Source organism: Mesocricetus auratus, unplaced genomic scaffold, assembly GCF_017639785.1.
Source record: "Mesocricetus auratus isolate SY011 unplaced genomic scaffold, BCM_Maur_2.0 Super-Scaffold_4256, whole genome shotgun sequence".
Taxonomy (NCBI): Eukaryota; Metazoa; Chordata; class Mammalia; order Rodentia; family Cricetidae; genus Mesocricetus; species Mesocricetus auratus.
The window spans coordinates 73,418,838-73,706,083 of NW_024429182.1; the positions used below are offsets into that span (position 1 = coordinate 73,418,838).

General features: G+C 48.2%; 3 protein-coding genes and 2 long non-coding RNA genes across 10 annotated transcripts in view; 3 read left to right on the forward strand and 2 right to left on the reverse strand.

The window, feature by feature from the left end:
- Positions 1–607: 607 nt before the first annotated feature.
- On the reverse strand, positions 608–166,412 carry Katnip (katanin interacting protein). 5 transcript variants are annotated; one of them, XM_040754733.1, is made up of 28 exons: positions 166,355–166,412; positions 144,808–144,863; positions 116,252–116,328; positions 106,758–106,927; positions 105,393–105,490; positions 95,809–95,940; positions 75,074–75,338; positions 72,846–72,977; positions 61,567–61,751; positions 60,695–60,760; positions 59,406–59,512; positions 57,408–57,510; positions 53,725–53,940; positions 46,088–46,225; positions 33,421–34,297; positions 25,823–26,524; positions 24,675–24,886; positions 22,253–22,331; positions 15,116–15,293; positions 9,954–10,119; positions 8,696–8,853; positions 7,624–7,688; positions 6,500–6,610; positions 4,552–4,691; positions 3,096–3,197; positions 2,442–2,599; positions 2,267–2,355; positions 608–1,905 (listed from the first exon to the last, which is right to left on the reverse strand). In XM_040754733.1, exons 1-28 carry the CDS (start codon positions 166,359–166,361, stop codon positions 1,847–1,849), a joined length of 4,848 nt encoding a protein of 1,615 aa, XP_040610667.1. In that variant the 5' UTR covers positions 166,362–166,412; the 3' UTR covers positions 608–1,846. The 5 variants fall into 5 exon arrangements, with proteins under 5 accessions (XP_040610667.1, XP_040610663.1, XP_040610670.1 ...); XM_040754729.1 differs by having other exon boundaries at positions 25,823–26,527; XM_040754736.1 differs by lacking the exon at positions 95,809–95,940 and having other exon boundaries at positions 25,823–26,527.
- LOC121143260 lies at positions 67,326–79,356 on the forward strand. The gene is made up of 3 exons (XR_005880452.1): positions 67,326–67,731; positions 76,317–76,752; positions 79,070–79,356. It is a non-coding gene; the product is annotated as an uncharacterized LOC121143260 (long non-coding RNA).
- A 168-nt stretch (positions 166,413–166,580) lies between the features above and the next one.
- On the forward strand, positions 166,581–232,427 carry Gtf3c1 (general transcription factor IIIC subunit 1). 2 transcript variants are annotated; one of them, XM_021229106.1, is made up of 37 exons: positions 166,581–166,867; positions 169,709–169,918; positions 176,270–176,446; positions 176,763–176,906; positions 178,925–179,021; positions 182,154–182,277; positions 192,676–192,837; positions 193,462–193,577; positions 194,798–195,104; positions 195,805–196,019; positions 198,903–199,039; positions 200,267–200,420; positions 202,483–202,586; positions 203,356–203,540; positions 203,707–203,976; positions 204,134–204,279; positions 205,421–205,518; positions 205,863–205,959; positions 206,064–206,241; positions 209,913–210,051; positions 210,404–210,539; positions 210,861–210,939; positions 211,075–211,263; positions 214,832–214,989; positions 216,461–216,603; positions 217,503–217,584; positions 218,349–218,461; positions 221,227–221,289; positions 221,947–222,040; positions 224,630–224,802; positions 225,550–225,837; positions 226,836–227,095; positions 227,843–228,132; positions 229,025–229,532; positions 230,025–230,064; positions 230,717–230,906; positions 231,632–232,427. In XM_021229106.1, the coding sequence occupies exons 1-37, from the start codon at positions 166,647–166,649 to the stop codon at positions 231,857–231,859; spliced, it is 6,315 nt and encodes a 2,104-aa protein (XP_021084765.1). In that variant the 5' UTR covers positions 166,581–166,646; the 3' UTR covers positions 231,860–232,427. The 2 variants fall into 2 exon arrangements, with proteins under 2 accessions (XP_021084765.1, XP_005064503.1); XM_005064446.4 differs by having other exon boundaries at positions 166,582–166,867; positions 230,714–230,906.
- Positions 232,428–237,345: 4,918 nt separating this feature from the next.
- On the reverse strand, positions 237,346–272,845 carry Il21r (interleukin 21 receptor). The gene is made up of 9 exons (XM_005064448.4): positions 272,284–272,845; positions 251,621–251,683; positions 248,121–248,223; positions 246,045–246,244; positions 244,988–245,142; positions 244,094–244,271; positions 243,311–243,410; positions 242,363–242,447; positions 237,346–240,382 (listed from the first exon to the last, which is right to left on the reverse strand). The coding sequence occupies exons 2-9, from the start codon at positions 251,667–251,669 to the stop codon at positions 239,639–239,641; spliced, it is 1,614 nt and encodes a 537-aa protein (XP_005064505.2). The 5' UTR covers positions 251,670–251,683; positions 272,284–272,845; the 3' UTR covers positions 237,346–239,638.
- A 7,583-nt stretch (positions 272,846–280,428) lies between these two features.
- LOC121134617 overlaps positions 280,429–287,246 on the forward strand; it is a 10,177-nt gene continuing 3,359 nt past the window's right edge. Inside the window, exon 1 of the long non-coding RNA XR_005871714.1 lies at positions 280,429–280,529. This is a non-coding gene — a long non-coding RNA (uncharacterized LOC121134617). The remainder of the gene's footprint in view (positions 280,530–287,246) is intronic.

Sequence of the window (287,246 nt, forward strand, 5' to 3'; positions counted from 1 at the left end):
GCCACGCAGGGGCTAAGGGGCTGGGTGGCGCCAGGGGTGCAGCCTGGCCAGAGTCTGCCCCACAGGACAGAGGCCATGCTTCTTGCCAGTAACACAGTGAGTAGAGTGTGTGGGTGCAGAGCCCATGTTCTCCATCTGTCTGGGTTTAGATGACTGCCTCCCTCTTCCTGCCCAAGGGCAACTGAATACTGACAGCAGGTGGGAGGATGTCCCAGGAATCTGAAGTGGCCCCAGATGAAGCCCTGTAGTCAAAGACCTCTATAGGGCTGTCACCCATGCTCTCCAGTAGTCACCTGAGGATTTATGCATTCATCAATAGCTTTCAAAGCTGTACGTCTGGGGAGGTTACACGGCCTCTCTGTGCCCCAGGCCCTTGACATGTAATGTGGATTAAATGGTTAGTGCCTGGTGTGTACTGTATGTACCATTTCCTGGTGGGGCAGGTGAACGCCATGGAGAAAGTGGGTCCAAGGTCATATCCCCACCTGCAGGGGGTGGTGGGAGCAGAGCTCAGATAGGTACACACATGAGTTTTTCTGCACGCCTCAGATCGACCCTGGTAACAAAGGCTCCCTCTGGCTGACCCCATCCAGTGCACCACACTCCATTCTTAATAACATCTTTTATTGATTCTGTAAGAAAAAATAGACATTTATTTGAGAGTTAATGCTTGTACCAGTGACTTCCCTCTGAGATTGAATGGAATATACATTTATAAACACTCACGAAGGGTCTGCAGGGAGCACACAAAGGTCACAGTCTTGGGTGTTCCAGGAAAACCCCGTGCCCACCCTGAGGACTGTTAAAGCAGTGGTCTTGGCTTCCTCCTAAGAGCTGGTTTGATGGCCCTCCTGGGAGGTGTGAGGCCCATCTGGGAGTGAGTGGAGGAGCTGGGGGCCCCTGGAGGCTACAGAGATGATGGATTCTCATCAGAGAGGCAATCCTATCTGCACATCAGCTGGTTTTGAATTAAAACATCTGTACAGCTGCTGGGTGTTGCCGCTTGGAAGCCTTTGTGATTCTTGGTAGCATCAGAATGTACTACTGAGTTTGGTACTGTGGCACCGGCCCCACTGGGCCCTGAGCCAGGAAAACAACAGATTAATATTTGGAACCAGAAATTACCCACTACTGGGAGAATGATTAGGTCCCTGATCTGAGCCTGTTCTATAGATGTACACACAGGCATGGGGCTCTGTGCTGCAGGGAGAAGAAGGGGCAAGCCTGAGCCCAGGCCCTCCCAACTCTGGTGTGTGTGTGTGTGTGTGTGTGTGTGTGTGTGTGTGTGTGTGTGTGTGTGTGTGTGTGTGTGATAGGCAGAGGGGCAGGGACTAGGGGCAGATTTCAGTACTCACTGCAGCTCACTTTCTCTCCTTAGCAGGACAGAGGACAGAGACACCTAAGACTAGGCCCTACAGGTCTCCAGAGGCACTGGATAGATGAGGAGCTGTGGCACAGTGGCCTTTCAGCCTCTCTGCTGCCCTTAGTGAGCAGGGCTGTGCAGTCAGGGCATGGGCCCCAGGGTCATGTACTGAGTTCTGGGCCTGAGTCAGGGGCTGCCTAGGACTGGCCCTGTGCTTATGGACCTCACAGGAGAGGCACAGAGAAGAACTAAGTATTCCTGGCTCCCAGCAGCAGCCCAGTATGGCAGGGCAGCTACCCTGTTCTTGACCCTTTCATGTGACCCCTATAGCTCCCGAGGCTGTGATTAAAGTCCCTTGTCCCTCCACGTTCTTCCAGCTCTTGGTGTCCCAGCCGGCCAACCCTGAAGTATGAGGAACACAGTACTGTTCAGGCCTGGTGATAGAGCCTGGCCAGCCTGGAGAGGCTCTCCCTCCTGTTCCAGTCAGCATCGCCAACGCCTTGAGGTCTCCTTTTCACGTATGCAGGTTTTGGGGCGTAAGGCTGTGGAAGGACACAGGAGGAGTTACATTGTCCTTGACAGCAGCCATATACCTAGATTGCCATTCAGGCAGGGGCAGACCTTGCTAGCCTGAGTTTTGGGCATCCTTTGTGGCCTATCCCATGCATGGAGTAGGCTCTACCATGGAACCCATAAAGCCTTTGCCTATGTTACTAGACATCCTTTAGGACCCAGCTCAAATGCTACCTGTCCCAGGAGTCCTCCTCTTGGTGTCCTTTTCTGGTTTTCCACAAGGTGCCTTGCCTTTCCCTCCTGGTCACAGGGTTAGACTCTGATGCCTGCTTCCTCTCTACCAAACCAAGCCTCTGACAGGGATGCAAAGGGCAGAGACATGCCACCTACCTGGGTCAGCAGTGCCGGGCTTCCTCCTTGAGGTAGTGATGACCTGGTTTTCATTCATCATCTGTATGTCCTGGTCTTCCTCTAGCTTACTGCAGGAGGGGCAGACAGAAGGCCCATCAGCCTCCAGGCCAGGGCCCAGCCATGCATCCTCATTAGGGCTGGCCAGGGGGTGTACCTGATGGTCTGTTTCTCCTGGTGACAGAAGTCAGTGTCCTCGGCAAAGAGGATGGTGTGGTGGGGCACGGTAGGCTCACATGTGGGCAGGATTCCCCCAACCAGGTGGCTCACCATGGCAAGAATGCCATTGTACACCAGCAAGTCATCTACCAGCAGCTAAGAGACAGAAAAGGAATGAGGTCCCACCCCCGAGCAATGCACCCCTCTACTGTCCCAAGCCCAAGCTTCCCTGAAGCCCTGTGTTGACAGTAGACCCACCCCACAGCAGCATGAAGGGCAGGTGCTGCCAGCCTGGGCTGCAGGTTCAGAAGCTGGGGCTCCAGGAGTTTCACAACACTGGGTGACCAAGTGTAGATATGGAGACAGACCCCATCTCCAGCCCCCACAGCTTCTGTTCTCTCTCCCTGGCCACCCAGTTGCCTCCCAAGACTGTGTGATTCTAGAGGGAGCCCTGAAAGCAACAGCAAGTCCAGGGCCAAGTTCAGGGCTGTTCTGAATTCACAGCTGGGTGGCAGGTGTCCCTGCTCTGAGGGATCAGGCATTTCCAAGGCTGCAACTGGGGACAGAGACCAAACTACAGCAAATGATAATTGCCCACAGTCTAATTCCCAGAGTGCACAACCATCTCCCACACCACCTAGAGAGGACTCACGCCAAACTCCTTCACCCCTCGCTGAGGTGTTTTCGTGTAATTCCACAGTTTGATCATTGACACAGTGGTGGGCAGATCGAAAATGACATATACCCGGTTCACCTGTCAGAGAGCAAAGCTAATTAGAGCAGCTGCATTTGGAGACAGAGCACCAGGGCAGGAAGCTGGGCCCCGGGTGCCAGTGGCAGCGCTAGAAGCCTTAAGTTCTGAGGTCTCTTCTCCTGGAGCCCGTTTTGAGTCAAGTCACGTGCAGCTGCATTTGGAATAAACCGCTGAGCTGGCTGTGGGAGGCCTGCTGCCTCCTGCTGCTGTGGCCCTCATTTACATACTGGTGGGGAACTGAGAGCAGCCTGGCCTTCTGTTCCTCAGGTGAGCCCAGGGACAGTCCCCACTTGCAGAGGCCAGGAGCATCTCCACACCAAACAGCATGCATGGTCCTGACCCATTTATCCTTTCCCAGAGTTACAGAGGAAAAGCCACAGTTCTATGCACGCCAGCACCATGGTTTTGGCTAGCCCATGTCTGCCGGGGGTGACCAAAGGGCTAGCCCTCAGCCCCAGATAAGCACAGCACGAACCAGTGCAGCAGGCTCAACATCACCCTCGCTTGAGGGCCAACTAAAGAACTCAGTGTCAGGTGAGCCAGGCTTGTGGGTTCCCAATGACTTGGAGACAGGAATGGCTGGGTGGGGGTCCTTCTGCTCAGACTCTTAGATTTCTACTGGAGAATGACAGAGAAGGGGAGTGAACTCCGGCTTTTGGCTGGAGTCTAAGGGCTACAGAGGTTGTGTACACCCCTTTGCAGCAGGGGGCCAGGTAGAGGGGTTGATCCTGTGGTCTTTGGGGATTGTTCCCTCCTCTGAGTGGAAAATGTCCATTTTATACTCAGTTACGGACCATGTTCTGCTGATGAACTGTGTCCCAAGGTGGAGGGTGCTGATGGCCTTTACCCTCTCCTGGACCCTCCTCCCTCCTCTCTGTGATGATGGATCAGGCCCACTGCAGGGCTTGAGAGCTGGGAAAGGCAGTCAGTGGTGAGAATGGCTCACTTGGCTGACTGGGGCCAGAGTGAGGGCGAGGTGGCCACACTGTGGCCAAGGGCAGTGATATAAGGAACAGAAACAGGCAACAGAGTGGGGGAAATAGGGAAGATGCCAGGGTGGAGTGTGCCGCAGAGGGCCTTGACAAAAAGAAGCAGTGAGATGCACATGAGGTCAGTGTGTCCCTACCCTCCAGCCACTGTGCAGGGACCCCTGGCCTCAGGTTCCCTAGAGTGCTTCACACATCTGGCACCTTTTTGTGTAAAGTCCATGGAGCAAGAGAAGGAACTGTGGGCCTGGAAGGGTTACACCAGAGCTCTTAGTTACAGCAGGCACCTCTCTGATGGCTCCCAAATGTTTTAACTGTCACTGGGCCCAGGGGTAAGAGCCCCTCCAAACCCAGGGCCAGGTACCTACCAGGCCAGGCAGGATGGGGGCCAGCCACATGTGCCTCCCATCACTGGTGTTGTTGACTTGGTCGATAAGCTTGTCAGGGGTTCGCACGTCCCCACATACACCCTCCAGTGCGTTCACACTGTCTGGGAAGGCAGCGATGTCTGAGGTGTAGGTTAAGCTGTCGTAACCCAAACTCATACGCTGTGCAGTGTGTCACCCTCAAGGTGGCTGTCAAGCTGTCAGCACGGTGTCTCAGGAGATGCTGGGCTGGTGTCCTACACTTTGGTAGGTTGGGAAATGACAATGAAAACAGACGCATTCTATTTTCTAAGAAAATTGGATTGTGGCTAAGGGGGGGGTTGTATGGGGGCTAAATGGTCAAGTTCAAACTCTGGGGGGGGGCCCGCAGGTGGGATAGCCGGAAGTGAGGGGTGTGTAGAAGCACAGTAGGGTAGCACTGTTGCTACTATTCTGAAGCACAGGTCACCCCCACTTGGGCAGGCAGGTGACTCTGGCAGGCCACAACCTTGCCAGGTCTGCCACCGTGGCCCAGCAGGAATTGATTAGAGCAGGGACCCTAGTGTGCATGTGCAGAATCTGTGTCCAGTTCTGTCACTGTGCCAGAGGAAATCTCAGGCTAGCTACTGGGCACCACTTATCCTGCCACCTTACCTGTAACAGGGGCATAGAACTTCCATGCTCTAAGACGGGCAGGAGAACAGCAGAGGACACTGGCTATGAGCTCTCTTGGTGGCATTCGTGGAGCTTATAGATCCAGGAGCCATTCACCAAGCTATGAAGAAGACAGTAACTCCAGAGACACTCAGGGCCCCAACAGACGCGGGACAAGCTTTGGGGCTATGCTTGCTGACATTTCCCTACCTGGAGGGCCAGAGATGGAGCACTCAAAGACGCAGATGATAAGCGGGTGACACAGAAGACAGGCAAGAGAGTTCAAAGCTTTACAACGAGGCAAGGTGACCTCAAGTAAACAGGTCTCAAGTTCCTCTCTGGACAATGAGAATTCCAGAATATTTGTTCACAAGATTTCTGTAGGTGCATGGGGCATATTCTAGCAGGGCCTGGTACAGAAGCCCCCAGGAAGCACTGGGCTTGGGGGGGGGGGGCTGATAGACAACAAGAGTTCCAGCACTGAGTCAGCACTGAGGCAAAGTGAAAAGGCATCCATGAGACCTTTAGTCACTGTCACTCCACATGACCAAGGGCCTTGTATTGACACTTCTCAAGTTAAGCTCCAGAGGCTGGTGCTACATTAAAAATACCAATGACCAAACTTCCAGACCAAAGTCTTCCAGAACTCTCTGGGCCAACCAACAATTCCAGCATGGGCACAGCATGAGCAAAGGGTCCCCCAGTTAATACACTCCTCTCCCACTGAGTTTTCCTGCAGATTCTGTCAGAGCCTTTAGAACACCAGGTATCTGTGCCCTCTTAGAAGGGCCTGTGCTTAGCAAGGATCTCCCCATACTCTCAACCATGAGTCTCTGATCTGCAGAGAACCAGCTGTAGTGGCCTTGGCAAGCATGGCTGAGAGCATCTCTAATGGCTCTGTGGCATCCTACCATATCATCATAATCATCATCACCACCATCTCATTACTGTGACTTCCATAATTAACATCAACACTACCATCATCATCACCACCACCACCATCATCAGTCACCATCATCAATGTCGTTTGTTTTGTGACAAGGTAGCTCAGGCTGGCCTCCAACTCACAGCTATCTGCTGTCTCTGCCTCTTGAGTGCTAGGATTAAAGGCGTGCACCACCATGCCCAACTATCCTCTTGTCTTTTGAAATGGGCCTTGCTGTGTAGTTCAGGCTACCCTACCCTCAAAATTATGCTGGACTCAACCCAGGCAAAAATCCTCCTGCCTCCCCCTCCTGAGTGCTAGAATTACAGCAGTGTTTTCTGTGCCGGCTCCTGCTCCCAGTAGAAAGGATACTGTTCTGGGACAACGGGATCCTCTCCCCATGCTGGTCATACAGCTCCAGCCCTGTGAGGCCGATGTAGTAGGGATCGCCCCAGCTGGACAGCAGCTGGAACTGGAAAATGACTGTGGCTATGGTTAAGGAAGACAGAAGCTCAGTTTTCTGGAGAAGAAAGCCACATAGTGGCAGAGGTGACAGCACTCTTCCTGTCAATGGAAGAGTCTCGCTCCCAGAGATGGTGTCTGTCAAAAGGAACATGGCATCACACTTGTCACACCATCTGCCCTGGGAGGGGACAGGAAGGAATAGTTTTAGGAGCAGACAAGGTAGGCAGATGGTACTGGGTGGGACACTCCTGTCTCATGCTTTGCTTTTTCTGACTATAAAATGATTACAACAAGAAACTTCTTCCCTCCTCTGTGTCTTTCAAGTTCATGGGAATACACATGTTAGGAATGGGGAAACAGTCTCAGATCTGGCTACAGCAGAACAATTCCTACTGACAAGGTCCATGTGGGCAAGGTGATACCTGCCCCCCCCCCATTTGATCTTCCTGGTCCCCAGGTCCTAGGAGCAGGAGCGTAAGTCCTGAGAGCCCAAGCACATCCCAGAAAGTCACAGGCAAAGGCATTGCTTTTTTCCAGATCTGGACACCTCCGGAGAGACCAGGTCAAGTTATCTGACCTCTCTGACTTGCTTCTTTTATTTATTGTCTTTAGCTTTTAGCTTCTCTCTCTCTCTTTTTTTTAAAGAGACAGTGTCTAGCTATGTAGTCCAGGATGGTCTGGTTCTCATGTCCCTTCTGTCTCTGCCACGCCTGACTCCTGTGATTTAGTGTTCAGGGCCAGGAAGCCGGGCTGCCACTGTGGCCTGCTCCCAGGACCGATGCTCGAATGGCCATGCAATGAGGCCACACTAGGAAGGAGAGTCTCTTGCTGCCTCTGTCCCTGCCTTCTCCCTGCCAGGTCCCTGGGTCACCTGTCTCTTTTCCAGCCCCTCTCAGCTGGGTCCTTTTTGCTACCTCCACAAGCCCAGTCTACGGAGAGGCAGTGGGCCCCGGGCTGCTCCCATGTCTGAGTGCTGCCTCCCTCAGCTTCGCTTTCCCTGGGTAGCATCCCAGAGCCTGGGAGAAGGATACAGCCACAGGGCATGAGTGGAGCCTCGTAGTCCATGCTGGCTTGCTCCAGGCTCTTTGAATCCAGTCTGGAAAGAGACCCAAACAGCACCATGAGCCCTTCTGTTCCGGGGTCACCAGAGATACTCCTCAGCCATGGACTGCAGACACAGCAGTACAGTGGATCCTATGTGAGCTGCCCTTGCAAAGCGGAGTTGCAGTATGTGGGCAGCGGAGGGGGACCCAGCTCTTTTCTGTTACAGACCCTTGCAATCCTCAGAGTAGCCTAGAGGTGGGGACACCTGGCAGAGTGGTGAAACCACTTGGGAAAGCCATGCAGCTGGTTGGTGGTTGAGTGGGATGTTCCTCTGGGGTCATTCTCTTAACAGCACCCCCTGCTGTCCTAGAGGAGCAGTTTGCTAGACTGAGGGCTAGGTGGTGCTGATGGGGCCGGGTGCCTGAGTGTGACAGGCCATTTAGATGGATAGAGGCCTGAGGAGGCCTCTCACTACAGTCAAAGCTGGACATAGCAAAGGCCCGGGAATGTAGAAGAGAAAGGGAACAGAGGGGAAGCCCTGAGTACTGTTGGCTTCATGAACCCCAGACCAGGCCTCAGTTTCCACTTCTGTGAAATGGGTATAAAATCCCAGCTTCCAAATGCAGATTCTAAGAAACAGAAAGGTCTCTGTGAATTCAAGGTCAGCCTAGTTTACAACGTTGTGTTCTAGGCTAGCCAGGGCTACAGAGACAACTACAACTCCAGCCTCTCTATAGCCCTCCTTGGACTATCCTTATCCTGTGCAAGGATACTGTTACAGTTTTGCCAATGGAGAATGGAACTTGTTTGTTTACCTATTGTGGCCTTTGGTGCTCAGACTTTGGAGGCTGTAAATGGATAAAACTCATTCAGTTTGCACCTCAGTGCTGGAAACCAGGGCCAGGACATCCTGGCAAACACAAGTGAGAGCTTCCCACCTGCTCTTTTTCTGGATTGGGTCTGGGGAAGAGGAGCTGTTTCTAGACAACACATGTGGCTACAGCTCCAGCCCTGAGGGTGCACACAGAGGACGCTGGTGGGCAGCCCACATTCCCTCACCTCCTGGTGGGTGCTGGTGATAGCCGGATCTGCATGTAGTCCCCAAAGAGGATTTCTTGTGCAAAATCAAAGTGACAGTTTCCAGGCCCCTTTCGGATAAGAAAACCTTCTGCAGGAGACACGCACAGGCCATCCAGGGACACATGGGCGATTTTGACCTAGCAAAGGAGACACAGCTTGCCTGAGGCCTAAGACAGTGGATGGCTTTTGTACCATGCCAGGACATCTGGCCAGGCCTGAGTTCCAGGGACAGTCAGGCTGCATTTCAGACACAATGTTGAGGCTGGGCACAAGATACCTGGAGTCAGGCCCCTACCCAAAGGATACTTACCTATGCTTCCTATCCATGTGTCTCAGTCCCAGGGGAGTTTGGGGACTTGGTGGGGGACCCCAGCATCAGGCAGTGGCCTGTGGCAGTGCGGTGAGGTGGTCAAAGGCACTAGCTTGAGAGCACCACCTCTAGCACCAGTGCTGGGCAGGCCTCTAGCCTCCCTTTTTCTCCCTCCCCACCTGAGAGATGCGCACACGTCCATCCTTCTCCTCTCAGCACCTAGCAAGCCCTTTCTGGGCACATAACAGAGACCCAGCTGGTCCTTCTGACAGGTAGTGGCACTGTGCTTAGTACACACCTGCGCACGCGCGTGCGCGCGCGCACACACACACACGTGTACACACAGGTACACACACACACACACGTACACTCTGTCCAGGCAGGAATCTCTAGCCATGCTGCTGGGATCTACCAGCAAACTGCAAAGGCTATGAGCATTCTGAAGCTATTTGCCACCCCTGCCTTTCCACTAGCAATTGAAAGAGAGTATGGGCTCAAAGCTTGACAGGTTGAGACCAGACTCTAGCTGTGTAGTTCCCAAGAGAGTGGCAAACTCTTTTCCAGCCTTCCTTAGAACCCTGAGAGGTTAGGCAGCAGAGGGAGGCAGGGTAAGAACCTGATGAAATGAGGTAGGCACATAAGCCGGCACATCGCATCTTCCCCAGTGCTCAATAGACAGGGGGTCCATAGCTGATACTACAACCGTGGATGGTGTGGGAAGGGGACCTCACAGCTACAGGAGAAACAGACTGCCCTGGGCTGTGGGCTATGTCTGCTGTGTGCAAAAGGAAACACAGCTTGCTCTCTCCCTGGATGTCACCCCCTCCATTTGGAAGATTCTGGAGGATTTATGCTCCTCTCCAGCACCCACACCAGCCATTCATCATGCTGCCTCCCTGACAGTGGACTCCGCTCTGCCCAGCTTACCCCTCGGTAGGTGTCCTCGGGAGATTTATTGTAGTTCCAGAGGCGCAGGCCAGCAATGCTTTGGGCTCTGTCAAAGTGGATCATAACCACATGGTCCAACCCAGGGGAAAAGGGGATCAGCCACATGTGCTCATCCTCGGTGGTGATGTTCATGCCATCGATTAACCTGCAGGTAAGGAGGGCAGGTCAACAAGATGGTGGGAGGCTTCCAGAAAGCCTGCATCCCTCATCCACCTGTGTCTCAGGAGGTGGGTTAACAGTGAAGTCAAGCAATGATACTTAGAAGGGGTAAAAACAATGTATGCTCAAGAAGAAGCTGAGAGGCACTCATCCTCACCAGGCTAACTGACAGGTGTGTCCCCCTTTGGAGTCCCCAGGGTGAGGGACTTCTGCTAGTGATTACGATTCTGCACATCAGGAAGGCTGGCTATAGAAATAAGCTCATCACAGAGCTATGACGCAGGTACCCTAGGACATGCAGTGGTTATAACGGTGAAAACGACAATCATGAGATGCTGTGGTGTGGCCTGGGAGGCAGACCACACACAGCAGGGATCATCTCAAGCTGGGAATGAGGTCATGTTCTTGGCACCAGTGCTCAGAAGGGGTGCACTGGGGTGGGGGGTGAGCCTTTTCTCTGTTGTCCAAATGTTCTGAAAGATTTAGGGGCACAGTTGGGGGCGTGCATCCCATTTCTCTTAGTAATAAAATATGAGGGGACCCAGCAGACCTAGGCTAGGGACAAGAGGGACAAGTGACAGAAGAGGCAGGTGGTTCAATGCTTGTGATGAGCAAGCCTGCTTGGCAGCCACAGGTCTGAGTGTTCCAGGGAAACCCCAGTCAGCAGGAGTGGTTTCCAAACCAGTTACCTCAGCCTCACTGCATCTGTCCCTGCCTCAGTTTCTTCAGCCTGGACCCAACTTTTGTTCTCCATGTGGCATGGCCACTTGGAGACCTGGTCCCGGAGGCAATCAGCCCCACACCATACTACCTTTGGACCCTTGGGGACCACTGTCTTGGGAGCTCAGGCTGTGGCACCAGTTCCTTTATCTAAAACTAACTTTCCCCCTTACCATTTGATAGTTTGAGGTTTAGAATAAATCTAAGTGTTCATCCACGGAGGTAAAGCGTTCTCTCTCCTGTGCTCTAAAAGGCTGTTATTAAATTGATGGATGGTGTGTCTTACAATTGCTGGCATGTTAAAACTGAGGAAATTCGGTAGACCGATCCTGCTGTTTGTGAAGGAAGCTGGCTGCTGCCGACTGCTGTTTCCTTCCAAAGCAATTACCTCCGTCTTGGAGACTGGCTGCCAGAAAGACTGTTGCAGGGTTTTGGGAGAGGGGGCACTGGAGATGGATGGCAGAGAAGCTGGTAGCAAAAGAAGCCTCCTGTTGGGCAGTCACCTGGTTCTGTCCCGAGACACCCAATAGTAACAAGCCTCTCTCATGACCAGATCAGGGTCTGTAAACACTATGACCACCACTAGGACCCTGTCATTGCAGGGGTATGGTGGAGGCCAGGTTGGGTCAAGAGAGACAAGAAGAGTCCGGGCCATCCTGCCATATCAGAAGGCTATGGAGGGTGGGTACTGGGTGGTAAATGCTTGCCCTAGATGCCAAAGGCTCTGGGTTCCATCCCTAGAACTTCAAACAAATGAAAATAAATATTGCAAATAAATACATAAATGGACACAGGTGCTCCCAGAATCTGAGACCATGAGCAAGGATAAAAACAGGAGAGATGGCTTAAGGGAAGCCCCATGCCCAGAAATAGATGACCAACAGAACAAGAACTCAGAGGCATCTTTGAAGGTTCTCTGTCTCATGTTTTGTCAAGGCAGATTTTTTGTTTGTTTTTAAACCTTACAGGTCCTTTGCATATATATTATGGCTTCCAGTTTTGTGTTTTTGTAGGGTTCCTGTGTGTGCGCAAATGTGTTTGTCTCTGTGTCTACATGACATTCTTACTTTTTTTTTGGCTCTTCTATTTGTTTGTTCTTGTTTTGCTATTTTATTTTATTATTATTCTTTAGATCCCTTTTTGTTTTCTAATGAGAGATAGAAAACATATGGATCTAGAAGGGAGGGAAGGTGGGAAGGAATTCAGAGGAGTTGGGGGAGGAGAACCATAAACATTATGTATTGAATAAAAAAATCTTTTCTTGTTTTCGTTTTTCAAGACAGGTTTCTCTATGTAGCCCTGGCTATCCTACTCACTCTGTAGACCACGCTAGCCTCAAATTCAGATATCTGCCTGCCTCTGCCTCCTGAGTGCTGGGATTAGACACCTGAACCACCACACCTAGCTGAAAAAAATCTATTTTCAATAAAACAAAAATAGAGAAACACACACACACACACACACACACACACACACACACACACACACACACACTGGAAGAGACGAGTTGGTGGCATGCTTCTGTAAGCCCAGCACTTGGGAGGACCCTGAACTTGAAGTCTGGTTGGTAAACAATGAGAGACCCTGTCTTAAAAGGAACCAGTACCATGAGGTTGGTATTCCTCCAGAGTGAAGAGAGCCTATAGAACGGGGAAAAATGTTTATCAGCTACATGTAAGACAGGATTAATATCTATATACATAAATAACTACAAAATTAAACATTCCAAATGCATCCAATCAACTAATGAAGTGAGTAGACAATTCTCAAAAGAAGAGATACAAATGGCCAACAAATATTTGAAAAAAATTCAGCATCCCTAACAATCAGGGAAAACTACCTTGAGAATCGGTCTCACCCCATCAAGGAAACAAATGGCAGCCAAAGCTGGGGAGAATGTGGGGAAAGAAGACCCCTCATTCCTGCTGTTAGGACTCATAGAAAGTCATTATGGAGGTCTTTCAAAACCCTGAAAATAGATCTACCATATGACCCAGCTGTAAGTCTCCTGGGTATATCCCCAAAGACAAAAAGTCAGTATGCATACCAAGAGATATTTGTACATTCGTGTTTATTGTTGCAGGATACACAGGAAGGAAATGGACTGAGTTTAGATGTTTCCCAGTAGCTGGATGGTAATGTGGTACATACATGCAATGGAATTTTGTGCATTCATAAAGATAACTGCAATCATCATGGTGGATGCAGGAAAACAGACACAGCTAGGAGTATTAAGAGAAACAGGCCAAACTAGGACAAATACTGTGTGTTTTCTCAAATATTGAGCCTAAACCTTACATTATTATGTGGGGGGCACCTGTGCATTTATATTAAAAAAGTAGAAAGGGAATCACTGGAATGAAAGGAGAGATCTTAAGATGGAGATAGAAGCATAATGGGACACTTAAAATGGGCATCAGAAGTGGCTTAACTGGGAGAGAAAGGAAGCTAACTGGGGAGGGTGCAGGGAAGGATGGTGGGGGAGGGGATGAGTGAAAACAAGCGTAATGATGTGTTTATGAAGTTGCCTTAATGAAACCTAAAAAATTAAAATAAATGAAGGAAAGAAGGAAGGAAAACAAGTCCCCTGAAGCTTGAGAGTTTCTCACCCAATGGCACACATGGCTACCTGGACCTTAGCTCAACTACACATACTGCAAGAGGGCTCAGGCACCACTACTTACAGATTTAGGTGTGACAAGGACATTGAATATGTGTTTGCCTTTTCAAGTGCTTCCTGGTTAGAGATATGCACAGAAGCGTTTAAAGATGACATTATGATTGAACAGGAGGTTGTCAGGGTCTCTGTGGGGTGATGAGCCAGTGCGTGGGTGACAGGGATGGACACACTGGGCAAGTGTGGGTTTCTCCTGCAGTTGGCCAGGAGCAGTTTGTAGGCTTAGGTCTAGGTCCTCCAGCTGACCTGCTGGGATCTACAGGCCAGGGTGGCCCCAAACAGTCAGTGCCTGGAGAGGGTGAAGGCCACAGTGAAGGGCCATCTTAAAGGGATGAACCGGCCACAGCCAGAACAAGGGACTGAAATGTGATCATTCTACCCCCAATCTGTAATCATGGGGATTATTTCCATGGTATGCATGAAGAAACCGAGGCATAGGAGTTCCCCAACTCAGCAGTTAAGTGCCAAGCTGGAGTATTCCATGGCTTGTATTCAAATCATGACTCCACTTAACCAGTCTGGGCACTTGTGGCCACTTTCTGACTTCAGCTTCCTCCTCTATATATAGGAATAAAAATAAAGACTCTTAGTCTATGCTTGTGACTTTCATGGATGGACACCTATAATCTAATAACAGCCTGGCATTTAACATTCCAAAATGGCACTTGCAATTTTGGTTATGTTGTCCTCACTGTTACAGTTGTGAGGTTTGGAAAATTAAAGCAGAGAAGAGATTTGAACTCCCATCCCTCAAACTCTCCTTGACTCAATTACTTCACACAGCTGTTGTACTGGCTGGTTTTGTGTGTCAACTTGACACACACTGGAGACATCTGAGACGAAGGAGTTGAAATGTCTCCATGAGGTCGAGCTGTAAAGCATTTCTCAATTAGTCACCAATGCGGGAGAGCCCTGACCATTGTATGGTGTGCCATCCCTGGGCTGGTGGTCCTGAGTTCTTTAAGAAAGCAGGCTAACCAAGCCATGGGCAGCAGGCCAGTAAGCAGCACCACTCTATGACTTCTGCATCAACTCCTGCCTCCAGGTTCCTGTCCTGTTTGAGTTCCTGCCCTTACTTCCTTTGATGATGAACAGCAATGTGGAAGCATAAGCTGAATAAACCCTTTCATCCCCAACTTGCTTTTTGGTCATAGTGTTTCTTTGCAGCGACAGAAACCTAACAAAGACAGCTATCCAGAGCAGCAGTCCAAGTATAAGTGACAGGTGTCCATGTGAATGAATGCTATAAAAACTTGTCTGTTCACCCTGGCCATGGTATCCGGAATATGTAGGAAGCAGGGCAGCCATCGTGGCTTGCAGAAACTTTCTTCTCACTTTCCAGTTGGCAGAGGGGAGAGGCCTAGGGCAGGCATATGCAAACGCAGACTATGTCTGAGCAAGGCTCTGGCTGAGGCCAGTGTGATATCACAGCATGCAGCCCCTCAACAGGGGTCACCTATAGAAATGGTCACCTCCACTTCTTTTGGCTACATACCTTCCTGGAAGTGTCTGATGTGGGCCTGATGCCTGGGACACAGAGCATGCCCCTTGACCCCGATTGTACAGTCAAGCTTCTACTACTTACTTGTCTAGGGTCCGAGAGTCATCGGTGTACTCGGGCAGGTCATTTAAGTCCCTGGGAGAGGCAGAGAGCTGGTGCGGGTGGATGGGCAGGGCCTGGCCATCCTTGCCCACTATTTCCAGGCCAGTGAGTCCTATGTAGTGCAAGTCACCCCAGGAGGCTGTGAAGTTTAGTCGGAGACCTGTGAGGGAAGGAAGTCAGTCACCGCCAGAGACTCTGGAGCCACAAGAGAGCTGCCCTTCAGCCTCTCCACTCTCCCCTCACGAGCCTACTCTCAGGGCTGCGCAGGTCCAGACCACTGCCAGGACACACTGCAGGCAGAAAACCCACGAATGGCTGGGCCCCTCACACCATGCTTTGTACACTGTTAGCTCCCTCATGCTGTTTCATAGTCAGGTGTTCCTCTCCTGACTTCTAACTCCCCAGGCCTCATGAGGCACCAGGGACCCCTAGTTCTCCCTGATGATCTCTCAATCGTTCATTTCTCTATGCCTTTCTTCTATGGCAAGGCCTTTGCACACACTGTTCCTGTTCCCTGGACTGTGCTTGTGTTTTTCGAGGCCAGGTCAGGGTTGCACTTACAGCCGTCATGTCTCTGTAGACTTCCCCCGCCAAACGTGACCTGCCAGGTGGCTGACTCCTCAGGGAACGACCCCACTTTCTTTTCTAGATTATTATGTGCCCAGGTATTGGCACAGTGCCTGCATATAGTAGAGGCTCAGTGCCAATGAATGCCTGACAGTAACTAAATGAGACAGTCACACCAGGAAGCCACACACCCCGAGTTTGACACTGTGTGCAAATGGACTCTTCTGATGAGCCCTCACTGCATTCAGGCTAAGGGAAGTGGCTGCTGACCCCATCCTTCCACGTCAGCTCTCACCCTGCTTCACTAGAGACCATTTCAGGAGACCTCCTGTGGCCCTGGGACACACATGCCAGGTGACTCATTCCATTGCCTAGAAAGGTTCCCTTCTATTGCTCTCTGGGTCACACCCTGTCACCCTGTCATATGCTTGGCTGGAGTTGCCCTATTTCCAGTAGAGCAGGGTCAAGCTCAGGGGCTTTCTGACCCTGGAGGTTCCTGGCTTCTTTTAGCTCCTGCCTGAGTTCTGAAGTTCAACTCTTTAGACTTCTGAATGATAGCATGGCAGGCAGAGCTGGCAGAAAGCCTGGGTCATGGGGTACTCCATATTTCTTACAAGAGGATCTGTGAGCCCCACAGACTTCCAGAACACTCTGGGGGCCAGGTTACAACCTCCCACCTCCCTGAACTTGACATCTTGCCCTGTGCCCTGTCATTTCCCAGCATCCTCTTTGTGACTCTGTCTGTAAACTTCCACTCTGTGGTGCCAAAGTCAGCCCGAGCATTAGGGGGCCAGTGAAGACTTGGGTCCTAAGCAACCCTGAGCAGAGTTCTTGTCATGAACACATACCATCCAGGGTGTGGAGCAAAACAAGTAGGCTGCCCCTCCAGCCTGTGGCCCTGTAGTTTTCCCCCCCAGAGCTGGGTCAGCTTCTCCAATCTGCATTTGGACTGCATGGCTTACTTTGGTCAGCAGAGTGGATTGTGTGCTCAGGAGGCTGTCTCCTCTTTCTGTCCTGCCCTGATGCCAAGGCAGCTCGTCACCTGTTGCTCTGGCCAGCAGCAGCACATGCAGGCAATTGCTGGCCCACGTGCTGGCTGTTCAGAGGTATGAGCAGGCAGCGGGGAGAACGCCTCAGTTGCGCAGGTGAGGTGAACTCAGAATTGCGAGTACTGACGGCTACAGAGCACTGCATCCAGGCGCTCTACTGTGGGTATGTTCTGCAGCAAAAGCTGACTGATACATTCCTTTCCTGGCCACATTCAAATGTCATCTCTCAGCCATTTTCTGACAGTGCCCCCCGCTCTCCCTGCCCTTTTTCACTTGCTTTCATCCTAACTTCAAGAGATAGTCTCCATTAATGTGCTTGTTTATTTCCCTGAGGCCAGGACTGACTGTTCTATCCCCAGAGCCTAGAACAGCAGTGCCCAACAAATAGATGCTTAATCAAGTTTTGTTTTGAAACCTCTGATTGATAGAAAAGTAGGTAGGTGGTCAGTGGATGCGTCTCCCCTAATTTATAGTGAATGGTAGGCGAGTCCTTACTGATCGTCTGTGTATGCCAACTGTGGTTTTAGAACTAGAGTTGTGGGGAAACAGCAGTGAGTCTCGGTGTGAACAGTGCTCATTCTGCAGTCAGTGGACACCTGGCAAATGCTGAGGACCACAGCTGTACACACCGCTGCAGGCCCAATCCCAATGATGCGGTGGGGTGGAGCGTGGCAGAGTAGGAGCAGGGTGCTTAGGGAGGGGAGGGGGCATCTGGGCTGAGATATGAATGCTAACAGGGGGCATGCTATGCTACATTCTAGAGGAAGAGCATGCTAGATGGAGAGAACAAGTTGGACCCACATCTGAAAGCAGCTGGCCAAGAGAGGAGAGAAGTGTTAGACTGGAAAAGGAGGCGGGGCTCAGTTCCGTGTGGAAGGCAGGCATAGTGCTCACGATGTAGCAATGGGAAGTTACAATAGGTTGTTTTGCTGAGGCAAGATCTCTCTGTGGTCTAGGATGGCCCTGGAACCAGTGATCCTCCAGGCTTAGCCTCCTGAGTACTGGGACTACAGATGTGCCCCACTATGGTGGCCCAAATATGGCATCAGGGCAGTGGTGCAGGCTGAACTGTGTCTTGGAAGGACTTCAGCAGGGCCGTAAAGAGAGCCAGGAAGGGAAGACACTGGTGCTGAGTGGCCTCACTGGGAATGTTCATAGTGGAAGAGAGCAGCAGGGGACAGGATCAAGGTCTATTTAGGAGGCAACAGAGTCTACTGGTTTGAACAAAGAAGGACAAGACGGCATTGATCCAAGTGACAGGGTGAGGTAGGGAGTGTCTCAGATGGAGAAGGCCTGGAGGTGGAGGAGGGGGTAGACTGTACAGGAAGAGGCAGAAATGCCACCTCTCCCTGGTAACAAGTCTTTCTTTCCCATGCTTACAGTCCCTTTGTGTCTGGCAAGATGCACCTGATCCCATTGATCCGGGGCTCTGAATGCAATGGCTCTCCTTGTGAGCTGATATCCATGTTCCATATTCATTTTCCTCGGGTGCATCAATTAGTATTTATACAAATGGAAATTAATTTTGTTATTTCTCTCATGCTTTGGCCCTCTCGACTTCTTCCCTATTCATCGTGGCTGATATTTGCAAAACTTCCCAAATGAGTGTCATCTGCAAATTAGCAAGTCATATATTCCCTTTCAAAGCATGAAGAGGATTGGCTATGTTCGCCCATTGCTGCCCCCCTTCCCTGCCCCAGGGCTGCTTTAGTAAAGTGTATTCCACTGGTGCAGGTTGCTGGGCAGGTGGATGATGGGATGAGGGTTCAGAAAGAAGAGATGTAGGGGTCCTGGGGCTCTACACTCAAGAGGGAGGGATCAACACAGTGGAGAGGCCCAGTGCTTTACCAGCATGTACAACGATCAAAGGTCATAGTGCTCTACTCCAGGGCCAACCGCCTCAGCCACTGCAATGTCATTTCTGAAAAAGACTGGGTTTGTTCAATGCAAAGGACAGTTGTAAACAGCCTTTTGGGATAAATTATCAGGTAGACAGGACAGTGGCAGCTTCTGCCTGGCAGCACCTTCACCTGTCTTCCTCTTCCAGGGAGACGTCCTGGCTCAGACAGGTTGTCTGGGCAGCTGACCACTCTTAACCGGGATGCAGGGACAACCAATAACCCCAAGTCTGGCCAGATACTGTTTTCATATCTCCCACTGTCCCCCTCCACCATGGTGAACCACATAAGAGACTTATCCTTCCACCTCAGCTCTCACCCTGAGACAGTCCTGAGACACAAGCTAGACCCAGAGCCTTAATCTTGAAGCTGTATCTGCTGGGCAGTAGACATGGCTTCTGTTCTGGGGTTGCCAGTAATGGTGGGTGTGAGCACAAAGCTCCTGAGGCCCTGGTGCATGGCCCTCCCCATGAGTCACTGGTGAATGGTCTCCATGGAGAAGAACAGAATAGGGGAAAAGGGTCGGCCAAAGAAACCCACCCTGCCCTGAAACCAGAGCAGTGAAAGAAACACTTTAGCCCTGAACCCAGAACCTAAGAAACACTCCCTGACTCTGAAACCAGAGCCAAAAAGAACCCCCCCAAAACCAAACAACAACAACAACAAAACCCTACACTTTGGCCCTAGAACCAGAGCCAGTGAAAGAAATACACCCTACCTCTGAAAATAAAGCCAGAAGCTAAAAAAGGCCAGTAAAAGAAACACAGCTTGTCCCTGAAACCAGAGCCAGCTCTGCCCCTGGCCACCTGAAACTAACCAATCCCTAACTAACTGAGCAGGAAAACTAACCAATCCCTGAGCAGAAAATCTTCTCCCTAGGAAAACTCCGTCCCTAAGAAGCCCTATATAAGTCCCTCTGCCTGTTCAGTTGCTGGTTGCCCTTTCCCATCCTGACAGAGGCAGTCACTCTCCTGGACACCTCCTTCCCAAAAAAATCTCTTCCTTAAAAGAGTTTTGGGTGAAGATCTCTTTCCCCTGGTGTGGAGCAGAAGAACCTTCACTGAGATGGTCCCTTAGGGTGGCTGAGCAGAAAAATCAGAAGAAACAGTTACATCTGCTGGGAACTCCCTTAGGAGGTGAGCAGAAAAAGTAACTTTTCACTGGAGCAGGAGGAGATTGCTACTTTTCTGCAGGGGCTTCCCCTTTAGCAGACTGAAGCAGAAGAAGTAACATCTTCAGATGGAGCTGAGCAGAGCAGAAGCAGCAGATGGCTATGCTAGGACATTCCCTTAGAGGAACCAAGCAGAGCTCAGGACTGTTACCTCCTGGGGGAAGACCATCCCCCACTGCACCCCAGCATCAGGTATAGCCTGACTTCCTGACACATCAGGATACCTTTTCCTCCAGAGCTGTCCTGTTGCAGCTTCAGTCTCCAGAGCTGTCCCTTTGCAGCCCAGGGCATAACCTGACTCCCTGACAAATCAGGATACCTTTCCCTCTAGTGTGGTGATATCTTGCTTGTACAAATAAAGCCTGTCTGAAGATCAGAAAATGGAGCTTGTTAAACCATAGAGGTTTGGAGGTCTGTACAGACAGGCAGGAAGTGAAATGGCTGGGTTGGCAGAGGATATAAGCAGGGAGAAAGGAACTCACTCGCTCTCTTGTCTGTTGAGACACCAAGGAGGTGAGGTGTGGCTGTGGCTTGCTCTTTCTTCTCTCTGATCTCTTAACATTTTCCTCTATTTTATTATTTAGAACAATACAACTTCCTTTTACACTCCAGAGCCGTCTCTTTGCAGCTCCAGATATAGCCTGACTTCCTGAAAAGTCAGGATACTTTTCCCTCCAGAGCTGTAACACTCACAGGGTAGAAAAATAGACACAGCAAACCTCCATGGTGTCATTTCCCTGCCTACATCCAGTGACCCTAACTTCTAGGTACATAAACCAATAGATTCTCTTTTGCTGAATTCAGCTTGAATTAAATTTCCATTGTGTGTGTGTATGTGTGTGTTCCTGTGTATTAGGGTGTATGTATGTATGCATGTGGAAGCCAGAGGACAACCTTGGGTGTCATTCTTCCACACTGGGTCCTGGGGCACACCAGTTAGGATAGACTGGTGGTCAGAGAACCCCATAGTTTCATTTGTTTCCACCTCGTCAACAACACTGGGATTACAGATGTGCATTGCCATGCCTGATTTTATGTGGGTTCTAGGAACTAAATTTTCTGGGGTTCCTCTGGGTTATATGCCAAATGAGCTATCTCCCTTCCCCTTTATTTGTTCATTTGTTTATTCATTTATTCAGGCAAGATTGCCCCCCAGACTGGCCTTGAACTCAGGTATTCCTGCCCCTGCCTCTCAAGTGCTAGAACTACAGCTCTTTAGTCTAAAGTAATTCAGTGACCTGGAAAGGATAGAGCTCTAAGGATTCAAAATAAGTCACCTTCTTTCTGTCTAAGAGACCATTTTTTTTCCTTTCGGGTGGGCAAGGGACAGGGGAGGGTTTTCACTGAGGACAATGGGAAGGTATTTGGGGAAAGGGGCTGCAGAAGGAGGTACAGTGTGCACTAGGCACCACCCAGACCCTCGAAGGTCACAGCCTCAGCTACTTCCCCAAGTTAATGACTGTCTTCAGAAAGCCATGTCCTTCCAGGATGCAGCCTATGCCATGAGGACACAGGGACATGAAGACTAAGCTTTCCCTCAACTCAAAGGTCATCGCCAGCAGCCACTGCAGCTTCTATGCTTCCCATCAAGCTGCTGAGGCCACCTTTGCCTTCCGTCCAGACCTGCCTGCCCCTCAGTGTAGGGAAGGAAGGCTCCAATCATCCTCCCTCAGAGCTACTTTAGAGACCCCCACTCAGATCACAGGGAGCCAGAAGAGGCACTCAGACCCAAGAGACAATGGGAGCCTGCTGCCCATTAAGGTGGCAAGAAGAGGGGCCAGGTTAGGCTGGGGCGGATTGGGAACTGGGAGGTATGAGGCTGCTTCTGAAGAAGTGGGGTAGGGTCACAGCTCTTATTTTCAAGAGATAAACTGAAAGCAAGTGACACAGCAGCAGGGAGGGCAAGAAAGAGCAGGAAGCAAGACAGTTAGAGCATGCAGATCCTGTTAACAGGACCCTGGGGGGAGGTGGGGAGATCCAGGCAGCCATGACCCTGACTTGGAACTTCCCCAGACAATGAAGGACTGACACGGATGTGAGTGAACTAACAGAACTGTCTGGAAGGAAGGGGAGAGGCCCAGGATCCCAGATGAGATCTACTCAAAGAGGCATGCTGGCTGCTGCAGCCTCATGTGTTTCAATATGTGAAATTAGCCAACACTTTATAATCTGCCTAAAACCATGGGTTCCAGAGGACCTGGGCCTTGGGCCTTGTGAAACCCACCACTGCACACACACACCCTGCTTTGCTTTGTGTAAGGGCTGAACGGTGGCTAAGTTCCAGAACAGCTCCACCTACTTCAGCGGCCTGGGGCCACCAGGCTCCCAAGTCCCCATCCCCAGTAAGCACAGAGATGGCCTGGGTACAAAATGCCACAGTTCCCCTCTGCTAGTGCCAAGAGGCCCCTGCCAGGGACCTGGGACAGGTACTCACACAGCCCGTAGAAGATGCCTGGCTCCGGTGTGGTGACTTCAGAGACAGGAGGACTGCCTTGTAGCTCTAGCCCTCGAACCTACAGGATGGTTGGGGAGAAACAGGGAGAAGAGAGGTTTTAGTGGTACCCACACAGTTCCACCCAGATTCATTACCCCTTCCATGTCCAGGAAACCCCTGGGTCTGTTCTTGTATGTCTTGCCTTCCTGTCATGAGGTATGTGGGTGCCTAGAGCCTGGGACTACATCCCTACACACAACTCTCACTGGCAGCTAAGAGGCGATGCTACACCAGGTATTCAGACTTTCTCAAAGTCTCTTATGGACCCATAAGCTTACCAAGTGAAAGGGAAGGAAGACAGAAGAAAAGGATAGAGGAGGGTGAAGGGAGGAAAATGTGCAGAAGGAGGGATTCGGGGAAGGAGGGAGACAAGGAGTCACAGAGGGAGGGGAAAGAAGGGAGGAGGAAAGATGGACGAAGAGAAGGGTGGGCAGTGAAGGAGAAAAGGAGAGGGAAATAGGGAGAGGCAGGGATGGAGGAAGGAGAGAGGTGGAAGGAAAGGAAGAGGGAGAAGAAAGATGGAGGGAGGAAGGGAGACAGTGGAGGGGGAGGCAGAGGAGGGGAAAAGGAGACAGAGAAAGGAGGTTGAAGGAGGAAGGGAAGGAGAGAGGGAGGGAAAAGGAAGGAAGCGAGCCTCAAACCATAGCAAGTGGCCCCTCACTTGGCTGCTCAGAACTGGCATCTCAGGGGTGAGCCGAGACCCCTGTATTGTTAGAGTTCCTGGTTGATCCCATGGGCAACCAGATGAACAGTCTTGTCTTCTGATAGGTCATGGTGGGCTGCCACACCCTGCTTGATGTCTCCATAAAAGATGAATTACTTTTTACTTAATATTAATTCTCCTGGGCAAAGAAGTCTTTAGTGCTTCATACAGGAATGGTGTAGGGCAAAAGGAAGCAAGAAGTTTGTCCTCCCTAGGACCAGGGGACCCCTCCGACCTTGTAGGTGAGGTCCATCAGCAGCTCCCCCAGGACTTGACATTTGGAAAAACATTGGGCAGATAAAGGACTTCAGGGTCAACTCCATGATGACCCATGGTTTGAGAGCAGACTGTGCCATGCTTGTGGCCCAGGGAAGGTTTGGAACATATGAATTAATTGCCACTTTTAATTGAGGTAGTTTAAAACCCAGACTGTGGCTTCTCTTAAAGACCAGGAGAACAAGCGACAGTGGGCAGAGCTGCAGCCCCTCTCTGGCTTCCGCTCATTGCCCTCTTACCCCACGCCTGCCTGGCTCTGCTGCTGGCCCACTGCACTGGGAGGCCATCTCCATGCCAGCTACTGCTTTCCTCACACACTTCTGTGGACCAGCCTGTCTCCAGGGGCTTCTGCTTGTCCCATTTTCTTATCACTCCTCTCTTTTTCCATATTACAAGACCCTGGGGCCTCTCCATTTTCATCAGTGAACCCTGACATGGGCTCACTCTTGCCCATTTTCTTTGGCATTATACATTTAGATTCTAGCTTTGATACCTTCATGGTACATCCTCAATTAAGGCACTTAATCCATGCCCTCAGCAGGAATACAACAGTACCTACTTAAGGGTCATCATGGGGCCAAGCTTGCAAAGCCTGTATCACTAGTGAGCTTGGGTTAGATCATGTGCTCAGGTATCCATAGTTATGTTCACTGTTTTATGTTTATAAATAGATCTAGGGGTAGAACCTGGGTCTAAAGCATGCCAGGCAAGTACTTTTCCAACCAACTACATCTACAACCTTCTTTGTGCTTTTTGAAACACAGTTTCTCTGACTTGGCCAGGCCAGTCTTGAATTCATTCTACAACCTACTTGCCTTGGACCTGTGACTGGCTGGCTTCCAGGCCTGTACTAACAGGCTCAGCCCTGGCCATTGTTTTAATTGCAAGGTTGCCTCCTGCAGGCATTTCTGTTCTACTCAAAATGGTAACAGATGAGAAGCTATCCCGAACACACCTGTCTCCCTGCAGGGCTGCCAACCTCTATGTTTTACACACACACACACACACACACACACACACACACACACACACACACTGCACTGAACCTAACACCCAGCCTGTATTTCCTGGCTTTGATGAAAATTTGAATCCTTATTTCACTTTGGTTTAAAAAATAACAAATAATTAGAGGGTGAAATATGAAATACTGAATAGAAAATGAAATAGAAAAACGGGGACTGTCAAGGCAGCAGCCCCAACAGGGTAAAGGATATCTATTTTACTTCCTCGCCCTGCTCTGAGTTAGGAGCTGCCCCAGCATTTGGGAAGCTGAAGCAGGAAGACAGTGAGTTCAAGGCCAGACTGTGCTGCAAGGTGAGATCTTGCCCTGAACAACAAAAGGAATCCCTTTAGGGGTACTCCCCAGCCCCGCTCCAGCCCTACCTGGTCCTGGGCAGTCAAGCCGGCCTGTGTGAAAGGCCGTTCATCCTGATCTTCACCATCGTCAGCAGTGCGAGGTCTCCTTAGTGCCTCTTCAGGCTGAAAGCCACACAGGCTCTCAGCATCCATGTCAAAAGTCTCATCCAAGCAGAATATGGCCTCCAGGATGTCCTCATCCATGGTGAAAAGGATAGTGTCTCCAAAGTGCTCAGGGGCTGGACACATCACCAAGAAGAGAGAAGGTTCAGCTGGTCCAGACCCCAGTGATCTGCCATCCAGAACATGTTCTGGTGTCCCACACACACTATGTGGTCACAAGCAGCTGACAGTTCTGATGTGAGCCAACAACTCGGGCCCCACATTTCACCAAGCTGAAAGCCACTCTGATCTACTGATCTACTGTTTTAACCTTGTCATCTGTCACCAAGTAAGTCCCTGGTGTGTGAGAGGCACTAGATGTCCAACCCAGATCCTTGAGCCTGCTTCTGCTGTGCTGGGAATGCACCCCAGGAACTTGCACATGCTATGCAAGAGATCTACAGCCACAGAGCTTTAAGTCTTGCTCTAAGTCTTGAGAAAGCCCTGCTAAGAGATCCAGATTGCCTTTGAACTCAGTCTACAGCCCACACAGGCTGGGGCCTTTGGTGAAGTGAGGTTTCAAACAGTGTATATGGGATAAGTGGGTAGTCTCAGGGTGATTTTATTATGTACGCATAACCATAGTGCCGGGATTACAGGTATACACTTTCTAGTCTGGCTTCCTGTGGGCCCCTTTATGAGGCACCTCCCAAGGGGTATGGGTAATCTGCTCTCAACCTTGGGAGCTGAGGTCCAGTGACTGGATGACCCATGGCCTCCCCAAACACTCTACCCCTTTGCCTTAAGGCAAGAAAGATGTTACAATTCATGACCTTGATTTACAGAAAAGCCCCTTCTCAGGTTCAAGGTCCTGGACCCTAGTCAGACACTTAGTGTTAAGAGGCCAGCTCTGGCTCACCCATGCTGGAGGAGATGAGGGGTACAACATATCTGTAAAGAGGGCTTTATCTGCCCTGGGCTAGCTCATGGGTCTCCTTCTCCCTCCCCACCGCCCCTTGGCTCAGCAAGCAGCAAACAAGGACTTCTAGAACATCCCCACAGATATACTGTACCTCCCATCAGGGTTCCTGAGGCTTTGGCAATTTCTCCTTCAAAGATGCACTGCATATCCAACAGCATGGTGATGTCCTTCACACCACGGAAGGAGTGTATTCGAGACTTATTGTAATTCCAAATCCTAATCAGGGCAACTTGGCAAGGGTGTGTGAACTCGATGGAGATGGAGTGGGTCATGCCTGGTGTGAAGGGGGCCAGCCAGACATGCATGTCATCCTGGGTCCTGTTCACCCCATCAATGAGGTTGGAGACTACCCGTGGGTCTTTCCCATAAGCTGGTAAAATGTTGATGTCAGGGGGGTCTGCTGTAATGCTGGAGATCTGCACTGGCTCCCCTGTGGCGCTGAATATCTCTATGCCGTTAAGGCCAACGTAGTGTCTATCTCCCCACGTAGACTTGATGTCAATGACCAAGTGCTGTCCATAAGGGAGGACTGGGATTTTGAAGTCACTGTCACCATCTGTCTCTATGGAGGGCTCCGGTTCTTCCTTTCTGCAAGGGGCTGGGGGTTCCTCATACCGGCTGCTCCTCTGCTGCTTCAGAAACTCATCTAGGATGTCCCCCTGTGGCTCTAGGGCAGAGATGCGGCCCCGGTGGGCATGGTCAAAGGCCGTGAGGGAGTCCCATGATGCATGCAGTGCGTGTTCCTTTTCACCATACAACTGCAACCAAGGCAGTGCCCCGGTGACCTGAGCATCTTCTGAAAGAGAGAACGCCCTGTTAGTGTCACACCCTGGAAGCTGCCTCATGAAATGGCTCTTAGCTGCCTCGGCTGTCCCATGGCCTGAGAGGCCCTTGTGACATCTGGGAATCTTTAGTGTTGGCCTTGGGATCTAGACTTTCATTTCAGCAAAGACAAGGAGTATTCTTAACAGGCTTTGAACTTTCTAGGAGTACAACTATTATATAGATCAGGAGAAGGGCTTCAGTTAGAATCTTGAATGTTCTAATCTTAAAGGCTGGTATGTTGCAGGCTTGCCCTCCAGACTGTGGCACTACTGGGAGGGGGTGCAGCCTTAGGAGGTAGGGCCATGAAGGGAATTCTGGGATATCGGTCTCTGTTCTTCCTTTCTTTACTTTCTAGCTACCATGAGGTGAATAGCTTCCTCCACCACATGCTACCACCATCACATGCTGTGTCATCATGGGCCCAAAGCAAAATGGCCAAATAGTTCAGACCTCGAACCTTTGAAACTGTGAGACTTAATAAACCCATTCTCTTTGAAAGTTGTCTGTCTCAGGTACCATGACAACAGGAAGCTGACCCAGGAAGGCTATTTTAGTGTTGGAAACTCTACCAGAAGTCATCTCGCTTTGAAACTCACATAGCCAGGGACACATCGTGACCCACAGGGTCTGAGTTGTTCACAGTGTGGGTTGCACTGTAATAGAGGCTGGCCTATCATGTGACTCTGACAGTACTACAAGGCACTATTTAACAGCAGGAAGAATGCTCAAGAACAAATGTTAAATCTGCAATCCTAGCACTTGTCTGTGGAGGCAGGAGGATCACATGTTCAAAGCAGTCACCTTTGCCATGTGTATCAAAGGTAAGGCATCTGTCTGCTCCCACACATGGGACAAAGCCTGAGTCCTGAGTATGAGGACACAAACCAGTCCTCCGAGAGAGGCTCTGAAGACCCCTCTCAGAATCTATGAGCCCAGTGTTAACACAGCAGTGGCCCATCCTGGCAGCCAAGCACAGCCAATGACCACCCAAAGGTGTCATTGTGATGGACAGTGGCACACAGCACTGCCATTCGATGTGGTTTTCACACTGGACAACACCTGCACTCCGTTTCTTGGCTGCTTTCTAGGGGGTTTGGTACCATCAATTATCTCCTCTCTAGAATCTTCCAACACTGCTTCCTCCAGTGCTTCCTGCGCCCACTCTGCCTGCAGACACCCATAAATCTCCTCTGCCTAGAAAAGGGAGGGTACCAGATCCTGTGGCTTCCTCCCATCATGCCCTGTCCTTCTCTTGTCTGTGCAGACACCCTGCTTCCTGTTGTAATAGCAGCCTTTCACCCCACTCTAAATTCAGCCTCCCTTCTTTGGGGAACAAGCCTCAGCTTTCTGGAGCCCATCCCACTTGCAGGCCCTCCACACTGAAGCTAAGGGGGCTGTCATTCCCCTGTCTGAGCCACACTGATGGGATATATGGTGGAATTGTGAGGGCCCATTTGAGTATACTTCAGGGAACCTGCCTAAAAATGATGCCAACTTGGGAGCAGGAGCCAAAAGATACAGAGAACTTGATGGTCTTATCTGAGCTCTTGCATCCACCTGTTCCCGAGAGCAGATCCCTGGTGGCTTTTTGCACTTTGGATGCCTAAGACACCTACGGTTCTCAGAACTCCCCATTGATGTGACTTTCTACAAGAGACGGTGACTTCTCCGTCTTTTGTCAATCTTCACTTCATGCATGGCATCCCAGACAAAGCTCTTGCATTTGACAGTCCCTGTCTCAGTGGTTCAGGAGACATACCACTTCAGCTTTCTCTCTCCCTGGCCCAGAGAGCTAGCTAGCTCCTCCCTTCCTTCCCCCATCTCCTCCCCCTTCCCTGCCTGCCTGCCTGCCTGCCTGCCTGCCTGCCTGCCTGCCTGCCTGCCTGCCTGCCTCCCTCCCTCCCTCCCTCCCTCCCTCCCTCCCTCCCTCCCTCCCTCCCTCCCTCCCTCCCTCCCTCCCTCTTTCCCTTTTTGTGAGATAGGGTTTCACTACGCAGCTTGGGCTGGCCGCAACCTTGTGATCTCCCTGCCCCAGCCTCCAGAATTTCAGGAGCACAGGTATGCCCACCACACCCAGCCTACCCACAGCTCCTTATCACAGTAGTGCCACCTTCTTGCTGCAAAGTCTAGGGGTAGCTGAGATTACTTGATCCTTGGTTTCATCTGGCCTTGTTCTAACCCAGCCATCACTCTCAGCCCCCATGGGTCTCCCAGATCCCACACAGGTACTGCCCAACTTTAGATCCACTTCTGCAAGGGTCCCTCATTTCCAATGACCACACCACTGGGCTCCTTGCTGGTGATAGATAGGAAGAAGGGGTCAGGACAGGCATGGGAGAGCCCATGGGTGACAGCCTCCAGGCTGATCTGGAGCACTGAAGGCAAGAAGCTGGTGTGGACAGGCCTTCTTGTCCCAGCAAACACTTCCTAGGTATTCCTCAAACCTCATGCTATCTGTACATGGTCTGGTCACTTTGACACCCTAAGCCATGAGCCTACAGCAGAGTTTGTCATATACCACTCTCATTGCCATGATCTCTGTCCACAGGGCTTTGATGTAACTTTTCTTAATTCTACAAACTCCATCTCCCCCAGTGCCACTGCCATTCTGCTCCACCCCATCAGATGCCTATCCAAGGAAATATTAGGAGTCTTCTCCAGTGGGACTTTGTCCTTCTGTGACCTCTGCTGAGAGAGCTCTTCCTCCAGTTGGTCACTTCCTTCCAGTGGCCCCTGGTACCTCATCCTTGCTCCCTGCCATGCCCCAATGCCACACATAGATAGCATGAGGTGCTAGAAATACCTAGGAAGTGTTTGCTGGGACAGGAAGGCCTTCCACACCAGCTTCTTGCCTTCAGTGCCCTGGATCAGCCTGGAGACTCACCTGCATGTTCTCCCATGCATGTCCTGTCCCCTTCTTCCTATCTGCCACCAGTAAAGAGCCAAGAAGTCCCCACATTCTCTCCTCCCAGGGGCTGGTGTGACAAGTGGCAGAAGAAGCTCTAGCAAGGGCTGTCATCACTCATCTCTCTGTGATCTGAGTTCCTCTGACTGAAAGCAATGGCAGGTTGGCCCACAAGCATGCCAGGAGACACTAAGCACCACACATCAGGAACTTGGCCGGCGCGCCTCTTCTAGGGAGCAGGGACTTGGCATTCCTTCTGAGTCTGCCTTCCAGACTCTTCTCTGAGTCGCATACTTGGTTCTAAAAGGAGAGGTGCATACTTTCTCCTGGTCCTCTCGGGTATGATGGCAGCTGGACATCCATATGTCTTCATGTGTCTCTCTGTCTGCTGGCAACATGCTCTGTCTACTGCTCGGGACCAAGCTAAGGCTTGGCCTGTCACTGCTGACAATCCTATCCTAAATCTGCTAGACAAGTTTCTTTTTTCTTTTTTGTGGTATTAAGGAGCAAACACTGTTTTATTAAACTATGTCCCCAGTCCCAATCCTAAACCCAAATGGGCAGCAGAAAATGATGGTGTCCATCTGTAGTCTATGCAGTCTGGAAGGACCTATGATGATGACATGACAGGATCCAAAATACCATACTATTTCCGTGTGGAGTCAGCTATGGTGCTTGGTGTCTATAAGCTGCCCTCACATCTGCACTGTTGGCTACTAACACAAGAAACAAGGATGGACAAGGGCAAACATCTGCATTGATGGCTACTAACACAAGAAACAAGGATGGACAAGGATGAACACAAGAGCCACCTTTCTTCCAGTGAACCAACTTGAGCTATTGCTGATTGGGTAAGGGAGGGACACCTGACCCAAGTCACCCTGAGACTCTGGAACTGGCTGCAGGGCCCAAAGCCAGCACTCAGTCACTCAAGTCTAAGCACCCTTTGGCTGCCTGTGAACAAACTAGTAAGGAAAAGGAGGTCTGGTGGACTTGTAAGGAGAACCAAGGGGACAGGGAGAAGATGCTATTGCTTTGGCATCAGAGTACTCTGAGTTCTCCACCTACTCTTGTTCACTGCTCAGAGTAAAGGCTGATGAGGCCTTATCTATCTGTGGCCAAGGTACCCTACTTCCAGAATGCACATGGCATTACAGTAAAATCTGATCCCTGCTGAGCCACACTGAAGACACAGACTTACCACGGCGAGGGCAGAGCTCTGCAGCCACTGTGAGCTTACTCACTCCACTAGCATTTTGGTAGACTTAGCCAGCACACTTCTTGGAGGCCCAGGCATGGGCTTTGGCACTGGGGTGACAGGTAATAACACAATTTCTAAACAACTTTCCTCATTAGCAAAACCAGCTAACAAGCATTAAATCTCAAGGGCTCGATTCTTAATGTGTCACTGAGCCAAGCAGGGAAATGCCTGGCAAGAAACTAAAGTGAGATTGAGGCCTATGAACTTGGATGGTTGGGCTTTGCCTGTCACCAAGAACTCCCTGCCACTCCTTGTCTGTTTAGAGCCTGGCTGACCATTCACTGAGCACTGGCAGCTACGCTAATCAGCCCCAAGAGTCCTGGCTCCAAGCATGGATGGGAGGACTGGTTCACTATGGTTCAGATTCTACTGAACCACTGGCTGTGGGAAAGGAAAACCCAGGAAAGTTACTTAAACTTCACTTTTTAATCTGTAAGTTGGGTCTGTCAAGAGGGTTCAGAATCATTAAGGTTGGACCATACTTTGGCAAACAGCATCACACAGAGATCCAAGCCCTAAAGCCGCTTGTCACCACTGTCCTGCACCATGGCATGTCACCTGAGGCAGGCTTTCATACTCGGAAAACTTCTCTTCCTATGTTGTTTTCATTAGTGTGTGTGTGTGTGTGTGTGTGTGTGTGTGTGTGTGTGTGTAATTGTGGGTGTATGTATACATAGATTTGCATGCCTGTGGAGAATGGAAGACAACCCTTGGTCATCACCTTCAGAGAATATCCACTTCCACTAAGACAAGGTCTCACTATCGTAGATATCATTATTTGGTTAGAGTGGCTGGCTAGCAAGGAATCCTACTGCCTCTGCCTCCCCAGAGCTGGGACTAGGGGGATTTGGGGTATCAACTAAGATCCTCAAGTACTTTTCCTACCACCACCCCCTATACATACCCCTGGTCATTTTAATGTGTTTCTAGAGGCAGGGTCTTTCTGTGTAGCAGAGGTCAGTCTAGAGCTGGTGATACTCCTGCCTCAGTGCCCTGAGTGTGGAGGTTCCAGGCTTAGTCCTACCATGCTCCTGTGAGGTTTCCTGATCTCTACTCATTCTCAGAGACTAATGAGAGGTAGGCAGCAGCAAAGACACAGAGGGCAGCCAGTGGTTAGGTGGGTTAGCCCTCAGAGTATGAGGGACTTGCTCCGCATCTTATATGACACATGAGGGACCAAGCAGACACTCATTGATAGAGATGATTTACGAAGGACAAGCAAGGATTCCTGTGGCCACACCAACAAGAGGCAGACTCAGAGTACAGGTGACACAGGCTGGGGAAAGGAGAGCAGAAGCAGCGACCATCTTCTGGGGCATGCTTCTCTGCCAGGTACAAATCTCAGGTGACCATCCATCCACATGCTCTGTGGTGAAACTAATATCCGTTACAGCTGAGGGAGGGAATGTTTTGTAGGGGCCTTGTGGGAATAGGGTGAAAGGAGCTAAAAGTGAGGCCCAGTAGGTCAGGGCGCAGGGGTGGGTAGTATGTGACACAAGCTGACACCTCACTCATAACTTGTTGAACACTCCCCAAGTGCCAGGCTCGGTTGCTTTGTCGAAGCCACTGTCTTGTTTGTTCCTCACATCTCTAACAAAGGTGTGTCAATCCCACCTTATAGATGAAGATCCTGAAACTCAGAGAGGAAAGAGCCTGCAAACAATCAGGTTTATCCTAATGGCTTCACTATAAAGCACTCCACAACACAGGGGCAAGTCTGAGTGCTCTTACCAGTCACTCTGGTACCCTCTCATACAGATAGACACAGAACCCAGCCTCATAATACTTTCCTTACTCAGAATGGACATGCACACCACACCCTGAACCCCATTTTACATTCAGGATGTCCTTATAGATAACCCAGTGCAAAGACTATGATGGTCTCAACCTCAGGTATGCCAACAGACGAGGCTTCTGCTTTATTTTCAATATTGGGGGTTGAACTCAGGGCCTTCCATCAATGAGCTACAGTCCCAGCCATTCTACCTCTTTATTTTGACACAATGTATCACTGAGTTGACCAGGCTGGCCTTGAACTTCCTCTATTGCCTAGGCAGGCCTTAGACTTGGAACTCTCCTGCCTTTGCCTCTGGAGTAGCTAGGATTACAGACTTGAGCCATGAAACCTAATGGTTTCTTTTTGACACTAATATGGTGGTTTCAAAATAATCAATATCTGTTGCTAACACTGTAAAGCAAGGCTTTTCCATACTACCAATTTGTACTTACCCCCTCCCCAAAAAAAGGAGACTGGCACACTAGCCATGAATTCCTGAAGGCAAGCAACAAGACTGTGGAGTGGTGGACCCTCTGGCCACCACCCTACAATGTCTAGAGGTTCTTTCTCTGCCTAGACTAGTGTCAGCTGTGTTTAGCACCATCCTAGGGTTGTCTACTAACAGAATCAGGGAAATTACTAGGGACTAATGTCTTTATCAAAGGTGGAGAAGGAAGGCCAGCTGGGAAAAACCATGTACGGCAAGAAAAATGGGCCAAGAGACAGATCCTGGTGCCAGTGACAATCACATCAAGGAGTTCAACGTTCAGGGTACCCAGTTACCCCTCACTGTACCACCTTTCTGGCTGAGACAGTGGATTTGTTTCTTCTATTTGAGAAAAGGCCTGCCCCTTGTTTTATGGCAACTAGAGTCCAGGGAAACAAATGGCTTTATGCCAACTGAGGTTTCTTAAAGCTTACCTTTGCTGGCTGGCTGGTCATCACCATGACTACCACTGGCATCCTTCTTCAGGGCCCTCCTCCCACTAGCAGGGCGATCCCTGTTAGGAGGCTGGCTAAAGATGTCTAAGTCATCACCACAGGTTTTGGAGGATGCCCTCTGGGGGTTCTCTTCAGTGATGACATTCCAGCTGCTAGTCCTCCCTTGCTCACGCCGAGGGGCTTTTTCCCTGGCCTCTACCTCTCCAGGAGCATCACCAATGACATCATCTAACGGAAGCCTGCTCTTCTGTTCCAGATTCTTTTCAGGACTGAGCCACAGGGGTTTGGGCTTCCTGCCTGCCTGTTTCTTATCCATCCCTGTTAGAGAAGGCTGTAACCAGTGTGGGGTTTTCCCAGAGAGTTCAGGGATTCTCTTGCCTTTGAGGTTTTCCAGCTGTTGGATCAAAGAGGGTTCCTCTTCTAGAGGAGAACATTTCCCAGGAGAGGAAGAAGGAGGGACACTGGGTTCATCACCCATTGAGGCAGGGGCTGCCAACGGTTTTACATCTTCCTGTAACTTGGACAAATTGTCCTTTGGGCAATGAGTAGAATTCACCTTTTCGACAAGGAAATCTCCTTGTAACGAAGCTGTCATATCCATCAGGGTTTTAGCTGACTGTGAGCAGCTGTGCCCAAGCTCCTCATCCCCATTCATGCCAGCCATCTTAAGGGCACCTTTGCTTTCTTCCCAGCCAGCACTCAGGGCCTTCTCTGGGCTCTCATTCTTCTCGCTCTGAAGGTCAACAGGGATGGTACAATCAAAAGGGGCTTTGCCTCCTCCTTTGTCTAACACACCATCAAAGATGAGGCTTTTGTTGACATAGAGTTTCACGTTCTTGGCACCAATATCAAGATCCTGAATGCACAAAATGGAACAAAAGGAAAACGTGTGTCATCAGACTGATGTGTCAGATTGTGGAAGTGAAGATGCCCCCAAACAGAAATGTAAAGTGCCAGAAATGTGAGCACTCGAGCTGAGGCAGCAGCTGTGAAATGGACTCCCCCTTCCTCTCTCTGCAAAGCTGTGCATACTCTAGGAATCAAAGGACTTTCTCAAAAAGGCAGCCTCGGTGCTGTCTTGGCTTTCATCGCCTCCTGTCAGGACACTGGTAATGGCCCACTAATTGGTCTCACTGCTTCCTGGTCTCTTGCTGCTTCATCCTGATTCACATTGCCACCAGAGTTCATCTCCTACAGGAGCAAAGATGCCCCATCACTCCCTTGTGACACCCTTCATGGCTTTTCACAGCCTATAGCAGCTTTCTTTAAAGATTGGCTCCAGCCGGGTGTAGCAGTATATGCCTGTCATCCTGGCACTTTCCAGGTCCCAGGACACAGTGAGTTTGAGACCAGCATGAACTACAAAGTAAGATTCTGTCTCAAAAACAAGCAAGCAAACAAACAAAAAAACCCCACAGAACAAACAAAAGAAACAAACCCCAAAAGGAAAAACCCACATGCATTCACACACACAAAAATAAATGTATATTTCAAGTAAGCTAAAATGAGGTGTGGTTTCTGAGGCTTCTGTATGAAGGAGACCTGGTGTGCACGTCCAATGTAGGCTCTTGGGAGGACTCCTGGGGTGTCCCATATTGAGTATCTTGAAAGCCAGAGCCTGAGACAAGGACTTGCTGTAGAGAGAAATGGGGAAAGGAAGGCAGGGTAGAAAGAAGCCCCCAGAGTGTCTGAGCTCCTCATTGCTGGAGGAAGTTGGGGTTCCATTCTGCTAGGACTCTAAAAATCCATGGCATGTACCTTGGAAATGTCCCCCAAAGACAGAAGTTAGTCTGCGCTGTTTGCTCAGGTGGCCCCGGGGCAACCATACCCTTACACATCACAAGCTGGGCATGTTTCCTCAGCAGATAGCCCAGCAAGCAGCTCAGGTGCTGCAAAGCCAGCATGCCATGGAGACACTCACTGCAGCTGCAGCTGCAGCTGCAGTCAGGGAAAAAGACCCAGGGGATGTGGAGCAGGTACCAAGGCCACAGCCTTGACAATGCAATGGCAGTTTCTAGGAAATCTTTGCCCTACTACCAATTTTTTTAATGTTTCCATTGCACAAGGATGTGGAGAATGCAGGCCAGCATGACATATAGTGACCTTCAAAGAAAGGTTCCTGTCCCCTCATAACCCAAACACATGGCCTTGTGTCATGCATGTATCTGATGCTTATCTATTCATGCTTAGAATAAGAGCACCCCACCTCCATCTACTGGTTACTTCCACCTTCTCTGTGGTAGAACTCTTCCCAGGCTTCGTCAAGGAATATAATGCATACATCAGACAATAAACAGCTACTTGGTAAGTGTTAACACGTACATATCCCTGGAACAATTTCCACACTTAGGATAACAGATGCCCATTACCCCAAGCTTCTTTTCACACTTTAAAATCCCACCCATCTGCTTACTATCACTGCAGATTTTTACACACCAGAGTGCACGTGCGTGTGTGTGTGTGTGTGTGTGCACGCGCGCGTGCGTGTGTGTACACATGTGTTATCAGAGGACAACTTGGGGAAGACAGTTCTCTTCTTCTACTATGTGTATCTAGGAATGGAACTCAGGCCATCAGGCTTGACAGCAAATGTTTTTACCCAATGAGCCTCCTCAACAGGCCCCTTTTTATAAACTGACACTCATGTTTCTAGAGTTTTGACATAGAGTTTGCTGTGTGCACCCCCTTTCTATCTGGCTTCTTTCACTTAGCATAGTCCCTCTGAGATGCATCCTGACTGTGAGAGTCTGCCGTTTTCTTCCTTTTGATTGCCGAGTAGTCTTCAGAGGTACCCACAAGATGCTGTTACCCCTCCAGTGAATCAGTCACTGTCACTCCCCATCAGGTTCCTGTCCCAACTCAATACAGAATCCACTGTGCCAAGGCACCCACAGCCAGAACAATGGTTTACCCCTGCTGTCTGCCCTTCTCTTAGCTATGACAGTGGTCTACAGGGCTGGTTCACATCAAAAGTCACAGGATCTCTTGCTCCCCTGACATGGTTGGTTCAGTAGAACAAATAGGCAGCTCTTCCTCCTTCCTAGTCTCCTTGGCTGGGCTTCCAGTTATGACGTGCCTACATTATTTGGCTTCCACCTAGCTGGCTACTCCCCTGCCCAGCCTCCTTGGCTTGGATCCACTTCTGCTATCTCCACCAGCTCAGCTGGGCCTTAGTGACTAGACTGCCCTAGGTTCAAGGCTAGCTTTCTGAGTGTCTTGTACTCACCATGGCTCATCTGGTTCGAGGATGTCCATCCTCTGACTCTCTAGTCCTGGCCCCTCCATCAGGCCCTATGGGATGGATGCCCCTCCCACCCCTATCAACTGTTATATGCTTCAGATTCATCAAATACTTAAAAAAAATAACAAGCAAACAAAACACATAGGTGAGTAGCCTAGGCTAGCGTTGAACATGGATTCTATCTGCCCTGGCTCCTTAAGGTGCTGGAGTTACAGTTCCAATAAAGTTCCACACCACTTCCCCCAAGCCAACCCTCTTCCCTACTCAGTCAGCTTCCCAAATCCTAGGCAGCCCCTCTGATGACCTTGTCCCTGCCTCTGCCACATGCAACCTGTCAGGAGTGCCTGTTTCTCTCCTCTCCAATGTGACTTTATCTTCCACAGACACTGCTGCCCCAGTGCAGGCCATTGCCATCTCTCCAGAGATGCCAGAATCGGCTAATTGGTCTCTCTGCTCCTACTCTGCACTGTCACCCTGCACACACACTTCATTTCCCACACAGCAGTTAGATTCACTTAAAAACAACTTCAGTCAGAGCTCAGCAGCCTCCTGCCTAAAGCATCCAGTGACTCCATGCTGTCAACCCCAACTCCCCATTATAGTCCCAGGTCCTAATGTGCTGGTCTCACATACTGCTCCTCGATGCCACAGCCTGCTCCCTTCTTGTCTTCAGGGACTCCCCAACATCAGGCTCTAAAGAACACCCCACCCAATCCTCTTTATACTCTGATGCTCATGAGTTCCTCTGTCTCTGAAATTCTCTCTGTCATCGGCATTTCTGGGGGGTTAGGGGCAGGTTTTTGTTTTGTTTTGTTGTTTGGAGCGAGGGTATGTAGCGTTGGCTACTATTGATCTACTCTCTATGTAGACCAGGACAGCTTAAAGAGATCTTTTTGCCTCTGGGCAGCCTTAAGCTTATAGAGATCTGTCTGCCTCCGCCTCCCCAGTGAGGGATTAAAGGTGTGCACCGCAATAGCTGACTAAGGGGGCTTTTCCATTTCAGACAGGCTTTCAGACGTGAGATCTAGCACTCCCCATGCTAGGACTGCAGGCCTACACCTCCACGCCTGCTTGGCTGCTAACTTGTCTCTCCTAACCAAAGTGAATTGCCAAGTCAGCAGAGGTCCTCCACAATTGCCCAAGGATACAGCACATGGTTGGATCCCAGCCATCATGAGGGATATACGACTAGCCTAGACTTCTCCTAAGACCAAAGAGGAATAGAGATAGAAGCTTGTGGCTTTTCCTCATAGGCTGCTCTGTTTGGCCCAGTGTGGGCTCTGAAGCCCCAGAGCTACCCACCTACCCTCATTCTTCAGGCCTTAGCCTCTCTGAAAGCTAAATCTGTACACTGTAACTAAATTCCTAGATCACCACAGACAGGTTTGCAGAGCCATGCAGGAGAGCGATCAAACTGTATCCCACCACAGGAACCCAGCTTCAATCATCCAATTGCAGGATGGCAGGCTACTATTTGCTGGCTGTCAGAGAAGTCGATGTTCAGAGTGTGCTTTTACATGTTTATATGGATGTGTGCTCTGTTTAGTGGAGGCACAGAACAAGCGTGTGCTGTGAATTAATCAGCTCGTGGAGGAGGATGGCATGGGCAGCTTTCAATGAGCAGTTCTGAAAATTAACACCATGGAAACATCTGGCAAGACAGAAACACTCATTTAAAGAGGTGGTAGGGTCTAGATGGGCTTCCCATCCAGACAGCAGTAGATGGGCAACCTAGCTTTTCTAATGGGATGTCTGGCCCCCAAAACATGTCTTACACAAACAGTTGAGGCCCCACCTGACTGTAGATGTCCACTGCTCAGCATTCCCTCAAGCATTATGACTGTGGCAGAGGAAGGCAGGTAAGGGACATGGGGGAGGTAAAGAGTGAGTGAGCTCTGGGGGGCAGGAGGTGTTCATGAGCTGGTCGTGGCCATTGGGGATGAGGGGCTCCTGCTTGGCCTGCAGCATGAATTTCAAATGTCTCCAGCATACACTACTCTGCCTATGGGTAGATTTGGTGTGGACTATCTGGGTAAGGAACAAAAACCAACATTTACACTGTCCCACATTCCTGCACACCCTACAAGAAGACATCAGAACTCTCCTTCTTCCATTTGTGTATAGCTAGAGCTCAGTTATGGCTATGGCCAGCACAGACTGAACTACCTGTGTGGGTAGAACTCTGGGCCCCCCAGTTTCCCAATTAAGTCCCACATACCATTTCCTGCTCCCTAGAGGTAATGGTCTTGGCACCTTGCAGTAGGTGTGTGTGTGTGTGTGTGTGTGTGTGTGTGTGTGTGCACATACATCCTTCCAGATTTTGTTCTATGTACAGCCACTACTCAGCACCTGTGGGAGATTTATTGCAGGGTTCCCGTAGATACCAGCATTGTCTCATGCTGCAGTCCTGTGTATAAAACATCACAAATTTGCATATAACCTATGTACACCTTCCTGCTTTCTCCAAACCATCTCTAAGTGACTTATAAAGCCTAATACAATGTAAATGCTATGGAAATTGTTATGCTACATTGTGTAGGGAAGAAAGAAAAATATGTTTGGTAGAGATTTTTTTTACTGAATATTTTTATGCTACTGGTTGAATTCTAGGCCAGGCTATTGTTATGTAGGTGGCTATATAAACATCATCAGACCTCACAGGTTGTACTAGGAAGCTATCTGGGGGTCTACACTGCACCACAGAGCCTTGGGGCTAGGGGCTTGCAGGTGGGCACCCCTCAGCATCTCCTCAGCAAAGCTCTAGAAGAAGGATGCCTTTATAAATCTGGGGAAAATAATTTCCTGCTGTAAGACCTAGCCTCTGCCTCATGTCCAGTTACCAGTGCTTCAACCGAAGCTTGCTCTTCTTTATCCAGAATCCAGTACAATTCAGAAATCCCATCCTTCCAACTACCTCACCCAGAACCATCTGTGAGTGTGTACTTCTGTGCAAGTACACTCTCCTGCTTCCCTTCTTTAATGAGAGATGTGGTGGTACTTATGCTGATGCTGCCTCAAGTGACACTCTGAAGTCCCATGACTGCTACGTGGTCCCTTTCCCTGCTCTCATTTTCCCTTTATGCTCTTTCTCTCTAGTTCTTAAGAACCAGACACTTGAGATGATAATTCATGCTTAACACATCGTAAGTATCATTGCAACCTAGGCAGCTGAATTAGCTTGCTGAGGCCACTTACCTCCCCAGCCTGGCATGGATAACTGCCCTGCCCCTTCCAATGAACACATCTACTACTCAGCAAAGGGGAGTGGTCATGTGGCTTCCCTGAGGCAGAGCTGAGGGGTGTAGAGCTCTAAAGTCATTGTCTCCAGAGGTGACTACTAACTTCAGCATGACCAACCTCTCCAGAAAAGCATCTGAATACAGCACTGGCTGAATCCAAACATCAGGGCGGGTCTAGGAAAGCAAAGCATGCCTTGGGTGGCCACTCAGCCACAGTGGGCTTCATTTGTGCCAGCCTGAAGGTATCCATACACCAGACCCACTGCACAAATGTGAGCCAGTCTCCCTATCTGCACCCAAAGAAGGTTCTAGAGGAGGAAGTAACTAGAGGTTCTGGGACACTTGGAGGTGGGGTGGGGTCTTCCTCCTACATTGCTGTTTCCACTTGGTTTTACTAGGCTTTGGAGACTCTGTAGAGCAAACTGCTGTGTCCAGACAGTGGCCTATCAGGTCTCAGGACAGGCTCAGCAGAGCCTCCTCCAGGAAGGCCCCAGCTCTTTGACTTCCTTCTCTCTGCTTGATGCCAGTTGTTGAGGGCTTTGCTCTGAGCTCTCAGACTTTGCTCTGAGCTCTCAGACTTGCTATCTGGCTTCCTGCCCCTCTGCTAATCATCTGTGTACCCCTGTGCCCACCAGGATGTGGGGCCTCTGCCCTGAGGCTTACATTTGCTCCTTTCTTCAAGTTCCTGTATATGAGCTGTCATCACTCTGGCTCTGTCAGGGAGGGGAACTCAATGCTCTTTCACATGTCCTTCAGGGAGGATGACCAAAGCAATACATCTTTGTCATGAGGACACTTACTTCTCTCAAGAGAGAGGGAGACAGTAAGTAGGGTAGCAGATAGGAGAGGATTGGGAGGAAGCTTTGGAAATAAATGGTAGAACTGCAGCTGAGGTGACCAGGGGGACAAAGGGACCAGGGCAGGACATGATGGGGGAGTCAGGCATTAGAAGAGAGGCCAAGCTGCTGTGGTTGGTAGGCAGGCAGACCTGGATTAGGGTATAGAGCTGGGTTATTGAGCACTCAGAGAAAGAGGAGTGAGAAAGAAAGCAACCGGGTAGGACAAAGGTCAGTAACGGCTCCAGGGAACTAATGAGCAAATGCCATAGCATGGAACTGCCCTGAACTCAAGAGAAGACCTTATATGGGTCCCCTTTGCATCCTCCTCATCCTCCTGGGGGCCCTTGGCTGACCTCCCCTCTTCACTTTCTATGGACAGTGTGGATCCAGCCCCATGGGCTGCCATAGGCAAGTGGTCATCTCTAAACTCGCCTGAGAAGACAATCCCAGCAGATATTATAGCCCTGCTCCTGAGAATCACCAGCCATAGACTTAAACACTGATTAGCTATGCCACTGATTCACCCTGCCACAGAACTGTCCTGCCACTCAGCTGTCCTGTCACTCAGCTTTCATGCCACACAGCTGTCCTGTCACTCAGCTCTCCTGTCACCCAGCTCTCCTGTCACTCAGCTCTCCTGTCACTCAGCTCTCCTGTCACTCAGCTCTCCTGTCACTCAGCTCTCCTGTCACTCAGCTCTCATGCCACAGAACTGTCCTGCCACTCAGCTGTCCTGTCACTCAGCTGTCCTGTCGCTCAGCTGTCCTGTCACTCAGCTCTCCTGTCACCCAGCTCTCCTGTCACCCAGCTCTCCTGTCACCCAGCTCTCCTGTCACTCAGCTCTCCTGTCACCCAGCTCTCCTGTCACTCAGCTCTCCTGTCACCCAGCTCTCCTGTCACTCAGCTCTCCTGTCACCCAGCTCTCCTGTCACTCAGCTCTCCTGTCACTCAGCTCTCCTGTCACTCAGCTCTCCTGTCACTCAGCTCTCCTGTCACTCAGCTGTCCTGTCACACAGCAGTCCTGTCACCCAGCTCTCCTGTCACCCAGCTCTCCTGTCACCCAGCTCTCCTGTCACTCAGCTCTCCTGTCACTCAGCTTTCATGCCACACAGCTGTCCTGTCACACAGCTGTCCTGTCACTCAGCTGTCCTGTCACTCAGCTGTCCTGTCACTCAGCTCTCCTGTCACTCAGCTCTCCTGTCACTCAGCTCTCCTGTCACTCAGCTGTCCTGTCACCCAGCTCTCCTGTCACACAGTTGTCTTGCCATGTAGCTATCCTGCCTAGCACTCCCTGCTTTTGGCTAAGAGTATGGGGCCTCAGCTGCTATCCCGAGTTTGTACCTTCCTGCTAAGGAAGCTTGGCCAAGGCCTAACCTCTAAGGTCAACACCTCAGCCTTATGGTAATAATCAATCCCCTATCCACAAAGTACTTTGCTTAATGCCACCAGGCCACCTGCCTCAGCTGACTAAATGTTTGCTGTGATCAGAATCCAAACCAAATGTTAAAAATAATAACAAAAAAATTCAAGACAATTTGGGTTGTTTAAATATGCAATAATGATTAAAGCAAAACAATAATTGCTATCAGGCCCCATGATGTTGGGCATTGGGTTATAAGAAAGAAACACAAACTTGAGTGTCCAGAGGCAGTGAAATGTTCATGGATGAAAGGGGCCATAGCTAGGGCTCACATTCAAATGCTCTGGGATAAAACAGAAGCGGCAGGGTGGGATGCTCTTGGGTTGACACTCAACACTCTCCACACTGGCACTAATGGAATCCCTTCCAGAAAAATAGATGCCAATACATCTGTTATCATGGGAGAAACAAGGCACATCCAAGCATGGCTGCCTGTGCCCACACCATGCTGTGCTTAGTTAGGTTGGGCCTGGAGGTGCTTGCCTGGGTTCCCCTGCCCTCAGCATCCCTCAGACAGCAGCTATAGTGACCTTTTAGATCCTTTGGTCAGACTGTCTCCTGTTCAGAACATTCCAGTGATTCTTTTTTTTTTTCTTTTCTTTTTTTTTTTTTTTTTTTGGTTTTTCGAGACAGGGTTTCTCTGTGGCTTTGGAGGCTGTCCTGGAACTCGCTTGGTAGTCCAGGCTGGTCTCGAACTCACAGAGATCCGCCTGCCTCTGCCTCCCGAGTGCTGGGATTAAAGGCATGCGCCACCAACGCCCGGCAACATTCCAGTGATTCTAAGGCTGGTATCTGCATAGAGGCATGAAGCCCAGGACTCACCTGAGCATCTACATGCATTCAGGGAACATTATTTATGACACAAGACGTTTGGAGATCACTAAGCTACTTCCCACATTTAGTCACTCATTCTCACGTGTGTGCCTCTCACAGGCCAGACTCCTGGCGTAGTGGACCAATGACAGCTGTCACAGCAGACATGGCTGTGCTATCCTCTGTGTGTTGTGAAGGGCAGCCTCCTGTTCTTACTTCCCTTACCAAGTCCCTCTTCTCGAGATGGCTCACACTTACAATGCAACCTACTGAGGGAAAGGAGCTGGAAATGTTAACCTGAGGATGCAACAGGCAGCACGCTCCAATCAAAATGAACCCCCTTGCTCTAGGACTCTCCTCCACTCCAAGTAAACCTTGCTTTCCCACTTAACTTTCCTTCCTCCGACTCCCATATACAAAACATTGCATTAACAAGCTATGTCTGTAGGCCAAGCTGTATTCCCTATAAACTCTCACTTTATCTCCTCCAAAACACACAGCAATAGAGTTCTCTGGAGAATATTAAATCGACCAAGACACAGCTGCATTTGTTTGTGTTTTTCTGCCCCCGGTAAGTTCTGGCAACAGATGGTTGTGTGTCATGTAAGCAGTGTTCTGCAGTGCCACTCCGTGCTCCACTCTGGGTGTCAGAACCCACACTTCCTCACTCACAGTACACCTCCGACTCACCCCTGACTCAGAGGGCCCTGAGCCCTTTCTGTATTCTGCATGTCCCAAGAAGGTTGCAGACAGGTAAATAAGAGCCTGTCTTAGCTAGGGCACACAGTTTCTCAGCACTGTGATCCAGGGTGTAAAATGTGCCCAAGATTCATGCTTAATGACCATGCTGTCTGCGAGACCAGGCCGCAGCATCTCATTTCCCAGTTTAGAACAAGGTGTGGGGAGCACCTGCAGGGACCCTGGACAGAAGGGTAGGGGGCTCTGAGCACTTAAGAGGTGGCCAGGGATGAAGGGAAATCACAGGTCACGGGCCCTTGGGACCTTCCTCACATATTCCAGATACTTGTTTTTCCTCAAATTTAAACTTTAGGAATTTATTAACAAAGAAAGACCTCAACAGCAGAAACCAAGGCAAGTTTTCTGTTGCTGGTCAGGGCAGTGGAGCCCTATGAATAGTCATAGGGACTGTGTCCACCTCATGGGTCTCAGGTCTGTGGTGCCTAGCAGTTGGTGGATGCTGGTTGTGGGAAGAACTAGCCAGGAGAACAAGGGTGGGGGTGGGAAGGAAGGAGGAGGGCAGAGGAGAGGGAGGGTGTTATGGGCTCTTCTGGAGGACTGTCAGCTTTGTTTCAGCACTGTCATCTTGGGTGTAAGAAAGGGCAGCATGGTTGCTCGTGGACTATAGGAATGTGAACTCACCCACTGATTCTTTCATTCACCCATCTATCATGTGCTCATCTCCTAGGCATAGCCGAGTGGTAGAGACCTCTAGCCCTACTGTCTTGGAGCCCACAACCTACAGAGGAGGATAGGGAAGGTCCGTGAAACCCAGAAGTGGCTCAAGGGCAGGGGCCAATCCCTGGAGAAAGCACCCCCTGGGGAATCTTCAGGAAAAGCATTTGGAGCTGAGTGAGGGGATGTGGGCAGGGACAAGGGTGTGGCCACGACAGCCGGCACTCACTGGTGTGAGAGAGGGGAGGCACTGATGGGGACAGCAGAGACTGGCTCAAGAGCACTGGGAAGCTCAGTTGTCACACCAGTGGCTTGACCTTGATCCTCTGGGTCAAAGAGTTTGAAGCAGCAGAAGAGGATGACAGGATCTCCTAGGGGCTGCTGGAGACAGGCTGGAGGGCTAGGGCAGGAGGATTAAGAGTTCAAGGGCAGATTTGGCTACAGGGTAAATTCTAGGCCAGCCTGAACTACATAATAAGGCTCTGTCTCAATAAGTAAACAAGCAAAGGAAGGAACAAACAACACCATCCCCACACCAGTTCCCAAGCTCAGGGGAATGGTTACAAGTGCCAGCATGGCCTGGGTCTCCTCCATTGAGGCCATTCACAGTAGCTGTACCTTCCTTTCTGGCTATAGGTTTACAGATGGCCATAGACCCCACAGTTCCCTAGTGTCTATCTAGCAAAATGGAGGCTGGGGTCAGGTCCTACTCACCATCTCTCCTGTGCTACTGTCCCTCATGTCTTGCATGAGGCATGGCTATTCTTGACCCCATGTTGACTGAAGAGGGAAGTACAGCAGAATGACAGTGCCCCTGCCTTTCTCACTCACTCTGTGCCTGTGGGGTTCCCTGGCAGCACTATCTACGTAAGCTACACCATGCTTGCTTCACCTTGCTCAGAGCTCAGCACACTGCATGATTTGTCTATGTCTTGTCTATCAGTGTCTCAGAAAGGCGGCCTTCGGGGCAGTTTGTGTCTTTTGCGTTGGTCTCCTCAGAACATATCAAGAGACAGCACCTGGTGTGCGCATATGGGTAAAGAACTAAAGCAAATCGACTCATGAAGAACAGGCTGGGGAAGGAAGGATGAGGGCAGGACAGTGGAGGGTGCAGAGCAAGGACCCTGGGACCAGATGGACCTGCAGCCACAGTGAAAGCTGGCCATGTAGGGTTAGCTCCATAGCTCTCAAGCCTGGTCTGACACACAGAATCCCTGTCCCATCTACCCCAACTACCAAATAAGAACCTACTTTCTGTCATGCATGGTGGTATACAACTTTAGTTCAGCCCACAGGAGGCAGAGGCAGAGGCAAGTGGATGTCTGTGAGTCTGAGGTCAGTCTGCCTACAGAGTTCTGGGACAGCCAGAACTGTCTCAAAAAAGGTGGGGGGCTACTTCCTAGCAAGCTTGGTCCCTGCAGATTAACACCTCGCTCACCCAGCTGTCGTGGCTAAATGGACGGCCTGGAGTCTGAGTGCATAGGCTCTTCTTCTCAGACTGACATGATAGAGCGTTTACTACTGTCACTTCCTAAGCCTTAGAAGCTGTAAGTTCTGCTCCTGGGGGCTCTCAGGAAGGCTCTTGTTGGACTCACTCAGAACTCAGGAAGCGAGCCACTGGCACATTACTAAGTGTGTGCACCACCAAGTGAGCTGTGAGGAGGCAGGGCATGCCACTTACCCCATCTGCTGTCCAGTAATTCCGAACCTTGATCTTGGCCAGACCGAAGTCACGAAGCTGTCGCATGTTGTGGATAATAAAATAGAGTTGAAGAGGAGGGTGGAAGGGGCAGGTCCACACTGGAGAGTCCTTCTTGCTCTGAAAGGTCAAAAGATGGGAACTGTAAGGGACATTTCTGCCTGTCTCCAGGGCAAACGGCCAGTGACTCTGGCTAATTGAAACCAGCAGACATGCAAGGGCTGGGCAGGGCCACCTTATTTCCATAGTGAGTGTTGCCCTCTGCTCTTGCCCCTCTCCAGTCGCGCTTCATAGTGCCAATAGCCCTGTCCCTGCAAAAAGCTGCCAGCCAGATGGAACTCAAAATGCAGTGGGCTTTATTTTAATCAGCTTAATGGGCTTTGAGGAGGGCACTGGGGGTGGGGAGGGCTGCCAGGAGGCCTAGAGAGAGTCTCTGCTGGCACGGTTTGATTAACCTGGCAAGCAGAGCCTCTGATTTTCTTTTGTCAAACCCTGTGGAATTTTTCAAATTTGAGAAGAAAGGAGAAAAAGAAATTTCAGAGCCATGTGCTGGAACAGGCTGCTCCTTTCAGGGTTTCCAAATGCAGGGGCTTCTGCTTGCACTTCCTTCATGATACAGGCGACAGCCAGGGTGTTGCCAGGATTGCCCTTGAAGACACAGGGTACCAGAGCCAGGTGCCTGTTGGAATCTGTGTCCTCACCGGTACTATTTCCTGAGGGACAGCTTTGGTGGCAGATGGGTAAAGCCAAATCAGGGGACTTTCTGTTCCAGTTGCCTCCTATGATATTTCTATGGGAACAAAAGCTGCAGCTGGGCTCAGTGGGTAAAGACACTTGTTGCCAAGGCTAACAACCTGAGCCTGATTCCTGGGGCCCACAGGTGGAAGGGGAGAACCAACTCTTAAGAATTATCCCTCTGATCTACACATACAAAGAATGTAATTACAGCAGAAGGGAAAAACTTAAGCCAGTGCTGCTCCCAAGCCCACACTGGCAGCTGGCTGGCACTGCCATGCTTCCACCCTCCTCACCCTGGGAAGTTCACTATATGTCATGTGGTTCCTCATTCCCTTTCTGCTGCGATGCTGCCTCTCCTCCAGGCAGCTCTGGCTTCCTGTAGAAATGGAGGTGAGTGTGGACAGACTCTGGGTCCTGTCACAGCAGTTGAGCAGTGCTCTGTAAGAGGACCCCCCCCCCAGTTTCACTCATTCCTGAATCCCAGCATTGGGTACAGCTCCTTGGCCCAGGACTGACCTAGTGGCTAAGTGACATGGGTCTCCTAGCATATGTGCTAGGGTTGCAGCTTTTACAGGAGAGACAATCTTGAATATAGTCTGAAGTCATCTGTTTGCTTCGGATGTTGGAAAGGGAAATAAGAAGCACCAACTCATTGCCAGAACTGAAAAATGTGGTGGCTTACTCCTCAGAGCCTGGTTTCTAGATTCTCCTCTGAGGTGGCCTGACACTGGCAGAGAGGGGACAGGAATTGATTTCCTTTCTCATTTCTGTCAGCAGGAGGAATGGCAGGAGAACTAAGGGGGCACTGTGTCATTTGAAACCCAAGTGCATTACCTGAGGATAACTCATGGGCTCATTAGTAGCCAGGCCCTCTGGTGTTCCTGTTCAGACAGAGTCTGTGTGAGAACCTGGTGGGAAGCCAGGGACTGACCCCCGCAGTGCCAGGCCAGCAGGCAGAACATCTGTAGCACCCTCCCCACATCATAGGCAGAAAGGAAGGGGCAGGGCAAGGATCTTGCAGGCTTCTGCTGCTGCTATGATGTGGTGGGAGGCCCTCTGGAACCCTAGGGTGAGTGGACTGCTGGGCCTCCATGTGCATGGAAGACCAAGGTGCAACTTGGCCTCTGGTCTGCCTTAGGATGCCCACAGCCCACGTAGTGGAGTGAGGGTTTAGTCTCAGTGATGATCATAAGCATGAATGGGACAGAGCATGGATAAGTTCTACTTCAACTCACATTCTTCTAGTAGCAGACCCTGAGACAAAAAGCCCTGGGCAATGGTGGACAGTGGTAGACCTAGGCAGAGAGGGGAGGTAGGCTGCTCATGAAGGATATATGAGTGACATAGCCATTCCTGTGGGGACCACCAAGGAAGCAGGGAGCCAATGTGGGCATATCTCGGAAAGACTCTAACACCCTGATCCCCACATCAGTATGAGCTGAAGACTGCTTCTAGGGACTTCAGTACCCCTCTCCAGATTGAACTGGATACATGAAGGCCCAGAAAACCTATATGGTGACTAACTATAAAGCCAAAGGTGCCTTTCTGTCCCAGCATTGATTAACACAGATCCAAGCATAAGCAGAGAAATGCCAGTTGCCTCAGAACTTATACTAAACTAGTAGTTTCCAAAGGAATAAGCTACTAATAACAAAATGGTCAACCTTCTGGAAGGATGTCAAGGGCACTCTGCTTGGGAACCAGCCAACCTTCAAATGTGTACTGACTGTATGTTTTTACATGTCATTTGGAATTCATGGCCTTACACATATACAAGGACTAATAATCCCTTTAGAGCATTCTTGAAATGACAAAGAATGTAGAGATGAGAACAGATGAGTGACTCCACATGCTAGGAATGGAGCTGTGCTGTATCTTCAGGTGCTAGTAATTCCATAAAGTCATACATGACAAAATGGCACAGAAACACACACACACACACACACACACACACACACACACACACACACACACACACACAGAGTCCGATATGAGGACTGTCTAAATACAGTGACAGCCTTTGTTATCTTTGGGGGAAACTGGGCAATGGCATCTCTGTGTGTCCTTTTTGCTTTGAGATATAACTCATATACTACAAAATTCATCATACAACCAGCATCACCATCTTTTCCCAGCACATTTCACTTTCTACTGAAGGAGTCCTGCAGCCACTGGTCACCCACTCCCATGCCTGGCCTGTTCCTGTGTCTATATATCTGCTTGGGCTGTGTTTCCTATAAATGGAATCATTCACTATGTGGCCTTCTCATACTTAGCTTTTAAGGTGCATCCATGAATGTTGTAGCCTGTACCAACACTTCATTCCTTGTCATGGCTGGATATTAGTCTATTGTATGGCCACACCACTTTTTCATTATTTTTCCATCAGTCTGTATTTTGGGTTGTTTCCATCTTCTGTTGAGTTTCCATTATGTTTTTTTGTTGTTGTTGTTGTATTGATGAGCACATCTCTTGGTTATACACCCAGGAGTGGAACTTTCTGAAGAACTGCCACGCTGTTTCCCACAGTGGTTGGTCTGTTGGCTTTCATCAGTACTTGTCATTTCTTCTGGTCATCCCTGGGGGTATGACTGGGTTCCACAGTGAGCCTTTATTTGCGGTTTCAAAAGGTACATGTTGAGTACTGGTGTGTGGTTTTCTGATGTTTGCTTTGTTTCAGCAATATGGTCTTAGAAATACCGGGGACCCTCTCCCTCCTCTTCTATATTTTATAAGACTGAAGAGACTGTCACAGGCTCAAAGGTTCATTCTTTAAGTACTACCAGGATTCACCAGTGGCACCATCTCACCCCAGGCTTCCCTTGTGGGGTTTTTGATCATCAGTTCAATTTCTTTCTTTTCTTGGGACTGCTCAGTTTTGGTAATTTGCTCACCGTGGCATTTATACAGTTCGTGGAGGTTATCTTATTTGTTGGCATACAGTCTTATAACCCTTATTTCTATAAGGTCAGTAATGATATCCCTTCCTTCCCTTTATAGTCATTGAAATCTTTGCTTCCTCCTTTAGTAGTCTAAAGGTTTTCAGTTTTGTTGATCTTTTCAAAGAACCAACTTTGGCTCCATTGATTTTTCTCTATTGATGGTCTTTTTTTTTTTCCCTGCATCACTTTTACAGCTTTCTGTGGGTCTATAATCATCTCCGAATAAAAAGTTTAAAAGTATGCAGCAGGAGTTTTTATGTATTAGGGTTTGGTGTAATCAAGGACAGACAAGTACTTATCAGTTAAATGGGGAAGGCAGAGACACCCAGGTACAGGAGTGTTTATTCCAATGAGACAGGCTCTGAGGAGCCTAACAATGACATAACAGTGAGTGGGCAGGTGGGGACAGGGTTCTCTTTACTGTGGGCAGGGAATTCTTGGTAAGAAAATGATACTTGGGCTGAAATCCAAATGCAGATGAACTGGATCAGTGTGCCCAGAGATGTGGGGGTAATGGAGGCAAACTACTGGAGAAGGGAGTCCCGGGAGCAGACAGTGTCCTGTGGGCCCTATCCACCCAGTTGCCTGGGTGACAAGAGGCTACTGTTGTTTTTCTCTGTGAGGGTACTTCCTGAAAGGATTAGCTGAAGGGAAAGCCCTTCCAAAGTGGGGGCCCAGATATAATGAGATCTGAGGAAAAAGCCATCCTGCTTGCTTCTCATAGTAGCTCACTGCTGTTCTTATTAATGACTATATTCTGAAGCTGCCTCCATTCTTCACTGGACACAGCTCCTGTAGCCTTCTAACATGACTGAAGGGAGACCTGTGGCTCTCCAGGAATCCTTCAGGCACATCTGGGACCACTGTGGCATCCAGTTGCACGAACCAAATAGCTATTGGGGTCTCTGCCTGTCTAGTGCCGTTAGCCACTGCTGGACTCCCTCCATCCCGACCCATTGTGGAAGCCAATCTAATAAATACCCCTTTGTGATATATATTCTATGGGTTCTGTTCCCTTGGAAGCCCTGGCTCACAGAGAATGACAAGCAGGAAGAGAAGGTAAGAAAGGAAGCCCACTTCACAGGCTTTGCTACCCGAGAAGGACTAAGGAGATGGAGAAGCCCAACGTCAGACCCACTAGGAAGCAGAGACACAAGATTCATGGGAGAGCTTGAAAGCCGCTAGCTAAGAGAGTAACCCTCAGGACAAAAAAGGTATGCACTACCTAGTTCTTAACATTTTTTTTGGAATAGAAATGAAAAATAAATTTCCTGGGAATAACTATTGACTAGGGAAATCCCTAATTTCAAAGGCTGTAAGCACTGGATGTGGGCAGCCTAGCAGGTAAAGATACCAATTGTTAAGCAAAGGAGTCCTTGAGGGGACAAGACACAGGTGAGAGAAGGTGGGAGGAAAGATCAAGCATCCACAGGGCTGGGTGGACAAATGTGGCTCCATCACAGCACCATGGGTCAGGGACAGAGAGGGCAGACACAGAAGGGGCAGGGATGGAAAGAGTGACCATAGAGGAGGCAAGATGGAGGATGGGCACAGAACGAGGATTGTTCTTTCTTTTTTGTTGTTTTTATTTTTCCTTTTTCCTCTCTCTCTCTCTCTCTCTCTCTCTCTCTCTCTCTTTCTCTCTCTCTGTGTGTGTGTGTGTGTGTGTGTGTGTGTGTGTACATGGAGGTCAGAGCATAAGCTGTTAAGCTGTAAGAATCATTCTCTTTCTATTATGTGTGTGCCCATTCGTGTGTGGGGGTGGGCAGAGGCAGAAGTCAACATCAGATGCCTTCCTTACTTGATGCCCACCTTATATTTTGTGAACTAATTTGACCAGGCTGGCTCTAAGGCCCAACCTATTTCTGCCTCCCTGGAGCTGGCCTTGGACACAAGCGGCTGTGCTCAGGCCCCACCCTACCCCCTGCCCTTGCCATAGCACTGGGAATCTAAAGTCAGGTTCCTCGTGTCTGTTTGGCAAGCATTTACCACCTAAGCCATCTCATCAGTCCATTTGGGTGTTTAGGACAAGGTCTCACTATGTAGCCCAGGCTGGCCTCCCACTCATAGCTCTCCTGCTTCTGAATGGTGAGATGACAGAAGGCTTCCTCACCATTCCTCACCTAGGAAGGGGTTTTTCCTGGAGTCTGAATATTCCAAATCTACCAGCACACCCCCAGTTCCCTATAGTGAACCAGCTTCTTCAAATCCGCTCTTTTTAAAGGTGCGTCTGTGCTCGGCTGTCAGTGGTTCCCTGCCAGCCACTACTGTGTGGTCAGGGCAGGTCCCTCAAACCCCTGAGGCCTGGTTTGCTCATTGATGAAATGAGGACAGTCCGGGCAAGGTTCACACGGAGGTCAAGTGAGACAAAATAGCAGGCTGTTGCTGGTATAAGACAGTGCAATCATGTCTATGAAACAGGGCATTCTGGTTGCCCAGTCCTGGCAGACAGACAATGGAGGGATATCTATCCAGCAGCCCAGGGTGACACAGCTGCTTTGTGTCCCAACTTCAGCCCCAGCTCCTAAAGAAAACCAAACCAATGAAGCTACCCACTAGCAAAGTTCAGCAACCCCAGGAAGTAGGGAGAGGCACAGCCACTATCAGAACTATCCCTTGGGAACCCAAGAATACTTTCTCTTGCCCATGGGGTGCTCTGCTAGTTCACTTTCAGTACTTTAAAGAACAGTATTAATTTTGGATGGATGGATGGACTAGTTAGGTTTCTGTTGCTGTGATACAACACTGACCAAACCTAACTTTGAGTAGAACAGGTACATTTGGCTTACAAGTCCAGATCACAGTCCATCTTTGTGGAAAACCAGGGCAGGAACTCAACCCAGGAACTTTGAGGCAGGAGTTGGAGCAGAGACCATGGAGGAATGCTGCTTACCAGCATGACCTCCTCAGCCTGCTTTCTTATAGAGGCTAGGACTACTTGCCCAGGTGAGGGTCCAGTGCTCCCACACTAACCATTAGTCAAGAAGATGCTGCATAGACTTGTCTACAGGCCAATCTGTGGAAGGCATTTTTCTCAACTAAGGTTTCTCTTCTAGATGACCCAAGCTTGTGTCAAGTTGACAAATGACCAAGCAGCACAGTGGACAACACCATCCAGAAATTTATCAGGGCTTTAAAAGATACAGAAGAGCACCTGACACCCACCCAATCCCCTGCTCTGCTCTTGGTTCTGCAGACTCTTCCAAGGCAACCAGGAGTGGTGCCAGATACAGCACAGCAAAGCTATGTGGCTGGATCTTCTGCTCAGTGCAGCTAACCTGAACATGATGGGAGGAAGCAAGGCATGGTGGCAAGTCCCTATAACACCAGATCCAGGGAGAGGGGGAGGAGGACTGGGAATTCACAGTTACTCTAGGCTTTGTAGTGAGTTCAAGGACATCTCAGGCAATGTAGTGTGAATCTGTCTCAAAAACCATAAAAACCAATAAAAAGATGGTAACAAGGGAAAATACCATTGCTTATAAAACTAACCTCTATTAATTATCTACAAGAACAAATATTCAATGTCTGCTGGGTCTGGACCCATGGCCTCAAGAAGCAGCATTCTGAGGAGGTGTAGGCTCAGTGTGGACCAGGCTGCAGCTCATTCACCTGGCCCCACTCCTTTCCTCTGTGACCCTGGCCATGTGCATGCCCGTCTCCAAGCCTTAGTTTTTTTTCATCTACAAAATGAAGGCACTGACCTCAGTGACCCCCAGTGATCTATGTTTAGTGGTCACATCAGGACACAGAGCAGCCATTTAGGCAAGACCTCAGGAAGAGACACACTGGGGGCTTCAGAAAGTACCATTACATGGGCTTCTCCTCACTTGGCTGCAGAGAATGACTAAGGCTGATGACAGCATGCTTCCCCAACCTGAGACTGTATCCTCACTGTGGACAGAGAGCACACACCAAGCCCAGGCACCCTTCACTTACCACTAAGTCCCTGTTGACAAGGCAGCCCAGCTCTCCTGGCAACACTGCGTTCCGGATGTCCACATCATGAGGTGAGACATACAGCTTTATGTCGTTCAGGTCAAAGAACTGGACTTCCGTGAGACCCACCCATGATGCATTGCCCCAGTTAGATAGGATTTCCATGGTCACATAGATGGCGTCTTCGATCTCATCTACTCTCGATCTCCGGTTTTCCTGAAGAGAAAAATACCAAAGGGCAGCAAGCCTGAACTTAGTGCGGCCATTGTTCTCTCCCCCTAGGGCCTCACACAGCATTCAGCCCCGTGGTGCCTCAGTCCCCACCTGTACTCTGCAGATAATCATAGCACCTGCCCATTGTGGCCACTAATAGGCTAGCAAGGGTTCCTATTTGTAAGGTATCTAAAACATAGGGAATGGACTGGAAAGATGGCTCAGTGGGTAAAGGTACTTGCTGCCAAATTTGACAACCTGAGTTTGACCCTCAGAAACTATAGTGGAAAGGGAGAACTGATTCTGTGCACACACACACACACACACACACACACACACACACACACACACACACCATGCACAAACTAACTACTAATATCAGTAATAAATAAAACATAAAAACTTTAAAGCAATAGCTAAAACATAGGGATTGGGGTGGGAGTGGCTTGGTGGTAAAGCACTTGCGGAGCCTGCACAAGGCCCTGGGTTCCAGCTCTAACACAGAAAAATAGATGTAGATATATACAGCAACTGTGTCCCCAGAACTTGCTAAATATCACACTTGAAGGCCTTCAAATGAAAGAAAGATATTGTTAAGAAACTGGATTCTGACTGAACACGCACTTCTTGCCCGACTGCAGCCCAGAAGCTTTCTGTAACATCTGAAATCAGCAGGTGGCCTGGGCTGTGCTGGAGTCCCCCAAGCCCATTGTCCCAGGATGTGACTGTTTATAGTCAAGGGCTTTAAGAGGTGATTAAACCAAATGAGGCTGCTGGGGAAGGCCACCTTCTCATCTGCTTGGAGGCCTCATAAATGGAGGAAATCTGGAGCCACAGGGATTAACAACAGGGACACACTGAGAAAAAAATCAGAGTGTGAGCCCAGTGAGGAAGCCAGGCTAGCCAGGCAAGGAGAAATCCACAGGCTGCACCTTGACCTTGGACTGCTGTCTTTGCAGCTATGAAAAAGACCAGTCTGCTGTTTAAACTGCCAGTGTATGCGCCAAGTGTAGTCTGACGGCATGAACCAAAGTCCCCCTGTCTTGGCCAGTCATTTGACATTCCCAGGCTGGTGGGGAAAGCAGGATGCCACCATCTATGTGAAGGCCCTAGTCTGGAGGTTAAGCAAGACCCCACCCACCCATCCTAATGCCTCCATTCCCACCCCTACACACCCATGTGTGATCAGAGTGAAATAGGCTCAGTTCCCTGACTCTCCTTCACTGATTTTCAAGCCTCCCTCCTTCCTGGGGAGGCTGTCTGGTCTGGGAGCATGTGTGAATGCCATTAATAAACAGTAACTCTGTGCCATGGCTTCCAAGAGGCCCTCAGGGCTCAACTGCAGCGCTGGTCACCACGGATCAGCCACTCATGAAATGGTGCATTTCCCTGTGCGCACGTGCCCTCTGTTAATTAGCATCAGTATCTGCAACGGTTCTGTGAGCAGGGAGCTGAGTAAATGAACAGCAACTGTTCCCCACTTATTTTTTTAATTAATAGCCAGTGAGACATGCGAGTGCTCCCAGCATGGGTTTGGACAAGCTGATTGCCACACGATGAGAATGGGAATGGAGACAGGGATGACGGTGGTGTGAGGACAGGTCAGCTTGGAGCTCCTGGCAAGAGCACAGCACCAGCCTGGATTAGTTGAACTGTAAGAATGTAGAGCTCCCTTGTCTTTCTCTAGCATGTAGGCACTGGCCAGGTCCTTGGCTGCCCTAGGCCTAAGTCCCAAGCTTGTAGGACTGGCCTGCCTGACTGTGGGGTTGGCAGGCTCCCAAGCCTGATGCATTCAGGGACCAAGTGAGTTTGTTGCTGGGAGGGAGGGAGGAAGCTGGGTGGGAAGAAAACTGTCTGCAAAGGATTGGGGACTTCCTGCCCAAAGCAATCTGAAACACACAATTCCTGACTGAATTTTCTAAATGCAAAGGCCAGATTATGAACTGAAAAGTGTCACCACTTGCCAGTGTCCCAGCTGGACATATAGGCTGAGGGAGTACCGACTGGGAAGGCACTGGTCCTTGGTGCTTACTGCCCCTCTCCCTGAGATCCTTGGTTTCCTGTAGCTTAGCCATCTACCACTTACTTATTCTTCCTCTGTCATAATGTTCTGGTACAGTGGACTGGCCCTTTCCTAAGCAATCCGTGTGTACTGTCCCCGGAGCCACCAGGAAGGAGGGGTTTGTTGACCAGGCTCAGGCTAGTGCAGGCATGCTCTTCTAACAGGGATTGTGGGAAGCTTCTGCAACTGTTAGGGACCCCAGGAAACAGCAGAGGTGGGGCCAGCACTGGGATGGAGTTCAGGATGCAACCGACTCCATGGAAACTAAGTGGAGAGACTTAGCTTGCTGCAGGATACAGTGGCCACCAATGTTTTCAGTGCAAAGTGCCTGTAATTTGTTCCTCTTTGCTGCGTAAGTCATGCTGCCCTGGATTTTCTGTTTCCTATAGAGAAATGTAATCCGTATGGGTTCTTACTAATGTGGTCCAAGTTACAACACATTGTGAATCTTCCTAACTCAAAAGGCAGCCTGTTCTGTGCTGGGGGTGCGGGTGGGGGGTGGGGCAGGGGCTTTGATTTTCCTGAAAGCTGTACTTTGAAGCTGCTATTTATGGGTCCCTCCTGTCCTGTGACAGGAAGTGAGTGGCACCTCTTCACCACCCTGTGGTGCTCGTGGAGTCTGGATGACCAGCTCCATGTGACAACCTGCTTTTCTGCTCGCAGCCACTACAATCACACTGCACTGGAAGGTCACTACCAGTATCTGCAGTTAACTTCATAAAGCTATGTTTTTACATTTACTTATTTAGCCTGTGTGTGCCTGTGTGCGCACGTGTGTGTGTGTGTGTGTGTCTGTGTCTGTGTGTGTGTGTGTCTGTGTCTGTGTGCGCACGTACGTGCGTGTGATTGCACGAGCGGGCGCATGTGTGGCTCGTGCGAGCTCAGGTGGAGGTCAGAGGACAGCTTAACTTTCAGAAGCCAGGTCTCTCCTTGTGGGTTCTGGCATCAAACTTGGGTCACCAGGTTTGGCAACAAGCACCCTCACTTTCAGAGCTCTATCTCAGCCCTAACACTGTGTGTTTTGCATTGTCTCTCCTTCGGTCTGTTTGTTACATAGACCGGGTTGGCCTCTAACTCAAAAATCCTCCTACCTCATTCTATCAATTTCAGATATTGTCACCATAACTACCAAGGTTAACTCTTAGGTCTTGACTATGGGTAACCCTGGATATTTTCCTGTGGCTTATGGGCTATTTATGTTTTCTTTTCCAGGAACCCCCAGCCTATACCTTTCTTCTTTTTCCTCTATTGCTCTTATCATGTGTATGACTTGGCAGAAAGATGTTGAGATGACCATCATCAGAGTTACCCCACCAACCAGAGCTGAGTACCCAAAGGGGCCTGCCTTCCCTCAGCTCTCAGGATGACATTGGTATAACAGACTGTCTCCATGGGCATAGGCTCTCACCTCTGGGTCTAGAACTGGCCTCTCTGTTGGCACAGCCACCGGGCTGAGATGGGCAGTGTCACTTTCCATGGTCTGCAGGACTCCCAGAAGCTTCTGCTGCTGTCTGAAATGGGATTTTGTTTTGGCGAAGAGGCAATAACAAAGAATACATATAAGAGAGCAACCCCATGAAAGGAACCACAGAGCCTTTCACACCCACTTGAGAAGCTTGACTGCACCCTGCACAGAGCTCAAGGGCACACATGAGTTTCCTCCCCTTTTGTAAACAGCTAGACAATGAGTAATGAAATCAGAGCCCAGGTAGAGAAGCCATCTGACCTCCCCAGCTGCCTAGGAACTTGCTTACAGACAGGGCAAGGAGTCAGCCTTGCTAAGAGCCACCAAGCCCACGGCTTGTTTTGTATGACCTAGCTGCTAAGAGTGGCTTTTATGTGTTTTAAGCATTGTTAAAACTAACAACAAATAACAAAACCCCAACTGCCAAGCCTGCAGGATTTCCCAGCAGGCCCTTTACAGAAATTGCCAACCTCAGGCTTAGAGACCCACCCATTCCCTTTGCTGTGTGTGCACCCAACATGTACAGAGCCCTAAAGCACAGAGGATTCTAGGGATGAAGAGGGCGGCCTTTGGCAAGTGCTGCCTGCTGCAGAGCTGTCAGATGCAAACCAGCCCTGAGGCTGGAAACTGAGCGAGCTCTGATTTATGGCTGCAGTGAAGTGGAACGGTTTCCATCTGGGGTCTGCAAACACGCAGAAATGGATAGCTGGGCCTTGAGTCATCCAGTCTTTCAATACACTATGAACAGGAGCTCCCTGGGGGGGGCGGACTAAGACTTGGAGGGCACATGGCTTGGCTAGCACACCCCACTCTGCAACAGAGTTTCAATAGCCTTGTCCACTTCCTGGCCTGATGTCACCTCAGGTTATGACACTTAGTGACCACCATTTAGGCTTCACTCAGTCCCTTCCTGCTCCTCAGCCAGGTACTTTGTATAGTCTACATGTACACTTCTGCATAATGATCCTGGGAGTATGCCTATGTGCCAATACATGTGCGAAACTGCAGGCTACAGCTGGTGTGTTTCTTTGGGGACCAAGTTTTTCTGAAGATCAGAAGTCAGTCTGTTTTGCTAATAACACTTGCCAATTCCAGGGCCTACGTTACATTCTAAGGGACAGAATGCTGCACTAAACATACTTTGACAAAGAAACAGAGTCTCACAGGCTAATGCTTTGAGGCACCTTTGTAACAAGTCATTTTGGGGACAGTCTTTCTCCCAAGCTATGCAGGGTGCCCCAGTGAAAAACTGAGGCAGATTAAGCCAGTTCAGGTGCAGAACAAAATGAACAAGCCAAGAGACACTTGCATAAGAGAAAGTGTATCAGTATTGTGCTCTGGGGCTGGGGAGTGAGGGGAGGGTGTTCAGGGTTATGCTGTGGGGCTGGGGAGTGAGGAGAGGGTGCAACTCTAGAGTTACTAGTCAAAACCCTCTAGAATAACATGGTGGAACATTAAGTGTTGTCACTGGACAAGATTGGGAACAGCTGAGAAACTGAGAGGCACACATCAAAGCTTCTGTCTGAGGCATTTCTAGATAGTATTAGACCACAGGGACTCTGACCCAACGGAAGGTTTTACCCTCTGAGGAATTTCTGATATGATGGCATTATTGGAAGGTGGTGAAAGCGAGAGGCAGGGGTCACTGGGAGGATGTCCTTGAGGTTGTTATTTTGCCCACTCCTTCCTGTAATTGTCTCTGCCTCCTGACTGTTATGCCAGAAACTTCTTTGCCCTGCCACAACCTCCCCACCACGATGGAGGGACACTTCTGAAACTGTGCACCAATTAAACTCTTGGTTGTTTCTGCTAGATATTGTATGTAGTCAAAGCTAAGCAAAAATGGCTATCACAACAAGAAAACCTAGGGTTAATGAGACCCTCGTGGCTGCACTGCTGTGGACCTTCTGCACTGGGTTCTGCAACTGCTTTAGAGAGTACCTGCTTCCTAAAGGGCCCATTCTGTCCATGGCCTGGCTGCTGGCATTGGCTCCCCCTGCTGCCCTGCACAGCTCGGGATTGCTGGTCATTGGAGTGACAGCAAGCAGCTGAGGAGAGAAAAGCTGATTAGACAGATATCCAGTGGAACCCTACAGCCTGACACCAAACAGGACAGTGGTCAAAGGCATGGGCTTTCCAGGTGCCTGGTCCCACCAGGTATATGAGTATACAAAGCCTGGGGAGGGTCATCTTAGAATCCCTTATGTAACCTCAGATCATTCTGACCAGGGAGGTTCTGGAAAATAATCCTTCTATGAGGTAATGAACGGTTCTGTCACCTAACTACTCATCACTCAACTCACTTGGGTTCAGCTTCCTAAGAGACTGGACCCCACACAGACTCATATGTGATTCTCTGTTCCCTTCTTTCTCCTCTACCATCTAAAATGGAAAGGGATGTAATGCCTGTCTGTAAGTGACTGTCGTAGTTAGAAGCTTGTGGGGGTCAGGGGTCAGGCTACTCAGGAACCCTGGATCACAGGGCAGCCAGAAATACTGACTGGCTAGTGCCCAAAATGACTGCTATCTAGTAGGACAAAGGCAATTAGGAAAGAAAAATCTCATTTGGGGACTCTAGGGTGCTGCCACCAGTTTGCATGTAACCCACCCCATGACTCTGGGCTTCTTTCTGGCCCTAAATGTAGCTAGCTCATGGCCACCTCCAGCTGTTCCCAGATCACCTTCCAGGCAGTGACCAGAGACCACTGTCAGAACAAGCATGGCTCACTCCCAGGCACTCTGTCCCCATATGTCTACTGGCTCCACCGATGTACTTATAAGCTCCTTGAAGCTATGGGTATACTGTTTAGACCATCTCTGTATTCAGAACACTGGGAGCACTGGAACGAAATAAAGACATTTCCTGGGTACTTTATTAATTCACATCCTTTATGAGATGCCTGACTGGCCTGGATAGATAGACAGAACTTATTTATTCTCAACACTAAGACCTACTTTGGTGTTATCTCATTGGGAAATAGAAATGGAAGGAGGAAGTGAGTCAGAAGGCCTGGCTGAACTACAGGTTCAACTGCAAATTTGGCCAAGCCATTCAAGCCCCAACTTCCACAGTTGTGACACAGGTAAAAGGCCAGTGTTCAGGTTGCAGAGAGGAGCTCCTGGGACTGTGGAAGGGAAATGGCTGGGGACCATTAGGAAAGTATGTTTGTGAGGTGGGGGTGGAGGTGTTATATGCATGTCAGTTTGGTTGAGCTCAGCCTCACACTGACCTCTGGGCTGTCCTCCTTGGCCTTCAGCAGACTGGGCCATGATTTTGTCGGGGGTTCCTCAGTATCCTGCAATGACAGCATCAGATGACATAAGTAGGGATGAAACCATTATTGAGTATTCCTCCCGTACGAGGAGGGCAGAGAAGCAGGGCCCCTTTCCACATTTCCCTGACAAACTGGGCAAAAAAGGCAAGCTCTGGGAAGCTCAACAACCAGAAGAACCAACCCCTGCCCCCACCAGACAGAGCACAAGAGCAGCCTGAATGTCTGAATGTGGCTGGCAGCCAGGCTGGCCTTCCAAAGATGTGACCCCATTTGACCACATCTATAATCCAGGCAGAGGGCCCTGCCTATTGTGGGGTCACTATGAGCCTCAAGTGGGACAGGCTAAGGGTCTCAGCAGCAGAACCAGAGACTGTGCAACATGCTGAGAAGCATATGAGGCCTCAGCTCCCCAAGTCCCCTGCTCTACCCACTCCCCCCATTGACCTTCAAATTTGTTACTGGAGGTCTGGGTGGTTACATGAGTGAGGAAAGTAGGCCAGAGAACAACAGGGACCCTGTGGCTCATGTTCTGGGACCAGCTTCAGGACAGCCACAGCTTACTGCCTATTCAGCCCCACACTGGCCTAGCACCTCATAGAATAGGCCAAAGTCATCCTAAATATGCAGGAAAATGACCAGTGAGTCACAGATTAGTGCTTGGCTGTCAGAAATAACCTAGAAGCAGCAAGGTGGTAGTTGAAGTGGGACCCTAACAGATGGAGAGCAGCTGTCCAGACACAGGGGAAATGCAGAGCCTGGGGTGAGAGGGGGCTGCTGTTCAAACCGTGTCTGTCCTTGTGTGCCCCCAGTCCCTCTTAGACCTCCACCTGGCAGGTGCTCTCCTGCTGTGCACTGGTGGGTCGCTCAGGCTCTTGGCTGAGGAACGCCTGTTGCAGAGCTGCGTTTTCCACCTGGATGGCTTTCAGAACAGCCGAGGCATCCTCCTCTCGGTCCTCAGCTGCACATGCTTTTCTAGTTGCTGACAGGGGTCTGTCTCTCCGGCTGCCAGGTCCTGCGGAAAGAAAGCAGAGATGTTCTCCAGCTTGTGTACTCAGAAAAGAGCTCAAAATTCAATAGATCCTACTGAGAGACACTCTGTAAAAGAACTGGCCAGCCTCTTTAAAAATGTCAAGGTCTTGTGGGAGGATGGAAGCCTGGAGAACTGTTCCAGGCAGTAAGTACCTTCAATGGATACCTCAGGACTGGGACCAGTAACATACACCAACACACACGCACGCACGCGCACACACACACGCACACCCACAGCCAAACACCTGAGTTCAGATCCTAGTCATGTAAAAAGCTTGGCAAAGTCATGTACAGCTATACCCCAATTCTAGGGATGGAAACAATTAAGGATTCTAATAAGCTTGATAACCTGCCAGTCTAGCTGAAATGTTACATTCCAGGTTCAATGAGAGACTCTGCTTCAAAAACTAAGGTAGAGATGCCATGGAGGAAGACATCCAGTGTTAACCTCTGGCCACCACAAGCACCTGTATGGGCATGCACACATGAACATACACACACAGAAATGGCAGAAATGGGGGAAACTGTTATTGTAGCAAGGAAAAAATATGAATATAGCCTGTAGCTTAGGTAAGTTTTACACAATACTAAATACTCCAAAATTAAGGAGTGGACTATGGTATTATATAACTGGAAGTGCTTGTGCTTGGGAAATCCATGATGCGGTATTGAGTGGAAAGGGGAATGTTATCTACAACTTATTACCAATACTTTAAGGAATTAACAAAGACAGAGTCATCCCTCAGTCTCCCTGATCCATATGGGATTGATTCCAGAAGACCACAGGTACCAAGATCCCAGGATGTTCAAGTCCCTCACATAAAAGGTATAGTGTTTGTACATAACTCCCAAACCCTCTACACACTATAAGTCACCTCTATATAACAAAGGCTGTGCCAGTCACTGTTCTGGTGACTGGCAAAGGGGACAGAAAGCAGCCCCTCGTAGACACCAGGGCAGCTGTGTACATGTGACCTGGTACAAGCTTACTCTCCTGCCTTTTGCAAACACTAGAAGATGCTGATTAGCTTCTTGCCTGGGTCCTCAACTTTCCTGTCATGTTATCCTCAGAACACTGCATGAGGTGGCACTGAATGCTCATGACTAGAGGAACTCACACTGGTAAAATGTCCACACTGACCAAAGCAATCTTCAGAGTCAGTATCATTCCTATCACCAAAACCAACTAACAAATAAAACAACAACAACAACAAAACAACCAAACCAAAAACTCATTTCAATTCATGGCTCACCCAGCTAAGTGCTTGTCATATAAGAGCACAAAGACCCAAGTTCCATTTCTGTAGTCCATGTAAAAAAAATGATCAGGGTGGTACCAGACTGCAAACCCAGAACTTGGGAGGTAGAATCTTGTGGATTCTTGGAGCTTGCTGGCTAGTCAGCCTACCCTACTTGGTAAGTTGCAGGCCAATGGGAGATTCTGACTCAAAAGATGGTACGAGGAATAATATGAAAACCAAGGTTGTCTCCTGGCTTCCACACGCATGCATACACATGTGTAATGTGCACACACACAAAATCATACACACACATACATATGCACACACATACAAACATAAGTAAAATTATGATTAAAATGATTAAAAATTGAACTTGGAACTGGAGAGATGGCTCAGTGGTTAAGAGTGACTACTGTTCTTCCAGAGAATCTGAATTCAGTTCCCAGCACCCGTAGTAGGCACCTCATAACCATCTGTAACTCAAGCTCCAAGAGAACTCATACCCTCTCTTGGCCTCCATGGACACAGGACTGCATGCACAGACCAACAGACAGACAGCCACACATAAATAAAAATAAATCTTTTTTAAAAATGAGACATGGACTAGGTATGGAGGTACACAGACTAGAAGGCTGAGGTGTAAGGGATTGTTTGAGCCTAGGAGCCAAATTGTTCATATGCCTGGCCTTACACAAAGAAACAAAAAACCACCCCCACAATGAAACAAGTGACAGAAGACTTGAATACATGCTTCTCAAAGGGATCGACAGAGTTGGAGAAATGGCTCAATGATTAAAAGTATGTACTACTCATCTAGAGGACCTGAGTTCAATTCCAAGCAACTGTATCAGGTGGCTAACAACCACCTGTAACTTTAGCTCCCAGACAGGACCTCTGTGGGCACTTGAACTCATGTACACATACTTAAGCAGAATTAAAATGAATAAAAGACAAACCTTAGGAAAAAACATTTAAAATATACTTAGAAAAAGAAGAGACAAAGGGCTAACAAGTATATGACAAACACTCACCCACACTAAACACTAAGCAAATCCAGATCAAAAGCACTGTGTGCTATGGTCCTTAGAATGGTTTGTGTGTGTGTGTGTGTGTGTGTGTGAGAGAGAGAGAGAGAGAGAGAGAGAGAGAGAGAGAGAGAGAGAGAGAGAGTGAGAGAATACTAATTACCAGAATATCCATGTTTATTGCAGTACAATTGGAGAAAATTAAGTCAACCAAGGTGTTTCTGACAGACTAATCTTTGTATATGGCATATGCATACAGTGGAGTATTACTCTGCAGGAAAGAGGTCTGACTCCTATCGTTTGCAGTACCATGGATGGAACTGGAGGATACTATGCTAAGTAACATAAGCCAGGCACACCAAGAAATACCACATGTTCTCATTCATTGGCAGAGACTAAACTACATAACAACACAGAATCGAGTAGAAAGGTCCCTAGGGGCTCCCAGGGGACAAGATGATACACAGAGATACAAAGGCTGGGTGTGAGGATGAGGTGTAGTAAGACATGGGGGTTGGCTCTACTGTTTCATGGCACCGTAGGGAGATTCAGTTCACAGCGGCTAACCAGATATTTCCACAGAGCTTGAAGGTTCCCACCATAGAAATGGTGATGTCTGAGGAGATAGAAACCCTCACTACCCCAGGCTGGCCATCATACATACATCCTAGACCAGCTATATACTGTTCAATTACACCTGCCCTACTCAGTAGCCCTGTGTTCCCAGGTTCCCAAACATTGAGCTCCCTGAGCTGGTTTCCAGGACAGCCAGCGTGCTATTGACCTGGACTGTGGGTGGGTCTGCACTTAGAAGAGTAAGCACGCCTGTGATATTTGTGAGGGCATTTCCAGAAGTCAGACTATTAATGCATTAATATAGTCTAACAATTTTATTTTACATTTTTCTTTATTTTGCTTATTTAGATATTGATTGAATGATTTATGTGTGGGGGGCCATGCATGTGTGTGTATGTGTTGGGGGGTACACTCTAGAGATCAAAGGACAATTTGGTTCTTTCCTTCTGCCATATGGATCCTGGGGATTGAATTAAGGTTGTCAGGCTTGGCAGCAGGCTCCTTTATCTGCTGAGCCATCTTGCCAGCCCTCTACAAAAAATGTGAATGGACTCTTGGGAAGCGTCACTGAGGAAGGTGGAGAAGTAGGTCACTAGGGAAAGCCTCTGAAAGGTATACCTCATCTTTGAGCCCTACCTTGATCTGTTTGTTTGTTGAGACAAGGTCTCATTATACAATCCAAACTGGCGCAAAACTCATCACATTCCTCGACCTCCCAGAGGATTACATGTATATGCCACCATGCCTGGTTCCTGGTCACCCTGAGGTCAGCAGCTCTGTGACACTCCACCCTTTCTGCCATGATGCCAGCCCCCACCTTTAAAAATGGTCATGTAACAAAGCCAAGTGACCAGAACTGAAATGTTTGAAGCTGTGTATTAAAAAAAAACCTCTCAGCTTCTCAACTGTTCCTCTTAGGGTATCTGTCACAGAATGAAGAATCTGGATAGCACAGCCAGGGACTGCTAGACAGAGCTGATGGCTCTTCTGGGATCTAAGCCAAGGTAGAGGATGCCCCTCTCAGCCAGCCAGAGTCAGAGTGACTGAAAAGGCCAGGGAATCGAGACTGGCACTGGGCAGCGAGACTGCCTGCCAGTCACGTGCCCGGGATAGGTGTGCTTCTTAATGCCAGCCACCATTCCCCACATGGGACCGTGCTCCTCATGGAGACAAATAAACGCTATATATGTGAATGTGGAATACTTAACATTATGGGAATGCCGGTGGGTAAATGGTGAAATGGTGGTGAGGACCACATGCAGTGTAAAAAGCCTTGTGTACCTAAAATAGCCATGAGACAGGAGACAAGGAGGGAGGAAGCTTAAGGCAGTGGTGCTGGACTTCTCTGCTGGAGATCCTAACCCACAGACTCACTATGACTCCAGAGTGGCTGAGGCAGGAATGGGCTCCCAGCCTGGTGAGAGGTGCAGAGTGGCAGGCTCCTAAACCACACCATACTGTGGGCTTCCCTGGTTGAGGGAGACACTGCTCTGGGTACAAGGCAATGGCAGTAGGTGGGACAGCTATCCCCAGCCTTCACTTACCTTACCATCATAAGGCTGGGACAGATATGGAGGCACTAAGACATGATGGAAGTGGACATAACCATCACTCAAGATGAAGTCAGAGAACAGGACATCTGAGGGGAGGCTGCTGCAGACCAAGGAGTGGCAGGTACTAAGTCCCTAAGGAAGGCAGAGCTTGGCATGCTGAAGAATGATCGGGGGCTGGAATGGGGCAGCAAGGTTAAAAATGGTTGGCAGAAGGCTGGAGAGCTTGCCTCTGGGTTCCTGGGGAACCCCATGGGCCTCAGCTACTCTTTAAGGCCATCTTTTTCACTGTTGCATGTCTGCATCTGGCATTCTAACTTCTGTCAAAGGAATGGGTGGGGGAAATTCAGTCTCAAGCCCTGTAAATCTCAGTGCTTGTGACTGGCATACAATCTCTAACTAGTAAAGTGCAGCTGAATAGCCCACACCTGCTGTAGACCCTCCAGATGGTCTTGTGCATAAGCAGCTAGGACCATGTATGGAGCTCAATGAGCATCAGAAAATGTCCCGCTGACAGGACGCTGGCCAGAACAAGCAGACTCCAAAACTCTCACAGCCCTTAACTACATTCCCCTCTCTCCTGTCCACAACACTCAAAAATCAGTGCCCAAAGAGCTACATGGTGACCCTCAATCACAGGCGCTGTTTGTGCCCTTCTAGCAACAGTGTGCTAAGAAGGTGGGTGTAAAATTGTCACCATTCTCTAGGAAGAGGTGGCTCTGCAGTTCTACCACCAGGACTGTACAGATGCTGCCTTTGCAGAATCTGAGTCCCCCAAGTCACACCGCCAACAGTCACCACCTTCCTGTGTGCTGCCTCCCACTGCACCACCTTTTAACTCTTTTTGACGCCCTCATCTCTCACTTGTACCAACACTGGCCTGCATGCCACATGATGGTGAATTTATTCTCATACTGGATCCAGGGAATAGTGGATTTATTCGCTTCGTAAATCTGAGCCACTAGCAAAAGCCAAATTGCACATTTTAATTTATCCCAAACTGCTCTTTTTGGATGGAGAACCATCCCTCTTCCAGTAACTCCACTCCCTTTGCTTCCCTGGTGCTTGGCTTTCTTCTCTTAGCTAAAAACAAAAGGTATGTCATCCAGGAGATTAGCCATGAATTCAACACATCACAAAGAACCTACCACAAGGTGACCCACCTCTCTACCAGCTGTGCCTCAACAGGCTCCAATTCAGAACCACACAAAACTGCCTCTGACTACATTCCAGGGTCTTACAGGGTCACCCAGGAACCCGCTGCAGTGGCAAAGATGAAATGTGAGATCAGCAAGCATCCATTGTGTTGATCACAAAGCAGCAGCCCACAGTGAAATATGTGTGGGTTATATGCTATGGGATTTCCACTACTTCGTTTAAGGAACTGCAGAGAGATGCTGTACTAGTCAGCTCCCTCATTGTCATGACCAGATGGATACCTTATGGAAACAAGAGGAGGAAAGACCTCAGTGCTTGAGCCCACTGCCCTGGTCCTGCTGATTCCAGGCCCACAGAAGGCAGAACTCTGTGACAGCAGGACAGGGAAGAGGAGGCTGTCCACCTCGTGGCAGGTGAGGAGCAGGGAGGGAGGGAAAGGGCCGTGACAAAGTTCCTGTCCAGGCATGTCTCCAGAGACCTACTTCCTTCCAGTTTCCAGAACCTCCCAAAACAGAACCACCAGTTGCAGATCAATCAGTCATTCTACAAATGTGATCAAGAGGACATTTCCTCTTCAGATCATGACATTTGTTACTGTTATGAACTGTAACATAAATATCTCACTTATGCAGGTTATCTGATATGCAACCCTTGTGAAAGGGTCATCTGACCCCCAAAGGCATTGTGACCCACAGGTTGAGAACTGCTGCTCTAGCGAACCCTCATTAATGCACTGCTCTAAGAACCAAAATACCAGGAAAAGCTGGTGATGTGAGGTTTATCTAATACACCCATTGACATGTAAGCCTGTGATGATTATCTTAATTGTCAACGTGATTAGCTTAAGACCTGCCTGGGAGATTAGTGAAACACACCTGTGAGCCTGTGAGAAGTTTCCCAAAAAGTCTACACCTTTACAGTTCTAACCCAATGAACAGAATACCTCTTGATGGAAATAGGATGGCATTATTGGGAACCGGTGAAAGGTAGGGACTAGTTGAATGGGGTGGACCCCTAGGGACACATCCCTGGGGCCTAGATTTTGCATTGGTCTCTTTCTGTATTCTTTTTTCTTCTGCTTCCTGTCTATCATGAAGAAGTTGTTCCCTGGCACACTCCAGTCACCATGATGTTCTGTTTTAAAACAGACCAGGAAACTAATCTAAGTGACCAGGGAATAAACCATGAGCCAAGTTAAATCCTGCTTCCCTTAAGCTGTCTCTGTCAGCACAGTGCCACAGCCACAGCCGCTCTAGAGCAATGGCCTGTGTGCCTGGCTCCCATGTGGAAGGAGCATGCAGTTGCTTCTGTTGTCCTCATACAGGGACCCTCACAGCACCCATAGTGTCATTCAGGGAGACATTCCTTCTATAGTCTTCTCAGACTAATACATTTCTCCCTGCCCACAGAGGCCACAGCCTGGGCCAAGAAACATGGGACTCTTGAATGCACACTGTGAATATTAGGAATGGAGCATTCTTTCCCCCACTTGGGCTTGTAGAGCAGAGAGAAAGGGAGCCTGGAGCCCCTGGGCCATCTCTGGCCAGCGATAAAATGCCTGCCTGTCTGTGTGAGAGAAGTGGTTCCCACAGTGAGTTTCCTCACCAGTAACCTCAGAGGCACTCAAGAACCCTTGGGAACAAATGCTTAGGGGTTAGAGCCACTGAGTCAGAGAGTAGGGGTCTGAGGCAAGTTCAAGTTTGATAACTACTTGATCTGAGTTCAGAAGAAATAGCTTTCTGATAACAGCCTGAGTGAGCACCTGAACCTAACAGGCCTAAGACTCCACCCACAGATCTAGGCCTTTTGTGTCTATGGTGAGTCATCAATTCATTTCCTTTGTTACTAAGGGTGTCTGATTTTTTTCTTCTTTTTGAGACAGGATATCATATAATCCAGGCTAGTCTCAAACTCACTATGTATCTGGGTCTGACCTTGAATGCCTGATTCTCTTGCTCCACTTTTCAGGTACTGGGATTGTATGTGCGCATACCCCAGCACAGCCAGTCAGTGTGGATGCAGGAGTCACACCCCAGCACAGCCAGTCAGTGTGGATGCAGGAGTCACACCCCAGCACAGCCAGTCAGTGTGGATGCAGGTGCACATACCCCAGCACAGCCAGTCAGTGTGGATGCAGGTGCGCATACCCCAGCATACCCAGCCAGCATGAACTTTTATCACTCGCTGTTAATAAGGACTGACTGTAATGTTACGAGACTCTGGACTCTGACATATGGTGTTTGTGCTGCAGGTGTTTGGACAGGAACACTAACTACAGGGCTGTCAGCATCCCCTAACTCAACTCACACTGACAGTGTTACTGTATTTCTGCAGCTGGTGGCTTGTCTGGGAAAAGTGTCTCTGATATATCACTTCCCTAGATCCTGAAAACAGGGACAGCAAACTTTCTACATCAGAAAGAAATTTTCACCCACCTTCTAGAAGACAAGAAGTCTTTGGAAGGATACCCCATTAGTTTTATAAAACATATGAATAAACACTGGAATAATACAGGCCATGACTGAGAACGAGGGACCATGACACTGAGTGAGGAGAATGGTGCTCCATGTTAAATGCATGTTTAATTGACACAAGGTCAGTGGTATAAGCTTGGCCAAAGGAAAGGGATAAAAGGAGAAACAAAGTTTTAGAGAGTGCAGGCAATGGGTTACTACTCTAGAATGGCAGACTACCTAATTTGACAGTGTTTCACTGAGGCAATACTAGAAAACTTGGTCTGAATATTACAGAAGTTGATTTGTGTCCCTACGGGGAGGGAAGGGACTGTGAAAGAAATAGCACAGGGCCAGAAGCGGGCAGGCAGAAGGTGAAGACACCTGAGAGGCCTCCTCCTCAAGGTGCTCATGATGCCGAGTAAAGCTACCACAAGCTGGAAGCTGAGAAGCTGAGCATAGCTTGTGATGGACTCAAGGGGATGACAGTGAGAGTGACCTGGAAACAGCTGGGAGTGAGGAGTGTGGAAAGGTCAACAGTGTAGATGCCTCAAAATTACTACTGACTGTATAAAACAACAACAATAATAACAATGTCTAATGGGATTTGAAATCTGCAGGGAGTTAAAATGAATACGATAGCATTTAAAATAGGAGGGGAACAAACATTTCGAGCTGGAGGTCTTTCTGCTGAATTAGAAGCGGTAAATGCGCTAATTTAAAGTAGATGCTAATAAGTCAGGGATGCACACTGCAATCTCTAGTAATGAGTAAAAGAATAAAAGAATGTATAACTAACAATCTAATAGGGAGGGAAAAGAGGAATAATACAAGGCAATTGGTTCAAAGGAAGGCAAGAGAGGGAAGAAAGAGGGACATGAAACAGGCAAAGCAAATAAAAAAGCAGATAATAAGATTGCAGGTTTAAACTCAAATGCATCAGCAATTACATTAAGTGTAAGTGGACTAAATGCTCCCATTAAAACACAGATTGTTGGAGGATAAAAATAAAAACCAACTGCATCCTGTTTATAACAAAAAAAACAAACCTAAATATAGAGATGTAGGAAGTTTGAAAGGAAAAGAATGGAATAAAGATACAGGCCATAAACACTAGCCAAAAGAAACTGAGAAGCTCTATGATGGCAAAAAGTGACACAAGTGATAAGACGCAACTATAACAATGAAAGGCTCATTTGCAAGAAAGACTTTAAGAACCCTTTTTATACACCCAAACCACAACCAACCACCCAAATGCAAGGTAACATGCATGAGCAGCCCACCCTCAGAATCAATGGGACAACGGGATGCTGACTTTAATGCCTTCTCTGGATGTCTTTGGCCCTTGTACCCTTAGTGGTGTGACCATTCCAGCTTTCTCTGCCTAGTTCTGTGATTTGAAACGCACTTCCCCTGTAACCTATTCCCATAACAAAGCCAAGTGCTTCATTGGGGCTCCATCTATGACTGGCCTGGCCATCAGTCTGCTGCCTTCTGAAGACAGCTTTGGCCACTGTGATCCAACTGTACCCAGGACACTGTGGTGACAAGGCCAGCTTTCCACTTTCACCTTAACTATCAAACTTGAGATAATTTGGCTGCTAGAGGGAGCCAGGCACTGAACAGACTGTGACAAAACAATAACCTTTCATGGTAACCACCTTTAAGACTGATAAAGCTATTCAGAGGGAGGACTCCATCTCAAACAGCATCTATGAAACAATTCCCAGAAACTATGGGTATTCAGATTTTCTATAGACAACTGGATAATAAGTGGATTCTTGTGCATTTGTGTGTTTTTTGCCATGGAGCAAGGAAAATGTTCACCTCAGGCGCCCATCATCCATTCCTGGGCTCTCACTTCCTGTGCTTTTCCCTATCCTTCATCTCCATCTCCTCAATCTGTTAGACTATGACTAAACTTGGAGAGAAGAATATTATGAATTAGTTAATTAGGCTCTGCCAAAGTGACAGCTGAGTTGAATCTTGAATCCTATCTTCTAAGAAGATGTTGATGGGCTGGTGGTATGGCTCAGTGGCACTTGCCGATTATTTGCAAAGTTCTGGGTTTAGTTGCCAGCAGCACACAGACACACAGACACACCTACTGAATCCTAGTCCCAGTGTATGTGGATGTGTCTTCATTATAAAAAAGGGTCTCTGCAAATGATGAAGCTAAAATGTGGCCACGGGGTGGAAGCAACGTGACCGGTGTCTACAGAACTTCTAAGTGTGGACACAGAGATACACACACAGGAGAGTGTCACGAGCAAGGGTCATTCTGCCACAGATGGAAGGGAGCCTGAAGCAACCTTCCCTACACATGTGGAGGATGTCCCTGTCAACACCGTGGATGGCATTTTGTTCAGGGAGCACTAGGAACAAATCCAGTGAGCACAATGGCTTTAGTTCAAATATGGTTTACCTTTTAAAGGTGGTAATATTAACTATGAGAAGTAATAAACATGTCAGGGCTGGGTTATGGACTATATGGACTCTCTGATGTTTGGTTTTAATTGCCAATCTGACAGTCCTCCTCAATGAGGGACTGTCTAGGTCAGGTTGGGCATGTCTGTGCGCAATTGTCTTAATTACGTTTATTGATATGGGAAGACCCAGCCAAGAAGCAGGTGGCACCTTCCCTGGGTTTGGGTTCTGGACTGTATAAAAAAGGAGAAAGTGAGCCTAGTGTGAGCATGCATACGTTTGTTCTCTGCTCTTGACTATGATGACTAGCTGCTTCAAATTCCTGCCTTGATTTCCCTGCCACTGTGGTACCATAACCTAGAGCTGTGAGCCAAAATCAGCCCCCTGTTCCCTCAGTTGCTTTTGTCAGGTTACTTTATCACAGGAAAAGGAAGTGAAATATAGATTTCACATCCAGCATTGGAAAAAGTAATTTAAAATATTAATAATAATAACACTTTAATGAGCACTAGAAAAAAACTGCAGCAAGTGACTCAGGGCCAGCTCAGTCCTCCAAAGAGTGTAAGGAAGAAGCAAGAAGTTCATCATGGTGCCCACTGGGAGTACCCACCTCACCCCCCAACTCACTCAGGGCCCCCAACTCTTACTGGAGCAGGCCCTCTCCTGGTCTGGGAACACAGTGGGGGGCTGTAGATTCAGGACTGACTCTGGTTTGCTAGGGATGAAGATTTCAGCATTGTCCTTCCGCTTAGCAGACAAAACCCTCTCCATTTTATTACCTGTGGGGAAGCAATGGATTCTGTCAGTCACTGAGCACAGAGAGATCAGGGCATTCCTCTCAGACATTTGTTTATCATGTGTTCACTTATTCACTCAGCAAATATTTATCAAATTCTTCTGTACCAGGAACCTTGCTAGTAGGAGATTGTGGGAATCTGTAGACAGCACTGGATAGATAAATGAGATGCTTTGGAACAGACACAGGTTTCAGTGGCTAACACTTCCAGACAGGAGAGGTCCTTATCTAACAGTGTATGCACGCACACAGACAGCCACTGTGGTGAGGTACTTGCTCAGAAAGTTAGGGTGGTTGGCAAGCCAATGAGGCACTGGCTTTAATTGGTGCAAGTAATGGTGCCAGCAAGGGCATTTTGGAGATGAAGGGGCACAGTAAAATGCATTTGCAGTCCTCAGGGGCTCATAGTCTAGCTGGAGAAAAGGACGGCTGAACACACAAGAAAAAAGGATGCAGACAAGAGTCACGAAGCAGAGTCAGAGGACAAGGCTGGCAAAGGTGTGCACGGTGATGATGAAGAGGGGTTCTTGTGAGTGACTGGGGTGTTTTCAGGGCCACCAGGTGTGGGAACAGCACAGACACCGGCTTGATGATGGCTTGGGGGCTGAAGCCTGTCCTGGCTGGAGGTTCAGACTGCTGCCAAACCTACCCTCTTCAGATCAGTTTCCAAAAGAGTCCTTAGCACTAGTGGCACATAGGTGACTTCTGATGCCAGATGGAAGATGGTTTTTATGAAGTGTGTGTATGTGGTGCTTGAGACAGAATCCAGAACCAGGGGTCAGGCATGGTAGGCAAGTGTTCCACTCTGGGCCACAGGCCCAGCCCTGGATTCATTTCTGTATCTTAGTGTATATGGGAAGGTGTATAATTAGCATGTCAAACCTTTGAAGGCCACGAAAGTCACACACAGGACAAGTGTAAGGTGGGGGATGGAGGGCAGATGAGAAAACACCTAAAGACCCCAAAGTCAGGGACAGTTTTGGTCCCTGCACTCAGGGACCTCCTGACCTGGGAACCAAGCAAACTCAGGAGGAGACTACCCAAGCCTGAGGTGTTCCCTAACACACTACACCTGTTCACACTCAATGGGCTCCAGCCACACTGACCCTTTCTCCTGTGCTTCTTTCTGCACACCAAGCGCCCTGCCCCCTTGGAGCCCCTGCCTCGGGAAGGCAGGCCCAGCATCAGGCCAGCACTACCTCCACTGAGGTGGTCCAACTACTCCAGCTGCAGCAGCTCACCCCCACCTGCATCTTGCTGTAACTGTCAGAGGTCACCTTCAGTAGGTGTCCCCACCACTCAAGTCCCACTCAATAGTGTTCCCTTTGCTTTGCGAGGTTGTTTTCTGAAAAGCCTCCTCATGCGTACAGCGGATATTTTTGCCTGCCTCTCTTCCTTCTTATGCCCTTGGGTTCTCCTTAGCCATACCTCCTCTGCACACAAATGGGTGGAGGCAGTCACACCCCTTAGTCATCGGTTAGCCTGGCTCATCTGCCCCTAAGAGATTAGTTCTGAAATGGCAGTGACCTGCGGCAGACTTTCTACTGGGACTTTTGAGAGCCAAACCTAGGACATTTGGGAAAGAGAAGCTGACTTTCCAGTGATTCTACAAGGCCCTCATCTCTTGTGAAGGCAACTGAGCCTCTGAATGCCTGAAAGCTGCCTCAGAATGGAACTAACTCAAGGGCAATCTGATAGAAGAGGGGAAGCAATCGGAGGGAGGAGAGGAGGAAAGAGGGCAGAAGAAAAGAGGGGTAGAGGACAGTAGGGAGGGAAGGGGAGGGCAACGGGCCCAACTCCAGCTCTGACCTTTAAAGCTATCCAAGGTCCCTTTTGCATTAGTCAGGTGACATGCAGATGCCACTGCATTTCCCACAATGCACTGGAGCAGTTCCCATGGGAAAGCCCATGGTCTTTGGAAGCCTTTGGGTACCTTTCCCTCTCAGTACACAGGGCCCAGATGGTTTCCTCTGGCCTGTAATTCACTTGAGCTGAGTTTCTAAGCACTGTGGAACACTGAGTCCTAGGACTAGATACAGAGACACTTGAGGACAAAAACGGTTCATGAGAAGAGCTCACTTTTAGAAGCTGGGTTAAACTCCATCACCACAAGGGTGTCAGTGCCCTGGGGAGGCCAGCCTTCCAGCTCCTGGTCCTTGGGGACATCCTTCTGCACTGTGTCCTGGCTGGGAAGAGGGAACTCATCGCTGGTGTGGCCTGGCAGTACGAGGTCCTCAGTCTCAGTTTCAGAGAGGACGTCTTCCTCAATAGAGTCATACTCATCACTGGAGCCATCCTCCTGCGTCTGGAAGTCTGTGCTGAGTCCCAAACCTTTCCTCAGCTCCTGCAGACAGTCCAGGAGACACGAAAGGTAAGGACTTGTGTGAACCAAAGAATGACTCCACCCAATGTCCAGCAGCATCTCAACCAGGATGCTGCTGTTGCTTTGAAGATGGGAAAACAAAGGTCAGAGGGGAATGAACATGAGGGAGTGGTACTTATGGTACTGTACTAGTCACTGTTATACTACTGTGAAGACACACCACGGCCAAGGCCATTCTTATAAGAGGAAGCATTTCACTGGGATTTGCTTTCAGGGGTTAGTCTGTTACCATCATTTGTATTTATTGCGCATGTATTTAAAATAAGTGGAGAAACTCAAACTGACTGATAATGGAAACCTGGATGTGACAGCTACCACTAGCGTGGGCTCAGAAAAATGAGGGACAAGTAGCTGGATGAAAGGGATTCTGTCATGTAAAAAATTCTGAGGCAACTGTGTCCTGAGGTTCCATAGGACACAGAGCTTGTCAGTGTGAAAACTGTGGTATTTAGCCGGACAGATTTCTAAGTGGCAAGCTGAAGGTCTGCTTTCCTCTAGCGACTGAGCAAAATACAGGAGGCAGGAGACAGACCTGAGGGAAGCGCTGCCAGGGGAAGGGAACCAGGGCCTTGTTTAAAGATTGGGGAGGAAAAGGAGAATATAATGGAGGGAGTCCTACAGACATCCATAGTAACCCATGCGGTTTCTCAGAACATCCAGCTGCCAGAAACACTTAGGCTAGAACGGGGCAGGAGCATGAAAGGCCAAATGAAAAAAGGCTGCCAGAGTGCCCGGTCTACAAGCAGGAAAGGGTCAGGAGAGACTCATCTGCAAACACATGCTGTCCTCCCCGAGGAAGCAAGACCCTGAGGATTGCACGGGGACTGAGGGCGGAGGGTGGACACAGAGAATTACTCCCAGGCCCAGACTCTTTGAAACTGATGCAGTTGATCATTCCTTTCTTCCTCGTTTCAAATGCTTATGTCTGTTTTTCCGCAGGTAAAACAGATGTGAATCTTGCTACGGGTGGCAGGGGTGGAGGAAGGAGCAGAGAACGGATAATAGTAGACTTAATCAAAGTCCCCAAAAGATGTTTCCTGGAACCTGTGAACATGTGCCCTTCTAAGATAAAGGGCCTTCCCAGATGAAATTAAGGATTTGCTGAGATCACCGAGGCAGGCCTGAAGGAATTATGGAGCAATCATGAGAGGCAAGAAGAGCAATGTCAGCAAGATCTAAGAAAGGAAGCAGATATCAGGAAGGAGAAAAGATGCTAGGGTGCTGACTCTGGCTGGGAAGGATGGGGCCAAGCAAAGCAGGCACCTCTAGGACCCAGATTCTCTCCTGGAGCCTGCAGAAGAAGCACAGGCCTACCAACACCTTGAGTTCAGTCTGATGACTGTGAGTTTGAACCTCTGATTCCCAGCACTGACAGGTAAGCTGCTAAAGCAATGGGAAGTTGCAGCAGCAGCAGTAGGAACACAATATAAATTTGTGTCTTTTCCAGATATAGTCCTACCCTGTATCAGCAACAGGGCTGGTTACTTAGCAACTGCACTACTGTCTAGAGCATAGGGGGACCTGGTAAATACTTGCTGAATGAGTAATAAATTACACAGAAGCCTGAATGGTGACTTAACAGAGACAGGACACACCTCCACACCTTAGAGGAGGTGACTTCAATGACAGGACCCTTAGCAAGTTAATTTACTCCTCTAAGCCACACTTTGACCTCCATCATTTGACTTCCCATGCCCCTGATATACTGTATTGTGATAATAAAGCCATGGTCTGAACTAGGCAAAGTTCTCCCTAACAAGAGGATATTTGGCAATGACTAGAACCATTTTAATCACAACATGTATTGATAGAGTGCTACTGACAGCTAGTCGGTGGGAGCCAGCAATGATGATGCTGGACTTGCTGGAAGGCAGCAGACAACGTCCACTTCAAAGAATGATCTGGTCACAGTGCTGACTGTTGAAGTCAAGAAGCCCTGCATCAGAGCAAGCACACACAAAAGATAATGCTGAGGTGGTCTGTGCAGGCCTCATGGGAGCCACACTGAGGTCCTGGCTCATGTCATCAAAGACTGGCTGTGGTGGGAAGTTGGAGGTCAACAGACTTACTCTTTCTCTCCAGGGAAACACGAGTTCCTGGGTGGCCTGCCGTTGAATGGCAGCCTGAGTTTCAACTCAATCTTTTATAGCAGAGTAATGTTTTGAGCTCTGTATATTATTCAGGTCCTTCTTATTTGATCTTTACAATAACCCGGTCAGACAAAAAAACCTGAAGCCCTGTGACCACTTGAACTTGGTAATAACTCTCAATGTGGTAAGCTTAAGTTCCTAGGAAAAGCCCTCTCTGTTCATGAACCTCTAGTTTTTGGCCTAGATACTTTTTTTTCTGAGACAGGGTTTCTTTGTGTTGCCCTGGCTGTCCTGGAACTAGCTGGCCTTGTACTCAGAGATCTGCCTGCCTCTGCCTCCTGAGTACTGGGATTAAAGGCATGCACCATCGACCACCCAGTTCCAGTTACTTTTCAAATAAACAAATGGGAGTCAATCAGGAGAGTGAGTCCTATCACTGTCCTTGAAATCCACTCCGTCCTAGTGTCCAGAGCAGTCTACACTGACATCCAAAGCAGAGTGAAGCTCCATCCACAGTCAGTTCCAGGCATGAAACATCGGGAAGCATACAGCCAGGGCCAATGAGCAGGATTCTTTTGTTACTTTGCCACTTTCACAGGGCTGAAACTCCACATTTATGTGACTGCAGCCCTATATTTATGGGGATCCCTAAAGAACAGAGTCCCTCAGTTTGTGTGACTTCTCACAGTGATTAAGTGACAGAGGTGGGACTTCTCTTAGCCACTAATCCTTACTCCTTCTAGAAAACCAAGGTAAGACTGATTCTACTACATTCAACATGACCCACCAACAGGAAACATGATGAGGTAGTTTTCCACCAATAACAAAGGCAGCCATTCCATAAGAGATCCCCTGCAGTCCAATAGCTCCTGGGTCACAAACTATTCATAGCACACCACCTGTGCCTTAACTGTAGGACCCATTCGGGGGAGGGAGAGAGAGAGAGAGAGAGAGAGAGAGAGAGAGAGAGAGAGAGAGAGAGAGAGAGAGAGAGAGAGAGAGAGAGAGAGAGAGAGAGAGAGAGAGAGAGAGAGAGAGAGAGAGAGAGAGAGAGAGAGAGAGAGAGAGAGAGAGAGAGAGAGAGAGAGAGAGAGAGAGAGAGAGAGGAGAGAGAGAGAGGAGGAGAGAGAGTTTAAACACTGGGGATGGAACCCAGGACTTTGTACTTGGCAGGTAAGTATTCTACCACTGAGCTACAGTCCTAGCTCTTGATTTTATGAATCAGGGTGTCATCAAGCATGTGCCCATGTTTGTTGGGATGCTGTGCTGATGGCTGGTCACAGCAGAAACAAGGAGACAAGACCGCTGCCCTCCCTGGAGCACACAGTGTGCTGGGGGAGCTGGCAGAAAGAAAAGCAAATGGCAACTCCCGTGGCTCAATGTCAACTCATCGCTTAGTAGTATTTCTCATGCCAAAGAACGTGAATTTCAATAATCCCTGTTTCAATCTGCCTCCTTTTTCTTCCATAAATCAAGGTAAATGTAAAGAACAAACTGTATTCACAAGTATATAAATACACAGACACAAAGCACAAGCGAGAGCACCTAAACTCAACTTGGCTGTACTTTTTTCACTAAGAAAAATACTCCATTTGCTTGCAGAAGGTGAAAGACCTGAGAAACCTAGGATGCTCATGTGATTTGAAACCATCTGTTCCAGAAGCAAGGGGAGCTGAGCTAAGAAGCAGTATTCCCTCTAGAAAGAACCATTCAGAACCTTTCCATCTGAGAGAGCAGGACCTTGGCTGGGATGATGACTTTGAAAGCCAATCTGCCTGCACTTCAAAGCAGTGACCTGCTGTGGGATCTATAAGGGGCTTTGAAGTTGTCACCCAGAATTTTCTCTGGGAAAATTTACTTTATACTTTACTTTAAGACTTGATTATATTCAATTTCCGTGCTCAATGATTCAAATGCTAAGTTCAGGAACCAAAGCCATCCATGTGGAGGCCAGAGTGCAGACATCACAGGGACTGAGCTGATGATTACACAAAAGTGCCCTCCCCATGGGGAATTGGGAGGGGTAAGGCACTGGATGCTGAAAATGGAAGGCATGGTTATAGAAATCACTGCTAAAATGTAGCTAGAGTTTGATGGCCAGGAGCCCAGTAACTGTCCACAAGTATCCTCTCTCTGGTGGGCTAAGATTAAACTGGGTGGCTATCAAATACCTAGGTCTCACAAAGACCTAGTAACAATATCCATGTCATCAGCAACAGCCACAGCAGCTTCAAGCGCCAAGCTGCTGCTGTATACCAGGAACCAGCTAGACTGGCTGTGTGCCTCTGACACCATGGTGCAGTAAATGGCATCATTTTGGTTCAGTGGGGTGAAGAACAAGCCCAAGGACACACAGCTGGTCATGGCAGAGCTAGTGTTCAGATGATGACTGGCTGAGTCCAGGGCTAGGCTACTGACCACCCCAATTCCCTGCCAGGTACCAACTCAGAGCAGATGTCTCCAGAAGAACCGAAGGCACATGCTGGGTGACCACTGTCATTGATCAGCAGGGAACTGGTGACCTTTGACACAAAGCTGCCAGGAGTTAGTATATGTCTTAAAGTATGTGCTATGGTTTAGATGTGGAATGTCTCACACAAAATTGTGGCTTGAACCTTGGTCTCTATTGATGCTACTTGGAGAACTGGTATCAGCTTTGTATTCTGGCCCTGGCATCAGTGCTCTCAGCTTCCTAGCCTGCTTCCATGTGCACAGCCTGCCCTACTGCCACCAACTGCACCAGGCCACTCTCCTTTGATTGAATGACACTTCTGGATCCCTGAGCCTCCCTTAAAGTCTTTTCTGAGGCTAAGACAGCACATGTTGAGCATTAGTGGATGGAGCATTATACCTGGACCATCCTTAGAAAGTGGAATGAAGTGGGTCTAAGTTCAACGCACAACTCTCCTGAGCCCAAAAGACTTTCTATCCTGTACTGGTTTATTGACATGTTACTTCTATTCATTCATTTATTTAAGAAGTATTTTGGGGGTCAGTGAGGTGACTCAATGGACAAAAGCAATCGCCACCAAGCCTGATGACTTGAATTTGATCCCCAGACCATGTGGTAGAAGGAAAGAAACAATTTGTACACATTATCCTCTGACTTCCACTGTAGGCCACAGCACAAGAACACACAAGTGTGCATGCATGAGTACACAAACACACACACACATACATTAATGTAATCTTTAAAATTAAGAATTGGGGCCAGCCGGGTGTTGGTGATGCATGCCTTTAATCCCAGCACTCAGGAGGCAGAGGTAGGTGGATCTCTGAGAGTTTGAGGCCAGCCTGGTCTACAGAGCGAGTTCCAGGACAGCCTCCAAAACAATACAGAGAAACCCTGTCTCCAAAAACCAAAAAAAAAAAAAAAAAGAATAGAATTGGGGCCAAAACAGATGGCTAAGAGGGCAAAGGTGCCTGTATCAGTCTGATGACCTAATGAGGTCGATTTCCAGAACCACATGGAAGGAAGAAGGCTACTCCTACAAGTTTTCCTTTGATTGCCACACATGTGCACATCCACACACAAACAAATAAACAAATGTAAAAAATTAACTTAAAAACTTTTCAGAATAAATATTTTTGATGAAAATGTCTGTCTCTCATAAGCAGACACAGCTGATAAAGACAAGGAACAGATTGACAGAATAGATGACACTCCTGTTCTCATGGGACTCAGGACTAGGCAACAAGACATTCAAATGATAAGAGACCTCCCCCCCACAGCCTAGGGGCTCCAGTCACAAATTGCTCATAGCACATGACTGGTGTCCTAATGTTAGGATCCACTCTGGTGTGTGTGTGTGTGTGTGTGTGTGTGTGTGTGTGTGTGTGTGTCTGTCTGTCTGTCTGTCTGTCTGTCTGTCTGTCTGTCTGTCTGTGTCTGTGTGTGTTTAAATGCTGAGGATGGAGCCCAAGACCTTACACAGGGCAGGTAAATGCTCTACCGCTGAGCTATCACCCTAGCTCTTGGTTTTATGAATCAGGGTCTTACTAAGTTTCCCAGGTTATCTTTAGACTTTTTATATAGCCCCACCTGCACTAGAACTTGTGATTCTCCTGCTTGTACCTCCTGCTTTCTGAGTTTACAGGAGTGTTTCACCAGGCCCAGGTGCATTATGTACATTTTAAAATCACATTCTCTCTATTAGTCTCCATAGAAACTAAGAAAATTTTGACTTACGCTATGATTCAAATATTGTACAGGGGACAAGGAGATGGCTCAACAGATAAAGTGCGTATCATGCAAATGTGTGAACTGGAGTTTGGAACAAGTTGGGCATAAAAGCTGGGCAGACAAAGTAGCCAACTATAATCCCAGCATGTGAGGGGCAGAGAAAGGGAATCACCAGGACAAGCTAGCTAGCTGGATTAGACTGGCCAGAATCAATGAGCTCTGGGTTCAGAAAGAGACTCTGCCTCAATGAGCAAGGTGGAGAATGACCAAGGAAAACACTGACAACTTTGGGCCTATACACATATACCACCACACAGGTACACACACACACCTACATACACTCCTTCTTACATAGAGATATACATACCTACACTGTGAGCCCACACATGTGAACATGCACACATACATGCACATATATGACACACAAACTATATACTCATACACACACACGTACCTTCACACATGAACCTCCACATGTATGAACATGCATACATACATTCCATACATTCACATACATAATGCAAACACACATGCAAAAAAAAAACAAAGAAAGAATGTACAGCCAGGCGGTGGTGGCGCACACCTTTAATCCCAGCACTTGGGAGGCAGAGGCAGGCGGATCTCTGTGAGTTTGAGGCTGGGCTGGACTGACAGCCTCCAAAACAATACAGAGAAACCCTGTCTCATAAAAACAAACAAACAAAAAAACAAAAAACAAACAAACAAAAAAGAATGTACAATATTTTTCCTTCTCTGGTGTCTTCTGCCATCCCTGGATTTTCACTGACTAATTTATCTTCCATGCTGGATGTATTGATGAAGTATCCTGATGTTCTGTCTACTAGCCCACCACTAAAGGCAAGTCAATGTGTCTCGGGGAGCAGGGTGGCAAGCAGAAAGACCAGCAAGTCAAAAAGCATGAGGTATGAGAGCCTGTTGAATCTGACCTAACGAGGAGCCCAGGCGAGCCTCTCAGTATCACCCATCTCAGCATCCATGCCTGAGACTGTGCAGAGCGGGGCCAGCTGAAGGATCCAGAGATGGGAAGCTGGATAGAAACCAAATGAGGCTGCTGCTCAAGAACGGTTAGACTTCTGAGAGACACAGAGCACATTCCTGAGGAACTGGAGGCACAGAGAGCCACAAACCAAATATGGGCAGCAAAACTCAGCAGAAGGCTGCTGTGGTCTGGTTTCTGGGCACACTTGTGTATGTGTACAGCTGAGTCAGCCAGGATCAAGCAGGAGGGAGTCTGGCGGTATACAGTTGCAGCTACTTTAGGGGTGCATGTGAAGTCAACTTGTGGGCTTAGGGGCAGGACAGCAGAGCACGCTCCAAAAAGGAACCAGCCCAAAGTCGACAGGGAATTCACCATCTGGAGGAGAAGCCAAGGTTCCCAGCTTACAGAGCATGTGGCAGTCACTCTCACACCCCCTCCTGATGTCAGAAGACACCAAACAGCACAGGGAGTAGTAGGACAACCAAGAAGGGACAGACACTCTGGTGACTCAGCCCTTTGAGAGACAGGCACCAAACCTGATTAATTTAAGAAAGAACTAATACCCAAGAAAAGAGTTTGACAGGAGAGGTGGAAGCTGACTTTAGAAGCTGGAAGACTATTATCCCCACAGAGACGCATGGGGAACTCATCCATGAAAAAGAAGCAGCTAGCAATCTTACAACTTTTAATTTCAGCATTAACATTTTAGAAAGATAAATTAAGTCAAGAAGAGCACCAAAGGGTGACTAATTAAGTATGCTAGAAATCATGCCAAGTGACTTCATAAGAATACAGTGCCCCAAAGACAAAAAGAAAAGTACCACACAAAATCTACTGGGTGGGGAGGTCTAGACAATATTGTCCAATTCAAGATCTAGAGGATAAACATTCAGATGGGGCAGCCTCAACTACTCTATTTTTCTTCATTTTTAAACGTTCATGTGTATAGCTGTTTGTCTGCATGTATGTCTGTGCGCCACATGTGTGTAGTGCCTGTGGAAGTCAGAGAAAGAATCAGGTCCCCTGGTTCTGGAATTATACACAGTTGTGAGCTGCCATGTGGGTGTTGAAAATCAAGCTAAGGTCCTCTACAAGAGCAACCAATGCTCTTAACTACTGAGCCATCTCTCAAGTCCTCTCACCTACCTTTAATGGGCATTGACACTGATATATTCATATAGATGAAAGGTATATTCCATGAAGAGTCATCTTGATACCATCATAGACAAAAAAAATCCAAGAATTTAACAGACAATGTAAAGCTAAAGAGATGTAAGAAAATGGACACATTTGTGAAAATCAGCCTGATGGGCAGACCAACAGCAGACTTACGGCAGGAGCTGGTTAATGAGCATTCCTAGAAAGGCTTATTCAAGATACAAATGCTGGGTCATTCCTACCCAACTCTATCTTGTTGGCATTGTTCTCCACCCCCTTTCTGGTCTGAATTATGCTTTTTTTGTTTGTTTTATTTTGTGGATTTTCGAGGCAGGGTTTCTCTGTGTAACAGTCCTGGTTGTCCTGGTAGCTGTTTTGTAGACCAGACTGGCCTCAAGCTCACAAAAATCTACCTGCCTCTGTCTCCTGAGTGCTGAGATTAAAGGTGTGTACCACCACTGCCTGGCTGAATTATGTTTTTGAATGTGACAAAAGTGCAAAAACCAAAATATATCTATTATCCTAGCACTTGCAGGCTGAGACAGCCATATCTTAAATTCAATGTCAATCTGTCTCAAAGGCCAAACAACAAAAGTGATTGTTTTATGCAAAGATAATTATTTTGGGCTACCAGTGAATCCAGGCCTCATGTGTGCTAAGCATGTGCCTTACTATCAGCACCACAACCCACTATGCTTTGCCCTCGTACAAGCCAAGCTTCCTTCTCCAGACACACTCAAGTCCACCATGCTGCCACATCTTGTATTTATGTTCAGCAAGCCATCTTCATCAATTATAACATTCCTGTATCACAAAGAGCCACCACACTCACACCCCCACACCCTCCCTTTACCAAGAATTACCTTGTTTTTCCCTTCCCCTGAAATCTCACTTGTGTGTATTCTTTAAGTTATGAGATCCCAGAAGCTGGAGAGATGGTTCAGTTCAATTCCCATAACTCATAACAACCTATGTAACTCCAGTTCCAGGGGATCCAACACCTTCTGCCTTTTTGTGGCTCTTCGTGTGTAATGCCCCATCCCTACACACACACACACACACACACACACACACACACACACACACACACACACACACCTTTTGGGGAAAAGATTTCCACATCCCTCTGACAAAACAGCTTGCCAACCTGCCTGGACCAATTGGAATTGGACATAAACTCCATCCTGACTGAAGGTTCCACCTTTAAAACTTATTGAAGGTAGGTGGTAGTAGGACACTGTCTTAGATAAGGTTTCTGTTGCTGTGATGAAACAACATGACCAAGGGGAGGAAAGGGTTTATTCATCTCACACTTCCAGATGACAGTCCATCACTGAGGAAAGTCAAGTCAGGAACTCAAAACCCTGGGCAGAAACCTGGAGGCAGGAGCTGATGCAGAAGTCATGGAGGAGTGCTGCTTACTGGCTTGCTCCCCATGGCTTTCTCAGTCTGCTTTCTTTTAGAACCCAGGACAACAACCAGCCCAGGGATGGCACCACCCACCACTGGCTGGGTTCTCCCCCATCAATCATTAAATAAGAAAATGCCCTACAGGCTTGCCTACAGCCTGATGTTATGGAGGCATTTTCTCAATTGAGGTTTCCTCTTCCCAAATGACTTTAGCTTGTGTCATGTTGACACAAAACTACCCAGCACAGACACACGGGCTATTCCAGTGCTCTGAAGGCTGAAGTAGGAGATTTGGGAGTTTGAAGTCAGTCTGGGCTACACACTCATATCCTGTCCTAAGAAACAAGCAAATGAAACTGCTTTGAAATCTCTAAGATCTGGACATTATTATTCATCCCATGTGCTTGATAGTTTTATGTCAAGGACACAAGCTAAAGTCATCTGAGAGGAGGAAACCTCAGTTGAGAAAATGCCTCCACAAGATCTGGCTATAGGGCAGACTTATAGGGCATTTTCTTATTAGTGACTGCTGTGGATTGGACCCAGCCCATTACAGGTAGGGCCACCCTGGGCTGGTGGTCGTGGTTTCTATAAGAAATCAGGTTGAGCATGCAGGGAGTAGAGATGGGGAATCAAGCCAGCAAGCAACACTCCTCCATGGCCTCTGCATCAACTCTTGCCTCCAGGTTCCCATCTGGTTTATTTGAGTTCCTGCCTTGGTTTCCCCTCAATGGACTCCGATCCTGTATATAAGCCAAATAAATCCTTTTCTTCCCCAAGTTGCTTTTGGTCATGGTGTTCCACCACAGCAATAGTAACTCTGACAGACATAACCTATTACAACTTGCATCTTTCCTTGTGCCTTGGTTTCTCTTAGGAGTTGATCATTTTAGAGCCTGGAGAAATAACTCAGGGGTTAAGAGCATGTACGATTGTTCTTCCAGAGAATCTGAGTTTGGTTCCCTGTGCTCACAGGCAACTGTACCTCCAGTTCTAGGGTGACCAAATGCCTCTAGCCTCCATGGGTACCTGCACTCACATGAACATACCTACAAACAGGTTCATGTACATATGCATAATTAAGAATAAAATTTTAGAGGGGAAAAAAAGAGTTGTCAATTTGAAACCAACAATATGGCCCAGTGGGTAAAGGCACTTGTGGCACAAGCCTGACCTGAGTTTAATCCCCAGAACCCACCAGGTAGACGGACAGAACCAACTCCCCAAAATTGTCCTCATTCTACACACACACACACACACACACACACACACACACACACACACACACACACACACAAATACCCCAAGTAAGTAGATAACAAATGTAAAAAAGTTTTACATGGTGACAATTTGGCCTTTTAACTATGGTTTTAAATATTTTTGCCTTTTATAGTTCCTGTATCTGTGCCACAGAGCATCTCAAAGCTCACTCCTTCCTTTTGAGGTAGGTTCTAATCTACAGCCTCAGTTCCCAAGGACCAGGAGTTTCTGGGTTATGACCTGTGTGCAAATTCTGTTACCTTACACATTAAGCCCCAATAGGGTTTTCATTCACTAACATCACGACCTGTATACATAACACTGTCTTCTTAGAAGTGTGCTCTCCAAATTGGCAAAGAATGGGCTGGCAAAACCAGCAGAGACTGCTGATCTGAACAGGACAGAGCTCTTGGACCCCAGACCGACAGCTGGGAGGCCAGCATGGGACTGATCTGGACCCCCCCCCCCCGAATGTGAGTGTCAGTGAGAAGGCCTGTGCAACCTATGGGGCCCTGAGCAGTGGATCAGTGGCTATCCCTGGAATACAAACAGTCATCGTGTGCCCATAGCACAAAGAGGGACACTCTCTCAGCCTGGACTCTTAGGGGAGTGCCTGGACCCTACCCTGAGTGAAATGACAGACTCTAGATATCCCCTATGTGGAAGGAATTGGCAATAGGGTGAGAGGCTGGGGGGGGATGGGGGAGTGCGGGAGGAGGGGAGGGAGAGGGAACTGGGATTGACATGTAAAACAAGCTATTTAAAATTAAAATTAAAAAATTAAAAAAAAAGAACCCCCCCAAAAAAGAAGTGTGCTCTCCAGTACTGTTGTAATTACAGCCATGTGGGGAACTGTGGAAAGGGGATCTGAGCCCAGACCCAGGATCAGAACCCACCTCAGTGGGAAGGCCCAAGGAACTAGTGGCTTTGCTTTACTCTTTACTGGGAACTAACTGATTTTGCATCTCACTGGGGAGGAACTCAGGCACTCCCTTCAGTGCAGCACCTGGCAGCACATTAGCAGACATCGAAATGGGGAGAGGACTTGGATGGGATGCCACTGTGCTCTTGTCTGTCTTCTTACTTCCACCATCCTTCACAGGGACTTGGTTCTGATAAAGCAGAGCAAGTAGCTGCGTGCATGCGTGCGTGCGTCTGTCTGTCTGTCTGTCTGCCTGTGTTGGGGGTGGGATGAGTGGTGGTTCTTGCCACAGTGATTTTGGGAGGGTAAGGTAGAGGTCAGCCTTGGGTCATTGCCTCACACCTTGCGGAGACAGTCTTTGTTGTTTACTACTGTGTATGGCAGGCTAGCTGAGAAGCTTCTGGGAGTCTCCTGTGTCAGCTTCCACCTCCCAGTAAGAGCACCGGCTACCTCAACTGGCTTTACATTTGTTCTGGGAATTCTAACTCAGGTCCTCATACTTGTGTGCCAAGTGTGTTACCCACTAAGCAATCTTCCCAGGCCAAGCTTTTTAATTTTTTAAAACTTATTTTGAAAAATGGAAAACCCACAATTTATCATACTAGTATAATGGGCACCCAGATATCTTTTGCCTACATTCACCAACTGTTACCATTCTGCCACCCACATTAAGTACAGTCTTTATTTTGTTGTATTTGTAACATTGTGACCGTCTCTTCTGTCTTCTACACTCTGCACATGTCTCCTAAGAATAAGAATGTCTTTCTGGGGGCTGGAGAGAAGGCTCAGAGGTTAAGAGCACTGGCTGTTCTTCCAGAGGGCCTGGGTTCAATCCTAGCACCCACACAGTGGCTCACAAGTGTCTGTAACTCCAGTTCCAGGGAATTCAGCACCCTCTTCTAGCCTCCACAGGCACAAAGCATGCGTGGTTAGTCTACATGTAGGCAAAACACCCATACACATAAAATGAGAATAAATAAATCTTTTTTAAAAAAAGAAATAAAAGGAAAAAAAGGGCATTTTCTGAAAAGACCACAGTTAAAAAAAATCAAACTCAGGAAATTTAACATTAATCCAATATTGTGACATATATAATGTCACTTATTTTCAAATTTATTAACTCCTCAAAGTTGGCAATTACTGACTTTGCCCCAAAACTCAACAGTCCTTCCCAGGCCCAGGATCTCACTGCACACAACTGTGGGGCGTGTCTCTACTTTTCTTTAACCTAGAGCATTCCTTGACTTGACTTGTCTCTCGTGTCTCTGATGCTTTTCAAGGCCCTAGTACAGCTGTTTGTAGAACAGCCCTTCATTCAGGCTTGCCTGGCTGATCCTCATTTGATTTTGGCATTTCTCACTGCCATTCTCAGCTGTGCACTCACCAGGGAGAGATTCAGCTAAGAGGAATTTCTCTATCGCTGTGGGAAGTGCCGTGAAGCAGCACTGATGGGTGGCCCCGCTGCATATCTGGCTCCCAGGCTCAGCATCAATAACATCCACAACAGTCGATGGCACCTTCTGGAGCAGAACCAGCCCAGCACAGTTCCTGGCCTGTGACTGCACCTCCTCAGACCAAGAATAGTCCAGGCCCTGGCACCCAGTACAGGTCTCTCTGTTCCTCACTTCAAATCCCTAGCACCCATCTCACAGACTGCGGTAATGGACATTACAACCTCAACCGGTGTGCTACTCAGTGCTGATGCAGCGTGAGCTCTGTCACTTCAAAATCCACTGTGAGCTCAAACTTCTCGGGTGTTATTTGAGATGTTTGATGGGTGCGGCAAAGGGGTGAGGTGTGTATGTGTGCTTTGTAGGTGTGTACATAGTCATGCACATATATGTGTAAGAAGACACTGGATGTCTTCTTCAGTCACTCTCTCTCTCATATTTCTTTAGACAGTGTCTGTCATTGAACCTAAAGCTCATTGGTTTGGCTAGTTTGCCTGGGTAGAAAGCCTCATGGATTACTCTTATCTTCAGCACCATGCCTCGCTTTTTGCATGGCTGCTGGGGATCTGAACTCAAATCTTCACGCTTGTGCAGCAAGCGCTCTACAAACTGAAGAATCTCCACAGCCAACAGAGGCTTTTACACTAATATAATCCTGCCATTCAGCTGGGTCATTTCCAGACTCACTCAGGAGCTCTGCTGTGAATGCTCAAAGTTCATCTTACCACTGCATCCTGAATCATTGAGAGACTCCTGTCTTTGTCCCTGCTGCAGGCGGGAGCATTAGGATGTCCCTGTGTGTTCAGAAGGGAGAAATGAAAGTTGCAGGGCTTGGAGCTAGCGGGAGAACTGGCACCCTGGGCATAAGCATGGAGATCCTGCATGACACCAGCACCTCTCTGTCTGAGTGTGGAGGGGTCTTGCTCTTTTGCTGCTCCCCCTGCCTCCTGCCTCTCCTAATTACTACCTTCTGCTCTCACTCCCACAGCTGATCTAAGCAGCCCCTTTCCATCTGTCAAAACACAGCCAGTACGTGGCCAAGCCAATACTCCCCAAACAGTGCTCTAAGCTGCTAATTGAGTGAGTCACCAATGTGGAAAGATAGCCACGTTGTGTTATGAAGTAAAAAAAAAAAAAGTGTGGAATTATCAAATAGAATGGATGACAAAAACCCCACTTATGCTAAATTAGCAATAAAAATATTGGAGAGAAGTCTAGCTACTCGGAAGCCTGAGGCAGGAGAATTGCAAGGTAAAGCCCTGCTTGGCTACAGAGTAAGATCAAAGCCAACCTGTCAAGGCCCTGTCTTAAAATTTAAAAAGTGAAAACAGAGCTGGGACTATAGCTCAGGAAGGCACTTGTCTAGCATATGCAAGGTCCTATGTTCAACCCTGCAATGCCACCAAAAACTAATAAGAACAAATGAAAGAAGGCACTTGCTCAAAGACTGTGGTATCAGGAGAACCCAACAGAAGAACCCATGCAACATACGTTCCCTGCAGGTAAGTCTCACTGTTGAAGAGGCCTGCTACATACAGCTCCTGGTACAGTGGGACAGTACCTCTAGGGATGCCTGGCCAATGGCACCCTTTAGATGTCAGCACATAGAAGTAATAAGGACACTAGGCTATGACTATGGGTGTAAAATCCTTACCTTACTGTGGGACCCACACTGTGATGGTTGGTTCTGACAATCTGACACAACCTAGAATCACCGGGGAGTGTGTCAGTGATCTAGTGTCTAGATCAAGCTGGCCTGTGGACACGACTTGATTGCATTGATTGAAATGAGAAGAACTACTCACTGTGGGTAGCACCATTCCCTAGGCAGGGGATCCTTAACTGTGTAAGGTGAAGAAAGAGAACTGAGTACTAACAGGCAGGAATTCATTCATTGCTCTCTGCCCTTGACTGTGAATGTAATGAGACTTGCTGCTTCAATTTCCTGCCACCCTGACATCCCTGCTATTGACAGTCGTAACCTAAAATTCTAAGCTAAAAAACCCTTTCTTCCTTAAACTGTTTTTGTCAGTGTCCTTTATCATAGCAACAGAAATGAAACTAATACGCAATGGAAAGAAGTCATGAAGGCCTTCTGAAAGCTGTCCCAGTAGTTATGCCTTTGTGGGGCTCTTAAAACAGGGCCCAGTGAACACCAAATTGGGAAGTCTCTCCCGAGATTGAGATCCCCCCACCCCATACAATGGACAAGGCATCTATATGCAGTCCAGACAGTGATGCTCAGGATAGCAGGCTCCTAAGAAGACTTTTGGGATGGAGAGAAGACTCAGTGGGTAAAGGCACTGGCCTTGTGCATGCCTGACAGCCTGTTTTCAGTCCTCAGATTCCAAGGCTGAAGGAGAGAACTGACTCCTGAAAGCTGTCCTCTGACCTCCACCCATGTGTACAGTGGCATATGTGTGCTCCCCCAGCACAAATAACAATAAATAAAAATTTAAATTTAAACTTTAATTCTTTTGTCTATTAGCAGACATTTTGAGTTCATTCTTGACTCCTAAAGAAGCTACCTCCTCAAACGGAGACTGGGTTTCCCATGGCAGCACACACACCATGGGTCCAGGCACTGGGTTTGAAATCTCTAGAAAGACTTACCCTCTGTTTGCCTGAGTTGGAAACCCATCAGAACCCTATGAAGGCTTCATGTCCAACATAAGGAAAATTGTTTCTATCACAGTCCCCTAGATACCATCCTGACTCACAGCTGCTCCTTCAAATCTCCCCTGCTTCCGTCCTCCCTCCTCACCTCAGGGCCTTTGCATTCTCTGTTCCCTTTGCCTGGGACACTGCCCCACAGGCTCACCCCACACACTCCTGAGGGTCCACTTCATTACTGCCTCATCAGAGGTATTAAACAAAAACTCTGTTCCGCTGTTTCCACAAGCCCTGTCACCTCCTGACACACTATATGCTTTTATATTTGAATTTTGGTTTTTGGTTATTTTTTTTCTAGCCAGGGGGGTTGTAGTACACCCTTTAATCCCAGCACCTGGGAGGCAAAGGCAGGCGGATCTCTATGAATTTGAGGTTAACCTGGTCTACAAAGTGAATTCCAGGACAGCCAGGGATACACAGAAAAACCGTGCCTTGAAAAACTAAAAAACAAAACAAAAAAAGTGATTGTTTTTAAAGTAATGACATCCCCAATTCAGATAATAACACGGAATCTCCTGATTGCATCAGTGTCAACTGCTAATTCAGTCTTCCCACAGCACCGTGCAATGCAGCACATGGGGGCTGATAGAGCACGCCTCCAGCATGCCAGTCTGTGAACTCAAAGCCACCAAGAAACTGAAGTTCACAGGCTATGGTGGAAGGCAAAAGGCTGGCATGTTCCGACAGCGAAGGTGGACATAGCCTCTCTGCAGAGGAGGGTTCCTTCTGCCCCAGCTCAGGCTTCCCTTGCTTTGTGACAAGCTGGGTATATTTAGCCAGGCCCTGAGTTTCTCTGTCCCTGTGCAGATGGCATCTCTCAATGCTTCTTTCTGCTGTGGCAGGCAAGTAAGCCACTGTTTCTCTCTCTCTCCTTTTGCAGGGAAATAACTCCAAGGGGAAATTGACTGTGAAGCCTTAAGGAGAGCCCTCTCAAGATGGGGGGGGGGGAGGCAAGAAAGAAATATAATCAGGTGCTCACAGTGGGGAACATAAAGTGCTGGCAGAGCAGCAGGGGCCGCAACTGAGCATGTGCATGAGGAATGCAGCTAATGCTGAGGGCAGGAGAAGCCTGGGAGGGATGCTACTGTCCAGAGTGCAGGGCACTGGGAGCTTGCCAAAGAGGAACAAGGTATCCATTTAACAGAAGGTGCCAGGTGCTTCCCCATGGGCAAACAACTCTGATCTCCAGCTCAAAGGGCACACAGCACTCTGGGACATGGTGTGGGGGTAGGACTATAACAGACTGAACGTGGCTAAGATCCAGCTAAAAGAAATGAAGGTTTCTTTTGTACAGACTGATCCCAATCAGGGAACTGGTGGTGGACTCAAAAGCAAATGGTGAGCCAGGTGTGGTGGTTCTAGTAGAAGAGTCTTGGATTTGAGGTTAGCTGGGACTACATAAAAAGGAAGGGAGAGAGGGGAAGAAGAGAAGAAAGAAACACTGGAGAAGGCTCAGTGGGTAAAATTGCAGGTTGTGCAAACCCATGACCTGAGTTCATCACCCGGCCCCACATAAAGGGGGAAGAGAACTGGGTCCATAATGTTGACTTCTGACCTTCCATATGAGCTGCAGGACACACACACACACACACACACACACACACACACACACACACGCACGCACGCACGCACGCACGCACGCACGCACGCACATGTACACACGCGCACGCGCACACACACACTAAATATATTAAATGAAAGAAAAAGAAAACAAAATCCATGTGTGTGATGTGTGTAAGTGTACACCTTTTAAACAGCATGGGGGGGGCAGCATGGTTCCAGTTCCTTCCCTGTGTCTCTCTTTTGAGCAAATAAGAAACTGTAAACATAGAACAGAGGTCAAAGTGGGTTTCCAGGACAGCATTCCCAGATCCTTTCTCTTTCTGTCATTTGAATTTCAATAATACAGACGTCACAGAAGGTGAAGGCCCTGGCGGAGGCTGTGAATCTGCAGGTAGGCCCACAGCCAAGCAGGGCAGATCAGACTGTGGCATGGTCTGCTTAGCAACCTGACTTTCACCTGCAATCTCTACAGAATTTTGCTTCTATGTAACATGGAGAAATGATGTATTCATGCACCTTTTTTTTCTTTTTAAAGATTTATTTATTATGTATACAGTGTTCTGACTGCATGTATGCCTGCACACCAAAAGAGGGCACCAAATTTCATCATAGATGGTTGTGAGCTACAATGAGGTTCCTGGAAACTGAACTTAGGAGCTCTGGAAGAGCAGCCAGTGCTCCTAACCTCTGAGCTATCTCTCAAGCCCCATATTCATTAATTTTAATTATAAAACTTGTCCCCTTAGAGCAGAGGTTCTCAACCTTCCTAACCCTGTAATCTTTTAATACAGTTCCGCATGTTGTAGTGACTTCAACCATAAATTATTTTCATTATTACTTCATAACTGTAATTTTGCTACTGTTGTGAATTATCATATAAATATCTGATATGTAGGATATTTGATATATGACCCCTGTGAAAGGTCATTCAACCCCCAAAGGGGTCATGACCCACAGGTTGAGAATGGCTGTCTTAGAACAAATTCCATTTTGCAAACCCCATTCCCACACTGCAGCCAAGGCCCATTCTGCACCTCCCATGTACTCCTATTCATACGGGGTTAGCATCGTGCTCCTTGGAGCCCAGCCTCTTGCACAGGCAGTTCCCTCTTCACATGCTGCCTGCCCATGTGCCCTTGTCCAGCCTGGGTAAGGTGCTCTCCCCGCCAACATCATGCTGTCTGTCTGCCTCTCTGATTTTATTTATTTATGCTATGGTTATTTTAGAAAGGGATTCCCTCAGTAGCTCAGGCTGGCCTTGCTCAGGACCTTCCTGCTCTGTCTCTGAGCAGTGCAACTATAAATGTATACTGCCACGCCCAGCTCCCTCTTCTGTTTCCTTCAGAGAACTTGCTGGTACCTGAAATGATCGCATTTCATTCTGCCTTTTTCTGCTCACCTGGAACATGAATTGTTAAGAACAGGCACTTCACGTGCTTTGCTGGTTTCCAAGTCTACGGTGCTAAGAACACATACCAAGGCTCACGAATGCATTGTCAGGAAATACTTGTGGAAGGAGAGTCTGGAACACACTATTTTTTACTGGAAATGGGATGGTGGTCTGAAGGAGGGAGAACAAGTGTGCACTGACGCCCATCAGCTGTGATACAAACATGGCTGTAAGCTGCAGATACCCAGGTCTCTGGGTGCTCCATGTGTGGTCTGCTGCCTAAGGTCACTGAGAAACAGAATGTCTCACAGACCTAGTCACACATGTACATGCAGGTTGGGTGTCACTCTCTGCCTGACCTCAGCCCCTTCAGACTCCTTTCTATCTAATATTTATGCCAGAGACCAATTCTACTCTTTTCTAGCCTCCTCAGCTAAGTTACTCTTCTCTCCCAGGCCTGACCTGTTTCAGAATACTACTTTAACTATGTAAAGATGTCTTAAATTTATTTATGTTGAAGAATATTACTTTAACTATGTAAAGATGTGTTATATTTATGTTACATTTGTTTAATTATGTAAAGAGGTGTTGCTGTTTCATCTTGCCTGCCTAATGCAACCTGATTGATCTAATAAAAAGCTGACCAGTCAGTAGCTAGGCAGTAGAGAGATAGGGGGCTAGCAGGCAAAGAGAATAAGTAGGAGAGAAGGAGAGACCAAGGAAGAAAGAGACTGAGTCTCCCAGGGCCAGCCAGCCAGGCCGCCACCAGCCAGCAAGACACAGAGTAGGACATACAGAATGAAAGAAAGGTAAAAAGTCCTGAGGCAAAATGCAGATGAAGAAAAACAGGTTAAGTTATAAGAGTTGGCAAGAAATGAGCCTAAGCTAAAGCGAAGCATTCATAATTAATATTAAGACTCCATGTCATAATTTGGGAGCTGGTTGGTGGCCCAAAAGAAAACCTGCTATACTGGTCTCCCCATTTAGTGTGATTGGAAGCTAGCTGACCCACCCATGAACACAGATGTGGGCTCATGTTCTACATGTCAAAATGTGAGATGAGGGCAGGCAAGATGGCTCAGCAGTTAGTGCCTGCTGTACAAGCCTGATGACCTGAGTTCAATCCCAGGAACCCACAGTAGGAAAGAAATGACTCCTCACAGTCGTCCTTTGACCTCCACATGTTCTTCATTGCCCCCTCCACACGCACACATTTTTTTTAAAAAATGTGTGAGATGTGGTAGGAGAATTATGGTCAAAGTGGGTGTTGGAAAGAGCACTGCACCAGGCCCCAGTTTTATGGGAGCCCCGAGTTTGAGGCCAGTCCCTACCTGTGTGTGGTCCACAGTGGCATCCTTGGCCTTGCCAGTCACATCTTTAGGTGACTCAAAATCTTCTGAACAGTCCAGAGGAGGTTCAATGTGGAGCCGAGGGCCAGCTTCAGTTCTGATCTGCACGGATTTCTGGACACAGAAATTCAGAGTGTTGAAATGAGAACAGATACCATTCTGCTCAAGAACAGTGGCCCCCAAGAACAGGGTTCAGGGGTACTGTCCCTGGGCAGGACAGGATTTTGATTTTTTTTTTAAGATCAGGTCTCTTTAGTCTAGGCTACCTTCCTGTCTCAGCCTCCTGAGTACTGGAATTACCACTGTGGCCACTATCCTTAGCTCAGCAGTTATGGCTTCTCAGGATCATACCACCCCTGCATCTTTCTTCCTTATATTTGCAAAGTGTGTAGTAGACATTTTCAGAATTTTAATGATTATTTTTCAGTAGAATTTTTATAGGTGTTAGGCTTTTCCCTAAGGGTCTTGTGAACTAACTGACCTGTGTTTGGGAAAGCCTGGCTGATACATAGGTATGCTAACGTGAAATGGACAGAATGCTTGCAAAGCTCTTTGGACTGTACAAGCTGCCCTTGCTGCAGCCTCCCTTCTTTCAAGACTTCTTTGCATCTTTCTATACCTGTGCCAGGTGTTGGCAGAACTCCAGACTCTATTTCCCTTTCTTTCCCAGTGCCCAATGTGGCAGTTGTGCAGAGTGCCCCTCCCCCCTCACACAGAGATCACCCTTGCATAGCTAGGAAGGACCAAAGGGCCCACATGAACAATAAAAGGTGTGGGTCACAGGGAATGATGCGAGTGCCCCATGCCCAGCTCAGCTAGCATTCTGAATTAGCCAGGAGATTCTCCCCTGCTGCCCCCAGATGTTGCTACATCAGACCACATAGAGAGCTTTTGCCATTGTGATTTTTATACTGGTTGGAATGGGCTAAATTGGTGACACAAAGAGGGCCAGCAGAGGCGGTGGCAGCTGCAGCCAGTTGCAAAAAAAGAAAAGCAGCTAGAGAGTGGGTGGGGCAGAGTGGGGGTGGGGAGATGACCGAGGACAGTGCAGTGTGGGCAAGATGCTGCAAGCCATGGTTTCTACAAGAGTTCCTGGAAGCTACCGACCCCGAAAGCTCATGGTCTTGAGAGCTATACCACTAGCCATGGTAGCCACTGAGAGTCCCACATGGCTGGCTGCAGAGCTTGAACACACGCTGCTGTCTGACTGCTTAGAGCCCAGGGTCTCACTGGCTTCTGAGTGCCTGACTACTGGCAATGGGCACTCAGAAGAGGGAGCCTCTCACCTGAGCTACAAGAGCCGCTTCTGTCTTCCGAGACCTGGAGCCATAAGTCTCTGACTCTCAGGGCTCTGTGTCTGTCAGTCCAGCCTGCAAGCCTGCCTGCCTGTCCTGTCTTTTGCCTTTTGGAGAAGCACCTTAATTCTCCCTCAGGCCCAGGACTGTCATACTAGAAACTACTCTCTGCTCACTCATGCTTTCCACCTGAGTAGAACAAAAGGACTCAGTCAGCTGACAGGTGACACTGTTGTCACATCATTCAAGCCACTGTTAGCAAGCCCAGGCCTTATTTGATACACTCAGCATGCAAGGCTCCCACACTAATCCCTGCACATCTATCATGCGTGACTCTTGAGCCAACCAGAGACACTGCCAGGGCCCTGTCAGTCCAGCTGAGCCCACAGAGACCCCTTCCTGTGTCTCTGTGCGCTTGCTTGTCTCTCTGCCCTCAGTTCATGTGTGGCTCAAGGGTGGGGATGGAATAGACAGCTGTCTATGAGAGCAAGGAAGATGTTCCAGTAGAGAAACAAGAAGTCATCGGATCATTTTTAATGCCTTGGGATGGTTCTCCACACATCCTCATCGTCCCACTTTCCTTCACACCAAAGCCTGGGGGCTAGCTCTAGCTGTGGATGGCTTCCTTCTAGACTTTGCAACTTTGTTCTTCTCTCCAGGCTAAGGAAGACATGGCATGCTCTTCTCCAAGGGCCATTCAGCAACATCCTAACTCCAGGGCCTATTGGCCAGGAAAAGATGAGAGGAAAGGAAGTGACTGGCCATAGACTTAGGGCAGGCCAAGCAGGAGATAGCTGGGATCACCAGCCATCCAGACCCGTTAAGGCCTTCTGGTCCTTTCTCTAGAAAGGGGAGGGCTTGGACCAGGGCTTTGCTACTTCTGAATGCTGCTGTAGTATTAACCTTTTCCTCCCCTCTTTCCTAAAAATCCAGACAAGCCTGGACACACGCTGCCTGTCTGCCTTGTCCTTTGCCTCTGGAGAAAGCACTGTAGTTCTTTCTTGGGAACTCAAGTCAGCCACTAATCCTGGTGGCTCTGGTAGAACTGAGTTCCTCCACTGGAGGAAGATGGAACATGTGACGCAAGCCAGAGCTACAGATACCACCTCCCCCTCCTGCCCACCATACTAAGAGATAGTTCCTGGGACAGATGCAAGACTAGGGCAGTATGGAAGTGAGGAGTTGCTGGGGGCATCGTGGCACCCTGGGGCACAGGAAAAGCCCAGTTGAGAGGCAGAGATTGAGGCCTTCCTGAAAGGAAGCTGGCAAGTGACAGTGGGAGGTGCAGCTTGGCTGGTCTCTGGGTTGGCACATTCACAGAAGGAACTCAACATCCAACAAGGAGCCAGGATCATAGCCCTGCAGCAACTCCCTAGCCTCCTCCCCAGCTCAGCACAGCAGAGCTTCCCAGTGATGCCTGATATGCAAACATAGCTTTGTGGTCAGCCCTAAGGCCCTTAGTCAGCAGGTCATCATGAAGCTCTAACCACACTACGTTCCAGACACCTGTGCCTTGTCCCTGAGTCCACTCAGCACCATAGTGAACACTGCAGATTATAAAGCAACAGTGCTGAAATTAACTCTGTGGTCCAGAAAGTACTCACAACACTGAGTGGGTGCTCTGAGGGTAATAAATAGCCGCCATCTGGCCTGCTCTCCCACCCTAGTCAGGGGAGCCTCCTCTGCCCACAACCTGGGGGACGGCCCCACCTACACCAAGGCTGGCAGATTCCAACCCAGCCCCAGCCACATGCAAGTTCCTGGCCTCCCACCTGCCACCGTGCATGGAAGGATGGTGACGCTCCAGGCTGGCTCCTCAACTGGCATGCTGCTTTACCAGGAGTGGGTGTTTATGAGTGGCTGCTCTTCCTGCCTACTTGCAAACCCAGACCCTGGCAGACCTTTGCAGTACCTATGCTGGAGGAGGATTTAAAAACCTTTCCACACAAACCTCCCAAAGCTGTTCACTTCAAGCTCAGCCCACACTCCACCCAGTTCATGCCCGGAGTTATTTGTGTGTCTTCTGCACCTCCTCATAAAGTGTTCTAAGAGGGTGCATTGAAGTGTACTGTCAAACAAAGAGAGCAAGCACTCGGGATGCCCTGCATGCTTGTAGGGGTTGTGCGGTATGTTAATGGCGCCCTCTAGAGGTGGAAGGGTACGACCGAGCCCCCAAAGCAGGCTGGGGTGAGGAGCCGGTCTTCTTCCATCAGCTCTTCCCAGGTTTGTCAGCTCTTGACATGTTCAGAAGTCAGAAGGTGGCAACGGGACTCAGCTCCATAACCTGGAGGTGAGCTGTATTGTAGATGCTCGTACGGCTGCAGCAGCCCAGGAAGCAGATGTTGTAGTGAGGAACTGCCAAGGCCACTTTCATCCCACAGCAAACCTTCTGTGGAGACCTTTCCTGGGAGTCTAGCCCACAGTAAATCACTGGAAGGCCAATCCCTTCACTACCGATTTAATGCCGAGAGCTAGTGACGTTCATCAAAGCTGACAGCATTTTGGTAAACGGCGGCTCTGTTGATTAGGCCACTGTCTACCCAAGTATTACAAGGCTGAGGAAGCCATAAATCTTAATCCACTGATGGCGGCAGAGAGATCTAAGGCCCAGAAGCAGCAAGGGAAAGGCCAGCAGGGACAGATGCCAGGATATTACCTACAGGCTGCTCCACAGTAAGGTGGTGGCTTAGGAGCATCTGCATTCATCTGTTCAAGCTCTAGAGCCCCCAAGCCCCACTACTGACCAGGCCATGACCAGCAGACGTGATAGTGTGACCCCACTGGCCCTTTATGGTGGGCTCTGCAATATAAGAGGAACCCTGAAGTTGGGACAGTGCATAGTTCCATTACTAGTGGGGCAATTTTTAAGAATTGGCCACTGGCTACTGGGGATGTTGTTACCTAAACTACCTGCCTCCCTCTGGTTATCCCCAAGGTTAAGAGCATTGTGGGTGGTTCTACAGCCTCCTGGCTAAGCGAGCTTCAGGCCTGTACTTCTGGGAAAGCCCTTTCTATTTCAGTAGCTAGGCACCAAAGTGCTTTCCACTTGCTGGTCTAGACTCAGAAGAAGGGAATTCGACCCCAAAGGAGCAGAGGTAAGACTGTCAGGAAGAGGGAAGACAGGGACATGAGAAGGGAGGGACCCAGGAGCACAGAGCAGCTGCTTGGGAGGTGCTGTTTGCTGCTGTCAACAAGGCTAAGACTATACTGTGACAACTAAGTCTTTGCTCACCAGGCCGTGGCAAGCAGAAGTGATAGCGTGACTTCAGTGGCTCTTTGTGTTTGGCCGGCAGTGTAAAAGAAACCCTGAAACTGGGACAGGGCCACGGCCCCATTCCTGATAGGGAGGCTTTTAAGAACTGGCCACTGACTACCAGGGACCCTCCACCTTAACCACCTGCTTCCATCTGGCTACTCCCAAAGACAGAGGAGCCCAGCCAAAAGGATGGAAACAGCTGGGCATGGTGTCTCAAATCGTAACCCCAGCATGAGAGAGGTGCATAAGGAGGATCAAGATTTCAATGGTAGCCTCAACTACATAGTGAGTTCAAGACCAGCATGGGCTATATGAGATCTCATTTCAACTTTTTAAAAAGGTAAATACAGAATTAAGAAAATTAAAACTCCAGAAGCTGCCAGGCGGTGGTGGCGCACGCCTTTAATCCCAGCACTCGGGAGGCAGAGGCAGGCGGATCTCTGTGAGTTCGAGGCCAGGCTGGACCGACAGCCTCCAAAACAGAGAAACCCTGTCTCGTAAAAACCAAAAAAAAAAAAAAAAAAAACTCCAGAAGCATGAGGGCAGAGACTGTGCCATCTCTCTTCTGTGGACCCTGAGACCTGTCTCTGGAACTTTCTACCTTGGAAATACTGTCCACTTAACTCTACTTCTTAGGATGAGAGGATGCCAATGAGCTTCTCATCCTGGCTACAGTGCTAACATTGTAGTGGCACATCAAGGCTATACTGCCTAACTCTAGAATCCTAGACCATAAGTTGTAATCATGTTCCCACTCCCAGACTGTTCAAGGCCAGGCAGGATTGGCACCAGGTGACCTTGAGTCATATAGCCCACTCAGGTGGCAGTCAGCACCACACCAAGGCCAACTACCACAACTACCACAGGCCACAGTCTGAGTAACACAGATAAGCTAAGACATTCAAAAAGTTTCTCTTAGAAGTTTCAACTGATCCAGGAGTGAGAATCAACCTGGAGGGGTACAGTGGGTCAGTGGAGCCAGAGGATAGGGCACAGAGTGGGACTGTAGAAAGGGCAGAGAAGAGCTCCATGGATTCAGGAACACAGTCTCAGAGCTCCTGCAAGCCCTGGGGTAAGGGGAGTAGTGGGGGTAGACAGGATGGCCCTATCTTCACACAGCAGCCAAGAGCTTTCCAAAGGCAACTTCTCCCATCTTGATGCTTCCCAGAGCCCTTCCACTCAGTCTGCTGTCCAGACTCCTTAGCCTGTGTGATTGGCTGTGCAACTGTGACCCAGGCCCCCGACGCGTCCTCCCCATCACCATGCTAACAGTTTTCCACCACACTCCGCTGTGTCTTCCCGAGGAGACAGCTGATCCTCACACTCAGGTCTGCTCCGGGGCTCCTGGACACCTCTGCTGCTGCCACTGTCCCTCTGGCATGCATCGCTCTCCTTCATAGCTCTGGCCATTTACTTGTTGGTCACTATTGTCCTGGCCTGTCCCTCACTCCCACCTCCTGAGTTCCAGGGCAGCAGGGCTGGCCTGCTTCGCTTGCAGCTCACAACCCAGTATTAAGGATCCAAAACTTCAAGGTACTGCATAAATGGCCAGGGCTGAGCAGAGGAAGCAAGGTCAGACTTAAGAGGGAGGCAGCAGAAGAGACAAGTCAGCAGTCAGGAAAGATCACTGAGCAGTCGTGAGGACTGGAGTTTGGATTCCCACACCGTGGAACATGGAGGTCCTCCTGAGCAAAGGCACAGTGGATTGTGGTGGAGAGGGGATAGTATCCTCCAGCTCTGGGTGGGGGGGCAGAGACAGGAGGGTATCTCGTACTTGCTGTGTTCCAGCCTAGCTGAGAAAATGCAAGTTCCGGATTCATTTAAAGAGACTCTGCCTCAAAGGGTCAGGTCAAAGGGATAGGAGAGTAGTGCTGTGGTAGAGTATTATTTTTAGGGTGTGACTTCTGTTTACTCTGTACTTGATTAACTCTGTGAAGCTGTGATTCTTTGCTTGTCTAAAACACCTGAGGCTTTAATAAAGCGCTGAATGACCAACAGCAAGGCAGGAGCAAGGATAGGTGGGGCTGGCAGGCAGAGAGAAACAATAGAAGGAGAACCAAGAAGAAGAGAGCAGCGAGACAACAAGGAGAGTGGCCAGGGGTCAGCCATCCAGCCAGTTGTGGAGTTAGAAGGAAAGTAAGATATACAAAATTAAGAAAGATAAAAGCCCAGAGGGAGCTGGGCGTTGGTGGCGCACACCTTTAATCCCAGCACTCGGGAGGCAGAGGCAGGCGGATCTCTGTGAGTTTGAGACCAGCCTGGTCTACAGAGTAAGTTCCAGGACAGGCTCCAAAGCCACAGAGAAACCCTGTCTTGAAAAACCAAAAAAAAAAAAAGAAGCAGCCCAGAGGGAAAAGGTAGATGTATTAATTTAAGATAGGAAAAACTGACTAACTGACTAGAAACAAACCAAGCTAAGGTCAGACATTCATAACTAAGAATAAACCTCCATGTGTGATTTACTTGGGAGCTGGGTAGTGGGTCCCTAAAAAAGAGCGAAAAGCCAGAAAACATTTAACATTATATAGATCCCAAGCCTTCTTCTGGCCTCTGCTCACATGCACTCTTTCCCCCCCCCATAAATAAAATAAATACATAAGTATAAATGTGAGAACGAAGAGCCTGGAAACCTCCAAACTGAGAAATGCCCAACCCCTCCATCAACCCCAACAACGAGTAACACTACCAATTCACCACCTCTGAGCCAGGCATGGCGGGAATCTCCACAGACAATGGCTACCTTCTGAGGCAGGAATCCTTATGGACCATCCCCTACATGAAAGAGCAGACACCAAGAGGATGAGTGGTACAACCAGGGAGCTGCAAACACTAACCTCATTGTAATTGTAGCCTCGTCACCTGCCACCAGGAGCAGCTCGCTGAAGAAGTGCACTGCTCATAGACCACCTGTGACATACCACACATATGCCTTTCCCACAGCCCCAAGATACTCTGATTAATAAAGGCAAAGCTCAGTGAGGTCCACTACCAGCTCCAAAACACACACCAAAGAAGCAGCCCAAAGTCTATTGTCTTCCATTCCCAGGAGCCACAAATTCAAACACCCTGAAGAGCCAGGTGCAGAAGGAAATATAGTAGTAGAAACAGTACATAAGCCAAATGACGACATAATTTCTGCTCTGCCAAGGTGCTGGGACCCTGAGGGTGGTATCAGTGGCCTGTCACAGCTCAGGGTCTGTGTGCAAACGAGTCCAGCCAATCACATTGCCCTAGACAGGGAGAACAGATGCAAGGAGGGGAGAAGGGTGGATCACTGTTATTTCTGAGCACTGCCCTGAATGCAGCAGGCTTTTCAACTCCATCCCACACAGGCCAGGCCACAGAACAGGATCTGTCTTGGCATCCTGGAGGCTGTCCCCACTCTCCCAGTTGTCCTGGGCATCAAGTCTCCTGGCAGGCCAGGGCAGACAGCTGTGCAATGTGGGCTGGAGGCCCCTCCAAGCCGGGCCAGCTCACTAGCCCTAGGACTATGCACACGCCACTCCCAGCCTGGCTAGCTTTCTACTCAAACAGCTGTCCCTATTGTTAGGCACCGAGTGACCCCTGACTGCTGCAGTGCAGAAGGGCAATTATAGCAGAGCAGCTTTGGGAGGCAAGGGGAAATTAGCCCTGATTAAGTCTTGTGAAGTGGGGAGCCACAGGAGAGGTGGGAGGGATGCTAATTAATCTTAGGCCAAGTCTTTTAAATTGGACAGACTCTGGGGCCAGCCATTAAGTCACAGTCTAAGACACAAATATGGCTGGTGATAATAGGAAGCACTCCAAGCAAGCAGAAGAGCCGTGTGGAGCGGGCAGGCAAGAAAGGCCTCATTAACAAGAAATTAACATTCATGGCTGGGGACACTCATGAGTGCCCAGGCTGGTGCCCTGTGGGCCTGCTCTTCAGACCCCAGCTAACACAGGAACAACTGTTTCCAATAAGTGTAGGTATGAAGACCAAAGAATCTGTAGCTACAGGCCTATTCCATACCCCAACCCAGTTTCTTCCCTTAGGGGGGCATGCGACCCAAGACAAGTTCTTTTGGCTTTCTGGGCCTCAATTTCTACAGCAACACCATGAGGACAAACAACCAATTGGGTTGTTGTGAAGACACGCTAGGTGGCAAGTACATAAAAACCTTTACTGCAGTCTACAGTAAAACACAACGCCCAATTTCCCCCATACCCAGATTAATAATGATAATGAGCCCCTGCCTAAGCCTCCCAATCTGTGTTGTATATGGTCCTTGAGGCCATTTGGTTGTACAAAAGGTACAACAGGAGCTAAAAGCCTATGATTCAACCTTAGTACACACACGGCATAGAGTGACACTTGGGTATATTAGACAGTTCCATACAAAGTCAGAACCATCCCCAAGGGAAGCTAGCAAGAGCCCATAGCAAGGTTTAGTTGGGAAAGAATATAGAACTCAGAGCCAAAGATCTGGTCCTAAGTCATGATTCTATCACTTCTTAGCTATAACCTTGGGCAAGTTCCTGAGTTTTTCTAAGCACCTGTCTGTCTTCTCTGTATCCTGTAAGAGTGGACAACATGAAAAGCCAGGCTCTGGGTGTGCTGTGCAGAACAGAGAGGTTGTGTATAACTGAGGCAGTACTGGGACTCAGGGGCAGGACTCAGAAATGCAGGCCATGCCTCAGCAACATGAGCAGCCACCTAAAAGGCCACCTCAGTTCTCTGGGCAGGGCTCTGTTCTGATCCATTGTTTTATCTCTGGCTACACCTGGCATGTAGTAGATACTCAATAAAAAAAAAAGTGGATAAATGAACCCTCAAGAATGAGCCTGAGTCTGCTCTTACTGCACTCCCCTGTGGGCTCTGGAGGCCCCAGGCAGAGGGAGGAACCTGCAGCAGGTCAGGTACCCCAAAAGCCACTCCACGCAGACAGGGTGTTCAACAGCCACCAAGCCCACAGGCGCTTAAACACTCAACAGGCCAGCTCCTCATCCTAATCAAGCGCAGAGCCATGGTCCTGGCTCTGCTCCTACTTCCAGACCTGGTGCCATCCTCTGCGCTGAACCTTTCCTGGTGCTGTCCTTGAGTTGTGTCTCAAGACTTCTTCCGCTTCTCTGAACAGGGTTTTTCGTCCATAATCTGCACCAGAGACAGAGAAGGGGCAGGTGAGACATGGAAGACAAGTTCACACTGTTGGCTGTTCTGAAGCTGACATCTGCAATCCAATCCAGCTGCCCAGGGTCATGCATATGAGGCATGTGTCATCCTATTGAAGCAGGCTGCAAGCAAGCCAATGCCCAGCAGGAAGGAAGCATAAGAGTCACAGAATGTCCATTCCATAAAACGACATGTCTGATATCCTCTCAGGTAGTTATGCAGACACAGAGAGCCATCACCAAAACACAGACGTCAGATGTAGTTCCTACAGCAGGCTGCCATATGTAAAAAAGGGTGAATGGAATGAATGAATATGTTGCTGAGGTCCCAAGTTCAGATAATCCTGTTTTCTGTAATTCCACCAAACTAGCAGCATGCCCAAAATAAGAGCTAGGAGAGCCATGCCATTCCCTCTTAGCCACTGGGGCTATGAAGCTCCTGGTAAACTGCGTGTTTAAAATACTGTGGCTTTCTTAGGGGAATATTTGGTGATATCACTTTCTCTTCTTGTCCCTTTGTTGTTGTTTTTATTTTTCCAGGATATAATGGCTTGGAAGCTTCCCATACCTCTAAAGCAATGAATTATAATAATACAGAAAGATCCAGTAGATTCCTCAGAGTAACACAGCCAACTTGAAGCCTCGTCCCATCTGTTCAACCACTCTATTCATTCAATACCAAATCATTTTCCAGTTCGCCCACAGGGTAGACTAGGTGGGGAACTTTTCCATCACACTCACAGGCTCTGGGAGGGCACATGAAATCCCTTTAAAGCATGAAGGGGCTGGATTAACTAAATGTAAAAATGAACAGTGGAGTAGAATTTCATAGGTGTTAGGTATTAACGTTAATATGTGCATATTAGTATTACTTAAAATAGCCCTTAAAATCATGGACATCAGAGCCTCAGGTAATATAAAAACTAGAAATTCCTTTCTATAGCTGCCTTTGGTTTTGGGTGTGGAGGCCACGTCTAGTTTGAAAATGAGTAAAACGGGATTTAAGCTTAGAGGTCCTGGGCTCCATTCTGAGCACCTTCAAGAGTATTTATCTCCCTTGCTCTTGGGCTATCTTTCTGGATAGGTGGGTACAGATAATGCATTTGCTGGTGAGCTCACACAAACAGGATGCTCCCAAAGTCTCTAACTTGTCTCTTTAATTTTCTTTTGTAGTGTTTTGTTTATGCCAGGCAGGTGCTCTAACACTAAACTAAAACTCTGCTGCATGGCCTGGGAAGGTATGCACTCACCTTGTGAGCCCTCATCTTGTGAGGCACTTCTGGAGAAGTCTGCACGCACAGCTTTCCGTGGGGAGGTCTTCAGCTCTGAATTGGCCCCATTGACATAGACAGAGAAACCTTGCTCTAAGTGCTCCAGTCTCAGCTGCATGGGATCCTTGGCCTTCAAATGTTTTAACAGCCTGGAGGAAAAAAAGAAAAGATTGCCTGCTTAGATCCCTGCATTGTCTGGCTTCCAAGTCCCCAAAGCCAGCAGTGGACTACTTTGGCTAACTGATGACAATGTCTCTGTGATGCTTTGATGAGAATGACTCCCATAGGCTCCTATGGTTGGATACTTAGGCTTCAGCTGGTAGAACTGTTTGGGAAGGATTAGGGAGCATGGCCTTGTTGGAAGAAGTGTGTAACTGGGGGCAGACTATGAGGTTTCAAAAGACTCCCAGCATGCCCAGTGTGCTACTTCTCTGCTTCGTGTATGTGGGTCAGGATGCGCTCTCAGATGCTGCTCCAGTGCAGTGTCGACCTGCCTGCTACCATGCTCTCCACCATGCTGGAAAAGGGATTCTTAGAGCTCTGAAACTCTAAGCCCAATTAAACACTTTCTTTCATGAATTGCCTTGTTCATGGTGTTTTACTACAGTGTTAAAAAAGTAACTAAAAGCCAGGCGTTGGTGGCGCACACCTTTAATCCCAGCACTCGGGAGGCAGAGGCAGACGGATCTCTGGAGGCCAGCCTGGTCTACAGAGCGAGTTCCAGGACAGCCTCCAAAGCCACAGAGAAACCCTGTCTCGAAAAACCAAAAAAAAAAAAAAAAAAAAAAAAAAAAAGGTAACTAAAACAGAAGCTGACATCCGGAAATGGGCCATCGCAGTGAAAGGCCTGATCATGCTGGGGTTTTTTTTTGGAGAAATGCAGAAGATTTGGGAATTTCAGAACAGGAAAGCAGTTGAACACTGTAAGCAGAGTTTATGGGCTATTCCAGTAGAAGCTTGGAAGACAGTAGTGCTGAGTGAAATGAAGACCTTGTGGGCTCAGCTCAGTTTCAGAGGTGAACAACATTAGCAATTGAACTAGAGGCCATTCTTGGCAAAGAATGAGGCTGCTTTCTGCCTTTGTCCTAAGATTCTGCCTGAGGCTACACTGAAATTTTTTGGACTAATTTTGTTGGCAGAGGAGACTTCAAGACAGCTTGATATTGATTCTGTCACATGGTTACTAGTGATCACTCTTATGCACCAATGAAAAAGAGCAAGCATGGCAAAATAGAGATATAAAATGTATCTCTATTTGAGGAGAAAAAGAGCCCCAGGAAATTTAATGTGGGAGCCAAGGCATTTGCTGAAGTAGATGAGGAGAGCATTGGTGGAAAATGGAATAAAGGAAGTGCTTCCCTGAGGTCAGGACCCCACCCAGTTAACCCTGCAATTTCTAAAAGGAAAAGGTCCAAGGGATTTCCTTCACCTAAAAAGCACCTACAAAGGAAAGCTTATGCAAATGTAACTTAAGGCGGTGCCAGGATCCATCCCAAGCAGGCAGCAGACTTTGGCTGTGTTGACCACATGGTTCTGGCTTTAGAGTCATGAAAGATACCAGAGAAAAGATGCTGTGATCTCTTCATCTGTGTTTAAAAAGAGCTGCCAAGGCAATGCATGCGGCAGGGAAGTACCTGAGTAGTTATGCAGAAAGGCCATCGTGTGTGAGATCCCAGAATGGTGAAGACACCAGAAGTCTGTTGCAGTCAGCAAAGCTGGAAGGGCGATGCCATCTAAACCCTCTGACATCATATCTAGAGTTATAGGATTTGGAGTTTTCCTTCCTGGAGTTCAGTCTTGCTTTGGTTCAGTATTTCCTCACTATGCCTCTACTCCTCCATCTTGGAAACAGGATGTATATACTCCATGCCATTTGTGTGTAGGAAGTACGTAACCTGCTTTTTTTATTTTATAAAGGGTTACAATTAAGAAATTGCTTAGAGTCTTAAAAGAGACTTTTTGGACTTGTTTTGCTTTGTGTTTTCCGAACCGGATATCTCTGTGCATCCCTGACTGTCCTGGAACTCACTATGTAGATCAGACTGGTTTCTGAGATCTGCCTGCCTCTGCCTCCTGAGAGCCAGAAATTAAGGTGTGCACCACCACAACAAGCTGACTTTTGTTGTTGTTTTCAAGACAGTGTTTCACTGTTTAACAACTCTGGCTGTACTGGAACTCACTTTGTAGACCATGCTGGCCTCAAACTCACAAGAGATCCTCCTGCCTGAGGGCTGGGATCAAAGGTATGCGCCACCACTGTCTGGTGACTTTTTGGACTTTTAAATTGTGTTTATACTGTGAAAGACTATGGGGATTTTTGAAACTGAACTAAACACATTTGGCAATGTGATATGTTTATGAGGCTATAGGGACCAAGGAATGGAATGTGGTGCTTTGAATGAGAATGGCCTCCAAGCCCCCACAGGCTTGCTCATTTGAACACTTGGTCCCAGCTGGTAGAGTGTTTGAGAAGGACTGGGAGGTGTGGCCTTGTTGAAGGAGGTGTGTCACTGGGGGTGGGCTTTTGTGTTTCCTAGTGTGCTTCTCTGTTTCATGTTGATAGATCAGAGTGTTAGCCCTCAGTTGCCACTCCAGTGTCCTGCCTGCCTGCCTGCTGCCATGCTCCCTGCCATGATGGCCATGGCCTCTTATCCCTCTAACACCGTAAGCCGAATTAAATGCTTTTTTTTATAAGTTGCCTTGGTCACGGTTTTATCACATCAATTTAAACGTAACTATGACAGTCGGTAACTCATTGCTGACATGACATTGTCACAGTGTACAGTGTCTTCATTAGCCCCTCCAGGGCCAGATTCTTTATACACCATGGTAATTAGATTCTCAAATCAACAAACAGGTGATTAAGTACCTAGTAAGTTGGTAAAATTTGCAAATAATTATTTTATGTGTATGGGTATTTTGCCGATATGTATGTCTGTGCACCACATGTATGTCTGGTGCCTATGGAGATCAGAAGAGAGTGTTGGGTCCCCTAAAACTAGAGTTACAGAGGGCTGTGAGCCTCTATAGGGGTGCCAGGAATTGAACCTAGGTCCTCTGGATGAGCAGCCAGTGCTCATAACTGCTGAGCCATCTGCTGAGCCATCTCTCCAGTCTCCAAGTTAACAAAGGTTTCAGAAGCAAACAGCATTAGCAATTGAACTAGAGACCATTCTTGTGATATTTTGGCAAAGAATGGGGCTGCTTTCTGCTGTTGTCCTAAGAATCTGCCTGAGGCTATACTAAAAAGACTGGAGTAATAACAACCATCACATAATGGTGGGCACTGTATGACAAACTCGACTCCTGACACAGACACTGGATTCAGGTCATGCTCCTGGAAGCCACCATAAATAAAGAACTACCCTGTGCTGACCTATAGCTCCTAGCAGGGAATAGAATAAGGTTCCTGCTAGCTGGGGTCAGCATTTCATCAGCTGATCAGTCAATCATCTTGCTTGTGTTCGTGTTTAAAGGTATCTAGCAGGCATGGTGGTTGTACCTGTAATACCCTCATGGGAAGCAGGAGGGTTGTAATGAGGTTGAGGTCAGCCTCAGCTAAAATGTGAGGCCCTGCCTCAAAAGAAACTAACAACAAAAGTAAAGACACCTGGTTGGGGATGCTCAGCTGGTACAGTGTTTGCCTTGCAAGTATGAAGACCTAAGTTTGATCCCCAGATGCTGGCACATGCCTTTAATCCCAGTACTCGGGGGCAGAGGCATCTCTGTGAATTCCAGGCCAGTCAGCCAGGCTACATAGTGAGATCTTGTCTCAACAGATAGAGCAACAAAGCCAGGCATGGTAATCCAGTGCTGAGGAGGAGGGGACAAGCCTCTGCAGGGGCTCAGTGCCTAGCCGGTCTAGCCAATCAGCATCCTCCAGGGTAGAAAGGGGCTTTGTCTCAAAAACAAAACGGATGGTACACAATGAACAAAAGCAGAGGTTGTCCTCTAGACTCCACACACACACACATGAGTGCGAACAACACACACACACACACACACACACACACACACACACACAATCCAGAGTCATCTGAAATAGCAAAAACACCAAGAAAAGCACAGAACTGCAAACCAAGGTGCTTAAAATGTCCCTCAATAGCCAGCTAGGGAAGACAGACAATGAGAAGACCAAACCTAACAAAGATTGTCAAAACAACTAAGTTACTTTGCCACCCTTGTAGATCTGAGAATCATAGCATAGGAATGCTGAGAAACATGTTCCAGTGAGCTGCCAATCACAGACACAGAACACAGGAACAAGCACCAACTAAGGAAAGCATCACTCTTCATGATCACTTTATTACCCCACTCCATAGATAAGGAAAATGAGACACAGAGAGGGTAAGTAACCAGTCCAAGGTCGCCCAGCTGCTATGTGGCAGGGTTGAGGTGCAAACTTTGGGTACTTTAATTCAAAAATCATCTCTAAAACAGACATGTCGTTCCTGGAGCTTGTGAGACAGTATGGCAACTGGCAAACTTGGAAACTGCTAACAACTCACAGCCCCTCCTCAGGACAAACAGGAAACACAGACAATGCTGCATATTTGATCTCTTCCCAGAAAGCACATTCCAGCAATTCCCAAGCATTAACTCTGGGCATGAAAAAAGTTAGTATGAGACCAACAAATCCTCAACACAAGCTAGCACCCAGTGCTAGGAAGTGGAGGTTGGGACCTTATGCCGCAGCAGTCTCAGGAAAGACCCCAGAAACATACTTGTGGTCTCCTCGAAGGTCAGGGTGTGTGGCACACAGTGAAATGCTCTCCCAACAAGCATAAGGGCCTCAGCCCAAGAACCTAGATCTAAAAAAAGCCAGGTGTGGTGGCACACACTTGACATCCCAGCGCCACAGCCCCAGACCAAGGTGGACGGCCCCTAGGGAACAACACCTGAGGTTGACCTCTGGCTTTCATATGTACACACACATGTGCACACAAACATACACCCACAAAAAATAGTAAATGGGAGGGAGAGGTATCTTTGTATAAGATGCCATGATGCAATCAATTACATTGTACACTAACTTTAAAAGTTAACCAAAACAGAACAGTATGTATATAGAAAGAACAAAATTAGAAGGAAAAAAAACTGGGTTTGTGGGCCTTGAGTAGAAGATAAATATAAAAATGACATCAGTCATGGAAGAAGGTGGTGGCATTATGGGTGCCTTCTTTGTTTACTTTTCAGCAGTTTTTTTCAGCAGCTGACATATCCATCTTTTCAACAAAGATGGCAGGAACACGGATTACAGACTGCTTATCTCTTGCCAGCCTTGGAAGCCTGCGATGTGCCTGACTGTTGGGCAACAGCACAGAACAGAAGGAAAACACAAGTCGCTAAGTGATGATCTACAAACAGGGATCAGCACACTCCTGGGAGCACAGAACTCAAGAGTGTTAGGAGGAGTCAGCAGGCCAGGAAACTGACCTGCCAGGTGAAGAGCATGCCCCAACTTCCCTCCAGAGACTGGCCAGGAAACTGACCTGCCAGGTGAGGAGCATGCCCCAGCTTCCCTCCAGAGACTGCCCTGGGTCCCTGCATCGTGGTTAAAAAGCTGTCCCACAGCCCAGGATCTGGGGCTGGCACTGCATGTGGGCCCCTACTTAAGCAGGAAGATTTATGAGAATGTGGATATGTGAAACTGATAAATTAGGAGATAATTACTCAGACTGTGAAAAGAATGGGTAAAGAAACTCCCCTGCTGCAAATGAACGCAGTGACATTCAGGTGGTACCACAGAAAAATGCTTTCTTAAAATGGATAGCTATTTTGCACAAAGCTGTCCAGAGTGTAGGGTCCCAAACTACCCACAGCTGATCCTGCCCACTGCTGCCCTGTCATGGCAGGACCCCACCTCACCTACATGCTACTTTAGGGAAGAGAACATTTCTTTCCTAATGCTTCCAGCACAGCCCTTCCTGACGAGGGCTCCTTAGGGCCTGGCTTGAGTTCCCTTTCTACCCCACCCTCATCCCCACTACTCAGTCTTGTTCTGGTGGGGTGCTCCAGCCCTTGACCACCCAAGAAACTGGATTATGGAGTCATTCCCACCCAAGCCACATGGAATGAGGAGGGGAGAGGTACTGTTCCTGAAGGAACTCCCAGAAGCTATATTTGGAAGGTGAGAAGAGCTGCTGGACAGAGGAAGGGGACAGGTGAGGTGTCTACAGCCCAACCCCTCTCCCTGGATGAGCTCCCTGATGGTGGCAAGGTGAGCCTGAAGTCACATGATTGTACCAGAAGCGGAGAGTTGTCATGTGCTGCAGGCAGAGCTAGGAGGGCCAGAGAGAAGGCTCGAGAGATATGGCAGCTTTGCCTTGTATTAGCACCTTCTTAGTGATTCTGGCCACTCAGTCTCACTGGAGATGTAATCACACCTGAGCAGAGTTGAGCAACATCAAGAGGCATGATCAAAGAGCTGAGTGATGAGAACTGACTGCAAAGATTAGGCTCATGTCTACGGAGCTGGCAACAAAAAGGGCTGTAGTGTGGGGAGTGGGAGGGAGGGTGTAGATTTTCACCAGATCCAAGAGTCTGACAATTGTTTTACTTGGTCCTTGAGAAAGGTGGTTGAGGGAAACATCCAAGAGAACATGGTCTCAATGGAGATGGACCCGCTGCCCCAGGAGGAGACAGATTCAAGCAGGAAGGGTTCTGATGACATAAGCACCTGGAATGAGCTCTGTCTGAAGCTAAGTGCCATGGTGGTGGTGGAACCCAGGGCCATGTGCACGCTAGGTGACTGAACTGCCACTCAGCAGTACCCCCAGTTGCCATGATGGAGTTCTTCACTCCATAAGTCAACAGTTTCCTAGTTAATAACCCCATTTAACCCTGGGTGTTTTTTTTTACCTTTACAACCAAACTAATTAGCTGCTACCCAATAACTGGGACCAGGAAGATGGCTCACCTGGCAAGGGTGCTTGCTGCCAAACTGAAGACCTAAGTTCAATTCCTCAAAGCCACAAGGTAAAAGGAGAGATTTCCATAAGTTTTGACTTCCACATTCACCCTATGATGTACATGCCTCCCATAAATAAATAATTATAAAATTAAAACTACCAAAACAAAATGAAAACATTAACACAGTCTGTCTTTTTAATACAATAGTTCTATTCCTAGGTGACTGGAAAGCACTCCCCAAACACAAGGCATATGTCAACAAGCATCCCAGATGTATCCTGGGCAGATCTCTGCTGACAATACCCCTTTAAGGAGCTCAGCACCCAGCTAAGTAGCCTGGGGTTCACTCCTGAGGACCAAGTTAGTCTTCAGCCTCTACCATCACGCTAGGCACACAAGTAGGCCTCCAAGTAACCCACAGCTTTGTCCCACCAAGTCCTTTCTCAGTATAGTTGGGGCCACTGGCAACCCTGGCAGGTTTTGATCACTATGAAAATGTCAAAAAAAAAAACAAATAAAAAAGCAAAACAAAAACCCTGTGAATAAAGTGTAATGCAGTCCCACCACTTCCTGCTCACTACACTGGGACTACTTTTGTCTGTCAAGGGGGTGCAGTCACACTATCTGCCTGTCAGGTTGGCCTGCAGGTAAGCCGGTGGACTACGGCACCTAGTGTGTGGCTGGCACTTTATAAAAGGTGCCTTGAAGCGAGCCTGACCACTATTCAGGACACCCTCTTCTTCACAAGTCCTTGGTGGGGGTTCCTTTCCAACCTCTCATTTCCTGCATCCAGTGATACCCACCCCACCCCATTTACAGCGACTCAATTTCGATATGTTTTTAATTGTCACCATGCTGCGAACTCGTCTGTGAAATTCCCATCTATGCTGCCAGTCGGCACCTCTGTGATAGCATTTATCGATCCCCCATTAGTGAGAAACAATCTGCTCATAAGGAGCTAAGAAACTGTCTCCCCAGATGAGTGCCTGAGATGATTAAACCATCACCCAGGTGTTCAGTGGCAACATCCAGCCTGCCAGAGACTGAATAAAAACATCCAACCCCCTGGCATAAATGTCAGGATAAACACCCATGGGGGTCTAATCAGCAAGAGCTATCTGCTGTTCTCACTTGAGCTGCCTGCCCCTGGGAGGCTGGGAAAGTTCTGCTAAGTGGTTGGGCACAGGGGGCACCACTTTGCACTTCTGACACTGCCAACTCACTGGATGTATCTGGAAATGAGAGTGAGCCTTGTTGTCATAGATACAGGGATGGAGATATATCAAGGTCTCTGTAGCCCAGGATGGCCTTGAACTCAATATGTAGCCAAGGATGACTTTGAGCTTCAGATCATTCTGCCTCTACCTCCCAAGTGTTAAGACTATAGGCATGTGCCATCACACCCAGGTTTATACAGTGCTGGAGACTGAACCCAAGGTTTCATATGTGCTAGGTAAGGATTCTACCAACTAAGCCATATCCTCAGTCCAGAGACAGGGATGAAATTCTATAATGAATAGAAATGCTACAAGACAATGCATGAAGTTATCCCATATACCCACAATGCCATCACCAGGGCTCCCAAAACCAACAAGTATCCAGACAGCCAGACAAGGATTGAACAGGATTTGAGCTGACAATGTTTTGGACCATTTACCTGAAAGACAAATCTCCTTCCATAACACAGACCATCCCATAACACAAATTCCTGCCTTTTCTGGGTCTTCCCATGCCAGGTAGATCTGGTTAGTGGTTCTGCAGAATTCTATTTGACTTGTGGTCTAACTTGAATTCAATTACCAATACTATAAAATACAAATCTAAATCCTGGGTTTCTCTGCCAACATGGAGGCACTCTACCCCTCCTCCACCTGTGTGTCTACAAACATGCATGGCAGTGCTGCGCAGTGTCGACAGGAAAGTTACAGGTATCCCCCTGTCCCAACTTCTTAGCACTGGGCAACTCCTAAGCTCTAAGTTGGCATATCCAACTCATAGGAAGGTTCAGGTCTGAATACAAACCACAATGAACTGAAAATAAACTTGCTTGACCTGAAGCCTTTGAATCACACCAGGTTGCTATGACCTTGACCACTACATACTATAGTGGTTTGAGCTTCTGCAAAGACCAGCACAAGAACCCAGTTGGCCCACCCTAACTTTAAATGACAGCGGAGCAACTTCAGACACAAGTAAACTGACTTTACCTTTCCACATACTCAGCTTTCCAGGGCAAGCTGATGCCCACAAGATGGAGATTACCATTTCCATGTGACTTGCAGGGTCTCTTACGCCTCTGCCCCCACCTCTCCACCATGATATAAGAGGTGGTACCTGCACAGCCAACCGATTGCTATGGGTCAATCAAAAGATGCAACTAAAGCACTGGATGTGGGATGGCGCTGGAGAAGGTGTGGAGCTGCAAGTGTAGGTAATAACATCAGCCTCCGCATGGAGGGGGACTCTGTGCCCCATTCCTGTGTCCTGTGTGCTATTAATAAATCGAAATCAATTTTTATTTGGTTAATAACAAGGGTTGCCGTCAGGCAGCTTGCTCTTACCGGTTTCTCTGCTGAAGCAATATTAAATACTCATCATGTTTCTCATCAAAGTCTGTCACCATGTCCTTAGTATAACCCTGAAAGGAAGAAGCAGAGCAGTGTGAGAGGGAAATGCAGGGACTGAAGCTGGGTGCTGCACAGAGCCTGCAGGATGCCGGCTGAGCTGGGAGGCCAACCTTGACAAAGGCCCAGCTCCCCTTGGTGCATTACTCTGGCAACCCAAAGCTCCAGGGATTGTGTGGGAGCCCAATGGGCCCCAAGTACACACACAGCTTTACCAATCTGTGAAAGAAGGTTGGTTTCCTAGCCTCCTTTGCCATCTCCACAACATGCCCTATGAAGTCCGGGGCTCTGATAAGACTTGGCATCTTCCAGAACACCCAGAGCTACATAATGAGATGGTGTCTCAAAAATAAAAGAAATGAAAACAAAAATCAAACTTGGCATCTAAGATGCTTCCTCAACACACACTACTCAGCCATCTCAGTCATCACCAGATCACCCCACACTGGTGAAAAGGGACCTCAAGTTTTCCTCTCATTGCAAGAGAAACCACCAGTAATCAGAAACAATGTGGTTACTATAGAACGTGAATCTATAGATCTTTCTCTGGCAGCAGGGCCCAGTGTTGCCTTCTGGGAACCTCTCAGCTATGTCTTTTATTTCAGTGACTCCCTTAGGTGCCTGTGGCAGTTCTTCTGTGCCCCCATGGGTCACATTGCCTTGGCTTGGATGCACAATCACCATGTGCTTTTCTCAACCACAGGGAGTCAGTTTGGGGGGAACAAGACAAGTCACCTTGGACTTTGCCAATACTCCGAGGAAGGAGCTGTTGTTTCCTCTGGGGACCCAGGTCTGCCTGAGAAAACCTGAGAATAACAGTGGCAAAGACAGCAGAGCCAAGTGATGGGGAGAAACAGATTCCTAACACTCATTCTGAGTCTCTGGACCAACCCATGCTCAAAGGAGTATCTGGACAATTCATTTGTCAGTTCACGTGTTGCCTTGAAGCTTCATACAACATTCTGTCCTCTGAGTCCAAATGGCTTTTAAGCACTGTGCCATATAATCTACCAGAACTCAGTCTACTACAATCCAATAGTTTTGGTTTTGTGTGTGTGTGTGTGTGTGTGTGTGTGTGTGTGTGTGTGTGTGTGTGTGTGTTTGTTGTTGTTGTTGCTTTTGTTTTGTTTTTAGGGTTCTTTTCTAAGATTGATTATGTATACAGTGCTCTATCTGCATGTATCCCTGCAGGCCAGAAGAGGGCACCAGATCTCATTACAGATGGTTGTGAGCCACCATGTGGTTGCTGGGAATTGAACTCAGGACCTCTGGAAGAGCAGCCACTGCTCTTAACCTCTGAGCCATCTCTCCAGCCCGGGTTTTGTGTTTTTGAGATGATGCCTCAAAATACAGCCTCAGCTGACTCTGAACTTGTGATTCTCTCCTCAGCTTCCTAAGTAGTGGGATTACAGGTGTGTGCCACCTTGCTTGGCTTAGACAATTTATTACAGTATTGTGGAGGTATTTACTAATATATGCTATACATACAAATAGCAACTCATATATATGTACACACACACACACACATATATATATATACATATATATATATATAAAGAGAGAGAGAGGCAGACAGATGCTTAGCATCCGTAACTGAGGGCAAAAGAGGAAGGTTGATTAGAGAAAGTCCAAGCAGATAGATGTATGTATATATGTATGTATGTATGTATGTATGTATGTATGTATGTATGTATGTATTTGCATGCACATGTGGGTTTGGGGGATTTGAAACTCACTTCATAGTTCAGGCTAGCCTGGACCTAATTACATAGTCCAGTCTGGCCTTGAACTTGCAGCAATCCTCCTGCCTCCGCCTATGTGCTGGGATTAGAGAGGCACGCACCATCATGCCTGGCTCTTTTGTGTATTTTCCACCTTAAGGTATTTCCAGTTTACAGCACGCTTGCTGGGATGTAACACTGGGTGAGTAGAGGAGCTCCTGTGCACTCTCTCCTGTCTCCATGCTTCCTGGATTCCCAGGCAGGGGCACTCACTGCTTCCTCTCCGTCCTTCCTTGACATCCACAGGCATCCTTCCTGTACAGCTCTCTGCCTGGGCCTTCTCTAACCAACCTTCCTCCTTCACCTTCAGCTATGGATGGTAAGAAACTGTTTGCTTCCCTCTCCATCTTCACTTTCCCCCCAGTTACCAGGCAATGGGGCCCTTGGGATAGGAAACACTGACAGCCACTCTCAGACTAGTGCTAAATGCCTAATCTCTTTCTCCACCTGCAAACCCCAGGTTGTTGCCATCTGCTCATCCTTTCCCCTGTCACCCACAGTTTTCCTTTTATCCAGAAAGTCTTATTTCTCCAAGCCTTCTGACTCTCAAGTGCTGGTGTGTACACACGTCATCCTGGGACTGTGAGATTCTCTCAGGAGGAAGGGGAGGCCCTGTGAGCATCACTAACCAGCTCCCAGCTGATTCCCATGGACTACATTTAAACAAGCAGACCCTACACGAGGCAGTAACTCTATTGCCCAGTCATGTCTCCAGGGCCTCAAACCCAAGTGTCACTTGAGTTTCAGTCTAGCTAACCTGGCTACCCAGTCAGTGAACAATAGTACAAAGGGCAGCATTATGAAATTAGAAGAAAATTTAAAAACTGGTAGATCTCTCTTCCTAAACTGCCTCAAGAGGTTCCTCATGTCCCTGGGACTGAGCCTGACTCCTCCCTGCATGCAGGAAAGCACGGGAGATACCTCAGCACTGGGAGAAAGCCTTGTAGCATCCTGAATCTGGGGAGGAGTTACTACAGTCAGCCTCTCTTTTGGTCTCTGTAGCCCTTCTTGCCGTAGTTATTACCGCCCTATTTAAGAGACAAGTAAATTTGTGCCATGCATATTCCAAAACACCACTGACTCCATAGCAATTTACTTAACCATTTTGAAATATTTAAAGTGACTGCTGATACATTACAGTATTGAATGAAATATTATGCGGCAATTTTAGAAAAAAATCCAGACTTCGAAGACATATAAATGTATGCCAGGATACAAGGGCTTTTTATCTCAGACAAACCCTCTCCAGAATGTATCTGTTTTCTTCTGCCATGAGGCAGATGCCACGCAAGAGACACAGACTGCCACGCAATCAATTTCCCTTCTCAAATACTGGTTACCTGGAGACTGTGACCACAGGGTGGCCCTGATTTGGGAGGACCAGGAGGCTCTGTGGGTCATGCTTGAACAAACAAGACCCTCTACTAGCTCAGCTTTCCCCCAAACCATTCAGCAGACCCTGGCTTGCAAGTCTGAGTGTCTCTGAGTCTGGGCCTTGGTGTCCAGGCCTGGCTCCAAAACACAATACTGTCTTCAGAACAGAGTTAGCTATGGTTCCGATGTGGTCTATCCCTTCCGATCTTTTACTGGAATTTGCTTCCCACAGCAATGGTGGTGAGGGCCTAGGCTTATGAAGTGTGTAGTACACAAGAGCTCCATCTTGTGGAAGGATTCGTATCACTCAAGCAATGGGTTAGTAAAGGCAGGAGTAAATGAGTTCCTATGAGAGTGGGTCTCTGTTGTGAGACTGAACTGTTACAGAGGCAGGCGGGCTCATCTATTTGATTCTGTTTCCACGTCCTCACTTGCTCGCCCTTCCTCTTCCATCATGTTATGGTGCTCCTTGCCTGTCGCTGCTGCTGCTATGTCCTGGACATCCCAGCCTTCAAAACCCAGAGCCACATAAGTTCCTTTTCTTTATAAGTTACCCAGTCTCAGGTATGCTGTTAGAGAAGCAGAAGGCAGACAAGTTAAACGCATACTTTGCATGGCAGAAGTTTTATTTCCTTATTTCTAAAGTGAAAGGGTGAATACATAAGCCAGCAACAACTGAATGAAAATCCTAGAAAGGGTCAAGTTTATCTCTCTGTTTCCCACAAACATTTGCTGGCTGCTTGCTATGGGGATGGCACCCTTACATATACTTTAGGGGTTTAAATTTATTGTTGTGTCTATGTGCATGATGTGTGTGTGGAGGGCATACATGCCACAGCACACGCATTGAAGCCAAAGGACAACTATATAGTTGATTCTCTCCATCTACCTTTCCATGGGCTTTGAGGGTTGAACTCAGGTCTCCAGGCTTGTGAGGCAAGAGCTTTTGACCCACTAAGCCATTTTGCCAGCTCCATAACCAAGGGTTAACGGAAGCCCAGTCTGTGGATATACAGATAACGAGTTGCCACATAGGGGCTACACGGCACAGGCTCCATTCACAGCATGTACCATGCGCACCATGTGGATGGTACCCCTTGCCCTTGTGCCACAGGGGTATTTTTTATGAAAAAAAAACACAAAAAACAAAAGTTCCCCATAGCCATCTGAAGAATCATTTTTAACCCACATCTAACAGAAAAAAAATCACATTTTTTTTTTACTCTCAGAAATGTTCTCTTGTAAAATTGCCACATGGATTATAAATTACCTTCTCATCTGACAAAGGTAGAGGTTTTAAAAACCTTCAGTGGGTTTACTTTAAAAGGAGTCTTCTATCAGAGCTGTAAGTGGAAAACATAAACACCCCATAAACAGAAGGCAACCATGGGTATAAATACAGACCTGCTTAAACAGGACCCTCTAGGCAAGACATCCCACACACACACCAACATCCCACACCCCATACAGGGTGAAGCTAACTCCCATTCACAAGTCCATGCATTCTTCAATCGTCTACAAGAACGGACTTTGGCCTGGTGTGAATCTAAGGTGTTGGGATACAATAGCAGCAGTTGGGGCTCACAGACCAGTGAGAGGAGGCAGTGAGCAGGGGTGCTGGCAGGAGTGCAGGGAGGGCTGTTTCTGCCAAAGGCTCAGGAAGGCCTGCTCAGAGGTGGAGAGGTGGCTCACTGGTTAAAAGGGCCCACGTGTGCAGTTCTTCACATCCATATTAGGCAGTTCACAACTACCTGTAACTCCGACCCCAGGGGATTTCAGTGCCCTCTTCTGGCCCTGAAGGGCACTGTACTTGTGTGCACAAGCCCTTCACACAGATGCACGTTAAAAAATATAAATGAAATTTTAAAGTATTTTCTTGAGAAAAAAGGCCTCTTTGGTGAGATGACCTATAAGTCACAAAGTTGACCTTGAAGGTATTAGAAAAGGTGTGGGACCTGCAAATGCTGTGAGACAGGAACATGACAGGGGCCAGTGAGACAGCAAGTGGGGTAGGTAACAGCAGGTGACCAGAACAGACAAAGTCAAACTTGGGTCTCCATGCAGTCCACAAGGAAGTCCAGGACCTTATGCTGAGGTGGCCAGAAAGTTGTTCAAGGGTTTGACAGGCAGGACATACTGGCACCCAGTCCTGAGTGAGTAAGGACCTGCAGTTGAGATCAGAATTCCCAGCAGTGCTCTGGAGGGAGAGGGGCTCAGGCCTGCACCGTACAGCCTTTGACTGCCAAGAAGGAGTACTACTTTTGCATCCCTGCACTGATGGTATAGTGAAAGGCTTTTATAGGTCACCTGCTAGAGCTCCGTAGCCCTGCTGGAACTGTTCCTGGGCCTGATGAGGGAAAAAAAGATGACCAAGGTGACAATGTCCCTCTCTAGAATCTAGTCTTAGTCTCCACCTGCCTGAATGGCACCCCAACACTTTCCCAGGTCAGGGACTCTATCAGAAGACAACCCTGATCACTTCTAATCCAGTAAACAAGGCTGCTTGAGCTGGTGTCACCCTGGGGCCCACCATCAGTCCTCAAAAGCAGGGAGAAATGGGGGAGGGCATTCCTATTAACCCTAGCACTGTTCCCTGTGCTTCTCCTGCAGCCAGGCCCAGGCTACAGGCTGGAGACAGAGATAAATGCCAGTCATGTGCGGCCAGCACTCTCCACGGGCCTCATTTCCATCTTCCCACTACATCCCATAAGCCATATATCCTTCTGGCCATTTTTCAAGGAAGCCTGCTCTCTATTCTCCAGACTGCTGCCCTTGCTGCCTCCCCTACCTAGAATGCCCTCCACAGACTGTGAGCTTGCTTGATGAACAGCTCTTCTAAGCTGTTGCCTATGACCCCAGTCTTATGACCCACCCACCCCCATCCTCCCAGCCTGGTGATTCTCACTATAAATATCTGTTCATTCTCCTGTGGTCTCACCTAATGGATGCCCAAGTCCAAGGGCAGAAATGATACCCACAAGCTCAGTGCTCTATCTCTCAGTATGGGCTGCTGGTTCCTGGCATGTACAAGGAGCTGACAGTATTTGTCGGAAGGAAGGAAGGAAGGAAGGAAGGAAGGAAGGAAGGAAGGAAGGAAGGAAGGAAGGAAGAGGAAAGAGAGGAAGATAAAAACCCTGTCTTCACAGAACTGAGGGATGGAAACGTACAATTGCTCCCATGCAATGCGGTAGGCGACAGAAGAGAAGTGCCTGAGTAAGTGCAGCAGCGAGCAGAGTGCGGACCTGCATTGCCTATGGTGGCTGGGTGGGATCCCACAGCACTGAGTCCAAAAGGAGCTCTCTAGGTTAGAAAAGGGGGGTGGAAGGGCATGCAGGAAGAACAGTGCGTATGACAGCACATGTGAAGAGACCCTGGGGTCCACCTTGGAGCAGCAATGGAACATGTCAGAGCGTGCTATTGGATCACAGAGACAGCGAGAGGCCCGGCTCTCTGACATGGAAGCATGCTTGAAGCCTGTCTGTGGTCCACCAATGGAGAGTGCCAGGACCGCACTCACATCTAGAGGAAAGCACCAGGACCTGGGAACCCAAACTTGATTTATGCTCAAAACCAATCACTAGTACATTGGTGCCTAAGTCCCAGCTGAGGCAGGGGTATCATGAGTTTGAGTCCAGCCTGGGCAATGTAGCAAGACCCCCATCTCAAAATAAACTAAGAAGGACCAGACAAGTGATTCAATAGTAGAGCAATAGCTTACCATGTTGTAGGTATCACTGTCAAAAGCATAAAAATACTCCAAAAAAGACAGCACCAGTTTTCATATGAGGTAATACCTATTCAAGAATATAAACATGGCAGGTCATTCTTTCTCCTCTTTACCCTCCAACCTTCCTGTAGAACTAGGAACTTCCTTTATGGAACTGGTTGTCTGTCAGGGAAAATAGACAATCTACTCCCCACATACACATACCAATGCATGCATCGATGTGAGCTGATGTTATAAGTGACTTGGAAAGGAGATGTGACTATGCTGGAGATTCCAGGAACTTCCTGATGGTGACAGTTGTAACTGAACAGGTTAGTTGGTACGTGTGGAGGGGAGGGTCTTAACAAAGTATTTGCTCAGACCAAGACCACACGTGAACATGAATGCTTAGAAGGGACAGGGCCCTGCTACCACAAGGACAAAGGTGCAAAGCATGTCATGGAACTGAGAGTAGCAGACCACAAGAACTATATGACCATAGCAAGCACAATTGCCCTTAAAACCAACCTAACCAGAAGCCACACAGTGCTTGCTTGAGTAGTGGGTAGGAGTGTCAAGGAGCACCGAGGGTATTGGTGTAGGTAGAGGCCATGCTGTTGAACTCAGACAGGGGTTAGAGGTCTGGAGTAGCTGGAGGGAACTCTTCTGACCAAGGCCTAGGAACCGGAATGTTATCAAACTTGGGAGCCTAGGACATTTTGTGATTCCTCCTTGACCTTGGGCTTCTAGGGCAGGCCCAAGATACATTACATCATAGGCTACCCTCCATTGAATTTCATGGTTAATCCTGATTTAGCCAGGATTTCCCACAATGACCCAGATTCAAATGTCCACTCGTAAGTCTCTAAAATGCAGTTAATTCTTCAGGCCATGATCTACAGTTGTTAGTCTGCAATATGGTTGCCATAGAGGTGTGCATCACAAAGCCCAGTTTGATACCTGAGGGGCCAGGCTTACAGGAAGTCAGGACTGTGGGCTGTGAAATCTGGTTAAAAACAGCAGCATTTGATACCTGAGGGGCCAGGCTTACAGGAAGTCAGGACTGTGGGCTGTGAAATCTGGTTAAAAACAGCAGCATTTGATACCTGAGGGGCCAGGCTTACAGGAAGTCAGGACTGTGGGCTGTGAAATCTGGTTAAAAACAGCAGCATTTGATACCTGAGGGGCCAGGCTTACAGGAAGTCAGGACTGTGGGCTGTGAAATCTGGTTAAAAACAGCAGCATTTGATACCTGAGGGGCCAGGCTTACAGGAAGTCAGGACTGTGGGCTGTGAAATCTGGTTAAAAACAGCAGCATTTGATACCTGAGGGGCCAGGCTTACAGGAAGTCAGGACTGTGGGCTGTGAAATCTGGTTAAAAACAGCAGCATTTGATACCTGAGGGGCCAGGCTTACAGGAAGTCAGGACTGTGGGCTGTGAAATCTGGTTAAAAACAGCAGCATTTGATACCTGAGGGGCCAGGCTTACAGGAAGTCAGGACTGTGGGCTGTGAAATCTGGTTAAAAACAGCAGCATTTGATACCTGAGGGGCCAGGCTTACAGGAAGTCAGGACTGTGGGCTGTGAAATCTGGTTAAAAACAGCAGCATTTGATACCTGAGGGGCCAGGCTTACAGGAAGTCAGGACTGTGGGCTGTGAAATCTGGTTAAAAACAGCAGCATTTGATACCTGAGGGGCCAGGCTTACAGGAAGTCAGGACTGTGGGCTGTGAAATCTGGTTAAAAACAGCAGCAGGCTGACAGGAAGAAGCTGGACATGCACACAGAGGAGGGATGGCTGGTGGTTTTGTTGTTGGCTTTAATTATGTGTGTGTGTCCCTGGTATGCACATGTGAATGCAGGCGCTGGAAGAAGTCAGAGGTATTAGATCCCCGGGAGCTGGTGTTACAGGAGGGAAGGAAGGAGCTGGGAGTCTCCAAAAATGACAGTCCTCTCCAAAGATAGGATCTTAAACGTGGAAGAATCATTCTCTACCTTAGGTTTTCATTTGGTTTTGAGATAGGGTGTCATTATGTAACCTTAGCTGGCCTGGAGCTCTCTATTATACATCAGGCTGGACTTGAACTCACAGAGATCGGCCTGCCTGCCTGCCTTTGCTTCAATGAGTGGTGGTATTTAAGGTATGTATCTACCTTCATTTTGAAACAGGGTCTCTCACTGAACACGGAGCTCCCCATTTCAGCTAGACTAACGGGCAAGCAAGTCCCTGGGACCCTCCTGTCTGTGCACCCTTGGCACTGGGATTGCAGAAGCACACCATCATGCCTGACTTTCACATGTGTTGGAGATTCAAACTCTGGTCCTCAAATCTGCATTTTCTCCACAGTCATCTCCTCAACTGACAAAAGTTCTTTAAGATGCCAACTTTCCTTTTCACGCAGGAAGTGGCTGGGCAGACTATCTCAGGGAAAGCAGCTGGGGTAGGACTGGGTCTGCCTCCCAAAGAGGGATTGTCATCACACCTTCAAATCAGGCAGCCTGGTGAGTGACAATCACAGCCTGAGGCTGTGCACCAACCCTTGAAAGGGTTGTTGTCACAGTGACAAGCATAGCATGGTATCAGGTTGGTAACAGAAGGCAGGATGTGGAACAGCAGCAGGGAATAAGGGAACCAGTGGCAGGGTAGTTGGCCTGCTCTAATCAAAATAGTGCTTTTATAATGTTGCCACTGGCGTGTTATCAAAGCTCGAGAGTCGGTCTAGGAATGGCAGAAGCTGGCAGAAAGAAGTCAGGCTCAAAGACTGCTCTGCTTTCAGAGGGAAAGGAAGGGCTCAGGGTCTGTCTAGACCCCCAGGGTAGTATTTATCCTGCAAGGAGCATATGCATAAGGGTGGGAGCAGCCTACCACCATCATGGCCTCTGGGCCTCCTGTTCACTCCATATAGCAGGAAGAAACAAGGTTCTTTCTAGGAATCTGCTCTCAATCAGCTCTGAGTAAGTCCTCTGCTGTATGTAGCCCAGGCAGCTCACACAGGCACTCAAGGAACAAAGAGGCAGAATTCACTGAAATACGAAAAACAAAATTCTATATTGCCTGACCTACTATAATTGGGCCTTTCTATTCCCCAGAACCCAACTGAAAAAGACTCATAGGTACCCTAAGAAAAAGTACCACAGGCTAGGTGAAAACGCCCTGACGTCCTCCAGTGGGGACAGCTAACCAGTCTGCAATATAACTGCCCCCATTAGTCCTCTTTGTTGTTTGATTTTTGAGACAGGCTTTACTCTGTGGTCAGGTTGGCCTAGAACTCACTATGTAGCCCAGGCTAGCTTCTGCTTCAGCTTCTCAAGTGCTGGAATTACAGTTCTGAGCCACCATGCCCAGTTTTGTTTTTAGATGAACGTTGTCTTTTTAAAAGTCAACACATATCTTAACCTTTATAACAGTTCAAAAATAGGAGCCAAAAGTCACCTAGGAAAGGTCTGAAGCGTAGAGTTCAGGCAGTGAAGACAAATGACAACTTCCACCGCACACTATAAAACAGTGTTTTCAGAGGGATACTGTCTATGCCAAACACAAAGTCCAAACCACCACAAATGCTACATATATTTTGTGGGCCACTCGGCCCTGCACACACATGGAGAAAGGTCTAGAAGAACACATGCCATGTTTCAGTGGCAACAGTTACTCTAGGAGGGTTTTTATCTGTAAGGAGGATAGTTTTGTGTGTCATTTGAATAACAAGCCAAATGACCCTCTCTCTCCAAAATAAATAAATAAGCAAATAGGATCAGTGGCTCTTCTGTTCCAGACAACCTTCGGAGTACCATTGCTGTGCCCTAAGCAATGGTGAGATGGAGATGCCCATATCCTGTTTGGGCTACTTCCTGGCATTCCCCTGAAACCCCCCCCCTTTATCTCACTGCTCAAAACTTCCAGTCCTACTTCCTCTCGTCTCCTCCTTTCCCACCTACACCCTATCCAACAACCCAGTCACCAGCCCCTTCCCAGCATGCTCCACTGCTACCCCCAAACAGCCACCAGTTTCTCTCCTGGGACCCCATAGTGGCTCGCCTGGGCCTACTGCTCCAGCCCACGCTGTTCCCTCTGCAGACCTCTTCTTTCCCAGAGATCCTTTTGGTTTTGCTTTATGGCTTCCTTCCCCTAAGCTCACTCTTCAACAGGGACTTCCTCAAGACCTGGCTAACAACTTCCGCACTCCATGCTGCTTCCACCTCACTTTGTTTTTCTGACGGTCTTCATATTTTATTTATTGCTCTGAGTCTGCCTCCAGCCAGGAGGGCATGTACTCCAAGAATATATCTGTTTCCTAGATGAGTGCCTAGCACATAGTGGGCATTTTGTGAATATCTTTGGTGGACGGACGAACGGATGGATGGACAAACAGATGGACAGGTGGATGGATGGATGGATGGATGGATGGATGGATGGATGGATGGATGGATGGTCATACAGTCTACACTACAAAGTCCAGGCCACGTGAGCAGCCACATCAACCCTGTATCCTCTGCAGGGACTGCTTGTGTCCTCCGAGCTCTTCCTTGTAGTTGGGCTGAATCTGTTCTCCTGATCCTTTTTCCACCCACTAATGCTGCTTCAGTGCCACTTCTTCCTGAAATCCCTGTCCTGTAGGCTGAAGCTTTCTTCCCTGGACCTGGGGCTTATCTCTACCATTGCATGGTTAAGAGGGCCCACTGCTCTGCGCTGGGTGGAGGATTTGCCAAGGGCTTTGCATGCTTTAGGTCACTGGATCATCCCAACTGTAAAGCAGCCATTGCCACACTCCTTGTTTTCTAGCTACAAAAGGGGAGAGGCAGAGCATGAGCTGGAGCCTAGCCTCACTGACTCCATGGTCTAGGATTGGAATTTCACATTAGTGCCTCCATGAAACTGGAAGTTCTGAGACTGCAGCAAAGACAAGGTGCCAAGAAAGCTCCAGAAAGAAATGACCATGGCTCCCAATGAGCACGAATGACAGGGGCTGATGTCACAGGCCTCAGACACAGGCCAGCCCTCCCTGACACCACATGTAGCCTGGGACCTTTCATTTGTCAAACCAAAACAAGCAGCTGGACTGTGGACTCACCCTGTTGTCAGTTACAAGGTCACAGCCTAAGATTCCTGGAAGCCAGGTCAGGACCTGTGATCATGCTGCTGGCTGTGGGTGGCCCAGGAGCAGACAACAGAGTGGACCAATAACCTGGGAAATTTGCATTAGAAGGTCTAGGAAGAAAGTCATATTCTCTCTCTCTCTCTCTCTCTCTTCCTTCCTCCCTCTCTCCTTCCCTCCCTCCTTCTCCTTTCTTTCCCCCTTGCTTTATTCCCTCCCTCCATCAATATGTAGCCCAGATCTTCCTGCCTGTGCCTCCTGGGTGCTGGGATTAGAGGCCTGGCTACTCTCATGAAAGGGGGTAAACGAATTTAGAAGTCATTGAGTTTTCTGCCAGATGAACTAAGAAATCGGGAAAGCTAAGTTAGTCACAGTGGAGTCTTCCTATAATCCCAGCACTTGGAAGGATGAGGCAGAAGGATTAGATAAGTTTAAGGCCCACTGGGCTACAGAGTAAGTACCAGGCCAGTGAGGTCTATATAGCAAGACCTTGTCTCAAGAGAAAAAGAAAAGAAAAAATAAGAGATAAAGAAAGTAAGCCAGAAAGCTGGCTTGCACCAAGCACGAAGAATGCCGCAGTAAGAATGAGCTATCAAAATAAGAGCTGCAAAAAGATGATGTCCTGGGAGCCTGCAGTCCATCTGCTCATGATCACACACACACACACACACACACACACACACACACACACACACACACACAGTGCTCATGGTTTCTGAGAAGCAAACCCTTTTCAGAGAGGTACACACCTCCAGATAGTGTTATTATTATTTTAATTCCAAGTCCTGAGAAACATAATACTTATCAGAGGTACCATAAGATATAACAGCATTACATGGAAAACACTTACCTCAGTGCCTAGCCATGTAAATAACACCTACCATGTGGTTGCTAACATTATCATAATCAAGCCACAAGGGCACACTATTACAGGAACTGGACAAATTAATCATCTTTTCTAGCCATCTAAATTACTCTTCCTAGGGGGGTGGCATGCCATAGGACTTTGTCCTTAGTCTCATCCCAGGCCATAATTTCATCAACGGCTATTAGAGGCTGTTTATAAAGTCTGAGGATGACATCTACATTGGCGACAAAGAAAAAAATGGATGACGGAATCTCAGTTCAGGACAATTTTGACAGGCTATGGACCGTGGGAGGTTTGATAGACTGCACTGAGAAGGGAAAGGCCCAGACAAGGAGAGGCACTGGGAGGGGAAGCAGGACTGAAGGGAAGTACACAGGGAAGACGAAAGGGCTTAAAATCAAAAGTACGGGGGCTGGGGAGTTGGCTCAGACACAAAGTATCTGCTGCACAGCATAAGGACCTGAATTCCGATTCCTAGCACACATGCACAAGCCAGACATGGCTGTGCAGGGCTGCAAGCCCAGCACTGGGACAGGGAGTGCAAAAACATATGGATTCCTGGAGCTTATTAGCTAAACAGCTAGTGATGAGCTCCAGGTTCAGTGAGAGACCCTGTCTCAAAAAATAAGATGGTGAACAATTGAGGAAGATAATTACCATTGATCCCTGACCTCTGCACACACCCACACACACGTGTTTGCACAAAGCCAACAGCACGCTATAGCTCCAAAAACTACTAACACAACACAAGCAATAAGTGTACTAAGAACACTGGCTCTGAGCTAGGAATGGTAGCGCATACCTGTAATCCTAGCACTGGGAGGCAATGTGAAACACTGTCAACAAAGGAAGGGAGAAGAAAGGAAAAGAGAGGAATGTTTGCCCAGAACAAGAGATGGGAGGTGTTCTAGTACTATTTCAATACTTCCCATGTGCTATTTCAATAGATACTTTCATCAGTTTATGAGGTGGCTGCTATTATCTTTGCCCTCATTTGACAGGTGAGGGGCTGAGGCATAAAGAAATGAAGAGACTTTTGCCAAGTAGGTGGGAGCAAGATAGCATCTAAACCAGTCACCACTAGTGAACACATTTTGCCCCTACATTCTACACTGACACTTCTTCATGGTTTCTGAGACAGAGGAAGGTGGTCAAAAAGGTCAAAAAGGTAGAAATCCTACAGGAAGCCACCTTGAGAACTGGTCGGGTTGGCTCAGCTCCAGCAGAGGAGCTGATATACACAGCAGCTTCTCCCCACCCACATCCAAACAAGCAACACCATCCAGAGCCCATAACAGCCTGGGCAAATGAGAGAGTGCCAAATGGCAGATTCTAAATGTTAAAAAAATCCTGAGAACTGGATGACAGACAGGAAGGAGCTGGGCACAGGGGAGGGTGTTGGGTTGCTGCTCCAAACCCTGAGGCAGCACAATCTTCAGGAAGATGAGGCCCCAGACTGGTGTCAGAGACTGGATGGAAACTCACAACAAGTGGCAGAAGGTGGTCCTTCCACTTGCCCAGCCAGTGTTCAGGAACTATGACAGTGGACTTCTGGCACAGAAAGGCAAGACATAGCTGGAGAGAGGGGGGGGGTCTTAGATCAGAAGACCAACCAATAGATGAGTGTCACACTACTGCAGCAAATTCCATCCCTTGCCCAAATCACTGGTGGCAAATTACATTAAAAACAACAACAACAACAAAATCAGAATCCAGAGAAAAGACAGGCAATCAAGGTACATATTTACAATCATCCAATGTCCAGGAAAACCAACAACAGGAACAACAGGGGCCAATTTAATAATCATGAAAAACAATCAAAGAAAAACAGCAGTGTAAGCAGAACCCTTATGACATACTTAAGCCATATCAATGGCACATAACTATCCTGCTTGTTTCTTAGGTGATGTAAGGCCAAGGCAGAAGGATCCTGAATTGTGAGACCCTTTCTGGAAAGAAACCAATTAATTGATTAATCAATTAATAAACAAAACAAAGAATCAATACCAAACAAAACACCAATAACTGTATTTATTATGATCAGAGGGATAAAGGGAAATACTGCATCCATCAAACAAGAGCCTATAAAGAGTTAATCTGAAATCCCAGAGAAGATTTAATCATTGAAATCATGCAGATCAAAGGCTAAGGAAAAGACTGAGGATACAGCAGAAAATTAGTGCTCTGGAAGATCACGTGGAGGCATTTACCTACAACACAGAATTAGAACTGGCAAAAGGTATAATGTTCACTTTTGGTGAGGTTTGAGTGAGATGAGCTTTTAAAGTTTTTTGTTAGAAGTGAAAATTAAGTTTTTCTAATAAGTCTATTGGCAATTTTACCACAAACGTCAAACAAATCCTATTATTTAAGCTAAGGGCCTGCAAATTTCAATCAGATTTGAACTTGCCAGCCACATATTTTTATAAATAAAGTTGTATTGAAACACTCATTAAGGCTGCTTTTGTATAATGGCAGAACTGAGTAACTCTGAGGGGTGTGGTGGCACATGTCTTTAATTTTAGCACTTAGGAGGCAGATAGATCTCTGTGAGTTTGAGACCAGCCTGGTCTAGTGAGTTTCAGGACAGCCAGGGTTATGTAGAGAGACCCTGTCCAAAACAAACAAGCAAGCAAACAACCAAACAAGCAAAGAGGGACCTAGACCTAGACTATGCACACATATAAACAGTGAAATGTTTATTACTTGGCCCTTTTAAAAAATAAAGGTTGCTAATGCCTGCTTTAAGGCGGTTTTCTTTTCCTTTTTTTTTTTTCTTTTGATTTTTCGAGACAGGGTTTCTCTGTATTGCTTTGGAGGCTGTCCTGGACTCACTCTGTAAACCAGGCTGGCCTCGAGCTCACAGAGATCTGCCTGCCTTTGCCTCCCAAGTGCTGGGATTAAAGGTGTAAACCACCAACGCCCGGTGGTTTAAGGCATTCTTAATTGGATTTTCTGTTGCTTGTGGCCAAGTACACTTTTGACTGAACAATTAAGAAATGCTTAAACAGACAAAAGTTCTAGAAGACAAACATCTGAGCCAGGTACATTGGCATAAATGTATAACCCAGCACTCAGAAGGCTGGGGTAGGTCTGGGACACATAGTATATCTTGAGCTACAGGTGAAATTCTATCTCAAAAAGAGAGAAAAAAATCCAGTTGATCAAACTGCTAATAGAGGGGAGGAGAATAAGGTAAGGAGTAAATTGGATGTGGTAGGGTATGTGTGTGTGTGTGTGTGTGTGTGTGTGTGTGTGTGTGTGTGTGTGTGTGTGCGTGTGTGTAGGCCACAGGATGATAGGTGTCTTAAACCACTTTCTATCTTATTCCCTTTAAGCAGAGTCTCTTGCTGAGCCTGAAGTCAACATTGCAGCAAGGCCAGAATTCCATACAGTCCTTTGCATCTGCTTGTCTCTCCCCACAATGTTTAGGTTATAAGCATAAGTAAACACTTTACATGGGTTCTGGGGACTCAAACTCAGGTCTTCATACTTGTACAGTAAGCACTCTTATCCATGGTGACATCTTAGCCCCATGATGTATATATTTGTAATATACAAAGAAAACCTTTTTGGTAATGACATACTAATTATTTTGCAACTTAAGTTTTTAAAGAAAAACTGAATGTCTACTTCAGAAGGGCAAAGAATGAACTTCTAGTGCATAAACACACACACACACACACACACACACACACACACACACTTTATAGATGCATTTAAAAGAAAAACCAGACATAAAAATTACATATACTGTGATTTGTCTTACAGGCAAAATTGTGTTGCTCTGAGTCCAGGTCATGGTTACTCTGGAGAAGTATTAGCTAAGAAGGGTCATGAAGAAGTCTCCTGGGTACTAGATGTGTTCCCTGTTTTGATGTAGGTAGTGTGAACATGGGTGCATTAACACAGAAATTTCATAAAAAGCATGTACTTAAAGATTGTTCATTTCATTATACACCAATTAAACTTCAATCAGTAAAGTGATTAAGGCTGGATGGAGAGAGATGGTTCAGCAGCTAAGAGCCCTTGCTGCTGTTGCAGAGCACCTGGGTTCTTTCCCAGAACCCATATGGCAGCTCACAATCATTTATAACTCTGAATCCAGGGGATCTGATGCCCTTTTCTGGCATCTGTGGGTACCAGGCAGACACATGGTATATATGCATGCAGACAAAACACCCATGAACATGAAATATAAAACTATTTTTAAAATTAGGGTTCATAATGGAAGGTAGATATTTTCAAATTGTTCCTAAATGATGAGATGATCCAAAAAATTCTTAAGTATTTGTAATTTTGTAGGAAAAATGCTTGAGAAAATAAAAAAATTAAAAAACAAGTAAGCTCAAGGGGCTGACAAGATGGCTCAGTGGACAAAGATCCTGCTACCAAGAATAAGGAGCTGGGTTTGGATTTCCTGGATTCACGTGGTAGTTGGAGAAAACCAGCTCCTGCATGTGTCCTCAGAACTCCACATGGGCCCCATGACATAAACATACATGAACATATACACTTACAAATAAATGAATATAATTAAAAATAAAACAAGATAGATTAGGTAGTAAAATGAAGTAATATTTATAGTTTTATATATATTCTAGTTTCTCTACAATCAGTATTCATTAGTTCAAGAATCTTAAGACAGCAATGGTGGCACACACCTTTAATCCCAGGACTCAGGAGGCAGAGGCAGATGGATCTCTGAGAGTTCAAGGTCAGCCTGGTCTACAGAGTGAGTTCCAGGACAACCTCCAAAGTCACAGAGAAACCCTATCTTGAACACCTCCCCCCAAAAAAGACTCTTAGAAAAAGACTAAAAATGTATGTAGATGGTGCGGGCCTCTATAGGTGCTGTCAGTGTAAGTCCTACTTTTCCTGCTCCCACTCCACTGATACCGGTTGATGGAGCATGAACAGACAAGGGCCCTGTGGAGGGGTCAGAGAAAGAAACTAAAAACACAGCATCTGCAGATTTTGTTCTAAGGGCTCTACATATATTATGCCCTTGATTATCTCTCCAATTCCACAAGGAGAGAGTTGGCAGCTCCATTCTGCAGATAAGGAAACTGAGAACCAGAGAGGCTATAAACTTCCAGAGACTGCATAGCTATTAAGTGGTAAGGCCTGGATACAAACCTTGGCAATGTGACCCAGACCCTGATCTGGATCACTCTACCATGCCAACTCTTCCCATCAGCCATACATGAGTGACCTGAGGATGCTGTCTTAGAAATATTAGATTATTCACCAGATGGTGGTGGCACAGGCCTTTAATCCCAGCATTCAGGAGGAAGAGGCAGGAAGAGCTCTGTGAGTTCGATGCCAGCCTGGTCTACAGAGCAAGTTCCAGGACAAGCAGGGCCACACAGGAGAAACCCTGTATTGAAAAAAAAAAAAAAAAGGAAAGAAAGACGGAAGAAAGAAAGGGCCGGGCAGTGGTGGCGCACACCTTTAATCCCAGCATTCGGGAGGCAGAGGCAGGCGGATCTCTGTGAGTTCAAGGCCGGGCTGGACAACAGCCTCCAAAACAATAAAGAGAAACCCTGTCTCGTAAAAAAAAAAAAAAAAAAAAAAAAAAAAGAGTTAGATTTCTCTCTACTGGGGGAAAGTAGATGAAGCCCTGGGTGGTTGTGTATTGTTGATATGAACAAGGACATCTCAAAGCCGTCCAATGCCTCAGATCCACAGTGATGGCAAGATCTGCCTTGGGTCAGGTTCAAGAGAATGGAAAAGCCTGCCCAGAATACAGATGGTTGACTGTATATAGATAGTATCAGTCATGGCTTCCTCCTCCCAGATAACTGCAGCCTGAGACCAGTCTTTTAGAGACCCTTGATACAGCATGACAATTACTCCCAGAACATCCACACAGCACTGGAAATTGTAAGCCATCTGGAAATGATGTTGAGTCTACAATGTGTAGGTTGCACACAAATGCCAAACACAGCCTGTGCTTTCTCATTTCCATGGGGTCCCTGGAAGCAACTTCTGTAAAGACTATGTGACAGGGAGATACACAATCACTTCAATGGTCTCTAAATAGAACCCACTGTGGTTAACTACCCCTTTGGATGGGGGAGGTATGAGATCAAGAACAACTTAGTCTTATGCCATCTGGCATTGCCACCTCTGCCCTCTTACCTGTTAAGATAGTGGACACAGGCTAGGGTCCTAATTTTAGCTATGAGCCTACCATAAGGTCTAGGGAAAAGAGAGGTGGCATGGCAGAGAATCAGTTTGTGGCCACCGTTGGGCTGGGCCTGGTGTTTCTCTCAACTTGGTTCACCATGAGGAGAGGAAGGCCTGCTGTGCACCATTCTACATAGAGAAAATTGAACATCAGGAGGCTAGAATGTGCCCCAAAGGGCCTCATGCTGTCACCTCTTTGTCAGGTGGCACAACACAGCACACTGGCTCGGCCCTATACTTCTAGGCTACCTGAGGCGGGTGGCCACACAGAGCCTGGACTACTCACAGTAAGAGCAGGACAATGCTGCTGAGGACAGTGAGTGGAGACCAGCACTTGGCGTGGAAGCTGCTGTGAACACTACACTTACCTGTCAGCTCTATTACTCCTGTCATAAAGGGGCCGTGTGGTTGATGGCTAATTTTGTCTGCCTACTGTACTTTTTCTGGTCTTCTGTGATACTAAGCTAATTTTCTTTTGGGAAATTACCCTTTTCTAACTATGTTAATGTGAGACTCCTCCCTCCTCCCTCCTGTGTGACCTGGCTGGTGGGTCTCAGTCTGGGCACTCAACTTGGCCGACCTCTCCAATCCTTCTGCTAGAACTGCTGATAGTGAGGGCACTGTCAGGAAGGAGGAGGGGAAGGTGAGGGAAAACAGCCCTCTGCCTTACTCAGGGCTCCCATCACAACTAGGGCTCCATGTGTTCAAGCTTCCTGAGGAAGGTTCTCTGACTCTTGCCCCTGGCACACACTGGCCTTTATGCAGTGAGATGGAGCAGCTGGCAGCAACCCTGTTACAGACAGGGGATTGTATGCATGAAGAACGGATTGCCACTGGGTAGTGGCTCACTCCTTTAGTCCCAGCACTAGGGAGGCAGAGGCAGGCATGGATCTCTGTGAGTTCAAGAACAGTCTGGTCTACAGATTGTGTTCCAAGATAGCCTGGGCTACACAGGGAAACCTCATCTCAAAAAACCAAAAATAAAAAAATAAAACGGAGGAGTGCAGAGGAACTGAGTTCAAACACTTGAATTCAGCTATACCTGATTATTCTGGCTTGTTTTATATCAACTTGACACAAGCTAGAGTGCTTTGGGACAAGGAAACCTCGTTTGAGAAAATGTTCCAAGTAGATTGGTCTGTGGGAAAGCCTGTGGTGAATTTTTGATTGATGTTTGATGTGGAAGGGCCCAGCACACTAGTGATGCCACCCCTGGGCTGGTGGTCCGGGGGGCTATAAGAAAGCAGGCTGAGCAAGCCATGAGGAGAAAGCCAATAAGCAGCAGTCCTCCATGACTTCCCCATCAGCTCCTGCCTCCAGATTCCTGCCCGTATGAGTTCCTGCCCTGACTGCCTTCAGTGATGAACTGTGACATAGAAGAGTAAGGGAAATAAACGCCTTCCACTCCAAGATGCTTTTTGTCATAGTGTTTCATCACAGCAACAGAAACCCTAAGGCAGACATGGATGTTACCTACCTCTGAAGTTTGCAGCAATGTGAGGCTGCAATTTCCCCTTTTTCGATGAAGAAAATGCTAAGGACTTCTAACACTTTTACACAGGGCCCAGGGCCCACAGCCCACAGACTATGGATCCTAGTAAAGTTGAAGCCACTGGCTTTTGTCAGACCTAGATGAGCAGAGAGTTAACAGCACCGATGGGAGGAGGCAAGTGTCCTCGTGTCGGGGTAGCGTCAGGACTAGGGTGATGTGGCTGTTGTCCACCCAGAGGTGCAGGCTGCTTCCATCCTGGGAACATCTTTCCTGAGACACTTGCAGGTACCACCTTTCCTTAGATGGTACCATTCTCTTTTCTAACACAATTCTATATTCCACACACTGCTTTTTCCAAGTGGAGGGAGGAGGCAAGTGTTAAAGGCAATTTCATGCCTCAGATCTGAGGATAGAGGAGACTTTGATGATGCTCTGTACAAGGGCACATTGCTTATCCAAAACAGACTCTTTCTGCTCAGAAATTGCAGCTCTCTGAAGGGCTTTTTTCTAGAGTTTAATCTTGTGCTAGAAGCTTAGCTGATGCCAGAAAGGTTTTAGACATGTCAATCTCCCTCCTGGCATTTTATCAGAAATTGATTCTCTTTGCTGTTTGGCATGTGAGTCTTGGCCTTGCTCTTGTTAAACTAGGGTTTGGGGGCTGGGTTTATAGATACATCTCCTGCAGTTCCCAGGGGTCTCAGGAGATTCAGAGGGAAGGCGAGTCCTACGGGAAGGATTATGACTGCTCTTTGATGGCACTACGTGGTACAAACACTGGGGTTGTCTGTGTTCAGCACTCCCCCAGAAAGACTTCTACTCCACCTGGCTTTGAAGCAATTTTTCACAATTTTTTGTGTGGGTGTGTGCGTGAGTGTGGGGGTGTCTAGGTCACAGAACAATTTATAATAGTTCATCCTCTCTTTCTATTATGTGAGTCCCAGAGACTGAACCCAGGTCGTCAAGATTAGCAACAAACACCTTACCCATCTGGCCAGTCTGGCATCTTGCCCCTCTTCCTGCAAGCCCTAAACTATAATCTTCAATATCGATGGAACCCCCGGGATCTACAGACTTGGCTTAAAGCACCTGACCTACTGGGACCTACAGATTATGTATCAACCCTATCGCACCAATTCTGTATCATCCCCGCCCTAGATAGGGAGCTGTGCAGTCAGAGACTGAGTCACTTGAATGACAGAGGTAACCTAGGTTCTGCAGGGGTCACATGCTTCCTACTTTGCTGCATGACTTGTTTGCACTGTTAAAAGTCCCAAGGTGCCATTGCTGGCCAATTTCTCAAAATCTACAGGGACCAGGGCCTCACGGTGAAGAAAGACACACAATGCTCATTTCACACTGGGAATGCATTTGGCAGTTGAATCCAAAATGGGATTTCATTCTTCTCTGCCCAGAAATCAGAGCTAAAAGTTTTCATTCCCATAAAAGCGCACATTTGGAGAGTTCACTGCCACAGCATGCACGCATGCACTCTCCTTGCTCGTTTCTCCTTCTCCTTCTCCTTCTCCTTCTCCTTCTCCTTCTCCTTCTCCTTCTCCTTCTTCTTCTTCTTCTCCTTCTCCTCCTCCTCCTCCTCCTCCTCTTCCTCCTCCTCCTCCTCCTCCCCTCCTCCTCCTCTTTTTGTGCTGCTGATCAAACCTGGAATCTTGCACATGCTAGGCAAGCACTGTATCACTATGCCTCAACCCTAGTATGAACACTTTCTCCCCCAAAAGATAAGATCTTATACATACGATAGATAGAAGGGGGACACCTCTTAGTCACCCAGAAGGCCGAGCTCAAGGATGCTGAGAATTAAATCAGGGAAGGAAGGTGTGTGCTGCTGGATGTTTGGTGGAACTGGGACCCTGCAAGAACTGCCACTGTCACTGAGCTAGGAGACAGCTCTCCAAAATGAGCTTCTAGATATACTTTTAACTCCTTCTCAAGCAAACTGCACTGCTGCCATCCACAAGACAAGTAAGTAATCCGGGGAAGCCAGGGGTGGGCTATAAAGGACTTGATGCAGGCACTGCTGCCAAAGCTAGCCACACTGGATTCTTGCCAGCAATCAAGAACTCTACCCTTCTTAGGCACTTTTAGCAGATCGACTGAAAACAGTGTTTTCAGTTAATCACATACCCTTCGATCCAATGATTCTAGTCTAAGGAGTTCACCTTTGACTGCTTTTGCACACATCTATTAAGCTCTTGCTCTAGATTATTCCTTAAAATTGTAATAAGAGACCATTAATAGCCTAGATCATCATTAACAGGAACTAGTAGCACACTCACATTATTAGTTAACACCCAAATCCCATCTGAGCTGACATGTGACTGCAGACTGTATTTACCAAACTTAGCATGCGCGTCATGATTTGTTGTGACATGTGAATGTGCCGCATCACAATGTACTTCTGCAGGACCTACTGGGATGGCATTACTTTCCAGACATAAGAAAATGAAACAATTTATCTTCAGGTTACCAAATAAAGGATTGAGTTCTAGTACATCTATGGTAAAAGAGAAGGACATCATAAAAAGAACAAAGGCAGTCTACATGTCCTGCTACAGGATATCTTCCCAAGACAGGTTAGGTGTGAGAAGGAAGGAGAAAGGAGGGAGAGAGAAGGGATAGGGAAGGGGGGAGGAAGGAGAGAGAGAGACCAGTTGGAATTGGGACCTAGTGCAGATCCTGGATGCCCTGGGAATCCCTGGGAATGACCCACAGCACCACAATTTAAAAGAAGAAAGGCATTCCTCATTGATGGACTGCTACCTGTATGTGTAACCTGAAAGAAGCCCTTTCCTCCCCAAAAAACAAACAAAAACACATCAGAAGCCAAACTAAATCACGCACTATTATGTTAAATTTGGCTGGGTGTCTGGTCCCCCATGAGAAGTCACCATTTCCACAAAAGCCCCCATTCCCTCAGGGACTTGAAGAAAGTTTCTGCTTGCTAAAAAGGAAATCACTCTCCTTTTCTCAGCCAAGAGGAACACATGGCTCTCACATTAACACATGACTGTGGTGCCTATTAACTTGTCAAGGTCAGTACTAATCTCTAGGCTCCCCCAGCACAGAAGCCCCATCCCAGATCAAAAGCCCCCTTTCTCCTGTTCCCATTTAACCTGGAAATCTTGCCCCTGTTGCTTCTCCTTGCTTTCCTGAGAGACAGACTTGGTAATTGGAAATAAGCGTTTTCCCTTTTCATCCATGGAACAGCTATTTTGGTTCCTTTACTGTGCCCTTTTCACTGGGGAGACAGTTGAATTAGTATAGAGCTTGCCTTGCAAGCCCAAGGACCTGAGTTCAACCCCTAAAACCTGATTTAAAAAAGTTAGAAAGCCAGTTATGGTAGCATAGATTTGCAATCTCAGTGCTGGGCAGGGGACAGGCAGATTGCTGATACTCTCTGGTCTACAGGACAATGAGAGACTGCCTCAAAAACAAACAAAACAAAACAAAACAAAAAACAAAGGCCAGCATGGCACCTGAGGAACATCACTCAAGGTATCACTTGACATTCAAGCACATGGACACAAATGCACACACAGCCCACACAAAACCACCAAGGAGATAGTAGGTAGATGGGAACAGGATATCTATGACTAGTGAATTGGAAGGACACATTAATGGTTGTCTCTTAAAATGGGAACTGAGTATTTACCAAGAGCATAGTAAACTTTCAACTATTCCTCTTTGTATTGCTGTGCTGAGGATCAAACTTGGGGCCTCAGATATATTAGGTAAGCGCTTGCTTTGTAATGGAGCCACATCCTCAGCTCCTTCTCCCAAATATCTCCAGCGTGGATTGGATGGCTGATCCTGCTCTCCTGCCCTGGTCTCTGAATGAGGCTCCCAGACAGGAACAGTGACTCTAAAAGCATCATGAGAGCAATGAGAGGGTGTGTGAACCTGCTTTTGGTGGCACACTGAATTGACAGATGAGGCTAGTTCCTGAGATCCAGGTCTCTCCGACTGCCTGGGAAATGAAAGAAGCTCCTTTAATCTTGCACCTAGAGGATGGTGTGTGAGTGTGCACGAATGCACAAGCAGGCAAGCTTAAGGCTTCTAAATGGGAGAGTTAAACGGCTTTTACAGTCCTTTACAAAGTGAGCTTACACATGAGTGGTTTTTAGAATCTCCAATCAACTGCAAAAGATGGCAGTCCATTATCACAAGAGGCTCATGGAGTGGTTAAAAGCAGAGGCTCAGGAGGTAACCTAAATAGGGCTCACTTACCTGGGGACACCCACCCAGGAAGTAGGAAGGCTAGAGTTCACCCAGCCCGAACCAGGGAGGCCCCTAGAGGAAGTGTAACTGTGGGCTTTCTTCCTGGTGACATAAACACAACAGATAGTCAAACATTCCTGGGACACTATGGAGCAAATGCCACTGGACTTGAACTAGGTAGCTGCACTGTATACTTGTTCTCCCTGGAGGGCATTGCCAAACCAAGTGACACGGCTCAAAGGACCAGACGTCACTGCTCAGCTGTGAGATCTATGTGACTCTGGAACCTACACTATGGCCCTCAGTGCACATTGAGACCCTAATTCTTAGAGCTGCAGGGGTTCCTGTGCAGCAGAAGGACATATCCCTGTCCCCACGTGCCCTAGTCAGCAGTGCCCACACTGTGAGATGGGAGAGTTAGGTTTGATGGTGAATAAAACCATCTCTTTCCTCTGGGATTTTTCTCCAGCTTTTTTTTAAAGCACTGTATGACAAATTTGCTTCCTAATGATTTTTGAGTAAACTACAATGGCCACAATTTCAAAATCATTAATAATTCATGACCAGAGGACATAAACACTACATAATCTCTACAGGCAGAAATCACGAATACTCGTTAGAGGCAAGGCCAAGAATATTTTTACCAACTGAACTGAAAGTATTTGCTGCTACAAAGCAGCTATCAAGGGACATGTCAGAACCAGCTGTGGCCTTTCCAACCCTTCAACTTAGCCTGTCTCTTCCAAGAAGCCTGTCCTTCCTCTGGTGCCCAGAGGCTTTACCTGGGTACCTCTTGAGCTCCCTCTTGAGCTCTGTCTGTGGTAGCTGAGGGGCTGGGTGCCAAGCAGGCTGTGATTAGCAGGCAGGGCTGCCTCAAGCTCTGGAAACCCATTCTCATCATCAGCTGCACGTGGGCACTGCTAGCAGTTAGCAAATTCGGATGTCTGGATCCACACCTAGAGCTTGATTAACTAGTCTGAGACCTAGCAGAAGCGCTAAATACTCCAAGATAGGTCAGGTGTGAGGACACAACCTTGTAAACCCAACACTCTGGAGGCAGAGGTGGGAAGATCACAGGTTCAGGAGCTAGAGAGACGGCTCCGTGAATGGCATCTGCCTCACAAGTGTGAGGACAAGAATTTGGATTCCCCAGAACCAACACAAAAGCCTAACGGGGGGGGGGGGACCACCTGTATAACACCAGTACCTGGGAGGCAGAGATAAAGGATCCCCTGGGCAAGCTGGCCAGCTAGACTAGATGGAACAGGCAAACTCAGAGTTCAGGGAGAGACCCTGTCTTTATAAAGAACAATAGTAATCGAGTAATACTCAACTTCAACTTTGGTCCTCCACACACATGCACATGCAGACTCACTCATATGCATAATACACATATACATGGGGGAGAGAAAGGAAAAGAGAGGGAACTTCAATAGGGCATGAGCCAAACAGCACTACCTTAGGATGAATGTGGTCTGACAAGCTCACTGGGACCCCCACACATCCCTCACTGTGTGGACCCATGACCCCACACCCGCCCAGTCCTCATCTGACTCAGGTGAAACTATATTTTCACCCTCTGGGGAGGCAGTGGCCCACAGAACTTCACAGGAGAAGGAACATGACACTCATCCCCAGCTACTTGTTCCAACCAGCGCTGAAAAAGAGACAGCTTATCTTTGCCTTACCTTTCATGGTGACGGGGCTTGATCTATGGCTGGCATAAGGCACACAGTGCTACCAAGTAGTGAGGGGAGGGGTACAAAGAGGCAGGGTTGGGGAGGACAAATTCAGGGGACCAGGGCAAGAATCCCCTAAGCCAGCAATGTACTATTAGCTTTGTCCTTTGTTTTTCTAACCAAACTGGAAGCCTGTTGAGACAGTCAGCCAGCACCCTTTTTTTTCAGAGGGCCTGAAGCCATCCTAAATATCTTTCAGAATTAAACCTGGATGTTGAGATTAAACAGCATGGTGTTTTGTTTTTCACTTCAAGCACTTTTTAGAAGAGAAATGATCTGAAATGTTCTCAGGCAATTGGCACAATGGAGATGCTGGGAAAGCAGCAATTAAGAGGTTCTGTTGCTAAGAGAGGGCAGAGGGAGAAAGAATAGGAAGCTCCATTTATTCCATCAACACCGCCCTCCCAGGAACACAGGACTTGACCAAAGAGCCCTATGGTCCTTATGCCACTTCCCACCTACCTGAGCTTTAAAGGTCTTGTGTATTCATGTCTCTCTGACTTTGACCATGTTGTTTCCTAGGACTAAAAACTCCTGCTCATTCTTTAAGAGGCAGCAAGTCTATCATCTTTTCTATGAAGACTTCTTTCCTTTCATGATTCCTTAGACAAGGTCTTGTTATACATGCTAGACTGACCTTGAACTTCAAATCATCCTTCCTTAGCCTTCCAAGAGTGGAGATTATAGGCCTATTCATCTTTCTTTTTTTCTTAAAATTAATTTTACTTCTAAGTATGTACATGTGAGTTTAGGCATACATGGAGGCCAGGAGAGAGTGTTAGATTTGGCATTGGAGTCACAGGTGTTTGTGAGCCACCCTATGTGAATGCTGGGAGCCCAACTCTGGTTCTCTGGAAGATTGGTACATATGCTTAACTGCTGATCCATCTCTCAAGCCCAGCAGAGCCCTTCTTGATACTACAGACAGGGTGAGAAGACTTGGTTTCTGTCCTTCAATCCTACTTTCTCTAACTTATGATTGTTTCTTACACTGTAGTGCAGTGATCCTGAGCACTTCCCTTCTAAGTACACAGCACACATAGCAACTGCTGTCATACCATCCCTCAGTCCCATTGCCAGGTCCTGAGCAAATAGGCTCAGTAGGGCAGCTTTCAAGAATAGCCAAGTATTGTGTAAAAGTGAGTCTTTGGCTGGAGAGATGGCTCAGTCATTATAGGCTAGGCTCACAAGTAAAAAGACAAGATGTAAGGCCTGGTCCTGGATGTGGTGGTACACACCTTTAATTCCAGAACTTAGGAGGAGTAGGAGGGTCTCTAATACAAGGACAGCCTGGGCTCTATTGTAAGTTCTAGACTATTTGATTATCTGGGCTGAGAGCTCATGTCTTAGTGGGGAAGAAAGAAAAGAAAAAAAGCCATTTTTCATATTCCTTTCCCCCTTTCTGTTTATTTTCCCCCATCCTTTAAACCTATCCTGCCTTATGACTTGCTTTAAAGCTCCTAGACCCAGCTGAGGTTAAAAACAATCTTTTATTCTTAGAAGAAATGGAAGTTGACCCTGTACTGTTTGGAAACCCAAGTCTCAGAAAGTCTTTCAGCTGGCATTCCCTCCTCTTCAACCCCAGAAACTCCATGTGAACAAACCTGACTGATGACTGGAGATAGAGACAGCATGGGGAGAATGACACATTGACCAGCACCCAACAAGTCCTGTAGACACAAGCAAGCCCTAGCTGAGAGCAGATGAGTCTAGCCTGTCAGCAAGACCCAAGAAGGGCCAGACTGCCAACTCACAGATTCAGGGACTAAATGCATGGCTCTTGTTCCAAGCCAATGAAATCTGGAGTGAGCATTAGTGCCACAACGGCAGATGTGCTCAGTGAAGGATCATCATTACAAGTGACAATACGTTGACATGTCTATCTGCCAGCTCTCACTTGGCCCAGGACTTGGGTGGGAATTTTCTTCTTCAAGAGAAAGGAGAAGGAGGTCACAGAATGCCTGTTCACACCCTCCAGTCTCCAGGCTCTAGCAAACAGCAGTGGGCGCAGTTACCTCCTTTCTCTCCCGAGAGCAGGACCGGCTTCTCTCCACCTTCCGCAGGGCCTGACCTGTAGCAGTTCAAAAGCAGAAGCAGAGATTAAGGCTGCTTGGGAACAACTAGTTTATCACCACAAAAGCTTTTTATTTGCAAACTGGAAAGACAGGACCAATCATAATGAGATGATTCTAAGAAAATGTAGCCTGTTATTATAATGGGAAAATGGTACACTTTAGAAGTGGACCTACGGCAAGGAAAATGATAATTCACACACTCACAGTATTTGACTATAATGAACAAAGCTCCAGCCCTTTAATCTGGGCCATTATCTGCACTCTGAAAGGGCCTAGGGACTGTACTTTTCCCTGTCGAATTACATTTCTATTAAATTGTTTGGAATTACATAAAACGCCTTCCATAAAAATGCCTTCTGCTGTGTGTATAGCCATAAACCTAGGTGGGTGCATTCCAGGGCGCTGCACCAATCCCCAGACTCACAGCACTGGTGACGTGCAGAAGTGAAGTAGAAGTAATCACATGCGCTTCACATAATAGACAATTTCAGTGGGAATCGTCGCTTTTCTCAGAATGCCTCAGACAAGCATTTGAAGGTATGCGTAAATTCAGGAGGCATTATCTCCTATAAATGCACCCTTCCAAAAGCACGTTTTCACACCTGTGACGGGAGTGTCCACTAGAAAAGCTCCTAACAGACTGCATTGGTATTGAAATCCAAAACATAAGTCATTGTTTGTTGTCAGGGCATCCACTGAACTGCCCCACTTGACTTCCAGGTGGCTACTTGTGATTGCCACAAGCACATGTCCTGTTAGGTAAGAGCTCTCAGAAGGCAGAAGCAAAAAGGCTTAGTGACAGTCCAGTGAGAGAGAGGAGATGGGGGCCCAGTCTCAGACCAAAGGAGTCTGTTGTAGATGTTTTTCATGTTACCTGCTGCTAAAGCTGGGTTTTTAATGTCCATATGGCATGTTTTGAGCTTTTAGGAGGTAAGATCTGGCTGGAAGAAGCAAGGGTTGGCCTTTGAAAGTTATAGCCACCCCTGCCTGGTCCTGGCCTGAGTTCTCTGTTTCCTAGTACATGCCATGTGAACAGTCAGGGTCTCATAGGAGAATGCTGCTGGACAAAGCCACTACTGTTTCCATGCCTCCCCTGGCACACCGAACCTCAAAACTGTGAGCCAAAGTTAAACCTGGCCTTCCTTAACTTGTTGTTTTCAGGTATTTTGTTCTAGCACCAAGAAAAGTGACCAAGATGACAAGTGCCTTGGTCCCAGCTTATAGGGTTAGTGGAAGGTGGCAAAACCTTTTGAATATAGGGCCCAGTGGAGGGAAGTTGGGTCTTAATTGGGAACCCAGTCCTTCCTCCTTTCTCTGTTTCCTGTCCACCATGAGGTGAGTAGCATCCTCCAAATGCTCCCACCGTGTTGCTGCTGCACAGGTCCAAAATCAATGGGCCAAGAGACCATGATTAAAACTTCCCAAACTGTAAGCTCAAACAAACATTTCCTCTATGAACTGAAGTTTCAAAAACAGAAACCTGGCAACACCTCTGCTCTGCTCTCAATGACCCCTTAACCCAACCCTTTCTCTTCTCCTCTCTCCACAGTTCATGGGGTCAGACCCCTGGGGCAACCATGACCATATATAACTCCATACTCCAAATCTCAGTATGCCACACCAGGGATGACACCCAACTCAGACACAGCCCAGCAGAATCTTAGTCCCAGGAATTTGATTCACAAAGACAGGGGCAAGATGGGGTTAATCCTGTTTGTGAGCTTTGATGCTGTGCATAGACTTGGGTTACCTGCCCTGGGACAGACAGACAGCAATGTCAGGACAGGAGGGATGGATAGGAAACTTCAGCATGCTTTGTGATCCACAGACAAGTTCCTTATGCTTTTCCGACAGTGTATGTGTTCCTTTCCACCTTAAGACAATGAACTACTTAGGACTCGGTGATTTTAAAGAGCCTAGAATAAGGCACTGTGACATGGAGCGTCCATGGTGGCGAAGACTAGCGATATATCCAGTGACCGAGTGCTTGCCTAACATGAGCAAGGCCCTGGGTTTCATCCCCAGTAACACAAAATGGAAGATGAGGGGGATTTTACATGGAGATGGGGATTATATATGAATTCTGTACTTTCTACTTAATTTTGCTACAAATATAAAATTGCTTTAGAAAACAAAGTTAATGGGTTGGAGAAATGTCTCAGTGGCTAGGAGCCCACACTGCTCTTGCAGAGGACCCATGTTCAATTCCCAGGACTCACATCAGGCAGCTTACAACCACCTGTAACTCCAGCTCCAGGGGTTCAGGCAACCTTTTCTGGTCTTCACATACACCTGTTCTCCCCACCACCCTGATTCCCACAAAGTTTATACACATGTCAACCAAAAAGAGACTAGGGTCTAAGAATCAGGAGATCTAGTTCTTGGGCTAATTTAATCATGGCTTCATGAAACCCAATGTTCTGGGACAGGACCTAGAAAGAACACTTCAGAAGCCCTTGGCCATGCCTGCTCTGACTGTCAGACTGTGGATTCCAAGCAAATCCTTGGGCTGGCCAGAAAAGATGATATGACAGGTAGTCAAGTCTGCCCACACAAAACAGACCCAGATGGCTCTGAGTTCAAAGAAACCACATGGAGTGGAGGCCATGGATGCCGAAGACCAGGATATGGCCACAGTGGTGACAGTACTGGCCCAGGGCAAGGCAGGGAGCAGGAAGGCAGTTAGGGGTCAACAAGGCAGCCTAAGTCTAGCAAGGCTCGTCCTTCACCAATCACACCAACTGAGGCTCTGTTCTGAGAGAGCACAGAGCAATCTGGAACCGTGGCTAAATCCCAGGCTCTCTGGGGCACGGCTGCCTCCTGGATTTTGTCAAAGCTGGATGTGGTGGCGCACGTCTTTAATCTCAGAACTTGGAAGGCAGAGGTAGGCAGATTGCTGTGGGTTTGAGGCCAACTAGAGCCATGAAGTGAGAAGTAAATAAAATAAAATACATTAGTTCAAATCATCGTTGGGTTTGCTTTTCATCTTCTAAAATTCCATTATGGGCTAGGGAATGCTTAATGGTAGCACAGTGTCTCTGTCTAGCATGTGTAAGGCCTTGTGTTCCATTACCACACCACAAGCATACACACATAAAACAAAATAAAATTTCAACACACAGTTAAAACAAAAATGTCACACAAGCTTTAACTACTTTAAAACTTGAAGGCACTCTCTCTACTGGAGTTAATTAGACATGTCTTTATTCATTAAATTGAAAAATAATTTTCTTAACTTCCAATGAAGATAATGCACTCTAGTTATGAGCATTTGTATGTAACCTCCCTAGAAGCTGGCTGGGTCCTCACACCTGGGAGCCTCTCTCTACTGCAGGGAGCTCCATGGTGACCACTTCTTGGCAAAAATGGAAAGAATGTACTCAGACTCCCCTGCATCTGCCTGCTGCATCTGGCATGTCGGGATATCTTTCTACTTGTAGTTCATTTGTTCTCACAACAACCAAGAGAGAGAAGTAGAAGAAGGTGACATTAATATCTATATACATTGCCTGCAAAACGAAAGGGTATTTCTCTGCACTTTGCAAGGTGACCTGCCTGCATCAGCTCCAGAGCAATAAATAAGGCCAGATGTAAATGCTGTGTGTGTGCTTCACTTTCGAGGACAGATGTGTGCCTGGGGAAATGAAAAGAGACGTGAACCCGCTAAGCTTTTGTAAATAGAACACGTTCCCTCCATTTATGGCTGGAGAAGGGCTTTATATGCACGTAGGATTTATTGTCAGTGGTTAGGATCTGACACTTCAGTTTCACTTTGCTCTAGATGTAGATAATATTCACCACTACCATTTAGAGGGAGTCATGTCTTCATCTGAAGTCATCAGGCAAGAGGAAAATCATGTCAAAATTACTCTTGAAAATGAGCTTAAGCCATTTTAGACCCACTGCTGCAAACTAATGCATGGGTGTAAAATCTGGTGCATATGGAAATATACAGTACAAGGTAAAAATACACGTGCAAAATATATCTTTATGGTATCCCTCATTAAACTACCCCTATTCAGTTGCTCCCTCTATCTTTTCTCTAGTCAGGCAGGGGAAAGAGGTGGGGATATAGGCAAGAGCACAGTTCTGCATTCATGGAAGGTCAGCACCTGGCTGCCACAGCTCTACCATGCTGGCCACCTGCCTGCAGCCAGCTTCTATGCAGAGGTATCTTCCTGAACCCTTACAACCACTTCTGTTTTTGTTTTTGTTTTTTGAGATAGGGTTTCTCTGTGGCTTTGGAGGCTGTCTTGGAACTAGCTCTTATAGACCAGGCTGGTCTCGAACTCACAGAGATCCACCTGTCTCTGCCTCCCGAGTACTGGGATTAAAGGCGTGCGCCACCAACGCCCGGCTACAACCACTTCTGTTAATCAGGGGTCAGTAAAAAAAAAAAAAAAAAAAAAAAAACCTTCTATAAAAGGCCACACAGTAAGTATTATTGGCTGTGTAATGCCCAAGGTCATAAGACTACAAGGTTTCTGGCACTGATACTTTGCCACTGAAGAGCAAAGGTAGCCATGGGTAAAGGGTAATTAAACACCATTACTGTTTCAACAAATCTTTATTTACAAAAGCAGGCAGCAGGCCAGATTTGGCAAAAGGCTTGCTTTTTTATATATACTATCTTATTAGTGCTGGGGATTGAGTAATTCTTGCTTCAGAGGAATGCTACTATTCTCATTGGTATAAACTAAAGAAGTAAGGAGAGGTAAACTGCAGGTGAGAGACTGAAAGGTTTGTTCATTGCGATAAAATTGTGCAGTTGACCGTCGTCACCATCACTGTCACCAGTACCATGATCACCATCACCATGGGTTGCACCTGTGGCCAGGGTTTAGCATGTGCCAGGCACTGGGCTCCAAGCTGGGAACATGTATCAACTCACAGCCGCCTAGGAAATAGACACCACTATTACCCAGTGTCAGATTAGGTCATGAGACCCAAAGAGGAAGCTGGTAAGTGGAGCAGCCCAGAGATAGACTGCCTTAGCCACTATGTGTCACTGTCCCTCAGCCAGGTCATTAAGCCCAGCCTAAGAACAAAGACAGTACAGCAAAGTGCTGGGGAGGTGCTGGGGAGGGAAGTAGTCATTCTGTGATGCAGCATTTAATCTGTCTCTGGCTCCCAGAGCAATTAATAAGGAGATTAGAAGCAAATGGCTCCCTGGTGAAGCTGGCACTCCCTTCCCACCAGATGGCTTCCTGAGAAGATTTGGAACAAATGCCAACCATGGAGGGGCAGGCTTAGCATTCCATTCTCCCTTCCGGGCTTTGGAGAATAAAGGTGACTTGTACAAATCCCACAGGCACAGAGAGTCTGGACCACAGATTTCATCACAAGGAACTAGAACAAAAGATTTATTTGTCCCCAGGAGAATGGTGGTGCTTCCACCTCACGACCAATGAGGCCAACTTATTTGTTCTGTAGTCTAAATGTGAGAGTTTGTGTTGCACTTTGTGTGTGTTCATGCAATTTAATTCACACCAAATTTATCCCTCTCACCTAACAGTCTGGGAAAAATGTAAAGGAGCTAAGAAAGGCCTTGCTGGGTGGAACACAAAATGGCTTGGCTCCTTTGGAGAGTATGTTAGCAACATACTCAGAAGCACAAAGGCCATTTTCCATTGGCGCTGGCAGCATCTTGACTAGAAACTTGCTGTGAAGTTCACAACTTCCACACATATGTGAGGTACCCATGGTATCAAAACTGTCAGATAGGGGTTTGGAGAGATGACTCCATGTTTGAGAGTACATGGGGTTCTCACAGAGGCTCTGGGCTTTATTCCCAGCACCCATGTCAGGCAGCTTACAACTGACTGGAAGGCAAGCTCCAGGGGCTTTCGTATTCTATTCTGACCTCTGAGGGCACCTGCATCAGTGGAGAACTCCTGGCAAGCCACAGGATGAAAAGCAGCACTCAAAAGCTGAAAGAGGATTGGAGCTTAGTGGTAGAGCCCTTGCCTGGTATGCATAAGGCCTGAGTTCAATGCCCAGTACTGAAATTAAGAAGTGACTAGAATTCTATATGATCTACTCTTACTTCCAATAAGCTACAGGAGATGGAGAGATGGTTCAACAGGCAGACAAACTGGCTGCTCTCACAGAGGACCTGGATTGTTTTCAGCACCCAACTGTCTGTAGCTCCAAGTCTAGGGAACCTGATGCCCTCTTCTGGCTTCCATGGGCACTGCATGTATGTGGTGCACAAACATATATGCAGGTAAAACACTAGTAAAGTACAAGTAAATAAATCCTTTAAGAGGAAAGAGAGCCTTTGCTTGGAAGGAAGGGAGGGAGGAAGGGAGGGAGGGAGGGAGGGAGGGAGGGAGGGAGGGAGGGAGGGAGGGAGGGAGGGAGGGAGGGAGGGAGGGAAAACAAGACAAAAGGGTGGGCTGAGGAGATGGCTCAGTGGTTAAATGCTGTTTGGTTCCCAGAATCTGCATAAGTATTGCTGGGTGAGTATGGAAGGTGTCTTCTAATTCTAGCCTCAGAAGGCAGAGATGGGGAATCCCTAGAGCAAGCTGACTAGTGAGACCAGCTTTTTCAGCAAGCTCTGTGATGAAGTGAAGATTCTGCCTTATTGAATAAGGTAAGAGCCAGGATGGTTCCAACATCAACCTTGGACCTCTGCATACACAAGCCAACATTGTGCCCACACAAATGCAAACATGCATGCACACACATGTACACCACACACATACAACAAAAAGAGAAATAAGAATATTTAGGAAAACATATGAGACTGCTAACGGCTTTCCCACAGGAAGCCTGAGAGGGCTTGGGGGAGTCTGTTGAGGACACGGAAGCAGCTCCATGAACCTTGTGCCTGGAAGCTTGTTGGAAGACCAGCACAGCATCTGCAGAAGGACAGATCTCTCAAAAGATCGCTCTGGAATGCTGGGAGATAAGAATGAAGTAATGACAAAAATACATGAACAACAGTTTCTTAGCTAATTTGAGGGCAAATGTTTTACGGAATGGCTAGAGAAGATAAGGAAGGGAAATGGGGAAAGATTAAAGAGGGCCAGTTAAGACCTGTCCATGGCGGCTGGAGCTGCTTTCACTGGCCCTGACTCGCATCCACTCACAGCTCTGGGACAAAGTAGTAAAACAACTTGCCCAAGGTCCCAGAGCAAGGAAGGGAACCTGGCAAGTTTGTGCCTGCACAGCCCTCAAGACTCAGTGTCATTTCTACGCAGGCTCCACGCACCCTCAGCCCCACTCAACTTTCTGTGTGCCTATGAACCCTGGTTCTGACTTCCACCTACCGCACTGTAAACACGTCAGAGGTAGGCAGGTAAAGTAGCAACGTGGCAGGGCTGGGGTGCACGGAGAGCAGCCTCACAGGATGCTCAGCTACTAGACTGGTTCCTATGGCAGAATATGGGCCTTTTCCTGCTAGCTTTTCTGGATTTTTGTTGTTGTTAAAGACTCTGTAACCCAGGCTGACCTTGAACGCCAGGCAATCCTCTTGCCATAGCCTCCCCAGCACTGAGATTACTGGTATGTATCATCGTACCTGGCTTGTTTTTGTCTGTTTTGATTTTTCCAGAGAAATTGATAATCAGTGTTATGAGAAAACTTTGATTTTTAAATGTCGACAAATTATTTTTATTACATTTATTTTGAGTGTGTGTGCGGAGGGGAGGCTAATTTGAAAGTCAGGGATAACTGTGGGAGTTGGTTCTCTCCTTTCACCATATGGGTTCCAGAGGTCAAACTCAGGTCCTCAGGCTTGGCAACAATCACCTCTACTCACTGAGCCATCCAACTTGCCTGGTGAATGATTTTCAAAAATTCAAAACAGGCTTCCATTTTCCAACCTAACAGGTAACTATGGTGGTTTGAATTAGAATTCCCCCACCCCAGGCTCATATATTTGAATGCTTAGTCACTGGGGAGTGGCACTATTTGAGAAGGATTAAGAGGAGTGGCCTTGCTAGAGGAAGTGTGTCACTGGTGGTGAATTTAGAGGACTTGAAAGCACACACTAGGCCATCTCTCTCTTTCTTTTCTTTCTTTCTCTCTTTCTTTCTTTTTCCTTTCTTTCTCTTTCTCTCTTTGCCTCCCCCCACCCCCTACTTGTGGATCAAGGTGTAAGCTGTGAACTCCATGCCTGCCTGCCTGCTGCCATGTTTTCTGCCAGGATGACCATGGACTGACTCTCTGAAACTGTAAGCTCCCAATTAAATGCTTTCTTTTATGAGTTGTCTTGGTCATGGTGTCTCTTCCAGCAATAGAAAAGTAACTAGGCAGGAAACTGTAAAAATCACTTCTTTCCCAGTGGCAGTCAGCCCCTCCTATCCACAGGCCCAATTAACAGCAAATTGAAATATCGAAATATTTGGGGGAAGCATCTTAACAACATGTAGTACTTTTCTCGTCATTGCTTGCTTCCTTCCTTCCTTGCTTTCTTTCTTTTCTGAGACAGGGTTTCTCTGTGTCCTTTGTAGGCTGTCCTAGAACTCGATTTGTAGACCAGAATGGCCTTGAACTCACTGAGATCTGCCTGCCTCTGCCTCCTGAGGGCTGGGATCAAAGGCATGCACCACCACCGCCCCATCTTATCAGTGTTTTCTAAATACAGCATGAATTGCTTCCCAGTGTTCACATTACACTAGGTGCTGTAACCTAGAGTGAGTTCACAGGATGCAGAAGAAAAGGGAGGGAGCACATAGGTCATACTTAAAACAGAAGCCTTGATCACCCACAGACTTCACCACTGGGGGTCCACAGCAGGGTCCTATAGGTAGACACCAAGGGAGTACATTTCTTTACCTCTAAGTCCATGAGCCCCTTTTGAGGAAACTTAAAGGGATCTGCCGGAAATCTACTAGGCAAGAGCAGGAGCCAGGCAAAGGCTCCCTTTGCTCCCCATGTGCCCCAGGTAGGGCTGGGCCTTTAAGCTATATTCTACTCTGAAAGCCTGAAACCATATTTCTGTCACTCTTCCTTTGCATTTTCCTTGTAACTGCAATTCCCAGGGCCCAGTTTATTGCCAGATTACCTGAGATAAACAAGTCATGCTAAGACCCTCCTCTCCTTTCCAAATCCAAATTACAGCTGGCAGCTAGAAGTGGTTATTTATAACTGCACAGCATTCTTTGCATTGGCTTGTAGCCTCACACTCGGATGTCTCAGAGCAGGACAAGGCAGCATGATGGCTGAGACTGCCAGCCCTGAGTGGCAGAGTCTACCTACCTGTCCAGGGGTCTGATCAGTCACAGATCCACTGAAGTTCACTGTCAGGGACAGGAAAGAACATGCATAAACCTATAGAGTTTACAAACCTATAAAGTGAGAGGTTTATATCCTTCTGTTCAGATCTACTGAGATTCAGGGATCCCGGCTTATTCTGTGGAACTCTGGCTCCCAGTACACCCCAAACTTATTCAGTCTTCTTCACTGTCCCTCTTCCAGCCCCTGAACTCCCCCAACCCCTTAGGCACACAGGATCTCACTCTGTAGCCCAAGCTGACCTCAAACCCATAATCTTTATGCCTCAGCCTCTTGAATGCTGGGGTTGCAAGTGTTCCCCATCATATCCAGCTCCAGTCTCCATTCTTGGCCAGATTTGCCAGTGGCAGCTGAGTAGAAGCTCAGGGCCAGCACAGAGCTTCAGCAGGAAAGGAACTTTCTGTCAAACCTGAAGACCTAACCTGAATTCTAACCCTGAGACTCACATGGTAGAAAAAGAATGACTCTCACATATTATCCCCTAACTGCCATGTATACACACACACCCCACATGTATGCATGCATATACACATGGACGCACACAAACATGGACACATACACGCTGATACAAACACAACTATGGTAGAAAGAAAATGACTCCTATAACCTATCCTCTGACCTCCATGTGTACACATACACACATACACACACACACACACACACACAAATGTAATAAAATCTAAAAACAACAGAAACTCAGAGGTAGAGCCCTTGTTTAACAGGTACAAGGCCCTGGGTTCCAGCCTCAGCATTACAGACAGAAAACCACAATAGACAAAAAAATTTTGGGGGGTTTTTTGAGACAGGGTTTCTCTGTGTAGCTTTGGAGCCTGTCCTGGAACTCGCTCTGTAGACCAGACTAGCCTCGAACTCACAGAGATCCGCCTGCTTCTGCCTCCTGAGTGCTGGGATTAAAAGCGTGTACCACCAACACCCAGCACAGTAGACAAATTTTAAAGAGACTTTATCACATATCAGCTTACCTTCTGTGTCTGTGTGTAGCAAACAATGCAAACCATGCTCTGGCTGAATAGACCTCACATGGACCCGGCCTGAGGCATCTCGAGTACCCTAAGCTCTCACTCTTGCCATCTCATCCATCTTTATTTTGCTCCTGGCATCCCACACTCCTCTTTGGCCCTCTCCATTACCTAGATCTTGGCTATTCACCCCCTGGGCCTCATTCAGCTCCTTCTTACCAATTAACTTTCAACTCAAAGGGATACAACTCCTAGTGAACTCATCCACAGGCCTCCTACCATAATCTCCCACAAACACTCTGGTTTTCAGACAGGGTCTCAACCATGTAGCCCTAGCTGGCCTGGAACTTGCTAAGTAGACTAGACTTCAGTGAACTCACAGAGCTCTACCTGCCTCTGCCTCCTAAGTGGTAAGACAAAAAGCGTGCATTACCATACCCCCCCCTCCGCCCCTTTGCTCCTTATGCACTCATGGTCTGTCTCTACCACAAGGCTGCTACAGTGCTTTATGAAAACTCAATTCTCCACACCTGGAATGGTGCCTAGACTGTGGCCAGCATCGGCAGATGTTTCTAAAATGAATGAACAATGCAGGGAGGGGCATGATCAACTTCTATTCGAAGAGCTTTCTGAACCCGACACTTTCCCAATGTCCCTGCCCACACCCACCATGTTGTGATGTGGTGAAACAGAATGTAATTGAATGTGTTTGATATTCCATTGAGGACCACTGGGAAATGTGTAAGGTAAGGAAAAGCTACACTTCTATAACATAACCACTGGCTTCTGTGGAAACAGGATTCCCAGGCTGAAATGGACTCTGATCTATCGCTACATGGGTCACATTAGTTACTAAATCCATTTTCCTTCCACAACCTATCTGACCCCTTCCACCCCTGGGCTTGCCACATAAGACAAGACAAGCCCCAAATGACTTACTCAATTGCCACGAAAAGTGCACGAACACCTAAAGAATCCTGATGAAAAGGTGCGTGCCTTCCCAGACAGAACTTTTTGGAGGATTTGTTTAGATTTGGTTTAGTCTTCAGATAAAAGGTTTCATTATGAAGCCCAGATGGCTTTGAAATGACAACCCTCCTACTCCAGTCACCCAAACAGCTGAGGTTACAGTATTGTACCACCATGGCTGGTTTTACCAAATGCCCAGCATGCCTCTCAAACCCCACAAGTGGAGGAACTAGATTTTTTTTAAGTCAAAATTTGCACAAATACCCCAGTCTATTCTGATGAAGAATGTCCTTCTGTATATGTGTTTCTCTTATTGGTTGATGAATAAAACACTGATTGTCCAGTAGCCAGGCAGGAAGTATAGGTGGGGCTGCCACGTGAGAATTCTGGGGAGAGGAAAAGAGAGGCTGCCAGGGAGATGCCATGTAGTCAATAAAAGAGTAACATGCTGGTGGTGGGGAAGGAGGGGAGGGAGAGGGAGCAGGGATTGACATGTGAATCAAGCTTGTTTCTAATTTAAATAAAAAAAAGAAAAAATGAAAAAGAGTAACATGCTGGAACATTACAGGTAAGTCACAGCCTCGTGGCAATACATAGTTTAATACTTACAGGTTAGTAATTAAGAGAGAGCTAGCCAGTAAGAAGCCTGAGCCATCAGCCAAAGAGTTTCTTTCTTTCTTTTTCTTTTTTTTTTTTTTTCTTTTTTGGTTTTTCAAAACAGGGTTTCTCTGTATTGTTTTGGAGGCTGTCCTGGAACTAGCTCTGTAGACCAGGCTGGCCTTGAACTCACAGAGATCCCACTACCTCTGCCTCCCAAGTGCTGGGATTAAAGGCGTGCGCCACCAACGCCCGGCTCAGCCAAAGAGTTTCTAATTAATATAAATCTATGTGTATTTATTTGGGGCTGAAGGAGGGCAAGACTAGGTGGAACAGAAACCCCAGCTACAAACCCACAAGCTCGATCCTACTTCCTCCTCTACAGAAGCATGACTGGTTGAACACCCATAGCAGGAGGGGAGACCTGACCCTCTTTTGTGGGTTTTCATAGCTTGTTTCTGTAGGCTCAAAACAGAATATGCAGAGGCAGAGTTCATAAATAGAGATATTGGGGAAAGAGTAGGGGGAGATAAGCTGAAACAGATCTGGGTGCTGGCCCCATCCCTGGAAGTCACCATTATTGGACTCTTAGCTCCCATGGGCCTTAAGTAAGCCTTCACATCTGACAAATAACAGTGATCAGGCTAGATCCAAGAATCACTCAGTAGCTCAATCTGGGCACAGATGTTCGTCTAGTTCCCCCCTCCCTCCCCCTCCCCCCTCTAACACTTGGGAGAATTCACATCTCAAAATCCCAAATTCTGTACTCTTGTGAAAATCTGGTGGTGCAAGGCCTGTCATCCTGCCTGGCAGAGCTGAAGCTGCCAGATGGTACAGTGCCCTCTCATTCTCACTCCTACCTTTCCTGATTGTCTCCCTGCAGCTGAGGTCAGGTCCAAAGTCTAGGGGGGTTGGACCCTCCAGCAAAATTTCAGAAAGCAAAGGCTCGTGTGTCTGAACCAATGATCGCGAGAGCAACATCATCACCAATGAAGCTAACACACATACATTTCATATGCCAGATTCTTTGCCTTGGGACTTTGTACATATATACTTCTTAAAAATGCCTTAATGGGGAGATATTGATAGTATGGCTTTTGTGTGCATGTATGGGTGTGAGTAATTCTAGTGGTTTCGTTTTGTTTTGTTAATTTTCTTTCTTTCTTTTTTTTTTTTTTTTTTTTTTTTTTGGTTTTTCAAGACAGGGTTTCTCTGTGGCTTTGGAGGCTGTCCTGGAACTAGCTCCTATAGACCAGGCTGATCTCGAACTCACAAAGATCCGCCCATCTCTGCCTCCCGAGTGCTGGGATTAAAGGCGTGCGCCACCAACGCCCGGCTGTTTTGTTAATTTTCTAGGCAGGGTCTCATGCAACCCAGGGCACCTTCCACGCACTAACATTAGAGATGTCCATCACCACGACAGGTGGGACAATACCATGCTCAGCTTTCTGTTTTATAGACTGAGAAAATCACATGCTCTGAGAAACTAGCAGGCAGATCTTCATGAAAATGAGTATTCCTGACTATGCCAATGGGCTTGGGCACTGATGGAGCAGCTGTTAACAGACACCCTGACCACAGCAGTCATTTATATCATGTCTATTACTTGGCCTTGCAGACCTCACAATTTGTGACCCCTGGAATACTCTGAACACTAAGACAATTCAAGGTCCCTAAAATTGAACTCTGAGTCATTAAGTCCCTTCCAGCTAAAACCTGTGATTTTCTTCTTACAATGTACTAAAAGAAAGCACTTTGTTTTGAATGGTGAAACACACATAAACATACACACACACTACTGTTAAGGAATCCACTACCTAAGGGGTTCAAGGTAGCAGTGGGCTCCATGACTAGGCAGTTGTTAGAAGTGAACACAACTTCACTGGGGTGAGAACTGGAGGCAGGATGCTAGTTGAAAAGCGAGGGAGAGGCTGCTGGGTCACAGAAAGGGAAGCTTGGCCAAGGTATGATATCAAGCCTGGGCTGAACTAGTCTACAGGCCAGTGTCTGGGAAAGCTAAATTTGATCATTAGAGAAAAAGGAATATAAAATGTTTGGAGACCTAGCTAAGAGTTTGCTTTATGGAGATTAGCCAGAAAATTTTCCAGGGCACAAATAGGTTAATTTCTCCGTGGTTACAATGTCAATTCATTAAACACTTGTTTGCCAGGCCTCAGCCTATAACAGAAGAGTGGGCCTCCATTTCCACAGGGAAAAGGGTATGAGGCCAGTCTTGCTACAACCTGGTGGATGCCTCTTAGACAGAAGAGGTACTTCTGCATGCCAGGGCCTATCACCACAGTCTGCTGGGAGTGACTTGAAAGGGTGCAGCTGGCCAGGAATGCATCACGGGTAAGGCAAAAAGCTGGGAAAGAAGGTGACATGTTCAGGAGTGGGGAGCTGCCTGTGACAGCTCAGGTGAAATCTCAGGTGCCCAGGGAAGGCCAGTATGTGTCATGCCACATGTGAGCTCCTGGAACCTGGTGCCACCAGTCAGAAGGGGGCCAAACCATCAGCACATATCCAAGGTCAATGGCAAGCCACTGTTCATTACTGAAGGACTGGGCCTAAGTAACAAAGCAGGCTTAGTGTAGCCAATGGCCCTTATAATGAAAGTGAAACATTCAGGGATTCATGTGAAGCTACAATTTTGAATTGAGAAAATTGAGCTATGAGCCCAGTGCAGCCCAGTATAAAACTTCTGGACAGGAGCGGGTGTCTCAAGATTAGAGCTGGACTGCTTTTCTAGAGAAATTCTCCAAATAAATGGGACACATCCATAGGTCACTTGTAGCTGCAAGGGCCAGCCTTTTCAGAAACCCACAAGATACTGGGAGTTCATAGTTTCTTGTTTTACTTTTTGAGATGGATTTGGCTATATAGACCGGGCTGGCTGGGAACTGAAGACCCTCCTGCCTCAGCTCCCATGTGCTGGGATTGTACCACTCTGCTCACTGGCAGTCTTATCTCCTCATTCTTAAAGTGCTTAGAAGTGGCTCCTCAATACTCCTCCACAGTTCTCTCCCACTTGGGAACAGAGCACAGTCACAGGGCCATACCCTGTGAGCCCAAAGGCAGTTAAACTGAGCAGCAGAGACCTAGCTCCACAGTGGAGGGCCATTCCATTAGCTCATCTTCTCCAACCTCGTGAGGAGGCTGAGCTGTGTGCACCAGTTATGACACTCTAAGGTGCAGACTATTTAGATAAGTTGTTGCTCTGCAGCGATTAAGATAAGCACAATCACAGTGACATATTGAACTATCTAGAAATTAAATCAGGTTGAATCCTCTATGGCAGCAGTTGGCAACCTGACTCTGGACAGGGTCAGACAGCAAGTATTTTGGCTTCATAGACAGTATGTTCTCTGCCAAAACCACTCAGCTCTGCCACTGCAGCATGAGAGCCACCATACAAGAAATGGATAGGACTGGGCAGAGCTGTGTTCCAATAAAACTTTATTTACAAAAGCAGGCAGTTGGGCAAAATGCTTTGGGAAGGGAGTGATCTTTACAAATGCTCTCTCCTAGACTGCCATGCTGGATTGTAAGCCACCCATTTGTATAGCTTTCTTACTAGCCTGTGAGTTCACTGGAGCAGATTATCTTACCTTTTCTCAGGCACTATGTATAGCATGATATAAACACAAGAGTCCACAGGGACCTATGAAGGTGTTCACAGCCATAGGATAACAGGACTGTGACATCAGGCAGGTGAGAGACACAAGGGCAGTGGGTGGTATTGTGTAAAGAGAAGCCTTTTCCTTGAGAGACGCCTTCCTGCCAGCCTGGTTCCAGAGCTGTATCAGTCCCAAATAAACACACAGGAGGCTGTATTCATTATGAAGCTGTTGGCCTTGTTTGTTTTTTACTGGCTAGCTCTGACTTAAGTAATTACCCCATAATTGTTAATCTAAGTATTTCTCTTACCGGAGAGGTTTTCGGGCTTCCTACTCCATGGCGTTACATCTTGACTCTCTGTTTCTCCTTCCCAGAGTCCTCCTGGACTCCTAGTCCCACCTATCTTGATTCCCTATTGGCCAGCAGTGCTTTATTGACATATATACAGGACTTCCCCAACAGTATTGGAAGGTGCACCTCCCTCTCAGGGTACCTCTACTTGAGAGTAATTCCCATGCAGAACCCCAGTCTAATATTATCAGTCTCTTGATATTTCAAAACACCAAATTAATGTTGATGAGAAATCTATTTTTCAATGCTGACAACAAGTGCTAATATAAAAAAATACAAGCCAAATAAGCATGTCTGCGGAATGACTCTATCAGGTTAGTCTGCAGACTTTGATGTGCAGAGTTCATCTTTTGCTACTTCTCCTTGTGTGTGTCTTTGTCTTTGTCTCAGTCTCTGTCTCTCTCTCTCTCTCTCACACACACTTTAAGAAAAGATTAAAATATTTTTAATCACCTTTACAGATTTTTTTTTGGTAACTTCTTTTTTGTGGTACCAGGGAAGGAATACAGTATCTAGCACATGTTAGGTAATCATTTTCTACTGAGCAGCATCCTGAGCCCCAGAAAAAGAAAAAAAATCTGGAAATGGGAGCAAAGCTAAAAAAGGTGGTATGTATACCTTTAATCTCAGCACTTGGATAGGTCAAGTTCAAAATCATCCTCACTACACAGTAACTTCAGGGCCAGCCTATGCTATATGAGTAAGGAGGGAGAAAGGGAGGGAAGGAGAGAGGGAGGGGGGAATTGTATAATGAATCCCTGCTCCTCACCGGAATTCAATTTTACTTATTTTGCTATGTCTAGATCCTGCTGCACAAACATACTGATATGTTGAATCACTACCTGAATGCCATAAAAACAAGCAGAACACAGTGCCAAGTTCCTGGAAGCTAAAGTGATAGTGTGGAGTAGTTTCTGGATCAAGAGAAAAGGCACCTGGAGGAAGTAGGAAGCAAAGAAGAAAAGAGCAGACACGTGGCACATAAGGCACATATTTATTTTGCCAGCTGAAGCCCAATCTTCCGGTTATCTCATGCTTGGTTTAAGTAGTAAGAGAAACAGAAACATCCCTACGAGGCTGGTATGCACCACACAAGGTTCGAACTCCATCCTGGTGATTGGCAATATGCTCCCAGAAAAGCCTCAGGGATCATCGCTGCCTGTTCTGCAGTTTGGGATCATCTAGACAAGCCAGGCAAAATTTCAGCTTGACATTATTAATCTTTGAGAAAGTTTGCTAAGCAAATGGTTGGTATCAACAGGGGAAATGTTAAATGTTTGCTTCCAGAGTGGCAAAGACAAATGAAGCAACTTTAAGATCCTTTCTAATGGCACTGATGTGGTGAGCTTTTCTCTAATTATCATGTCCCCCAAAGACTGAGTACAATTGGTTTTTCTTTAACCATCTTGCTGGAGAAAATTAGACTTTAATGCAAAGGCGAACATTTTCATAGGCAGAGCATGCTTGCATGGCCAATTACCTTCATGAGCATAAAAAATGGCAAACAGAAAAATTTTCTAAACAAACAGTACACTCCTGTGTTAGAGACTTCTGGTAGATCAGGAGTTCAAGGTCATCCTCCCTTACAAATCTAGTTTCCCGTAAGACTGGGCTACCAGAGACCCAGTCTTGGGGAGAGAAGGAGAAAGGGAAACTGGAAAAGAGAATGCCTGTTCTTTCCAGCAGCAGTTTGAAAGAAATCTGTTTATTTGCAGGCACCAATACCATCAGCTAACACTACAAATACTTTCTTCTCTGTTTTCCTTATTTGAGACAGGGGATGCTATGGGCCTAGGCTGGCCCTGAACCCCAATCCTCTTGTCTCAGCCTCGCAAGTGCTGGAATTATAGTGTGTACCACCCACCACACTTGGCCTAAGAAACATTTCACTGTCATATCCATCTCATGGACAGGAAAACAGATTCAAAGATGGCACAGCTGAGATAGCAACCCAGGGCTACTTAGACCAAATCTAGGAGCACCATCTAAACTGCAACACAGAGATGGGATAGCCTCAACCAAACCAATGTGCCAGAGAAAAGCAGGCACAGAAAACTGCACAGTAAGGCCCAGCCCAGCTTGGGGAGACTTGCTAGATACTTAGTCTATGAGTTTAGGAAGCAAATGTTTTTTCTGATAAGACCAGTGGCTTACCTAGTTAACTAAAATCACAATTCACTTACAGCATGCTGTGCTTCAACCACAGATCAGACACGTGTCTTTATGACTAGGTGTAAAAGTGCCAGAAACACCAGGAAATGATGGATGTTGTCAGATTAACTAACAGTATCTGTATGGAATATCATTGTTACTTGTATGAACAAGACACTAATTATGGTTCTTCAGATTTGGGGGTCTGGCAGATATTTTCTCAGACACAAAAGAAGTAAGCCTGTCACCAGGGAAACAACTGACAATATTTGTTGCCAGTGATAAAGTTTTCAAGGCAAAGCAAGTGGCAAGGTGCTTACACTGCTTTTGCAGTTTCCAGACTTAATCTCTTTCTTACAGAGAAGGTGACAGCAGTAATAATAGGACTCATCTTACTTAGCTTTTTGAGACGAATCTTACTCTGTAACTTAGGATGACTTCAAACCTGGGCTTTTCCTGTCTCTGGCTCCCAAGTGCTAGGATTACAGGTATGAAACACCACTTTCAGCTCCTAATGTGATTATTTATTTATTTATTTATTTATTGATGCTGGGTAATTTCTAATGTCACCAATTGGAGAATTTGCATGTTATATAGACAGCTGTCTCCAAATGACCAATAGCTGAAGCTATAAAATTGGATATGGGGAAAATAGCCCATAGATCAAAGGGCAAAACAGACCAATGGAATTTATTATATGAGTTCCAAGTTCACTAACCACATTGTAATTGACCTTTTGGAAACTGTCACTTGCTGAGTTTTGATGTAGTGCCTAAGTATCCACAGTTATCTGAAAAGGCAAAGATATTAAATTCCCTATCCACCTATGTATGTGTGAGGCTATCTGTTCATATTCATTAGTCAAAATAGCATAATTGTTGGTATAAGCAGGATCCTAAAGCAGAAGCAAGAGTTCAACTGCCTCCTTTTGGCTTTTTGAGACAAAGTCTCACTATGTAGGTAAAATTAGCCTTGAAGTCATGATCCTGCTTCAGTCTCCTAAGTGCTGGAATAACAGACATGCAGCCCCCACGTGCATCTGGCTTAGCTGTTTTCTATTAAGTTGGACATAGAGATTTGGGAAAATGTAAAATAAGCCATGTATAGTTTTTCATGCCTTTAATTTTCAAGAGACTGAAGCAGTTTAAAAGTTCAAGGCCTGCTTCAGCTACAGAGTTCAAGGGTAGCTCAAGCAACTTATTGAGACTCTTTTTTTTTTTTTTTTTTGGTTTTTACGAGACAGGGTTTCTCTGTATTGTTTTGGAGGCTATCGGTCCAGCCCGGCCTCGAACTCACAGAGATCCGCCTGCCTCTGCCTCCCGAGTGCTGGGATTAAAGGCGTGCGCCACCACCGCCCGACTCTTATTGAGACTTGAAAGGGATGGAACAGCTGGGCAGTGGTAGCCCACACCTTTAATCCCAGCACTCAGGAGGCAGAGGCAGGCGGATCTCTGTATGTCTGTGAGTTTGAGGCCGGCCTGGTCTTCAAAGAGAGTTCCAGGATAGTCTCCAAAAACTACAGAGAAACTCTGTCTCGAAAAACCAAAAGAGACTTTTGAAAGGGATGGAACAGCCAGTTTGGTATATAGCTCAGCCATGGAGCAGTTGCCTAGCAGAAATGAGGTCGGAAGTTTAAACCCTAGTCCTAAGAAAAGTGAAAGAAAAGACAGAGAGAAAACCATTTAAATGGCATGGTGGCATTTGCATGTAATCCCAGCACTCAGAGAGTGAGGCAAGAGAATCAGGAGCTAAAGCTCATTTTTGTCTACATAGCAAGTTGGAAACTAGCCTGAGTTATATGAGACCCTGTCTCAAAGCAAAAAAAAAAAAAAAAAAAAAAAAACAAGAAGGGAGAGAGAGGGAGAGGAAATGTAAGCAAAACTTTTTTTTTTTTTTTTACTATTTGGGGAAGGGGGACACACAGCTACCTTCATTAAAAATATCTAAGTTCAGGAGTAAAAATCTATTGTTTATTGTTTTGAGACACGGTCTTACTATGTAGCTCTGGCTGACCTGGAGTTCACTTTTAGACCAGGCCACCCTGGAACTCACAGAGATCTCCTGGGTACTGGGGAGAGGGGGAAGAGGCGTACACCTCCACTCCTGCCTTGATGTGGATTCTAAGTGAACTGATACTTCGAATTTTGTATTTATATGGCAACATTACAGATATAATACATGCAAGCCAAGGTCTTTTTGTTTTGTTTTGTAGACAGAATTTCTCTGGGTGTAGCCCTGGCTGTCATGGAACTCACTCTGTAGACCAGGCTGGCCTTAAACTCAAAGAGATTTGCCTGCCTCTGCCACCCAAGCACTGGAATTAAAGGTGGGGGACACCAGTGCCTGGCTAAAGCACATTTTAAAAATATTATTTATTTTTACTTAACGTGCACTCCTGTTTTGCTTGCATGTATACCTGTGTGAAGGTGTCAGATCATCTGAAGCTACAGATAGTTGTGAGCTGTCATGTGGGTGCTGGGAATTGAACTTAGGACCTCTGGAAGAACAGTCAGTGCTCTTAACCACTAAGCCATCTCTCCAGCCCCCTAAAACACATTTTTTTAAAATGGTGCTTCAAGTTCAAAGGGCAAAAACATCTTTTAGGCACATACAATACATTCAATGGCACCTGTCTTTCATGCTGCATCTACTGGCTATCAAAGGAATGTAAATTCACCAGAAAAGGCAGTAATGTGAAACAGCACATTAGCATAGACCATTCCAGGCCCCCCAGACATTAGTGTTCCCATCTGAAAAGCTATTCCCAGATGGCTTGTGGGCACCCACAGTGATTCTAACCAGGCAGTCTCTGACCTTTAAGCTGACTGGCTGTCACATATTGAGACTTGCTCCTGGAGGCATCTGACTAGAGCTAAGCAGTCGCTTCTTTATAGATTGTTAGCAGGTTTTCTGTCGGAGCCCACCAAACTTGCCCCTGCAAACGTGAGCACTGGCAAGCTATGGAATGAAAGGCTTCTAAAAACCTCTTCAAATTTCAAACTACCATAATTTTACTTCAGACACAGTGTCCAGGAGTCTTACTCATGCTGCCTCTTATTACTATTTGACTTTGAGCAGGCAAGTTGCTTGCCCTCCTGGCCTCAGTTCCCTGGTCTGTAAAACGAATATCCCAAAGGAATGCTGTGAAACAATGTGTGCATTGTCAGTCGTTACGGAGACCCTGGCTCCGAACAGTACTCAGTTACCGTGAGCTACGAACAACAAACACCAAGCACATAAAAGTATTCCCAGCCGTTTCCCTCCACTCCTGATGCCAGTAGCTGACAGACATACTCCCAGGGGACACGCTCACCTCCAACCAGTTTCTATACGCCCATTGCCCATCCCCGGACCCCCGCGATCCTCCTCAGGTCTCCCCAGCGCCAATCTCTTCCCCGCCCCACTCCCTTGGTCTGAGCGGGCTTCCTACAGGATCATTCCCCAGCCGCGGTCCCCATCCCGCACCACCAGACACCATCTTGGGCCGGGACCCTGCGGCCTTGAATTACGCCCCGAGACGCCTCCGAGGGATGAGGGGACAGCCGCCCGACCTCCCGGCTGGGCCCACGGACACTAACCGTCCATCCCTAGAGGCGGCGGTTCCGGGAGCCCGAACCGGAAGCGGCCCTGACACTGTTTGCAGTTCCCCTGGTTACTACGAGGTTCCGGACCAATGGCGAAGAAGCTTCGTTCATTGAGCCCGCCCTCGGGTATCGTGACGTCACGACGGAATCCTGGGACTTCCCCCCCTCTGCTCTCCGCCTCGGGTCCTCCTTCCCAAGACCGCCGGTCGATGTGCGCAGGCGCGCTGGGCCCGGACCTCGGCGGCGAGGTGCGCAGGCGCCCCGGGCGCTGCTAACTGAAGCGGCCATGGACGCACTTGAGTCGTTGTTGGACGAGGTGGCTCTGGAGGGGCTCGACGGCCTTTGCCTGCCCGCGCTGTGGAGTCGCCTGGAGTCCCGCTCGCCTCCTTTCCCTCTGCCGCTAGAGCCCTATACGCAGGAGTTTCTGTGGCGGGCCCTAGCCACACACCCAGGCATCAGTTTTTACGAGGAGCCGCGAGAGCGACCCGATCTGCAGCTCCAAGATCGGTCAGCCACCAGGGTGGGGTGGGGGCTGAGAGCCTTGAGGGGACGGGGTGCAGCGGTGCAGAGCGCCCGCCCGGGACTGTGGGACGTGGGGGAGGGGCTTGGGGGTGCAGGCTAACCTGGGCTCCCTGCGCCCTGCAGGCCCAAGAGTGATGAGCTGGGGGAGGGGGCAACCGCGGAGACCGCACTGTTTACCAGTTTGTTGAGGGAGTCAAAGAGTTCCTTTAAGTTGGATAGTAGAACCGGAGCAGGGAAGTGGTTGAAAAGTGGAACCAGGTGAGGTCCTTCTGGGACCTTTAAGGAGCGTTCGTTCTTAAAGCTAAGGCAACTGGAGGTCTGCACAGCACCAAACAGCAGTGAACGAATAGCTGAGGTGTGCTGGGCTCTTCCCATAAGTGGGTTCTGGTCCCAGATCCAGCTCTGGAAGCGACAGAACTCAGGTCAATACAGTGACCCGTGAGCAAGATACTGTTATCTTTTCATTTTTCAGAGGAGGAAACTGATCACAGAGGATGTGCACTGGATTCGGGGTTTGCCAAGTGTACTTTTACCGTCTCCTGTTCATTCGTCCTTCTCCAGAAATATCCAGCCCCTTTCATGTTCTAGACAAGACTTCTACCACTGAAAACCCCTTTAGCCTCAGCCCACCGTTTACGTTAAGAAATGGCTGACTATACAGTCCAGTCTGGCGTCCTACTCTCCTGCCTCTGCACCCTAGCACTTGGAGTGCAGGCGTGCCCCACCATGCCCGGGAAGTTGGAACTCTTAAGCCATACTATGCAGGTCAGAGGAGGTTCCCAGAGATAATAACGAGCCAGACAAGACTGTAAAGTTAGAGTTTAGTGGCCAGTTAGCAAAGAGTGCTCTGCACAGACAACACCCAAGTAGGATAGCCTAATGGAAGAGAAGCTGTGTGTGCCTGCAGTGTAAGCTTGCAAGAGGGGATGGGAGGTCATAGTTGCCACTTTTGTGTGCTTATTGTGAGGTGTGGCTGAAGATACATGTTGCAAAAAAATCCTACAACATCCTGAAGAGGTGTGTGTTCTGAAGAGAAAATGAGGCTCCAAGGGGTTAAGTGGTCAAGATCATCAATACATAAAAAGATTCCAGAACTTGAATCCAGGAAATCTGGGTTCCAGGATCCACTCTGCCTTTAACCAAATTTGATTGAGAGGGAACCTATGATGATTTAATCCACTTGAAGAAGCTGTCCATTACATTACCATAGAGACAATAGGAAGTCACTGAGGGGGGAGTAAGACTAGCAGCTGACTGAGACTGACAGACCCAGTCATAACCTCTCAGGGACTGGTCTGCATGGTTGGGATGGGAATGAAAAGAACAGGGGATCAAGACATACCAGGTAGCCAGGTGTAGTGGCACATGCCTGAAATCCCAGCAGACACAGGCAGGAGTATCAGAATTCAGGACCTGCTCTGGCTACATGGTGAGAACCCATGTAAAAAATAAGTAAAAAGACACGAAAGGAAGATAGTCCAGATATTTGGTGACAGAAATGGGGGTCCATATACTCTGTGTCTGCTGCTGAGGCACCTGAATGAACAATAATCCCTTTCCATGAGTGGAGAACACAGCAACAGTGGTGGGCCTGAGGGAGGTGCTTACTGTACTGCCAGTCTCCTTTGAGTCTAAGAGAACACTCTTTAGTAAACAGAAGCCCGTGGGTAAAGCAGCCAGAGGGAGGGACTAGGCTAGACCTTTGTGAGTCATTCCATGCACTTGGTAATTAAGAGATCATCCCTAGGAGTGCGTTGTGATTGGACACCTCCCTAAGATACACCTACATCTCAAGGCTGGATGGAGGACACAGTGCCTTCAACCAAGATTAAAGTGTGGGGGGTGGAGAAAACAGGCCACAGTGTGCCTGAAAATTGAGAGTTAAATAGGACAAAGTTCACAGAAAGGACGGGGGTTTTTTGTTCTGTTTTTTAAATTTAAAAAGTATGTATGTGGTGCCTCAGCCGCACTAGAGAAGGATGCTAGCCAGGCTCCAAAGGCAAACAATACCTCTTACCTTAGTTCACCAGCTTCAAAAAGGCAACTCAAAGGTGCTTGCTGATAAGAGTCAGCTGAGAGGGTGTGCTAGGCTCCAGGGACTTAATGGGAGGCAGGGAAGCAGGCTTGGGTGGAATTGGAGCATCTATCAAAACCATAAAAATGGATACGGGAACTGGAGAGACGACTAAAGAGAGAAAGCTGTCAGAGGAGGACAAACCTTGGTGGGTGGTCTAAAGACCAGGAACTAGATCTGGAGGGAAAGCAAAGGCTCTGGCCAGTAAGGTGGATCAGGTCTCCAATTCTGGGTGGGGTGGGATCCTAGAAAGGTCTTGTTCTCTGTGATAGAGAGATAAGAACCTGGGCTAGAGGTATAGCTCAGATAGTTAGAGCCTTAGAATTGTATAAAGCAGACACGGTGGAACTACACCTGTAATTCCAGCATGTGGAAGATGAAGCAGGAGGATCACGACTGCAGGGTCATTCTTGGCTATATATCCTTGCTTAGGATACATGAGACCCTGTCTCAAAATGAAAGAAAGAAAAAAAAAAAAACCTGCTTGTCAAGATTAACGGCAGGCCAGGCCTGGTGGTGCCTGCTTGTAATCCTAGCACTCAGGAAGCTGAGGCAGAAGGATCAAAAATTCAAGGCCAGTCCAGGCTGCACAGTAGTATTGTCTTAAACAGAAAAAGACTGCTTGTGAGAGATGCAACGGAGTATCTCATCTCTTCTTCCTGCTGGTCTCTGCAGGGAGCTGGTGGAAGATGCCAGGTGCATGTAATCTCTGAAGCTCAGTTGGAACTTTATGTGTGTGTTTTTTTCCCTAGATATGAAGAAATTGACTTGGAAACTGGAATTCTGGAATCCAGGAGAGACCCGGTCACTTTGGAAGATGTCTACCCCATTCACATGATCTTAGAGAATAAGGATGGCATCCAGGGCTCTTGCCGATATTTTAAGGAGAGGAAGGACATTACCAGTAACATCAGGACCAAGTCTTTGGAGCCTCGTTGTACAATGGTAGAAGCCTTCAGCAGGTAATGGACTCACATACTCAGCACTTCCCTGGTGTCTGGGTGCTCTGAGGTGAGATGCAGCAACCCGTGCATCTGCCAGTGTCTGCCAGGGTTCCCTGGGCCTTGACCTTCATGTCACCCCCGAGGCCTGACTTCCTATCCTTTGTGTCCACAGTCCTAGAACAGTTGGAGTTGGTGGTAACCAGCATCTGCCCAGCGCTTTTTGCTCTTGTCTAATTCCGCCCTGCACACCCCACCTTCCCTTCATGAGTTCTCAGTCACTGTCCTGCCTTCCACAACGAACCAGTCCAGTCTGTCGTTTTCCACAAGTGCCCAACCATGGTTCACTTCCTTCTTGTCTTCCAGGTCAAGGAGAAGCTGCCCCTGTGAACTCTGGGGTCTTGCACACTGCCCTCCCCTCTTATTTGAAGCCGTAAGGTTGCTCTCTCTCTGGTTACAGTGTCCAAGGTCCAGTCCAAGGCTGTGGTCTGGAAATGTCTCTCTTTCCCCTCCCATAAGCCCAGCTCTCTGCACCTCTTCCTCTCTCCCATGTGTTTGCTCTTTCTCTGGAATTTTCACTTCTGCTCACATTCTGGAACTTTTTCCTGAGCACACTAACAGGCTCACCCACCTGTAACTACCCCTTTTCTTGACCCTGTGGTGTCTGTCTTAGAGCAAGCTTCTGGAAGAAACATGGGATTCTCTGGGTATCCATCTTCCCCTCCCTCTCACTCTTCTGCTCCCTGACTCTGGCCTGACACTGCTGTTCGTAAGGTCCTAACCAGTAAGCCCTTAACCCCTGAAGTGGAGCAGTGAAGGTTCTAGAAGCTTTTGCCCTTGAGCTTGCATTCTCTTGTTTTCCTCACTGTTCTCACCAACTTTTGGTAGATTTTCCTGCTCCTCTTCCCTTGTGAAGTATTGGCTGTTCCCACGTGTCTCATGCAGTGTTTCAGTAATGAAGGAAATGGTGGTTATTTCCTTCACAATTGTGCTTCTCTCTCTCATCTCTTTGTCCTGGCTAGAGGCATGCTCATGAGCTAGGCTGTCTCTTCTAGGCCCCTTCTCTCTGTGGCATCTATACTCAGTATCTGTCAGGTCCTACTTGTCTTTCTAAAGTTGTCTCCAGTAATCCCAAAGTCTATCACCCCATTGGTTCAGTCTCTGCTCCCCCTTCTATCCTGATGGGAGGTTTTTTTAAGATGAAAATGTGATGGATGGATGGTCTTCCAGTTGCTTGGGGTGGAGGTTTTGAACTGGCCACATCATCCACAGATTTGTTTGCTCAGATTGAGGTAATATTTATTTTAGAGATTACTTCATTTCTAACGTCTAGAAACATGGATTTACAGTATCTCTTGAAAAAAAAAACAAAAATCTCACAAGATTCAGCCATATGAAAGACTGGTTTTTATAAGGCAGCTTCAGATAAGCTGGGTACCAGCCACTCATTTTCCACACCAATGATTCTGTTCTTTTTTGCTACCTGCTCTGTTTTCTGTGGCCCAGAGGCCCCTTGTGACCTTGTTCCTGTTCTCTCACCTGGCCACCCTCAAGTTGCTCTTTTCCCTGTGCTTCAAGTGGAACCTGCCAGCCCAAAGGTGTGTGCTGCTCTCACCCCAGCACCCACCCCAGCTTCAGCTGCACCCTCGCCAAGTGTCTTGGCTGCCCAGGCACCCTCGGCTACTCTGAGGAAAGAGTGGCACAGTGAACAACTGAGGGCATTGGGCCTCCAAAGTTTGACCGCGGGTGGGGTCACAGTTAGACCTAGCAAAAGCCATAGGATTGAGCCAAAGTCACTTTTTCATGGGCATCATTTTTCCTTACCAGGAGACCATTAGCTGGACAATGGCCAATGGCCAAGTCTCTTCACTATGACCAAGGTCTCACATGTGCTTGGCACATTAGTACTTATCATTGCAGTGCTGACTGTTAGGTTTGAAGTCGTGTCATCAAATTGGAGTTTCCCTTAGCTGTTTGGTTGCTGGCATGTGCCACACTCCAGCCATGCCAGCCCTGGCCTTCCAGAGCAAGCCTGCCCTGTCTACTTCCTGACCCTTCTCCCTCCTCCCTCCCTGCTGACTCCAGAGGATTCTGAGACTGTGGTGTGCACTCACTGCTGACAACACAGACACCTTTCAGAAGCTCTGGAGTTAGAGCCTCTGATGTAACTTCATTTTCTGGCTTTTCCCTGTGAATTCTTTGCAGGTAAAAAAAATATATATATATATATATATATATATATATATTTTTTTTTTAAATCTTGATATCTTGGTTCCTTGCACTCTGCCCAGCATCAGACACCAGAGAGGTGGTCCCAGTCCACAGATGTGCAGTAGCAGGACTCCTGGGACCAGCAGTTGGGCAGTTTTTAGTGCAAACGAGATCAGGCACATCCAGGTAGTATGGCCATCAGTCCTTAACACAGCTATTGGCCTGATGATAGTGCAGGGTGGACATTGAACAAGATTGAATATGCAGCAAGTCTTCTTTCTCTGGGTTTTGTTTGTTTGGTTTTTTTTGTTTTGTTTTGTTTTTTAAAGATTTATTTTATTTATTGTTTATACAATGTTCTGTCTGCCTACAGGCCAGAAGAGGGCACCATATCTCATTACAGATGGTTGTAAGCTATCTCATGCTTGCTGGGAATTGAACTCAGGACCTCTGGAAGAGCAGTCAATGCTCTTGACTCTGAGCCATCTCTCTAGCCCCTCTATTTGCAGTCTTTTACTCAACTATCCTCTTGTAGTTTCTCTTAATGTGCCTGTTTTGAGGGAAAAAATGGCTGTTTTTCTCCAGCCCCCACAGTACTGTACTTGAGATTTCTTGAAGAGCTTTGCTAGAAAAAGTCTTTGGGTCTCTGTAGGACATTATTGTGCCTAACACATTCAGTAGTGGGAGGATCTAAGGCTGGTTTTCAGTAGTGGAGTCAAAAATCAGACCCCTGCTTCACTGACCACATTGAGTTCTCAACCATGAGGCTTCTTTTTTTTGTTTGTTTGTATTTTGGTTTTGTTTTGTTTTTTGTTGTTGTTGTTATTTGTTTTTCGAGACAGGGCTGTCCTGGAACTCGCTCTATAGACCAGGCTGGCCTCGAACTCACAGAGATCCGCCTGCCTCTGCCTCCCGAGTGCTGGGATTAAAGGCGTGTGCCACCAACGCCCGGCGCAACCATGAGACTTCTTAGTGTGGCTCACAAGGTAGTTCCTTCATTTACAGATACCCTTATTCTGCACACTTATTTTTTTAAGAATTAAGTGTCAGGGGCTGGAGAGATGGCTCAACCGTTAAGAGCACTAGCTGCTCTTCCAGAGGTCCTGAGTTCAGTTCCCAGCACTTATATGGTGGCTCACAACTGGCTAAAACTGTAGTCCCTTGGGATCCAGTGCCCTCTTTTGGTGTGCAGATGTACTTGCCTACAAAACATCCATGTGCATAAAATAAGTAAATCTTAAAAAAAAAATTAAGAGTACCACATCCTTCCCAGGTATTCTACTTAGCTTCTCTACTTATTCTACTTAGGAGAAACACCATGACCAAAAGGAACTTGAGCAGAAAGGATGTATTTGGCTTACACATCCCAAACACAGTATACCATTGATGGAAACCAAGGCAGGAACCTGGAGGCAGGAACTAAAGCAGAGACCACGGCAGAACACTGTGTACTGGCTTGTTCCCAATGGGTTGCTCAGCTTATTTTTATTTTTATTTATATATATATGAGTGTTTTGCCTGTATGTGTGTATACTGCATGTGTGGTTGATGTCCACAGAGGTCAGAAGAATGCATCAGATCCCTTGGAACTGGAGTTTCAGATGGTCGTAAGCCCCTGCATGGTTACTGGGAACCAGTCCTAGGTCTTTTGCAAGTCAGTTTGCTTTCTTATATAACCAGGACTACCTGGCCAGGGCCACTCACAGCAGTCTGGTCCCGCTTACGTCATCATTAATCAAGAAAATGTCCCACACACACACAGGCTAGTCTGATGAAGGCAATCCTTCAGTTGAGTTCTCTCATTCCAGGTGACTCTAGTTTGTGTCAAGTGGACCCCTTTTCAACCTGACACATAACTATATCACTATTAAGCCATGATATTTCCTTTGTTTATCCCACAATCTCATGTTAATATCACAATATAATATACAGTCCAAATTTTAAAAGTTCATAGCATCCTTTAAAAATGCCAGTGATTCACCATCTGAGGGAGGTGGAAGCACTGGCCCTGAGGTCATAAGAGCAGGAGAGCTGTCCCTGCCCCCTTGTCAGCTGTAGCACTCAGAGAGTGGCTCCCACACCACAGTAGAGCAGGCCCTAAAGATGTAGGTATGACAGAACTGTACCCCGGATGTCAAAGCGGAGAACTGGCCCTGCCCCTCGCTCATGCTGCAAGGGGTAAATTAAGTAGCCAGGGCAATGCTGGAGAGCTCACTCTGGTGGTGAAGACAGGAGGGCTGGGGGGCTGACTATCTCTGCAACAACCCAGGCCCACAACCAGGGTTATGTGTTGGCCCACCCCAACATCTACCATCTACGCCATCTGCGATTTGCTGGAGCATGGGGTAGGGGAGTGGTGGTGGTCGGAGGTGGGGTCAGTTCTCTGGACCCAGGACTACAGATCTCCAAAACAGTGTCCTGGAAGAGTCCCAGTGAAGGTTTAGCATTGATGGGTGTAGCAGGGACCAGGGATCTTGAACCAGACCAATGATTCTTTGCCATGAATGCCTACATGTGAAATAAGTGGATAAAGGGGTTTACGTGTGAATTCCTGGGTCACACTGCAGCTTCCATGATTAGATTTTCCCTTTCTCCCTTTTTACTTCCTTTTTTCTCATAAATTTTATTTTGTTTTATTCTGGGCGAGATGGGTAGGATCAAGAGACATGATGTGAAAGACACAAAGAATAAATAAAAAGAAAATTTTTAAAAAATTCCAGTGATTAGCAGTCCAAGTTCTCTTGAAAATTCAAAGTCTCTTAACTATGATTCTGTAAAATTCAGAATAAGTTACATCCTTTCTTATTTCAAAAGGAAAGAACTAAGGCATAGTTACAAACACATCAAAGCAAAAAGCAAAATGTAACAGTTCACAAAGCCCAATGTCTTGCTCATGATCTGGGCCCTGAAGGGCTAGGACAATCCAGCTCTAGGGATATATCCTTTCTTATTTCAAAAGGAAAGAACTAAGACATAGTTACAAATACATCAAAGCAAAAAGTAAAATGTAACAGTTTACAAAGCCCAATGTCTTGCTAATGATCTGGGCCCTGAAGGGCCAGGACAATCCAACTCTACCGTCTACAACACCTGTTACTTAAAGATTCAGACCAGCCACACTCCACATCTGCTGCTGTCCTTGGTGATTGTCCCCACAGTCCTGGTGTCTCCAGTATGGTAGGGTATCCATTGCAGTTAAGACTGCGCCTTCACCAATGGTCTCCTTCCTTTCAGAGATTCTTACCCTGTCATGTAGTCCCAACTTATGGCTGTGACCTCGTGAGTCCTGGACTCTCCAATGCAGCTGAGGCTGCAACTTCACCAGTGGCCTCTCTCTTTAAGGAGACTCTGACCCTCCACACTGTGCAAAGCCTCGCTGCTCTCCATGACCCCTTCATGCTTTCAAAACCAGTATGATGTGGGAGACTTACACACTGAAGTTGAGCTTCCAGCTTGGGATGCAGCCTCGGCCCCCCTGGACCACTTCTGTGTATTTGCTTTGAAGAAAACTCCCCAAAAGATTTTGCCTGGGTGATGTTTTTCTTTTACTTAAAAATCAGGACTGATTTCTCAGCCTCAGTTAGCCAGCCTCTGTTGTCCCAGTAAATTAAAGGTTTTACTTCCATGAATGACCCTGATAGTCTTTCAGCTTCTCTCCTAGTTTGCTTCTCTGTTACTGTGTTCACAGCAGGTGAACAGGGTCACAACATGCCTGCAATGACAATACTAAATAAAGGAGCCGGTGTTACAAAGGCTGTTGCCAAGAGTACAAGTTCTGTGAAGAATCTGGGTGTGGTTGGGGTGGGGTTAGCATCTTCTGTAAGACCTACGGAGTTGATAGCTGGACTGTGATATTAACGATGAGATCAGGAATTATCTAGAGGTCTGTGAGAACCGCATTCAGGCAGTAATTTTGGGGCTGTGTCAAGGAGGTCCTTGTGGATAGTAGGCAGTCTCTTCAGTCGGTGCTGTGGTGAGGATTATAGGATATCTTTGCAGCCCATCTGTCCAGCTCACAGCAGTTCTGACTCAGCTGTGACATGGGTCTGGGGTGCTGTGAGTGTTTCAGAATAAGTAGAAATGACAAAGGTCCTGCTTTCTTTTGCTTAGGTTTCCTTACAGTACAGGTGCACTGATTCTGTATGTGGTTGTGACTTGCAGGTGGGGTAAGAAGCTCATCATCGTGGCTTCCCAGGACATGCGTTACCGGGCCTTGATAGGCCTAGAGGGGGATCCTGACCTGAAGCTTCCTGATTTCTCCTACTGTATTTTGGAGCGGTTAGGCCGGTCCAGGTGGCAAGGGGAGCTGCAGCGAGACCTTCACACCACAGCTTTCAAGTAAGAGCAGGGCTGGTGTCTCCACTTTATAAATTACAAGGCCATTGTATGCACTCCAAATGCAAGGGCTTTCTGCCATATCTTCCACAAGGCTTGACTTTTTGTTCCATCCATCCAGGCAATCCATTGCGTCTTGTGACTTTTCTGCTAGGCCAGGAGGCTAGACACTGTGTGTGTGTGTGTGTGTGTGTGTGTGTGTGTGTGTGTGTGTGTGTGTGTGTGTGTGTGTGTCTGGTATTTATGTGTAAGTAAGAAACCACATTGTGAGGGTAAAGCTACCAGTAAAACAAACTGTATGATGCATTCTCTTCTGCAGGGTTGACGCTGGGAAGCTTCATTATCACAGGAAAATTCTCAACAAGAATGGGCTCATTACAATGCAGTCACATGTAATCCGGTTACCTACAGGAGCCCAGCAGCACTCCATCCTTCTGCTCTTGAACCGCTTTCATGTGGACAGGTACAGTTTGTAGAAAACAAAATATGTAGTTACTTTCATGCTATAACTACTTGTGCTTTTTAAGAATCTTAAGGGCCAAAAGCTAAACTTTTCAAAAAGATATTTTTATGTTTGTTTCTGGTGAAAGAATGTTCTGTATTTAGAAAGCCTCAGCTAGGCTTTCTAAATACAGAAAAGACGGGGGAAATGCACCCCAGTAATAGAACTATTAATTAACATCTTGTTGAGTAGGGAAGAAAATATTTGAAGTAAACCAAATTTGATTGGATACAGTGGCAAAGTTGTTGAATTATGTTGATCACAATGTGGAATGGTGCCATTTTAGCTGGGTCTTATAGTCCCCCTAGTAGAACAGCACATTCCCTTCTAAGGACCAGGGAATCTGGGAGTGAGCACACATGTTCTTTCTGACTCACTCTTTGCAGTAATTAACCTGGAAAGAGCATGGGGGAAAGAACTGTACCTCCTGCCTCATTTCCCCATACCCATCTCTGTAGGATGGTGGGTAATAGCCAATCAGGTGCAGGACTTAGAAAAGCAGCTCCAAACACTTAGGTTTGGTCACAGCATTCCATGGTGGAGATGGGCAGTGCCAAAAGGCCATCTGGGAAACTGGTAAACTGATGCATTCCTGTACCATAACTGATTCTCCTCTAGCCAACTGTCAGAATCCGTGTCCTTTACCCCCTTAGCCAGGTGCACCCTCAAAGAGGGAGGTGAGTAAGCATTTGGAGTAAGTGCAGCTTTAGTATTTAACACCCATGGCAGTGCATGTGACTTGACGCAGGTGGATACTCAGATAAGGACTGAGTTGTTGACTGGGTGTCTAGTAAAGGTCATGCCTGTACTCTTATCAGACATCTTGTAAATCTGAGTGCCCTTCACACCTGTATATTGTCAAAATGTCACAAGTCCTAATCCATCTTCCATTACTGCCAACTCTACCATCTCTTACCTGTGTTTTGGAAAGAATCATGTTTTGTGAATTTTTACATTTTAATGGTTCATACTATCTATTAGTTAAGTAACTATATTGCCAAACTTGTGACTGGCCTAATATAGTGGCACAGGCCTGTCATCCCAGTCCTTGGGAAATTGAGGCATGAAGATTCTGAATTTGAGTATGATTGTCCCAAAAAACAAAACAGCAGCAATAGCCCACTCAAGCACGTGGCTTATGACTTACCAGGAAACTATGATGATAGCAGAAGGGTTGGAGAGAATTCACAGGGTGGCAGCTGCGGGGTGGGGAAAGTGCTCAGGGTAAGTCAGTGTCTCTGTTTTAGTCTATGCCCCATTCTTGAACAAAGTCCCTGTGCCTCTGAACTGTTATTTCCCCTTGTGTAAAAATGGTGTAAAACAGTGCTTCCTGTGTGCCGGAGCCAAGTGCTGTGCCCATCTCCTCTTTGTTTTTTCCCTCACTGAGGATACATGTGTGTCCTTTCTCTTCCCGTCAGACAAGGAGTCAGGCCAAGCTGCCTATGGCTAGCTGAATTGTCAGAATGGCTCCTCCTTATTCTTTAGCCTCCCTTCCCCAGACACAGGCTGCATGAGCCTCTGCTTCCTTGGAAGCCCTTATCTCAGAAGCATTTATCATGACACAGCAGCTTCACATTACAGGGGAGGCGGGCAGTGGGTCAGTCACACGGGGGGGGGCCAGAAGTAGAAACGGGAGGGGCTTGATGGAGTGAAGGGGGTTCAACATATATAGAGATGCTTCTCACCTTGGGCCTGGATTTTGGAAAAGCCTTCATCATGAAATAACCCCCACTCCTCTTCAAGTGATGCATGAGGCAGAACTTGAGAGACCCCCTAACCTTTAAAGTGTTATTCAAAGGTAAGAAGGTTTAGAGAATCCTTGCACTGATGTTTCTGCCCTGGGGTCTAGTTTGTACACTGTCACTATAACTTTGGACATCTCTAAATGTCTCTAATGTCACTATAACATTGTCATCTCTAAAGATCAGCTAATCTTCAGTGCTAGGCTCCAGCAGGTGACTGGCTGGTGTGTCTTACAGGAGGAGCAAGTATGACATCCTCATGGAGAAGCTGTCTATGATGCTGAGCACACGGAGCAACCAGATCGAGACCCTGGGCAAGCTGAGGGAAGAACTGGTAAGCCCCTGAGGTGGGGGCTGGGTGGACAGCTTCAAGCTGCACACAGCCTGGGGAGCTTTGAAAGGGGGTACGCTGAAGACTTGCTGCCCACCCAGAGCCCAGCAAATGGCCTTTTCCTTTTTTATTTTTGCAGTGCTGGGAATCGAACATTAAAACTTGTTAAGCATTTTACCACCAAGCTATATCCCCGATCCTGACTTTTCCTTTCTTTTGCACAGTGAGAAAACGCTGTTTTTCTTTGAAATTCTTACCCTTGACTGACTTCAGTTCCTCTGGGATTTGCTCTCAGACCCACTAGCAAAGTTCATGTGGGATGCTAAATTTTGACATTTAGATTTTCTTTCATCATGAAACTTGTAATTTTACTCCCAGTGGTTTCCTGCTGAAGTAGCAGGAAGAAAAAAGCCCTTACTGACCTGCTCTGTCTTAGGCTCAGGAGTAGCAGCTGCGGAGGGGTGAGTGAGAGAGGAGGCAGACTCATGGTGGCCCTGCTGCCTGGCTGCCAACGGAGCCTTAGCCAAGACCCAGTATTAGGCTCGGAGAGGAGACCACCTGGAGTTTGAACCGCAGAGCTGAAGACTGAGCATCAAAATTGGGTTTTTGTAATGCAGTAATTAGTCCCCAAAGGGATGGCTTAGTCGTCTCTCAAAGTGATCTGGCTTTTTTGGTTTTTCACCTTGTTTCACATAGAAATTTAAGTTTAGGCAAACCTTGCCCCATAGGTGCTCGTGATGGCAACCCACTGGAGCTGACCAGTCCCGCCAAGTTCCTCGACTTCCTGTTACCTCCCAGATACTGGGAGAATCAATGCCTTTGCCATTCCAGATGCCCTACAGTTTGGGATCGGAGTGTATTTCTCTGTCTCTGTTGATCAAAAACTGGGAAATAAAAGGAAGGTTGAAAAAAACCTTTCAGAAGATGTAAATAGAAGTGAGGAAAATTGCTACAGGCAGAAGAAAGCTAGTGTTTGTTTCTTTGTTCCTTTATGGTCCCTGTCCCTGTGTATCCACTAGGATTGGGACACTGCTGTTCCCCTCCCTCGGGACAGGATGCAGGCTAATCTTGTTTGGGTCAGTACTGTGGCCTCCCTGCTAGAGAACATTGTTATCTCTGATCATGTGGTTCAGTGAATGTTTTTAGTCAGAGCTGGATCAAACTCCAAAGTGGCAGAAGTGGGTGACGATGGCAGGTGTACTGTCGTAGGCCATGGAATTGGGAGGGCTGGGGGTGAAAGAGGGGGGCACGTGACCCTCAGCAGCTCGGACAACTTCACAGAGCAATTTACAGTGGGCAGACTTTCCCCCGCAGAGAGAGGGCTCTCAGAAGCCAGCAATGATTGGATAGTTTTGGCTGAAGGTGTGGGAAGATGAGGGAGATCTTGAGAGCCTGGCTTAGACTGGAGTCTGGAAGCTTCAGCCTCAGGAAGTGCCTGTGTCAGTGGCAGCAGAGAAGCCCACGAAGAAGGAAACAGCGGGAGAATGAGGCTCTGACAGGACAACACAGGCTGAGTCCTGGCCAGCACAGCAAGCTGCCATTGGGCCTTGACTTTGAGATGTCTTGAAGGTGACTGACACTCAACAGTGGAGAGTGGTGACCTAGCTAGGATGTAAGAGGACTGATAGAAGGCCTGAAGATGCACCTCAGGCTTTTGAAAGGTTTGAGTGGCCAACGCTCAGATAGACTGGAGTGTGGCAGCAAGCTGGTGGTGAGAAGGTGGGGTCGGGCTCGTGCTAGCCTGCTGGGTGTTCTGTGAGCCAAGGGCAGAGTAGGAAAGAACAGTGTGTGTGAGGAGGGGCACTCTGTGGACCTGAGATTTATGGAACACCAAGGCTTTCTGTGTTCCCTGGAGATGTCTAGTCTGCAGCTGGTGTAGAGTCCAAGGAGCACCAACTAAATTAGCCTGTAGCCGAAGTGGTGCTGTCCTTGGCAGGGCTCCCTCTGTTCTCGCTGCTGGGCAGAATGTGAAGTTCCCCTGAAGGCAGGACCATATCATATTCCCTCATTCTGGACGGTCCAGAGCTCAACACCGTATCTTGGGCTGGGGTTTGATGGATGAGTTTCCAAAGGCTCTTTCTCACTGACAGACTCGGCTAGATTAATGATAGGCACCATGTACAAACTAGCATGTTTGAAGGAGCCAGATGGGATTCATCTGTTTTTCTTGGATAACCATATGTTCTATAGCCCAAACAGTAGAAGTGCTGTCCTTAGAGTGGGCTGCAGATGTGTACCGAGGCCCACAGGCATTTGCTGTCTCTGCTCCAGTGGGTGAAGCAGTCCCTAAGATTCAGGGCAGCACTGAGTCATGAGCACCTTTTCCTACTCAGTTCATTCCTTGCTTGCCCAGATGTCAGCAAGGGCTGGGAGTAGATAGACTGGGGGCAGAATATTTTATGCAGTATGGATTTTTTTAAAACTTTGTTGTCAACAGCCATCAGAGAAAATTGACAACACATGTGACAGACAGCAGACAGCAGCTGACCTTCAGCCATGCTGTGCAAGGGTCTGCCAGGGAGTGTAGACCTCCAGCACCCTAGGGACCACATGCCCTGGCTACAGAGGTGTTTGGTCACCTCTCCCTGCCTGATGCCTGAGAGGTTGTGTCAAATGACACCTTTGCTGAAGTTGGTTCTCCCATTTACTATGTGGGTCCTGGGGATGGAACTCAGGTCCTTGGGCTTGGTAGCTAGTACCTTTACCACTGAACCGTATCTTTGGCTTCTTACATAACTTTAAAATTTTGTTTTCTTTTTTGCTCTACTGCCTAAGGGAGGGCTGCCTGTTAATAATTCATGCACACACTTGGATTAAAAAGATGCAATATGGAAAGTGTCTGGTGGAAATTCTCCTCTTAGCTCTGCTCCTACCTGTCTCATCCCCACCTGGTGTACTCTTCCAGGGTCTCTTATGAACATCTCTTTCCCCTCTTGGATCCACATCAGGGTGAGGTGATTTCTGTACTGCTTCAGACCTTGTTTGGTTCCCTGGATGCAGCTTGGCAGGCTCATTAGTACCTGCAGCATTTCCTCACTGTCAGCTGGTAATTCCCAACCTAGATACTGGTGTTTCCTCACTGTGGGGGTTCCCCAGTGCCTTGCTTAGCAGTACCTGTGGGCTTGTGTTTTGCAGGGGCTATGTGAAAGGACATTCAAGCGTCTGTATCAGTACATGTTGAATGCTGGGCTGGCCAAGGTGGTGTCCCTTCCCTTGCAGGAGATTCACCCTGAGTGTGGTCCCTGTAAGACCAAGAAAGGTAAGAACAGAGCCTGTGTCCAACTGGATTTCCTGCTGTCATCTTTGGTGGCATTCTGCCTCGGAGTGTGAAGGTTATACTCTTTCTTCAGTTCATTATTGCCCAGCGCCTTTTGTCTTAAAAGGCCCTGAGAAATGTTCACTGAACTATACAGCAGCCTTGCATTCTAGTGAACTCCTCTATAAGGATGTCCTCCATCAATCATCCCTTCTACACCAAGCCCTTCTTTGTTCTTTCATTTATTCCTTTTTTGGTACTGGGGACTGAACCTCTGAACCTAGAATATTGTAGATGGTGGGCCCAAAGGCTCTACCAATGAGCTGTTTACCCAGCCCAATTTTGAAGTACAGTCATGTCAAACAATCGTGAGGATGTGTTCCAGATATGAACAGCACAGCATGTACTCATACTTAGATGGTGAGGGTCAGTCACTTGGTGTGGCCTCTTGGTGTAATCAAGATATAGTAAGCACAAGGTACTTAGGGTTGGCTGGATTTGTAGGCATACTGCTTACTTGAAATAAACATTTTCTTTAGTAGGAAGAATATGTTCTAAAATTACCATAGTATTGTGTAACCCAGTAGCATAGTAGTTGATTGTCAAGGATTATATACTACTATACATCACTGTGCTCTGCTTTTGCCACAAATGCCGGAGAAACTATTATACTGTCACAGCGAAAGGTTACTAAATGATAAAAATTTTTAACTATGATACCACTATGTGTGCAGCACACGTGACTGCCTGCTTTGTACTATATGTCCTCTTGTAGCCCTACAAGGTAGGTCTTAGAGCATCCACATCTTTTACATGTAAGAAAGCTCAAAGATGCCAAGTGAGGTTGGAAGTTGGCTCAGTAAAGTGTCTGCCACCAGCATAAGAATCTGAGTTTACAGGAGCTAGAGAGACAACTCAGTGGTTAAGAGCAGTATCTGCTCTTCCAGAGGACCCTGGGTTCAATTCTCAGCACCCTAACTGGAGCTCTCAGCCACCTGGCCTCACGGTATGCACATGGTGGCACAGACATGGGAAGCAAAACACTCATGCACATAAAAGGAAACTTTCACAAGCAAAAGTAGGCTGTAAAACCTTAGCAACCTAAAGGCCTTTATTTTTCCCTTTTTATTCTTGCTTAACCAGATCTTTGTACATTCTGAAAGTTGGAGCTCTCAGCAAGTAGGACAGTTGAAAGATAAATGTTTTTCTCTGCATTCTGCCCAAGTGCTTCCAAAGTGATGGTAGCGACATAGCAGGAGTAAGCCAAGAAGTACAAAGAGCAGAGCAGCAGACATGCAAGGGCTCTTAGCAACACTTGGTGCTCAAAACTGCTGGAGGTGTAGTAACAGGCAGAACAGACTGGGAAAACTGAATACCCATGAAGGGTGGCAGCTAGAAGCAGACGCTTCTGAACTGCAAATCAGCTAGGAAATCCAGGTGCCTTTGGAAGGACAAATATGGATAGGGCTGAGACTGGCCAGACTGACAGTCTGCATGACAAGCATTGCCCCTCACTTCCCTCCTGTGTCCCATATGTCAGGAGACTAGAGGGTTTCTCAATGTGTGGGCATGAGAACAGGCCTGGTGATGGAGAATGTGTAGCTGTCAAGATGTGTGTGATTCCCAGCAGTTGCTAGTTCATCTCATTTGGTAACATTCTTCCATAGTTTCCTAGACTTGCACCACTTCCATAGCCACGTGCTGTAGACAAGACCAAAGGGAAGGAATATGGGTGAGGAATGCTTATCTCTTCGGGTTTAGGCAGGGTTCAGAGTCTCCAGCCGTAGCCTCTGAAACAGCAGAGGGACTAGAGATAGGATAGGGGGCCTATATGTGCTAGACAAACCACTGAACTACACTCCAATCCTCCAGTACCTAGTCCTAAAAGGGAACATCAGCTCTTAGAACCATCCAGCCTCTAGAATACTGACAGCCAGACCTAGAACCCTGGGCCTGGGACTGGAGGCTTCTGTTCTGAAGAAAGTGACTAGTTCCATATAACGAATGCCAGAGTTTTCCAGCTAAGGGACACAGCTCGTCACATTTCCAACATGTCTGACAGCTTCCCTTTCACTGGAGCCCAGATGATGTAGCTTTTCCCTTCTCACCTCCTTCTGAAATACTGGTCTCCAGGCAGCATCCTAAAGCATCAACACTGCAGAGGAAAATGAAGCCTAATAGAATCCAAGGAAGCAGAAACCATTGAAAAGTAGAATAAAATGTAATCCTTAGAAAGGAACTGGTGCTGTGTTTGAGAAAACAGAGTGAGGAGCTGTGGGGGGGGAGTAAGAGAAAAGTGCACAGAAAGACCTCAAAGACAATACAATGCCAAGTTGAAACTAAAGCGGGGAAGAGGGTCTAGAGTCCCGTGTCTCCTGAAAGTGGGTGCTGCTGTGCTGCTGGTACCCCATCTCCACTTAATGGTCCCATCACTCTGTAGCAGCACAGACTGCCAGCCAGGCCCTTAACAATAGGCCTTTGGGGACTAATGTGGAAATATTAAGATACACAAAATAGGGATGTCCTATGTTATTTAATTGAGAGAGAAATCACTTACATGAGAAGCCAAGAAAGCTGAGAACCAAAGGTCTGCATGCTGCTCTCCAGGCTGCAACCAGAACCCAAAAAGAGAATCTCCTCCCCCTAGCTCTTTTTTATCCCCGGTATGTTCTACGTACCTGTGAACACACCCAAATGGGCATGGTCAGCACTACAGGTACCTAGATCTCTCCCTACAGGGGGCACTTTTCCAAACCATAGCATAGAGAACAGAAGGATACAGAGAGAAACATGCAGAGGATTGGGGTGGGGGAAACTCAAAAATGAAATGGAACCATATGAGATCTGAAGGACATAGGCTTCTAGATCAGAAGAAACTGTCATGTTTCTAGCATAGTGTGCATAAATCCACACTAAGAGCCAGCTCTGTAAGACTCCAGGGAACCCCAGGCTTCCCAGCGGACAAAATCAGGATGGCATTGAATCAGAGCTGTCAGAATTCTGCAGGAAAGGGCTAGCAGGATGGAGCTGTGGGTAGAAGCACTTACCTGGCATCCCTGGTGTGATAGTTACTTTTCTGCACTGTGATAAAACATAGTGACCAAAGCAACTCATAGAAGGCAGCGTTTGTTTGACTTCTGGTCCCAGAGGGTTAGAGTCTGTGGTGACCAGGAGGCATGGCAGCTATAGTAGGTGTAGTAGTGGGAATAGGGAGCAGAACGCTCACATCTCAACCGCGAGCACAAAGCAGAGAGGGCAAATTTAGAAGTAGGTGGGGCCTTTTACTCTCAAACCTTACGGCCAGTGACATACTTTGTCCATCCAGCAGAGCTGCATAGCTAAAACCCTTCTCCAAACAGCACTACCAACGGGGGACCAAGTATTCAAATGGCTGAGACTATGGGGACATCTCATTAAAACCACTCTACCTGATAACCTGAGGTTGATTCCCAAACTGCTCATTAAAAGCCAGATGTGATGGCTGGCATCTGTAATCCTGGGCCCAACACTCCCACAGTAAAATGAAAGGCTTAAAGAATTGGCTTAAGCTCACACAGGGCAGCACAGCACAAAGTGCAGTCTCAAAACTAACCACAGACTTGGCCTCAAAAACAAGGAATGTGAGAACTGACCTCCAAGACATTGTCCCCTGACCTCTATATATATTCCATTGCTCACACATGCACACACTCCAGGCACACAAAATGATTTTTTAAAATTCTGAGGAGTTGGTCATTTAGCTTAGAGTCCTTTATTTAGTTTTGCCATGAATGAGGACTGAGGAGGGGACTAGTTAGTTCTACTATCCACATTCTACATGTCCTAGGAACTGTTAAGTAATGGAATAAACCAGAACACAGGATAATACAGGGTCTAGAAAGCCAGGACTGGTGAAGAGGAACCCTGATAAAATGGCAGGTGCAGGCCAAGAGAACAGAGGTACGCTGTAGCATTCTGGGATGTTGGAAGAACAGGGTTAAATAATTGAATGCAGGCCACTGTGGGAGAGCTTTCTTCCAGGCAGAGGCTCCTGCAAATTCATAGTAACTTCTTGACGCTAGCAGTTATCCAAGTGGGCTTTTATTATTCTTGAGACAAGGTTTCTCTGTGTGACAGCCTTGGCAATCCTGTAACTTTGTAGACCAGGCTAGCCTTGAAGTCACAGAGATCCACCTGTCTCTCAAGAGTGCTGGGATTAAAGTTGTGTGTTAACACACATGGGCTTTTGAAGTCAGGCAATTGTCCCTTGACTTCTTTGTCGTGGCTTCCCTCAGCTGGATTATGGGAGTAATAGCACCTCCCTTCTAAGGTACTAGGTACTCACAGGGATTGCTGGCTCTGAGTAGGGCCACAGCTCCGTGGCAAGTAGGATAGATCTAGAGGAGTTTACTGTTTTACTCTTGACCTGCTGGCCTAGAACTCAATCAGACCTATCTCTGCCTCCTGAATGCTGGGATTAAAAGCATTCACTACCAAGTCTGAGTAGAGGTATGTTTTGTTTAGCCTGCAGCATTTATTTCCATTGGGTTAGTTTCTGGAATTTAAAACACGGATTTTTTTTTTAACCTGGGAAGTCTGACTTTCAAGGAAAGTAAGTAGTAGTACATATTCTTCATGGTGATTGACAGATAGGGCCGACCTCTCCACTCACCAGTGACGCCTGCCTGCTGCTGCGCAGCATAATCTGTTTCCCTCTAGGCTAACATCTCCTTCAAGATGTGTCTGTCCACAGAGTATCACCTTAGCCCTGGCCTGGGAGGACAGGACTTCCCAGAATGGTCAGCACAACTCAGAATACACCCAGTAAGGGCTGGCACCCAAGCTGATCAGTCAGGACACTCAGACTGTTTAGACTGTCATGTGCACACCAAGCCCATCTTGATGGCTAGAGCCTGTTCTTAGCCATGGTAGCCCCTGTACCTAGATAATCTCCGCTTCTGCTTGGGTTCGCAGCCTGGGCTCACAGCCAGCCCTTCAGTCTGTCTCATGGCCCTGGCTCATTTGCTTGTCTGCGTGACCTTGTGCTGGGTCCTGAGCTCTGTGAGGAGCTTGCCACACCCTTTGCATGCTTTGTGTTCCTAGTGTCTGGGCAAATCAGCTTGGAGCCAAGTGAGTGCCTGGTACATATTTTGTAGATTTAATTTAATCAAGTACCACTTCAGTTGCTTTTCTTGTGTAGGAGACAAGAGCAGAATACAGTTTACAGGGTTTTATGCTTGAGCTTTATCTGTTAAAAAAATAACATAAAATGTTTCTTCTAAAGTAGTATGGAATAGAGAAGTTTAAATAATAAATATAAATGATGTATTCATGTAAATTTATAGGTGTGCCTGAGCATATATGAATTGTTTTTAAACCCCTCATGCTTTGCCATATCTATTTGGCAGAAACAAAATAAGCTTTGGAAAGCAGTTGCCCTGAACTACTCTGATTTACAAACTTATTTGCCTCGAGTATTTACTGGCCACTGTGTGTTTATTAAATTGTGCTGAGAAAATGAAGGAAAGAGATAGAAGGATCACTGTTGGAAGCACTTGGCAGAACACCTCTGCGGGCACTGGGCTGATGACTCAGGTAGTCAGCTCACATCCAGTTCTGACAAGGATTAGGGTTGAGTCCCCCTCCTGATCTGATGTCCTTGTGACTCTTAAGAAATAGGTAATCTATTGAGCCTTGGGCAGCAGATCAGTACCCATCCCAAGTATACACACGGACTTTGGACTCCCATAGAACAATGTGAGGTGCACTCTCACCCTGAACTCTTGGGGAAGGGTCTAGGCCCTGCCCTATATGAAATGACAGACTATGGACACCCCCATGGAGGGCCTCACCCTCCCTGGGGGAATGAGGGGATAACGGGGGGGGGGGGGGGGGGGAGGGGGGAAGGGCACGGGAGGAGGGGAGGGAAAGGGAGAGGGACCTGGAACTGACTTGTGAAGCAACCTCGTTTCCTATCTAAATTTAAACTGGAAAATAAAATTTTAAAAAATGATTGGAAAAAAAAAAAGAAATACACAGTTCCATAGACACTAACTTCAACATGCACCCCCAATCCTGGATTTCTATACTTACAGTGGAGAATCTAAAAGTCCAGCAGAGAAAGCAATTCTGTTTGCAGTAACATGGAACAAATTTAACAAAATCTGTGCAGATCAGTTACTGTGAAAACTATAAAACACTGCTGCATGTAAACAGAAATGATGGAGCCAGCTCGAGTTATAAGACTCCCCAAATGATCTGATTCAACACAGTCCATGTCTGGTTCTAAATTGATTCTAAATCTGTAACTTAGTGTAAGGAACCCAGAAAGTTAGCCAGTCCTAGGGAAACGGATAAAGTGTAAACCCTGCTGGACAGCAATAGAAATCAGTGGCAGACACGGCACAGAGCACATGCAGGTCAGTGAGGCTGGTCAACAACCCACAGGAAGCCTCAGTTGGTTCTTGGTAAGGCAGGTGAAGAAAGAATGGCCGCCACAGTGGCATAGTCATATGAATGACTCTACCTGTAGGAAAGTCTGGTGGAAAAAATCTGGAAGTGAACAGTGAATGCTTAGGGGACAACTTGGGTAGAAGAATGGAGGTGATTAAGAATCTTTTAAAGTTGGCTGGTATTAAATTAAATGCATATAGGCTGTGACTTGTACCCAGCCTGAAAGGGTAGATTATAAAATATGTGAGTTAAATCTCATCCAAGCTGTTAAATCTGAAATAAGTAAAAACTAACCAAGAAATATAACAGGGTACAGCAAAGTAAATTATGACCATTAAGAAGGAGGATATTAATAAAATTATAATTAACATATACAACCTAGGGGAGAAATGAGCCATATGAAGAAATACAAAGATGCAATAAAATAAATATACAGGCCTAAAAGAAAGTTAAAGTCAAGAAGAATGGAAAAGAATAAAGACCAGAAAAATAGAATAAAAGGCAAGCATAAACATAAAAACAGTGTCAAAGTTGTCACAGATTTTAAAAGCATGGAACTTTAGTAGTGTGTTTTGAAGATGATGAAAACAGTTAAAAATAAGCAGTTTTATTTGAATAAAAGTGATTAAAGGACACCAGCTGCTAAGAATTAAAAGTAATTACTATCAATAATTAATGTACATAAAAGAAGCAGGAACATTTTAATATGATGGAAACTATTAAAGGGAAAACTTGGATGAGAGCTAACCTTTACCAGGCTATAAACACCTAGACTTGAGTCACTTGCATAGGGGCAAGGGCATGCCTCCTGGAGTAGCTCTTGTCCCTTCTCCAGAGGTAGCAGCTCAGCAGGAATGTGCTTGCAGTCCCACCTTTGGGGGCTGGTGTCAGCAATGATGGTGACAAACAGCACACTTGGGATCAGTGGCTGGCTGTGTGTGTAAGGAGGGGCTGATGGGATTTCCCTTTGCCCCTCCGTAGGGTATAGCCAGCTGATTGTGTGGGGTGGAGATTGAGCTCGGATACTTCATGGTCACACAGCTATCTATATCAGATGACCAGCCATGTAACAGGGCAGGTAGGGGCTATGGACACAGCTAGAACATGTCTCAGCTGAGTCATGTTAAGTTCCTGAGCAGTGCCAGGCTCCAGGTCCTCGTGGGCTTCCTGGTGCTGTTTTGTGCAGCACTGTAGCTCCAGCAGTCTTTCCCAATACTCCTTTATTCTTTAGGACTGAAGGGACCTAATTGTGCCGGGTACCGACTCAGACCAGGCATTTGGGGAGGTGACATTTGCACTGGGTATTTGATGATAATGACTGAAATTCTAACCAAAAAGCAGTGATAGTTTCTGAACCTTTGTTAAGCTCCCGTGTGTGTTGTTACCAGTACTCTTGTTTCCTTGTGCACTAAGAAAAGCCTGTCTTTGGGTTTGTCCTAGACTTTAAAAAGAGGAAGCCAGGCAAGGCAATACTACTATTGTCCCATTTGGGAGTCAGCCTTGCTGGGGAATGAACATTCAGATAATGTGCTAGGCACTATTCTGAGTTATTTTTTCTCTAATAATCCTAACCTCTCTCTTTATTTTTTTTTCATTGCAATGCCAAGAAAATGGGAAGTGTGGCTTAGTGCTCAGATTATCAGGAGGGGTGGTGCTTGTGGCAGAGTCTGCAGTGCTTAGTCCCTTGGTCCCTTCGGCTACCGCTGTCGAGAGACTGAGTAGAACTCATGAGGAAGGGAAGTGTGTGGGCCTGTGCTGAGGAGTGGTCCCAGGGCCCCAGTGTCTGTAAATCCTACTCCCCACAGGCTTCACATCAAGCCACTGGCTACATTCACCTCAGCTCCAGATACCATGCTTACAAAGTAAACACAGCATCACTTGCCTGGCATACAGACATTCCCTCTACAGCCTGCCTTATTGTTGAGCGCCATCTTCATTTTTCCCTTTTACCCTCTCTCTGCCTAGGGTGCCTGTCCTCCATGGCCAGGACCACCCTGTTCATCCTTACTGTCCATGCATTGGGTAGACATCTGCTCCACCCTATCCCCTAACTCATTTCCAAGCCCCCCAAGTGCTCCGTCCATTCAAGATGCATTTAGAATGAGCTCTGCTTGGTGGATGAAGAACTTGTGGCTCAGAGAGGAAAAGGACTTCCCTGAGGTCGGCAGAACCAGACCGTCAACCTGGGTTGTGTCATGACAAGCCCAGTGTCCTCCAGCTGCCTTGCCCAGACTCATGTGTCTCTGTTTACAGCAGAAGAAACCTGTCTGGTTTGTGTCTGTTCTGGACACAGTACAAAATAAATGTTTGTGGAATCTGATTGAAATTAAGGTCCCAACAATCCAGCAGCTGGGTGTGATGTTTGGCTCTCAGCAGCTGTGTCCTTCAAGGGTAAAGTAAGGAGAGACACAGGAGTGAATGTCTCCTGAACAGGTACCATCTCCCGGATCTATTAGAAAGACTTTCTTTTTCCTTTGAGAAAAAGCCCAGAATGGCCCTAAGACTTGAGACCATCTTCTGACAGCCTCCCATGTTCTGGCACCTTAGGCATGTTTTACCACTTGGGACAGAAAATCTGAGGACTGAGCTCAAACCATCAGGCCTACATATAAGCACCTCTATCCACTGAGCCTCTGGCTCCCCCATGCTATTGTGTCCATGTGACAGCTGAGGAAACTGAGGCACAGAGAGAACATATCACTCAGCCAAAGGGGTAGAGGTGGCAGAAGTGGCTTCCCCCATCAGGTTCTCGTCACCCTCCCCCCTCATTCCCTTTGGCTTTCGGATTCTGGTCAGACCTCTTTGCAGTTCCCTAGGGTTGTCACCTCCTCTAGTTGTCCTAGGACTTACTGAGAGTTTCCCAGGGTTCATTCACTGGGGTGGGTGCCATACTCTGAATTCCCATGGAATTTGCCCTGCTCACCCTTAGTTCTCTCCCTCCTTTTACTTGAAGAAATCTGTCAGAGTAATCCTGTCATTGATGAGCCATTGGGAGCTTGGGCTGGTGACCTAACCCTTCCATGCTTCAGTTCCCTTATGCATAAAATGACTCCTGGAGTCATCAGGATCAGTGAGTTGGCACATGTCTGTGCCAGGCATCTTTGTTATTTCCCTTCATTGCCATTTTGGGCATAAGTGTGAGTTTCACCCTAATGTGCTAGGTTGTAGTACTCTGTCTGAATGTAGATGCAGATCTCCCTCAGCTCAGGGCAGCCTGGAGCAGCAAGTGCTGCAGCTAGGCCCCACCTTACCTGTATTTCTCACTGGAGCTAATGTCATAAAGGGCGCTAGCTCACACCTATTTGCCTTGGCCTCTTTTTGAGTTGTTTTTGTAAACTAAGTTCCTACCCTCAGAGTCACCAGAAGGGCCTCTTGTTGGCTTTAAAGGAAAAATTGTTCTTCATTTCTTCAGCAAATCCCGAATGTGGGTCCTGGAAGACTGTTCAAAGGAATAAGCCGTGTCCTCCAGCAACTCTGGCAAACTGGCAGGGCGCCTCCCTGTTCCTTTTATACACATATTTCATCCTGCTCTGAAGTTAACAAGGCATGATAGTCTTGTCCCTTAGAGTAGCAGGTATTTGGGTTTTTTCTTCTAAACTTATATTTATTTTATTTGTATTAATTTTTACTTTAATCATGTGTATGTGTGGGTATGTGCCATACGTGTGTGGATGCCCTGGAGGCTAGAAGATCATTGACTCCCCTGAAGCTGGAGCTAGATCCAGGCAGTTAGGAGCTTTCTGATGTCAGTTCTGGGAACTGAACTCAGGTCCTCTGTAAGAGCAAGTGCTCTTAACCAGCAAGCCATATCTCCAGCTCCAAGTTTAGTAGTTTTAGACTTTGCAAACACTCCACATAGGGAAGGAGCTTGCTGTGATACCAGGTCAACTGTAACCTTTCAGGATGTCACCCACTGCTCTCCCATGAGGCCCTATGCCTGCTGACTGCTCATGTGTGCCCTGTTCCTAGGGACTGATGTCATGGTTCGGTGCCTTAAGCTACTGAAGGAGTTCAAGCGGAAGATGGAGGATGACCATGATGATGATGACGACGAGGAGGTCATCTCTAAGGGTGTGCCTCCTGTGGATATCGTGTTTGAGCGGGACATGCTCACACAGACCTACGAGCTCAGTGAGTCCTGTTCATAAACCACTTGCCGTTGTGTGAGTACTGACGTGGGAAATATACGCCCCAGGTGGTAAATGGGGCTCTAGTACATAAAGCCTAGGAGGCTGCAGGCTTCTCTCCAAGCTTCGGCTTTGGATCGGGCTCAGAGTTGGAGCCTTGCTCCACTGCTTTGTAGACCAGGATGGTCTCAAACTCAGAGATCCGCCTGCCTCTGTTCCCTGAGTACACACATATCTTAAAAGTAATTTTGATGCTTTTTGAAAGGGTCATTTCATTAACCTGAGTAAGTTCGTTTGTAAGAGAAGGCTCCTTTCTGCTGCTGCTTAGAAGTGATGGAGGTGAGTAAGAGACCTTGATAGGTCCACCTCTATTTGAATATATCCACTATTCACTTTCCCTTCAGGGTTTTAGCATGGAGAACCAGAGAGCAGACACACAAAATGAGCCGCTGGTGTTCTCAGGGTCAGGTAGCGCTCTGCTCTTCAGCCTGGCACCAGAGTGCTTCTTCAGGGGTGGGGGGGGTGTTTTCTCTGTGTGGCGGTTCCTGTGCTTAGCAAGGGAGTGGGGAAGTGGCTGTGAGCAGCTGCCCTGTGCGGTGGTGGGGTTCAAATATGGTGTTGTTCACAGTTGAGCGCAGAGGCACGAAAGGAATTTCCCAAGCTGAGATCCGAGTTGCTATGAATGTGGGAAAGCTGGAAGCGAGAATGCTGTGTCGGCTCCTTCAGAGGTTCAAGGTTGTCAAGGTAACATCCTGTCATCCCTGCAGTGCCTCATCTCGTGTGCCAGTGGGATTATACACCAGAAAAGCAGGTGCCTTACTTAGGTCCATGAGACAGTACCTGCATGAGGCTACTAGCATGCTAGACCTCCCCTCACAGAGCGCTTGTCTGGTCCTGCTTCTTAAAATTGAAGTGGTGGAGAGTGACAGCATAGCATCTGCCCTTGCAGCTCACTCCTGGGTGAGGACGGTCGGCTGGAGCTGCCTGGTGTCTAATGAGCTGCCTGTCCTCTCATTGGTGTGACTTGTCTGGCACCTGGAAACATCAAAGCTGCTAACTGTAGGCCTAGTGCTCCCCTTTGGAATTCAAAGCTGTATCTCAGTTTTTGAGGCTAGTATTAGTTAGCTTCCTGTAACAGTAATGAAGTAGGAAAGGCAGTTAATTATAAAGAGGGGGATTGTTTGTTTGGCATGTTTTCGAGAGTCTAGTCCAAAATCAAGTGGTTCTCGCTGCTTTGAACCTCTAATAAGACAGCAAGTATCTCATGACAGAGACACGTTAGTAAAATAAACTGTCACATCCTGAACTAGAAGGAAGACAGAAAATAGTCAGGGGTGGAGGGGTTGGAGGCTCAGTCCTTTGGGAGCACTCCTCTGTGACCAGGGACCTCCTATTAGACTCCCACCTCCTAAAGGTTCTGCCTTCCCTGGGACCTAAACTTTGGCTCAAAGATTTCAAAGGGTACTTACCCAGACCCTCTGGTGGATACTGTGAACATTTTGCCATAAGGCAGAGTTTCATTAGTTAAGCTAAATAAAACTGGGACCTTGGCACCATCCCTGGGTACATAGAAGATCTTTACTTTCTCCCATTCTAGACCATGGAATGAGCCCCTCTCCCATTTTAGAAGGCAAGGTGATCATGAATTGTCCGTGAACCAAACCACAGGTCTCCAAGGCTGTGGCTGTTTGCTGTGTGTGGGACCTTGGGTTCTGTGTAACCAGCAAAGCTAATTCCTGACAGTTTATTAGCTAGGTCCAGTGCCACTCACAGAGGTCATGGAAGACCAAGTCAAGGCCCTGTCTCCAAGGGGCTCCTAACTCCAGAGGGCAGACACAGTCCAGATCATATGTAGTTGTAACATGCCAGGTCCATGACAGAAAGGCACTATGAGGCAGGGACCGCCTGCACATTTGTAGGCGTTAACACCCCCTGGAATGCACTAACACTGGTGATTATCCTAGGGATTCATGGAAGATGAAGGCCGGCAGCGGACCACCAAGTATATTTCCTGCGTGTTTGCGGAGGAGAGTGATCTGAGCCGGCAGTATGCCCGTGAAAAGGCCCGAGGAGAGCTACTGACCACTGTGAGCCTAGCCTCTGTGCAAGACGAGTCCCTCATGCCCGAGGGTGAAGAGGCCTTCCTCTCTGACTCAGAAAGTGAGGAAGAGGGCGGCTGCAGTGGCAAGCGTAAGGGCCGAGGGTCCCGGGGGCACTCAAGAGCCTCAGGGGGTGCTGGCTCTCAGCCTCATCACTCCACTCCAGCTAAGGGTAAGGGCTGCTTGAAGCATATGGGGGCAGCAGGGCCAAGCACCCTAGCACTGCTTGACATCAGCAAGAAGCAGTTGTTCAGCTCAGCAAACCTGGAGAATCCCCTAGGTGCTCTCCTGATTCGGGGCCTAGAAGTGTCCTTTTCACACCATTATCATAGTGTGGAGATGACAGTCTAGTCTATGATGTCCCTGGTCCCTGGTTCCTTGGAAGGTAGTCTCCTTGAGTCTCTTTTTTTTACAGCATGTTTTTACTATTAAAGAGATGGAGTTCCATGAGCTTCCTTCCTTCCCTCAGTCCATTCAAGAACCACTCAGGGCTTAGTTTATAGAACACCGCTATGGAGGCAGGGTGTTCAGTCTAACGTTCTCCCAGTTGAGCTATAACAGTCTAGCAAACCTTGTTTTCTTGTTTGAGACTGTCTTCACTGTGTAAGCCACTTTGAACTCACCCTTCCTGTCTCAGCCTCCTGGGTGCTGGGATTTCAGGTGTGCATTACCTTGGATGGCTTGAAATCCTGCTTTCAAGCATGAATGGATGGTGGACAGTTGATAGAATTGTGAATTTCATGTTCAGCTTTACATCCCAAGACTGCAGAGTGAGCCTGAGGAGGTCTCCTGGGCTAGCCTGCCCTGACTGCCAATCAGAGAAGCCCTTTTCCTTGGTTTCCCCTGACCAGCTGTGCCCACTCTCATTGCAGGTGGGTGGAAAGTCCTAAACCTGCACCCACTGAAGAAGCCAAAGGCTGCCTCCCTGCGCACTACTGAGTTAAGAGCCCGCCGAAGCTCAGGTGCCAGGGATGGCCTGGACACCAGTGGCTCCTCCGATCTCAACACATCCTTCGACCCTCACAACATGGAGAGTCACAGTGGTGACATTGCTGTGATTGAGGAGGTCCGGCTCGATAACCCCAAGGTCAGTAATGACAGTAGGGGTTTATGGCAAGTAGACTTCAGTCTTCTCGGTTCTGGGCTCGAATCCCAGGGACCAGGAGCAGGCAATAGCAGTAAGAATGTCACCTGCAGGCACAGGCTGTGGGCCAAGTGATGACAGCAGCTCCTCAGGGAGTGAATGACACAGTATCGTTTGCTGCCTCTCCCCCATGCTAGACCCACTCCCAAAACTCCCATAACCTCTGACAAGGTGATCTTTCCACTTAAGTTCAGAGGGAAAGTTTGTGTGATTAATTTAGATAGCCAATATTGCCTCTTAGAAGGCAGGTGGTCATGCTTGGACCTTTTTAATTATCACATTGATGGCCTTGACTAGGTAGATGCAGAATGCTTTGTTGTTGTAATTGTTATTTTGAAGCAGAGCCTCACTGTTGCCCAGCTGTCCTCCAGCTCCTAAGCTCAAGCATATTCCTGCCTCAGCCTCCTGAATACTATAGACATGTGCCACTGTGTTTAGTTACACTGTATTTAGGTTTTCTTTATATTTTGGAGCTAGAGGTGGAGCCTAGGGCTTTTTGCATGCTAGGCAACTACTGTGCCACTGAGCCATGCCCATAGCCTCAAGGATGCTGTCAGACATCCTTAAAGCATTGTTGACTTAAAATGGCCACAGCCAATGTTGAGAGCCTGTTTTCAATGCAAGGCCAGTATCACTTGGTATAAAATAGAAAGAAAAAAACAAAATTGTACCAGTACCTTCTGATTAGATGTCACCTGTCAAGTTGCACTGATATCACAGGGTCAAACCCATATTTTCCCATAACTGTAATACAGGCTTGGCAGTGGTAGTGAATGCCTTTAATCCCAGCACTTAGAAGGCAGAGACAGGTGGCTCTCTGTGAGTTCAAGGCCAATTGGACTATAAATCAAGTTCCAGGACAGCCAAGACTGTTACACAAAGAAACCCTGTCTCAAAACACAAGCAAACAAAACACAGTTGTTACTGGAAACTTCTGCTTATTACATGATTCAATTACCTCTCACCATGCCATGTCCCTTGTCACTTGAAGATGCCTCAGATTCTACCATTGCTATGGAAACAGTAGAGGATCTGTTTCCTGTGTGAAACAGATCTGTGGCCAGTTGTCCCTTGCTGCTGTTTTATTCAGACTTCACAGCCCAAGGGGAGAAATGTGGAGTCTGGTCTAGGAGGGTGCAGGGCAGTGCCCTGGGATGGCCTGCAGAGAGAATGGCAGCCCAGGGACCTTATACCAACCTCCGCCCTGTTGCAGAATTGATAGGCCCTGGGTGATTGTAGTCTAGACTCTTTGCACACTTTATTGTTGGCTGGGTGCCTCCTGGCACCTTCTTTTCACGTCCTCTCATCCTGACCGAGCCGGCCTTCCTCCCAGGCCAAGTTCCTGTGCTCTCCCCTAGCACTCTCTTTCTTATAAAAACCACTTCATTTTATGTCCATGGCTCTCTGAAGGTTTTGGGCAGAGCAGGGCTCTGCTTCTCCAGTCTCCAGTTCCTCCAGGGCAGTTTCCTCCAGAACGTTGCTCTGAGACATGATGGACAATAGGCTGCCACTCTTGGGACCTATCTGAAATCCTCAAGACTTCCCTTCCTAGTATGAGACAACCCTGCCTGCCCTGGAGTACCTGTGGTGGGCAAGAGAGCAAGCTAGGCCCAGCTGTTCTCATATTGTGTCCCAGCACCAACTTGTAGCTTCCTGGGATACACTCCCATTTCCTAAAAGTACTACTCCAAGCCATAGCCACCCAGCTAAACAAGCCCTGTGGCTGCCACATGCTATCAACAGGTTTTCTTTTTTCATTTAAGGTTCATATTCATCATGTGGAAAAGACCCAGCTGCATGTTAAGCTCCTAGAATAGACCTTACGAATGAAAATAGAGGAGGGGAAGGTGGAGAGATTGCTCAGTGGTTAGGAGGCTGCTCTTGGATTCAAATCCTAGCACTCCTATGCAGCGTACAACCATCTGTGGCACCAGTTGCAGAGGATGTAGTGCCGTCTTCTGGCCTCCTTTGGTACTGCATACATACAGGAATGAAAAAAAATCTTTTTAAAAATTGAAAGAAGTTGTGGGTGTAAAGAAAGTACTTGCTGGTCTTCCAGAAGTCCTGGGTTCAGTTCACAGCACCTACACTAGGCAGCTCACAACTTCTTGTAATTCTAGCTCCCGGGGATTCTATACCTTCTTCTGGCTTCCGTGGGCATCTGTACTTATGTGGCAGACATGTATACACGTAAATAACCCTTAAAGAGAAAAGAAAAAAGAATGAAGCGGGCTGTTGGTTAGGAACGAGGGGAGAACTGCAGACTCCTGTCCCCTCCTTCCTTCACTTTCAATCATGGTGCACCCTAGAAGCCTGCTCGGCCTCAACCTCCAGAAACTTCCTGGTTTTAGAGTCAGAACCCTTATCCTAGTGCACATGTATGTGCACATTCATTCTGTATGATCCTGGCCAGGTCCTTGCCTCTGGAGCCCTGTTTTTCTCTTCTGGGACAAGAGGGCAGTAATGAGGGTGCTGCTGAGTTTTCCATAGCCTGACAGCAGCCTCAGCAGGGTGCTGGGCTCTTCCCTCCCACTGGGGAGAAGCCAGGTAGCCATGGAGCTACTGTCTGCTTTTGGAAATGTCACAGTAGGTGCTGCCCAATTCATGCTCTGAAACTGACTGACCTCAAAGTCACCTAGGATCATCAGCTGACAGGTACCTCTGGTCCTTCTGAGTCCAGAAATGAGAGGGTGGTAGGGTCTTACATCAGGAGCTGGCCTAGTGGGACTCTCCCGTGATAACAGGACTTGACTGTGCCCCTCAGGTGTGGTCTCTTTGTCTGGTCCTACCTTTTCTGACCCCTGGCCTTGTGCTTCTGTTATGTAGGAGGGTGGTGGCTCCCAGAAAGCGGGACGGCATGGCCCAGGCCAGGACAAGCCTCACAAAACGTACCGACTGCTGAAACGCAGGAATCTGATCATAGAAGCGGTCACCAACCTCCGCCTGATTGAGAGCCTATTCACGTAAGTGTGCCGCTGTCCCTCTGTGACCGCCCCTCTTTACCAGCCATAGAAGGGACTCGGGGCTGCTCCCTCACTGTGTGCATTTATGCTGTCCCAATTGTGGTCAACAGGATGTAGATTTGGTTCCTGTCATTGGCAAAGGTAGACCTTGAGAATTAATGTCACGGAGCCTGTACTGGCTTTTCTCCTTATCTGAGTGAGGTACTTTTGTGTAGCTCTGACAGGTATGAGAGAGAATGACTTGAAGGAGGATTTATTTTGGCTCATGGGTTAATGGGTTCTCTGTGTTCTCTCGGCTCCATGTGTGTGGTGGCAGGAATATGTAGTCAGAGAGCTTCTTCACCTCATGTCAGCCAAGAAGCAGAAAGAGGGCAAGGTTTGCCTCCAGTAACCTACTTCCTCCAGGCCTCACCTTGCAGAGCTTCCAGAACCTCCCAGTATCAGCACCTTCTGGGTCCAAGTCTTTGAACACATGAGTTGGAGGTGATGTGTCTTATTCAGACCCTAGCACTGGGGAAGTGTTACAAGAGAAGAGAAACCTGCAGGCAGTGGCGTGGCACGAGGCACTGCAGGGCTGTGTTGAGGAAAGAGGAGCTAAGCTTAAGGTCTGGTCTTTGTACCTCTTGAAGGGCAGCGTCTTCAGGGCTCTGAGACCAGTGTGAGAACTACTGGGCAGAAGGGGCCTCACCTGCAGTCACAGATGTGGGTTCTTCACTTTGTCTCTGATTGTGAGGGCAGGGACCACCTCAGATACATCTTCAGCTTGGTCCCTTCTGTGCCCTGAGGAGTTTGTCTGGGCGTCCTGATGTCCGTGTTGGTTAGTGATGTAGAAATGTCACAATGAATCAGAAGATGGGGAGAGATGAGTAGAAGAGTAAAAAGAGCTTCAGACCAAGGAACAGTGGGAGACCAGAGCTTCTCCTAGTTGGCTGTCCAGTAAGCATGCAGCCGTGGCAAAGACAGGTTTCCATCCTAGCGCTGCTTCCCTGCCTTGGTTCCTTTTCCTTGTCAGATCGTGTGATCTCTGGTGCTGTGGAGCTGCTGTGGTTAGTGGCCTGTCTTCAGCTAATTTGTTCACTCTAGAAAGATGGGTATTCCATGTTCCAAGAGGTCCCCTGTGTAGGGTGTGAAGAGCTTCTGCAGTTTCCCTGGTGCCCAATAGACCGGTTGTGGTTCCTCTATGCCTCTGCATGTTGAAATGGGAATGTGACCTTTTCTGACATCCAGGATTCAGAAGATGATCATGGACCAGGAGAAACAAGAGGGTGTCTCCACCAAGTGCTGTAAGAAGTCGATCATCCGCTTGGTGAGGAACCTGTCAGAGGAGGGTCTCTTGAGATTGTATCGGACTACGGTCATTCAAGATGGCATCAAGAAGAAGGTAATCTCTTGGACTTCTCCTGGTGCCCTCACAGCCAGCCCCCATGCTATGGGAAACTTTCTGGCTCAGTGTCCCTTGTCATTGTTGTATCCTGATTGATCCTTTGCTGTTAGTCATTGAGACTCTTCATCTGGAGGGCAGGTGTCCTGCCAACTTCCTGTGTGTATCAGCTGGGAGCAGCCACCCGAGCATTAGAGCAGTGAGTTGGCCCAGCCTGGAGGAAGAAGAGGGAAGCAGGCCTGTTACAATTAAGTGAGACAGTGTTAGGAATGCAAGGACCTTCTCCTCAAAGACAGTGGAAGGGTGGTGGCCAGTCTGCGGGATGTGTCTGTTTCTGTAGTACTGTGATGGGAGCTGTTCCCATAGTAACTGTAGCTCAGCAGCTTTGCACACATTTTACAGCATCAGTTTCTCAGGGTCAGAGTAATTGGGATGGCTCAGCTGGACATTAGGGCTGAAAGCAGTGAGGCTGTCTTCACAGCCCCTTAATTCCTGACTGGATTTTCCATCTCAGCTGTAGTGGAGCCCTGCTTTGATACTTTGTTTCCCTTATAAGTGGGCAAGGTCATTTCTACTTTCACATGTCTTATCTTTTTCTGTTGAAAGCAATACCAAAAAATGACTTAAGAAATAGTTTGCGGTTGCATGTGGCCTCATGGGCTTTTATATGTGCTGAAGTCACTTCGAAATAAAGCCATCAAGTCCCTTTGACCTAGCTCCTTCCTACGTAGCTGCCTGCCACACATCCACTTGAGAAGTGGCAGTCAGTCGAGTGCCAGCCTGTCTCACTGAAGGAGGACATACTGAGGACTCACCAGCAGGGACACCCATGACTTCAGCAGGTTCTCCAGAAGCCACTCTGTTGGACTTCCTTGGTGTCACTGTCGAGGGCAACAAATTCTCCCCTAGTTTGGGCCTGAGGAGACTATCTGGCCTCAGGATTGATTTCTCTAGAGCTCTTCTAGAAGGCTAGTGACCATCAAAGGCCTGGGGGAGGGAGGAGAATGTCAGGTTGGTATTTAGGGCCACATAACCACAGAAATGGAAGTGCATGGAAATGGAGCCTCCAGCTGCAGGGCGGTGCATGGAGAGCTGTGATGTGCTTCTGAACTGGGTTTGATGTTTACCACTGAGGCTTGATTCCTGACAGGACGTGGCACAGTGATTGACTGGAGCCCATTCTCTTTTCCTGCATCCTGCCCTAACCCTGAGGCTGTTGAAGAATTTGCTGCTGGCCTGGGACAATGGGGCCAGTAGGAGCTGCCATTTCTAAGTATTTTTCATTTCCTTGAGATGTTGCATAACTGGCTGTCGTTTGGGTCTCACAAAGAAGTCAGCAGTATAGGTGGATGCAGTGTAGAGGTGGGCATGGGGTTTCCTTTTTACCAATAAGAATGGTGGGGCTGCTGCCTGTCCCAGCCACCACACAGCTGCTGCCCTTCGTTCTGCAGTGACAGCACAGAAAGCTACTCGTGGGGCACCCGGTCCATCAGGTCTCATCACTCTTGACCTGTCTTGCTCCCCCACACCTGTGTCACTTCTGCCAGTGCTGAAGTTAGTGTCCTGCCTTCTAAACACCTGCAACTCACTTCCTGAATTATATCCCCATAGCTCAAGACATAGCAGCCGCTGTAACCATTCTGCCTGGATTCCCAGGGATAGGTAACAAAAACGCAGCCCTACGTCCTCTGCCAGTTGTTCAGAGGTGAACTGCCAGGGTCCTAGCAGCACACAGCTAGGGAGATCACTCTTAGGCTACACTTGTCTTTCCAGATTAATGTACCGTCAGGAATCTCACTGGAGCAGGTATAGGAGCTGCCACAGCTATCAGAAGAGCTGGTGAAATGTGACAGCCTAGCCAGGGAAACTGTGGGACCAATAGCTTAGGGCCCAAGACTTGGTAGCATGGTCCCCAAAGGAGTTGGAATTCCTGCACCTGAAACAGCAAACTGTCTACCATGTATTTTCTTCTCTCTGAATTATGAGTATGTTGAAAATCCTCCTGTGGAACCTTAGTTCAAACCTGCCCTGCCCTCTGGGACACTCTAACTTCTCCCCACAGGTGGATCTGGTCGTGCACCCATCCATGGACCAGAATGACCCTCTTGTGAGAAGTGCCATTGAGCAGGTTCGCTTCCGGATCTCCAACTCAAGTACAGCAAACAGGCAAGTGGAAGAGCTCACAGTCAAACTGCCCAGGCCTGTGTTCTAAACTGCAGCCAGTGTGGAGTAGCCTTTGGACGGCTTTGTGTGCACCCACATGAGATCCTGGGTTTGCTGACTAGATACTGTGCCTTGTGCCTCCCTAGTCTACACAGGGATCCAATTCCGAACTTCTAGTATTCTTCATTCTAACTTATCATTCTTTTTTCTTTTCTTTTGATGGTGCCGATGGACCAGGGCCTTGCATAGGCTAGGCTAACACTTTCCCACTGAGCCACGCCGCCTGCCCTAATGCTTGTCCATTTGGTAATTGTAGCACTTCCCATTGATGCTTCTGGGTAGGAAACTCAGTCTCATCATGCCTAAGTCATTGCACTTGTTTTCCCCAATGTCTCTCTTATCTTGCTCTAAGTGGCTGAATGCACACCACTGAGGGAGCAGATTTTGAGGTGGCTAGGTTCCTGGTGGACACAGGGCCACCCTAGAGGGTGGCCACCTCAATGGTTGGTCAGTCACAATATCTGAACCGTTTGCCATTAGTTTTATATGTTCCTGGTTGCTGGCGTCCGATACATAGCACATCGGGCTCCTTTCCCTTCTTGCTGGCAAGTAACCTCTGAAGGTCCCCCACATTTACTCCTTCATGTTTTAGACCCCGTTTACTTATGTCATCTGCCTGGGCCTATGATCAGCTGAGTCTGAAACCCAGGCCCGGCAGTTAGACCTTGTCTTTGCTTCCAACATATTTCTGCACCCCGTGTTTGGCCTGCAGGGTTAAAGTTCCACAGACTCCAGCACCCCAAGAGGAGGCAGAAGAGGAAAGCCAAGAGCCAGAGGTCCCAAGTGGATCAGGAGACTCTGACCCGAACACATCCTTAAAGTCAGAAAGCGGACGGGTGAAAAAGACGGACGAAAAAATGGGCATAACCCCACTCAAAAATTATAAACCTGTCATAGGTAAAGAGCAGTTTCATGGCCACCTTTGCCAGCTCTGCTCTGCACAGTGGTAGATAAGTCACCTCCCTGGCACCTAGACCCTGCATAGCCCATGGTAGCTGTGGGATCAACTGGACTGGACATACCTAGGGTTGCTCAAGCACTGCCCACACTTTTCTCCCTACAGTTCCTGGACTTGGGCGCTCCATAGGCTTCCTTCCCAAGATGCCCCGCCTTCGGGTGATGCACCTGTTCCTGTGGTACCTGGTCTACGGGCATCCTGCTGGCCACACTGGGGAGCAGCCTACTTACCACAGTGAGAGGAAAACAGGGAAGCAGGAGTCCAGCAGGCCAGGGGCCCAGCCCTCCTCTGGAAATGACTGGGATACCTCTGAAGCCAAAGACAACACGGAAAGCAGCTCCTGGGAGGCAGAAATGGAACTCTCCACAGAGATAGGTGAGAGCCACTGGCCTGCGCCTGGGGGTGGGGTTGGGGGATGTAAGGGCAGACAGAAGTAAGTGAGAGCCACAGGCCTGTGCAAGGGGAGGACAGGGAGAGACAGTTTTCTCCTGAGCATACCATCTGCTTGGAGTGACTCTTGACTTTTTCCTAGTGTATGTGGATGAAATCTCGTGGATGCGCTACGTCCCTCCCATCCCAATCCACAGGGACTTTGGCTTTGGCTGGGCTCTTGTCAGTGACATTCTTCTCTGCCTGCCCCTCTCCATCTTTGTCCAAGTTGTTCAAGTGAGCTACAAGGTACCTGTGACTCCGGGTCATGTCATATGTGGGAGTAGTAGGCTGGAAGCCTATTCTCGCGTGATTGAGGGGAAGAAAGTACTGGGGGTTTGCCCAGATGATAGATGAGTAGAAGGATAGTGGGTAGTGGGGGGCAGCAAGATGGTCAGTCAGGGGAAAACATTTCAAATATTTGTTATTCTGCGTAGATTAGATTAGAATTGATGAGTGAATCAATCGGCTGAGTGGATGGGTAATGTGTACTGCAGATAGGTTATCATTAACTAGGTAAGAAGATAAATATGCTGCAACAGCAAGACACTGTTTATTTATTTTATTTTATGTACATTGGTGTTTTGCCAGCAAGTGTGTCTGTATGGGGAATCATCCCCTGGAAGAGAGAGGAATTACAGACAGCTTTGAGCTGCCATGTGGGTGCTGGGAATTGAACCCGGATCCTCTGAAAGAGCAAACAGTGCTCTTAACCCCTGAGCCATCTCTCTGGCCGGAAAAACACTTTTTTTGGAGGGGCAGGGTGGATTTCGAGACAGGGTTTCTCTGCGGCTTTGGAGGCTATCCCGGAACTAACTCTTGTAGACAAGGCTAGTCTCGAACTCACAGAGATCTGCCTGCCTCTGCCTCCCGAGTGCTGGGATTAAAGGCGTGTGTCACCACTGCTGGACCACAAGACACTTTTTATAAGCTTGGTATACCCCAAAACCTTATCACTCAGAGTTATGTCCTTAACTGAATTGCAATTATACTCATATGTCCTCGTCATTGACACAATTTAGCAGTATTTTCTACTTGGGGACATTGAGGCTCAAATTCTTGCTTTGACAGATAAATTGTTGATGCACAGTTTTGGTGGGTGTGTGAATGGATACCTCCAAAAACTTTCCCTTAGGCAAAATCACTGACCTTAGGGAGTCAGCAGTCATACTTCCCGGTTGTGAGTGTGCTCATTTTGCCTCCTGGAAGGACTTTAGCAGCTAGCTGTGTGCCTTCTTGCAGGCCCAGCATGTGTTGTTGCCCTCTGGTGTGTGCTGGGTGAGCTGGGAAGGTAGGTAGAGGGACCCAAGGCAGACATGGGAAGTTCATAGTGTTAAGTGGTTTCTTGTGAGCCTTGTGGCTGAGCTGAACCTACAGATGACCTCTGTAGGTGGACAACCTGGAGGATTTTCTAAATGACCCTCTGAAGAAGCACACGCTGATCCGCTTCCTCCCCAGGCACATCCGGCAGCAGCTCCTGTATAAGAGGTGAGAGTAAGTCCCAGAAGGTGAGTCCCAGATGCTCACTCAGTCCTGGGAAAAGTCAAAGGCGTTACCTGCCAGGCTGCACAGCCTCAAGGTTCTCAGTAGTTTATTCACAAAGTCATGAGCTAGTACACTTACCACTTGATTTTAGTAAGAAATTTACTGCTAAAGAATTGCAGCTCCTGGAGTGTTTGTTCCCTTGCCCTTACTTTCCAAATCAAGCCTCAAGGTGACTTTGGGCTTCATTGTCCTGGGGGACTAGGTAAGAAAGAGGAACAGCTCATCCCTTATCCTGGCCTCAGAGCTCTGTGCAGTGTGTGGTGGGAACCAGCTGCCCTCTGTTCTAGGCGGTACGTTTTCTCAGTGGTGGAGAACCTGCAGCGACTGTGCTACATGGGGCTGCTACAGTTTGGACCCACAGAGAAGTTCCAGGATAAAGACCAGGTAGTGCCTTCAGCCCAGTGAGGCAGGCCCGATTGTCAACCCAACCCCCAGCATCATGGCGCTGATGCTCCTGTGCTTCCTCTCCTGATGGGCGTCTCCTGCAGGTCTTTGTTTTCCTGAAGAAGAACGCAGTCATTGTCGACACCACCATCTGTGATCCACATTACAACCTGGCCCACAGCAGCCGGCCTTTTGAGAGACGTCTCTACGTTTTGGACTCCATGCAGGATGTGGAAAGCTACTGGTTTGACCTGCAGTGTATCTGCCTCAACACCCCACTAGGTACCCTGGCTTGCTGGGCCTCTTGCTTCTTTTCCCTTTGGTGTGATCAAGGATGCAGAGCCAGATGAGACCTGGTGGTCATTCAGTCCATTGTCATTCAGACCACTCCCTTAAGCCCAGAGTGTCCCTGGGACTACTTGTAAAGCACTGTGTTGGGCCTTGAAATGGGAGGCTCCTGCCCCATCCAAACCCAAGCATTTGATCTGAACACAACTCTACAAGTTGGTATTTATTTATCCAGCATCTGCTTCAAGTCATCAGTTCCATCTTCATGGCACTCGTGTTCTAGGGAAGAGGAGCTCAAGAAAGACCCAGAGTGTGATAAAGGGACACACGGGGTGTAGACTGCAGAGCTTGGTAACAAGGCCTTGAGTGTGCGAAGGAGGCATTGGAGGGAGGATGGCAGCTGAGGGTGGAGGAAGGGCTGGGGCAGACTTGGGGCTCTGCAGGAAGTGTGGGCTATTTGAAGAGCAGAAAGAAACCTTGGAATGCTGACGCACAAACCATGTGAAATGGCTTGTGTTTTAAAGCACACTCCACTGCCATTTGGAGACTGGACTGAGAGTCAGGAGTGGAAGAAAGGAGATCAGAAATGGAGTCCTGTGTACTGGTGACCAAGTGGGAGACTTATGTATGGGTTGACTGTTCTGGACTCAGCAGTCTTATCCCTGAATGTCTGTCTTCTATGCTGGTCATTTCTGTGTCATCTCCCAGAAATCCTGTTCAGCATTTTGACCCCATCCTGTTTCCTCCCATGAATCTCTTTAGCACATCTCCAGAGTATTGCAAAGTGCCGTTCTGGAGTGGCCATCCTGTTAAATGCACATGGGCAGGAACAGCACAGGACTTGGCAGGGGTGGTAGAACTCTCCTCCAGTACTCCTACTGCACAGCCCCACAGTCACCATCGAGGGCTTTCTCTCCATGGGAGGAGACACTGCTTGAGTTTACACCTAGAGAGGGAGCGTGGATGGTGGAGCTACTGAATGCCAACACTGTAGAGTGTCCTTGCTCTCAGGGGCTTTAAGGAGTCCAGATAGATCTTATTCTAGTATGTTTCAGTGAAGCTTTGGGATTCAGTAGTGAGGGAAGCTCTGTAGATTTTTAAAACCCTATAATTCCCTGTAGTTTACACCTATGTAAAATGTTATGAACTAGTATGTAATTTGCAAGTTTCTCAGACCTGAAAGTTGGATTTTTTTTTATCCCTCTTAGATGAGCAGAGATGTCACAGGCTTATTGCAATCATTAATCAGACATCCATTGTCCCTTTCCTCAACAAACATTTGAGGAGGTTCTGCTCCAAATAATGTGGAGGAACACTACATCACAGGATGCAGTTGTGCTGTGAAATAGGGGTGTCTGAAATGTCAGCATGCACACAGATCACCTGGATGGCATGTTATGTTAGAGTGCTGGGCCTTATCCAGGGAGGGCATTTGGTTTTTGTTTTTAAATTTTATTTACTTTTAGTATACTCCTACTTTTTGAGTTTTTTTTAAAAATAATTTATTTACATTCATTGTATGTGCATTGGTGTGAAGATGTCAGACCCCCTGGAACTGGACAGTTGTAAGCTGCCATATGGGCTCTGGGAATTGAACCCGTGTCCTCTAGAAGAGCAGCCAGTGCTCTTAACTGCTGAGCTATCCATCTCTCCAGCCCCTATTTTGAGATTTTAATTACATCATTCTTTCCTCCAACCTCTCTTAGGTGCTCCACCTCTGGCTACTTTTTCTTTAACTGTTTAATATATATTTGTGAGAGAGAGAGAGAGAGAGTGTGTGTGTGTGTGTGTGTGTGTATTCATTCCTAAGTATACAAATGAAACTTGCTCAGTTATACGATGTTATTTGTATGGGAATGTTTTCAGGGCTGATCATTTCGTATTGGATAACCAGTTGCTGTGCTCTTCCCTGGGGAAGATGCTTTCTCCTGCTCTCAGGACTCCTTAGTTGCCCTTTGTTCTTCGTTTAGGGTTGAGGCCTCCTAAGCTCTGCTCCTCCCCTTCCATATTAGTGTGGTGTCATCCTCGTTCAGGTCTTTTTTATAGGTAGCTATGTTGGTGAGGCTTCATCTCACAACAAACTCCCTGCTCTCCTGGCTCTTGGTCTTTCCGTTCCCTCTTCCACAGTGACCCCTGAGCCTCGGTGCAGGAGTTGTGCAGTAGATGTGTCAGTCGGGACTAATTGGGGTTCATTGAAGTTTGCTATAATGGCCTCTGTTTAAAAGAGACTCTCCTTGATGAGGTGTGAGAGCTGTAGTTATATGTGAGTATGTGTAGATAAGTATTTAGAGTGTGGCTAGGGATTATACCAGTAAGGAGTGGTTGTAGGTTCTCCTCCAAGATCTAGTACTTCTAGCCCTGGGTAGTTGGCTAGGTTTCCAGTACCAGGAATGATTTTCCTCTTGCTGAGCAGGCCTTAAGTCCAATTAGAGAGCTGTTGGGTACTGCCAAGGTATGTCTGCCACTATTGCACCCTTAGGGTTATCGTGACATGCTGGTCATTGATGTGGTTTATAGGTATCATAGCTGAAAGCTTGTATGATGCCTCTTGGTACCGTGAAAGCTAGTCCTGAGGGGGCAGGCTTTCAAATCAAATCCAGCTCAAGGACCTCTAGTTCCTGTGTCCAAATGGAGTCTTGTTTCAGAAATTCAATGGACAACCCCGACTAACAATTCAAAAGGAGACTTCTCAAACCTGATGTTGGGATTTTTGTTAAACAGTCTATAGTTCTTGAAAGGAGCATCATCAGCCCAGAAGGGATTATTCCATTTAAACTGTATGCATATGTACATGGACTTTCATGTATTGTAGGTGCTCTTAGATAATTCCTTACAAGCTTTCAGACAACTTTTATTATTATTTATCTCCCCTCCTCTGCCCTAATCAAAGCCCCCTGTTTTTACATTTCCCCACTTGTACCCTGCTTGTTCTCTCTATTGCTCACCCCTGTAATGGTCCCTTTTTTACTTTCAGAGAGGGAATTTTTTTTTCTTGGTTTTTCGAGACAGGGTTTCTCTATATTGTTTTGGAGGCTGTCGGTCCAGCCTGCCTCTGCCTCCCGAGTGCTGGGATTAAAGGCATGTGCCACCACCACCCGGCTCCTCAGAGAGGGAATTCTTAACAAATATGTTGGTGGGCATCTTTAATATGTACAAGACAAGAGTGCCCTGAGTGTCACATGTCCACTCAAATGTATGATAGCCCTGTACAAAGTTTGCAGTATCCCTGAGCCTCAATTCCTTGTCTTCTACACCAAAACTGTCAGCATACGTGGGGGGGAGTGAAGCTGAGCAAAGTATCTTAGGTACCATTCTAGCCAAGAAAAGCTGCCTGAACTTCCCACTTTGCTACACTCACTGACCATGCCATCAAGCCAGTACCTGTATGACAGTCAGCCAGGAACGAGGCTTCCCCTGGTTGCCATTTGCCTCCCATCCTTAACAGACTGCACCAATAGACATCCCCTCAGAGGTCCTCACTGTGGCTTTCACCTTTCTCTGTTCTTTCCCACCTCTCTCTGTATGACATTGTGAGAAGGGCTTCACCTAGGACCGTGACTCCCTCTCTACTCCCTCTCATAGACCAAGCATCCTGTCTTCACTCTCCCTCTGGCTGCCAGCAGCTGGCAGGAAACCTGTCCCTGAGCCCTGCTTTGGTTGTCCAGGTGTGGTGCGTTGCCCTTGTGCACAGAAGATCTGCGCTGATCAGGGCAGTGACCCAGAAGGTAGCTTGCGGAAGGAGCAGGAGAGCGCCATGGATAAGCACAACCTGGAGCGCAAGTGTGCCATGCTGGAGTACACCACGTGCGTACCACCCTCTGAAGGCTGACCCTGCCGGGACACCCTCCTTTTGGCCCTAGCTTTGGCTAACAGCTTAGCAGCAGTTTGATTGCCATGGACAATGTCTGGCCCTAGACATGTTTCTGAACATAACTTTTTCTGTAATCCCATCCGTGTCAGAATTTAGAAGCTGGCAGTTTCACATGATCAGATTTTTTTGATTTCTGAAAAATTAACAACTTCCCAACCAAGCATTATAAGCTCTGTCTTTCTGCCTGGCCATTACTGTCCTGGGTAATGAACACTATCACACATACACACATATGAAGGTTCTTAACTTAGCAGGAAGGGCTCTTTTTCTATTTGCCTTGTCTAGAGGGAGTCGAGAAGTTGTGGATGAAGGCTTAGTCCCTGGCGATGGGCTGGGAGCTGCTGGGCTGGACTCTAGCTTCTATGCACACCTGAAGCGCAACTGGGTCTGGACCAGCTACATTATCAACAAAGCCAGAAAGGTAGGCTCCTGGGGACATTCCACCCCAGCACCTGCAGCCATCATCACTATTCTCCTGCCTCTGGCCCTTTGCCATCCAGGACTTCTGAGCTTGTGAAGCCAGTGTTAAGAGGGGACACACAAATATATCTGCCTGGCCTAGAGTTTGCTTTCCCATTTGCTTCTGGCTGACTCTGTCCCATACATGGGTGTTCCTTTTTAGAGGTGCACCGAAAGTCTGGTGGCATAATTCCTCCAGGAGGGAGGGCTCATGCAGGAACAGAATGGCTGTAGAGACCCATGGAAGTTCTCATGTCACCCCAATGCTGTGCTTGCCTTTCAGAACAACACCCCCGAGAATGGGCTCACAGGAAGACTCCAGACGTTCCTGTCTAAGCGCCCAATGCCACTTGGGTCCGGAGGTGTGTGTGTTGAGCATCCACACTAGATAGTGCCAACTAAGAGGCTAGTTCAGGCCAGCACACCGTGGATTCTGCTGGCCTGTGCGACCTCTACAGGGGCTGTTCCAAGCAGGTGTATCTTCTGATTATTTTTAGGAAGTGGCCGTTTGCCACTCTGGTCAGAGGGGAGAACTGATGCTGAGTTCTGTGCTGACAAGGAGGAGCAATTTGAACTAGACCGGGAACCTACCTCTGGCAGGAACCGGAAAGTGCGTGGTGGGAAGAGCCAGAAGCGGAAGCGGCTGAAGAAGGAGCCAATCAGAAAGATCAAGCGAAGAAGAAGAGGTACCTGGGGTGTTCATGACCTGGGTCTTGTTGTATGTCCACAGTGCACGGCCGAGTTTCCCACGGGGCAGACTGGTCCTGCAAAAGTGTTATTTCCCGTCTGCAGCCCTGACTTGCTGTGTCCCTAGCCCATCCAAGAATGAGCCCATTTCCCCAGTTTTCTCTGTCTGTGTTCTTTGCCAGCCGTTCTCTCTAGCAAGTTTCTGGTTTCGTCTCACCTGGAAAATCATCTTAGCAAGACCCTTGTTGTCTAAATGATGTCCCTTTCTTTTGGTTTGGTTTTGAGGGTCTACCTCTGTTCATCTGGCCAACCTCAGTCCTGTTGAAGTGTAACTAGGAGGAAGCTGGGAATCATTTAAACCTGTACTGTTACTTCAGAACTAGCACAGCCCTCCTTGGCAATTTCTTGTTCTTCATCTGAACTGTATTTCTAATGGAAGTGGGTGCTGAGGGGACTGTTCCCCAAGTGTGCCATATGTTTTAACATCAGCCATGGCTGCAGAGAAAAGTGCTTAAGCAAGAACCTACTTTTATTAGTCTGTGTTGCTGACATTTATAATAAATATCCCATCACTTGACATAGCCCTCAGTTTAGCCCGTTATAGATACGTGAAAGACCAGGATATGAAGCAGTATTCCTCTAAAGGAAATGCAGTGGCTTGATGTGTCTATATGGATCCTAACCCATGGCTCCCACATGAATATACGATGGTGGTGTCAGCTGCTCTTAGTTATATAGCAGGTACTTTGTGCTGTTGTGTTTTTGTTGTCTCTGACAATACCTTTGCCAAGCATTTTGGGAAGGAAGGATGTATTTGACTCACAGTTTGAGAGGTTTGGTCCACAGTCTGTTTATGGGCTGAGGAGGCAGCGCTGCATGGCTGGGGACATGTGATAGAGAGTGGCTCACTTTTGGGCATACAGGAGGCAGAGATGCTATGCTGCCTATGCTAGTGTCTCCCTCCTTTCTGATATTCCATCAGGGCCTCAGCCTGAGGCACACTTCACTGTCAATCTCAGAGGCTTCTCCACCAAATGGCAGCCAAGGTCTCCCTCAAGATAGACTTTGCAGGAGGTGTTTTTGTTGTTGTTCTTTTAATATTTTTACATTTACCTTTGTATATGTTCATGTACACACTTGTGTGCACATGTGTGCACACACAAACCACAGTGAATGGGTGAAGTCAGAACTTGCCAGAGTTCTCTCCTCCTCCTTTGTGGGTTCTAGGATACAGGTTGTTAGACCTGATGGTAAACCACTTAATCTGCTGAGCCATCTTTACCTTGCTGTCCCCAGAACATGTTTTTATACCATTGTTTTTGGTCTTCAAGACAGCCCTAGAGCATAGACTTTTCTAATCCTGTAGTGTATAAGAATCTGCATGCACCCCGAGGTCACAGGCGCACAGATATTTGGGCATTCAGGGGCTGCTATTGGTTACCCCACTTACTCTCGGACCATGTTTGTTCTGGAAACATCTGTATAAGGCACCTTCAGAGGACTTGGCAACCCAGTGGAAGCAACCATAGATTGCTGGATAATGAGAGAAATAGATGTACAGAATGAATATAAAAAGGGGATTTATTAGAGTGGCTTACCGGTGGTGGTTCAGCTAGTCCAACAATGGCTGTTTAGTCCTTGAGGCTAAATGTCAGCTCATCTTTAGTATACACTGGAATCCAAAGAAGTAAGCTCTGATGCTGGAAAAGAAATGGGCTTGGTAAATGAAAGCAAGCAGGCAGAGGGGGCAAGCTTCATTCTGCTACTGGTTCTGTATTTTCTCCACCCTCAGCAAGTACCTCAACAAGTCTTTGTTCTCTTTCTGAAGTAGTGCCCATACCTCCGTTCCTAAAGGGTCTGTGCCCTTTGTCATCCTGCCTGAGTTAGGCTGCAGTTTCCCATTGACTTATGTCACAGAACATGGTAGCACCAAGAGATGCTCTAAAGTAGTGGCTCTCAGTCTTCCTAATGTGACCCTTTAATATAGTTCCTCATGTTGGTGTGACCCCTGTAGTGACATATTGTTTATGATTTATTAAACCCACTGGGGATCAAAATAGCAAAGCAACCCTACTAGTTGGCCATAGAAACCAAGCAGTGGTGGCACACACCTTTAATCCCAGGATTTTTAGGAGACAAAGGTAGATGGATTTCTTTGAGTTCAAGGCCACCCAGACCCAGGGCTACAGGAGAATAAATCAGTCTAAAAGAGTAACAGAGCTCATGCCTTTAATCCCAGGACTCGTGAGAGGTATTTAAGACAGGAACAGGATCGCAGAGCTGACATTGAGTCTCCAGCCAAGCTGAGGAGAGGCAGGAGTCTGAGATCTGGTGAGAGCTTGTAGAGACAGGACCAGCTAGCCCTTTCAGTTTGAGATAGAGGTGAGAGCTAGTGGCTTGGCTGCTTTGCTTTTCTGATCTTCAGCTTGAAGCTTGAAACCCAATATCAGTCTCTGGGTGACAAGAGAAGTCAACGCAATATGGAATATAATATATTTATTTACATACAAGGTGGGGAACAGAAAGCGTGGCAGGCTTCCAGAGAAGGAGAAGAGAGTTTCGTTTTCTCTTTCACTTCCTTTTATCTTCACCTGTGCTAAATTTCCCTATCTCTGCCTTGTGAGGCTCACCCCCTACAACTGGTCTTTTTTTTTTTTTTTTTTTTTTTTGTGCTACAGACACCAACCATACAATTATTTCATTGTTACTTCATTTTGCTGTAATTTTGCTACTATTATGAATTGTGTAATATAAATATTTTTGTAGATAGTTTGACAAAGGAGTCACAACCCACAGGTTGAGAACCGCTGCACTCCAGGCATACTCTTATATTAACTTGATTGTGGAAAGGCAGTCCAATTTCCCCTTGGTAATCTGGATCAGTCACCCTTCCCGACATTGTACTCCTTTCTTAGCTTGTTGGCATCAGAAGCCCAGCGTGTCAAGGGGGAAGTATGAGCTTCCCATTCAATGGAAAATTTGTTCTGGCTCCTGGCAGGAGCACTCCCCACTTTGGATACAAAAGTGTCAGGCCAGCACAGCTTAAGGTCCCAGGAACAGAATCTAAAATTTTCTTAGTAGGTCACTAGAATGATAGTGAGTGGAACTATTCCTCTCCCCTCCTTGATTCCCTGGATCCATAGATCCTGGCTGTGGGAGAAACCATACCATATATTAGACACTGGTTCAAAACTTCTGGAAAGCCCTGCCCCAACCCTCTAAGCTGCTCTAATTGGTACTGTAACTGCATCTTCAAAAGGCCACTCTATGTTTCTATCAAGCTAGCTGCTTCAGGATGATGAAACCAGTGGATTCCATGATCATGGGCTCACTGTCTGGCTGTGAGGGCCATGTTCATACTGCCTAACCTGAACCCATGACATTCAGCCAAAGAGAAATGGGTAAAAGAACTGCCCTTCGTGGTTTGCTTGTTTGGAAATGGGCATTGTCTAGTAGCTGGTAGGCTTGGTTAGATCTTACCAGTGTGGTTGGGGCCCTTCCTCTCTGGAAGAAAAGCTGGTTCAAGCCAGTTACTGAAGGTTCCTTCCTCTCCATTTGTGTTTCTAGGAGAGCAACCGGGAGCCAAAAGCAAAAAACTGCGCTACCAAGATGAGGCCGACCAGAACGCCCTTCGAATGATGACCCGGCTGCGTGTCTCCTGGTCCATGCAGGAGGATGGGTTGCTAATGCTCTGCCGAATTGCCAGCAATGTCCTCAATACCAAGGTACCTGCTGTCACCCAATCCCCTTGGAGCAGCCCTTTGCCATGTATGCTGTGAGAACTATGGCTCTGGGCTTGTTACCCACTCCCAGCAGCTGCCCAGAAAAGCATCTCCCAGAATCCTATGTTCTTGCACTACCAGCCTGCATGTTCTCCCAGCCCTCAGTCAGATGCATGTGCACTTCTGCCTGGCTGCAGTGGAGCAGGCCAAGCCATTTTACTCTTGTCTGTTGCCCATTCCTTCTGTGTGGTCTACCTGTAGTGACGCGGTGTGCTCTGTACCATGAAGCCCTGATTTCCACCTCAGCTCTGTGGCTTTGTACCCCCGGGCTCTGGAGTAACTGTATCCTAAGGCAAAGACACTTGGCACTTTCTGGCCATAGCCCTGCACACGTGTCTTCCACACTCAGTGTGTCTTCCCTGCCTTGTTTACAGTCAGCAAACCCTTCTTGCTTCCAGTGGTGACAGGTTCTGCAGCCTAGCAAAACTGTTTCACATTCCCACAGCGCTTCATGACCTCTGGCTCTGTGCTTCCTCTGGCATGGTGTGCAGCAAGGCATGAGCAAACCCATGCTCCTTTATCGAGGCCAGCAGGACATGGACTCCATGCAAGTCAGCTGGGCCAGGGCCACTGCGGGCAGTGATGTCAACAAATGCAGCAGTTCCTAAGGGCTGGTCTGTGTCCTGGTCACCAGTTGCCAACCAGGAGAGGCCAGTTAGGGCTTTTTCCATTCCTGTTTTTCCCTAAGGAAAATGGAGAGGTGCCCATTACCATCCTGAACTCTGACCGCTGCCTCTCACATGGCTCTTTATTACAACACTGGTGGTCAGGAATTCCTCCCTGCCCCCATCACATAGTCCCCCACTCCTCTTTAGAACTTGGTGGCAACCTGTTAGCATTGTTAGGAAAAGCACCTGTCTTTAACCATTTCCTGTATATTATTTTCTGACATGTTCTGAGTCTGCTATCTTAGTTCATTCTGTTTCTTCCAGTACATTTATTGGAAGATGATGTGATATAAGGCAAACAATACAGAATGGCTCTAATTACACCAAATGTATCAGTCTTTGAAACTCTCTGCCTACCCAGCAAGATGATGCACACCATTGATCCTAGGAGTCAGAAGTTCCAGGCTGGCCCTGATTACAGAGAGAGGATCCTATCTCGATACTAAAAGAAAGAAACAAAACTCTCCCGAAGCACGTTTACCACTCACTTAACCTTACTCGATACTGGGGGCTCTGTCGCAGTGCTTAACCAGAATTCACAGTCCCATGTGACATAGAGGACTTGTTCTGCTTTTCTGTACTCAGGCCCCACCGGGTACAGTGTAGGTAGGGAAGCCTGAGGTGAACCCTCTGAGCCTCCTTGGGAAAAACAGGCTCCCAGGACACATTCATTCCATTCCTTTCTGTTAGCTGTCCTGAATATGGGCTCTGCAGATACTAACTGTCATACTCTGTGTTTGGACTAGGTGAAAGGACCATTTGTCACCTGGCAGGTTGTGCGAGACATTTTGCATGCTACTTTTGAAGAATCTTTGGATAAGACTTCCCACTCAGTTGGACGAAGAGCTCGCTACATAGTCAAAAATCCCCAGGCCTTTATGAACTACAAGTAAGCCCCATTGCAGCTGATCACGCCAGTCCTCACTCCAGTAATTCCGGCTCCTTTCTCCCCCTCTGCACACCTTGTTCAGCCCGTGGAGAGGCCAGCCCTGTGGAGAGGCCAGCCCTGTGGGCTCTCCACACTGCATGCCTAGGGCCTCTCTTGTATGGGGCCACTTTTGCTTATTTGTAAAATGTTCTTGTTTCCTACCTGAAAGAATTGTCTGAAGGAAAAATGCCCACCTGACTCTTTAGAAGAGGAAACCTGTCAAGAGGTGTGTCAGAGTGGTAGAGAGTTGTCAGGGAATAAGGTCTGAGTCTGGGGTTCTGTCCTGGCCTGTGTTGTGTCTTGGAGATTAGGTCATTTGCTCACCTGGAAGTAGGATGATGAAAAACCAAGGATAGCTATCTCTGACCCAGCTCTTTCCTTTCTGACAGCAGAGATGGCAGACTCTAGCTGGCTGGGCCTTTCTGAAATACTTGTTTCTCCTTTGCTTTTCTTTGGGCAAGCCAGGTTCCACTACCCTCACAGACATGGACAGGCTGGCAGGGGGAAAGCAACTCCATGGTCAGGAACTCTGATATTAGTAAATGGTGATGTACAGTAATTTAAAGTTCACACACACACTTCTGTTGGTCCTATCCAAATCCCTATGATGGGGTAGGGCTGTGGGAGACTGCCATTGTCCTCAGTCTCCCCATGGAAGATAGAAGCAAAGATGGAAAATGTGAGCTTCGACCAGCCTGACTTGAACTGGGTGCAGCTCACTACAGGGTGCTCGTTCCCCCAAAGCTAGTTGTCCCACCATGCTCAGGTAGACCATAGCTCTTGGCGAGCTGAAGCCATCGGCTCCCACTGCTGAGAACAGGAGGGGCAGCTTGTACAGCACTGGGTCTTCCCTCCCACAGAGTCTGCCTGGCGGAGGTGTACCAGGATAAGGCACTCGTGGGAGATTTCATGAGTCGAAAGGGCAACTATGAAGACCCAAAGGTAGGTCCAATGTATGGCAGGGTCCAGTGGCTCTGAAGATAAGCGCTAAGGGACTAGCTAGCCCTCAGGACCTGTAAACACGGAGTCAGCTTGTCAGTGCTTAGGACCATTGGCCCTGACTCTAGGCATCATTTTAAAGATGACTGTGTATGACTTGGTACTTTCAAATGCTGTTGAGCTTAGGGCCTGTTAAGAAAACAAAGCAACTCTTTAGAAGTTACAGGCAGAGGCTCTGTGAGTTTGCCATCAGGTGGGCCAGATGGTGGCTGACAGGAAGGAGGTAGTTGTATGGGCTGGTACTTCTGCCCTGGCTGAGTGGAGATGTCTCTGTAATAGTGGTCTGCATGAGGCAGCCGGCCACAGGTGAGCAGGAGGGATTGGAGGATCTGGAGAGGTCAACTTACATGGGGCAGCCAGAGAAACCAAGCTGAGAGAAAGGGGGTAATAGAGCAACATGTGTCTGGTAGCTAGCTTGTTGATGTGCATAGTGGGGACAGTGCAGGTCATGTTGCATCTCCTCTCAGCCTGGGGAAGGTAGGCTACAGGTATGAGAGCTGTCAGTGTCACCTGACCCCATGAACTCCAGATTCCTAGCACAGCAGTGAGTGTTCACCACTCAAGTAATGGGTAGACTCAGGAGATGGGGTGGAAAAGACAACAAGTATGGTGTTTGGGGGCTGCTAGAGGAGTTTGCTCAGTGTCCTTGGTGCTTGCACAGCCTCCCTCCCGTGGGAAGGTGTAACATCTAAGGTCTTACGTTTCAGGTTTGTGCCAAGGAGTTTAAAGAATTTGTGGAGAAGCTGAAAGAAAAGTTCAGCTCTGGCCTGAGGAACCCCAATCTTGAGATCCCGGACACACTTCAGGAGCTCTTTGCCAAGTAGGTGCCTTGTTGTCCTGAGTGGGCAGAACGTTGTACTGTTCAGGTGGGTAGCAGAGACTAGCCAGCGGACAGTGCCTGGCTGGCTGTACTTGGTTTTACGTTAACCCTCCAGGACCACCTGTGTCAGGTAACCTGAGGCCCTGCACGTCCCGGCACCTGGCACCTGAGTTTCTTCTCCCACTGAGTCCCTGCTGCCTACCTAACTGATCCAGACTGTGTAGTGTGTTCGTCCTGCTGAGTTTGTTTAGGAGACTATAATATGGAAGAAAGGAAGAGGGAAGGGGCCTTGGGGCCACAGCAGGGTGTCAGAACAGCTGCATCCATCCCGCACAGCTTCGGTCCCAGGGAGGCACAGGCCACTGTCCCCAAGCCAGGGTCACAAAGCTTGAACACTAAGCAGGGACAGAAACTATGCCGAGTGGCTCTCATAACAGAGCTTATGCTTTTAGCTCGCCTCTTGTGTGTAAGAACACACTAGTGGGAAGAGTTGGGGAAGGTGGAAAATCTGAAGGAGCGTAAGCCAGACCTGTTTCCACAGCAGTGTCTAGATCTCTCCTCCATCCTCATGGAGACACATACTTCCCATAGAGTCTCCCTTTGCTCTCAGGGTTTCATTTGGGAATCACACTCTAGGGTTCATTTAGTAATGAACATGGCATCCACTCTTTCAGACCTCCATGGTAATTGCCCTTTATTGTATATGGTGAGACAGATCTATGTAGTCCAGGCTTGTCTCTAAGTCTGGGCATTCCTCCTGCCTTAGGATGGGCATGTGTCACAACTCCTAGCTGTAGCTGTTTTCTGGGTTTTGTTTTTATTTGGCAGTAAAGCACTTTCTCCTGACAGTATCTCAATGTCTGTGTCCATGCTTGTGGTCATGTTCCCAAACACGTGCATTCAAACAAGAGGCCGCTTGAAATCTTAAATGAAGACAGTTAAGGATGTAAACACTTAGAGGAAAAGTGAGAGGCAGTTGTGACCGATAACATTGACTTTGATCCTGAGTGCTCGGTGGACCAGGCAGGATAGAAGAGACCTCTGTTTTGCCTGTGTCATGAGCTCCCCCAAGACCACCGGGAGTTCATATGCAAAAGCAAAGAGCCTTCATTGCAGGTTCGAACTTGGACCCTCCATCTGTCGAGACTCAGTGGTTGGATCAGAGAGCCCTGAGCTCAGTTACAGCAGGGTTTTTAAGGAGTAAAGGATGGGGAGGTGGGGGAATTACGGGTTCAGATGGGGGTTTGAACTCCTAATTGGCAGGAGTGGGGCAACAGGAGTCTTGTCAAACAGGGATTGGTGCTGGCGTTGCTACAGGGAAATTGGCCAACCTATATACAAGTTATGTAAGCTGTCTGTAACATTCCAGAACATCTGGTACTTGTTTGTCTCAAATCTGATTGGTCCCTGGACTCAGGGCCATTGTAAGGGTGAGGCCTAGCCCCAGTATTGCTAACCTGCAGCCTGTCATGTCTGCAATGATATTAGGTTAGGCGTTCTCACCTCCATGCCTTCCCCAATAAATTTTAGGTAAAATTTACCATTACAGAGTTGAGGTTTTACTTTAGTTTTCTGAAACCAGAGGAATGACCCGGTGAAACCTATGGTTTTAACAGTTAGTTCCATGAATTTATATTGACTTGAATTTCATGTAAAGTGATATTACATAAAACTCACAGAAAAGGCAGGAAATGTTCTATTCCTCTGCCATCAAGATTGTCACTTATTTGTAAGATTTATTTATTTGTATTTCCATAGTGCTGGAAGGTAAACCCAGGACTTTATACATACCAGGCAAATGCTGTACCCTAGAGCAAACCCCCAGCCCCTCAATTTGTTGGTGGTGGTTCATTTGTTTTTTGAGGCAGGATCGTATATGTACCCAGGCTGGCCTTCAATTCATATCTTCTAGGGTCATCCCAGATATTATATTAGAGATCTTCATCATTATATCCAATTTACTTATTTTCCTATTGACAGATGATACTGGTATATATTTATAAGGTGCATAATGTTGTATGTGGTATGTTATTAGTTATGATGTGTAAGCACAATAAATGACTAAAACTCATTCCTCACCCTCACCATAACCTTCCATCAGTTTCATCCCTCTGCCTATCCTTCCTGCCTTCAGCCTCATAGCACCTTGCTGTTTGGTTTCCATGAGATCAGACAGACCTCCAGCACCTGCATGAGTGCCAGGTGATCTTGGCAGCCTTTCTGTGATCACAGCACAGCGGGCAGAGGGAGGGGATCCCTGAGCAAGCTGACTAGCTAGACTAGCTGGTCAGCAAGCTGCAAGCTCCTTTGAGAGACCCTGCCTCAGTAAATAATGCAGAGAGTGATTGGAGAAGATACTCAAGGTCAACCCCTGACCTCCACACACATACATACACTTGCACATACCTGTGCACTTGTAACCTGCAAATAAGGACATGCACCACACACAGAAACACACACACCCCATTTCTTTGGTTACCTTTCCAAGTTCCTCTCTTTGCTTGTCTTCTGCTCTCAGTGTGACCACAGTTTTATGCCCACTGTCCCCTGCCTATCCATGTGTTACCATCATGGTTTCCTAATCCTCCAGTCATAAGAATGGGCTTAGTTGATGGATAAAACCTGGTGTGGTTTCTGTGCGTGGAGTTTGGCATGTTCTACCCTTCAGCAATGAATGGCCACCATGAGCAAGTGGAGGGCCGTCCTACCCCCCCCACCCCACCCCAACCCCCCCCACACAGCATGCTCTTCTGCCTCCTCTGCAGATACCGAGTGTTGGCAATTGGAGATGAAAAGGACCGTGTCAGGAAGGAGGATGAACTTAATAGGTAAGCTCCATCTAGAACACAGCCATGTTCATTTGATGTGTTGTCTGTACTGTTTCCTTTCTGTGCTGAGTAGTTTTAATAGAGCCCATGGAGTCTGGCCCTTTCCAGAGGAAGCTGGCGAAACCCTAACCTCAAATGTCATCTGCCTGGTCTTAAGTGAGCTCAACCCAACAGAAAATGTTGTGGTTATTTTTTCCCATCTCATAAAGCAGTATTCATCTGGATTTTAGCTCTATAAAGTAGTACAACATGATCCTTTTTCTCATGTAGAACTGGGGAAAGAAGAAGCAAACTTTTACGGTTTAGTAGCTGGTTACACACCACCACATTGCCCCTTTCCCACTAGGGAAGACACTTGCGTTATTGGGACAGTAGCTTACTGTTTCTCACAGTAGCCTGAAACTTGCTCTATGAGCCAGCTTTCCCGTCCCAGCCCCCCAGTTCTGGATTTATAGGCAGACATCTATCTGGGAACAGTTTTTGTTGTTGTAAGTCCTGGGAGCCGCCGTTTACTCTGGTTTTGTGACTGCTTCAGCATTCATGGTGCTTTTGTGGGATTGAGATGTCTTAACTGTTTCTCGTGTGTGCACTCACCCTCTCAGGGGTGCTGCTGTGGGCCAGCAGCCTCCTACAGTCTCGGTACTTCCTGTGTTTCAGTGTGGAGGACATCCACTTCCTGGTGCTGCAGAACCTGATCCAGAGTACACTGTCCCTCTCTAACAGCCAGTCCAACTCTTGCCAGTCCTTCCAGGTGGGTGCTGCCTCCTCGGCACAGCACGGCCCTTCGGGCCCGAGGGAACCAGAACTGTGTGGATGCTTACTGTGTTCTTCTCAGCTATGGGGGGGGCTTGAATGCCTTTCATTCTTGTTAGAGTTTTGACTTGTGTGTTTATTGCTGCTATAACCAAACTTAAGGCTTCCTGTATGCTGTGCAAGCACTCTCTTCAGCATGCCAACCCCATGCTACTGAGGAGTGAAGCCCCAGTAAGCCTGGGCCTCCATGTCCCTGGTTCGGACTCAGGCCCTGGGACACTGTCTAGTCTTTTCTTCTTGCTATGCTAAAGTATTTTAATAAGCAACTCGATAAGTCAAAGAAACAAGAGCTTGAGGCACATTGCATTTGCAGTCAAAAAACAGAAATGAGTGCTCGCTGAGTTTGCTGTAAAGTCCTTTTCACCATGGATCACAGCCAGGGAATGGTGCCACTCATAATGGGCACTCTTCTTACTTAAATATAATCCCTCATGGACATGCCCAGGGGTCTTCCAGGTGATTCTAGATCATATAAAAATTGACACTAGCCATCACAGCCCCCTTTGTGCTGGTGCATGTCTTGCTGGGGTGCAGGTACCTCTTCCTAAGGCTGGTACATGTCTTGCTGGGGTACAGATACCTCTCCCTAAGGCTGGTGCATGTCTTGCTGGGGTGCAGATACCTCTTCCTAAGGCTGGTGCATGTCTTGCTGGGGTGCAGACACCGCTTCCTAAGGCTGGTGCATGTCTTGCTGGGTGCATGTCTCGCTGGGGTGCAGACACCGCTTCCTAAGGCTGGTGCTATAGGGCTGGAGAAGATAGAACTGCTGAAGGAACATTTTTAGTTTTTGTTGTTTCTTGTTTATTTTTTAAGATTTACTTATTTTTATTTTTGTGTATGGGTGTTTTGCCATGTGAACTACATGGAGTACATTGCTCACAAGGCCAAAGAATGAGTCTGATTCCCTGGAATTGGGTTACAGACAGTTATAAACTGCCATGTGGGTGCTGGGAATTGACCCAGGTCCTCTGGAAAAGCAGCCAATGCTCTTAACCTATGAGTCATTTCTCTGGCCTGTTTTTTCAGATGATGATCTCACTGTGTAACTCTGTCTAGCCCAGAACTTGCTGTGTATATAAGCTAGCCTTAAACTCACAAAGATCTGCCTCTCAAGTGCTAGGATTAAAGGTGTGCACCACCATGCCTGGCAGGAAGGTACTTTTTGATACCTTGCTTCTCAGCACTACCCTGGCCCTGGACATTGAGCGGCAATGGACATGCCTCCGCAGATCCCTTAGTGTCGGTAGATCTCTCCAGCTTTAAGTCACCTGGTACAGTTGCCTCCCACAAGGACACCTAAGACCCCATATCTGAGAGTGCCAGCAAGCACTCACTTGTTTTCTGACAGCACTTACTTTCTTTGGCCTCTTGTACAGTTCCAAGTGAGAACCTGGATATTGGTAACCCTGTCTGTCCCTTGGTCTCATGGGCCTTCTGCAGCTGGAGAACATGAAGCCCCATGTAATTCTGAACTACAGTAAGAGTGTACAGTGAGGCAGAAGTCCCAAGTTCTCAGCCATGGCCATACCAGTTCTCTTGGGCTCATGCTTGTTTAAAAAGAAAGCCAAAGATATGCTCAGCAGACAGTCCAGGCCTGTGAGCCCTCAGCATCCTGCTTGTCTTCTCAGTCCCAGAAAAGAAAGTAAACAGCCACCAACTGCTCTTCACTTCCACTTCCGTCTCCATAGACTTCTAGGCTCAGGTGGAAGGTGTCTAAGGCTGGCTTTATACCCCAAACACTTAGACCACCTGACCCCCACCCCACCCACCCTCCAAGTAGGCAGAGTGCTTCTGTGGCTCCCAGGAGCTAGCACTGAGGACTTAAGGGCCATCAGTGGCAACAGAAGATCTACCTAGCTTCTCGGAAGACAGAAGGAGTGGGTAGATACTGCAAGCATGCCAAAGAGCTACAAGGATACTTTCCTGTGGCCTAGGCTCTCAGGATCCAAGTGGGTGAACCCCACACACACACACAGTCTTGGTCACTGTGGTCCAGCACACAGCAGCAGGTGTCTGGAGGATTTGCCCAGCAAGTTCCCAAGAGCAGACATCACAGACGGCCAAGCCCCAGTGCTGGCCATAGTTTCTACTCCACTTCTGTAGGGAGGAAAGGTCAAAAGCATTGCAACCTCATTCTCTCTGCCCATGCACTTCCCCCTGGGGTCTAACTGTGCACACCCAGACCTGCCAGAAAGACTGCCTAGAAAAATCAGAGGGCATCTTCCAGGAGACTGCTCCTTGTGACCCACACCCCATTGACCACCTGGCCCCTCAGCAGTGATGCCACTTTCCTCTCTTGGTTTCACTTGTGCCTCACAGCAAGGCTTTGGTTGTCACTTAACTGTCAGTGTGGGCTGTCACTAGGAAATCCCAGGGCCAGTGCTATCTGAGAGCCTTAGAACCTCTTGGAGACATTCAGGCTGGTCAGCTGAACCAGCCTTCCCGTGGTGGCCCCTTGCAGTTTCTGCGCTGCCATGGTTGACTCCCCCTCTGGCCAGGCACCTCACCCTGCCATGTACTATTACAGATCTTCCGTCTCTACCGGGAGTTCCGGGAGCCTGTGCTAGTGCGGGCCTTCATGGAGTGTCAAAAGAGGAGCCTGGTCAATCGGCGCCGTGTCAGCCATTCCCAGGGTCCCAAGAAGAACCGTGCTGTGCCCTTTGTGCCCATGTCCTACCAGCTCTCTCAGTCATACTACAAGTGAGTGTCCTCAGGAGCAGAGAGCCTGTTCCAGGAAGGGTTCCTTCCGTGAAACCAGTGCAGGGAAGTTAGTTTCAGTTTTGTGAGCTATCCAGGTAGCAATGCATCTGCCTAGCGGGCTAGCCTTCTCCCTCACTAGTTCACTTCAGGGCCCTTGCACCACCTGCACCCTGCAGAGCTGGGCAGGGTGCCCTCAGAACCTCTACCGCCAGCCTCTGGTTGCAGGTTGGGGAAGCCCCTCACTCAGGCATGTCATGCCAGCCTCAAGTCAGCTGGGGCCACGTGGACATTAGGCGACTCCACCGCTAGTCCTTTTGGCTTCTCTCCTTCCAGGCACTTCCTCCTTCCCAGGTCCTCACCCTAATGAGCTCCTTTGCTTTGGGGGCGGGTGAAGCAGCAGAAGGCATGGGTATGGTTGACAAGCTGGGTACACCTCTTGGGTCCCTACTTTCCGGGCTCTTGTTGGAGAACTGGCCTCTGTTTACACCTGCAGACAGTGAAATTGGACACGTGTGTGTCCTGTCACAAAAGGAGGTTCCTCCTCTCTGGGTCAGCAGCTGTTGGCATGAGGCGCTACAAGGCCTTTGGCTTAGATGAATAGGCCCCACCTTGGATGTACAAGGAGAGTGGAGAGGAAATGCCTAGACTCTCCCATCACTGTAGGCAAGCGTGCTTCGGGACTCAGGAGTGCAGGCTGTTTAAAGTGTTGTGACTTCCACAGAGCATCTCTTTCTGCCTTTCCTGCAGGCTATTCACCTGGCGATTTCCCACCACCATCTGCACCGAATCCTTCCAGTTCTACGACAGACTCCGGTCCGCCAGCATACTAGACCAACCTGATCATTTTTCCTTCAAGGACCTGGATAGCAGTGACCCTCCAAGTGATCTGGTGGCCTTTTCTTTGGATAGCCCTGGAGGACACTGTGTGACAGCCCTGGCCCTCTTCTCCCTGGGCCTGCTCTCTGTGGATGTCAGAATCCCAGAGCAGATTGTGGTGGTGGACAGCTCCATGGTGGAGAGTGAGGTCATGAAGAGGTCAGAGCCCAAAGCAGCACCATGCATGTGACTTTGGTCACGGTTTAGGGACACACAGATTCTTGAGGGGTTAGGAGTGGTCATTTCCTCTCATTGTACTGACAGGGTTGTCTGCTCAGTCATCTAGTGTGAATGTGTGGTCTGTGTACGTGTTCTCGTGTTAGTATGCACATGTTCTCATGGGAGTGAGCACATGGTCTATGTACAGGTTCTCGTGGGAGTGAGCACAAGGTATATGTACATGTTCTCGTGGGAGTGAGCACAAGGTATATGTACATGTTCTCGTGGGAATATGTATATGTGAATGCAGGTGCAGAAGCCAGAGGTTGATTGAATTGGGTGCCTTTTCCACTCTCCTCATTTTTTGAGACAGTCTCGAAATTCTCATCAATTCAGCTAGACTAGCTGGCCAGTGAGTTCTAGGGATCCAACTCCCCAGCACTCGGGTTAGACATGCTACCACCCAAGCTTTTTATGTGGGCGCTAGAGATCCAAGCTCAGGTGTTCATGCTTGCATAGCATATACTTTACTGACTAAGCCACCTTTCCAGCCTCTATCAGAGATCTTTGTCATTCAGCAAACATGCTGACTTCTGCTGCTTTGCATCTAGTGGGTATGCAGGAACTTTGTAGAGGGGGCTGATATTCCAGGATCTTGCTGGGCCAGCACCTGTCAGATTTGTTGCTAGGATCAGCAGGGCAGTGTCCAGTGAGTTACTTGTTGGTACCTTCCAAGGGGTTAGGGAAAGTGCTTCAGGGAAGGAAATGTGAGCCCAGGTACCTTACTGTGACAGAGCTGAGCTAAGACTTCATGGGGAGGTAGGGGCTTTGGGTAGTGACAGAAAATTTTCTCTCAAGTAGAGACAAATGGTGGGGGGACACCTGGAGTGAGTGGTGTCTGTGACAACTGACTGTTGCCACTCAGTGAAGGCAAAGATGGCTGTGTGGCAGGTGGGCTTGGTCCAAGCGCAGCCACCTAGTTGTCTTCTCTTCTGCAGCTTGGGAAAAGATGGAGGCTTGGATGATGACGAGGAGGAGGAAGACCTGGATGAAGGTTCCGGGGCCAAGCGCCAGGGTGTGGAAGTAAAGGCCCATCAGGCCTCACATACTAAGTACCTGCTGATGAGGGGCTACTACACAATGCCCGGAGTGGTCAGCACACGCAACCTGAACCCCAATGACAGCATCGTGGTCAACTCCTGCCAGGTGAAGTTTCGGCTGCGCAGCACCCCTGCACCCACCCAGCTGGGGCCCACTGGTGAGTGTTCCCACGGTTCAGGTATAGGAGAAACCCTGAGGCTCCGGGCCAGGCACGCAGCACTGGAGACATGAAGAGTGACATTGCTGTGGATAGCAGTCGCTCATTGAGCTTGTCCATGCTTCATGTCTCTCCTTTGTGTCACCTCTAGAACCTTGAGTCCCATAGTTTATGACACTGTTGAGTCTTGTCCTTTATCCCTTTGCTGTGAAAGATGGGACATCAGGCCCATTGCCACCACCCACCTCCTTCATGGTGGAAGAGCTCTAGGGAGCTCAGATAGGATCACTCAGGCCACTTAGGGGGCTCTGGATAGCTTAAGCTTTTTGTCCGTGCTGGCATAGAATGGGAGTGGAGAGGCCCTGCCCTGGCAGCCAGCTGACCTTTGTATGGTCAAGGTGGGTAGTGTTTGCTGTCGCTCACTTTTTATACACTGTCAGAGCTCTGTTTCTCTGAAGTTTGAGTGAGGCAAAAATACAGTGCCAACCTAGAGGTTGGATAGAATGTGGAAGAGGGTCAAGGAGTGGGGAAAACTTGAGCTTTAGGAAGGGGTGGTTCAGTGTAGCTGCAGTGGGGTTGCAGTCTGGCCTATAGTCACATACCGATAGTCCATCCCCAGGAGGTGACCCTGTGACTCCTTGGGGAGCAGTGAACTGGTGCTGGAGCAGGTCTTGCCTCAGTGTTCCATATGTATTGGTCCCAAGAAGGGCTTCTGTCTGCTGATTTTGCTCTTCCTCGTGGTCTCAGGGTTCACAGCCACATCGCTGGAAGAGCTCCAGGCGGGGCCTTCTTGCCTCCCTGCCTCCTTCACCAGCCTAGTGGACCCACAGCTGCATGCCTGCTGCCCAGAAGAGTTTGCCCACCAGATGACGCAGTCTGGCTACAGCCCTGAGGATGTGGCTGCTTCCCTGGAGATCCTGCAAGCTGTGGCAGCTGCCGACTGCTTTGGGGTTGACAGGGAGAAGCTAAGCAGACAGTTCCCTGCCTTAGAGACGATACTGGGCAAACGTACCAGGACATTCTCAGACTATGTCCAGGTGGGCTGAGCTCAGAGGCAGATAGACGGTTGCAGAGCAGAAGTGGTGCTGTTGTGGTGGGGTCGGGACATGTCCCCTAAACTCCATTACAGGACCTGGCTGAGCCCTGTAGCAGCTTTCCCTCCTAGGGATAGGCCACATCCTCCGTGGCTCTTCTGTCCCCACAACTCACAGGCCTCTCATACCCCCTGGACTTATCCTGTCACATGTCTGGTCCTTTGGACTAGATGACCCTTAGACCCCAGAAAGAATGTCCTTCTACTTGCTGTGAGCAACATCTTGGAATAGAATGCACATCAGTGGCCTGATGTGGAGGCTGCCATCTGGGATCTTTGTATAGGACATGGAACTGACTGGGACTAACCTCCAGGGGCTACTTCAGGAAAGCCAACCCTGGCAGAAGCCGGCATGGGTCTGAGGGGCTCTTAGCACAGGGGATAGCATTTGCATAGTTTAAAATGTTCTTCCCTTTACTTGTTGTAACCCTGGAAACTAACTGAGAGACTTCAAATATTCTCAGGCTGTGGAGAAAGAGCCCACTGACCATGAGAGGGTTGCGAGCCAGGCACTTTCTGCTGACCTCAGCATGCTTGCAGGGTCAGATAGCCAAGGTGCAGGACCTGGGCTCTGGCTGTCAATGAGCTTGGGGGCTTTATAGGAAAAGGGAATTATGGTGGTTCATGAGGACATGTCATGAGTAACACAGCACATACAGGGAGAGCCCACAAAGGCCCATGCAGCTTGCAGCTCCAGGGCAGGATGTCAGGCTGGTCCCTGTGGACCTGGGCTTGCTAAGAATACTTAACAGAGCCAGGAGTGCCATCCACACATCGCCTACCTAGTGAAAGCCATGCCTTCTTCCCAGACAGGCCCTGTGTCTCTTTTTTCCTAGGACCTCCTGGATCAGCAACAGGTGATGGAAGTTGGAGGCAACACTGTGCGCCTGGTGGCCATGGCCTCTGCCCATCCCTGGCTCCTGCATTCAATGCGTCTGAGGGACACAGAAGTAGACACCAAGGCCTCGGGGGACTCCCAAGCCAGACTGCCAGAGGGGTCTGTTGGTGAAGATCACACCTTTGAGGGGACAACAGTACCTCCAGACAGCTCCCATAGCACCAAAAAGCGTGCCCGCTGCTCTATTCAGAGCCATGAGACTGATGCCGAGGAGGCCATAAGGCTCCCTGCCAAGAGACCCACACTACAGGATGTCCGAGTGCTTGCCAACCCTAGGCCTGGGGCAGAAGAGCAGGCAGAGGCCCAGACCTTGGCTCTGCTGGCAGCTCCTGAAGATGCAGGTGCAGGAATCCCCAGGCCGGAGAACCAAGAGAGTGTTGGTGTCTCAGGCCTAGAGCAGCTGGGCTGTGAGTTCCAGCTTCCAGAAGGCTCTGAAGACCCCCGAGGTACTGACCTTAACTCCTCTCCCTATTCTCTGCCCCTCGCTTGACTGGGAACCTGCCCTGCCCTCTGCGGGTGTGTCTACAGGGCCACAACTGGAGAGCCTGCTGGGTGGGAGCACCAGACTTGCTGTGGTGACCATGGGGAGGTTCTCTGGACAGGACATACTTACTTCTAGAAGCTTCTGAGCCTTGGCCAATGACAGGGCATTTCCCTGTGAGAGCTGCTGCTGTTCCTCTGAGCTGTGTTGTCTGAGAGCTTTACACACTATCCCAGGGTCATGACTGACTTCACTGTACCAGGGCCCCTTGGGTCAGGATCAGCTCTGTACTGCTAATGTCTGTGGTTCACCGGCCTCAGCCACTAGAGTGCCGCTCTCTGGGTGGAAGGCTATCTTTCTGGTCACTGCTTATCCACTTTGGTACTTGAATGAGGGACAAGGGACATGGCCTCCCACTTTGCCTTCTAAGAGCCTGTCACATTTTTCTCTCTTACAGGGCTCACAGACAGCAACATGGCCCAGGCAGCATGGGAGAGGTAATGGGGGGTCTTTGGCAGGGAGGGACAGAGCATGGAGAAAGTGTGACCTCAACTTCCAGGCTAATGACCAAGTATCAGTCACTGTATGAGGTTCCTTCATAGGGTAAAAGCCTGGGTGGTTTGCCCTAACAGAGGTGACCAGAAAGGTTTTGGCCAGTCCTCTCTTGAGCACCCAACCCACTGTACCCTCACACCCATTTGAGATGAGAAGGTCTTCGCAGCCACCCTGTGACCACATTAACCAGAACTCAGCTGCAGCCCCTCAGTCCTGTAGCTCAGAGATCAGAAGGCTGCCCTCTTCTGCCTTGAGGCACCTTCAGTGGCCCTCCCTGCTCAGGGCCCACCCTCCATAAGTCCCTCCCTCCATGTTTCTGTGGCACAGCCCCCATGGCACAGATGAACCTCCAGGGTTCAACCATGGCCAATAGAGCTACCAAATCCTGTCCCATACAGCCCATCAGCCCTGGGTTAGTGGCGACTTTGTGCCAGAGGCAGAGCTGCCGTATGGGAGATCTATGAGTGAGCCAGCAGGGAGGGAAGGGAGCCTCTGGTCTAGACTACAGTTGCGCTCAGCCAGAGAGCCAGAGTAGCCTGTTTGTGACCAGCATGTCTCCTCCCTCTCTGACATCAAATGTCCATCTCACAGTAGCTGTGAAAGAGTGTGTTTCATCGGTCGCCCATGGCGTGGTGTGGACGGACGCCTGAATATGCCAGTGTGCAAAGGAATGATGGAAGCCGTGCTATACCACATCATGTCCAGGCCTGGCGTTCCCGAGAGCTGCCTGCTGCAGTACTACCAGGGGGTCCTACAGCCTGTTGCTGTGCTTGAGCTGCTTCGGGTAGGGCCCAGGGCATCTGAGCCCACCTGGGGGGGCGGGGGCGGGTAACACACAGGACAGGGCAGGTCCACGGAAAGCTGCACCCCAGGTGTCACCACCTCAGCTTACCTTTAGTACTTCCTGTCGTTGAGACCCTGGCTGGCTCTTGATGCCCCTTCTCCCTTGGCCCCCTGCAGCCCACACTGCAACAAGCTTGGTCTGTCTTACCATGCCCTGCTGATGTCCTCCAGACTCTCACTTGTGGTCACATGTGCACAGATCCTTGGGAAGCCAGCGTAAATAAATGGGGTGGCATGGAAAGCTGAGGACCATGTGACCACTACTTTCCACAAGTAGCTGCTTCCCAGCCTGGACTGATGGCTGCCCTGCACGCCCACTCCCATGATGCCCTGGGCCCCAGCTTCCTAGCAAATGACATTCTCTGAGCTTTTAGCAGTCATTCCGGGTAGAGTTTCACGTGGGACCAAGTAGGAAGCCATTGCAGCCTTTGGTGGTTGAAGAGTACCTACCTGTCTGTCCTCCAGAGGTGCTTGTCACTGTGACACCACACCTGCCCTCCTGCCAATTTTGACCTCAGCCTTCCTGCTAAGTCCTGCCTCCCCTCAAGGCCATGTTTGGCCATCTTTTGTCTGGGAACAGCTATGTGCATCTCGTAAATACAGCAAGACCAGGTCCCCAAGCAGGCAGGACAGCATCTTAGTGACCCCACATGTGTCTATCTGCAGGGCCTGGAGTCCCTCGGCTGTATCCAGAAGCGGCTGCTGAAGAAGCCGGCCGTCGTCTCACTCTTCTCCAAGCCTGTGGTGGAGGGTCTGGGCCAGACCAATGAGACCGAGGCAGTCTCCTGCCAGGAGAGCACTGTCACCTTCTATGAGCCTACACTGGACTGTACCATCCGCCTGGGCCGTGTCTTCCCCCACGATGTCAACTGGAATAAGTGGATCCACTTATAGATGCTATCCCCAGGCCAAAGGAGGAACCTCTGCCCATGCTCTGTAGCTCATCCTGAACTGTCCCATGTCCCTCACACAGATGTTACCACAGCTCGGTAACACAGATGATACCTGGGTTTAGCAGCTTCCAGGTGGCTTCAGTCCCCTCCACTCTGCTGCTCTTGCTCCCAGGTGCCCAGCCTTCCTGCAGGCCCGTGTTCTGCTCTGAACTCAAGCTCCAGCATCAACAGTATCTGTAAGGGTGGATACTGTTTGGGAAGCAGAGCTGATGGCCAAGCCCTCAGTTATCTGACACCCACCACACCATTCTGACTCAGAGAGGAAGGGCTTTGTGGAGACATGCCACAGGGACACCTAGCAGAGTCTGCTCCCCTCTAGGTAGTACATCCCAAGTGGGGCTGGACCAAGCCCAGGTCTCCAACTCTCATGGGAACCCCTCCTGCCAGAAGCAAGGCAAATACGTTTTGCTTTTTTTGTTTTGTTCTTGTTTTATTTTGCTCTTTTCTCATTAGATACAAGCCCCTGGCATGTATTTATTTATTTTTTAATTAAAGTGAGATCAAATGCATTAGTTTGTGTATTTGCCAAATGATCATTGTTCCCCAAGAGATTCCCCTATTTGCAGCTATGGCCCAGTCAATTGCGGCTGCCCAAGTTGGTGGATCCTGGAAACGGAGTTAAGCATTGACCCTGGGAAAAGGGGCAGCATGGCATCCTTCAGCAGGTCCTAGGCCTGCCGCTCCACAGGGCAGCTCCTGGCCCTGCCTGGGAAGATCTGGTTCCTTCAAGTTCTCTAACAAGACGTTTAACTTGTTGGCAACAGTTAAGAATTTTGAGTTTTCACCTTATGGGTTAAAGAAAACAAAATTTCATTTTTTTTTTTAATGCAAGCAAGTCCTAGCAGCAAGACTTGCCTTCATTATGACAGTCAGGAGCACCTGAGACCACTCTCCTCAGCTGGTCTGAGCCTCTGAAATCCTGAACCCCTCACTGTCCACCCTTCCTGCCTATTTAAGAGGCATGGCACTTGATGGCCTCACCCAGCTGTCTCATCCTCCATGTCACTGTAAGCCACACCCCTGTGAAAAGAGGTGAGGATGGACCCAAGGTCGAGAGCCCAGCATAGACATGCTGCAACTGTGTAAAACTGACTTCTGTGACGTTCTGGGGAACAGTGGGGCCGTGACAGTGCTGTGCTCAGGGGCAGATCCTGCCTGTTAATGCTGCACCCTCGGCCAGAGGCCAGCAGCCAAGTTCTGCCTTCCACCCAGGTCTCAGCTGAGATGGGAGGCCTGGAGCTGAAGGGCACCAAGCATGGGGTACAGAGCTCAGCAGCACCCCTCTTCCCCAGGGTCTCCTACATGGACCATTTGGGGAGCATGTCTGGGGAAGGCACTTGGGGTTTCAAGGCACACTCAAGCAGATGCAAGGCTTATTTGAATGTTCGCTCCCAAAGCCCCTCCCTTCTTTGTTGAAGCCTCCAGTTCCTGCTATACTAATTCATTATGCATCTGTCTGCCTAACCAGTCATCCATCCACCTGCCTGTTCATCCACGAACTACCCACTAAATAGTTAGGTAGCAGCAGCCTTTCCAAACTCTGCACAAAGATCTCCAGAACCCACAGCAGACTGGTGATTCAAGAGGCCTCCTAGAAACCAGGGAACCGCTGGGCTGCTGAGAACTTCCGGTTCCGAAAGAAGAAACAGTAAGCAACCATTAACAAAGATTTCACAAACAGGGCTGCTGTGTATCTCCGCCCCTAGAGCAATGCTGGGCTGGCTGATGGCTCCTTGCCTCACCTGACCTTGTCACTTCTCACCAAGGACTGTGGGAAGTGGCACTGGGCCACCTGGCCTGCCACACTGGTGATGTAGAACACGTCCTTGTCCTTGCACTCAACTCCCTGTCTACCTACAGTCTGGCCCTCTTAATTCCTTCTTTCATTTCTTTAGGTAAACAACACACAAATAGACATAAAACTTGTGCTCATGGCTCAGGCCTCCCTCTGCTGCCTCTCCAGGACACTCTGAGGCCTTTTGTATTTACATACATGTGAGCACACCCTGGGAAACACTGGCCTTTGTGTCATTTGGTGTAAAAGATGCCCGTTATGTAGCTTACGTAGCTTACTTTCCTCCCATAGCATCCCTGGGACAGTGGGAGCTACTCAGACAAGAGAGCAGCCTCCAGCACTGGAGCCTGAGTTTACACTTGCCTTCACTGAGCATGCTCAAGGGCTTCCCAGGCCCCACCCCCAGAGCAGGTGTCATGCAGGGTCTCCACCCTCCACCCTCGGGGGGGGGGGGGGCTCAGCCCCTTCCCTCTCCAAGCCCTGCTCAGGTCATAGTCACTCTACTCTTGTCAGAGTCCTCTCCGTCTCAGCTGGCTCTACAAGGACTAGAGCAGCCTGCATGTGACATTCAGGGAGGGGCCTCTGTCTTCTGATCTCCCTGGCTATCCATCCTTCCCCTGGCCTCTGACTGCACCAATTGTCCAGCTGTATGAGTGAGTGAGTGAGTGAGTGAGTGAGTGAGTGGTGAGTGAGTGAGTGAGTGTGTGAGTGTGTGTGTGTGTGTGTGTGTGTGTGTGTGTGTGTGTGTGTGTGTGTGTGTGTCTGGAGTTCAGGCCTTGCTGAATTAAACTGCCACTTTGTCTTCTAGCCTTACCACCCACAACTCTCCCTTGTTCTCTCTGCATGGAAAGTCGTCAATGACTCCTACTCAGCAGCAGGGGGCAGCAGCAACCTGGGAAACCTCCCTAGGTCAGGGTGACTTCCTGTAAAAATGCTGTTACAGAGAGCACATGCCTGCATATACATCAGGCACCATCCAGGACACTACAGAGAACTAGTGTAACAGCTGTCCAGAGAAGCACATGTCTTATGTGTCTATTTCATGTATGAGGAAACTGAGGACCTATGAGGTTAAAACAGTTTCTGCCAAGTTGGAAACTAGTGGTAAGGCAGGCATGATGGTTTTCCCACCAGGCTGCCCCCCTCAGAGCCCTCTCCACAGCCCCTGGGGTGGAGGGATTGAGTGTCACCACCATGCTCACTGAAGAGCATGAGGCAAAGGTTCCTAGGGTTATCAAGCTGGAAAAGAAAAACTTCCAAATTAGTGGGGGCAGGACTTCAACTTGTCGCTTGGTTGGGGCTGCAGGGGTGAGTAGTTCTGTCCTCTACAAGCTTCCTAGGAACTCTGCCCCCTTTCTGTGTCTTCTGCAGATCCTGTGAGGGCAGTTTCTCCCCTCTGTCATTCCTCCATTCACTTTTCACATAGCTGAACATCTGTTCAGAGCCCTGCCCCATCCAGGCTCTGACACACAGCAACTTCAATCCTTGCTCCACTGATAGGGACAGACACGTAGCAAAACCCAAGATGGGTCTTGTTAGCACTGTTTGTTAGGGAACAAAGCCAGGCAGGGGTGTGCTGCAGCTGGCAATAAGGGCCCACACCACAGTCGTCATGCCGAAGTGACCCTGTCCTTTATACCTTTGAGCATATGGATGACTACACAGAGCATGTCCCTTCTCCAGTTTGTCATCAGGAGTCTATGCTTCTTGTTCCACCTGCAAGAAAAGCTGCAGCCACAAGGAGGCGAGACTTATCACCGGCTGTCCCTTCATTCCCCTGGGAGTCATCCACCTGCTTCCTGCGGTGTATCTGGGGCTGGGTCGGCCATGGTGGGCTGTGCTGCCTGGTCAGTGGCAGCCACGTCTAGGCAGCTGCAGCCCCAGACACAAGGACCTTTTCATCCACTGGGGAGGCCAGGAGGAGCACAGCTTGCAGAGGGCTCAGTGGACTTGGGGATCCTTCACCAGGGCTTCTGTTCCCAGGGGGAGAAGTGGGTTTTATTTCTGCTTGTCTCCTTCCTGAATGAGACCCTGGAGACCCCAGACCATGTCACAGTGGGAATGCACTGGGGATGTTGGGGTGAGGTTGCTGGGGTCCTGGCAGAGGTGATGCAGCTTTTGAGAGCCATCTGGGGGGGCAGTGGAGGAATGCCACCTACTGTCAGAGGCCAACTCAGTGTGAGGCCATAAACCAACCTTCAGCAACTCTGCCATGGCCCCTGGTCCTTTTCATGCCCCTTAGGGCTTGGATGCCACGCAAGCACTGTGCCTGTGAACTACTCCCCAGCCCCTCCTCTCCTCTCTCTGAGCTCCTTAGGATGGGAGTTGTCTTTTCATTGTGAGCACTTCCTGCCACAAGCAACAGGAACCCACCTTGAACCAGCTTACACAAATTGGAGATGTGTCAACTGGTCCACTGGGTCAGGACAAGGTGGGGTGTACTGCATAACAGCCACACCTCTACAGCAGCAAATGACAGAGTTGATTTCAGGCTCACAGGTAGGGAAACTCAATCCTCAGGCAGAGAGAACCACAGGTGGCCAGCTCAGTCACCACCAATGCCCATGGCACGGGAAGAGGACTAGGAGGCACTCTGACTCCCAGACTGGGACTCCATCTGAAAGGACCACTTCCTGTTTCTGCTTGCCCCTTCTCTGACCCCATGGGGCTGGGAAGTTCACATGCGGAGAAGGCCAAAAGCTGGAAACAGTGAAGCTCACAGTGACTACTACACTCATGCCTCCATCAGGCATGGCGATCCAGGAGATCCCAGGTCTCAGCACCCCAGGTCAGCTGTTCTCTCTGCCTGCTCCCTGCCCCCACTCCGGCAGCTCCAGGCCTGGCTCCTCCTAGTAACTGGATCCCCAGAGAAAAGAATGAAACAGTAGGCCTGGGGGTTCAGAAGCTGCGACAGGGGGATCAAGATTTCAAAACTAGCCCAGGCAACTTAGACCCTGACTCAAAACAGGAAAAGTACAAAGGAGACTATGGATGCTAGCCCAGTCACAGAAGACCCACCTAGGATCTGTGAGGTCCTGGGTTCTAGCCCCAGCACTGCTACAGAGCAAAGCATGAAGCTGCTTGAGTCACATGTCTGCCTTGACTACACAGTGCCACTGGTTGAGAGGAGGAGTCTAGAGCTGTCCCCAGAGCTGCCAAGTGGCAGACACCCATGGGTCTTGGCTGAGAGGTTTGCCTCTTTGATTTCTTTGGTGACAGATCTCACAGGCAGGTCTAGCTCATCCTGCCCAAGGGGCAGCCCATCCCCTCAAAGCCAAGATGGGCAAAGCCTGGACATCAACAGCCATGTACTCTTGCGGAGTGTCACGTGAAGCCCCCATCCTTTCAGAGCACCTTACTAGCAACTCTAACTGGTCTTAGGTGATGGGGACCCACTGCCCTCAATCGCTTGGTTTCTTGGTCATCCCTGCTGGACTAGAGATGCACTTCCTACTCATTTCCCAGTGTCTGACAAACACTGTCTCCTTCCTAAAGCCTTACCCTCATGCAGTGCCCCGGGGGCCCATCAGCGGCTGGCCAGCTCCTCCCAGTCATACGACATCCCTCACCAACCACGTCTAGAGTCATGTAGTTCACAGCCTGAGATCCTGGAAACAAGATGGGCTACAATCCAGGCTTTACTGCTTTATTAAGCACCTGTTGCGTGCAGGGCTGGGGTAGAAAGTGGGGGCAGACAGCTTCATAGACTGCATCTGGTCCACCCACTCTTGTGCAGTGTGTGTCTGTCTCTCCGTCCAGCTGTCCTTCCTCAAACCCTTCACCATCTTCCTGTACACCCACTACTAAATCATAGTAGTCAAGCTCTTGCCTCCAGCTTTGCGTCCATGTTTGTTCCTTTAAAAATGGAGGGCCAGCACTCAGGCCTGAATGTTCTTCCTGCCCACACCCCAGTCAGGAACTCTCCCGGCTGGGGGGCTGAACTGGCTCCCTGGAGAGCTGCCAAGAACACCTGCAGTCTGTGGTTCCCAGAGGATGTGAAAACCACAGCACACTTTGGTCTAAGTGTCTGGGGGGTGCAGCAGGGTGGGGTTGTATGCACGTGCAGGAAAGGAGCTGTGGTTTCTGCTGGTCTGAGAGCCTCACACACCCTGGTCCTAGGTGCAGTCTCACTGTTGAAACTACCAGTGTTCCAGAACTTTCCATCCGTCTCACTGTTGAAACTACCAGTGTTCCAGAACTTTCCATCCCTGAGTCGGATGCTGAGGACATCATGACTCCACCACCGACCCTGTTTTACACATGAGACTGAGGAACTTTTGGCTGATTTCTGCTGATTGCTTTCTGGTCCAGCTCTGCAGACTGGACAGATAGACAGCCTCTCCCCAGCCATTGAGGGGAGATGCTGCATCCTGGAGTCCCAGCCAGGATGGAGGTTTCCCACAGTGTCCAGAGCAGGTCAGGCTCTCCGCTGCCTCAACCTTGTCTGGTTTCACAAATGCCACTGCACATCTCAGGTGGGCACCCCTGCAGGAAGAACAGACCATTCAAGAAGAAAAGGACAAAGGATAAGGGAGGGAAGGAGGAGGGAGAAAAAGAGGTGGAGGGAGGAGAAAGAAAAAGACAAGAGCTAAGCAATCTTAGCACTGTCTAGCTCCTATAGTGTCCTGGTGTCCAGGAAGGAGTGTTCCAATACCACCCCATACTTCTTAACTTCCCTCACACAGCACGCTCACAGGAGTCACCGGGTGCAAGGGGATCTTCCCTAAGTCCCCAGGACAAACATGGCAGGGGAAGAGCAGGTACTTGCTACAGAATGCCCAGAAGCTTCCTTCCTTCCTTTCTTTTCCTTTCTTTCCTTCTTTCTTTTTTAAATATGTATTAGTGTTTTACCATGGGTTTTGGGTTCCCTAGAACTGTGAGCTGCCATGTAGGTGCTGGGAATTGAACCTGGGTCCTCTGAAAGAGCAGCCAGTGACCACTGAGCCATCTGTCCAAACCCTAGAAGATACCTCTTGATGGCTCCTTTGTGTCCACTCTGTGGGTCTCACACAGAGGGTTCTGTGGGTAATGTGCTCTGTACCCTCTCCCCATGCCTGATACTTAATAAATATTCCCTGAGTACTTAGAGCAATTTTTTAATAAGCCAGGGAAAAACAGAAACCAACAAAAAACCCCAAACAAACAAAACAAAAAATCCTTGGTTGGTGGTACTGTTTCTGAGAGACTAGGCTGTGTATATCTCAGTCCAAAAACCCACTCAGTGCCCTTGGCAGATTCTCCATGGATACCCAGGCTATAGGTGTAGGCTGACTTTTTTCATCCTCCTGCCTCAGGGCATGCACCTGGTCCTAAAGGCCACAAAAGTCAAGAAAGTGAAAGGGGACACAAGCTGCATGGGGCAGTTGTACCGTTCTGTTCTAATGGCCAAGAAAGCAAAGTCAGCAGGGCTCAGGAGTGACTTCTTCAGGTTGCATGGCCTAGAGGCACCAAAGCTGAGGTTCACAACTACACTCCTAGGTCCCCCCAACCTTCCCACTCCAATGGACACTACTGTATCCCCTGCCCAAGGAGAGAAGGCAGTAACGGCCTGGACTTCATAGGTTCTGGATATGGTACCTGGTAGGGCTGGCTTTGGTGATAGTGCCCCGGGGCAGCAACCTGGACCAGTCTCTTGATACTGACTCTGGACACCTCACATGTCTGCAAGGGAGGAGTCAGAGGCTCGTGTCTAAGAGACACCTGCACTCAGGCATGCGCACAGTGAGCCCAGGCAGACGCACACAGGTATGACAGTGAACACAAGGCATGCACAGGCATTTCTCACATATGGATGTGCTAACACACACTCAAGCCACACATGTACACACACACACCTACATATTCACACTGTACATGTCAGGCTCAAAGGCCCACCCAGAGACTACAGGCTTCTGGCCTCTTCTCATCACAGTTTGCTATGGAATGCTAGCTAGCCTGGGCTCCACTGTCCACAGGTGGAGGGGTCCTGACCACCCACTGGCGGAGATAGCTGCGAGGGGGGCCTTCATCACTCTCCACGGGACTCCCACAGTCTGAGCCTGCAAAGCCGCTGTCAAAAGTGTCCATGTCCAGGCCGGGGGGTGAGCCTGCTTCACTCTCAGAGCCCCCTCCTGGGGACCCAGTTCTCCAGGGTAGGCCTGCTGTCCAGTCCCTTTCCTCAGCAAGGGGCAGCCTCAACCTGCTCAGGAGGCTGCCAGGGGAACCTCCCAGCCTGAGGCCACCACCTGAGACACAGCCACATGACAGAAAAGTGGTGTTTGTGACCAAGAGCAGGTCTTCTGCATTAGGGCCAGACTCTGGGCCAGCATCCAGGTTCAGGGCTGGGTAGCCATCATCCGCCCCGCAGCTACAGGGCCAGGCACATGGGCTCTCTGCATTCCCCACAGTCACTGTGTCGATGGACACCAGACCATACGGCCGGTCACTCTCCTCGCTACTGTAGGCTGAATGCTCTGGGACAGCTGCCAAGGGGCCTGTGTACCAGTGACCAGGCTCGGACACCCCATCACACTCCAGCTGCTCTTCCAGACCCGGTGGTCCCGGGAACTTCTTTCCCTTGACTGGGTATGATGATGAACAGCTGTCATGCACTTGTAGAACTGAGGTTGCCGTGGGATTCTGTGGTGCCAGCTCCAGGCTGGAGGCCGTAAAAGGGGTAGCCACCCATTTCTATGACAAAGAAACATAGTCAGAGGCTGGGGCAGATGCTTGGGTGTGAACAGACAGAGCCAAAGACACAGACACTGGGACACAGTGATGAGACAGGGACAGCAGAGGAACACCAGCAGAGAGAGACAGGCAGGACCATGATGAATCCTTTCCAAGGGGCCCCTAATACTGTCCTTCTCTTTCAAAGCTGTGTCCCCACCTGCAGTTAGGATGGACTGCCTTCGGCCTCATATTCACTCTAGTAGCCAGAGCTCCAGCCTAGCATCAGCTGGGTGCACACCCTGTCTCCTGACACTTCAGCTCTGCTGTGTATCCACACAAGAGTGGACATTTGGCCAGGAGTAATCCCTGCTCACTGCTGTATCTTCAGTACAGGGCACACAGTAGATTTACCATAAATGTTTATGGATGGAGTAGATCAGCAGCAAGTTATGTAGAAAAGCCTTTGGGGGACACTGTACTGAGAGTCTGGCCCTGAAGCCTTGAAACCCTCTTGCCCCTTGCCTGCCAGCATCTTGTTGAGGATAGGAGAGTCTCGGTTGGGTTGGCAAAGATCACCCTGTAGAGTAAGACCTCTGTGGTGATATTTTGTTTATGATTTAACAAATAAAGCTTTCCTGAAGATCAGAGTTCAAAGCTAGCCACACCAGTTAGTCATAGAGGCCCGGCAGTGGCGGTATCCACCTTTAATCCCAATCCTCAGGAGACAGAAGTAGACAGATCTGTTAGTTCAAGGTCACCCTGAGCTACACGAAATTGATCCAGTCTAAAAGAGAAATGGAACTCACACAAAGGTGATCTCAGCACTTGGAATCCCATGCCTTTAATTCCAACACTAGAGAGGAATATAAGGCAGGAGGAGACAGGAGCCCAGTGCAGTGTGAAGTTTGGTGGAGACAGATGCAGTCTGGAGTCAGTCTTACGACAGGATCGTCCCTTTGGTCTGAGCATCGGTAGAGGTGAGAACTCTAGTGGCTGGCTGCTTTGCTTGTCTGATCTTCAGCTTTAACCCTCAATATCGGTCTCTGGGTTTTTATTACTAATACCAACTAGAATTCATGGTACAGACCCCAGTTCTGAAAAGGTCACCTCATAAAACATCTCAGAATCACAATGTCTCCCTACCCCTGACCTGGAGTCACTTCTTAGCTGTGTGGCCTTGAGCTAGACCCTTGCCCTCTGTGTGTCTCGTTTCCCTCATCTGTAGAATGAACCCCCCCACGACAGTGTCCTGAGGATTGAGTGAGGTAATGTTTGTTTCCTGACAGTGCATGTCATGCAAAACTAACAGCAACACACACACACACAGTGCAGCAGTGCTGAGTTTCAGGGCTAAGGAAAGGGTGTGGGCATGCCTTTGCCCTGCTCTGAAAGGCCCACTGGCCGCTCTAAGCCTGGTCCTCCTCTTGGAGAGCCAGGACTGTTGGGAACCCACTGTAGAAGCTACTGGAAAAGTGCAGCCACAGGCCAGGTGCTCAGCAGGTGTCCCTGGGTGCCCTGCTGTCTGACCTCCGTGGTCTGCTGCAGGTGGCTGTTCCTATCCTGCTACCACATCCTCTCTTCGGTGCCTCCTGCCCTGCTGGGTTTGCTCAGCAGTGCTGGGCAGACACTCAAATGACAGTAGTGGCAGCTGTACTTGGCAGGGAGGCAGATGTGTTGGAGGGTAGGGCAGGCCTTTCCCAGGTAGGATTTGCTCCCTACCACAGATCAAGGCCACCACAGGAAACCCCAGGCACTCAGTTCCTGCAGGGGCCACCCAGTTTGCCCACTTCCACAGTAACTCTAAACTGGAAATACATCACAATGTCTATGTCTAAGAACAATTCTGCCGCTTGCAGAATAGGGAAACTGAGGACTGGTTCCAGGTCAGGTTGGGCCTGAATACTCTGGGCTCACAGATTGGTCTTGGGGTTAGGGTGAGAGTTGGTAGGGCTCCCCCAAAGGGCAAGCTCTCCAAAAGATACATCCAAGGTGACTCACCTTGAAGTTGCCTCTGTGTTCCCAGTATAGGGGCTGGAAGAAATTCTCAGGGCTGGGAACCGGTGCCCAGACCTTCTTCCATAACCTGCAAAGAAAGGGTGAGTAAAGCCTTGTGGCGGCAAGTAGGACGTCTGGCATCACTCCTGCAGAAGCAACAGCTTCTACTGCCAGACACCGTCCTGCCCACCCACCAGTAAAACGGAAGCAGCAGTCACCCTCACCCCCAAGCTTCTTGCATATTCTCAAGTTCCTGCCTTTGCCATCTAGTGCAGGCTAGGCATTGACTTCCTCATCTACCATGGTGGGGGCTGGGAGAGGCCCATGCTGCCACCATCAGTTGTAACTGGCACCCTGGTCTCTCCCTTCCGGGTTCTCTGTCTCCGTCTGAGTGTCACACCGGAGGGGATTACAATGAGTGTGTGCAGAGCCCCACTGTCGCTTATCAAGGGACTCTGCACACAGCCTTCCGCAGCACCTGCACCAGGTGGTGCGTTCTGTTTTCAATCATCTGCCTGCTTTCTCTCCATAGCATGCAGAGCAGGAGCCCTGTGAGTCAAGCAGATCGCAGATTACCCTTAAGCTAAGTCTAAGGGATGGAGAGGGGCGAGTGATCACCCCTTGGGCCTCAAAGCTCACTCTCTGGATAAGGTCACAGTCAAGGTCCCTTCAAAGAACATGAAGTTTCTACCCCACTGTTGTCACTTCATAGTCGTGCGACTTTGGGCAAGTTGTTTGACTACTCTGTGCTTCAGTTTTCCCCGTACGAAGAGTGGGGGTTTCTGCATTGTGCCAAGGTCACACGGCAGCCACGGAGCTGGAGCAGGAGTGTCACTGTCCATTAGTGTCACTAGTCTCACCAAGCCCCCTGCCCAGACAGAATAGACCTTGGTTGCAGGGGCTGTGGCCCAGGCTGACCCCTCCCCTGTCTCCCTGAGCCCCTGGCCTCACCTCCAAGGAAGGTTGTTCTTCAGACCCATGACAACCAGGACAGGGACCAAGACAGTCAGGAGGGGCAGCAACAGGCGGAGGTCCAAGCCGGCCTTGGGCTCTGCACAGAGAGCAAACCGTGGGTCCAACAGAAAAGTCTAGAACTGTGATGGTGGAGTGGGATGGAGGGCTGGGAGGAAGCTGAGCTCTGATCCCTTGGGGGGTTTGTGGAGTGACCCCTCCCCCAACGGCTCCTGCATCAGAGGTAAGGTCCCAGCCTGGATGTTACTGGACGGCGGTAGGACCTTAGGGGAGGAGGTTAGGTCATCATGGACACACTAAGGGAATATTGGGACCCCAGCCCTTCCTCTGTGTTTGCTTCCTGATTACCATGTGGTAAACAATGTCATACACTCTCCCGAATGCAACAGGGCCTTGTAATCATGACCGAAACCATACGCTAAAATAACCCTTCTTTCTATTCTATCAAGTTGATTATTATATCAGGTATTTTATTCTCATCCCAGGCAAGTGGTGTCATCTCTCTAAGCCTTAGTTTTCTCTTCTGTAAAATGGGGCAAATCTCTAAGCCTTAGTTTTCTCTTCTGTAAAATGGGGCAATGACTCTCCCTTCAGGGCCAGGAGTCAAATGTACCATCAGAAGCAGCAGTTCTCCTCACGATAATGAATGACCGCATCTGGGGATGAACAACTGAGCACACATCTCCCAGCCACGCTGGGAACCTCGGGGCTTGTAGAGCTATAGTAGGACCAGATTTAGTTTCCCACCACTGTCACACTTACCCTCAGCCTGGGTCTCAAAGATGACAGGGCTACTCCACTCGCTCCAGGTCCCCCTGAATGAAGTGCCTGGCTGGGGTGCTGCCCGCACCTGCAGCTGGTAGACAGAGCTTTTGTGGAACTCTTCAGGGAGAAGGGAGACGTTCCTTGAGTCTGCTGAAATCAGCTTAGTCACCAGCCTCTGCCAGAATAGAAGGAACATGGTGCTCTGTAGTCACCCAGGCCGTCAATGAGATGCACAGTCCTCCCACTGGAGGAACACCAGGCAGGCACCGAAGGAACCATGCATCCCTAACTAAGGCTGCCTGGAAAAAGGGCTCCCTCTCTGTGGCAGGGGACACACTCCCAACTCACAGTTTCCTGAGAGTAACTATGGGCACCCCTGCACATCACTAACCAGAAGCTTCACAGACCCCCCTGGGCTCCATGTCTCCAATGACAGAGGACATCCTCAACAGTGTACCTTCTTGGAAGTCCCTAATTAAACCATCTTGTCAGTGGACAGCTACAGAAGTCTCCCTGGGAACATTCTAGATGATGCCCTTTATGTAAATCTCCAGCCAGGACCATTATAATATATAATTCTAGAAGCCCAAAGCTCTAAAAGTGGGCCATTCTGGAACTTTCCTCTTAAGTAGCCTTAACATTTGAAGCAAGTGGAATGTTCCCAAACTTGCCCCACTGTAACTGAGGTGGACCTTAGTGGAGAAGTCAAGGTAGAGACATAGTGAGGGGTGCCCTGGCCCAGGGAGGAGGTAGGAGGGAGTTACATACTATTCCTACTATGCTGGGATGGAGAGAGTTACATACTAGAGGTTGTGTAAAGTCCTATTCCCACTATGCTGGGACCTGCCTGCACACCCTTGCCCCTCCCACCCCAAAATCCTGCCACCTCACCACAGCATAGGGGTCTCTGAGGTTCCGAAACTGCAGCTCGTACTGTAGCTTGCCCCTCAGCATGTAGAAGGCGGGGTCTTCATAATCAGAGTGCCAGGAGATAACATAGCGTCCAGAGAAGGTCACGGTCACATTGAAAGGGGGAGCTGGCTTGACTTGGAGGAAGACCCAGAAAGACGACAAGGGGTAAGAATCTGCAGGAAGCAGAGTCCCCCCTGACATTCCCCAAAGGCCCTGGGAGGCTTTGAACGAAGCCCTCCCTGGCCACAGCCCCTGTTCCCTTGGACTAAATCTGGGTGAAACCTGAAATAATGAAGCAGGCCTGGGGACTGTGGGGAAAGAGAGAGAGAGAGCACTCTCAACGTTAAAGTCTGGAGCCAGGACTCAGGCCCAGCCCAGACCAGCTGGGGGCAGGAATACACACAAGACTTTTTTAGGAGAAAAGCAAAAGAAAAGCAAAATCTGGAACTCCAGGCAGCTGAAGGAAGTTTCTTAAGATTTAATGTTAGTGCCCAAAGTAAAACATGCCTAAGCAAGGTGCCCTCACTCAGCTGTCTTCAATTTCTTTCTTAAAGAAAGGGTCCCATGCCACGTAGAGACGCATAAATAGAAGCAGACACACACTCTGCCGTGTACCAAAGCTGCTGCCCCAGATCCCTCCTTAGCCCAGCGTAGGCTCTGGGGACAGCTGCAGCCAGGTCCACCCTAGGGCCCTCCTAAACTTAGGCCCCTCCCATCCAGCTGGGAAGTTCCATGTTAGCTGAATGGTGCTCATTACCAGAAGCACAACCCTAGGAGGTCATGTTTAATGGGTCTTCACGAGGTAATCGTTGTCCAGGGTCAGGCAGACAGGGAGGGCTAAGCTGGGTCCCACCATACGTCTTTCCAAGTCTCTGAGGCTCCTCTTGGACATTTAGACCAAACTCCCCCTCAAACTATCACACCTTAGCTAAAAAGGACACTCAAAGGACAGTAGATTTTGATGGCATGAGAAGAGCTTGCTTTGAGGTCACAGAAAGGCCCTGGGTCCTCGTCAGCTTGGGTTCGTGGTACTCACTGCTCTCAGCCAGGACAAAGCTGCCACACTCCTGGGAGTTGTTGCCAGAGTGGTCCATCGTGTTGACAACGAAAACATCATCGGCCATGAATCCAGACAAGGGCATGTGGCACGTGTACCACACATGTGTGGCGTTGTGGCTCGACCTGTGCAGGCTGCAAGAGGTTTCCTTGTCCTGCAGCTCCTCGTATTCATCTTGCCTTCAGGGACAGAGTGACTGGTCACCGGGGACAGCGGAGTTCAGTGCCCAGGGCAGGGCAGGAACTCAAAGCATGAGAGAGGGCTGGAGGTAGGACTGGGAATCATGGTCCAACCGACCCTTTCCCAGGGACAGTCCCCTCCCTGTGGCTTCCAGAAGGATCTGAGTCCAGACACTGTCTGCACACCTCAGAGGACAAGTCACTCAGTACCTTGGCCAGGGCAGAGCTCTCAGCTTTGGAAACTGGGGCCTAACCCTGTCTCTATCTATTACAATGAGTAGTCTGCTGTCCTCTAAGAAGCCTAGGCAAGTTCCTCCCTCCTTTCCACCACCACTGAGCACCCTCAGGTCGGTACTTAGAGGCGTGTAAGCTTCATTCTCTGTTCTACAGAACTTCCAGGGACACTGGTCAGGTGGAGTAGTGGTAAATGCCTTGTCTCTTTAACTCCCACTGTGCAGAAGGGATGGGTTTTAGAGTATATATAGAAATCCTCGGAAGTTTACTTTCTTCCTTCCGCGTGTGTTCAATGTCTGAACACAACCCCTCTCCAGGACTAATGTGGATATGCAGACTTATTTAGTTCTTTGCTGAGCTTTCTGTAATACAAACCTTGACAAACAACATTGTTCATGCAAGCCTCCAGGCCTGGACCACTATAATGCTGTCTGAAGGTATTACTCCCTCACCCACTATCTCTGAACTCCATCCCTCTCTCGCAGCTGCCAGAAGGGCCTGCAAAGCGCCCCAAAACCTGCTGCCCTTCCCCGTGCAGCACAGCTGGCCCTTACACAGCCACTGACCTCATAGTTTATCATTTTCCCTCACTCTGGCTCCCTTACTCAGGTCACAGCCGCTGAACTACACTCACAGCTCTTGCTCCCAAGGCCTTCGCACATGCTGCATCAGCTGCCGTGGATGCTCTGACCAGCTCAGCTGAACATCCCTGGCTCCCCACTCTGCAGTCTTGAGTCTTGTTTGGGTCCTCAACCCCTACAACATGTCTGGATGAACACAGGAAGGGCAAGTGATCTCTATCCTAAGAAGCATGCCGACTATGTGACTTTGGACCAATGGCCAAACCTCTCTGAACTTCAGCTTCCTCATCTGGAACAAGGTAGCAACAATTTCTAGGTCATTCATGGTGAGGACACAGCACCTCCTCAGTGCTTAGATGATCACTAGGGACTAGCCATCCCACGGCTGCTAACCCAGGCAGGCCTATAAGGGCAAGAGAGTACGACCCTTGGGGTAACCCTCAGGGTGGGTGTGGTCAGCCTTTGACCTCCTATCTGTGTGTTGCAGGTGAGTCCTGTGAGCTTGGTCATCTGTAAGGTGGGGACCTGGCTCTCGGCTCACAGTCTCTGTGAGTGACATTGTTGGTGGAAGGAGCAGGCCCTTGTTTGTAACTAAGCTTCCTGGTGAGCATGCCACAGGTCAGCTCAGCCCAGGGCTCTGTCTCATCCCGCCACCCTCTCTGAGAAGTTCCTCGGCCTGGGAGACTTGGCTACTTGATGAGGGATGTCCTTCTATATGCTGTGAATATGTTTCTCTTATTGGTTGATGAATAAAGCTGTTGTGTTCAATGGGCAGTCAGGATGTAGCCAGACAGGAAGTATAGGAGGAGCTACCAGACTAGGAAAATTCTGGGAAGAGGAACAGAGAGTGAATGGGGTGCCTGGACATTCTCTGGTAAGCCAAGACCACGTGAAGATACATAGATTAATAGAAATGGGCTGATAATTAATTAAGAGAGCCTGCCAATAAGAAGCCTGAGCCATAGGCCAGTTTACAATTATTATAAGCATTAGTGTGTTTATTTGGAACTAAAGGGCAGCAAGACCAGGAAGGACAGAAACTTCCATCAATAGCTACTCACCAGGTGAGGGTGAGTGTGTTGGGGTGGAGGTCCCACGTCTCCAGGACACAGGTGATGGTCCAGAGGTAGTCAGTGTAGCAGGTGAGGTCCAGGCAGCCCAGAGCTGGAGGGATAGCAGAGAGACCTTTTTGGGTGAGAGATAGTAAGAAGGCCTGGGCAAGCTGTCTGAGTCTGAGGACAAGTTAGGGCAGAGTCACAGGCTGGGGTGAGAGCCTGGAACACAGGGACTCTTGTCATTTGGAATTCCATGTGTGAGTTCCAACATTTCAAGACTGGTCATAGTAGATGAGGTTCTTCTAATAACCCCATATTTGGTCCCCAGGCCACTGTCCCTTCGGAGGGTAAGACACTCTGAACTCCCCATAGGCTGATGGACAGATCCCCAAGGTCGGAGAGAGTGGCACGGGCCATTGTCTGAGCCCACCGTCTCAACAAGGGGAGGGGCTTAGGGAGGATGGTGAAAGAGTGGGGAAGACTTTTGTGATTTATAGGAGAGCTGGCCAATGACAGCACGACTGCCAAGACGTGACCAAAGCAAATGTCGCAGCGGGAGCTGGCTGGAGGAGTCACCCCTACCCTCACCGTCTCCACCACCACCACAGCCATTTGTTTCACTTTCCAAACAGCAGCTGCAACAGGCACATCTGGCTTCCCAGCATTTGGGGAACGGAGGCAGGTGGGTTGCTAATTCAAGTCCAGCTCGGGCTACACAGCCAGACCATCTCAAAAGAGAAGAAACAGTATCTAACTAATTACTAAACCAAACTAATAGAGAATTCTAGATATTACCCCCTCTGTCAGGTATGTAGCTATGGAAGATATCTAGGGGAACAAAGAGAACTCTAAAAAAAAAAAGGAAGGTAAGTGGGGACAAGGCAGAGGGACTACTCTCAGCATCCAGTATTCAGTCACTGTCCAAGTTTTGGTTCAATGTTTGGCCAAATGAGCAGAGCCATTTTGGATTTTGCTTTGTAAAACTGCGTGCCAGCACCCATATCTTCTCCCCACACACCGGAAATGTGCTTTTAATAAGTGGCTTCTTCCCTCTGCTTCCCGACACATGAAGACCCTGAAACAGTAGACTTCATGTCTGGGTTCTAAGCCAGATTCCAAGGCTAGACCTGGGCTGTAAAGGACAGCACCAAGGCTCCAAGGGCAGATGGCTTTCCTGGGCTGCTGAACTCTGTACCCTGGGGGCAGCATCTTCCCAACCATATGCCTGGCAGGCTCTCCTGGTGAGTCCCAGCATTCTCTCCCAGGCTGACCCCAGAATCTTTCTCACGGGTCTTAGGTAGCTTCTACGAAAATGTGTGGAGACTGGGCCAATGGGATGGCTCAGTGGGTAAAGGTGCTTACTGCCACATCTAACAAATTGATTTCCATCCCTGGAACTCACGTGGGGAAAGGTGAGAACTGACTACTGCAAGCTGTCCCCTTTGGCAACATGCACAGCACATACACATAGAAAGGGAGGGAGAGAGGGAGGGAGGGAAGGAGGGGGGAGGGAATGGAAGGGAGGGAGGGAGGAAGGGAGGGAAGGGGAGGGACGGAAGGGGGGAGGGAAGGGGGAGGAGGGAGGGAGGGAGGGAACAGTGTATAGTACCAGGATTTAGTGCACACTGCACAAGGATCTACTACCACTGTGCTGTAGCCCTAACTTGGGATGGGGCAAGTCACTGGGGAAGGAAAAGCGGAGCGCACAGACTGCTGAGAGGTGGCTGCTTAGGCCAGAGTGAGTGAACAAGCCAGGCAGCACCCCACAACTGGATGGCACCCAGGCAGCACCCCACAACTGGATGGCACTGGATGGTAGAGGTTACTGCAGTGTGCAGGATGCAGCCGCTCCCCCACTGGGTGACCATGGCCTCAGGGTTAAAACTGCCTCCATGCTATCCCTAAGCTGTCTATTCAGGTCCCCAGCCTCCACACCCACATTCAGGCGAGGTCAAGACCCTATCGCTTATGCTGCCACATAGAGCACCCACTTGACACAGCGGCAAGGACAACATACTGAAACCTTGTCTCAAAACCCCAAAGATGAATGAATGAATGAATGAATGAATGAATGAACAGCAGCACAGCGGGTGTCTGAGGCCCTGCTAAAATTAGGATGGATGCGTCCCATCAGACGCTCTGGCCACAGAGCATGTGAGGAGGTGGGGCCTCCAAGGATGCCAGAGTCTCCAAGCTCCTACAGGGGTCTAGTGGTGTTTCGGTGGCTAGAGGTGCCAGACTCCTTTGTGCTCCCATTCTGCCTCCCACCACAAAAACAAGAGGCCCAGCACCACACTGGAAGTAGATGCCGAGCTTCACCAGCTATAGAGTACACTGCACCATGGCCCTGAGTGCCCGGCCCTGAGACTACAAGAGGCACACATATGGACATGTATGTGGGTTTGTGAACATGCATGTGCACATGCAAATTGAAGACAGGTTTTCCTTAGTCTTTCTTGACCTTATCTTTCTGTTTCTGTTTTGTGTTTTGTTTTGAGATATGCTCTCCCACCCAGCCTGGAGCTCACCCATTTGGCCAAAGAACAGCCTAGCCAGCATACCCCTGGGATCTGCCTCCTCCTCCCCAATACTGAGATAATAGATACGCTCGGGTGCACCCAGCCCCTTCTGTGGGTCCTGATACTGGAATGACAGGCACTTCGCAGAAGCCATCGCCCTGCCCCTGTGTCTGTTCCTCACAGTTTGTCTTAGTGCCATGGCACTGAGGCAGACCCAAGAGTCAAGCAGCCACTCCCAGAGTGGCCACAGGGTTTGCATCCTCTGTCTCCTTCACTGATGGCAACCTAACCGGACTCCACAGGAAGAACGGGAGGTGACACTCTAACCTTAGTGTGTGACAGGGGTCTGTTACCCAAGCCCCACTCTTACCCCCTGCCCCCAGTGCAGGCACTACAGGGGGTTCCAGAGCAGGCAGAGGCTGGGCGCTGCCAGCAGAAAGGGAAATCAAAAGCCGAGTCTGTTTCCTGCAGGAGCTATTTAAAGTGCTGGATATTTCGGTAAAACCCAGAGCAAGTGTTGCTGAGTCTGCAGAAGGTCAAGTTCCCCTCACCCTGGATGGCCTCTCGTTTCCTGACTCTTGATGGGGAGAAGGCCCTCAACAGGACTCTTGACCTGCAACTCCGATGCCTCCCCTTGGGACTGCTGTCAAAGTTTGGCTCCTCTATCTGCCTCTCCTTTTCCTCCAGCCTACTGAAGGTTCATGACCCAAGTGAGAGTCTTGTACAAAGGAGTGGAGGGTAGACCAAGGCCAGGACTTCCTTCCCGTGATGGCGGAGGGCCTTTCTGTTTACTGGAGCGCTTTGGTTCCCTAGGTTCTGGACAATGGAAAACGGGGCATTCAGCTTGGTGTCAGGTAGACAGAGTCTGTAGATCGTGAGTCAGTAGCCAGCAGCTATGACCAGGAGCCACGGGGCTGGCCCCTGCTCCATCTTGTGGGAGGAGATGGGCCCACCCCCCATCCCTGCTGCCATGGGACTGGAACTTACCTCCCTGGAGGATCAGCAGGAGCAAGGGAGCAGCCAGGCCCTGTGGCATGCTGTGTCCCAGACCTGCAAGACAAGTGTGTGGTGTGTGAGGTGAGCCAGCTATTGCCATGCACTGAGCAGCCTCCCCACCCAGGATCTGGCCCTGCCACATCAAAGGGCCAGCCCAAGGCTCACAAAGAAGCCCCCTGTTGGATACCAAAGATAAGGTTAGCCCACAGTGTGTGGGGGTCTTCTTATTCCAATAGGAGGCCCGGCTAGCCTACACAGGCACACCAGGAAAACAAACAAAGCTGCCCGGAGCCCCTGACTGGCTGAGATGGACAAAGGCCATTGTAGGGCCAAGGAAGTGATGATACTGTCAACACCAGGCTCCTCCTGCCCTTTGCCTGTGGAAGTGCTAACTGAGGAGGACCATGTGCCCAGGAGCACGCAGGCCTGCTCCTCCAGTATGGAGCTGGAACCAGGACCTTGAGGGAAGACAGCCCATGCACAGATTAGGTCAGCCACCTGGCTTTTCCCAGACACCATCCCTGACCCCACAATAAGACAATGCTTCACCTGGGGATCCCCTAGATCCAGTAGCACTGACTGGCCTGCATGACCATCATCAAAAAACAGTGTAGGGGACCAAGGTTCAGATTGCCATCTGTGTGCTCCAGGCTGGCCTCTTGCTGTTTCTGGGCTTCATAAAATGAAGCAATGAAGGCCTGTTCAGAGCTTTGTAACAATCCAACCAGGTGATGTGCAAAGAAAGCTGGGTGTAAGCTTTGCCACACAGCAGAGCTGACTGAGCTAGAGCAGAAGGAGAGAGAAGCCCAGACCACTGTGCCCAAGATGCTTCCAAAACGGCTCACCCTCAAAATTGCTTATTTAGTGTTTTTCTGTAAATGGCCCTAAGCATTTAACTCCAGCCCCAGTCTAAAAATTACCGCTCATGGATGTCCACTTTTTCCACAAGGGTGTATCCCTCCCCTTTCCTTCCCTACCCCCTAGAAGTTGTAACTATGTAACCAAAGCTGGTTTTGATCCTGCAAACTTCCTGCTTCAGCCTTCTGCCTTCTAACTATTGTAACTATAGTCATTGCTCTAACATCAGTATTAGAATAAAACATTATGGAAAATGTCAACTTACTGCTTGGAGTAACACTAATCTTGGGTGGCCCCTGCCCTCCCAAGTCCTGTGTTATGGTTGGGCTGCATCCCTCCAGCTTTGTGTGTCAGAACCTAACACCCAAATCACACTTGAATAGAATGGAGGAGATAAGGATTAGCTGAGGGCATGAGGCTGGGGCCCATCCTGGCATTAGTGAGTTTTAAATAGAGCACGGCTGGAATGGAACTCAGTGTTCAGCATCTGCCTACACGTAGGGGAGTCCCTGGTTTCTGGCCCCAGCATCGGAAAAGAAAGATGAGGGAGGAAGGGGCAGGAAGGGAGGGAAGGAAAGGGGAAGAGATCCAAGCTGTGCCTCCCCCTGCACAGCCCTCCACCATGCTCTGATGACACACGTTCCTCAGCTGAATAAAGATTCCTTCTCATTTCCCGGTCCCAGGTGTTTTGTCATAGCGTCAGACTGAACAAAGCCATGCTGATATTACAGTCTGCAGAGGTGACTCCTGACCACAGGGGGTGGCTCCACGTGGGCCTTATTTTACAGTGTCAAATCTGTGACGCCAGCACCAGCACAGTAGAGAACTCTGTGTCACATCTCAGCCACAGGGAAAGTAGAAAGCCTGCCTTTTGTCAAGAGCCTCTTCTCCCCTTCTTCATATGACAGCTTTGCACCAGCCACCGGCAGACAGCAGCTGCTCTGCCTGCCCAGATAGGTGGCCCTCCTCATGGCATGCTTCCTGAACTGAAGCGCCTCTGCACGGTCCACAGCAGGTACTGAGCCAGACCTGGCCAAGCCAAGCACCCACTTGCCTCAGTGTGCCCTGCCACAGTGATTGGATAGGGCAAGACGCAAGCTCAGGGAAGCCGGTGGCATCTGGCCTGGTCTCCTCTCTAGAACTCTGGCTCTGATGCTTTCCTGGGCACCTACCAGAAACCTGCAGCCACCTTGATCATCTCTTAGAGACTCACCTTGGCTCGAAGTTTCAGGGGGTTCTCTACCCCTGAACCCTCAAAGCCGAGAGCAGCCAGTGTGGTGCAGGTGCGAACATGGACCCTGCTGAGCCCCGGCAGCTGTCTGAATGGCCTGCTGTTCTCATCTGCCTTCTGCTGCTGTAATAAACACCATGGCCAGGGCGACTAGGGAATAAAGGGTTTATTTCATTTTATAGCTCTCAGGTCACACTCCATCCCTGAGAGAAGTCAGGGCAGGAACCTGGAGGCAGGAGCAGAAGCAGAGGCCTTGGGGGCTTACTGGCTTGCTCCTCATGGCTTGCTCAGCCTGCTTTATTATACAACCCAACCTGCTTAGGGATAGCATTATCCATAGTGGGCTGAGTTTCCCACATAAATCATCAATCAGTGAAATGTCCCACAGGTTGCCATCAGACCAGTCTGATGGAGGCATTCTCCACGTTGAGGTTCCCTCTTCCCAAATAACACTAGCTTGTGGCAAGTTGATAGAAACCAACCAGCACAAATACCCTCTCCAAGCACCGTTGCCCCCGAGTCTGGCTGCCTCTGCATAAGCTGAGTCCTCTCCCTGAACCACAGCCCTTCCTATCCTTAACATCCTGCCTTTGTGGCTCATTTGCTCTATCTAGCTGGGTTAGAATGTTCTAGAACCTCTGTCATTCACTCTTTACCTTTCCAAGATGCCATCTCTACTTGTTCTCTTTGCCTTGCTGACCATTGCTTTACTCCAATGAACTTGTGTCAAAAGAAAACAGTACATTATCACCACTGACAGTTAACCAGGATGGAGCCGAGAGGCAGTGGGCAGCATGCTGGGGACGTGCACTGTGGAGCTGGCACAGACTCAGTTCAAACCCAGACTGTGTGATCTCAGGCAGGTGGCTTAACTACTCCGAGCCCCAGGTCTTCATCTATGAATCCCAAAGATAAAGTTTCCATGCTCTCAGAACCCTTGGGAAATTGACTTGGTGCTTATGAAACAGTTGCATCAGCCAGCTGCAGGCTCAGGATGGATAAGGCATGTTTGTTTTAATTACATAGGTCTTGTGTGTGTGTGTGTGTGTGCGCGCGCGCGCGTGTGTGCACGCGTGCGCATGCGTATGTGCGTATGAGCATGCAAAGCACACATATGGAGTCAGAGGACACCCTGAAAGAGTTGGGTCTCTCCATTGCGTGGGTTCCAGGTACTGAACTTGAGTCATCCAGCTCAGCACCTTTACCCACTAAGCCATCTCGCGGGCTTACATAAAACTTTCTTAAACGAATCACAACCAGTTTTCTGGAAAGCTAGCCCACCCCTGTGAGATGTAACATCTGGCAGAAAGAAAGCACAACCCAGCCACGCCACCTTCCCAATATTCCAGGAGTTGGAGATGCCCTGTGTTTTTCTTTAAAGTAGGGGGCAGGGTGCAGCAATACTGAGGAATGGATAGCACCAAATGGGGATGCTGGCTTTCTGCTTTGAGGGCTTTTTCCCACTCCTGCTCCATGGTCTGAGGACATGCCAGTGGCTATTGCACCGAGAGAACAGTGACATCAGTGCTGAAGGTGTCTTGTCACTTTGTCCTCACACTCTCGGCACCAAAGGGCTCTTCTCATCCCCCTTTGCCCTGACTCCTCTCCTGGATGCACACGAGGTTCACAAGAAAGGCAGGGGGTGTTCCAAGAGCTGCTGCAGACCCTTGCAGTGGGGAGCAGAGGACCTGAAACCTGCTGCATCCCAGCTATGTGTCCTTGGGCATGTTACCTAGCCACTAGGAATCTGTGTTCTCCACTGCCAGTGGAGGTCAAGGACCTTGGCTGAAGTTGGTTGTGAGTGCTGAACGCATTGCTGCATAGGGACCTATCAGAGTGTTGTCCACCAGGCCCCAGGGGGGTTGGGATGATGCAGACTAATAGCTAACCACATTTCAGGAACTCAGAGGGAAGTGGAGAAGGTTAGGGGTAGCAAATGAGACTGAAGTGAGGGCCACAGAGAACACAAGAGCCTAACCTCTCAGTGAGCAGAGAAATGCAAATAAAACCACAACGGCTTACCACGGACACTTTATCAGATCAGCCGGGAGCTAAAGCTCATTCGGTGTCACTCAGTGTCTGATACACAGGGACTGCTATTCATGGCCAGGGACAGGTGACAACAGCACTGGTCTGGAAAATAGTTTTTTGGGACTTCAATGAACGCAGAGAGTGGCTTCCTTGAGAACCAGCCATGCCATGCCCATGTTCAACAGCGTCCAAGAAGCTATCAGAAAACTTGTCAGGCTTAGTAGTGGGGAACTAGCAACACCTACGTCCTCTTTAGTGGGGGATGGAGAAAACAAGTGGGGCTTTGGAGCCAAACACGGGAATGAATCACTTTCCATGGGCCACACCCACAGCAAAGCAGGTGACTCACGAGATGGAGCGTGTACCAAAAAGAAGTCAAGAAAGAACGTGAAAGGATGATGTCATCCCTGTCTTTCTTGGAGACACAGGGAACTATTCTATGAGCTGTTTAAGTAGATAGATGCCTGTGGTTTATATAAAGGAACTCGGAGGGAAGATAAGCACCCCCCCCCCTTTTTGAGACAGAGTCTCACTACATAGCCCTGTACTATAACTACGTAGCCCAGGCTGGCCACAAACATGCGAGTTCTGCCTGTGTCAGCCACCTGAGTGCTGGGAATAAAGGTGCCCAGCCTGAAACACTGCATTTTGAACAACGTACAGAAGGAGGAGGCTGGAAAGGTGTTTCTGGGGTCTCTACGGTTTGGGAAAGCCCCGTGACAGACACTGTGTGGCCTTTTCCTGTGTCTAAACCCTCTTATAGCAATGCAAAAGCAAGCAATTTTAGCTCAAGCAAATCTTTGTGTGAAACACCATGTGCATTGATGTCCTCCACTGTGGGGTGGTGGAGGGGTCGGTATCAGGCTGATGCCCCTACTGAGAGCCACTGGCAAGCTTGAGATGAAGTGGTGCAGCCAAGTGAGATGGAAAATGTCAGAAGGAACAAGCCCTCAGGCCCTACACTTCCCTCTTCAATGATTCCCCAAGTCACTAAAGATGAGCAGCTAGAAGTCTGGGGATGGGCTGAGAGGCCATGGTAGCTTCCAACAGTTTCACCAAGCTGAGGTAAGAATTGGGGCCGGAGCTGGTCAGTACTCAGTCACCCAGCAAAGGCTGAGACGCAGGAATCCAGACTAGCTCAGAATCAGCCGTCCCAAGGAAGCGCTGTGTGTCTGTTAGAAGGAAACGGAAATCTATCTGGAAAGCATCAGCTTCATCCAAAGGCTCCACATCTTCATTCCCGGTCCCTGGAGTTCTGTTAGTGATAAGGCGAGCTGTGCACAGAGCTCATGACCAACAAGCAGGGCACAGAGAACAGCACAGCGGTGCAGAGTCTGATGCTGCATTTGCAATCACTACAGTTGTCCTGCTTGAGAGCTCATGGGGCCTGGCTTGGTGGCACACACCTTTAATCTCAGCACCAGGGAGGTGGAGGCAGGTAAATCTCTGTGGATTTGAGGCCAGCCAAGGTTACACAGGGAGACCCTTCTTAGAAAAGTAAATACAAAAGAGTTCTTGGTGGGAGGGTGTAGCTCTGTTCTACAGTGTAGGTGTGAAATGTGAAGGCCCTGACTGACAGGAGGGGAGAGAAGGGTGGGAGGAAAGGAAGGAGAGAGGGAGGGGAGGGAGGGAGGGAAGGAGGGAGGGAGGGACGGACGGAGGGACGGAGGGACGGAGGGACGGAGGGACGGAGGGAGAATTCTACTTGTTGCATTTTAAAAGTAAAATTCTGAAACTCCTGGAATTTATCAACAGTGGATTTGACAAGAGATTAGAAACATCAGAAGAGGATTTGGGAGCTGAAGTTTGCTCAGCCAAAGTAGACAGAGGAAGAAATGTTCCAACACACAGAAAACAGCAAAAGACACCTGCAGCCTGGTAAGGAAAACTGGCCACCCATGCACACCCACTGTCCAAGAACCAAGAGCACAGATTCTCATACTCACAACCCTCTGACATTAAATATGGGATTCTTATCCATCCCTTCATGGTATTGGTTCCACCTTCATTTTTAAACAACACACACCTTCCATAAGTAGAGTTATTGTTGTACCCATTAATTTGTCCCTGTTACTGAGGACCTTTGCTTGGTTAGTTTTTGAAAAAGAACAAGCTATGTGACCAAGGATGACCTTAACTGTCAACCTGATCAGATTAATAAACACCAGAGAAAGTGCACTTTTGGGGGTGCTGTGAGACATTGCCAGAGACGATGGGATCCTGACGTTCTGAGCTACTGAGGGATCACACCCTGATAGGCTTATGATATGAGGCATTGTTGCAACACGGTGCAAAGTAAGAGGTGGGGGAAGGGGGGAAGAAGTCAGTAATGGGCTGGGTCTTAGGGGGTCTGTCTTGCCCTGGCCCCTTCCTGTGCTCCCTGTCTGTGCCTTTTCTCTGCTTCCTGGCCACCATGCCATGAACTACTCTGTCCCTTGGTACTCTCCCCATCACAATGGACTGATATCTCTGCACCTAGGAGCCAAAATAAACCTTTTCCCCCATTAAGTTGTTCTTGCCAGATGCCTTCTCACAGTAGTTAGAAAAGCAATGAACACAGTAGTTAATAAAGAAAAGAAAGAGACTAAGACAGAAGTAATAACAGAGCTACTGGCTAAGGATTTTTCCACACACACAAAAGACACAGCCACTGATTCAAAAAGTTCTACAAATCCCAAAGAAGATAAATTCAAAGAAAACTCTATCCAGGAATATCACAGAAAGGCCACCTCCCTCCTCCTCCATTTTCTCTTTTTAGACAGAGTCTCATGTATGTAGCCCAGATTGGTCTCAAGATCCTGTAGCTATGTAACTGGGGCTGACTTTAAACTTTTGATGTCTTATCTCTGCCTCCCAAGTGTTAGATTACAGGTGTGTACCATCACACTGGTTTATACTGGACAGGGGATCAAATCCAGTGCTTCATGCATACTAAGCAAGCATTCTACCCCCTGGGCTACATCCTCAACCTAGAAAAACTATATTTAAATTTAAAGACAAAGATAGGCAGTGGTGATGTGTGCCTTTAATCTCCTGGAGGCAAAGGCAGGTAGCTCTCTGAGTTTGAGGTCAGCCTGGTCTATAGAACAAGTTCCAGGATGACCAGGGCTACACAGAGAAACCCTGTGTCAAAAAAAAAAAAACCAAACAATGATAATGATGATGATAATAATAATAATAAAGTTAAATTAAAGACAAAGATACACTGAAGGTGCTGCAAAGAGAAAATCATCTACCTTCAAAGAGGAAGCAATATGACTGACAGCTGACTTCCACAGAAGTAATGGAAGACAGAAGACAATAGAAAAGAAGCCTTAAAGGCTGAAAAATTTAAATATAAACATTCAATTTTATATATTATATGTATATCTATTTATATCTAGAAAAAATGTATCTAACAAAAATATCATCTTTAAGGGCTCTCAGATAAGCACCAAACTTATATAAAGGAGTGTAACAAACAAGATAATAGAAAACATAGTGATATTTTTAAAAGATGGGAGGTCTTGGTATGTAGTTCAGGATAGCCCAGAACTCCTGGGCTCAAGTGATCCTTTTACACCAGCTCCTTTGCAGCTGGGACTGCAGGCACACACCATCACGCCTCTCTGGGAGTGACAACCATGTTCAAGAGTAGAACATGTGAAAGGAAGGAAAAGAGGAACAAGAATAGATCGGACCCAAAAAACAAAAAGTCAAAAATAGCAAAACAGTTGTTTTTACAGACTCAACCCCAAAGACATCAGTATATCCTTTAAGTTTAAATAAACTCCACACCAGAATGTAAACCAACCATGACATCAACAACTGAGGTTAAAAGGAAGTAAAATTTCACAAGTAAAATGCAAAAATTCTAAACAAAATTCAGATTATAATGATACAAAAGTAGTTAACATGTTTTCATATCATTGATACCAATGTGGAAAGTAGGTTTGACCATCTATTTTATTCAATTTACAGAAGAAAGTAAAATTTTATCTGATTATTCAGTAGGTTCAGAAAACATATTTAATGAATGGAGATATCCATCCATGGTTTTGAAAATGTGTCAAAAATAAAATCCCTTGATCTCAGGAGGAGAGGAATATTCTTACTCTGGTAAGGACACACAGAGACAGTGAGAACAGATGACAGTGTCCCTAATGGCCCAGTCACTCAACATATTTTTGCTGCTGTTGTCAGAATCTTGCTATGTTCCTAAGATGTCCACAAGCTCCTTCTCCTCTTGCCTCAGCTTCCTGAATGTTGAATTTACAGAGCGGTACTATCATGCCCAAATCTAATAATAAGCACGTTCATTCTAAGGATAGGCCAAAAAGTCATGAACATCTATTATGATAATAGTCCTATCCAATACAGTAAGTCAGCAACAACAAAAACCTCATGAAGATTAGAAAGCTAAGTGTGCCGGACAGTGGTGGTGCATAATTTTAGTCCTAGCACTCAGGAGGCAGAGGCAGTGGCAAATGAATCTCTATGAGTTCCAGAACAGCCAGGGCTATACGAAGAAACCCTGTCTGGAGAGAAAGGAAGGAAGGAAGGAAGGAAGGAAGGAAGGAAGGAAGGAAGGAAGGAAGGAAGGAAGGAAGGAAGGAAGGAAGGAAGGAAGGAAAGCTAAGAACCTGCAATAGTATAAAGAATGAGTACCTAGAAAAATCCAAGACAAATAGAAATCATTTTAACATGATACAGGCATAAGTGGACGTTCACAGTAAAACAAACAAACAAAATCCCAATTCACTCTGAGCTCAGAAACAAGGCAAGGACTCACTCTTGCCACTTCTGTTCAACTGGAAGTCTTATCCAGATCAATTAAGCAGGAAAAAGAAATAAAGGACACTTAAAAAGAAAGAAGTTATCTCTGTTTGCAGATAATATGGCCTTATACATGGAAAATACTAACGATTTTACACTGAAAAGGTTATAATGAATACAGGAACTCAGCAAGGTTGAAGAATACAAAATCAAGACATAAATATTAGTTGCATTTTCCTGTACACAAACAATCATCAGAAGGGAAGTTAAGGGACTGGAGAGATGGCTCTGTGGTTCTGAGAATTTGTGGCTTTCCCAGAGGCCCCTACATTCCCAGTACCTGCAGCAAGTGGCTCACAACCACCTGTAATGACAGCTGCAAGGGACCCGATGCTTCTGGCCTCCTCAGGCCTCTGCACTCACATGTACATCTCCACATGCAGACACAGAATAATAAAAAGTTAAAGAAATTGATCAAACAATTCCATTTATAACAGCATCAAAAACAGCAAAACCCTTTACCTGGAGAAATGTAATACATTATTGAAAAAAAATTAAGAAAGACACAAATAAATTAAAAGACATCCCTTCATGAGATGAAAGGCAATATTGTTAGACACCAATATTGCCCAGAATAACTATAAAGTTAAATAATTTCTGCCAAAACACTAACATTGCCTTTTTGTAGAAATAGAAAGATCCTTCCTAGAATTCTGATGGAATCTTGAAGGATCTTGAGTAGCCAAAGCAATCTAGAGATGGAAAGCAAAGTTGGGGGCTTTCTTGGTTTAAAAACGTAAGTTTAAAATTACAGTAATCAATGGGCTGGAGAGATGGCTAAGAGTAATGGCTACTTTCCTGCAGGGCCTGGGTTCAGTTCCTAGCACACATGGCATCTCACAACCATCTGCAACTCTAGTCACATGGGACCCTATGCCCTCTTCTGGACTCCAGGGGCACTGCACCCACATGCACCTACATACATGCAGGCAAAACCCCATACACCTAAAATAAAAATAAACAAATCTTTTTAAAAAATTTAAATCAAAGTTATAATTGGTACTGGGATAAATACAGACACAGAGTGCAATGGCAAAGAGTAGAGAACCACCAAACAAGCCTCCATGCGATGATCAATTGATCTTCTGTGAGGTCACCAAAACCACGAGGGTGAAAAGACAGGACTTCAAGAAACAGTGCACATGTCTGCAATCCCAGCATTCTGGAGGTAGAAACAGGAGCACCGGCAGTTGCAAGCCATCCTGGGCTACATAGTAAGCTTGACGCCAGCCTGGGATGAGCAAACAAGAAAATAAAAGAAGCGACTGGGGAAGCGAGTGGCATATCCACAGGTATCGATGAAGTTGACCTCCTATCTTGTCACATACAGGAACGAACTCAAGATGGTTGGAAACGTCCCAGGATAGAACACAGGCCACCAGGGCAAACACTGACAAACTTCAAGCAGCTACAGAGGAATGCTCTCCCAAACCAGATGTCAGGCAAAGGCTTAGGACCCAGAATATAAAAAACTCAGTAACAGCATCCTCACATCCCCATGTTAAAGTAGGCGAGGTCCATTTCCCCAGAGGAGTTTACAGTGGCCACCAAGCATGTGGAGAGCATCTCAATACCACTGGTCATCAGGAAATGAACAGCAAAGCCCCCAATAAGTCATTGTCTTATACCAGACACCATGGCCACTATCTCAAAATAAAAGTACAAGTATTGGTGGAGATGTGGAGAAATCACAAAACTTCTGTAATTTTGGTAGGGTTGTACAATGATGAAAAAATTTTTAATTAAAACTAGAAATACCAAGTATATACCCAAAATAATTTAAAATGATATTTCAGTAATGTGTTTTCACACTTGTTTACTGCTCCAATATTTACAATAAACAATGTGTGTAAGTATCCTTAGTCTATTCACAGGCAAAATATGCTCTAAGCATACAACAGAACATTACTTAGCCTTTAAAAGGGAAGGAACTCCTGTCAGTATGTTGCAATGTGGGTGAACTTGAGGACATCATGCTAAGAACTGAAATAAACCGTCTCAGAAACAAGCTGCCTGACTCCACTCCATCTCAGAAACAAGGAACGGATTGGAAAGGAGAGATGAGGCATTGTTGTTTGAACAATCTGGAGCTTCGGCTCAAGCAAGGTGGAGGAGGGCTAGACTGCTGCTGCCTGGCACTGTCAGTCTAAAAATAGCACTGGGCTGTCCACTTTTACATGGTGACAATAGAGGAGTGGTGGGCAGCTCATTCAGGAAGGTGTCTGCTGTCCAAGCATGGGGACGTGATTAGAATGTACACGCCCATGTAAAAGCTGGGTAAGGCAATGCATAATCCCAGTGGTGGGGGTGCTGAGACAGGAGGATCCCTGGAGCCCACTAGTCTAGCTAAATCAGTGAGTTCCACATTCAGTGCCTCAAGATATAAGGTGAAAATGATTGAAGAAGAAACCCAAGGCATGCATGCGCGCGCGCACACACACACACACACACTAAATCCCAAGTCTAGGACTGTTCTTAGTACCACACCTTATCGTACAAGACTGCCAAAGACAGAAACCAAAAACATCACAAAAGCAAAGGCAAGGTAGGCACACTCGTACCTGTAACCCAGCCTTGAGGAGTCTGAAGCAGGAGGATGCCATGTATTTCAGGCCAGAATAAAACAACATTTAAAATAATAATAATAGTAGTAGTAGTAGTAATAGAAAGAGAAAGGAAGACTCCCTCCTGGCATAAACCTACATTCCCAGGTCTCAGGTCAGCCTGCAACCACAATGAGACTCCATTTACCATTTGCAGGAGAGAAAGAAATGACAAATGGAAGGATGGAGGAAGGAGGGAGGGAAGAGAAAGGGACAAGGGAGAGAGAAGTCTGGCTTGATCCAGTAGTCGGTGAAGTAATGAGCTACATTTACAGTCAGCTGTTTCTTCCTATATCTGGAACTTCAACTTGAGAAGTGTGGTAACTGGGTGATATAATGTGCAAAAGTCTACTTTAATTCTTTCTTTCTCTCTCTCTTTCTTTCTTTCTTTCTTTTTGGTTTTTTGAGACAGAGTTTCTTGGTATAACTGTCCTGGAACTCGCTTTGTAGACCAGGTTGGCCTCAAACATAGAGATCCACCTGCCTCTGCCTCCTGAGTGTTGGCACTAATGGCGTGTGCCACCAGCACCCAGCTAAAAGTGTATTTTCACATACAAAGCTCAAATGTGAAATTTTGAAATTGTGTATGTTCAGGCCATCAGGATGGCTCAACGGGTAAAAGTGTTTGCTGCCAAGCCAGACAACCTGAGTTTGATCCCTGAGATCCCATGCTGACTAGTTTTTTGGTTGTTGTCTTTGTCGGCTTGAAACAAGTTAGTTTTAGCTGGCTAGAGTCTCAATTATTTCAATTAAGAAAATGCCGCCATTCAGAGTGCCTGTAGGCAGGTTTGTAGGGCATTTTCTTGATTGATGGTTGATGTGGGTGGGCCCAGCCCACAGTGAGGCCTCCCTCCTGGACAGTGGTCCTAGATGGTGTGAAGAAACAGACTGAGCAAGCTGGGAGGATCGAGCCAGTAAGCAGTGTTCTGTCATGGCTTCTGCCTGAGTTCCTGCCCTGGCTTCCCTCACTTTGGGAGTGTGACCTGAGATATATAAGCTGAAAGAAATCCTTTCCTCCCCGAGTGACTTTTGGTCATAGTGTTTTATCCCAAGTAAGGCAGGGACTGGTACCAAGTTAGGGGATATTGCTGGAATGGCCCTGACTGTGTTTGGGGGAGGACTGTAGAAAGACTTTAGAGCTTTGGGCGGGAACAGTCATTGAGTGCCCAGAGCTAATGAGCTGTAGGAACTTAGGAGATAATTCTGAGATTAGTGCAGACAACGAAGGCCTGCAAGATTCTCTGCTGAAGCCTTTCCATATGATGAATTAAGAATCTGTGGTTCTTGTCATCTGGGGCTGAAGAACTGAGTGTGATTAAGAATGTGCCAGCACCAGGCAATGGTGGTGTCACATGCCTTTAATCCCAGCACTCAGGAGGCAGAGGCAGGTGGATCTCTGTGAGTTCAAGGCCAGCCTGGTCTACAGAATGAGTTCCAGGAGAATCAGGGCTGTTAACACAGAGAAACCCTATCTTGAAAAACAAAAACAAACAAATTAAAAAAAGAAGATGCCAGCATCATCATTAAGGTGAAATCTTCTGGGAAATGTTCCCTCAGAGTCAGCAAAAAGAAGCTGTGTTCCAGAGGCACCCAAGGCTGAACCTCATGCTGGTTGTCAAACTTGGTGATGTGTAAGAGTTCTCCAGGTGATACTGGATTTGAAGGAATGAAGGGGCCATGGGGAGAAGTTGAGGCTTGGTATCATGATGGGGGAAAGTCCTTCTGTGTATATGTCAATAAAGCACTGTTGGCCAATAGGGAAGCAAGATAGGTGGGACTAGGAGTCTAGGAGGATTCTGGGAAATGTAGTAAAGAGACTGGTTACCATGTGATCTCCCGGGAGTAACAGGCGCTCAGGAGTGTGTCCTCAAAAAGATAAGTTCTTATAATATATATTAGTAATTATGGGTTAATAATCAAGTCAGAGCTAGCCGATAAGAAACCAAGAAAATGGCCAACAGCTTCATAATTAATATAGTGTCTTGTGTGTTATTTGGGGGCTGAAAATGACAACAGGCAGTGGGAAGGAAGACTAAACGTTACAGCACCATGTGGCAGGATCAGAGTCCCTGAGAAGAGCTCAGAAGAGACTATTGATGGCAGTGCAGACCAATTGCTGTGGAGACCCCAGCATTTTAGAGATACCAGGAGCATGGGATGACCACCAAGGGCAGCAGCAGCTGCCAAATGGAAGAAGCCAACAAGCAGCACTCCTCCATGTCTTCTGCTTCAGTTCCGGCGTCCAGGTTCATGCCTTGAGTTCCTGCCCTTGACTCCCTGGATGGTGAACTACAGGATAAGAAGAAAAACCCCTTGCCCTGAAAGTAGCTTTTGTTTCATCACAGCTAGAAACACTAAGACAGACTCACAAGGTAGAAGGAAAGGCTCCAATCTTGAAAGTTACCCTCTGTCCTCCACAAGCATGCCATGCCACCCCCCCCAAATAAGTAAAATGTAATAAAAATTTCAAAATGGTGCAGCTAACATTAAAAACAAGAAGATAGTCACTCAAGAATGGCACAAAAGATGTCGGAATTGCTAAGATGAATGAGAGGAATGAAAAATCAGGGGCCAAACAGACTGTGCTCATGGACAGGGTGGTTTCAAGGAAGTTTCAGCGTGCACACAGTTCAGCAGGGTTCCCTGGGGAAACTGATAAGATTATTCTAACGCTACTGAGGCTTATGGAGTGATGAGCATATGAAGTCACTGCAAGGAACCCCAACTGCAGGATGGGAAAGGACAACTCTACAAATGAACTAGCTTGTAACTGCTGCACTGGCAACAAAATTGCCATTGCATTTGGGTGGAGGAAGCCTGGCATTTAAAATGATGGCAGAGCCTGGTATGGGACTTTACGCTACCCATAAGCCCTGCATTTCGGGAGGCTGAGCAGGAAAAATGGAAAGTTCTAGGTTAACCTGAGCTATGTAATTAGATTGCCATCTCAAAACAACAGCAAAGCCAGGTGGAGTGGCACAGACTTTTAGTGTCAGTACCAGGGAGACAGAGGCAAGAGAATCTCTGTGAATTTGAGGTCAGCCTGGTCTATGTAGCAAGCAAGCTCCAGGACAACCAGGATTACATAGAGAGGCCCTGTCTCAAACAAACAAAGAAACAAATAAAAGCAATCAAATAAACAACAAAGATGGCATATTAGTTGAATAATCATACAGAAAAAATAACCTTTGACTCCTACTTCACACTGAGCATAAAAGTCAATTCCTGGGGCTGGGGTCATAGCTCAAGAACAGAGTGCTCGCCCAGCATGCACGAGGCTCTAGCTTTAATCACCCAGTACTGTCAGAAAATAAAAGTCAATTCCAGACATACTATAGGCTTAATGTGAAAGTAAAATAATAAATGATCCAGGAGAAAAGTGGGATGATGTTATGTTATGGAATATTAGTTTAAGATGTGTTACATTCATTTATGATGTGGAATATTTACTTAATGATGCAAAGATGTGTTGCATTTTTATATTATATTTGTTTAACTCTGTAAAGCTGTGTTACTCTGCCTGTCTAAAACACCTGATGGTCTAATAAAGAACTGAATGGTCAATAGCTAGGCAGGAGAGGGATAGGCAAGGCTGCCAGGCAGACAGAATAAATAGGAGAAATCTAGGCTCTAAAGAAGAGGGAAGAGGATGCCAGGGGCCAGCCACCCAGCCACACAGCCAGACATGAAGTAAGAAAGATATATAGAATAAGGAAAGGTAAAAAGCCCAGAGGCAAACATAGTTAAAGAGAAACTGGATAATTTACGTTAGAAAAGCTGGCTAGAAACAAGTCAAACTAAGGCTTGGCACTCATAAGTAAGAGTAAGTCTCTGTGTATTTATTTGAGAGCTGGGTGGTGGGCCCCCAAAGAATATAAAGTTCACCTATAGTGTTCTCATGACCTTGGTGCCAGTCCCACTTCCTAAATGCACCTCTAGCTCAGGAATAAAAGATGGAAAAAAGAATGATAAATTGGGTTTCATTAACACTAAGAAATGCTGTTCATCGAGAGGGGAGATGAAGCGGCTCGTTGAATAAAGTGCTTGCTGAACAAGTACGGGGACCCGGTTTTGGATCCCAGCACCCACAGAAGAGTCAGGGATGGCTCCATGCATCTGCGACCCCAGTGTTGGCAGGCAGAGTCATAAACCTCACTGGCGGCCAGCCTAGTGGAAATGGTGAGAGACCCTATCTCAGCAAACAAGGGTGGAGAGTGATGGAGGGAGACACTGCTCAGCTCACCTGCTACATAAAACAGAAAAGACAATTCTGAGAACTGGGAAGAGTGTGCAGTCAGCTCCTGTCATGGTTTCTCTGCATTCTGGGGGTCTGTACTGAGTGGAGGCATGAGTTAATGTGACTGCCTTGGAAGCCTGCCACTTGGGTCCCAGCACCTCCACTTCAAGATTCTACGCTAAGGAGCAATGTCCCCATGTCACGTGGACCTAACCAGACCTGCTCATTCACGGCACACATCCCACCTCCCCTGAACTGGAAGACCCTGAGTTCTTGGTTTCCCTTCCCTGCTCCCACTAATGACCAACAAATAGAATCTACTTGATCTGTCCAGATTATGGCCAACTCACTCTAGACCAGGTGGGAACAACGGGGTTGAAAGTGAAAGGTAAAAATATTTTGAAAGTAAAATGTCCCATTCCTTACCCCGACAGAGGAGCATTGAGGCGGGCACAGAGGGACTCCCCAGAAAAGCCATACATAAGAGCCAGCAGGCCACCAGAAGGAGAAGTGTGTCAGTTCAGGGACTTCCCAAGGGGGAACCAGAGGGAGGGCCTCTGGGTCCTCTGGGCACGGAGTGTCCCACCTGCCTGCTGCTCTTCTTTGGCCCTGGCTCTGGCTGTATCCTCCAACCCACTATCCCTCCACACCATCCCACAGCCCCACCTAGACCTGCAGAGAAAAGCCTAGTGCCCACTCCTCTCTGTCTGCTTCATTGCTTGCTCTGGGCTCCAAGCACCCCAGACTGCCAGGATGTTACTAACAGGTCACCTTTCCCTGGCTTCCACCCTTCACACCTGGTCTTTCAGTCATTGGAACTTTGTGTGTTCCTACTAGGTCTTCAAAGTTAAGTTCAAATGTCATGGTTGTCTTCTTTGATCTGTCCGAAGAGCGTGAGTCACTTCTTCCTCTGGGTTCTGTCCCTACACCACAGCCCAGAGCCCCGGATGTTTCCATTCACCTTCTAAGCAACACCCTGAAGGAGCCACATGGGCTAGGTTGCTGCTGAGCCCCCTGTGGCTAAGCACTGCCTCACACACACAGCAGATACGCACACAGGTTGCATAACCGACTAAATGACAGGGATCCCTTTCTTTGGTGAAGAATCATGCAGCCCATGCACTCCAAAGTTGTAACCGACTCTCTTCGGTTGCTGTTTCTGAAATTCAGTGAGCTGAGACACCGAAGGCCTCTGCGTTTCTGTAGGGTGAGAATATCGCTGCTCCAAAGTGCCTTTTCTCAGGACCTTTGCACATGCAATCTCTCTGCTAAAACGCTCCCCCAGCTACTTGGCAGCCTCATCCTCAGATTTCAACTTCGGGATCAACCTCCAGAGAGACTGCCTGCTTCATCTGAAGTAGGTCCACTCTGGTCCTCTTCATAACGGTCATATTATCAGGATAGTGATGTCTTGTCTTGTCTTTATGACCTATCATTGTCTGGGCACATCAGGTCCCAGAGGTTGATAAATCGCCAGCTTTCTTCACCACAGCATCCTCAGTGTGTAGAATGCACTGATAGTGAGTGAGCGGATGGGTGAGGATCATGTGAGGGAGCTTTCCTATCAGCTTTGTCACTATCCCCAGGAGGTACCCTTCCCTCACCCCTGGCAGCAATCCTGGCTCCCAGGGTGATAAAGGAGACTGTCCTCAGATTAGTGACATTCAGGGATGGCACACCATAGGGTCTCAGCTGAGCAGCGTTTCCAAGTGGATGGATGAGACTAGCAGACCTGGACCAGAAGAGAACTCTCTCATTGGCTTTTGGCCACCGTTTTTGCTTTGTCTGAGCTCAGCTCTGCACATCTGTAGACCAAGTTCAGCTGCTGTACTTCAGCAAGAAGCAAGGAAGTAGGTGCTGGTAGGTGCTGGCACACTGTAGCTGTGTGTTTCTGGTGCCTGTTTTTTTTTTCTTTTTTTCTTTTTCAAGACAGGGTTTCTCTGTGTAGCTTTGGAGCCTATCCTGGCACTCGCTCTGTGCTCTGTAGACCAGGCTGACCTCGAACTCACAGAGATCCGCCTGCCTCTGCCTCCCGAGTGCTGGGATTAAAGGCGTGCGCCACCAACGCTCGGCTCCTGGTGCCTGTTTTTCCCAGTGTGGTGGGTTAGATTGCAGATGAGGACATCGGGCTCATGGCTTAGTGGGTGGCAGCTGAACATGAGGAAGGACCCACCCCAGTGGCTGTGTACGTGCAGTCTCCATGGACCCGAACCTCCTCCAGCCTAGAGAATCTATGCAAACTCACGAATTCGTGCAGCCTTGCTCTCTCTGCGGCTCACAGACATGAGCTGTTTGAAGCATGATTGCTTGAAGTTGTGGCAGAGAACTGAGCCAAGACAGCACCTGCCCCTCCCCCACCTCCATCCCCCCACCAACCCCCACCCCCTGCCCCACGCAGCCTGCCTGAGGTGGTACGAGCCTTTAACCAGCACTGGAGAGAATTGGGAGACTCCAGTATTGGTATTGGTCCACACTTACTTCGCAGATCAAGGAACAGAGGCCCAGAGAGTCCCAGAGCCACATTTGTGGTCACACAGTGAAGAAGACTGAGGCTTGAGGGGAGCTAGGCCCCTCCTCCTGGGACAGTTCTAGTGTTGTGACCCTCCCTGGGGACCGCAGGGACAGCTTAAGGGGCCCCGGGCAGGGAATATTCTCAGGTTGTTTCAGAAGTTCCAAGTTTACTCAGCGCTCCTGTTTGAGTTGTCATGAAAAGTCCCTTCGTCCTGGGTCAGAGTGGTGGCGGGGAGGGGGGTGACACCTGCAAGCTGTAGGCTGTGGGTGGGGCCTCTCCCAGCTCCCCCCACTTCATGTTTCTGGGACCCTGGACCAGCATTTGAAGAAAAGGCTGCCAGGGTGAGAACACCTTCCTTGAGGAAGGAAGCCTTTGTCCCATCTTCATAGGACAAAGCCCCTCTCCAAGTGACTTCCCGGGTGGCCCCTGAAAACCTCCTTCCCTCCCTAAGTCTGGGTTTTCTCATTTACGAGTGCTGAAACACCACCAGAGCCGTGGGGTACGGCGGATGGCACATGCCTGTAATGCCAGCCCTAGAGGCTGAAGCGGGAGAATCACACATTTGAACCAGACTGGGTTACATGGAGAAAGAACCGTCCCTTGTTGTTAGTGGCAACAAGGCTGGCACCTGGTATTTAAAGGCCTTGCCCTGTTGAGGGCACTGGCTGGCTATGGCTGCTCCCCCTGCCCATGCACAGAGCCTGGTTTTGGGAGAAAGCACACCCCTTCTTCTTATGCCTATCTGGTGCTACTTGGCCCTGATACAATAAGGAGATTACTTCCCTGAGTGTGTAGCCTGCCCGCCTCTCCTCCATCTTTCCACACTGTTCTCCTCACAGGCAGCCCCTACCTTCCAGTGCTGGAAGCCTCTTAAAGTGCTAATTCTCACCTTTTTCTCTCAGCCCAAAGAAGCCTGAGTGACCTCTAGAGTTGGGAACGTGTGAATCCTCGGGCAGGGAGTCTATCATTCTCTCTGTGAGGTCCGGTGGACTAAACACCAGCCCTAGGGCAGGACTACTACAGAAAACACCCTACTGTGGGGATTACATGGCCAGGTGCCTTCTGACAAATAGCCTTAGGTAGTGTTCCAGGCCGCGAGTCTTCCCATGGGGTGGCATCTTACCATACAGTCTGGGTTCTGATTTTTGTTCTGACTCTCCACATCACTCTTAACCCGAGGTCAGGTTTATTCCTAAGGAGCCCAGCATTGCCATCTATGCACTGGGACCACTGGCCTCATCTGGACTCTGAAGATTCTGGGAGGTTCCTAAGTGCCTACGATTCTGTGGATAGGACTGTTCTAGCCTGTCCTGTACTCTCTGCAGCTACTAGCATCTAGCCCTCCTCCTCCTCAGGTCAAGGTCCCTGGGGGGTGGGAGCGTCTGTAATCCCAGTCTTGACACTCTGTTGTCCTGGAGTTCTCATAAACAACCTCAGCGAAATAGCACCACCTTGCTCCCCATTTCACAGATGGAGAAAATGAGGACCCGGAAAGCTGGAAGAAGCAGAGAGACTTGCCTAGGTTCTCCAGCTAGACTTAGAAAGGCTACCATGTGCTCTAACACCCAGGCTGCCTCAGAGAGCACAGGCATTCTCTTAGGAGCTGCTTGGGACACTCTAATGCCTCTGGAACCTGCTGTGGTCCCTTTGGCAAGTTCTAAGTAAGGACATTAGCTCCTGTGGCTTCTCCACTCAACCCCTCTGCCTTTCCTTTTCCATCCTTCCAGGCTAGGCCTCCAACCACCTCTGGACTCCCCTCTTCTCCTCAAGTAAGAGGTGTTGCCTCTTACCATCCAACACATGCCCTGGATTTGGATGGCAGCACCTGGTGGGACTGCCCACCTTGCCATATCCTGGCGAGTCCTATAAAGTAAGTCACGCTTCCCCCATGGAGCCAGGTAAAGTAGGCACCCGCCTGCCTGGAAGGATTAGATGGAATTTAAGTAATAAACCACACTGGTTGGTTGTCTCTGATACATCCCTACAAAACAGCCCTCTGGAAGCTTCCCAATGCCCCTGCCTACTACTCAGAGCTGCCTGGCTGACTGTCTCCTCTCCAGATCCACTTTCCTCTCCCCACCACTGGTTTCAGGCAGTTTGCTCATGCAAGGGATCATGCTAGCCATGCCCCAGCTTCCACAACCCTCCGACATCCCCGAGCACACACTAAGGCCCCCAGACACTCTAAGTCAGCTGAACAGGGAACCCCAGCCTTGACTCTGCCCAGTCTAACTGCATAGCCTTCTCTGCCTCTGTGTCCCCAGCTGTGACACAGGCACAGGACAGCTCAGAGTTCCGCCACAGCGCTATCCAAAAGGCAGAGAAGGACCACAGGCTCAGGGAGAACCAGGGCTAGAGTCTACTTACCTGGTTCTTTAAGGTCCTCCTCAGAAAGCCATTCCTCAGACTGGTGCAATCGGGTAGCCGCTTGGAGCTGGGAGTCACAGTGGGACTCAGAGTGATTGATGGTATGGATTTAAGGTGGGCAGGGGACCAATCAGGTGCAAGTCCAGAATCTAAGAGAGTCACCACCGAGACAGTCCTGGGGCTGAGGGTCAGCCGGACATTTAGGCAGGACTCACATAGAGGGAGTCAGCAGAGCTGGGACAGCCAGACTGAGACAGGACGTGACTAGGACTGGAGCTGAGGCTGCTGGGGCTGGGGCTGGGCTAGGGCGAGTGAGCCGCCCCAGGGATGGACAGACCTGCTGTCAGACAGGCAAGCGTCTGTCCGGCACACTCCAGGAGAAGTAGGCAGGCAGCTGCACTTGCCTGAAACACAGGGCCACCAGCAGAGGCTGTGGTGTCTGTCTGAGGCCAGGCAAGGGGTGGGGATCGAGAGGATGTGGTAAGCAGTGCCCGCCCAGCCCAGCCAGGTCCTCCAGAAGGGGCGAGAAAAACTAAGACACCTGCAGGCAGGCGCCCACGGCTTCCCAAAGGTTACCATTTAACAAGACATTTGGGGCCTGCGGGATAACATCTCACAGACAGATGACGTCATCCCACAGGCTTCACAGTCATGTCCCATGAGGCAGGCAGTGAAGTGGGACTCGCCACTTCTCACGGATGTAGAAACTGACCGCGGGTGTGAAGAGGCCGTGCCTCCACCGGAAGCCCTGGCATCCATACTGAGCCCCTCAGCTCAGATGGGAGAGGCAGAGGTTGGACACCCGCTCTGTGACCTCTCTTCTGCAGGTGAATAAGCGGTCCATTATTTTTCTGTTCCTTGCCTGCCCCCTCAGCATGACTTCAGCATGACCCAGACTTTCTACCTTAAGCCCTGTCCCCCTGCCTCGGCACTGTGGGAAGGAGGACTCTCTCCACCGCCCTGGAGGAAAGAGACCTGAGGCACTTCCTATGAGCTTGGCTGTGTCCATTTGTCAAGTGTGGACACCCAGTCAGGAGGGCAGGGCAGCCACACACAGATGGGAATTCAAGAAAGAAAGAAATTCTTTTCCTTCCTTCCTTCCTTCCTTCCTTCCTTCCTTCCTCCCTCCCTTCCTCCCTCCCTCTCTTCTTTCCTTCCTTCCTTCCTTTCTACCTTTAATTTTCTTTTCTATCTTTCTTTTTTTTCAGACAAAGGACTTTATTATTGAAAATTCAAGTCGGTTCAATGTAGTGGGGTTTCCATACCTTTTCCTGACCCTGCTAAGGCACCATTCCTGTCAAACCACAGATAACCTCCTGCCTCAGCCTTATCAGTCCAAGGGTGTCTCCTGTAACTTTACAGCAGCTTTCAGGGTCCTCCAAGACTTGCCTCCAAATCCCCTCATCTCTTCAGCTGATTTATAAGATGATATCTGTCCTGGGCAGACTGACACTCTGGTCCTGACTCGGTCTCCCTGAACCCACACCCGGCAGGCCAGCGCTTGCTCAGCCTGTGAAGGGAGATGATTTGTTCAGCACTCTACAGGTGAAAGGGGCTCTGATCTGACTGACCCCAGTGACCGGGCTGTGGTCACTCTCGAGGCAGCCCCTAGGTTTTCAGCCAGCTCCAGCATCTATCCCCTCAAGATACACAGCCACGAGAAGCAAGATTTGTCTACGTTTCAAAGCAATTCAAGTGCAACATGCACAATAAGCAAGGCGAGGGCCAGTCCCATGGGTTCCTCCAATAATCAGATCTCTCACTTTGCACTTCTGGAGACGGGGTATCTTCAGTCCCCTTCCCCTCATGACTGTCCTGGTCTCCAGCAGGGGCTGTACATTTCTCAGCTGGGGACCCAAAGGAGAGGCCCTCTCTTTGTGATCCTCAGGGTCCTCTGGCCTGGGACAGAAGCATGGGCTGAGCGGGATCCACAGCCGTTCCTGACTATCTGTGAAGCATGCAGACTGAGCTCACCCAGCCCTGAGATACAGTGGAGATGGCAGTGGAGATACATCTCTCTCTGACAGGTGGGGTAGAAAAGGAGTTCTTCAGACTGTTTTTCTTGTCTTGAAGCAAACGAGAAGTCCAGGAGAAGAGAGGTGATGAGAAGACATTTGGAATCCAGAAGACAGAAGTCAGGCAACTCTTACCCAGCAGCCACACAGAGGGAGAGCCAAACAGAACCACCATCCCCTCACAGACTGTGGGAGGTAGACAGACCTGCTCCCGTTTCACAGATGAAGAGACTGAGACTCAGGAGTGTTGTTGACTTATTTTTTACTCTTTGTGAGGGCCACCACCCCACTCCCAAATAATCACACAGAGACTTATTCTTGCATATGATGGCCTGGATATAGCTTGGCTTATTTCTTGCCAGCTTTTCTTAAATTAGTCCATCTACGTTTTGCCTCTAAGCTTTTCTATTCTACATACCTTTCTTTACTTCTTACTCCGTGGCTTGCTGCGTGGCTGGATGGCTGGCCCCTGGTGTCCTCTCCTCTCTTGCTCCTTCTTCTCAAGCCTTCTCCTTTTTATTCTCTCTTCCTGCCAGCCCCACCATTGGCCATTCAGCTCTTCATTAGACCAATCAGGTGTTTTAGACAGGCAGAGTAGCACAGTTTCACAGAGTTTAGCAAGTGCAACATAAAAGTACACAACACATCTTTGCCTCATTAGACAAATGTTCCACAGCATAAGGGAATGTAACACATCTTCAACAATTATTCCACAACACAGGAGAGGAAACCAGCCCCCAGCTTTTGAAGCACTGGAGCCAGTATTTGAAGCCAGCTCATTTGAATCTAAAAGGAGTACAGTCCGACAGAGGTTTGCAGGAGGGGCTAGGGTGGCTTTGAGCTGTCTCCAGGGCCTCAACTGGCTCAGATACACACACCACTATCTTCACACTGACAAGTGTTTGCAAAATGACTGACAGCAGCAGGCATGGCTGATCAGATTAAGAGAGAGCATTCCACTTTTTGTGTCTGTCGAGCTTTCTACAGGGTTCCCCATGGTTGGTGTCTGCTCCAGGCTTCCCTGAGTCCTGAACCTCATGTCTGGGGAGAGTTTGTCTGAGGGAACTAGCTTTACTTTCTCCCTTTTCTGATTTTCTTTCTTTTTCTCATCTTTTGATCTTCACAGGGCATCTTCTGCGGCCTTAGCCTGGAGTTTGAGAAAACCCAAAAGCAGGATGGTAGAGGAGTTACTGTCTGCAAGTTCCTGGTGTGGAGCAGGGAGCTGGACTGCACAGTCACATGCTGTCAGTGGCACTCTCCCTTCCCACGCAGAGACCCAGACACTGAAGATGGCCTTGCTGTCTGAATTCTCACTTTCCCTGGGTTACAGACTAAGGAACTTGCTCAAGGTTACACCCAGGGAGTAGCAGAGCTAGGATTTGAACTCCACAGTCACCCTCCCTCCAACTCACCAACTGCTTCTGAGTGTGAATAAATGTGAGCAGGAGGCAGTCAGTGCTCTGCCCACTCTCCACCACCTGCCCACTGGTTCACTCCTCTGCCAACTCAGCCAGCTCACCCCCTCCCTCCCTCCCTCCTTTCTTATCAAGTGGGCCCGAGGGTATGTCCTGAGGAAATTCCACAGAAGGTGCAGAAGTAACAGCCCTTTCTAGCAGAGAAGCAGACTGACATCATGAGGGCACCAAGTGAGGCAGGATGCACGCGTGCAACGGCTCTAGGATGGGAAAGAACACAGAGTGGAGGACCAGAGCCACATAGGACGCTCCCCTCTGGGCTTGTTGCCGGTGGAGTTGGGAAGTCAGATTTGGTTTGGATGGAAATGAGAACTCCCATAGAGTTTGCAGAGGAGCAACTCTATCCAATTTACACCCATGAAAGAATGGCCCAGTGTAGTGATCTCAGCACTCAGGACTCTGATGCAGAACATCAGGTTCAAGACCAGCCTGGCTACATACTAAGATACTGACTCAAGGCAGGGGGCAGGGGCAGTGCTCCAAGCATGAAGTAGGTGGGTGGGGTATACAGTCAAGGCTGCTTAGTCCCCCGGTATTTATGGGGATAGTTGAGAGCTGGTCATGTGCAGCTGGGTGAATGAGCATTGACCTCTGAAGTAGAATTGTGTTCAGGGGAGGGTCTTTCTGACTCTGTAAAAGTCATCAGCGTGTAGCTGTTATCCCTGGAGAGATCTTGGAGGCTCTCACACACCTTCCCAGCACTCCAAATAGCAGAGCTGGCCAAGAGGAGAAAATGGTCACTCTGTTCTTCTGCCCAGGGGTCTTCTGAGAAGAAATAACAGGATAAGTCCTCCCTAACCTACTTCCTCTTTTTAATTTTTTAAAATCACTTCTTTGAAAAGAGATTTGCTTAACGTATATTTTGGGCACTGCAAGTGTACAATTCAATGATTTTTTTGTCAGAGTGGCAAATTGGACACCCATGACTGTAGCTAAGTTGGTGGAACATTCCACCAACTAACCAGAGCCCTCGTGTGTGATGTCAGCCCCATCTGCACTGCCAGGTGCGCCTGATATGCTCATCCACGTCTCTGGCTGCACTTCTTTTCTGGGAATGTCACATGTGTTGATGACAGTAATATCTTTTATATATAGTCCCTTTCACTCAGAATAGAGTTTGACTTAGCTGACTTGTAGTATAAATGACACTGCACTCACTTTCCTTGTTGAAAACTATCCCATGGCAATGAAGGATTGTAACAGGTGTGCTTCCTAACACTGAGAAGCATTTGGATGGATGAATGGTGGCCTCTTTTTTTTTTTTTCTTGATTTTGGATGATATTAACAGGTAACAGTCTGTTTACCTGGGTACTAACTTTTTTCCAGCACTCTTGTGGAATTTTGTGTCTATGTTCATAAGGACTGTTATTCGGTAGTTTTTCTTTGTTTGTTTATTTGTTTTAATTTCCCCCTCTGGCGTCCTTGTCTGGAGTTAGCATCATAGTAAGTTAGGAGTCATTTTCTCCTCTTCTATTTTGTGGAAAAGGATGAGAAGGAATGAGGTTAACCCTTTCAATGCTTGGCATTGATTTGTCTTTGCTGGGAGTTTTGTGGGTTACCAGTTCAACTTCCTACATGTTAGGTCTATTAAGAGTTTCCTTTTCTTTTTGACTCAGTTTTAGTGATGGGCTACATGGTTCAAAAGCTACCTGGAGTATGAAGATTCTGAAACCTTGAGCCAAAATCAGTCTTTCCTCTCTTTAAATTGAGTTCTCAGGCGTTTTGTCACAGTGCTGGAAAGACAAAACATCAGCATACCAAAACTTATGGGGGAATGTATTGAAATTCAAGAGAGTTATTGCTGCAGATACATTCATTAAAATAACCGAACTATACTCTTTTACATGATTTTCAGCGGCCACAAACTCTGGAATCTTGGCCTTTATTTTATTTTATTTTATTTTATTGATGTTTAATTGTGTGCATACACGTGTGCAGCTGCCAGAAGAGGCAGAGCTGTCAGATTCCGCTGCAGCCAGAATTATAGGTGGTTACCAGCTGTCTAAGATGGACATGGGGAAGTGAACTCAAGTCCTCTACAGGAGGATTACACTCCTAACTGCTGAGTCATCTTTCCAGATCCTTGACTGTACGCCTTAAGGAACTAGAAAGAGAAAATGAAACCCGATGCTTGCAGAAGGATTAAGTAATACATGTTAGGGTGGAGATAAAAACCAGAGAAACAGAAGAGAGCATCAGCAAAACCAAAAGTTATTTCTTTGAACAGTAATTGGAAAAGTTTAATAAACCTAGACTGAGCAAGAAAGATAGAAAATTAAAATAAAAGGAGAAATGAAGATGGTGCCTGGAATTAAAGTGTGCACCACCACCCCTGACAATTTCAGTCTTTTTAAGTTCATTGTCTTAGTTACTTTTCTGTTGCTGTGAAGAGACATGGTTACCGAGGCAACTTAGAGAAGAGCTTATTGGAGCTCACGGTCCAGAGGGTGAGTCCATAACTACATTAGTGGGGAGAGTGGCAGGCATGGTGCAGGGACAGTAGCTGACAGCTCACAACAGATCCACAAGACAAAAAGGAGGACTAACGGGGAGTAGCGTGGGCTTTTGAAACCTACAGCCCACCCTGAAGCGACACAATTCCTCCAACAAGGCCATACATACCTCCTAGTTCTTTTAATCCTTCTCAAACAGTTTTACTCTCTGATGTCTAAGGATTCAAATATATGAGCCTACTGGGGTCATTTTCATTCAAGCTACCGCAATCATGAAGACTTGTTCTGTGACTTAACACATGATGTGCCTGGTAGAACGCTATGTCTGTTCTGACCGTGCCTGATTTTGATGGGGATGCTATGCTTTTCTGTTGCTCTAACTGGTTGTTGTTTTGTTTTAATCATTCCAATTTCCTTTAGTCAGTGCCTTCTGCCTAGCTGATCTCCCCATTATTGAAAGCGTGGCATTGAAGCTGCCAACTACCATGGTATAACACCTGCATTCCTGTTCAGTTCTGTGGATGTTTGCTTCATCTATTCTTGAGTTCCAATAATGGATGCAGATGAATACAGTTATTATATATTCTCCATGAGTTTACATGTTTATTAGCATATAATCTTGTTTAGCTTTTGAAATAATTTTCCTTAAACTTGGTCTATTGTTTATAGTATAACTACTCAACGCTATTGGTTTTTCTTTGCATGAAATGCCCCCTTTAATCCTTTCACTTTAAACCGATTTGTGTCTTGTAGGCAGCATGTAGTTGGGTGATGCTTTTCAATCCATTCTGTATCTTAAGCACCCTTTACTCTTACATCTGAAGCAGAGATTGCTCTGCATTTGCTATTTTTCTTTGCCTGTCACTCAGTTCCCTCAGTATCTCCCTCCATCTTTAGTGTTTGATTGATTTTTCTCCTACAGTATCATTTATATACTCTCCTCATTTCATGTCTGTCTGTTTCTTAAAATTATTTTTAGTGATTATCTTTGAGTTTGCATTCAGCACAAGGAATTTTTATAAAGACATAATTTGAATGACAGGGAAACACACAGAGACAGCTGGCCTGAGCTCGTGGGAGCTCACAGACTCTAGACTGACAGCTAGGGAGCCTGCATGGAACCAACGTAGGCCCTCTGCATGTGGGTGACAATTGTATGGCTTGGTCTGTTCGTAGGGTCCCTAGCAGTGGGACCAGCATCTGTCCCTGGTGCATGAGTTGGCTTTTTGGAACTTATTCTCTATGGTGAGATGTCTCACTCAGCCCTGATGCAGTGGGGAGGAGCTTGTTCCTGCCTCAGCTTGATATGCCATGCTTCGATGATTCCCCATGAGAGAGAGGCCTTACCCTTTCTGAGAAGTAGATGGGGGGTGGGTAGAAAGGAGGTGGGGGGAGGGAACAGGAGGAGAGGAGGGAGGGGAAACAGTGATTGGTATGTAAAATAAATTTAAAAATTTAATAAAAAAGGAAAAAGACGTAATTTGAGTTTAGTTTAATTTGATATTAATAACATTCAAAACTCTACTTCTACTGGGTGTGGTCAGCCTGTGATCCAAGACTATGACAGACTGAACTGGAGAGTCACAAATCCAAGGGCAGCATGAGCTATACAGTGAGACCCTACCAGAGAGGGGGAAGGAGAGAGGAAGAGTGAGAAAGAGGGAGAAGGAGAGAGAGAGAAAGAGAGAGCACACAAGCATACACACACAGACCAGACACACACACTCATATCCCCCCTCCCTCCCTCCCTCCCTCCCTCTCTCTCTCTCTCTCTCTCTCTCTCTCTCTCTCTCTCTCTCTCTCTCTCTCACACACACACACACACACACACACAGGAGGGAGAAGAGAAGAGGAGAGTTCTAGATATCCCACAGCTTCCCTCTATATATTATTATTGTCACAAATCGCACCTTTATTTAACACCCATTAACAGCTCTGTATTTATTGTCTATGCAGGTTCCCCCCCCCCTTTGGTTTTTTGAGACAGGGTTTCTCTGTGTAGCCCTGGCTGTCCTGGAATTTTCTCTGTAGAACAGGCTCAGATATCTGTTTGCCTCTGCCTCCTGGGTGCTGGAAATAAAGGTGTGCACCACCACACCCAACTTAGGCATTTGATTTTTGAGTCATATGGGAAACAAGGAGTTTTAAGAAATAAAAACTACAAAGTCATCTGTAATGCCTCACACCTGCAGTCCTAGTGTTTGGGAAGCTGTGGCAAAAGGATTGTCCTACATCCAAGGACAGCCTAGCTAACATAATGAGTTCTAGACCAGCATGAGCAAGACTCTGGATCCTGTTTGTGGTGAGTTACATCTGTCTTGCTGCTCTTCTGACCTCCTCAACATACAGATCTACTACTTGACTTAAATTTTAACTCTGGATGAGCTTAGCAAACATTCATCAGATGAATCGGCATCTAGGCGTGCTGGCCCACTTCTAGATGGGGAGTCTAGTATGGGAAGAGATTTTCAAAATTCTGAGGCACTTGTATCATGTTCTCAATCATCTCCCTGCTGATGTGATTTCAGAGTCTGCTATAAACCAAGGGGCAGGGGATGACAGCAGGGTGACTGTGTCTCCTCTGCTCTTTCATACATAACAGAGTGTACTATTATTTGTTAGTATTTCCTTTCTATATGGCCACTGAAAGCAAACACACAGGTAACTGAGCGAGTGAAGAGAACGTTCCCAATATTAGTTCCATGATGAGCAGCCCAGCCTTCCTCCTGGGTCCCTAGATCTCCTTCCTGTGGCTTGTCCAGTGAAGTGTCCCCTATTTTTTCTTAGCAGTGTTCCTCAGCGCACCATTTTGTCTATCAGATGAGTTGACAACTCTTGGCCTCTCTGCCCTTCCTTCCAGTGTCTTCTGTGCCTGGAAATCCTGCCTAGCTTTTGGTCACTCAGATTTTTTTTTTTGAGACAGCATTTCTCTGTGGCTTTGGAGGCTGGCTGGTCTCGAACTCACAGAGATCCGCCTGCCTCTGCCTCCCGAGTGCTGGGATTAAAGGTGTGCACCACCACTGCCTAGAGGCCTCTCAGCTTTTTATTAAATCAGTAACAGTGACACATCTTCACAGTGTACAAAAAGATTATTCACAACAGAGGAGGGCACCCCAAGACATCTCCAAATACAGAATCAGGCTTTCCAAGTCTAAGTAAGTGAGGAGCGATAAGACTTGCAAGGAGAAAGGGGGAACTGGGCTGCTGATGGGAAGTGTGGGGTCTGTGGGTACAGTAACCCTGCAGTCTACACAGAGAAGAGGTGAAGGGGACTCTGTTGAGAAGATGGGAGGTGACAGCAAACCAACTGAGGGGAAAGAAAAGCTAAGGTGGTGAGGCTGGGGTCGGGGGACTACCAGGGAAGAACAGTACGGAGGACCAGAGGGCAGCACCCAACCCAGATTCAGTGGCTGGATGAGCCACAGGCATGGGTGGCTGCAGGGCCTATTCTGGGAATGGTGAGGTCCTGGTGGGGGTGGAGGACCCTGTGGCTATGAGAAGGAGAGGAAGTGGTAAGGCTGGAGCTGGGAGGGACCTTCCACAGGGAGGGACTCGGTAGGCATGAATGCTGATTCTAGAGTGAGGAGAGAGCCTTGGGCTGAGGACCTGAGGCGCCTGAAGACCATCAACCAAAGAGGGCCAGGGCTGATGGAAGGGACAGGAGCCACAGAAAATACCCCATTCGGTTTTCCAGAAACCAGCCTGTGTTGTGTAAAACTCTCACTGCAGTTGCCCACTGCCTCCTGGGCACAGGTTTGCTTCTTTTTTTAGAAGGGTCGGAGTCCTCAGTGGTCCCTGAGAGGACCTGCTGGAGGCTGTGGGGCCCAGGCTCTGAACCCTTGTGGTGTCATGTGGATAGGTCACTCCTCTGTGGCAGTTGCATAATCAACCTTCACTATGAAGCTACCCTGGACATTCTCAGGTCTGTCCCTGAACCATGCTCTCACCGAAGGCTGTGACAACCAGAAGAGTCTCCAAATATCTCTAAGGGTCCTCTAGATGCCCAAACTTCCCCCAGGCCAAGAACCACAGATTCTAGTGAAGACTCCCCCAGGGCAAGCATGATGGTGTTCCTGGAAGACTGGAAGAACAGTGGAGAGAGAGGATAGGATTGTGTGCCCCGAGACCAATTACCTGTTCCTGGGCCAGGTTAAAGGTGGGGCCTGAGGGTGTGAGGCGTAGACCGACTTTTCCTTTGGGGCTGCCAGCTCACAAAAAAAAACAACACAGCGACTTATTACTAATTATGAAAGCTGGGCCTTAGCTTAGACTTGTTCCTAACTAGTTCTTATAACTTAAATCAACCCATATTTTTAAATATCCGTTCTTTTATGTGGCTCAGTTGCCTTTACTCTGTACTCTGTGTCCCGCTTCCTCTCCATCTGGCTGGTCTCTCTGCCTTTCTTCCTCCCAGAGCTCCCTCTGTCCAGAAGTACCTGCTATTCCTCCTGCCTTGCTATTGGCTACTTAGCTTTTTTGCTAAATTGGTCACAGTGACACATCTTCACGCAGTGTAAAGGGATACTCCACAGCAGTGTGGAGCTGGCCCCAGACTGCCCACGGCACACTGCCCACGGCACACTGCCCACGGCACACTGCCCACGGCACACTGCCCACGGCACACTGCCCACGGCACACTGCCCACGGCACACTGCCCACGGCACACTGCCCACGGCACACTGTTGTTGATGCCTGCTTGCTCTCACCACAATAGCCTCCCTCGCTAAGAATTACTGCTGGTTCTGCCGGGAGGTGGTGGCGCACGCCTTTAGTCCCAGCACTTGGGAGGCAGAGGCAGGTGGATCTCTGTGAGTTCAAGGCCAGTCTGGCCTACAGAGTGAGTGCCAGGATAGGCTCCAAAGCTACACAAAGAAACCCTGTCCCAAACCACCACCACACACACACACACACACACACACACACACACACACACACACACACACACACAACACAATTACTGCTGGTTCTATATCTACAACCCACCTCTCCAAACCACAGCTACCACCTGTGCTAAGCCACCAGTGTCCCTACCCAAGTGACAGACATGGGCTTTCTTTGACCTCTGGGCCCCTTTACTAAAATGTTCTGTTCTCATTGTAGCCAGAGCCATCATTCTACATTAGAGACGGGAACAGTACATATCTGTGGCTGAGTTTCCAAGGCCTGCTCTGCATCGGCACATTGAGCCTGCATCCCTTCTGGGGTCCCCGGCCCCTCCACTCCTCTCCTCTCTCCTTGTTCATGCTGCTCTAGATTCCTTCACAAGGCCATTGCTCTGGCTGTCTCTTCCACCAGTGATGCTAGATGTTTGTGTGGCTTATTCCTTTACTTCATTCACCATGTGGTTAAAAGCCCTTTGTCATCATGGTCTCCCTAGCTACCCATCGAGATCCAGGTTTCTCCAACTCCTCCTCTGCTGGTCCTGCCCAGTGCTAAGGTCATCCACGCTATGCTATGTGTCCCTGTGACATTCCCTGACTATCTGCTTCCTGCACTTGACCCTGATTCATATGAACAGGGATTGGCACCTAGAGGTGTTCACTAGACACTTATGGAATTAACTGTCTAAGGCTTTCTGCCCTGCTGCTTAGGACTCACCCAGGACACAGATGCTCCTGCCAGACTTGAGTCAGGCTGGCCTTAAAGTGACAAGACCCTTCTAGTTCCCAGGCCCATGTGTGGCCACCAGCCCCCTCCTGGCATTCCATGTCCTTGTCATCAGTCAGCTTCCTTGGCCTTTGTGTGGACAATGCCTGTGCCCAGTGGACAGCCCTGCCGTCTCCTGGATGACAGTTTTCTCTTTGTGTTTCCACTTAGATAACGCCTCCCCTGGGAAGCTTCTTGACCACCATGTCAGGAGATCTGCCCTCCTCTGTGCTCACCCTGCCCAGTCTTGTTATGAACATACTAAGCTCTCCTTGCTGGTTTCCTTGACATCAAGGCACAAGTGGGCAGAGACCAGCCTCAGAGCCCAGGGCCCAGAGCTAAGCCAGGGGTTAGGCCAGGAGAGTTGCAAGAGTCAGCAGAGGGCTCACACCCTTAGGTTCCCTTCTCAGCAGCTTGGCTCCTTTTGGACTCCCCAGTCCCCCCGTCCTTCCAGTTTTATCACTGTTGGTGGAAGAACAGACTCAGCAATGGGCACCCCCAGCACCACCCAAATGGGCTCAGCTCAGCGTCTCCTACTTGTGGATGATGGCGCCGGATGTTAAAAAGAAGAGAAGGGCAAGGAGACCAGGAGGAAGGAAAAACTGGTTTTCTCTGAAGACAACATAAGCACCTGCTGCACAAGTCTGCCGATGTGAGTCACGCCCAGATCCCGCTGGGGAAGAGGGAGACAGACTCCACACTCCGACTCGCACGGCATGCTGTGCAACATGACCATAATGAAGAAAAATTCATTAAAAACATTCTATTTAGATGGGCATTGGTGGTGCACACCTTTAATCCCAGCGCTTGGGAGGCAGAGGCAGGCGGTTCTCTGAGTTCTAGGCCAGCCTGGTCTACAGAGTGAGTTCCAGGGCAACCAGAAAAGTTACACAGGAGAAACCCTGTCTTGAAAATTCAAAAAAACAAAAAAACAAAACTCACACCTTTTTATTATAGTATACAAAGCATGGCTATACAGTATGTACAACACACAGGCAATAACAGCAGAGAATGCATTGAGCACTTACTCATTTCTCCTCTCCACAAACAGCTCTAAAAGGCAGATGTTATGATGGACCCATCTCACAGATGGAGAAACTGAGGCACATAGAATTTAACTTGCCTATGTCACCTATATAAGAAGCAGGGGTTTGGGGCCTGCCATTTGGCTTCCAAATTGTATCTGCTAGTCACAACACTGTCCACTAGACTAGGACAAACCACCATCCCTACCAATGTCAATAGATTCCTCCCCAACAAAGAAACAAGTAACGGTGAAAAGCAGAGAAGGGAGATTCCTCTGTGCAGAGGAGGAAGAGATAAGGGAATGTCCAGTGACCCTGAGTCCATCTTTGTCTTTGGGACCCTGGCTTGAGCTTTATGTTTAAGAAGAGGGAGAGTTGGGGGCAGGGCAGGAGGCTTGTGTGGTAGTCACCCTGGGCAGGTGGCCTGGGCAGTCATGGTCTCAGTTCCGGTCCTGCAGGATGGTCTTGTAATGAGTATGCTGTCATCTCCCAAGGGGCACTGTGGTTCCCCTGAGATGCTACTCAGGTGCAGATGCTCACCAAAGACAACTCCATCACCTGGGGGGTTCTGTCTCTCCTTTGGGGTAATTTCAGTTTCTTGAAATGAGGATGTTTTTCAATCGTATTGCTCCTGGAGTCCAAGGTGGCTCAGGAGAGAGACTTAAGAAGAAAAGTTAAGGGGTCAGACACTAAGCCAGAGATGAATGAGCTGGAGTTCGCCAGGACAGGGACCAGAGCAGTCCTTTAGCCTGCCTCACAAATGCTCATGCAAGCCCCCTGCATGGAAAGAACATATCTGACAGGCATCACGTGCCAGTTGTCATGTGAACACTGCCCCTGATTGCTCATGTATGTATGCATGTATATATACATATATACACATCCACAGGCCATAGACATGGATCCCTATATAGCATGAGTTTCATCATACATGACTAACAGGTTAGCAGAGACACATAGGTTCACGTGTCCTCATCCACATGCCTACACACATGTACAAGAGAGTGGCAATGTGCAGAGGGGCATGTGTGTACATTTTTTGCACAAGAACAGATATTTATGAAGCGTCTACTGCATGCCCTACGCTATGCTAGGAGCTGAGAATAAAGCAGAGAGAGAAATGGAGGCCTAGCTTGCATCACCTTGCCTAGGAAAAGATAAACAGGCAGTGGCCAAATCTGAGGGAGCCCCCACTTCTACATGCTTCCTCTGCTGTGGAAGCTGTGTATCAAGTGACTGTGTCAACCCCACCCATGTCACACACACACACACACACATGAGCACGCACAACTGGGCCCTGGGCGCGAATGGATGGTGTCTTGTACAATACAGAGACTAGAACCATTTTGAGCTCCCCAAGGACCCTGAGCCTACATCAGTCCCCTAAGAGCATACGATGTTCCCAGGGATGAGTGCCAAGTGCGTTACAGATAGGTCCATGCCCACATGCGCACAGGCGTGCAAGCTGCTCAGCGTCACCACTCTGTCCACATGCGTGCAAGCTGCTCAGCGTCACCACTCTGTCCACATGCGTGCAAGCTGCTCAGCGTCACCCCTCTGTCCCGGGGCCTCCTCCTCTCCCTGTAGTCTGCCATGGTTCGCAGCCGCTGGGTCTCCTGAGAATGGGTGCCCACAGGGAGGCGGGGATGTGATGACTCTGCTTCCAGGCAGCTGTGGTGAGTTTCGGCAGAGACTCCCTTCCTCACAGAGGCCCTGCTTTACTGAAAGCACTGGCTACCGTGGTTTCCCCACATCAAAAAGGTCAAACTCTCACAAGAATATTTACTGAGAACTGGCAGTCAAACAACAAGCAGTTACTGATAGCTGTTGCTTACACGCTGGGAAGGGAGCAGGGTGAAGAAGGACCAGGCCAGGTCCTACAGAAGTTCAGGGTAAGGACGGAGCTAACCAGGAGAGGAAAAGTGGCCAGGCAGCAGGATGGCATGCCACCAGGAGACTGAAACAACCAAGTTCCTGGTCACAACTGTGATGTGCTGTGAGGTGGTATTTGACAAGAAAGAAGCTGACCCTGTGATGTTGTGACTGAATCTCCATCACAGTCAGCATCAAGGGGAGTCGGGGGATGCAGAGGTACATGGTGACAAGGCCAGAGTTTCGGTGCTAGGACAGGATGGCGCCCAGTTGGATGGGGTGGTGGTGTGACTTGCTCTTTCACCAAGGGAGCACCCACATTGTGCTGGGCTCCTTTTGAGGCTGAGAAAGAAGCCCAGGACCCAGATGACACACATCTGACCAAGGCCCAGGAGCCTCCTGAAGGTGGTGACATTTGAGCTGAAAGGTGATGAGGTCATTCTCTCAGCCCCGGGAAGAAGCAAGTGTCCCACATG

Bases quoted from the DNA above. Each gene is read 5' to 3' on its own strand.
- Katnip (XM_040754729.1), bottom strand. The intron at 75,339-95,808 runs GTAGGGACTGGC...GACTGTCTGCAG, and splicing joins CCACTGTGGACCACACACAG to GAGCTGAGGAAAGGTTTGGG. The intron at 6,611-7,623 runs GTATCCTTCTCC...CCATAGCCACAG, and splicing joins TCCACTCATGCCCTGTGGCT to TCATTTTCCAGTTCCAGCTG.
- Gtf3c1 (XM_005064446.4), top strand. From the start codon at position 166,647: ATGGACGCACTTGAGTCGTTGTTGGACGAGGTGGCTCTGGAGGGGCTC. The intron at 206,242-209,912 runs GTACCCTGGCTT...TTGGTTGTCCAG, and splicing joins CTGCCTCAACACCCCACTAG to GTGTGGTGCGTTGCCCTTGT. The intron at 229,533-230,024 runs GTACTGACCTTA...TCTCTCTTACAG, and splicing joins AGGCTCTGAAGACCCCCGAG to GGCTCACAGACAGCAACATG.
- Il21r (XM_005064448.4), bottom strand. From the start codon at position 251,669: ATGCCACAGGGCCTGGCTGCTCCCTTGCTCCTGCTGATCCTCCAGGGA. The intron at 246,245-248,120 runs GTGAGTAGCTAT...CTGTCCCTGAAG, and splicing joins AACACACTCACCCTCACCTG to GCAAGATGAATACGAGGAGC. The intron at 240,383-242,362 runs GTGAGTCACCTT...TCTTTGTCATAG, and splicing joins AACACAGAGGCAACTTCAAG to AAATGGGTGGCTACCCCTTT.